Below are 280,799 nucleotides of genomic sequence, written 5' to 3'. Positions count from 1 at the left end.
TGAAATCTCTACTCCCATACATAACACTGCCAGCTCATGTCCTTCCTACCATACCTACAGTATGTAACCCTGCCAGCTCATGTCCTTCCTACCATACCTACAGTATGTAACCCTGACAGCTCATGTCCTTCCTACCATACCTACAGTATGTAACCCTGACAGCTCATGTCCTTCCTACCATACCTACAGTATGTAACCCTGCCAGCTCATGTCCTTCCTACCATACCTACAGTATGTAACCCTGCCAGCTCATGTCCTTCCTACCATACCTACAGTATGTAACCCAGCCAGCTCATGTCCTTCCTACCATACCTAGAGTATGTAACCCTGCCAGCTCATGTCCTTCCTACCATACCTAGAGTATGTAACCCTGACAGCTCATGTCCTTCCTACCATACCTACAGTATGTAACCCTGACAGCTCATGTCCTTCCTACCATACCTATAGTATGTAACCCTGCCAGCTCATGTCCTTCCTACCATACCTACAGTATGTAACCCAGCCAGTTCATGTCCTTCCTACCATACCTAGAGTATGTAACCCTGCCAGCTCATGTCCTTCCTACCATACCTACAGTATGTAACCCAGCCAGCTCATGTCCTTCCTACCATACCTAGAGTATGTAACCCTGCCAGCTCATGTCCTTCCTACCATACCTACAGTATGTAACCCTGCCAGCTCATGTCCTTCCTACCATACCTACAGTATGTAACCCTGCCAGCTCATGTCCTTCCTACCATACCTACAGTATGTAACCCAGCCAGCTCATGTCCTTCCTACCATACCTACAGTATGTAACCCTGCCAGCTCATGTCCTTCCTAATATACCTACAGTATGTAACCCTGCCAGCTCATGTCCTTCCTACCATACCTACAGTATGTAACCCTGCCAGCTCATGTCCTTCCTACCATACCTAGAGTATGTAACCCTGCCAGCTCATGTCCTTCCTACCATACCTACAGTATGTAACCCTACCAGCTCATGTTTTTCCTACCATACCTACAGTATGTAACCCTGCCAGCTCATGTCCTTCCTACCATACCTACAGTATGTAACCCTGCCAGCTCATGTCCTTCCTACCATACCCACAGTATGTAACCCTGCCAGCTCATGTCCTTCCTACCATACCTAGAGTATGTAACCCTGCCAGCTCATGTCCTTCCTACCATACCTACAGTATGTAACCCTGCCAGCTCATGTTTTTCCTACCATACCTACAGTATGTAACCCTGCCAGCTCATGTCCTTCCTACCATACCTAGAGTATGTAACCCTGCCAGCTCATGTCCTTCCTACCATACCTACAGTATGTAACCCTGCCAGCTCATGTCCTTCCTACCATACCTAGAGTATGTAACCCAGCCACCTCACATCCATTTGAAAGGGTGCTGGTTTCCTAGAAAAGACACTGAGAAAATACAAACTATGACCTGAATAATGACTGTGTGTGTGTGTGTGTGTGTGTGTGTGTGTGTGTGTGTGTGTGTGTGTGTGTGTGTGTGTGTGTGTGTGTGTGTGTGTGTGTGTGTGTGTGTGTGTGTGTGTGTGTGTGTGTGTGTGTGTGTGCGTGTGTGTTAGAGACAGTGGTGGAAAAAGTATCCAATTGTCATACTTGAGTAAAAGTAAAGATGCCTTAATAGAAAATGACTCTAGCAAAAGTGAAAGTAACCCAGTAAAATCCTACTTGAGTAAGTCTATAAGTATTTGGTTTTAAATATACATAAGTATCAAAAAGTTAACGTAGTTATTGTAACGCTCCAACACTCAGACATCATTTACAAACGAAGCAGGTGTGTTTAGTGAGTCTGCCAGATCAGAGTTAGTAGGGATGACCAGGGATGTTCTGTTGATAATGTTAGACCATTTTCCTGTCCTGCTAAGCATTCAAAATGTAACGAGTACTTTTGGATGGAGTAAAAGGTACATTATTTGCTTCAGGAATGTAGTGAAGTTTTTTTTTAAGTTGTCAAAAATATAAATATTAAAATAAAGTATAGATACCCCAAAAAATGACTTAGGTAGTATTTAAGTACTTTACACCACTGGTTAAAAAGATCGCACAGCTGGGCTGAGCAGATTTAAACATGTTTTCTCACACACTAGTGTCTGCTGACCTCAACGACTCATACAGTATTAACACCAGGCAACACCAAACCCACTGAAACAGACTGTAAACAGCTGCTCATATTTACACCAGGCAACACCAAACCCACTGAAACAGACTGAAAACAGCTGCTCATATTTACACCAGGCAACACCAAACCCACTGAAACAGACTGAAAACAGCTGCTCATATTTACACCAGGCAACACCAAACCCACTGAAACAGACTGAAAACAGCTGCTCATATTTACACCAGGCAACACCAAACCCACTGAAACAGACTGAAAACAGCTGCTCATATTTACACCAGGAAACACCAAACCCACTGAAACAGACTGAAAACAGCGGCTCATATTTACACCAGACAACAGCAAACCCACTGAAACAGACTGAAAACAGCTGCTCATATTTACACCAGACAACACCAAACCCACTGAAACAGACTGAAAACAGCTGCTCATATTTACACCAGGCAACACCAAACCCACTGAAACAGACTGAAAACAGCTGCTCATATTTACACCAGGCAACACCAAACCCACTGAAACAGACTGAAAACAGCGGCTCATATTTACACCAGACAACAGCAAACCCACTGAAACAGACTGAAAACAGCTGCTCATATTTACACCAGACAACACCAAACCCACTGAAACAGACTGAAAACAGCTGCTCATATTTACACCAGGCAACACCAAACCCACTGAAACAGAATGAAATCAGCTGCTCATATTTACACCAGGCAACACCAAACCCACTGAAACAGACTGAAAACAGCTGCTCATATTTACACCAGGCAACACCAAACCCACTGAAACAGAATGAAAACAGAAACACACTCACAGACAGACAGACCGGCAGTATCACGGCTCCCCCCGGTACTGCTGCTCATTCTGTACACCAGTTCCGGAGGTCGACATTCCCGACCTTCTAGGCAGCACTGAACTGTGTCATTACGTACACCTGGTTCCAATTCCTCACTGATTGTGTTTGTATAAATGTGCTCTTTGTTTCCCCATTGGGCTGATGATTATTGTTCCCATGTCCGTTGGTGGTGTGAGTACCTATGCAGTGTCTCAGCCTGTGCTGCGTGTTATCGTTCCCATGTCCGTTGGTGGTGTGAGTACCTATGCAGTGTCTCAGCCTGTGCTGCGTGTTTTGTGCTGCGTGTATTACGGGTCCCGTGTCGCTCTACGAGGTTTACCCTCGCTCTTTTGTTTGGGTACATCCCAGTGTTTTGTATACGTGTTTGTTAAGGTGTATTAAAAACCCAGATGATGTATTCCTGCGCCTGTCTCCAAATCCTAATGTGGACTGGTGTCAAGGTGGACTGGTGTCAAGGTGGACTGGTGTCAAGGTGCAAACCCACAAGTTCTAGTGGCACCAGGGGAAAAGGTTAGTCTGGAGCCCTACTATGCAGCCTTTACAGCAGTGGTCCCCAAACGTTTTATAGTCCCGTACCCCTTCAAACATTCAACCTCCAGCTGCGTACCCCCTCTAGCACCAGGGTCAGCGCACTCTCAAATGTTGTTTTTTTTGTTGCCATCATTGAAAGCCTGCCACACACACATACTATACAATACATTTATTAAACATAAGAATGAGTGAGTTTGTCACAACCTGGCTTGTGGGAAGAAACAAAGAGCTATTATAGGACCAGGGCACAAATAATAATAATCAATACTTACCATCTTACATATAAAACCTTATTTGTTCATCAGAAATGGTGAATAATTCACCACAGGTTAATGAGGAGGGTGAGCTTTAAAGGATGCACGTAACTCTGCAATGTTGGGTTGTATTGGAGAGAGACTCAGCCTGAAATCATTTTACACACACAGTCAGTGCCTGTATTATAGTGGAAGTCAAACGTTTACATACACCTTAGACAAATACATTTAAACTCTGTTTTTCACAATTCCTGACATTGAAACCTAGTAAAAATTCCCTGTCTTGGGTCAGTTAGGCTCACCACTTTATTTTAAGAATGTGAAATGTCAGAATAATAGAGATTTAATTCAGCTTTTATTTCTTTCATCACATTCCCAGTGGGTCAGAAGTTTGCATACACTCAATTAGTATTTGGTAGCATTGCCTTTAAATTATTTAACTTGGGTCAAATGTTTTGGAGAGCCTTCCACAAGTTTCCCACAATAAGTTGAGTGAATTTTGGCCCATTCCTCCTGACAGAGCTGGTGTAACTGAGTCAGGTTTGTAGGCCTCCTTGCTCGCTCACGCTTTTTCAGTTCTGCCACACATTTCCTATAGGATTGAGGTCAGGGCTTTGTGATGGCCATTCCAATACCTTGACTTTGTTGTCCTTAAGCCATTTTGCCACAACTTTGGAAGTATGCTTGGGGTCATTGTCCATTTGGAAGACCCATTTGAGACCAAGCTTTACATTCCTGACTGATGTCTGGAGATGTTGCTTCAATATATCTACAATATTTTCCTTCCTTGTGAAGCCATCTATTTTGTGAAGTGCACCAGTCCCTTCTACAGCAAAGCACCCACACAACATGATGCTTCCACCCCCACAACATGATGCTAGTGTAACGGATGTGAAACGGCTAGCTAGTTAGCGGTGGTGCGCGCTATATAGCGTTTCAATCGGTGACGTCACTTGCTCTGAGACCTTGAAGTAGTGGTTCCCCTTGCTCTGCAAGGGCCCAGCTTTTGTGGAGCGATGGGAAACGATGCTTCGTGGGTGACTGTTGTTGATGTGTGCAGAGGGTCCCTGGTTCGCGCCCGGGTGTGTGCGAGGGGACGGTCTAAAGTTATACTGTTACACTGCCACCCCCGTGCTTCACGGTTGGGTTGGTGTTCTTCAGCTTGCAAGCCTCCCCCTTTTTCCTCCAAACATAATGATGGGCATTATAGACAAACAGTTATATTTTTGTTTCATAAGACCAGAGGATATTTACGATCTTTGTCCCCATGTGCAGTTGCAAACCGTAGTCTGGCTTTTTTATGGCGGTTTTGGAGCAGTGACTTCTTCCTTTCTGAGCGGCCTTTCAGGTTATGTCGATATAGGACTCGTTTTACTGTGGATATAGATACTTTTGTACCTGTTTCCTCCAGCATCTTCACAAGGTCCTTTGCTTCTGTTCTGGGATTGATTTGCAATTTTCGCACCAAAGTACATTCATCTCTAGGAGACAGAACGCGTCTCCTTCCCGAGCGGTATGACACCTACGTGGTCCCATGGTGTTTATACTTGCATACTATTGTTTGTACAGATGAACGTGGTACTTTCAGGGGTTTGGAAATTGCTCCCAAGGATGAACCAGACCTTTTATTTTCCCATGATGTCAAGCAAAGAGGCACTGAGTTTGAAGGTTGGCCTTGAAATACATCCACATGTACACCTCCAATTGACTCTAATAATGTCAATTTGCCTATCAGAAGCTTCTAAAGCCATAACATAATTTCCTGGAATTTTCCAAGATGTTTAAAGGCACAGTCAACTTAGTCCATGTAAATTTCTGACCCACTGGAATTGTGATACAGTGAATTATAAGTGAAATAATCTGTCTGGAAACAATTGTTGGAAAAATGACTTGTGTCATGCACAAAGTTGATGTCCGAACCGACTTGCCAAAACTATAGTTTGTTACCAAGAAATTTGTGGAGTGGCTGAAAAACAAGTTTAAATGACTCCAACCTAAGTCTATGTAAACTTCCGACTTCAACTGTAGTTTTCATGCTAGTGAGGGCCGAGAATCCACTCTCACATAGGTGCATGGTTGCAAAGGGCAACAGTGTCTTAACAGCACGATTTGCCAAGGCAGGATACTCTGAGCGCAGCCCAATCCAGAAATCTGGCAGTGGCTTTTGATTCAATTGAATTTTCATAGAACCGCTTGTTGAAATTTCGATGAGGCTCTCTTGTTCAGATAACGGTAAGTGGACTGAAGGCATTGCATGAAAGGGATAACGAATCCAGTTGTTTGTGTCATCCAATTCACGAAAGTACCTGCGTAATTGCGCACACAACTCACTCAGGTACTTCGCTATAACACATTTGCCATTGTCCGTAAGCTCGAGTTCATTTGCACACAAAAATCATACAATGATGGAAAGACCTGTGTTGTCCTTGTTATTGCAGAAAGTGAAGAGATCCAACTTCTTAATCATAGCCTCAATTGTGTCCCACGCATTGATTATAGTTGCGAGAGTCCCTGTAATCCTAGATTCAGATCATTCAGGCGAGAGAAAACATCACCCATATTGGCCAGTTGTGTGAGGAAGTCATCATCATGCAAGCGGTCAGACAAGTGAAAATTATAGTCAGTAAAGAAAACTTTAAGCTCGTCTCTCAATTAAAAGAAATGTGTCAATACTTTGGCCCTTGATAACCAGTGCACTTCTGTATGTCGTAAAAGCGTTACATGGTTGCTGCCCATATCATTGCATAGTGCAGAAAATACATGAGAGTTCATGGGCCTTGCTTTAACAAAAGTGAACCATTTTCACTGTAGTGTCCAAAACATATTTCAAGCTGTCAGGCATTCCCTTGGCAGCAAGAGCCTCTCGGTGGATGCTGCAGTGCACCCAAGATGCATCGGGAGCACCTTCTTGAACGCCTGTTACCACTCCACTATGTCTCCCTGTCATGGCTTTTGCACCATCAGTACAGATACTAACACATCTTGACCACCAAAGTCCATTTGATGTCACAAAGCTGTCCAGTACTTTAAAAATATCCTCTCCTGTTCTTCTGGTTTCCAGTGGTTTGCAGAAGAGGATGCCTTCCTTAATTGACCCCTCATAAACTTAACGGACATATATCAGGAGATGTGCCAGGCCCGCCACATCTGTTGACTCATCCAGCTGTAACGCATAGAATTCACTGGCTTGTATCCAAAGAAATAATTGTTGTTTCAAAACATCTCCTGCCATGTCACTGATGCGTCATGAAACAGTGTTGTTTGATGAAGACATTGTCTGTATAGTTTTTTTGGCCTTTTCCCCACAACATTGTCCCAGCCATATCTACGCAGCAGGAAGATTTAAGTCCTGCACAATAGTAGCTCACCATATAAGATTATTCTAGACCTTCTTATTAATGGTATCTGTTGCTTTTATGCATGTCTTACTACTCGAAAGTCATCTTAATTCTCGCTCAAAAAAAGTATTTTCACAATTGGCAGGTTTTGTTTCTAAATGTCTGCGCAAGAGTGAAGGTTTCATTGAGATATGAGATAGTGCTTTTGCACATATAACACACTGTGGCTCAGGAAAGGCACTACTCCCAATATAAGTGAACCCAAATCAATGTAGTTCTCATCATTTTTGCGTCTCTTCGATGGTCCAACGTCCCTGATGTTTGGTGCTTTCCCGGGTAAGGGGGCAATAGCACTTAGGCTGCAGCAGATTCACAACTGTCAGTGTCCATGATAGCTGGGCTAGCAAAAAATGTAGAATTACTGATGCTAGCATTGGATGTGCTCGTGGAAGCAGAACAACTTGTGTCGTCTAAAGGTGCAGATGTAGATGTCATGATGTACAGCTGGTATATCTCTATGGACGCGAGCCATACATTTATTTTGACCATTTATCTATTTTGGAGCAAACAAAATAAGCATTAGCTATGTTTGGCTACATATGGACCTTTAGGGAAATTCCTGTGAGAGAGTAATGGTTAATGTGATTGGATGTTAATTATTTGACTAGGCTACCTGTATTTGACATTGTGTTGTTATTTCGCTGAACACTAGATAGTTTAATTGTATTTTTGGCAGTGAAATGAGGCTACTCAGGTGAGGAAAATACCTCCCCCTCCGAGTTTGGGAATACCTGATCTAAATCATCAATCCAATGACTTAAAGCCACAATCTGTGAATCTGTGTTTCACCTCAAGGGATGGACAGTAGTTCTAGAAAGGTAATTGTTACTGTAAATATTGTATAGAGATGCATCAGTGTATCTGTAAGAGCCATAATACTGTACCACACAGTTCTAGTTACATTATGTTGCGCTGTATGTTTCACTACGAGAGTAGACTACGTGGTAGACGTATGTGTGGTAGACGTATGTGTGGTAGACGTATGTGTGGTAGACGTATGCGTGGTAGACGTATGCGTGGTAGACGTATGCGTGGTAGACGTATGCGTGGTAGACGTATGCGTGGTAGACGTATGCGTGGTAGACGTATGCGTGGTAGACGTATGCGTGGTAGACGTATGCGTGGTAGACGTATGCGTGGTAGACGTATGCGTGGTAGACGTATGCGTGGTAGACGTATGCGTGGTAGACGTATGCGTGGTAGACGTATGCGTGGTAGACGTATGCGTGGTAGACGTATGCGTGGTAGACGTATGCGTGGTAGACGTATGCGTGGTAGACGTATGCGTGGTAGACGTATGGGTGGTAGACGTATGTGTGGTAGATGTATGTGTGGTAGACGCAAAACTAGCTGTCAAGTGAACTATCAGTCCAGTCACAGTGGCCTAGCTATAGCTAGTAGCTAGAATCCTAGCTTTACCAAAGCTGATCTTCTAACACCTTCCCTACTACAGTAGTATACTACAGTATCCTACTACAGTATTCTACTGCAGTATTCTATTACATTAGCCTACCACAGTATTATATTACAGTATCCTACTACAGTATTCTACTGCAGTATTCTATTACAGTATCCTACTACAGTATCCTACTACAGTATTCTACAACAGTATCCTACTACAGTATTATATTACAGTATCCTACTACAGTATTATATTACAGTATCCTACTACAGTTTTCTACTACAGTATTATATTACAGTATCCTACTACAGTTTTCTACTACAGTATCCTACTACATTATCCTACTACAGTATTATATTACAGTATCCTACTACAGTATTCTACTACAGTATCCTACTACAGTATTCTACAACAGTATCCTACTACAGTATTATATTACAGTATCCTACTAAAATATCCTACTACAGTATTATATTACAGTATCCTACTACAGTATCCTACTACAGTATCCTACTACATTATCCTACTACAGTATTATATTACAGTATCCTACTACAGTATCCTACGGCAGTATTATATTACAGTATCCTACTACAGTATTCTACTACAGTATCCTACTACATTATCCTACTACAGTATTTTACTACAGTATTATATTACAGTATCTTACTACAGTATTTTACTACAGTATTATATTACAGTATCCTACTACAGTATTATATTACAGTATCCTACTACAGTATTCTACTACAGTATCCTACTACATTATCCTACTACAGTATTTTACTACAGTATTATATTACAGTATCCTACTACAGTATTCTACTACAGTATCCTACTACATTATCCTACTACAGTATTTTACTACAGTATTATATTACAGTATCCTACTACATTATTCTACTACAGTATCCTACTACAGTATTCTACAACAGTATCCTACTACAGTATTATATTACAGTATCCTACCACAATATTCTACTACAGTATCCTACTACATTATTCTACTACAGTATCCTACTACATTATCCTACTACAGTATCCTACGACAGTATCCCAAGTCAAAAGCAACCACTCTACAGAGAAAGTTAATCTGTCGTGTCAAAGCTGAGCCTGAGCTGAGCTGGCATTAGCTGAGTTTGCATTAGCATCCCAAAGGTGCTTCCACCTCCACTAGTCTTCTAGAGGGTTGAGGGGGAGGGGGAAGGGGGGTGGATAAGGGGGGGGGGGGCAGAAGGGGGAATTACTGTCCCCACTAATGATTTTTATCCCTTTCAAAGGCCTGAGTGATTAGAAGAGGAAAGTTTAGATTTCCTGAACTTGTAACAAAAACGCAAAAGTGACAGACACGTTTTAGGGCTCAATCCACATCAGAGAGGGCTGGGAGGGAGGAGGGTAGGGGATGGGGGTAGGAGGAGGGTTACGCTGAGGGTTTTGGAAAGTGGCTATTGGTGTCTTTCACTCAGGTCCTACCTGTCTCTATGGACAACAACACCTTTCCTCATTCACACAGAGCCAAAGTTACACCAGCCACTAATAAAGTACCATTAAAATACAATACAACGGCCGCAATAGAAACCCCAAACTTGCTCCACTCAAACCCACCTTGAATTATCGGTGATGAACAAAAGAAGGAAACACAGACATATAAGTCCATGGTGGGGCTAGAAGAGGCTGCTAAAATGACAGTGACCTGGGAAGTAGCATGTTATTACAGTACTGTTATATCTGTTACCTTATATCCTGAAAAAGACAAAGAGAGGAGGATGAAAGGATGTGTGTGTGTCAGTGGAGGCTGCTGAGGGGAGGACGGCTCATAATAGTTGCTGGAACGGAGCGAATGGAATGGATCAAACCATGTGTTTGATGTATTTGATACCATTCCACCAATTCAACTCCAGGCATTACCATGAGCTCACCCCCCCCCAATTAAGGTGCCACTAACCTCCTGTGGGGTGTGTGTGTGTGTGTGTGTGTGTGTGTGTGTGTGTGTGTGTGTGTGTGTGTGTGTGTGTGTGTGTGTGTGTGTGTGTTCTTTTTTCTTCCCAGGGCTGACTCATTCCTGTCTCTGTGTTTACTTATTTTGACCAGTGAAGACGAAGGCGAAGTCCTCTGGAAAATATGCCTGGCCTTATAACTGTCCCTTTGTGAAGCACCAGGGCTCTGTAATATTTCTCACCTAGGTGAGTGTGTGTTGATGCCTGAGGACATTGGAGGGTTTAACCCTCACGTCACCAAATGGACATGGCCAAGGACATTATGGGAACACCATTTTACAAATAACATTTACGTACACATTAGAAATTCATTAATTAGATGTATGTTATTTTCAGATGTATTATTGGTTGAGTAGTGCAGCACCCATACAGTACAAGTCAACACAAGGTTTTATTTAAATACGGACAACTAGAACCCAAACTCCACTTTGAACCCATTTGTGTTTTGTAGTGTATGGCCAAAACTCAGAGCATTTTTAATTAACAAATTGCAAAAAGCTTGTGTGTGTGTGTGTGTGTGTGTGTGTGTGTGTGTGTGTGTGTGTGTGTGTGTGTGTGTGTGTGTGTGTGTGTGTGTGTGTGTGTGTGTGTGTGTGTGTGTGTGTGTGTGTGTGTGTGTGTGTGTGTGTGTGTGGGGGTGGGGGATAATAGTGAGGAGCGGAGACAGAGGGACTGGGCGGGATGGGGAACAGTCCTGTATTATGTTGCTGGTGGTGAAAATCTCTCTTCTCAGGCCTCAAAATAAAGAGGGGAAAAGAAGAGGTAGCTGACTGATATGGGATGGAAAGGTGTGAGAGAACCCCTTTACATTTATGACCTCTGTAGAGCTGCAGGAAGTGGAGTAGTAAACTGGAGTCACGCTCCACAGAACCCACTCAATTCCAAGTACATCACAGAGCCTGAGACAGAGCAGACAGAAACACACAGACCCACCATATTCTGCCTCCCTCAGGATCAATGGTAACTGTTAGACCTAATATAACCTTCATGCATCAGGACAGACTTTAGCCGCACAAGTTCCCTCCTAAATCTTCTGACATTATAAGGAGGGACACAGGTTATTTAAATGAATTTGTATTTTTTTTTATTTAACTAGGCAAGGAAGTTAAGAACAAATTCTTATTTTTTTTTATTTAACTAGGCAAGACAGTTAAGAACAAATTCTTATTTTAGATAATAAACTGTGACAAAATATGAAATTATAATTGACATTCAGGGTTGGGTAGGTTACTTTCTAAATGTACCGCGTTACAGTTACTAGTTACCTGTCCAAAATTGTAATCAGTAACGTAACTTTTGGATTACCCAAACTCAGTAACGTAATCTGATTACATCTAGATTACTTTCCCCCTAAGAGGCATTAGAAAGTTTATACAGCTGGCCATATGTGGATGTTAAATTTTACTTTATGGGTTGGTTATGTAGGCTTCTTCTAACCCATTGCTTTCTACTACATATAATAATACGATTAAATTATATCTTTATATTAAAAACCGAGTGTATCAGAATTCCAGTCATTCCAATAAATGTTATACCCCTTGATCTTCAGGAATAGGAATTGGAAATATGGAAGTATGGATTACCCAAATTGTTTACCTGAGCATAACCCCAAAACTAAGGACTTATTAGCCAGCCCTACTCTGTTGTTAATGATTTTGTTGTCATGGAGGACTGATTGGGCACATTGATTCAAGCTGAAAAATTAATGCTGGGCTCATGGGTTGGCATGCTTTGAGCACTACTGAAAAGTTCTATTTACATGTGAAAAATGTATGTCGTGCTGCATTTGCTATTGGCCTATTGTTTACCTTTTTGTTGGTGACACTTTGATATCTTGATAATATGCAGCTGTTTAAAGGGCAAATTCACAGATGAAACAATAACAAAATGGAGGCCCCGCCTCTTTTTAGGTCAAATGCTGAGGGATGGGCCTGGAGAAATGTAACCACTCTCAGATTAATAGACAGAGCTATGGATGCAAGGACTGGCCATCCATTATATCAAAATATAATTGTTTGAACCCTGTTTTGAGGCTATGTAGTGTTTGTTTACATTTACAATGTTTACAAACAATGGAGACAAACAAGCTTATCTTTTGAGTTGTCATGAAGTGTGACAGTTGAACTAAGCTCATGAGGCATTTATAAGTTATATTCTTCAAGAACCAATGGGTACGTATAGTTATATATAATTTAAAAATGTTTGTAGCAACTACAGATTGTCCCTTTAAGTCTATCAAAAGTGTGTGAGTTTGAACATGTGTCCATTAGGCCTACAGATGTATTATTTTTATCAGCATGAATTAGAAAGACCTACTTTTATTCCATAAACTGGGATCCGCACTGTGCAGCTGTTGCAAGAGAGTATTTTTCACTGGCTGTCAAAAACAATGATTAATAGGCAGCTTGAATTCTTGAATTCAACCATTATTGGTTTCCAATATAACCATTATTGGGTTCAAATACACATTTAGATTTGTGAACAGCCATCCACAACAACCACAATCCATAGAGCTCAAATAGCTAAATGAGAGAGCAGCCGTGTGATTCACATCAATGCGCTATGTAGATATCAATAATAAGTGATATCCGTATCGCGGTAGACTACACCACTGCTGTCATCCTTACCTCCAAGCGTTTATTCAAATTGGATAATCTCTGGATGCAGACAGCAGTCGCACCATTGAAAGACATACCTTGGACTGTGACCGACTCCCATTCCTGCGCTTTTCCCGCGATACATCAAACACATTTGGTGTGTCTTCATAGTGGTCTCTGATTTGTGGTCAGACTCGCTCAGAGAAGTCTAAAGCTTTTTTTCGCAAACATCCTTTCTGAATTAAAAAATTATCCTTGAAGTAAACATCTATTTTATTCACAAGTATCTGTAATCTGATTACACTTTTGTTTCTGGTAAACTAACGGATTACGGTCACCGTTTTTGTAATCCCATACACGTACAATGTTTACATGTAATCCTGTATTCCCCAACCCTGTTGATATCACCATATGTTTTAAGAAGGCCTATATACACAGCCAGACATTAGTCTAAAGACATTGCTCAGGACCATGGTATTAGGATGAGAAAAAAAAGCAGATGAGATCATTTTGCATAGGATACAAATATTAATCCCCTATAAAATCAATCCCCGATCTTAATGATAAAAAAGTCTAATACTTTTACAATGAAGTGTGAATAAATGTGTCCTCGATGTTAGTGCGAGTGGATGTGAGATCAGAAACAGACAGGCGGCCCCATTATGCAGATCTCCGATGTCACCTCTGGGCTATCCACACTTCGCCAAGTACAGGAACAGAGGAACAGACTAATGGCCCGGCTACAGTCAACACCACACTCCTCACGTGTGTATTTGGTACAACAAAAGATTAGCATTATTCGCAAATATAAAACCGAGTTCAAAGGCACTGTGGCTGCTGCCTTGTCTCTTCCCTTCTTTTGTTTTCATCCAACGATGTTTTTTCCCCTCTGACAAATACCTGATATAACCTAGGATACTAATGAATTATGTGTAATACCATAAACATATTGTATGCTATTGACAATACGGCCTAATAACATTTTAACATGTCTTTTTTTCGTAAGATACATAACGAATGTATGAAATATGAACAGCTCTGAAAATGTTTTAAGCTATGCAAGAGTAAACGAATATCCAAACCTGTTTAGAAAATGCATAGGCCTCTGTCATGAAGGCTATTAACCTGAAAGGCAACGAAGAAGTCATTCTTATTCATACATGACCCTGTTTAAAGTAGGCCTGGAGGCCTATAGGTACTTTTTACATTTTGTATTGACGCAATTATGATGGGCATTTTTGCATTGGGGACATCGAAGGGACGCTCGAAACACGACCATTAGGCCATCGGGGTGTGGTCTCGAACGCAACGCCACACCCCTATCCCCATGTGGTCCCAGGGGGCCTTATATGATCAGGCCTTGGGCTCTCAAGCCAGTAGTACTTAACTCACTGTCAAAACGAATCTAGAAACAGTGAATCCTATTCTAACGGTATATTTCGCGGAACACCACACGAACTCATCCTATAGGAAATATGACTTCTTCAAACTCCGACCAGCGGCTGGACCACCTTCTGAGCGTGGTGGAGAGCGAGTTTCAGAAGGGGAGCGAGAAAGGAGACGCATCGGAGAGGGATATTAAACTGGGACTAGAAGACGCAGAATTATGGACCAAGTTTAAAGAACTAACCAACGAAATGATCGTCACCAAGACTGGCAGGTAGACTATGTTTTTTTGTTGTTGTTGCTGTTAGCAACGGATCCAAATGAGGCCTTCGAGGCCTATTGGTCTGCCTCATTAAAAGCCAAGTTTATCTGGATAGATCTTAGAGCGCATTTATGCATGACTTCGATCTCAAGGCCATCAGACTGTTAAATAGCCATCACCAGCCGGCTTCCACCCGGTTACGCCACCCTGCACATTAGAGGCTGCTGCCCTATAGACTTAGAATCAGTGGCCACTTTAAATGTGTACATACTGCTTTACTCATCTCATCTCATAAATATATATATATATATATACTATTTTACTGTATGTGTCAGTGCCACTCCGACATTCTTCGATCTAATATTTATATTTTTCTTAATTCCATTATTTTACTTTTAGAATGATGTCTATTGCTGTGAATTGTTACATACTACTGCACTGTTGGAGCTTGGAACGCAATCATTTCGCTACACCCACAATAACATCTGCTAAATATGTGTATGTGACCAATCAAATTTGATTTGACTTTACGAAGCTAAATGTATCTGATGCGCCCAGGTTAGATATGCAACAGACATGCTCAGCATTTCAGAATAGGCTGGATGACAGGGTGTTGGCCCGGCTAGGCACTATCTATGTTTCACTGTGGCAACTTAATAAATACCATGTCAAGAATTAGGCCTAATGCGCAACGCCCGTCAAATCGTATAAACCGATTTGTAGGATAAAGTGCCCCGATGTGGCACCCTTTTTAATGCAAACAAATATACCGCCAAATAATTCAATTATATAGATCAACGGCTGAGCCAACATAACATAATGTTTAGGCTTGCTTAGGCAATATGTTTATTTTAACAACTTTATTTGAACCTACAGGCGGATGTTTCCAGTGCTCAGAGCGAATGTGAGCGGCTTGGACCCCAACGCCATGTACTCTGTCTTATTGGACTTCGTGGCTGCAGACAACAACCGGTGGAAGTACGTGAATGGCGAGTGGGTTCCCGGTGGCAAGCCCGAGCCACAGAGCCCTAGCTGCGTCTACATCCACCCAGACTCGCCTAACTTCGGAGCACACTGGATGAAAGCGCCTGTCTCATTCAGCAAAGTCAAACTGTCCAATAAACTCAACGGGGGAGGACAGGTAAGGCCCCGATTGTTTTTCTCGTCTTCTTTGTTTGTATTTGCAGTATGTATATTTATTACTATGTAAGTACATTTAAAGACAACTTGGTAGGCTAGTCCAAATTGCCCTGCTCTCAGAGCTAATGATGCTCTACCCTGCTGTGCTGAATTACAAAGTTAAGCCTTTTCTGGGGAACAACAGTGTTCATTTCATGGTAAATCAACTTCACTATTATCTTTTATTGTACATCTGTAGGACTAAATTGATCTGCTATCTGATACATTTTTTGTGTTTTGGATCTTTGCTTTTGATCGTAGTTTATTGTGAAATTATTCAAATAATGTATAATTTCTCTCTAGATCATGCTGAACTCTCTGCACAAGTATGAGCCCAGGATACACATTGTGAAGGTTGGAGGGCTCCAGAAGATGATCAGCAGCCAGTCTTTCCCCGAGACTCAGTTCATCGCTGTCACTGCTTACCAGAACGAAGAGGTCAGTTGGCCTGAATAACACAGTCACAGAGACATTTTATTGTGTCCAGCTTACAATGAAGGAAGAAACTAATAGGAGCTGTCATATTTATGTACCTTCTAGATAACTGCGTTGAAGATCAAACACAATCCATTCGCTAAAGCTTTCCTTGACGCCAAAGAGAGGTAAGAGGAAGAGACTGATATTGTGTCAGAAAGATGCTTCTAAATGTATTTATTTGATTTTGTGTGCCAATTCTGATGTTATTGTTTTCAATTTTAGGAGCGACCATAAAGACATTCCAGACCATGGTGGAGACAGTCAACAGTCTGGTTATTCCCAACGTACGTCTTCCCTTCAGTCTCACTACATCAACCACATTAGAAAAGCTCTTTCTAGACCTCTCCATTTCAGTTCCAACAATCAAACCAAGTCATTATATTTGACATCATTTTCAAACGCACTTTTCTTAAACATTCAGAAAAGAATGATCCTCATATATCTATATTTTCAAAGCCTTCCATGTCCCCAATGAAACTATACATAGAGAACAGTATGAAAAAAGGAAGCATAGGGATATAACCATTTTGTCTGCTCTCTTCCTTTCAGTTGGTGGTTGGTTCCTACCTGGTAACGGCCCTATGTGCTCCAGCAGCAGCCCCCCTCCGTTCAGCGGGGCCCCTGGCCCCTCCTCAGGGTCTTATTGTGAGAGGTACTCCAGCCTGAGGGGCCACAGGGCAGCCCCCTACCCCAGCCACTACCCACACCGCTCCTCCAGCTCAAGTAAGAACTTCCTCTGCCCAACCCAGCGGTCTGTGAATGCATTGTCTACTGTTTGTTCTAGTCACTAGTCAGACTCGTAGGTGTAGACGACAGCATGGACATTTCAAGATGTTGGTTCATAAAATATGTTTGAGAAATCACCCCTAGAGGAAATGCATTGTTTTGTTCAGAGAAATGTTTACTATACTGTTTTTAATCATTTGTCTATGTACTTTATTGTTTAGACAACTACATGGACAACTCGTCGGGAGTCCTGCCCACCCATGACAGCTGGTCAGCCCTTCAGATCCCTAACTCCTCTGGGATGGGAACCCTGGCCCATACTACCAACTCCACATCTAACTCCAGGTATGGCAACATAGTTCATCATCTATATATTTCTGATACCACTGTTTATATTCCAGAACTTTCCTGACTACATGACTTGATCAGGAAACACTTTGGGCCCTGGGCTTAGACTTTTACTAGGCCCAGATTTCTTCCTGGTTAGGTCACACGGCCAGAAAAAAACTCCTAATCAAACCCCTTTTGCTCTCTCTCTGTCTCTGTCTCTCCCTCTCTCTCTCTCTCTCTCTGTTTCCTTGTCTCTCTCTCTCTCTCTCTTTCTCTCTCTCTCTCTCTCTCTCTCTCTCTCTCTTCTCTACAGCCAGTATCCTAGCCTGTGGTCTGTTGCCGGGACAACCCTAACTCCTTCTGGCTCCTCCTCTGGTTCCATTGCTGGCGGTCTGACCAGCCAGTTCCTGCGAGGCTCCTCCTACACTGGCCTGACCTCCTCTCTGCCCGTTTCCTCACCATCCTCCATGTACGACCCCAGCCTTAGTGAGGTGGGTGTAGGCGTGGGCGAGGCCCAGTTCGAAAGCTCCATCGCCAGGCTCACCGCCTCCTGGGCACCTGTGGCTCAGAGCTACTGAGCACAATGCATCTTCCATCAGACATTGACTCTCCTCAAGCACCATCCTGCTCCATATCACCTCCCTCTCCTCTCTACTGCCTGACGATCACCTAGGAAACCTTTGGGTTGATGCATTACATGTGGACAGCAACACCTGTGAAAGGCAGAGAGTCAGCTCAGAAGAAGATCTATCTGAAGCAGAGAGATGTAGGGTCCTCTCAGGCCTTGTGTTTTACCAACATGAAATGGTTGGTTTCTCCATTCCAAAGACCCTAGGTTTTCTAAACCAAAGTCCATAGGTTGCCATTCTTAAGTTACACACTTGCTGTCTTAGTGGAAGAGGCATGTGTTTTTCCATTGGGAGTTTCCTTCACTCTGTCCAAGGTGCAATTACAAGCCAAAGACAATCTGACAATACTTCCTCCACAATCGTTCTAGTTGCTGGTGTGTTACTGTAGTCGTGTCCTTCAGTACAGACACAGGACTCAAAGACAATCGTACACTGGCGTAAGACGATCAGGATCACTAGCTACCCAAAGCTAAGTTTATGAAGTAACCCCATCAACTTTACTAAAGGGGCCAATCCTTACAGTGGCTTGGCAAAAGTATTCACCACCTTGGCATTTTTCCTATTTTGTTGCCTTACATCCTGGAATTGAAATTGATTTTATGGTGGGTTGTATCATTTGATTCACACAACATGCCAACCACTTTGAAGATGCAATTTTATTTATGTATTGTGAAACAAACAAGAAATAAGACAAAAAAACCAGAAAACTTGAGCGTGCATAACTATTCACCCCCCCAAAGTCAATACTTTGTAGAGCCAGCTTTTGCAGCAATTACAGCTGCAAGTCTCTTGGGGTATGTCTCTATAAGCTTGGCACATCTAGTCACTGGGATTTTTGTCCATTCTTCAAGGCAAAACTGCTCCAGCTCCTTCAAGTTGAATGGGTTCCCGCTGGTGTACAGCAATCTTTAAGTCATACCACAGATTCTCAATTGGCCATTCCAAGACATTTAAATGTTTCCCCTTAAAACAAACAAGTGTTGCTTTAGCAGTATGCTTAGGGTCATTGTCTTGCTGGAAGGTGAACCTCGTCCCAGTCTCTAATCTCTGGAAGACTTCTGACCAGTTTCCCAGTCCCTGCTGATGAAAAACATCCCAAAAGCATGATGCTGCCACCACCATGCTTCACTGTGGGGATGGTATTCTCGGGGTGATGAGAGGTGTTGGGTTTGCGCCAGCCATAGCGTTTCCTTGATGGCCAAAAAGCAAAATTCTAGTCTCATCTGACCAGAGTAGCTTCATCCACAGGTTTGGGGAGTTTCCCACATGTCTTTTGGCGAACACCAAACATGTTTGCTTATTTTATTCTTTAAGCAATGGCTTTTTTTCTGGCCACTTTTCTCGTAAAGCCCAGCTATGTGGATTGAACAGCTTAAAGTGGTCCTATGGACAGATACTGTGGAGCTTTGCAGATACTTCAGGGCTATCTTTGGTCTCTTTGTTGCCTCTCTGATTTTTGCCTCCTTGCCTGGTCCGTGAATTTTGGTGGGCGGCCCTCTCTTGGCAGGTTTGTTGTGGTGCCATATTCTTTCAATTTTTTAAATCTGGATTTAATGGTGCTCCGTGGGATGTTCAAAGTTTCAGATATTTTTTTAGAACTGAATGAAATCCAAATAAAAATCTTATTTAAATTACAGGTTGCCAGAAAACAAGAAAAACGCCAAGGGGGATGAATACTTTTGCAAGGCACTGTATGTTTGACTGTTTATTGTTACAATTAGTGTTATTATTATGATACAGATAAATAAAATGAAATAATATTGGTGATCTAACATTAAAAAATGTATATGTGTGTATATATAATATACTCAACAAAAATATAAATGCAACATGCAACAATTTCAACGATTTTACTGAGTCACATTTCATCGGAGGAAATCAGTCAATGGAAATCAATTCAATAGGCCATAATCTATGGATTTCACATGACTTGGCAGGGGCGCCAATCAGAATGAGTTTTTCTCCACAAAAGGGCTTTAATACAGATAGAAATACTCCTCAGTTTCATCAGCTGTCCAGGTGGCTGGTCTCAGACGATCCTGCAGGTGAAGAAGCCGGAAGTGGAGGCCCTGGACTGGCGTGGTTCCTTGTAGTCTGTGTTTGTGAGGCCGGTTGGACGTACTGCCAAATTCTCTAAAACGACATTGGAGGCGGCTTATGGTAGATATGTGAACATTCAATTCTTTGGCCACAGCTCTGGTGGAGAATCCTGCAGTCAGCATGCCAATTGCCCGCTCCATCAAGACATCTGTGGCGATGTGTTGTTTGACAAAACTGCACATTTTAGAGTGGCCTTTAATTGTCCCCAGCACAGGGTGCACCTGTGTAATGATGCTGTTTAATCAGCTTATTGATATGCAACACCTGTCAGGTGGAAGGATTATCCTTGTGCACAACATTTGACAGAAATCATATTTTTGTGCGTATGGAACATTTCTGGGATCTTTAAATAGAGCTCATGAAACATGGGACCAACACTTTACATATTGCGTTCATATTTTTGTTAAGTATAAATTAACATACATTTTCATTCTTAGCCATTTACATGTAACTGTTTTGGATCCAGTGTCAGTGTGTTGCTTTTCGTGGCCTGAAGGAAAATGCGAAAAGAAAGAAAGTTCCCTGTATCCTCCCACAGCAGCCAAGGAGAAAGAACAGATATCTCTCCTCCTTCGCTCTGTGTACATTCCCTCCTTGCCAATCACATGTACATATCTATTCTATTTGTATTTGTTGGACTCATTCAGTTTGTTTATTTATGTAATTTTAATAATAAATTAAAAGTTCCTTTGTTTTCTCAAATATGACTTCAGTGTGCCAATTACAGTCGCATTCAGTGTCTATGAAATGAACCACTACCGTAGCTACCTCTTACCCACCACATTCCTGTCTACAATCAGAAAATGTACATTTCCTAAAAGGTGAATAGGGACTGAACCTATACATTTCAGCCCATGTCATATTTAAGTTTAGAATATAAAACTGCAAGCCAAAGCTTGAGACCCATGTCGGCATTGAAAGCATAACAAATATTTTGCTGGACTAATGACAATACATAACCTACTTCAACTGGTATTCATCGACACAAATATGTCTTGTATTATATCCGATATCATCACAACTCGCACACAGTCCACACAAACAAACTTGAAGCAGGCCAATTTTTCATAAAGAGCCAAATTGTGAGGAAATTACTGTTGAAAATAAGGTCCTATGGTTATCACACATAACCAACACATGACCTATCACACATTGCCTACACTGATGTCGTGGTCTCCGTCACCCAAATTCAATCATCTTTTGTGGCTGCTGTATGCAGTGTTGTATAAATACCAGTACCAACACAGCTATGCTAAGTGAATTGTGTAATTGATATGACAGGTAGAGATGGAACGGTACAGGTTGAGGAATCCTTCTGAAGGGTTTACATCGCTGACACATCTTTGTCACAATCTTCATGAAGGTGTGGCACACGGCTAACACGTCTACAATCCCTGTCTGTCATTAAACCCCAAAAGTATATCAACCCAAAATGCCGTACGCCAACATGCCAGATCGCCATTCCACCAGAGAGAGAATTAAAATGGAAAGCGATAACACTCCAACGTTTTCTTCACAACTTTGAATGTCCCTTTTTAAGGTTGTTTTGCTTTATGTGTCCCTGAAATGACTCATCCTCTAATCAGTTTTGTATTGTAGCAAACAGCAAACAGGGAAGTGAACCTGGGTCCCTGGCATGAAAGTCAAAAACCCTATGCATTACACCAATGAAGTGTCAAAGAAGTAGCAACTCTTCTTGGTGTCTGGCAAAATTAAGGCAGTTGTACAATTTTAAGAACATTACAATTCATTCATTACAGAATTCACAACACACTAAGTGGGTGCCCTCAGGCCCATACTCCACTACCACATATCTACAATGCAAAATCCATATGTAAGTGTGTGTATAGTGCGTATGGAATTTTAACGTGTTTCATATAGCGAGGATCACTATAGTACCATGAATACCCATCATAGGTATACCCATACATCTTCATCATAGGTATACCCATACACTTTCATCATAGGTATACCCATACACTTTCATCATAGGTATACCCATACACTTTCATCATAGGTATACCCATACATCTTCATCATAGGTATACCCATACACTTTCATCATAGGTATACCCATACACTTTCATCATAGGTATACCCACACACTTTCATCATAGGTATACCCATACATCTTCATCATAGGTATACCCATACATCTTCATCATAGGTATACCCGTACACTTTCATCATAGGTATACCCATACACTTTCATCATAGGTATACCCATACACTTTCATCATAGGTATACCCATACACTTTCATCATAGGTATACCCATACACTTTCATCATAGGTATACCCATACATCTTCATCATAGGTATACCCGTACACTTTCATCATAGGTATACCCATACACTTTCATCATAGGTATACCCATACACTTTCATCATAGGTATACCCATACACTTTCATCATAGGTATACCCATACACTTTCATCATAGGTATACCCATACACTTTCATCATAGGTATACCCATACACTTTCATCATAGGTATACCCATACATCTTCATCATAGGTATACCCATACACTTTCATCATAGGTATACCCATACACTTTCATCATAGGTATACCCATACACTTTCATCATAGGTATACCCATACATCTTCATCATAGGTATACCCGTACACTTTCATCATAGGTATACCCATACACTTTCATCATAGGTATACCCATACACTTTCATCATAGGTATACCCATACACTTTCATCATAGGTATACCCATACACTTTCATCATAGGTATACCCATACACTTTCATCATAGGTATACCCATACACTTTCATCATAGGTATACCCGTACACTTTCATCATAGATATACCCATACATCTTCATCATAGGTATACCCGTACACTTTCATCATAGGTATACCCATACATCTTCATCATAGGTATACCTCTACACTTTCATCACAGGTATACCCATACACTTTCATCATAGGTATACCTGTACACTTTCATCATAGGTATACCCATACATTTTCATCATAGGTATTCCAATACATTTTCATCAAAGGTATACCCATACACTTTCATCATAGGTCTACCCATACATCTTCATCATAGGTATACCCATACCCATACACCTTCAACTCTTCTATTCCATCTTCGTCATGATAGGCATCAGGTCAGGTTGAGATGTACTGAAGAATGACGTCACCATTCTCTCTCTGTGTTCTTTCTCTGACAGGCTCAGGGAGCAGAGCCGGGTACCTGTCCCAAGACTGGAAGGTGATGGAGGGTTCCACACCAGGGTGTAAATGAAGGCTGCAGGGTTACAGAGCCACTGGAAAACAGTAATGAAGCAGCAATGTGACATCCAACTGGCAGGGCCGGGTTAGGGTCAGACTGCAGCAGGCCGGAGAACAGCAGGCCTGTGCGCAGGAGCAAGGAGCAAAGGTTCCCCCAGTCAGAATAACTCCATATCTTCATTTTACAACTTCAAACTCCATACCTCTGTCCACTTTATTGGAGCTTCAAGGAGCACTCGCTTTCACATGGGATCAGCTTAAGATTGAAAGGACTTAGGATGTCCAAGGTTATTTGTGTTGAATATATAAAAACTATAGTTTGTGCCGGTTCAAGTTGTATAGAATAATAATAAATCAAATTGTGTAAAAGTAACTCATTTGTGTCTTCAGTGTGTGTGTGTGTGTGCATTTGCTTGTGTGTGAGTATTGAGTATTTCTGGATACTTAGTGAGGATGTTTGCTGATTGGGCAGCACATGCTGGTCTTTGCTTAGTTTTCCAGTGGTAAATGAGTTCTGCTGAGTTAGGCCATCTCTCTGCTCTGTTATGGGATGTGTGTATAGCTGTAGACAGACAGACATACATACAGACAGACAGTAGTTCAGTGACTGAAGTCTTTGTCCGTCCAGAGAGCTGAGTACACAGCGTGTTAGCCTGTCTGCTTGCTCCTATCACTACGACCTGCGGTCTCTGTTGGTCCTCGTTAATTGTGTGTGTGTGTGTGTGTGTGTGGTCCAAATACGCTCCACAGAGTGTGCCCGGCACTAAGTTGTGAAGGGCTGGTCTGTGTGTCCCAAACAGAAGATGTCTATTGAGTTTTGATAAGCTCTTTGAACACCTAAGGAGTCAGGCAACTCCAATCAGACAGTAGAACGTCCTCTTGATGACTTATTTGTGTATAGTTTATTCATAGTGGCACCCGAGGTGCATCTCCTGTATACTAAGGAGAGCTGAATAGATAAATAATATAGATATAAAGAAACATGGATAGATACTGAACAAAAATTGAAACGCAACATGCAAAATACTCCTCAGCACCCCTCACCTCCCCTTAGACCATCCCGCAGGTGAAGGAGCCGGATGTGGAGGTCCTGGGCTGGTGTGGTTACACGTGGTCTGTGGTTGTGAGGCCGGTTGGACATATTGCCAAATTCTCTAAAACAACGTTGGAGGCAGCTGCTGGTAGAGAAATTGACATTCAATTCTCTGGCAACAGCTCTGGTGGAAATTCCTGAAGTCAGTGGCATTGTGTTGTGTGACAAAACTGCACATTTTAGAGTGGCTTTTTATTATCCTCAGCACAAGGTGCACCTGTGTATTGATCATGCTGTTTAATCAGCTTCTTGATATGCCACACCTGTCAGCTGGAAGGATTATCTTGGCAAAGGAGAAATGCTCACTAACAGGGATGTAAATTTGTCCACAAATATGGATGTGGATCTTTTATTTCAGATCATGAAACATGGGACCAACACTTTACATGTTGCGTTTATATTTTAGTTCAGTGTAGATAGATAGATTGATTGGTCAACCTTCATCAATCTGTACATTGAGATCACAAGCTATTCTGGGAGTGAGGCCTCCTCTCCTATCCTGTCCTTGGCTAGGAGTTCTCTCACATGTCCCTCTGTTTCCAGGAATATTTTGCAGTGCGGGCAGACAGTAGAAGAGAGAGAGACAGAGCGACCTCAGCAGTGCAAATACCTCGGTTATGACAGAGAGCCAGAGAGCAAAGCATTCTGGGTGATTTATGAGGTTCCACCGCCCAAAAAAGAAGTAGTCAAATCTGGAACAGCTAGTCAGCGCAGAGGAGGGGGTTGTGTGTTTGCAGACCTCCCCCTCACCCACACCCTACCACTCCTCTCCCCCTCCCTCCAACCCACCTCACCCTCTGATGTCTGTGTGTCTTCGTTAATGAAGAAATTGTCGTACCTGGGTGATACATTGCTCTCAGCTGAGTTCTCTACCTCTTCCTCTGCCCCTCTACTTTCCTCCCTCTCTCCCTGCCCTCAACCTTTACCCATCAGCCCTGAGCCCAACCAACCCCACCCAACGACTGTCCAGTGGGATAAAGTGAAGAGTTTCATTCCAGATAGCTATATATCCATTTTCAGAAATGCTGGTAAATTAGCCTTTATTGTTCAATTGAAGAAATGATGAAAGTGTGTGTTTTTTCACTATTTAATCATGTTCAATGACAGACATGTATTTGTTTAAAATCTAACACTTGATGATTTTATTTCAGAGAGACAAATGCTGTGTATCGGCTTCACTCTCAGAAAAATACGTCGTACTGCTAATTTTTACACAGTCAAATGTAACAAAAAACGACATTTTTAATAAAGAACTGTACAAATGATACATTTGCAGAATCTGGGTTAGAGGGCAGGAAGGGCTGGAGGTGGGGGGAGGCTGAAACAGAAGGTTATGTGTTAGACTGAGAAGGTGATGTGCTGCTACTGTCAACCAATCTATTAGGCCTGATTGGATTTGAAAGGGTTCAAGGGGAGGTGTGAGTGTGTGTGTTTCTGTGTGCATGCATTTCTGTATTGCTGTAAGTGAATGTGTGTGTATGTGTCACGTCCTGACCTTAGTTCCTTTTTTATGTCTCTATTTTGGTTTGGTCAGGGCGTGAGTTGGGGTGGGCATTCTATGTTTTGTTCTGTGTGTTGTATTTCTATGTGTTCTCAATCAGAGGCAGCTGTCAATTGTTGTCTATGATTGAGAACCATACTTAGGTAGCCTGTTCCCACTTGTGTTTGTGGGTAGTTGTTTCCTGTTTTTTTCACCTGACAGGACTGTTTCGTGTCGTTCACGTGCTTTGTTGTTTTTTTTGTCATTCATTTTGTTCAGTTTATTTAATTCAATTTATTATGACTCACCACATTTAGACTCATCAGACCAAAGGACAGATTTCCATCGGTCTAATGTCCATTGCTCGTGTTTCTTGGACCAAGCAAGTCTTTACTTATTATTGGTGTCCTTTAGTAATGGTTTCTTTGCAGCAATTCGACCATGAAGGTCTGATTCACACATTCTCCTCTGAACAGTTGATGTTGAGATGTGTCTGTGGCTTGAACTCACTGAAGCATTTATTTGGGCTGCAATTTCTGAGTTTGGTAACACTAATGAACCTATCCTCCGCAGCAGAGGTAACTCTGGGTCTTCCATTCCTGTGACGGTCTTCATGAGAGCCAGTTTCTTCATAGTGCTTGATGGTTTTTGCGACTGCACTTGACGAAACTTTCAAAGTTCTTGACAATATGGACTGTTGTTTCTCTTTGCTTATTTGAGCTGTTCTTGCCAAAATATGAACTTGGTCTTTTACCAAATAGGGCTATCTTCTGTATGCCACACCTACCTTGTCAAAACAAAACACAACTGATTGGCTCAAATGCATAAAGGAAAGAAATTGCACTAATTAACTTTTAACAAGGCACACCTGTTAATTGAAATGCATTCCAGGTGACTACCTCATGAAGTTGGTTGAGAGAATGCCAAGAGTGTGCAAAGGGTGGCTGTCATCAAGGCAAAGGGTGGGTACTTTGAAGAATCTCAAATATAAAATATATTTTGATTTGTTTAACACTTTTTTGTTACTACATGATTTCATATGTGTTATTTCATAGTTTTGATGTCTTCACTATTATTCTACAATGTAGAATCAAGAAAAACCCTTGAAATGAGTAACAGTTTGACTGGTACTGTATTTTACACATAAGCAATGATTTCTGATTAAAAAACACGTGAAAATTTGGTGGATTTCGCATTTTGGAAAGCAACTCTTCAAGTGTACAGAGGCAGCTAATTCTGGAACAATAGAACAACTTTTCAATAGAAAGTGTCATACTGGGAAGTCTGGTCATCTACCAAGCTGGTGAACAACATGGCCTCACTAGTGAAACAGCACCGGCTCAGGCACAAAATTGATCCTTTGGAGGAATATAACAGAACTCTGAATATGTCTGTAGCCACGTGGCTGGAATCACATGTTGGGTTCGTCTATGGAGAACCATTTTAATTTTAATTTTATTTTTTACAGATCATCACACAAATCGTCCTCAGAGATTCTACTCTCACTTTCTGAAATGATCAGAATCGGATGTTGTCTGAAAGCTTTTAAACTACGTGACATAAGCTAATGTATGTCTCCTCCAGTCACCACAAAGATGGTGACACACTCTCACTATCCTGACAGGGCCTGTCAACCTAGCTGTGGACAGTTTCACCAAGTAGAAAAGACTTGTAAACAAACTGGTGGCTCCCCTCTGAAATGACATCAAGCAGAGACGCAACATATCCGATGCTCTGGCCTGTGTGGAAAAGACCCTTTCTCCACCCATTGATAATAGCGTGTGTATGAAGTACATGTTGGTGATAACATGGTAACAACATCAAATCAAATCAAATCAAATTTTATTTGTCACATACACATGGTTAGCAGATGTTAATGCGAGTGTAGCGAAACGCTTGTGCTTCTAGTTCCGACGATGCAGTAATAACCAACAAGTAATCTAACTAACAATTCCAGAACTAATTTCTTATACACAGTGTAAGGGGATAAAGAATATGTACATAAAGATATGAATGAGTGATGGTGCAGAGCAGCATAGGCAAGATACAGTAGATGGTATCGAGTACAGTATATACATATGAGATGAGTATGTAAACTAAGTGGCATAGTTAAAGTGGCTAGTGATACATGCATTACATAAGGATGCAGTAGATGATATAGAGTACAGTATATACGTAAACATATGAGATGAATAATGTAGGGTATGTAAACATTATATTAGGTAGCATTGTTTAAAGTGGCTAGTGATATATTTGACATAATTTCCCATCAATTCCCATTATTAAAGTGGCTGGAGTTGAGTCAGTGTGTTGGCAGCAGCCACTCAATGTTAGTGGTTGCTGTTTAACAGTCTGATGGCCTTGAGATAGAAGCTGTTTTTCAGTTTCTTGGTCCCAGCTTTGATGCACCTGTACTGACCTCGCCTTCTGGATGATAGCGTGGTGAACAGGCAGTGGCTCGGGTGGGTGTTGTCCTTGATGATCTTTATGGCCTTCCTGTAACATCGGGTGGTGTAGGTGTCCTGGAGGGCAGGTAGTTTGCCCCCGGTGATGCATTGTGCAGACCTCACTTCCCTCTGGAGAGCCTAACGGTTGTGGGCGGAGCAGGTGCCGTACCAGGCGGTGATACAGCCCGCCAGGATGCTCTCGATTGTGCATCTGTAGAAGTTTGTGAGTGCTTTTGGTGACAAGCCAAATTTCTTCAGCCTCCTGAGGTTGAAGAGGCGCTGCTGCAACTTCTTCACGATGCTGTCTGTGTGAGTGGACCAATTCAGTTTGTCTGTGATGTGTATGCCGAGGAACTTAAAACTTACTACCCTCTCCACTACTGTTCCATCGATGTGGATAGGGGGGTGTTCCCTCTGCTGTTTCCTGAAGTCCACAATCATCTCCTTAGTTTTGTTGACGTTGAGTGTGAGGTTATTGTCCTGACACCACACTCCGAGGGCCCTCACCTCCTCCCTGTAGGCCGTCTCGTCGTTGTTGGTAATCAAGCCTACCACTGTTGTGTCGTCCGCAAACTTGATGATTGAGTTGGAGGCGTGCGTGGCCGCGCAGTCGTGGATGAACAGGGAGTACAGGAGAGGGCTCAGAACGCACCCTTGTGGGGCCCCAGTGTTGAGGATCAGCGGGGTGGAGATGTTGTTGCCTACCCTCACCACCTGGGGGTGGCCCGTCAGGAAGTCCAGTACCCAGTTGCACATTGCGGGGTCGAGACCCAGGGTCTCGAGCTTGATGACGAGCTTGGAGGGTACTATGGTGTTAAATGCCGAGTTGTAGTCGATGAACAGCATTCTCACATAGGTATTCCTCTTGTCCAGATGGGTTAGGGCAGTGTGCAGTGTGGTTGAGATTGCGTCGTCTGTGGACCTATTTGGGCAGTAAGCAAATTGGAGTGGGTCTAGGGTGTCAGGTAGGGTGGAGGTGATATGGTCCTTGACTAGTCTCTCAAAGCACTTCATGATGACGGAAGTGAGTGCTACGGGGCGGTAGTCGTTTAGGTCAGTTACCTTAGCTTTCTTGGGAACAGGAACAATGGTGGCCCTCTTGAAGCATGTGGGAACAGCAGACTGGTATAGGGATTGATTGAATATGTCCGTAAACACACCAGCCAGCTGGTCTGGTCTGCGCATGCTCTGAGGGCGCGGCTGGGGATGCCGTCTGGGCCTGCAGCCTTGCGAGGGTTAACACGTTTAAATGTTTTACTCACCTCGGCTGCAGTGAAGGAGAGACCGCATGTTTTCGTTGCAGGCCGTGTCAGTGGCACTGTATTGTCCTCAAAGCGGGCAAAAAAGTTATTTAGTCTGCCTGGGAGCAAGACATCCTGGTCCATGACTGGGCTGGATTTCTTCTTGTAGTCCGTGATTGACTGTAGACCCTGCCACATACCTCTTGTGTCTGAGCCGTTGAATTGAGATTCTACTTTGTCTCTATACTGATGCTTAGCTTGTTTGATAGCCTTACGGAGGGAATAGCTGCACTGTTTGTATTCGGTCATGTTACCAGTCACCTTGCCCTGATTGAAAGCAGTGGTTCGCGCTTTCAGTTACACGCGAATGCTGCCATCAATCCACGGTTTCTGGTTAGGGAATGTTTTAATCGTTGCTATGGGAATGACATCTTCAACGCACGTTCTAATGAACTCGCACACCGAATCAGCGTATTCGTCAATGTTGTTGTCTCACGCAATACGAAACATGTCCCAGTCCACGTGATGGAAGCAGTCTTGGAGTGTGGAATCAGCTTGGTCGGACCAGCGTTGGACAGACCTCAGCGTGGGAGCTTCTTGTCTTAGTTTCTGTCTGTAGGCAGGGATCAGCAAAATGGAGTCGTTGTCAGCTTTTCCGAAAGGAGGGTGGGGCAGGGCCTTATATGCGTCGCGGAAGTTAGAATAACAATGATCCAAGGTTTTGCCAGCCCTGGTGGCGCAATCGATATGCTGATACAATTTAGGGAGTCTTGTTTTCAGATTAGCCTTGTTAAAATCCCCAACAACAATGAATGCAGCCTCAGGATGTATGGATTCCAGTTTGCAAAGAGTCAAATAAAGTTCGTTCAGAGCCATCGAAGTGTCTGCTTGGGGGGGAATATATACGGCTGTGATTATAATCGAAGAGAATTCTCTTGGTAGATAATGCGGTCTACATTTGACTGTGAGGAATTCTAAATCAGGTGAACAGAAGGATTTGAGTTCCTGTATGTTTCTGTGATCACACCACGTCTCGTTAGCCATAAGGCATACGCCCCCGCCCCTCTTCTTACCAGAAAGGTGTTTGTTTCTGTCGGCGCGATGCGTGGAGAAACCCGCTGGCTGCACCGCCTCCGATAGCGTCTCTCCAGTGAGCCATGTTTCCGTGAAGCAAAGAACGTTACAGTCTCTGATGTCCCTCTGGAATGCTACCCTTGCTCGGATTTCATCAACCGTGTTGTCAAGAGACTGGACATTGGCGAGAAGAATGCTAGGGAGTGGTGCACGATGTGCCCGTCTCCGGAGTCTGACCAGAAGACCGCCTCGTTTCCCTCTTTTACGAAGTCGTTTTTTTGGGTCGCCGGCTGGGATCCATTCCGTTGTCCTGGTTGGAAGGCAGAACACAGGATCAAGCTTCGCGGAAGTCATATTCTTGGTCGTACTGATGGTGAGTTGACGCTGATCTTATATTCAGTAGTTCTTCTCGACTGTATGTAATGAAACCTAAGATGACCTGGGGTACTAATGTAAGAAATAACACGTAAAAAAACAACAAACTGCATAGTTTCCTAGGAACGCGAAGCGAGGCGGCCATCTCTGTCGGCGCCGGAAGTTAACATGTTGGTGATAACATGGTAACAGCATGTTGGCGATAACATGGTAACAGCATGTTGGCGATAACATGGTAACAACATGTTGGTGATAACATGGGAACAGCATGTTGGTGATAACATGGTAACAACATGTTGGTGATAACATGGTAACAACATTTTGGTGATAACATGGTAACAGCATGTTGGTGATAACATGGTAACAGCATGTTGGTGATAACATGGTAACAGCATGTTGGTGATAACATGGTAACAACATGTTGGTGATAACATGGTAACAACATGTTGGTGATAACATGGTAACAGCATGTTGGTGATAACATGGTAACAGCATGTTGGTGATAACATGGTAACAGCATGTTGGTGATAACATGGTAACAGCATGTTGGTGATAACATGGTAACAGCATGTTGGTGATAACATGGTAACAACATGTTGGTGATAACATGGTAACAGCATGTTGGTGATAACATGGTAACATCATGTTGGTGATTATTAAGCATGCTGATACTAGTTGATGCTGAGGAGAATACATCGAACATGTGATACATAGAAACTAATGTCTAACACTGGCCTTCCCAGTTTCTACGTTCTTACAGGGATATCAGTACCAGCACTTTTCGATGATGCCCTGAGCTAAAGTATTTTTGACAGACGGACGTACATGGGAAAGTGTTCTGTGTCTACTGAAATCTTGCAAACACTTCAACACAGGACAAAAACACTTTTTCGTTGTGTTCAACGTAAGGTTTACAGTGGACTGGCTGGTATTTGATCATTTGTTTTATAGGAAATACACACAGCTGCCCACTCTGTTTCAAGGTTTGGTGACATTTTCATGAATCCCTCTGGTTCTCTCTGTCCAAACCCAAATGGCCCCTCTGCCTCTCTTTGTTTACTACTGACCCACTGCCCAGACCAGGGGGAACCCAGGAAGAACACATCTGTACAAACCAGGAAGAGATAAAGGATTTAGAGGGTTTAAATAGGAAGGCTTAGCGTTGGACTACATCAGAGTAAAGTAGTTTGTACAGCAGCTAAAGTAAACAAGGGGTTACTGTGGCACAGATGCTTAGATGTCTTTGTGGCATCAGTAATGTACACTCACTGAGGCATACGAGGGGCCCGTTCAATGGATATTGTGTTTATTCTCCGTTGTGATCCTTACAAAGCTGATTTCTATCCAATTCCCATATCTATCCAGTTTCTTTACATTAGAATAGGAATTGAAGTTTCATTCATTTTTGATCAATAATCTCATTGACAAGTGCTTACGCACCAGTGTCCTCATGCGATGCTTGGACGCCCTCTTCTGGTAGGATGGTGGTGCCCAGTTGCCCTCCTTCAATTCACATGAATCTCTTTCCTTTCACCCTGCCTGCCAACTGTGCCAAGTCATGGATATTAACAGTGTGAATCAAATGAAAAGGCTTGTGAATGAATCAAATGAAAAGGCTTGTGAATGAATCAAATAATGCAACATCACTGCTCAAGGGTATCAACAGGATATTTTATTCATGAGTCTGTAAACTCTCAGAGGTTCAGCTCTCAAACACAGTCAGATAATCCTATAGATAGATTCCCACAAATGAAGTTGTCTTGTGGTTGAAGAACCAATCACTTCAGACGGCTCTCTGTGTTGTCTTTCAGTCCTAACCAAGCCTGTTTTAAAGGTGTTAATACGCTATCAAAACACGGATTTGAATTCAAATGTGCAGTAGGCTACATTTCAGAGGCAGATGTTGTAGCTATTTAGAGTTTTGTTGGTATCGTATCACCTTGATTGTCATTATTAAAATGTTGTAAACATTGGAAACGTTGAACTGGTGAGCCTTTGATAATACAATGCTTTATCTTATAATGTTATATCCATTAATGCAAGTGAGAAAGTGTGTTGATTTGTTTTAGTCTCGACGGGAGAACAGTGAGAACAGTGAGAACAGTGAGGGGGGGATGTTGCACATTGTAGCTCATTATCTTCTCTGGTTCTGAGAGTACATCTTGAAAAGACATTTTTGAACTCAGAATGCCAAGGGTTTGTTCTCTCTCACTCATGTAAAGAATCCCCACCTCCCCTTTTCACTCTATTTTTTTTCCATCCACCTCTCACTTCCACTCTCCTATTTCGTGTTCAGACTTCAGTCCCACGTTGGCCCTTGAGTTAGCTGGGTTGGAGGCCCTCTTCTGGGTGCTGATGGAATGACCCCTACTACCACCCCTGAAGTCAAACATCGATCATGAAAAAAGTGAAAAGGCCTTTGTGAGAGATGCTATAAGTAGTGGTAGCTGGGTACTGCACCTGAATGGTAAAGCAGGTGGCTCTGAATCCATTCTAATAAGGGATGGATGTTAGCATAGCAAAATAGTTTGTTTAGACTTGGTCTTAAGTCTAATTCTAAACTGGGTGGTTCGAGCTCTGAATGCTGATTGGCTGACAGCCGTGCTATATCAGACTGTATCCCACGGATATGACAAAACAGATTTTTACTGCTCTAGTTACGTTGGCAATAAGGCAACTCAGGGGTTTGTGGTGTATGGCCAATATACCATGGCTAAGGGCTGCATCCAGGCACTCTGCGTTGAGTCGTGCTTAAGAACAGCCCTTAGCCGTGGTATATTGGCCATATACCACACCCCCTTGTTCCTAATTGCTTAAACAAAGCATTTTGCTATGCTAAAATCCATCCAATATGAAGGAATGGAAGCCCACTGGGAGGTCAGGCTGACCAACATCACAGCACCTTCCCTCTCTGTTTCTCCTAATGGTTACACTCAACATGACACACATATCAAGACAGAAACTCGTCAGTAGAGTCTTCTAACGCACGCCATTCTGAATGACAGGGGCAGTGGTGCGAGCATTAAACCTCTCTGAGAGACATGAATATTCATATTCTGTCTGTCTGACATACTCACTCAAACCGACACACACAGACACACACGCACGCATTGCACGGCCACATGCACAAACACACATACACGGACACTTAACAGATCAGTTTGAAGATAGAAAAGGGAAAGGGTGTCTTTGCCTTCCCTTTGTCAGAAGTCCATTGAGGCAACATGCCCCCTGCCTGCCTGGCTGTAGGGTCTGGTTGTTTAATGAGTAGCTCTCTCTCTCTCAATTCAATTCAGAGGGCATTATTGGAATGGAAACATGTTTACATTTCCAAAGCAAGTGGAATAGATCATAAACAAAAAGGGAGATAAGGGAAATCTCTCTCCTCTCTCTCCCTCTCGCTCGCTCTCTCCTCTCTTGCTCTCTCGCTCGCTCGCTCTCTCCTCTCTCTCTCCTCTCTCTCCCTCTCGCTCGCTCTCTCCTCTCTTGCTCTCTCGCTCGCTCTCTCCTCTCTCTCTCCTTTCTCTCTCTCTCTCCTCTCTCTCTCCTCTCTCTCTCGCTCGCTCTCTCCTCTCTCTCTCCTCTCTCTCTCTCCTCTCTCTCCTCTCTCTCTCTCGCTCGCTCGCTCTCTCCTCTCTCTCTCCTCTCTCTCTCTCCTCTCTCTCTCCTCTCTCTCTCTCGCTCGCTTGCTCTCTCCTCTCTCTCTCCTCTCTCTCTCTCCTCTCTCTCTCCCTCTCGCTCGCTCTCTCCTCTCTTGCTCTCTCGCTCTCCCTCTCGCTCGCTCTCTCCTCTCTTGCTCTCTCTCTCTCGCTCTTCCCTCTCCTCTCTCTCTCTCTCTCGCCTCTCTCTCTCGCTCTCTCCTCTCTCTCATTTATTTTAGTCCTGGTCTGGAATAGGGAATGAGGCCAATTACACAGAGGTGGTGACATGAGACAGTTACTAAGATGAACAATTGTATCATTTTCAAATGGCAAAGCCCATGGTAACACAGTAGTACACATCCATTCCACTTCATCGGCCCAAAAGTTGTACTGGCCGTGGCTGCTGCTGTGCTGGTCAGTGAGCTGGTGAGAGGCGTTTGAAGTGAATCATTGTGACACCAAGTGAAGTGTCATTTTATATTTCATGAATATACAGCACACAGTGTAGTAGATACATTGGGATCGTTCTTGAATTGCGGTGATTTTTTTGGGAGGGAATTACAAACAATTACACATCATGCAGGTTTTGTTAATAATGAACGTAATGTAAGTCATTTATACTGCGAAACTGTATGTTCATGGATTGTTTAAAGTACTTAGGGTTGGCAAATTGGCTTGTCCCAGTAGTGATGTATAAAGCTGTAGTGACATGTTTTGGGAATTTAGTGATATCTATCTATTATTTTGAATGCTAGAAAGTAAGCAAAAGTATTTCATATATTACATATATCAATTAAGACAACGGCTATTCAAATTCTTATTTTTTTCCCCACAATTATAATGTCTGTTCCTCAGTTTTAGGTAGGCGGTGTTACATCCTTGAAAATCACTCACTACAAAGATCTACAAGGACCTTGAGCATTCCCTCCAGTGGCAAACCGTTATTGGGGGAGGAGTCTACGTTAAAGAAAATGATTAGCTAATTGCAACCTTTTCTTATGTCATGAATTTTAGGATTACATTGATCATTTGGTGTGTCTAACATGCTGACCACACCATTCGCGCATGCGTTGCAAAATAAATGTACACATACTGCTGAAGTCGGAAGTTTACATACACTTAGGTTGGAGTCATTAAAACTCGTTTTTCAACCACTCCACACATTTCTTGTTAACAAACTATAGTTGTGGCAAGTCGGTTAGGACATCTACTTTGTGCATGACACAAGTAATTTTTCCAACAATTGCTTACATACAGATTATTTCACTTATAATTCACTGTATCACAATTCCAGTGGGTCAGAAGTTTACATACGCTAAGATGACTGTGCCTTTAAACAGCTTGGAAAATTCCACAAAGGGATGTCATGGCTTTAGAAGCTTCTGATAGACTAATTGACATCATTTGCGTCAATTGGAGGTGTACCTGTGGATGTATTTCAAGGCCTACCTTCAAACTCAGTGTTTCTTTGCTGGACATCATGGGAAAATCAAAGAAATCAGCCAAAAAATATTGTAGACGTCCACAAGTCTGGTTCATCCTTGGGAGCAATTTCCAAATGCCTGAAGGTACCACGTTCATCTGTACAAACAATAGCACGCAAGAATAAACACCATGGGACCACACAGCCATCATACCGTTCAGGAAGGAGACGCGTTCTGTCTCCTAGAGATTAACGTACTTTGGTGCGAAAAGTGCAAATCAATCCCAGAACAACATCAAAGGACCATGTGAAGGTGCTGGAGGAGACAGGCACAAAAGTATCTATATCCACCGTAAAACGAGTCCTATATTGACATAACCTGAAAGGCCGCTCAACAAGGAAGAAGCCACTTCTCCAAAACCTCCATAGAAAAGCCAGACTACGGTTTGCAACTGCACATGGGGACAAAGATCGTACATTTGGAGAAATTTCCTCTGGTCTGATGAAACACAAATAGAACTGTTTGGCCATAATAACTATTGTTCTGTTTGGAGGAAAAAGGGGGAGGCTTGCAAGCCTGAAGAACACCACCCCAACTGTGAAGCACGGGGGTGGCAGCATCATGTTGTGGGGGTGCTTTGCTGCAGGAGGGACTGGTGCACTTCACAAAATAGATGGCATTATGTGGAGGAAAATTATGTGGATATGTTGAAGCAACATCTCAAGACATAGGTCTGGAAGTTATAGCTTGGTCGCAAATGGGTCTTCCAAATGATCAATGACCCCATGCATACTTCCAAAGTTGTAGCAAAATGGCTTAAGGACAACAAAGTCAAGGTATTGGAGTGGCCATCACAAAGCCCTGACCTCAATCCCATAGAAAATTTGTGTGCAGAACTGAAAAGGCGTGTGCGAGCGAGGAGGCCTACAAACCTGACTCAGTTACACAAGCTTTGTCAGGAGGAATGAGCCAAAATTCACCCAACTTATTGTGGGAAGCTTGTGGAAGGCTACATGAAACGTTTGACCCAAGTTAAACAATTTAAAGGCAATGCTACCAAATACTAATTGAGTGTATGTAAATGTCTGACCCACTGGGAATGTGATGGAAGAAATAAAAGCTGAAATAAATAATTCTCTCTACTATTATTCTGACAATTCACATTCTTATAATAAAGTGGTGATCCTAACCGGCCGAAGACAGAATTTTTACTCTGATTAAATATCGGGAATTGTGGAAAACTGAGTTTAAATGTATTTGGCTAAGATGTATGTTATCTTCCGACTTCAACTGTACATGTTATTCAATCATTGCACCCACACTGCTCGCGCACGCCAACGAGCATCTGCGTTGCCAAGTCAGTTCTGTTTGTAACGCTGATCACGGTTTAAGTCCTGCCTCTCCCATCTCCTCATTGGTTTATAGAAGCATATACCACATGCCATCTCCTCATTGGTTATACCCACGTGGGTGATTGAAGGATGAACTGAGGTTGGTCGGTCGTGTTAATACACTTTATTATGTAAGTTAGATGCCAATCACCATATAAAGTCCAAAGAAGAAAAAGCCTGGAAGGAGGAGAGATGACTAGAAACAAATCTGTTGAACGTTTTTGTCACGCTCTGATCTGTTTCACCTGTCCTTGTGCTTGTCTCCACGCCCCCAGGTGTCGCTCATCTCCCCCATTATCCTCTGGGTACTTATACCTGTGTTCTCTGTTTGTATGTTGCCAGTTCATCTTGTTTGTTCTAGTCAACCAGCGGGTTGTCTCAGCCCCTGCTTTTCCCCAGTCTCTCTGTTTCTTGTCCTCTTGTTTTTTGACCATTGCCTGTCCTGAATCTGAGCCCGCCTGCCTGACCTCTCTGCCTGCTACTCTGGATTATTGACCCCTGCATGCCTTGACCTGTCTTCTGCCTGCCCCTGTTGCTGTAATATATATTGTTACTTCAACACAGTCTACATTTGGGTCTTACCTGAAACCTTATGGAGGACCTTGTGCATTTAATTTCAGGTTAAATAAAAACTGAACGTTTATATCCCAGGACAAATTAGCTAGCAACTGCAAGCTAGCTAGCTAAATTGCCACAACTGTTTTATGCTTTTCGACCTGTCCCCAAATTAATATAATTGGTCCAGAGTTTGTTTTGATATTTCAACCTGCGAGTCATGATCGCGTTTGATGTGGGGGGACAAAATCAATTTGCACACAATGGCGCATGCGCGCATCCGGTTTGGGTATGTTGTAAGGCTGCCTTTATAGAGGAAGCCCAATTCTGATATTTTTCCAATAATTGGGCAAAAGATCAGAATTGAGCTGCCTGTGTAAACGCGGTCTAAATCCGAAGAGTCACTTGGTGTTAGTCAATTTAAATAAAGGGAAATAACATTGTGAGCAAAATAAATGATCATATTTACTGATATATCATAAATAATTTACTAATTCACTTGAGTAAATTATTTGAGCAGCTGTGGCCTCCATTTAAGAAAATCCTCAATACCAAACATTTCTCATTGGTGTTACCATCATTGTTGTTACCACTTCTACTGGTGACAGACACAATGTTATAATAACAGTTCAAATGATTTAGTCATTAAGCTGCCATATGAGTTGATTTAGAATGAGAAAATGTACCCAAATACATTCAAATAACACTTCCCCCCAAAACATGCCATGTCCAAATGCCACCGCAATTCAAGTACAACCCATTGAAACAGGGTCAAATGTATCTCTCTTTCTGTCACAGATCCCTCTGGAACTTTCATTACGCACAGCTATTCCCAGTGATTAGTAACTGTATAAGTGTGTCCTTGGTTTCCATTGCCCTGTCGATTATTGTTACTATGTCCGTTGGTCGTGTGAGTACCTGTGCTGTGTGTTTATAGGCTTTCGTGCCGTTGTGGATTGCGCAGATGATTACGGGTCTCCGTGTGATAATCATTTCCTTTGGGTTTCGACCCTCCCTGTAATTATTCCTCATTGTGTTGCTGTAGAATGTGCTCTCAGTCAATTCACCTGGTAAAATAAGGGTTCAATCAAAAAAAGACGAAGAAGAGGAATACTACTTCAAATTAATCAAGAACCTCAGATGTCATTATATGGCAATTTTCTGTGAAGCAAGGTAGCTTTTTGAATGTATGTATTTTCAAGCTTGTGCTACATCCTTTTGCTCACTAGATGACAGTCCTGAGTTGCTGGTCTGTTTCAAAGGGCCAGTTTCCTTGGCCTATAATCTATTGGTTGATTCTGTGTCCCACGCTCCTCTTCGCTTTCACAGCTTTAATTACTGTGAATAAAAGGGAGAGTCATTTGTTCGATCCATTATGGACCATCATCACTGCTCTGCCTAGCTGCAGATAGACCGACGCACACTCCCGTTTGGCTGTCAAAGCACTTCTCAGATTAACAAAAAAGAATGGACTGGTGATTAATTCACTAAAACGAACCTGCAATAAACCAATACTTAAAATAGCACCTGGCCCCTTCCTCACACACTCACACTTCCACTGCCTCACATATTCTTCCTTTCTTTCTGTCTTTTTTGTTCAAATCCATTTCCATCAGAGATAATGCTATTATGAAAATGGGCTAGAACATTTTATTTATTTCATTACCTCACATTTTAGTTTATGTAACCTTAATCAAGGGCAATAATACCTTATATGGGCTTTATTCAGGATGTATTCTTGGATTGATCAATAGATGATCTTGTTTCTGAACTACATCATCCTTACCATAACCATCATTACCGTACTCTGCACAATCAAAGTGAGTTTGCCTCTGTACTCTAATGCGACCTGAATCAACAATGATATAAAGACAATCAATGAGGATCTGTGCCGTGTATATGTTATCAGTGTATGAACTAAAGCACACATCATCATGATAACACCCCACCACAGTCTGACACCACAGCCTACGACATCCGGATTTGTCAGAGCCTTATTACATGGACTGATGGAGTCGTAGTGAGTAACAGTAAGTGTGATCGTCAGTGCTGATGAGGACTGGGTGAGAGGGACACGTGTGGCAGAGACGAAAAGGGTAGCGCAGTCATTCAAACTGCATCTAATTAATATCTAATGGCCGTTTGATACTTTCCTTCAGTGTGACCACAGAACATGCCATCTATACACTACATACAATAGCACTCATTACTGTAAATAATATGCTGATTAAATGTATGCGAACGCAAAAATCTTGGGTTGGGAAAGGAGTTGTGATATCAGTGAGACCACAGAGTGAGAACAAATGTTTCCTCCATACAAAAGGCCTGTGATGGGGTAGCGGTGCTCACCCCTCATCATCTCCCTCTCGGAAGGCATTATGTCAGGGTCCCTGTGTCCTCATGTCCCAACCCAACGCCAGCCACCATGGTGGATCAGGAGCCAGTCTGGGTCTAACACGCAGAAAGACAGCAGCGATGCTAGGTCAGGTAATGCTGTGTGGTGCGGAGCCACAGCCCTCTGCCCTCCTCCTCCCAGGGGTCAAGGATTGTCTAGCACTGCAGTATGTCAACCCCAGAGTCCCTCACTCACTCACTCACTCACTCACTCACTCACTCACTCACTCACTCACTCAAATGATGCTCATTGTATGTAGGGCTGCTTTGCCTACGTTGCTGTTACCAGAAGAAAATCATTGAGTGCATTTGTTTTTGTTAACCTGTGTTTACACAACGTGTTGTAATATTTGAAATGTCAGTAAAGTAATTGACATTGTTGATGCTGTTAATCCATTGTATTATGCTGCAATATTTCCTAAAGATGAAGGCTTTTGTTATTATTCTCGTTCCAAATCCTCTTGGCACAGGCCAGATTTAGGAATGGGAGGTATATAGGATGGAGTAGGGAAATGTACAGTATATCACAGTTTATAGGCAAAGGGATTATTCTGCTATGTCCTGGTCTACTGTATATGGGAATACAAACATAGCCTGTGTCCTTTGTTTTTGCTGTGGGACATTGTGTGTCTCATTTCAATTAGGCCATAACAGACTACGAAACTGCTTTCATAATTGTTGATGCTCTCAGTGCAGGCTATATGAAGGGAATATGTACAACCATACAGTATGGACAACATACTACATCAAAAACATTGTATAATGCATATATCTGAAGTAAAAGGACAGAATTGCAATTGATTGATTTCATATCACCAGAGAGGTCAGGGGCACCAACCACGATGTAGATAGTTTTTACCTTGAGACATCAATCTGCAGCTCAATTCCAGGATGATGAAATGAATTCAGTTTTACTGGCCCATGGAACAGATGGCTATTTCATTCAGGACTCAGGCTAGTTTTGTTGCTTGGCAATCTCTCCCCAAACCAAATCAGAGACCAGTGTCACTTAGGGCCAGTGGAATCTGGTTTTCCACACTAGTCCGGCTGTGAGAGCGTCAGGCATCCCTCACAAACCAAGGAGCCTCGGCTCAGCCCGCCCCCCAGACACAGACCTCTATGCAAAACCGAAGCTGACTCAAAATGAATTGACGGGTTATATATGATATTAAGCAAAGGGAGTGGGAAGGAAGTCTCCTTTAAAGATATTGAAATTAAGAATATGAACGCGGGGAGAGAATTTTCCTTACAATCACTGTTTTGAATTAATGGCTTTGCCTATTTGTGCCTACCTACAAAATAACAAATAGTCATATCCTATCATTGCATAGAATAAGTGTAAAATATATATTTCCCCCATTTTGCTAAATAATATGGGAAAATATGTTTGGGGAGTATTATAAACAGAATTTCATCAATGTGCAGTAACAGATACTAAATTGCTGGTAGAATAACCTATTTTATTCACAGACAATCTTTGTGCATTTATGCATATTTCTCTCCCCTTCCCAGTCACCCCCTTCTCCCCTTCACCCACTTCTCTTCTCCCCTTCCCAGTCACCCACTTCTCTTCTCCCCTTCCCAGTCACCTTCCCAGTCACCCACTTCTCTTCTCCCCTTCCCAGTCACCCACTTCTCTTCTCCCCTTCCCAGTCACCCACTTCTCTTCTCCCCTTCCCAGTCACCCACTTCTCTTCTCCCCTTCCCAGTCACCCACTTCTCTTCTCCCCTTCCCAGTCACCCACTTCTCTTCTCCTCTTCCCAGTCACCCACTTCTCTTCTCCCCTTCCCAGTCACCCACTTCTCTTCTCCCCTTCCCAGTCACCCCCTTCTCCCCTTCACCCACTTCTCTTCTCCCCTTCCCAGTCACCCACTTCTCTTCTCCCCTTCCCAGTCACCCACTTCTCTTCTCCCCTTCCCAGTCACCCCCTTCTCCCCTTCACCCACTTCTCTTCTCCCCTTCCCAGTCACCCTCTTCTCTTCTCCCCTTCCCAGTCACCCCCTTCTCCCCTTCACCCACTTCTCTTCTCCCCTTCCCAGTCACCCCCTTCTCCCCTTCACCCACTTCTCTTCTCCCCTTCCCAGTCACCCACTTCTCTTCTCCCCTTCCCAGTCACCCACTTCTCTTCTCCCCTTCCCAGTCACCCCTTCTCCCCTTCACCCACTTCTCTTCTCCCCTTCCCAGTCACCCACTTCTCTTCTCCCCTTCCCAGTCACCCCCTTCTCCCCTTCACCCACTTCTCTTCTCCCCTTCCCAGTCACCCACTTCTCTTCTCCCCTTCCCAGTCACCCCCTTCTCCCCTTCACCCACTTCTCTTCTCCCCTTCCCAGTCACCCTCTTCTCTTCTCCCCTTCCCAGTCACCCCTTCTCCCCTTCACCCACTTCTCTTCTCCCCTTCCCAGTCACCCATTTCTCTTCTCCTCTTCACCCACTTCTCTTCTCCCCTTCCCAGTCACCCTCTTCTCTTCTCCCCTTCCCAGTCACCCTCTCCTCTTCTCCCCTTCCCAGTCACCCTCTCCTCTTCTCCCCTTCCCAGTCACCCACTTCTCTTCTCCCCTTCCCAGTCACCCACTTCTCTTCTCCCCTTCCCAGTCACACACTTCTCTTCTCCCCTTCACAGTCACCCTCTTCTCTTCTCCCCTTCTCAGTCACCCTCTTCTCTTCTCCCCTTCCCAGTCACCCTCTCCTCTTCTCCCCTTCCCAGTCACCCTCTCCTCTTCTCCCCTTCCCAGTCACCCTCTCCTCTTCTCCCCTTCCCAGTCACCCATTTCTCTTCTCCCCTTCCCAGTCACCCTCTTCTCTTCTCTTCTCCCCTTCACCCTCTACTCTTCTCCCCTTCCCGGTCACCCTCTTCTCTTCTCCCCTTCCCAGTCACCCTCTCCTCTTCTCCCCTTCCCAGTCACCCTCTCCTCTTCTCCCCTTCCCAGTCACCCTCTTCTCTTCTCCCCTTCCCAGTCACCCTCTCCTCTTCTCCCCTTCCCAGTCACCCTCTCCTCTTCTCCCCTTCCCAGTCACCCACTTCTCTTCTCCCCTTCCCAGTCACCCTCTCCTCTTCTCCCCTTCCCAGTCACCCTCTCCTCTTCTCCCCTTCCCAGTCACCCTCTCCTCTTCTCCCCTTCCCAGTCACCCATTTCTCTTCTCCCCTTCCCAGTCACCCTCTCCTCTTCTCCCCTTCCCAGTCACCCTCTCCTCTTCTCCCCTTCCCAGTCACCCACTTCTCTTCTCCCCTTCCCAGTCACCCACTTCTCTTCTCCCCTTCCCAGTCACACACTTCTCTTCTCCCCTTCCCAGTCACCCTCTTCTCTTCTCCCCTTCTCAGTCACCCTCTTCTCTTCTCCCCTTCCCAGTCACCCTCTCCTCTTCTCCCCTTCCCAGTCACCCTCTCCTCTTCTCCCCTTCCCAGTCACCCTCTCCTCTTCTCCCCTTCCCAGTCACCCATTTATCTTCTCCCCTTCCCAGTCACCCTCTTCTCTTCTCTTCTCCCCTTCACCCTCTACTCTTCTCCCCTTCCCGGTCACCCTCTTCTCTTCTCCCCTTCCCAGTCACCCTCTCCTCTTCTCCCCTTCCCAGTCACCCTCTCCTCTTCTCCCCTTCCCAGTCACCCTCTCCTCTTCTCCCCTTCCCGGTCACCCTCTTCTCTTCTCCCCTTCCCAGTCACCCTCTCCTCTTCTCCCCTTCCCAGTCACCCACTTCTCTTCTCCACTTCCCAGTCACCCTCTTCTCTTCTCCCCTTCCCGGTCACCCTTTTCTCTTCTCCCCTTCCCAGTCACCCATTTCTCTTCTCCCCTTCACCCTCTCCTCTTCTCCCCTTCCCAGTCACCCACTTCTCTTCTCCCCTTCCCAGTCACCCTCTTCTCTTCTCCCCTTCCCAGTCACCCACTTCTCTTCTCCCCTTCCCGGTCACCCTTTTCTCTTCTCCCCTTCCCAGTCACCCATTTCTCTTCTCCCCTTCCCAGTCACCCACTTCTCTTCTCCCCTTCCCAGTCACCCTCTTCTCTCCTTCCCAGTCACCCATTTCTCTTCTCCCCTTCCCAGTCACCCATTTCTCTTCTCCCCTTCCCAGTCACCCACTTCTCTTCTCCCCTTCCCGGTCACCCACTTCTCTTCTCCCCTTCCCAGTCACCCATTTCTCTTCTCCCCTTCCCAGTCACCCACTTCTCTTCTCCCCTTCCCAGTCACCCTCTTCTCTCCTTCCCAGTCACCCATTTCTCTTCTCCCCTTCCCAGTCACCCTCTTCTCTTCTCCCCTTCCCAGTCACCCTCTTCTCTCCTTCCCAGTCACCCACTTCTCTTCTCCCCTTCACCCTCTCCTCTTCTCCTCTTCTCCCTTTTGCCCTCTCCTCCCCTTCACCCTCTCCTCTTCTCTTCTAAAGCAGGAGTAACAGGGACAGCAGCAGGCAGGCCCCATCACCCGCGGAGCAACACAGGAATGCATTGTATGTGTTAGAAAGACAGGACAGTCGGGCGAAATAGTGCCTACGTTAACTAAAATCGTCATTTAACAGATTTCAACCACGATACACACACCCCTGGGAAAGAGTGAGTAAAATCATATTTTCCAGCACAATTTTATATGGTGAAATGGCCCGGTATTTTGTAGTTTTCCGGCAAAAAACCCAGTCACATATACACACACAAGTGAGCCGCGGAGGAATCCTTAAGGTTGTCAGTGCGTGCTTCGCTGCTGAAAGCGCACACAGTAAATTGAAGCTAGAATCGCCTCGAAAACCCGGAGTGGAGTTTGATTTTAATCTATCACAAAACCCCTTTAAAAAGTATGCAAACACAACTCCAGCTTTACATTTCTTTCTATTTATATTTTTAAATAGTGTCTCTGTGAGAATTTAAACATCTATTTTCTATTTCCACATTTTAAATGCCAATAAATCCCATCTTGTTCACTGTGTGAGTTCTGGTGTTCTTGACCTCCAGACTAGAGCTGATATTTTACCTCATGGAAATAATGCTGGGAAAGCCTGCCTACAACACTCACTGGTGAGGCAAGCTATCTCAAACAAGATACATGTTTGAGTATCAACCTTTATATTTTGCTATTGTAAAATCAACTGTATTATTTTGTCCATATACATTCCTATAAAACATTCCAGTCACATGGTAGGCAACATGAACACCAGAATAGAATAGAGAGTGAACTTATGTTTACACTAAAAAGGTCAAAAACACAACATGGATTAGTTCATTTGGATGCGTCTCAGACATCAGTCCTGTAATATAGGCTATCCATACTTGACGACCACAACTCCCCTATCATAGACTCTATATAGCATAAAATCCATGGCAATATACTCTCTGGAGCAGCCTGACTCCGTCTATCCAAGCCGACCTTCTCCACTGTCTGCCCTCTGGTCCTGGAATGCGTCCTCTGGACAGGCTCTTCCCTCAAACAGCACTCAAGTATTTGTAATGGGTGGCAAAACCAACACACCTCCCTATTGGTCTACTGGTTATCCCCTGCCTGTCCTCCTCTGTCTGTCCCCCTCTGTCTGCCTCTCCCCTGCCTGTCCTCCTCTGTCTGTCCCCCTCTGTCTGCCTCTCCCCTGCCTGTCCTCCTCTGTCTGTCCTCCTGTGTCTGATTCCTCTGTCTGTCCTCCTGTGTCTGTCCTCCTGTGTCTGATTCCTCTGTCTGTCCCCCTCTGTCTGTCCTCCTGTGTCTGATTCCTCTGTCTGTCCTCCTGTGTCTGATTCCTCTGTCTGTCCACCTCTGTCTGTCCTCCTGTGTCTGATTCCTCTGTCTGTCCTCCTGTGTCTGATTCCTCTGTCTGTCCTCCTGTGTCTGATTCCTCTGTCTGTCCTCCTGTGTCTGATTCCTCTGTCTGTCCCCCACTGTCTGTCCTCCTGTGTCTGATTCCTCTGTCTGCCTCTCCTCTCTGTCCTCCTGTGTCTGATTCCTCTGTCTGCCTCTCCTCTCTGTCCTCCTGTGTCTGTCCTCCTCTATCTGAATCCTCTGTCTGTCCTCCTCTATCTGAATCCTCTGTCTGTCCTCCTCTGTTCTCATCTGTCTGTCCTCCTCTATCTGAATCCTCTGTCTGTCCTCCTCTGTTCTCATCTGTCTGTCCTCCTCTGTTCTCATCTGTCTGTCCTCCTCTATCTGAATCCTCTGTCTGTCCTCCTCTGTTCTCATCTGTCTGTCCTCCTCTATCTGAATCATCTGTCTGTCCTCCTTTGTTCTCATCTGTCTGTCCTCCTCTATCTGAATCCTCTGTCTGTCCTCCTCCATCTGAATCCTCTGTCCTCCTCTATCGGAATCCTCTGTCTGTCCTCCTCTGTCTGTCCTCCTCTATCGGAATCCTCTGTCTGTCCTCCTCTATCTGAATCCTCTGTCTGTCCTCCTCTGAATCCTCTGTCCTCCTCTGTCTGTCCTCCTCTATTGGAATCCTCTGTCTGTCCTTCTCTGTTATCATCTGTCTGTCCTCCTCTGTTATCATCTGTCTGTCCTCCTCTATCGGAATCCTCTGTCTGTCCTTGTTTGTGCTCTCAGCATCAGCGGGGCTGTTGGACAGAGATACAGGCAGGCCGACCGACTGCAAAGAATGAGGCTGCCTCAGCCAGGAGTTTAATCAAACACTGGGGTGCCGCTGTGTTCGCTGTCAATGTGCCACCATTTCAAAGAGATGCCATATTAGGGAACACAATAGAGAAAAATCACCTCCTGTTGGAGTGTTGGGAGTCTATAAACAAATGTTCATGCCTTCTCCCATGTCTCTGAAAGAGGCTGACAGCAGGGAGGTTCATTTTGTTGACGTGCAACCAAGAAGATTTTTTTGGGAGGACTTCAAAGAAAATGATTCTCTATCATCACAGACAGAGGCTGTCTCTCTCTCTCACTCTCTTTCTCATCCAGCAAGCCGATCTTTGTCTTTTTAATCATTGTGTAAAAGCAGAAAGAGAAGTTAATGCAAAATCAACACAGTGGTTAACCTTCAGTAATGGTCACATTTGGAGAGTAGGAAGAACAGCCTTGGAATTATAATGTAGACCAACTGTATCTCTCGATGACATTCATTGGATGATCTGGAGGAAAGCTCAGCTCAGCATTCTGCACCGGGCCGTGCTGTTATTTAGATTTAGACTGTATTGACATCACTCTGTGACTGGATGGCCCCTCCTGTCAGAAACCCCATGCTACTGTCCAGAATAACCCCTACACCATTCCCCCTTTCCCCATAAACGTTAGGGGCAAGGGGTTAGGGTGCAGGGGTAGGTTCTGCCCAGGACCTTCTCCCCTCAGTCAGTCCCTTTTGATTGTCACATCTGTCTGATAGACACAGAGAGCGTGCTGCCATGGCAAAAGGGACAGGGCTAGGATGGGGCTGGGGTTTACCCCTCCCTGTAGTGCCCAGCTGTCGATGGTTACATAATAGTGGGACCTTGTCGGGCTGCCGGACGGCTTTGTCCCCTTGTCATTGTGGCTGAGATTAAGCTGTGGGTGAGGAACCACTGCTGAGGGTTTCCTACCTGATCTCCAGCAGAGAAAACAAACCAAACAGAGGCAGTGTTCCAAATGGCACCCCATTCCCTATATAGTGCACAACTTTTGACCAGAGCCCTAATAGAGCCCGATGGGCCCTGGTCAAAAGTAGTGCACTACACAGGGAATAGGGTGCCATTTGGGGCGCACACAGTCACACATTTGGGGAGGCAGCGCTTACATACCTAAAGCACACAGACCCGGCTAGAGGCTGGAGTCCTTCCTCCTTTCACACTGTGCTTTGTGTGGCTGAACAGTACACCTTGTCTTGATTATGTGGTTGATGTTAAATGTAAAGACCACCAGTAGAGATTACACTGGCTGCCCTTGAATTACACTTCCTCATAGACTTGAATTACACTTCCTCATATCCTTGAATTTGAATGTTTCAAATGACATAAATGACCAAATGGGAATACAATCTGGGGATATGAGGGCACGGCTCGGCTACTACTACAAAATGAATTTGACATTCATTTCTTCAGCATGCGTTACATACAGACTTATCATAAATTACAACCTGAGACAAGTATCAGTGCTCCAGCTGTTGTAAAATATATAGTAGTTTTATTATTAATAGGTCCGCTGGCCATAACAGATTTAAACAGATTTAAATTCACCACCACCCCTGAGCAGGGCAGTTAACCCAGTGTTCCCCGGGCGCCGGCGACGTGGATGTCGATTATGGCAGCACCCCGCACCTCTCTGATTCAAAGGGGTTGGGTTAAATGAGAAAGACACATTTCAGTTGAATACATTCAGTTGGACAACTGATTAGGTTTCCCCCTTACCTTTCCAGTCCAGTGTACATCATCACCTGGTCTGATGCAACTATTATTGGTTGCTGTATGCATTGTACATGCATGTAGTTAGAGTAAATGTGGTTTAATAACAGGGTTATTGGGATTGAAACCATAAAAATCAAGGGCAGTGTGTGTGTGTGTGTGTGTGTGTGTGTGTGTGTGTGTGTGTGTGTGTGTGTGTGTGTGTGTGTGTGTGTGTGTGTGTGTGTGTGTGTGTGTGTGTGTGTGTGTGTGTGTGTGTGTGTCTCCCTTTATCTCCCTCACCAACTTCAAACATCAGCTATCTGAGCAGCTAACCGATCGCTGCAGCTGTACATTATCTATTGGTAAATAGCCCACCCATTTTCACCTACCTCATCCCCACAGTTTTTATTTATTTACTTTTCTGCTCTTTTGCACACCAATATCTCTACCTGTACATGATCATCTGATCATTTATCACTCCAGTGTTAATCTGCAATATTGTAATTATTCGCCTACCTCCTCATGCCTTTTGCACACATTGTATATAGACTCCCCTTTTTTTGTCTACTGTGTTATTGACTTGTTAATTGTTTACTCCATGTGTAACTCTGTGTTGTCTGTTCACACTGCTATGCTTTATCTTGGCCAGGTCGCAGTTGTAAATGAGAACTTGTTCTCAACTAGCCTACCTGGTTAAATAAAGGTGAAATAAAAATAAAAAATAAAAAGTGTGTGTGTGTGTGTGTGTGTATGTGTGTGTATGTGTGTGTATGTGTGCGTGTGGGGGGTGTGTGTCAATTTAAATCGTTGAGGCCTGATTTCCCTGGAGCCTGTTTTGTTAATTTAATGCATTATGCCATTGTTTACCCAGCTTTAGAGCTAAGAGATAGTAGTTTCATTTCAATAGGCAGACATTCCTCTCTGACATGTAGATGATCACCATGGGTGCAGGGCCAGCAACTTCTCTGATTGGACAGAATCCTTTTTGAAAGCTCTACTCGTAGTCTGGGTTTGTGGATGACAGACTGACTCTTTGACAGGCGCCGTTCTCTTCCTCCCTGCCCCCTTCTGTCTCTGCCCCCCTCTCCTCCATCAGCCTGATCCAGACCAGCTTTTCCTTCTGTCTCCTGGTTATAACAGGGAGCCAAGCCTTATATTAAATCTGGGTTTCTGCATAACCCCTTGTGCGTTTTTTCTTTTGGGCCTCCTCTCGCTCTCTCTCTCTCTCTCTCCCTCACTCTTTCTCGCTCTTCTCTTGCAGTGGAAGAAGTGCCTTATACAGGCAAACCAAACCAAGCCTCCCCTTCGCCTCCTGCTCAATGTTCCTATTGCTCTGTGTTCATACAGTTCCCTTGCACACAACAATAGATATATCATGTTAAGCCCAGCCCCCTCCCCTTAATATGTTGTTTTTGCATTACTCCTAGTGACTGACAGACAGAGAGGTCTATTAGGGTGAAGCCTCTTCTTTTCATCCATTACCCCCCTCCCCTTAATATGTTGTTTTTGCATTACTCCTAGTGACTGACAGACAGAGAGGTCCATTATGGTGAAGCCTCTTCTTTTCATCCATTACCCCCCTCCCCTTAATATGTTGTTTTTGCATTACTCCTAGTGACTGACGGACAGAGAGGTCTATTGGGGTGAAGCCTCTTCTTTTCATCCATTACCCCCCTCCCCTTAATATGTTGTTTTTGCATTACTCCTAGTGACTGACAGACAGAGAGGTCTATTAGGGTGAAGCCTCTTCTTTTCATCCATTACCCCCCTCCCCTTAATATGTTGTTTTTGCATTACTCCTAGTGACTGACAGACAGAGAGGTCTATTAGGGTGAAGCCTCTTCTTTTCATCCATTACCCACTTCCCCTCTTTTCATTTTCTTTCTAAATTGCATTTTCTAAAAAACAATAGTTACAACATGCTATGATAACTGAGCTACATCTCCCCCTCCTCCTCCTCCTTACTCAAATGGTCTGATTTGCAGAAATGAACGCAGGAAGGAAGGAAGGCTAATGGTCTCTCTCCTTGCCGTGTGAAAGAAAACGTAGCCGTTGTCTCTGACTGTCCGTGTTCTTACAAGTCACTTTATTGTGACAGCCTGATTGAGGATTGTGTTCTGAGGCGCCTGCTGCTGTCATAGACACCAGATATCAAAACCTCTCTTTCAGACGCACTCAGCCAAATCCTCCAGTGGAGACACAGGTTCATGGACAGGACACTGTCACAGCAGAGAAGTAGTATGACTGATATTAGCGCTTTCACATTCATACACCTGTTTATGATACACACGAAGAAAACATAAACATATAAACTCAGAATGTAAAGTGTTGGTCCCATGTTCCATGAGCTGAAATAAAAGATCCCAGACATTTTCCATACGCACAAAAAGCTTTTCTCCTCAAAATAGTTTACATCCCTGTTTGTGGGCATTTGATCCTTTGCCAAGATAATCCATCTACCTGACGAGTGGGGCATATCAAGAAGCTGATTAAACAGCTGATTAAACAGCATGATCCTTAGGGGCGGCAGGGTAGCCTAGTGGTTAGAGTGTTGGACTAGTAACCGGAAGGTTGCAAGTTCAAACCCCCGAGCTGACAAGGTACAAATCTGTCATTCTGCCCCTGAACAGGCACCCACTCTTCCTCAGCCGTCATTGAAAATAAGAATTTGTTCTTAACTGACTTGCCTGGTTACATAAAGGTAAAAATAATTACAGGTGCATAGAAGGCCACTGTAAAATGTGCAGTTTTGTCACACAACGCAATGACACAGATGTCTCAAGTTTGATGGAGCGTGCAATTGACATTCTGACTGCAGGAAGGTCCACCAGAGCTGTTGCCAGATAATTGAATGTTCATTTCTCTACTATCAGCTCCCTCCAATGTCGTTTTAGAGAATTTGGCAGTATGTCCAACCAGCCTCACAACCACAGACCACGTGTAACCACACCAGTCCAGGACCTCCATGTCTGGCTTCTGCACCTGCGGGATCATCAGAGACCAGCTACTTGGACAACTGATGAAATTGTGGGTTTGCACAGCTAATGAAATTGTGGGTTTGCACAACCGAAGAATTTCTCAACAAACTGTCAGAAACCGTCTCATGGAAGCTCATCTGCGTGCTCATTGTCCTCACCAGGGTCTTGACCTGACTGCAGTTCAGCGTTGTAACTGACTTCAGTGGGCAAATGTTCACAGCGTGTATGGCGTCGAATGGGCGAGAGGTTTGCGGATATCAACGTTGTGAACAGAGTGTCACATGGTGGGGTTATGGTATGGGCAGGCATAAGTTACAAACAACGAACACAATTTAATTTTGTTGATGGCAATTTGAATGCACAGAGATACCGTGACGAGATCATGAGGCCCATTGTCGTGCCATTCATCCACTGCCATCACCTCATGTTTCAGCATGATAATGCACGGCCCCATGTCACAAGGATCTGTACTCAATTCGTGGAAGCTGAAAATGTTCCAGTTCTTCGATGGCCTGCATACTCTCCAGACATATCACCAATTGAGCATGTTTGGGTTGCTCTCGATTGAGGTGTACAATAGCGTGTTCCAGTTCCCACCAATACCCAGCAACTTCTCACAGCCGTTGAAGAGGAGTGGGACAACATTCCACAGGCCACAATCAACAGCCTGATCAACTCTATGTGAAGGAGATGTCGTGCTGCATGAGGTAAATGGTTGTCACATCAGATACTGACTGGTTTTCTGATCCACGTCCCTACCTTTTTTTTAAGGTATCTGACAGATGCATATCTGAATTCCTAGTCATGTGAAATCCATAGATTAGGGCTTAATGAATGTATTCCAATTGTTACAGTGTTGCACTCGTACTGTAAGTTATTCAACGTATATTGTTAAGTAATTTGTGGGTGCTGCTCACCCCTCCAGTTCTGTGCCACGGACTCAATGCAAATCAACAATAGATTAACAACAGTCTCATCAATCTCTTCTTTCATCAATACTTTCAGCCTCAGATCAGATGATGAATTTCTCTCTCTGTTTCTCAGAGGTTATTCTGTTGTTGGAGCCACAGCTAGGCAGCAGAACACTACAGTGACACATGCCAAATAAACCCTTGGTTAGCAATCTGAGGATGTGGGCATCGTGCCTTTGCCAGCCTCCACGCTGTAGGGGTCTGTGCCAACCTTTTATAAATGCCCTATTTGGCAACAGCTATGTTAAGCTCTGCCCTGCCGAGGCAGCAGTGTCTCTCTCAAGGTTCCAGTTTTAGTCTCTTCTCCTCTAAACGTGACAATGTTCCAAATCCTACATGTTCCAAATTCTAGAAGCCGGTTTGCATTCCAAATGTTATGGTCATATTTCAAGGAACCCATTGATAATGTTCTGCCACCTCATCTGGTAATAGTGACAGACCCAATGTCATATGTGAGCTAAGCTTGCTTTGTCAAACATTATAGTCATCATACAGTGCCTTCGGGGAAAGTATTCAGGTTGGAGGAATTGTCCGTAGAGCTCAGAGACAGGATTGTGTCGAGGCACAGATCTAGGGAAGGGTACCCAAAACATTTCTGCAGCATTGAAGGTCCCCAAGAACACAGTGGCCTCCATCATTCTTAAATTGAAGAAGTTTGGAACCACCAAGACTATTCCTAGAGCTAGCCGCCCGGGCCAAACTGAGCAATCGGGGGAGAAGGGCCTTGGCCAGGGAGGTGACCTAGAACTCGATGGTCACTCTGACAGAGCTCTAGAGTTCCTCTGTGGAGATGGGAGAACCTTCCAAAAGGACAACCATCTCTGCAGCACTCCAACAATTAGGCCTTTATGGTAGAGTGGCCAGACGGAAGCCACTCCTCAGTAAAAAGCAGATGACAGCCCGCTTGAAATTTGCCAAAAGACACCTAAAGACTCTCAGACCATGAGAAACCTGATTCTCCGATCTAATGACACCAAGATTGACCTCTTTGGCCTGAATGCCAAGTATCACGTCTGAAGGAAACCTTGCACCATCCCTACGGTAAAGCAAGGTGGTGGCAGCATCATGCTGTGGAGACGTTTGTGAGCGGCAGGGACTGGGAGACTACTCCTGGTCGAGGCAAAGATGAACGGAGCAAAGTACAGAGAGATCCTTAATGAAAACCTGCTCCAGACTGTGATGAAGTTTCACCCTCCAACATGACAACAACCCTAAGCACACAGCCAAGACAATACAGGAGTGGCTTCGGGACAAGTCTCTTCATGTCCTTGAATGGCCCAGCCAGAGCCCGAACCCAATCATACATCTCTGAAGAGACAAGAAATTAGCTGTGCAACAACGCTCCCCATCCAACCTGACAGAGCTTGAGAAGATCTACAGAGAAGAATGGGAGAAACTCCCCAAATACAGGAGTGCCAAGCTTGTAGCATCATACCCAAGAAGACTCGAGGCTGTAATCGCTGCCAAAGGTGCTTCAACAAAATACTGAGTAAAGGGTCTGAATACTTGTGATATTTAAGTTTTTATATTTTAGAAATTAGCATTTAAAAAAAATAAAAATCTGGTTTTGCTTTGTCATGATGGGGTATTGTATGTAGAATGATAAGGGAAAAAAACTATTTTATCAATTTTAGTATAAGGCTGTAACGTAACAAAATGTGGAAAAAGTCAAGTGATCTGAGTACTTTCCGAAGGCACTGTACAGTATAGACATTTTTGTTGGTTATCCTTAGTGGAAGACTCAATGGACAGAGAGCAGCTTTTGCTTTGTAGTGTCTACTCTCTAATTTCTAGGTATTCAGATAGGAGGCGTGGCCAGTCAATCAGCTATCAGTCAGCGATAGGCCAACAAAGGAGCACTTTCAGCTCAGTTTCCCTTTTTTCAGCATTTCAATGCAAATATCTCAAATCCTACACCGTTCATTACACACGCACAAACACGCACGCACGCACACACACACAGCCTTCCCATTCAGGCTCAGATAATAGTTATCCTTCTAAAGCCTCTGTGCTCCTTTATTTGCTGTTCCCCCCACAGGGACGTCACAAAGCCGGGACTAAGTTTTGTTTTCACAGTTGACTGGTGGTTGGTGGCGGACGGTGTGTTTGTGTGTGTGGTGGGAGGGGGTTGTGGTGGTGCAGGAACAGGGAACCCCCAGCATGGGTGCAAGGGGTCATTCCTGAAGTGTGGCGTCGACCCCACACAGCGGCATGTCCTGTCACACTGTCACAGCTGCACCTCTCCCATGGTAGAGGAGCCACCACGACTACGGCCCCCAGAGGGTGTGGAAGGATGCCTGGTCTGACGCCTGGTTTTTACCTCCCTCCCTCTCCAGCATTCGAACAGCATTTAAAGCATTGCAGGCATTCTGTATGTTGACAATGTCCCTGCCTCAGTTTATTCCCAATTTCTCCTCCTCCGTGTCTGTAACTGCATACGTGCATGTATTTCCTCTCTCTCTCAGTCTCTCTCAGTCTCTCTCTCTCGCTCACTCATCCTTCTCTGTCTCCTGGACATACACTACCGTTCAAAAGTTTGGGTTCACTTAGAAATGTCCTTGTTTTTGAAAGGAAATCTTTTTTTTTTGCCCATTAAAATAACATCAAATTGATCAGAAATACAGTGTAGACATTGTTCATGTTGTAAATGACTATTGTAGCTGGAGACTGATGATTGTTTATGGAATATCTACATAGGCGTACAGAGGCCCATTATCAGCAACCATCACTCCTGTGTTCCAATGGCACGTTGTGTTAGCTAATCCAAGTTGTTAACCCACTCCTCTTTCTATTCTGGTTAGAACCAGTTTGCGCTGTTCTGTGAAGGGAGTAGTACACAACGTTGTACGAGATCTTCAGTTTCTTGGCAATTTCTCGCATGGAATAGTCTTCATTTCTCAGAACAAGAATAGACTGACGAGTTTCAGAAGAAAGGCATTTGTTTCTGGCCATTTTGAGCCTGTAATCAAACCCACAATTGCTGATGCTCCAGATACTCAACTTGTCTAAAGAAGGCCAATTGTATTGCTTCTTTAATCAGAACAACTGTTTTCAGCTGTGCTAACATAATTGCAAAAGGGGTTTCTAATGATCAATGAGCCTTTTAAAATGATAAACTTGGATTAGCTAACACAACGTGCCATTGGAACACAGGAGTGATGGTTGCTGATAATGGGCCTCTGTACGCCTATGTAGATATTCCATAAAAAATCTGCCGTTTCCAGCTACAATAGTCATTTACAACATTAGCAATGTCTACACTGTATTTCTGATCAATTTGACGTGATTTTCCTTCAAAAACAAGGACATTTCTAAGTGACCCCAAACATGTGAACGGTCGTGTATCTCTGATCAAACTGTAGCTACTGCTGTTAATACATTCACAGTATTTAGAATCTCCCTTCATTTGTGCCCTCTGTTGTGGCGCCCTGGTTCACTCTCCAAACAACACAAACACTGTCAACCACGTTAGAGACTCCGAGGCACAAAGACACATCTGTAAACAATAGGCTATAACGTGGAGACAGAGGCAATGATCCTATTTTTATTGAGTGTCTCCTCACTGTCACACAGTAGCTGTCACTCAGGCAGTTCAGGGAACCATAATAGTGATGCAGTGCAGTAGAAATGTATTAGTAGTCCTGCAGGACAGAGCATTTTGAATGATGATTTGTACACTCAAGTACTCAAATCCTACGATGAATATCAACCACTATCAAAGCCCAAACTTCTAAATAGACCCGTTGTATTTTCTTTGGGCGGCAACTAGCGGTCCGATTCCTAATCTCAGTCTGTCGTTCAGATTGTATTGCAGTGTGGAGGGCTGTTCAGAACCTGACAGCTCAGTTATTCAATCTGCACCGTGCTAATACTCTCTAACTTGGCATCACATCTCTCATACTGGCCGGTCATCCCCTCAATGGACAGGTCTTTCTTCTATACTCCTTTTTCCTACCATTGATTACAGACCTGGCGCCTCCATCCGTTTGACTCAACGTTCTCCTCTCTGTGTACCATATAGAACCCTTGCAGTCTGATGAGCCAAACAAAATAGATGATGCTTGCAGTCTCTGTTGTTCTTTTATTTATGTTCTTCTTTCTGTACTTGACACTCCTCTGTGCTGCCCATCGGTCCTTCTCTAAACTTTATTTTGGCCCTGCTGAGTCCCCTTCTGATGACAGCATGCTCAGTGTGATTGCCAAGGACCAACTGTGACTGTTTTGTCACCAGAGGTACAAGCTGCACGGTGTGTGTGTGTGTGTGTGTGTGTGTGCAACCAGAGGAATGAGCACGGTGTGCTCTATGACCTACTAAGAAGCAGTTCTCAGTGTGAGGACAATGATTAGTTCCTACCACTACAGAGACGATTCTCTCCATTCTCTCTTTCTCTCTTCTAATCCCTGTTGAAAGACTGTCTGGAGCACTTCTCTGTCCTTGTGAGGAGGACAGCATGTTTTGTGAGCCCTCTTAACCTTGCTGCCGTGCTCTGTGCTTTGTTTAGACCAGGGGTATCCTTCCTTTTCTCTCTCTCGCTCTCCCTCTCTCACGCTGTGAGAGAAATGGAATGTTTAGAGAGGTGTGTGTGTACGTATGCATGCTTGTCTGTGTTCCAACCTGTTCAACTGCAGTTTTCATACAATATATTCAGGGATTTTTAAGAATGTCCTATTAGCATTGTTGTGAAAGCCTGTCAGGCATTGTGTGTGTGTGTGTGTAGGATCTTAATTTGATGAGAATTTACAACATTTGCAACATTTGATGAGCAAATGCAAACTTCTATTGTGGAGTTAATTCAAGGTTAAAAAAAACTTCTGAAGTTTGCAATTTCCACTTAGAAATTTCCGACTTGATTTGCCCTAACATAAAATGTATCAACCCCTACAAAAAATATTAATGAATTCTAATCTACATAATAATTCACAATTCCTGCAGGATTATGTTAATGCTGTATTAAACTATCTCAAATTAAGATCCTACATCTGTAGCCTATTTTCACATTAGGAGCTGAGAGGATTCCATCTCTGACTGTATACAGAATACCAGCAGCCTCATACTAATATCTGCCTACTTAGTATCTGGTGATAAAAGCTGCTGGTGTGTTGGAGGGTGATAACCTCTTCTAGGTGTGAGTTATTAGATGCTGGTGTGTTGGAGGGTGATAACCTCTTCTAGGTGTGAGTTATTAGATGCTGGTGTGTTGGAGGGTGATAACCTCTTCTAGGTGTGAGTTATTAGATGCTGGTGTGTTGGAGGGTGATAAACTCCTCTAGGTGTGAGTTATTAGATGCTGGTGTGTTGGAGGGTGGTATTCTCTTCTAGGTGTGAGTTATTAGATGCTGGTGTGTTGGAGGGTGATAAACTCCTCTAGGTGTGAGTTATTAGATGCTGGTGTGTTGGAGGGTGATAACCTCTTCTAGGTGTGAGTTATTAGATGCTGGTGTGTTGGAGGGTGATAAACTCCTCTAGGTGTGAGTTATTAGATGCTGGTGTGTTGGAGGATGATAAACTCTTCTAGGTGTGAGTTATTAGATGCTGGTGTGTTGGAGGGTGATAAACTCTTCTAGGTGTGAGTTATTAGATGCTGGTGTGTTGGAGGGTGATAACCTCTTCTAGGTGTGAGTTATTAGATGCTGGTGTGTTGGAGGGTGATAACCTCTTCTAGGTGTGAGTTATTAGATGCTGGTGTGTTGGAGGGTGATACACTCCTCTAGGTGTGAGTTATTAGATGCTGGTGTGTTAGAGGGTGATAAACTCCTCTAGGTGTGAGTTATTAGATGCTGGTGTGTTGGAGGGTGATAACCTCTTCTAGGTGTGAGTTATTAGATGCTGGTGTGTTAGAGGGTGATAAACTCCTCTAGGTGTGAGTTATTAGCTGCTGAGATTGAGAATACTAACCAAGAGATGACATTATTGATAATAACATTGCATTCCTATTTTAAACCGATGAAGTATTTGATGTGGGTATACATGTATGCAAGTCTGAGCCTTCAGAAAGTATTCATACCCCTTGGTTTATTCCACGTTTTACTGTGTTACAGCCTGAATTCAAAATGGATTAAATCGATTTATTTTCTCTCACACATTTACACACACACTACCCCAGAATGACAGTGAACACATGTTTTTCAACTTGTTTGCAAATTTATTGAAGGTGAAATGCAGAAATATCTGATACTAATTTGCATAAGTATACATGTTAGAATCACCTTTGGCAACAATTACACCTGTGAGCCTTTCCGGGTGCGTCTATGAGCTTTGCACACTTTTATTCTTTAAATTCTGCAAGCTCTGTCAAGTTGGTTGTTGATAATTGCTAGACAGCCATTTTCAAGCCTTGCCATAGATTTACAAGTTTATTTAAGTCAAAACTGTAACTAAACCACTCAGGAACATTGAATGTTATCTTGGTAAGCAACTCCGGTGTATATTTGGCCTTGTGTTTCAGGCTATTGTCCTGCTGAGCTGAAAGGGGAATTTGTCTAACAGTGTCTGTTGGAAAGCAGACTAAACCAGGTTTTCCTCTAGTATTTTGCCTGTGCTTAGCGCTATTCTGTTTATTTTTATGCTAAAAAACTACTTAGTCCTTACCGATGACAAGTATACCCATAACATGATGCAGCCATCATCATGCTTGAACATATGAAGAGTGGTACTCAATGATGTGTTGGATTTGCCCCAAACATAACACTTACAGTTTTTGGCAACATTGGAAAACCTCTCTGGTCGCTGTGGTTGAATCTGTGTTTGAAATTCACTGCTCGACTAGGGGACCTTACAGATAACTGTAATTGTAATGAGGTACAGAGATGAGTTAGCCATAAAAAATCATGTTAAACACATTGAGTGACTGTCAGCGGTGGGTGTAGCTGGTGAATAGAAGTCAGGCACAGGAGAGCTGAGATGAGTGAACGAAGCACTTTACTAAAGCAAATAGTAAGACCAGAACGCAACAGCGTCACCAAAACCAAATGCCCAAAACAAGTAAGGCAGCACAAAGTACCACAAACAAAGTACCAGTTGCCACAAAACACAGGTATACATAAAACTTGGTGCTAACCAGCCAGAAGCATGCCAACCTCGCCAATAAACAATACCCCACACAGACATGGAGGGAACAGAGGGCTAAATACACATAGTAATTATGAGGAGACATAAACCAGGTGTGCACGAAAACAAGACAAAACAAATGGAAAATGAAAGGTGGAGCGGCGATGGCTAGAAGTGTAACGGCTTTCTTCCGTCGAAGGAGAGGAGGACCAAAATGCAGCGTGGTTAGAGTTTATGTTTTTTAATAAGAAAACTAAACATGAACACAAATACAAAATAACAAATGTGGCAAAACCGAAACAGTCCTCTCTGGACCAGAGAACACAAAGACAGGAAACAACCACCCATAAAACCCAACACAAAATAGGCTACCTAAATATGGTTCCCAATCAGAGGCAATGACTAACACCTGCCTCTGATTGAGAACCATATCAGGCCAAACATAGAAATAGACAAACTAGACACACAACATAGAATGCCCACCCAGCTCACATCCTGACCAACACTAAAACAAGGAAAACACACAAGAACTATGATCAGAACGTGGCAAGAAGACCGGTGACGTCGACCGCCGCCCGAACAAGGAGAGGGACCGACTTTGGCGGAAGTCGTGACAGTGACTCCATGCAACTTATTATGTGCCTTGTTAAGCATATTTTTACTCCTGAACTTATTCTGGATTGTCATAACAAAGGGGTTGAATACTTATTGACTCAAGACATTTCAGCTTTTGATTTTTAATTAATTTGGAAAAATGTGGGTATTGTGTGTATTCCAGTGACACAAAAACTTTAATTTTTTGAATTTAATTCAAATTTAACTTCAGGCTGTAACACAACAACATGTGTAAAAAGTAAAGGATTGTGATTAATTTCTGAAGACACTGTACATTACCATACAGGGAGTGAGCTGGACAGCAATTGGATAGTTCTCAAGTTGGTACTTCCCTCCTTCCTCTGCACACTCCAGATTAGGTGTTCTACTGCTGCCTGGCAACCAACTGGACACAGCCCAACTGCACTTTATGTGTGTGTGTTTGTGCACGTGTGAGCAAGCCTGTGTGGCAGGCCTTTGTGTGGGAGTGTCCCTGACATTTACTGTGAGCATGTGCGTCTATGACAGCATGTTGTTGAATGAATGTAAGTTCTCTCTCTCTCTCTCTCTGTGTGTGTGTGGGAGTGTGTATATTTGGCAGGCTGAAGTAGCGGGCTGCTTTTTAAGTAATGAATGCAAGTGTGTGTGTGTTTGTGTGTCTCCCAGTTATTCCAAAGTCAACTCCAGTCTTGTTAGGAAATTCCACTCCACATTATTGGGTTGGCTTGGCAACAGAATGGCTCCATTCCCAGAATAGATCCCTGGGGATTTAAAAAAAATCTCAATGATCAGTCATCAATTAAGTTCATTAAGACTGACACTTTTACCATTACACGCCTGGGTCAAAAAAAGAGAAACAAAATGTACTATACAAAAAAGTCTCTATGTCTATTTATACATTAAACTTAATGACACAGACTGAGAAAAAAATATGAATGGCTCAACAAGGCCTCTGGGTGAACTTTGTTAAATCACTTACTCTTTGGAAGGAACTGCAGAATTTTATTGGCCAGCGATGTTGCACTCAGATTGGTGTGGGTTTTAAGCTCATAAAAAAGCCCAAAGAATTTCGATTTCATTCCATAATGATGAATTTTGGGTATCATTTACAGTTCAGTCTAGTGTATGTGGTTGGAATGATGCAGATTTGGATCCCGGTCAGGGGTTGTAACAGTAGTTAGTGGACGCCAGAACAGAGCATTCTCCAGCAATGTGCTTCTTCTATATACTCTCCCAGCAAAGGCCTGTAATGCTGAGGCAATACTGAGTGCAGGTCCTCTTGCTGTCAATTGCCTGACTAAATAAAAAATGACCTCATATCATTCCTTCCAACATATGTTTTGAAAATCTTCCTTGTTATAGCATTATGTTTATCCCATCGACTTAATGTTTACTCCACGTTTTTGAAATAATGTTGTTCCTTGACGCATTGTTTGTCTGTTGTTTTATCAGAGAGGCCTCCAATCAATACTTGACATCAAAAGAATAAGTAGCCACTGTCTTTATTCCCCTGGCATGTGTCCAGGTCTGTAGCCGTGGTGATGGTGGAGGGACCCAGGCCACCAGGCTGGGGGTGATGCATCATGGTGGGGTACAGAGTAAACACTCCTAAATCACCATCATGGGACAGATGTGACTGTGTAAGGAGCCCAATCTAAGTCGTCTTCATAACGCCTTCATAACACTTCATAATGTCTTTATAGCACCTGATTCAACCGGTGTTATTTTGAGTGGTTGATGACTTGAGATTATAAAGCCCAGAGGATGGTTGTAGTAGTTCCACCCGAAGCAGAGTGTCCGCCTCCGTCTCATGAGAGTTGAGTGGGTATTGAGTGAATCTTTTCATGTTCGAATGGGGCAACACATAAATAGATGACTTTATGAAGACGCTGTATGTATTATGACTACCAACAAACACCTTATAATATATCTGTTTTTATTCTGCTATAGTATATTTAGCTCACAATAAGCCAAACTAAACGTAAATATCCTTCTACCTTATAAATCATTCATAATGCAACAAATGAATATGGCGTTTTGTGGAATCCATGTAAGACAAAGGCACTGGAGCTATATTTTCCTGGACTGTTGTTGACTATACTATCTATTAAGTCTATAAAGAAGTGTGCAGACAAAATATATTTAAACCCATGTGTAACAGACTACAATAGCAGTAAATGGGGGACGATGGAAAACAGGAAAGCGGGGGTAAAAGAATAGACCCCCCCCTTATGATGAACACCAAGTTTATGCTAAAGAGAAAAAGGAGAGAGATCCCAACCCCCTTCTTTCCTCTGTCTGCCTCTCTCTATATTCTAGCAGCACACAGCAACACTCCTCCCTCCCTAGCCAATATAGTCAGGCAGGCTGTTGACCCCCACACCTCCTTCCCTCCCTCCCTCCTTTTACAACCTGTCTGTCCTTCCTCCCTTAATGCACATTTCAGGAAAAAAATAATAAACAACATTTCAACTAAGGGGATCCCTTTCCCATGCTAGTCAGTTGTATAGGCCTGGCTGCTGTAGCTCATCGCCAGAAAGCCCTGCATTGTAGAGGAGAAAAGGGTTGTGCTGAGCTGTGTGCTGTGCCTGCGCTGCCCATCCCCCATGTGCTGATAGCAAAGTTCTGCTGCTTTTGCAAGCAGAGAGAGGCTGCTGCTAGGAGAGAACACGAGGCAGGCAGGCGGAGAGAATGGGGAGAGGGGGTGGAGAGAGAGAAAGAGAGAGAGAGAGAGAGAGAGAGAGAGACAGAGACAGAGACAGAAAGCAGAGTGGTGAAGAAGAGTGTGGCTGTTCTCATTTGATTATTTACATTATGCTTTCTCAAAATCTCCTCTTGATTGATCCATTAGGCTATTCTAACGAAACTAGCCACAGATTTGAATGGTTAATTTTGCTTGAGATATACCATTCTATGTAGGATTTTACAGTGGCCTACAGTTTTTCTCTCTCTCTCACTCTGCATTTCTCTTTTTTTAATCTTCACTTCCTGCTCTGTGACTGGCTCAGTCCATCCCCCATCCTTCTTCCTTTTCTATCCCTCTCTCTCTCTCTCTCTCTCTCTCTCTCTCTCTCTCTCTCTCTCTCAACACACACACTATAATTTCATGCTTTCCTCTCTACAGATCAAGTCCTCTGCTTCTGCTAGTTCTCTCATTCTCTCCTGGCACATGGAAGGAGTCACTCACAAGCTTAATACTCTGTTACTGTATGATAAGACGCTGTTATAAACATATACTTCTACTGTCTTTAGAATTATACAACGGATCCCAGTAATATCTGTATGTGTGTGTCTACTCTGTATAAAGTGAAAAACAAAATGCATTATAACTATGCAGATTTGTAATAAAGTTCTTATTTTCATAATCGCAGAATGAAGATTTGAGGCAAATATATCGCCTCCAATGAAAATAACTAATGATTTAAAGATGCTGTTGAATTATGTTACATTTCCAAGTCACATTATTTATCATGTTCTGCTAGAGTCTCTAGTTCTATAACCCCTCCAAATGAATGTAAACCAAATACATCCTTTATCCATCCCTGCTTGTCTTATCCCAGTCGCATCCCACCAACTGGTGAACTCCGCTCCGTGTTTTGCGTTCGTCTGAACGCTTCAGTAAAATGGCTGTGTCTCTCGGAGCCTCGTGCTGGTTTGGTCGGTATCTTGCTGATACTCTCGTTCTGTAACAGAAAGCCTACCCACATTTTCTGTCGGGTAATTTAATTCCCTGGATTCTTATTTATATACTTCCAGTAACTTTCCGGTCGAATCGGAGACGGGAGTGGATGCCGGATTCGGTCCGGAGGTAGGGGGAATGATCCGGGACACGGGTACATTGTTATAAATAATTGTATTTATGTTCAATGCTATTCAGAGAGCTCGATTGTGAGTGACTCGCTGTGAGAGAGGCACATAGGGATATCATGGCCGCGCAGGTCGCTAGCGTCGCCACTCTCAACACTAGCCCGCCATCCGAACTTAAAAAGCCGGATCGGGACCCACTGGAGGAGTCGGTACCGGGAGAGAAACAACATGAAAATAAGGAACCTGGATCTGACAACGGATCTCCGGGCCAGAAGGATCTGCAGGACGGGGCCGATGCTGGAAATGTAGGGGGAGGAGGGGAGCCTGACATGAAGAACGGGAACTCGTCCCGAGTGAATAATAATAACAACCAGAATGATACGGGGGGACCGGAGGGGAATAACCACCCCGGGATGGGCCACCACCAGGGCTCATTCCCTCCACCTCCTTACGGGTACAACCAGCACTACAGCCGGGGCCCTTTTCATCAACATGGCGGACAACAAAGCCCTGGCATGGCAGCTGCAGCGGGGCCGGCAGTGCAGTCAGGCAACATGATGGACCCATACCCGCCCAACTCACAAGACCACGGCTTCCCCAACCATTTTAACAACTACAGCCCCTTCCCGAACCGGACTTCTTATCAGGGCCAAGGATACGCCATGAATTCCCCGCGTAATAGCCAACCCCCGGCGGCTGGGGGGCAGCAGGGCAAGCAACAGCCAGCAGGCGGAACTACAGCCATGCCTGCCTCGTACAATAATCAGAGGTATAACATGGGAAACGCACAGCCCACGTCTACCCCGACATTAAATCAGCTCCTAACGTCTCCCAGCTCTACGAGGAGCTACCAGAATTACCCACAAGGAGAGTATAGTAACCAGGAAGGGGCTGGCAAGGGAGCAGCAGATATTGCCAGCAGTCAGTATGGTGGGGGTCATCCGGGTTGGCAACAAAGGAGCCACCAGCCGCCTCCTATGAGCCCAGGGAACACGGGACAACCTCTGAACAGAAACCAGGTAAACTTTCCCTCAGTACTGATGCACTTTGAGCAAGTTACACACAGCTCTGTGTTGTGGTGGACCAGCCGTTGCCAATGTAGCGAACCGTATCTAGCTCTCTAAAATGGCTGCCTCCCTGTTTTCTCCCTTCACCACCTCCTATAAGAGCATTTAAACAGAGAAACAAGCCATGTCTGTGCTAAAATATCAAACTCTCCGAGCTAGGAAAGATTTAGCCAGGTTCGGGGACACGAGTTTTCTTTCTTTGCTTACTAGAACTTGTACTTCCTCAGCTTGGCAGTTATTTCCCCAGCTAGCTATGTCGCTAAAGAATCCCTGCTAAAAATGTATTTATACACGTTATATTTTGCCCCTGTATCCCCGAGTTGTACCGCCAGTAGACACAGCCGTGATTTGAGTGAAATCCGTTTTGTTTGAGATTTGAATTATGGAGGTAAAATCCTGCTGTCAAAGCTAGGAGACAGTTGGTCTTAGGTCGACATGCTGGCTGACATCTGATTGGCTCCCCATTCCCTGCTCCTGGTCATTTATAATTGCATTATAACGCTGCAGAAATCAGCCACATCAGCTCTGGGAATGTCAACATGACATTACTAATGTTACTCACCTGCTTTAGCCTGTTTTAACGGAGTATGTTGCATGACATTTAGCCTGAATGAAATGCAAACAAAATATTGATTTGTATTGTGGTCAGCATGCAGCAGCCTACATTTTATTTTTGTGTCCATGCATGCGAAATAAAACAACACTGCAAAATATACTTTCTGGATGGTTTCATTGAACACATGATGTTGTGTAAGTCCCTCTAGTAATTTGCATGATAACTGTATTGCCTGGCACTGAAATAATACATTAGTTGTATTTGTTTAGTGTAAATCTAGGTAAAATCTCAGCCGTAGACTACATGCAAAAATACTGTGTTTATACTTCGACATGCATGTACAGCTCCACAGACAGATTGGAGATGTGGCAGAGCTCTAGTGCTGACTCTGGAACAGCAGAGGGAGTAGGTGTGACTGTTTCCCCAATGCTAGAATAGTGTTCATAGCTGATCTAGGATCAGCACTAAGAGGAGAGACTGGAGTTCTGTTGGAGAATCTGACTGGTGTTGTGTGAGGATCTGAGTGGCTGGAGAAGTTGTAGTGTTTACACGCAGCCAAGGTGTTAGCCAAGTTACTATGATTACTTTCACGTGATGCTACACTGTGTAACCATGTCAACAGACTTCCTGTTTTAGAATGTTATCAACCACATGTAGGCTAGGTGAGAGTTAACCTGAACATTGAATAGCCAGGCCTATTTGACATTTCTAACTTCTTTTTGAAGTTTAGATGGAATTTGTTGATTTCCGTTTCTTGGCAATTATGTCATTTGCACGTGTTGTTCACATGATATTCAAGGTTAGGGTTTAATGGGTTTAAAAAAATAAGCATTTTAAACAAGTTATTGGTTAGCTCAGTGGTTTCCAACCGTGTTCGGTTACTGTATCACCAATTTAATTTTGCTCTGCCCGCTGTACCCCAGAAGTACCCCCTCGTGCATTTTAGCAGTAGGCCCATGGTCTCGTGAACCTTCTCGAGTACCCTCTGTGGATAGGCTAAGTACCCCCAGGGGTCCAGGTACCACTGGTTGGGAACCACTGAATTCGTTGACGATAGCTGCTACATTTTTCAGCAGTCTGTGTGGACTGTTCTTTCCTCGGTTTTATTCCTCTCCCGAAGAGACACTGGGAACACCTGTCTCAAAGACACTTTCATTCCTTCTCCCAGGTGTTTGTGGACTCCTGTTCATTCTCCTGTAGGCCAAGCTGTGTAGTGGACAATTTAAAAACCCGGGACTGCAATTTGTGATGCATTCAGTCACCGCTCTGCATGTGGAGCTGCTGGAGAGTTGAAGAAACAGAGTATTACACTGTTTCCAGTGCCATTCTTCTCTGAGAGCCTTGTGTTAAATCCTGTTATGTTGTTAAAATCCATTGTGTGATCGACGTGTGTTATTCTTGAATTGTGCTGTTCACATACTCGTGCTCGCACAGTTGCTACATCGGAATATAAATGCCATTGCCTCTCCTCAGCCTTCTCATTCGTAAGCTGTGCCTGCCTAGGCTACAATATCAATGTTACTGACAATGTGTTTCAGTTTCTGTATTTGGAGTTGATGTATCTGTACAGATCTATGGACAGAGGTCATCGCTGTCTATTTCCCTAAACGATGCCCAGGTTGTTAGGGGTCTGGTGCTGAGACTCTGGGGCTTAGAGTGAATGGAAAAGAGTTTTGCTTGCTCTTTTGGGGTCTTGTCCCGATTTACGGCAGGGCACTTTGTGACAAATGTTGCTTTTAAAAGGGCAAATTGATTGCTGAAGAAACCCATTTGCTTGATGAAGGTCGGTTGGAGGGGCTCATTTTCCTTGAGGCAAATATGAAGGTGAGAGCTGTCTGGCCTAATGCCTGTCTAATTGACCACAGACAGACAGACCTAGGCCTTTTCTGTGAGAGAACAACACACACCAGGCTAAAATCACATCTGGTTGGTGTCCAATACAGTTTGTGGCCATTTTATTTTTGTGACAACACAAACCCTGGATAATTTGAAGCTACCAACATGGACATATGGTAGTTGGCCACACATTCAGCTCGACCAAGGTTGCGTTCGTGTGTCTGTCTGTGGTACTGGAGTTTGACCGAGGGGACCTTGATGTGCTGGACCAAAGTCTAGGTGACGTCTCCAGTTTGACCGGACTAAAACTAGTCTGCCCATACTGACAGGTGATGGCTTTACCAGTTTCTGGAATCTTCTAGGTAAATATTGATAGGAACATGATTACTGATTTTTAAGGTGAAATGTTGTCAGTCTCTCAGCAACCAAGATGTACTGTTTGGAGGTACTTGACCAGGGTTGAGAAACACTTCTATAGCCAGTGGTGGTGGTGGTGGGGACTGTGAGGTGTGCTCTACTATATCGTGGCTGTGCACTCAAGGATTATATCCTGTCTGTCTGCAGTGCTGAGTAATGATTATCCACACGCCAAACGGCCAGGACCGAGTGCTGCCTCGTTTGTGTGTGTGCCCTGTGTGACGGGCTAATCCTGTGTGTGAGAGGGGGAGAAAGAGTGTGGGTGATCCCCAGGGGAGGGGCAATGTTTTTGTGAATGATCTTTGGCTGCCTGTGACAGCTGTGTGTGTGTGTGTGTGTTCCCGCGTGGCGGATGCCCCGGGAGGATCTTCTCTCTGTGACCGGCTCAGTGCTCCACGTGCCACCAGTCATCCGTCTCTCCTCGTCAGTCAGACAGACCAGACAAGTGGTTTCCCGCCCTGAGAGAACAGTCTTGGAGGTGGTGCATACGGACTACAATTCCTCTCGCTCATCTTTTGTCCCCCTCTTACCCTACAGTATTCTCTCATTCCACACGTGGTCCACCACTTTTTCCTGCCCTAATCAGGCCACTCTTACCCCCCCACCCCACCCTCAAATCATTCTCTCCTTCTTGTACTTGAACCAGCCACTGCCCTGAGAGCAGTGTTATGGGATTGGGGCCATGCTAGTGGTCTACCACTAAGTGAAGCCTACAAGATGGACTGGAGGTCCATGTGCAGCTTAAAAACAAAGGCTAGCATTTATTTAGGACTACACACATTTACAAAATAAAATTAAAAAATAAGTGCAAACCCATTCAAATCTGTCATTCTTCTCGTCTCTCCATGTTTGGGCAAAATGTCAAACTTGGGCTGTTGCTTGACTCCAAGCTTGGAGTGTAAGGGTAATTCATTTATTTTGACATTTAGGTGGTTTATCTTTAAAAAGCACTAGATTAGCACAGTTATATGCTAGCGTGGCTGCAGACTTCATTTACGTGACGTATGATGTGTGTTTTATCGAGACGCAGGTTAACCTTTAAATGTGTGACTGCAGAGTGGAGAATGGCGGTTCAGCTGTTGATTCTGTGGGGTAGGTACATTTTGTTACTGTACCTCACAGCTTTTCATACACAGCTCTGCTCAGGCTAGCTCTCTGTGCTAAAATGCCATTGGCTTCATGAGGGATGGGAAAGCGGACGTTGCAGAGTCTCCTTGCAATGCATTTTGGGGAATAACATCATTGATGAGGTTTGAGCAAACCCAAATTTATATTTCACAAGTTAAAGTGAAATGGCACAGTTACTGACTCTCATTTGTTTCTACTGCTCTGAAACCTGTTTAGTATTGTTTCTCCTTGGGCGTCCGGCTCCACCGCCATGTAGACCAGGTGTAAGGGTGGCAAACTGCAGCGTTGATATCTCCCGCCATGCATCAACCTCTCCACGACCCCACAATTTGCATGTCTCAGGCCTAACCGTTGCTTAGCAAAATGTGTGTGTGTGGCTGTTGTTGCTTCGTTCCATTGCAGTGCTGGATGTGCAAATTCACCAGTCCAACGGTTCTACACCCCCTCTGAGGCGTGCTTACCTATAACGGCGACCAACTACCGCTACTTGAGTCAGTTGACTAGGGGGAATGGCGTCAGTCAGATGTTGTCTGACTGTGTGGGTTAGGTGTGTGACCCAGACATACAGTGGGGCAAAAAAGTATTTAGTCAGCCACGAATTGTGCAAGTTCTCCCACTTAAAAAGATGAGGCCTGTAATTTTCATCATAGGTACACTTCAACTATGACAGAACAAAATGAGAAGAAAAATCCAGAAAATCTCATTGTAGGATTTTTAATGAATTTATTTGCAAATGATGGTGGAAAATAAGTATTTGGTCACCGACAAACAAGCAAGATTTCTGGCTCTCACAGACCTGTCACTTCTTCTTTAAGAGGCTCCCCTGTCCTCCACTCGTTACCTGTATCAATTGCACCTGTTTGAACTTGTTATCAGTATAAAAGACACCTGTCCACAACCTCAAACAGTCACACTCCAAACTCCACTATGGCCAAGACCAAAGAGCTGTCAAAGGACACCACAAACAAAATTGTTGACCTGCACCAGGCTGGGAAGACTGAATATGCAATAGGTAAGCAGCTTGGTTTGAAGAAATCAACTGTGGGAGCAATTATTAGGAAATGGAAGACATACAAGACCACTGATAATCTCCCTCGATCTGGGGCTCCACGCAATGATCTCACCCCGTGGGGTCAAAATAATTACAAGAACGGTGAGCAAAAATCCCAGAACCACACAGGGGGACCTAGTGAATGACCTGCAGAGTGCTGGGACCAAAGTAACAAAGCCTACCATCAGTAACACACTACGCCGCCAGGGACTCAAATCCTGCAGTGCCAGACGTGTCCCCCTGCTTAAGGCAGTACATGTCCAGGCCCGTCTGAAGTTTGCTAGAGAGCATTTGGATGATCCAGAAAAAGATTGGTAGAATGTCATATGGTCAGATGAAACCAAAATATACATTTTTGGTAAAAACTCAACTTGTCGTGTTTGGAGGACAAAGAATACTGAGTTGCATCCAAAGAACACCATACCTACTGTATAGCATATGGGTGGAAACATCATGCTTTGGGGCTGTTTTTCTGCAAAGGGACCAGGACGACTCATCCGTGTAAAGGAAAGAATGAATGGGGCCATGCATCGTGAGATTATGAGTGAAAACCTCCTTCCATCAGCAAGGGCATTGAAGATGAAACATTACATTACATTACATTTAAGTCATTTAGCAGACGCTCTTATCCAGAGCGACTTACAAATTGGTGAATTCACCTTATGACATCCAGTGGAACAGCCACTTTACAATAGTGCATCTAAATCATTTAAGGGGGGGTGAGAAGGATTACTTTATCCTATCCTAGGTATTCCTTGAAGAGGTGGGGTTTCAGGTGTCTCCGGAAGGTGGTGATTGACTCCGCTGTCCTGGCGTCGTGAGGGAGTTTGTTCCACCATTGGGGGGCCAGAGCAGCGAACAGTTTTGACTGGGCTGAGCGGGAACTGTACTTCCTCAGTGGTAGGGAGGCGAGCAGGCCAGAGGTGGATGAACGCAGTGCCCTTGTTTGGGTGTAGGGCCTGATCAGAGCCTGGAGGTACTGCGGTGCCGTTCCCCTCACAGCTCCGTAGGCGAGCACCATGGTCTTGTAGCGGATGCGAGCTTCAACTGGAAGCCAGTGGAGAGAGCGGAGGAGCGGGGTGACGTGAGAGAACTTGGGAAGGTTGAACACCAGACGGGCTGCGGCGTTCTGGATGAGTTGTAGGGGTTTAATGGCACAGGCAGGGAGCCCAGCCAACAGCGAGTTGCAGTAATCCCGACGGGAGATGACAAGTGCCTGGATAAGGACCTGCGCCGCTTCCTGTGTGAGGCAGGGTCGTACTCTGCGGATGTTGTAGAGCATGAACCTACAGGAACGGGCCACCGCCTTGATGTTAGTTGAGAACGACAGGGTGTTGTCCAGGATCACGCCAAGGTTCTTAGCGCTCTGGGAGGAGGACACAATGGAGTTGTCAACCGTGATGGCGAGATCATGGAACGGGCAGTCCTTCCCCGGGAGGAAGAGCAGCTCCGTCTTGCCGAGGTTCAGCTTGAGGTGGTGATCCGTCATCCATACTGATATGTCTGCCAGACATGCAGAGATGCGATTCGCCACCTGGTCATCAGAAGGGGGAAAGGAGAAGATTAATTGTGTGTCGTCTGCATAGCAATGATAGGAGAGACCATGTGAGGTTATGACAGAGCCAAGTGACTTGGTGTATAGCGAGAATAGGAGAGGGCCTAGAACAGAGCCCTGGGGGACACCAGTGGTGAGAGCGCGTGGCGCCGAGACAGATTCTCGCCACGCCACCTGGTAGGAGCGACCTGTCAGGTAGGACGCAATCCAAGCGTGGGCCGCGCCGGAGATGCCCAACTCGGAGAGGGTGGAGAGGAGGATCTGATGGTTCACAGTATCGAAGGCAGCCGATAGGTCTAGAAGGATGAGAGCAGAGGAGAGAGAGTTAGCTTTAGCAGTGCGGAGCGCCTCCGTGATACAGAGAAGAGCAGTCTCAGTTGAATGACTAGTCTTGAAACCTGACTGATTTGGATCAAGAAGGTCATTCTGAGAGAGATAGCGGGAGAGCTGGCCATGGACGGCACGTTCAAGAGTTTTGGAGAGAAAAGAAAGAAGGGATACTGGTCTGTAGTTGTTGACATCGGAGGGATCGAGTGTAGGTTTTTTCAGAAGGGGTGCAACTCTCGCTCTCTTGAAGACGGAAGGGACGTAGCCAGCGGTCAGGGATGAGTTGATGAGCGAGGTGAGGTAAGGGAGAAGGTCTCCGGAAATGGTCTGGAGAAGAGAGGAGGGGATAGGGTCAAGCGGGCAGGTTGTTGGGCGGCCGGCCGTCACAAGAAGCGAGATTTCATCTGGAGAGATAGGGGAGAAAGAGGTCAGAGCACAGGGTAGGGCAGTGTGAGCAGAACCAGCGGTGTCGTTTGACTTAGCAAACGATGATCGGATGTCGTCGACCTTCTTTTCAAAATGGTTGACGAAGTCATCTGCAGAGAGGGAGGAGGGGGGGGGGGAGGAGGATTCAGGAGGGAGGAGAAGGTGGCAAAGAGCTTCCTAGGGTTAGAGGCAGATGCTTGGAATTTAGAGTGGTAGAAAGTGGCTTTAGCAGCAGAGACAGAGGAGGAAAATGTAGAGAGGAGGGAGTGAAAGGATGCCAGGTCCGCAGGGAGGCGAGTTTTCCTCCATTTCCGCTCGGCTGCCCGGAGCCCTCTTCTGTGAGCTCGCAATGAGTCGTCGAGCCACGGAGCGGGAGGGGAGGACCGAGCCGGCCTGGAGGATAGGGGACATAGAGAGTCAAAGGATGCAGAAAGGGAAGAGAGGAGGGTTGAGGAGGCAGAATCAGGAGATAGGTTGGAGAAGGTATGAGCAGAGGGAAGAGATGATAGGATGGAAGAGGAGAGAGTAGCGGGGGAGAGAGAGCGAAGGTTTGGACGGCGCGATACCATCCGAGTAGGGGCAGTGTGGGAAGTGTTGGATGAGAGCGAGAGGGAAAAGGATACAAGGTAGTGGTCGGAGACTTGGAGGGGAGTTGCAATGAGATTAGTGGAAGAACAGCATCTAGTAAAGATGAGGTCGAGCGTATTGCCTGCCTTGTGAGTAGGGGGGGAAGGTGAGAGGGTGAAGTCAAAAGAGGAGAGGAGTGGAAAGGAGGAGGCAGAGAGGAATGAGTCAAAGGTAGACGTGGGGAGGTTAAAGTCGCCCAGGACTGTGAGAGGTGAGCCGTCCTCAGGAAAGGAGCTTATCAAGGCATCAAGCTCATTGATGAACTCTCCGAGGGAACCTGGAGGGCGATAAATGATAAGGATGTTAAGCTTGAAAGGGCTGGTAACTGTGACAGCATGGAATTCAAAGGAGGCGATAGACAGATGGGTAAGGGGAGAAAGAGAGAATGACCACTTGGGAGAGATGAGGATCCCGGTGCCACCACCCCGCTGACCAGAAGCTCTCGGGGTGTGCGAGAACACGTGGGCGGACGAAGAGAGAGCAGTAGGAGTAGCAGTGTTATCTGTGGTGATCCATGTTTCCGTCAGTGCCAAGAAGTCGAGGGACTGGAGGGAGGCATAGGCTGAGATGAACTCTGCCTTGTTGGCCGCAGATCGGCAGTTCCAGAGGCTACCGGAGACCTGGAACTCCACGTGGGTCGTGCGCGCTGGGACCACCAGATTAGGGTGGCCGCGGCCACGCGGTGTGGAGCGTTTGTATGGTCTGTGCAGAGAGGAGAGAACAGGGATAGATAGACACATAGTTGACCGGCTACAGAAGAGGCTACGCTAATGCAAAGGAGATTGGAATGACAAGTGGACTACACGTCTCGAATGTTCAGAAAGTTAAGCTTACGTAGCAAGAATCTTATTGACTAAAATGATTGAAATGATACAGTACTGCTGGAGTAGGCTGGCTGGCAGTGGCTGCGTTGTTGACTTTGTAGGCTAGCTGGCAGTGGCTGCGTTGTTGACACTACACTAATCAAGTCGTTCCGTCGAGTGTAATAGTTTCTACAGTGCTGCTATTCGGGGGCTAGCTGGCTAGCTAGCAGTGTTGATTACGTTACGTTAAAAGAACGACAATAGCTGGCTAGCTAACCTAGAAAATCGCTCTAGACTACACAATTGTCTTAGATACAAAGACGGCTATGTAGCTAGCTAGCTACGATCAAACAAATCAAACCGTTGTACTGTAATGAAGTGAAATGAAAATGTGATACTACCTGTGGAGCGAAGCGGAATGTTGACCGGGTTGTTGAAGTTCTATTCGGTAGACGTTGGCTAGCTGTTGGCTAGCTAGCTAGCAGTATCTCCTACGTTAAGGACGACAAATAGCTGGCTAGCTAACCTCGGTAAATTAAGATAATCACTCTAAGTCTACACACTCTAAACTACACAATTATCTTGGATACGAAGACAGCAAAGACAACTATGTAGCTAGCTAACACTACACTAATCGAGTCGTTCAGCTGGGTTTTTCAGCATGACAATGATCCCAAACACACTGCCCGGGCAACGAAGGAGTGGCTTCGTAAGAAGCATTTCAAGGTCCTGGAGTGGCCTAGCCAGTCTCCAGATCTCAACCCCATAGAAAATCTTTGGAGGGAGTTGAAAGTCTGTGTTGCCCAGCAACAGCCCCAAAACATCACTGCTCTAGAGGAGATCTGCATGGAGGAATGGGCCAAAATACCAGCAACAGTGTGTGAAAACCTTGTGAAGACTTACAGAAAATATTTGACCTCTGTCATTGCCAACAAAGGGTATATAACAAAGTATTGAGAAAAACTTTTGTTATTGACCAAATACTTATTTTCCACCATAATTTGCAAATAAATTAAATAAAATCCTACAATGTGATTTTCTGGATTTTTTTTCCTTCTCATTTTGTCTGTCATAGTTGAAGTGTACCTATGATGAAAATTACAGGCCTCTCATCTTTTTAAGTGGGAGAACTTGCACAATTGGTGGCTGACTAAATACTTTTTTGCCCCACTGTATCCTTAAGCACCCTCTGTTCCTGCCTGCCTGGCTTGGCCCCACTGGCTTGGTTCAGCTGGGTATTTCTGGCATGTAAATGGTAGCGAAGTGACTGAGTGACAAATCTATTATCGTGAACGGGACATCAAGGCCACTGAGGACATCACGTGACCTGTTGCTGTGGCGTCATGGGATTGTCTTATCTGTTTGGCTGATGCATAAAACAGACCCACTCTAATGGCTAAAATAGAAGCTAGCCTCATGGGCCACAAAGCCTATTTATCCATGACGGTACCTTTTTAAAACCAGAATAATTCTGCTGCAAATGTCTTACGTTCTGGGTTGGTGAAAACAACGTGGCTAATGAAATTTGAGCAAGGAAGGATATTGATGGTTGGCCAATCAAAGATCTGGAGTTATTGTAGGGTTGTACCCCATGGAGTCCAACCACCAGCAGCCCGGGCCTCTCTTCAGGATATGAGGGACCTGGCTAGAAGATGGGTATGGTGTGAGGGTGACCGATCAGTCTCCTGTCTCTGACCTGATATTATACTGCCTATAGAACAATACGAAGCCAGAAAAAAAGAATAATAGTAGAGAGAATTATTTATTTCAGCTTTTATTTCTTTCATTACATTCCCAGTGGGCCAGAAGTTTACATACTCACTTAGTATTTGGTAGCATTGCCTTTAAATTGTTTAACTTGGGTCAAACGTTTCATGTAGCCTTCCACAAGCTTCCCACAATAAGTTGGGTGAATGTTGTCCCATTCCTCCTGACAGAGCTGGTGTAACTGAGTCAGGTTTGCAGCTTGACCCCAAGTATGCTTGGGGTCATTGTCCATTTGGAAGACCCATTTGCGACCAAGCTTTGACTTCCTGACTGATGTCTTGAGATGTTGCTTCAATATATCCACATCATTTTCCTCCTCATGATGCCATTTATTTTGTGAAGTGCACCAGTCCCTCCTGCAGCAAAGCACCCCCCAACATCATCCTGCCACCACTGTGCTTCATGGTTGGGATGGTGTTCTTCAGCTTGCAAGCCTCCCCCTTTTCCTCCAAACATAACAATGGTCATCATGGCCAAACAGTTCTATTTTTGTTTCATCAGACCAGAGGACATCTCTCCAAAAAGTACGACCTTTGTTCCCATGTGCAGTTGCAAACCGTAGTCTGTCTTTTTTTAATGGCGGTTTTGGAGCAGTGGCTTCTTCCTTGCTGCGCGACCTTTCAGGTTATGTCGATACAGGACTTGTTTTTCTGTGGATATAGATACTTTTGTACCGGTTTCCTCCAGCATCTTCACAAGGTCCTTTGCTGTTGTTCTGAGATTGATTTGCACTTTTCGCACCAAAGTACGTTCATCTCTAGGAGGCAGAACGCGTCACCTTCCTGAGCGGTATGATGGCTGCGTGGTCCCATGGTGTTTATACTTGCGTACTATTGTTTGTACAGATGAACATAGTACCTTCAAGCGTTTGGAAATTGCTCCCAAGGATGAACCAGACATGTGGAGGTCTACAATTTCTTTTGAGGTCTTTCTTGGCTGATTTCTTTTGATTTTCCCATGATGACAAGTAAAGAGGCACTGAGTGCTAAGGTAGGCCTTGAAATCCATCCACAGGTACACCTCAAATGATGTCAATTATCCTGTCAGAAGCTTCTAAAGCCATGACATCATTTTGTGGAATTTTCCAAGCTGTTTACAGGCACAGTAAACTTGGTGTATGTAAACTTCTGACCCACTGGACTTGTGATACAGTGAATTATAAGTGAAATAATCTGTCTGTAAACAATCGTTGGAGAAATGACTTGTCATGCACTAAGTGGATGTCCTAACCGACTTGCCACAACTATAGTTTGTTAACAAGCAATTTGTGGAGTGGTTGTAAAGTGAGTTTTAATAACTCCAACCTAAGTGTATGTGAACTTCCCACTTCAACTGTACATTTGTTTTGTTTACATCAGCTCTTTAACAGGTATGGATGGTTGCAAACCCGCTCTGACAGGTGACTATTTGGCCCACCAGATGTAATATTTATGTTAAAAACCAACGGGTCATTGACCGTTAATAGACATTTTTGTTTTAGCTGTTGTGTTAGTTTTTTTTAACAGTTTCACCAGCTTTAGCTATGTGCCTGTGATCGTCAGGAGAACAGGGAGGAAGATTGACGTACTGGTATAGAAAGTGTTATGGATGTTCTTTAGCTATGGGCCTGTGATCGTCAGGGGAACAAGGAGGAAGACTGACGTACTGGTATAGAAAGTGTTATGGATGTTCTTTAGCTATGGGCCTGTGATCGTCAGGGGAACAGGGAGGAAGACTGACGTACTGGTATAGAAAGTGTTATGGATGTTCTTTAGCTATGGGCCTGTGATCGTCAGGGGAACAGGGAGGAAGACTGACGTACTGGTATAGAAAGTGTTATGGATGTTCTTTAGCTATGGGCCTGTGATCGTCAGGGGAACAGTGAGGAAGACTGACGTACTGGTGTAGAACTTGTTGTTATGGGTGTTCTTTAGCTATGGGCCTGTGATCGTCAGGGGAACAGGGAGGAAGACCGACGTACTGGTATAGAAAGTGTTGTTATGGGTGTTCTTTAGCTATGGGCCTGTGATTGTCAGGGGAACAGGGAGGAAGACCGACGTACTGGTATAGAAAGTGTTATGGATGTTCTTTAGCTATGGGCCTGTGATCGTCAGGGGAACAGGGAGGAAGATTGACGTACTGGTATAGAAAGTGTTGTTATGGGTGTTCTTTAGCTATGGGCCTGTGATCGTCAGGGGAACAGGGAGGAAGACCGACGTACTGGTATAGAAAGTGTTATGGATGTTCTTTAGCTATGGGCCTGTGATCGTCAGGAGAACAGGGAGGAAGATTGACGTACTGGTATAGAAAGTGTTGTTATGGGTGTTCTTTAGCTATGGGCCTGTGATCGTCAGGGGAACAGGGAGGAAGATTGACGTACTGGTATAGAAAGTGTTGTTATGGATGTTCTTTAGCTATGGGCCTGTGATCGTCAGGGGAACAGGGAGGAAGATTGACGTACTGGTATAGAAAGTGTTGTTATGGATGTTCTTTAGCTATGGGCCTGTGATCGTCAGGGGAACAGGGAGGAAGACTGACGTACTGGTATTGAAAGTGTTGTTATGGATGTTCTTTAGCTATGGGCCTGTGATCGTCAGGGGAACAGGGAGGAAGACTGACGTACTGGTATTGAAAGTGTTATGGATGTTCTTTAGCTATGGGCCTGTGATCGTCAGGAGAACAGGGAGGAAGATTGACGTACTGGTATAGAAAGTGTTGTTATGTATGTTCTTTAGCTATGGGCCTGTGATCGTCAGGGGAACAGGGAGGAAGACTGACGTACTGGTATAGAAAGTGTTGTTATGGGTGTTCTTGCTCCTCTTCGTACATCCTGGTCAGAAAGCAGTTGTCCTGTTTCCTGAGCATGTGGGAACACTCACTGGATTAGGCCTGTTCAGAATGTCACACGTTGTTTCTTAGAGTTGGTTTGAAGTAGCAGTACTAAATGGCTTAACATCCATGTTTGACGTACGCAAAACCGACCCGCATGTCATAGGGCCTAAGTGACAGTGACAGCCCATTTTAATGGAGGCCCTGAGTGCTCGAGCCCCAATTTGCATGTGTGGAGGGCTTTACAACAGAACAATAGTCTTTGTAGGTTCTAGGCCATGTGGCTGATTAAATTAGCAGGACTTGTTTATTGTCTTCCCCCAGCCCATCTGTTCGAGTCCACCGTGACACACAGACACTGGGCGAGAAAGGGCGCACCAGTATCATCAGTCCCTTCCACCGCCCTCCCAGGCCCAACTGGCCCTCCCAGGCCCAACTGGCCCTCCCCTGGCCCTCCCAGGCCCAACTGGCCCTCCCCTGGCCCTCCCAGGCCCAACTGGCCCTCCCCTGGCCCTCCCAGGCCCAACTGGCCTTCCCAGGCCCAACTGGCCCTCCCCTGGCCTTCCCAGGCCCAACTGGCCCTCTCCCCTGGCCCTCCCAGGCCCAACTGCTTAACCTTCTCTGCCAGGAGTGTTCTTGCTTTCCTCTATGCAGATTAGCCATGTGCTAATTTCATTTATTTATTTATTTGGGGGAAAGAGGGGAAAAAAAGGGCAGAGGGAGGGAGGAGTTTCCTCCAATGATTGATTAGATGAGTGGACAGAAAGAGGGAGAACAGTGTGTGGTAGAGAGAGACAGAGGGAGGGTGTCTGGCTTCGTATCTTGTGGTTGGCACATAAACTTTTGTGTTCAGCTGCTATCTTTTTACTGTCATGCTCACCAGTCAGCTTAGAACTGAACTCAATGTCGGCTACAATGGGGAAAAGTCATGCTTCTGCAAACTCATGTGGAATACACTATATTCCTTTTTTGGGGAATGTAAGCAGATAATGGGAATGGTAGGTTTATTTACAATCTTGTAAGATTCATCATGAAGAAAAACAGAAATGTTGAGGTGTTGAAATACCGACCTTGGTGTGTTTGGTGTAGGGCTGACCTCATTTAGTCAACTGGTCGATTGTTTGGTCGATAGGCTGTTGGTCGACTGAGATTTCTTTAGTTGAGCAGTAGCAAAACAATCATTTATCCTTTGTGTGCAAGAGAGCTGTCTGATTTGCGCAACAGCTCTGGTGGACACTCCTGCAGTCAGCTTGCCAATTGCGTGCTCCCTCAAAATTTGAGACATCTGTGGCATTGTGTTGTGTGACAAAACGGCACATTTTAGAGTGGCCTTTTATTGTCCCCAGCACAAAGTGCACCTGTGTAATGATCATGCTGTTTGATCAGCTTCTTGATATGCCACACCTCTCAGGTGGATGGATTATCTTGGCAAAGGAGTAACAGTAACATGGATGTAAACACATTTGTGCAAAAAAAGTCTTGTTTCTAGCCATTTTGAGCCTGTAATCGAACCCACAAATGCTGATGCTCCAGATACTCAACGAGTCTAAAGAAGGCCATTTTTATTGCTTCTTTAATCAGAACAACAGTTTTATTATCATTTATTTAGTCTTGCTTACAATATCCAGACTGTAAAAAACAAGACATTGTAATCTAACAGCACCTGTTAGTCACACATAATATGCTGCAGCATTTGCTCCTGACCTTCCTGTTCTTCATCTCTAGTATTTTCCACAACTTGTCCCCCGTTTCAGGTTTGTCACATGACAGCATAATGGATGCAGATGACGCGTTAGGGGTGTTTTGAGTTTATTGATGTGATTATGATATGCTACAGGTCAGGACATATTGGTCACGTGCCTGTGATGTTAACGTATCACATAAGGAGATCAAGGGTTGAGGGAATAGGGTCAGCATACCAATTGCTTGCTCCCTCAACTTGAGACTGGCATTGTGTTGTGTGGCAAAACTGCACATTTTAGAGTGGCCTTTTATTGTCCCCGTGTAACAATCATGCTGTTTAATCAGTTTCTTGATAATCCACCTGACAGGTGTGGCATATCTGGACAAAGAATAAAATGCTCACGAACAGGGATGTAAATAAATTTGTTGCCAACATTTGAAAGAGTTAATATGTTTGTGCATTTGGAACATTTCTGGGATCTTTTTATTTCAGCTCATGAAACATGGGACCAACACTTTACATGTTGTGTTTATATTATTGATCAGTGCAGTTTATTTCATTAAAGGACGTTAAAGTTGTCCCCTACAAAAAAATTCACCTGATTGTCTGTTCTTTCAACCAATCGATTGGCAGACATTTTAAGTGTATTTTTCCATATATAGACATCCTCTGTGTGTTTCAATAAAATAAACGATATGCATTGAGCTTGTCTGATGCTTAAAGCTTACGGTTTGATGAAATAAGACAAATGCCTCGAGGGCGCCAGAGATCTAGAATATTTTTTAATGGTGATGTGACCTCAGCAGAAGTCAGGGCATTATTCTTGGGATTCGCAGAGTTGTTGTCAAGGAAGTGAGTTTGTGTTTTACCGTCAACCAATCATGTCAATGCGGACTTATACAGAGCCCTCTGCGTTTTTACAACATTTGGGCGGCGCATGGTGAGTTGGCCTCTGGAGCCTCTGTCACACCATCCATGTGGACAATCCGACCACATCTTTCAGATCAAAAGACTGGACTACCAACGTTATCTGCCCGAGGGAGTTATCCAACTGGCCCCTCCGTCGCGACGTTACCTGAATGCCCATCTGGGGCCCGCTAATCGTTAGCTGTCTTATCGGCTGCTATCTGAATAGGTCTATCGGCCAATTTTTTTGGGTCACTATAACTATATTTATTTTGCCGATTGGATTGATCCCCTCTACCACACGGTACCCCACTAATCTACCAGCGGAAACGCACGATGTGGCTAAAAACAGACCTACATCCTCTGCCAGCTTGCTACCCATGGCTCGGCTAGCTGTCTGAATCGCCGTTACATTTTTACATTACATTTAAGTCATTTAGCAGACGCTCTTATCCAGAGCGACTTACAAATTGGTGAATTCACCTTCTGACATCCAGTGGAACAGCCACTTTACAATAGTGCATCTAAATCATTAAGGGGGGTGGTGAGAAGGATTACTTATCTTATCCTAGGTATTCCTTGAAGAGGTGGGGTTTCAGGTGTCTCCGGAAGGTGGTGATTGACTCCGCTGTCCTGGCGTCGTGAGGGAGTTTGTTCCACCATTGGGGGGCCAGAGCAGCGAACAGTTTTGACTGGGCTGAGCGGGAACTGTACTTCCTCAATGGTAGGGAGGCGAGCAGGCCAGAGGTGGATGAACGCAGTGCCCTTGCTTGGGTGTAGGGCCTGATCAGAGCCTGGAGGTACTGCGGTGCCGTTCCCCTCACAGCTCCGTAGGCAAGCACCATGGTCTTGTAGCGGATGCGAGCTTCAACTGGAAGCCAGTGGAGAGAGCGGAGGAGCGGGGTGACGTGAGAGAACTTGGGAAGGTTGAACACCAGACGGGCTGCGGCGTTCTGGATGAGTTGTAGGGGTTTAATGGCACAGGCAGGGAGCCCAGCCAACAGCGAGTTGCAGTAATCCAGACGGGAGATGACAAGTGCCTGGATTAGGACCTGCGCCGCTTCCTGTGTGAGGCAGGGTCGTACTCTGCGGATGTTGTAGAGCATGAACCTACAGGAACGGGCCACCGCCATGATGTTGGTTGAGAACGACAGGGTGTTGTCCAGGATCACGCCAAGGTTCTTAGCGCTCTGGGAGGAGGACACAATGGAGTTGTCAACCGTGATGGCGAGATCATGGAACGGGCAGTCCTTCCCCGGGAGGAAGAGCAGCTCCGTCTTGCCGAGGTTCAGCTTGAGGTGGTGATCCGTCATCCACACTGATATGTCTGCCAGACATGCAGAGATGCGATTCGCCACCTGGTCATCAGAAGGGGAAAGGAGAAGATTAATTGTGTGTCGTCTGCATAGCAATGATAGGAGAGACCATGTGAGGTTATGACAGAGCCAAGTGACTTGGTGTATAGCGAGAATAGGAGAGGGCCTAGAACAGAGCCCTGGGGGACACCAGTGGTGAGAGCGCGTGGCGAGGAGACAGATTCTCGCCACGCCACCTGGTAGGAGCGACCTGTCAGGTAGGACGCAATCCAAGCGTGGGCCGCGCCGAGATGCCCAACTCGGAGAGGGTGGAGAGGAGGATCTGATGGTTCACAGTATCGAAGGCAGCCGATAGGTCTAGAAGGATGAGAGCAGAGGAGAGAGAGTTAGCTTTAGCAGTGCGGAGCGCCTCCGTGATACAGAGAAGAGCAGTCTCAGTTGAATGACTAGTCTTGAAACCTGACTGATTTGGATCAAGAAGGTCATTCTGAGAGAGATAGTGGGAGAGCTGGCCAAGGACGGCACGTTCAAGAGTTTTGGAGAGAAAAGAAAGAAGGGATACTGGTCTGTAGTTGTTGACATCGGAGGGATCGAGTGTAGGTTTTTTCAGAAGGGGTGCAACTCTCGCTCTCTTGAAGACGGAAGGGACGTAGCCAGCGGTCAGGGATGAGTTGATGAGCGAGGTGAGGTAAGGGAGAAGGTCCCCGGAAATGGTCTGGAGAAGAGAGGAGGGGATAGGGTCAAGCGGGCAGGTTGTTGGGCGGCCGGCCGTCACAAGAAGCGAGATTTCATCTGGAGAGAGAGGGGAGAAAGAGGTCAGAGCACAGGGTAGGGCAGTGTGAGCAGAACCAGCGGTGTCGTTTGACTTAGCAAACGAGGATCGGATGTCGTCGACCTTCTTTTCAAAATGGTTGACGAAGTCATCTGCAGAGAGGGAGGAGGGGGGGGGGAGGGGGAGGAGGATTCAGGAGGGAGGAGAAGGTGGCAAAGAGCTTCCTAGGGTTAGAGGCAGATGCTTGGAATTTAGAGTGGTAGAAAGTGGCTTTAGCAGCAGAGACAGAGGAGGAAAATGTAGAGAGGAGGGAGTGAAAGGATGCCAGGTCCGCAGGGAGGCGAGTTTTCCTCCATTTCCGCTCGGCTGCCCGGAGCTCTGTTCTGTGAGCTCGCAATGAGTCATCGAGCCACGGAGCGGGAGGGGAGGACCGAGCCGGCCTGGAGGATAGGGGACATAGAGAGTCAAAGGATGCAGAAAGGGAAGAGAGGAGGGTTGAGGAGGCAGACTCAGGAGAAAGGTTGGAGAAGGTATGAGCAGAGGGAAGAGATGATAGGATGGAAGAGGAGAGAGTAGCGGGGGAGAGAGAGCGAAGGTTGGGACGGCGCGATACCATCCGAGTAGGGGCAGTGTGGGAAGTGTTGGATGAGAGCTCTAGGCTAAACAATTGACTTGGATACAAAGACGGCTATGTAGCTAGCTAGCTACGATCAAACAAAACAAACCGTTGTACTGTAATAGTTACTACAGTGCTGCTATTCGGGGGCCAGCTGGCCAGCTACGTTAAAAGAACGACAATAGCTGGCCAGCTAACCTAGAAAATCGCTCTAGACTACACAATTGTCTTAGATACAAAGACGGCTATGTAGCTGGCTAGCTACGATCAAACAAATCAAACCGTTGTACTGTAATGAAGTGAAATGAAAAATGTGATACTACCTGTGGAGCGACGCGGAATGTTGACCGGGTAGTTGGAGTTCAATTCGGTAGAGGTTGGCTAGCTGTTGGCTAGCTAGCTAGCAGCATTTCCTACGTTAAGGACGACAAATAGCTGGCTAGCTAACCTCGGTAAATTAAGATAATCACTCTAAGTCTACACACTCTAAACTGCACAATTATCTTGGATACGAAGACAGCGAAGACAACTATGTAGCTAGCTGACACTACGCTAATCGAGTCGTTCAGTTGAGTGTAATAGTTTCTACAGTGCTAGTGGACAGTGGATGTTAGCTAGCTGCTTAGCTAGCTGCTGGGCAGATAAGTTAGGACGACGAAATACGATAATATGCAATTGTCGTTGATGCAAAGACGGCTATGTAGCTAGCTAAGAAGAAATTGCTAAGATAAGACAAATCAAACCGTTGTACTATAACGAAATGTAATGAAATGTAATGAAAAGTTATACTACCTGCGGACCGAAGTGTAGATGCGACCGCTCGCTCCAACCGGAACCGGATAAGACCCCAACCAACCTCACTACTCACTGGACCCTTATGATCACTCGACTAAGCATGCCTCTCCTTAATGTCAATATGCCTTGTCTATTGCTGTTCTGGTTAGTGTTTATTGGCTTATTTCACTGTAGTGCCTCTAGCCCTGCTCATTATACCTTATCCAACCTCTCAGTTCCACCACCCACACATGCGATGACATCACCTGGTTTCAATTATGTTTCTAGAGACAATCTCTCTCATCACTCAATGCCTAGGTTTACCTCCACTGTATTCACATCCGACCATACCTTTGTCTGTACATTATAACTTGCCCTCTAAATAACAACTTGCCCTCTAAATACACCTCTGCTGTTTTCAACCAAGATCTCAGCGATCACTGCCTCATTGCCTGCATCCATAATGGGTCAGCGGTCAAGCGACCTCCACTCATCACTGTCAAATGCTCCCTGAAACACTTCAGCAAGCAGGCCTTTCTAATCGACCTGGCCTGGGTATTCTGGAAGGATATTGACCTCATTCTGTCAGTAGAGGATGCCTGGGTATTCTGGAAGGATATTGACCTCATTCTGTCAGTAGAGGATGCCTGGGTATTCTGGAAGGATATTGACCTCATTCTGTCAGTAGAGGATGCCTGGGTATTCTGGAAGGATATTGACCTCATTCTGTCAGTAGAGGATACCTGGTTACTTAAATAAGCATGCCCCATTCAAGAAATGTAGAACCAGGAACAGATATAGCCCTTGGTTCTCTCCAGACCTGACTGCCCTGAACCAGCACAAAAACATCCTATGGTTAGACTGTAAACTCTCCTTCCAGACTCACATCAAACATCTCCAATCCAACGTTAAATCTAGAATTGGCTTCCTATTTCGCAACAAAGCATCCTTCACTCATGCAGCCAAACACCCTCGTAAAACCGACCATCCTACAGATCCTCGACTTCGGCGATGTCATTTACAAAATATCCTCCCATGCTCTACTCAATAAATTGGATGCAGTCTATCACAGTGCCATCCATTTTGTCACCAAATCCCCATATACTACCCACCACTGCGACCTGTACGCTCTCGTTGGCTGGCCCTCGCTTCATACTCGTCGCCAAACCCACTGGCTCCAGGTCATCTACAAGACCCTGCTAGGTAAAATCCCCCCTTTTTTCAGCTCGCTGGTCACCATAGCAGCACCCATCTGTAGCACGCACTCCAGCAGGTATATCTCTCTGGTCACCCCCAAAACCAATTCTTCCTTTGGCCGCCTTTCCTTCCAGTTCTCTGCTGCCAATGACTGGAACGAACTACAAAAATCTCAGAGCAGCTCACAGATTACTGCACCTGTACATAGTCTATCTATAATTTAGCCTAATCAACTAACTCTTCCCCTACGGTATTTATTTATTTATTTTGCTCCTTTGCACCCCATTATTTTTATTTCCACTTTGCACATTCTTCCACTGCAAATCTACCATTCCAGTGTTTTACTTGCTATATTGTATTTACTTCGCCACCTTGGCCTTTTTTTGCCTTTACCTCTCATCTCACCTCATTTGCTCACATCGTATATAGACTTATTTTTCTACTGTATTATTGACTGTATATTTGTTTTTCTCCATGTGTAACTCTGTGTTGTTGTATGTGTCAAACTGCTTTGCTTTATCTTGGCAATTGTAAATGAGATCTTGTTCTCAACTTGCCTACCTGGTTAAATAAAGGTGAAAAACAAAACATGAATTGGCTTTCAGTCTTGGTCTCCGGCAATGTATTGAGATGGGCGCAAGTGTGTATACATACATACATACATACATACATGCATACATACATACATACAGCGCATTCTGAAAGTTTTCAGACCTTGATCTGTTCCACATTTTGTTACGTTACAACCTTACTCTAAAATGAAATTATTTATTTCCCTCAATCTACACACAAACCCCATAATGACATAGCAAAAACAGGTTTTTAGAAATGTTTGCAAATCTATAAAAAATACATTTCACATTTACAGAGGTATTCAGACCCTTTCCTCGGTACTTTGTTGAAGCACCTTTGGCAGTGATTACAGCCACGAGACTTTTTGGGTATGAAGCTACAAGCTTGGCACACCTGCATTCTTCTCTGCAGACCTTCTCAAGCTCTGTCTGGCTGGACGGGGGAGCGTCGCTACGTCTGGCTGGACGGGGGAGCGTCGCTCTGTGGCTGGACGGGGGAACGTCGCTCTGTCTGGCTGGATGGGGGAGCGTCGCTCTGACTGGCTGGACGGGGGAGCGTCGCTCTGACTGGCTGGACGGGGGAGCGTCGCTCTGACTGGCTGGACGGGGGAGCGTCGCTCTGTCTGGCTGGACGGGGGAGCGTCGCTCTGTCTGGCTGGACGGGGGAGCGTCGCTCCGTCTGGCTGGACGGGGGAGCGTCGCTCCGTCTGGCTGGACGGGGGAGCGTCGCTCTGTCTGGCTGGACGGGGGAGCGTCGCTCCGTCTGGCTGGACGGGGGAGCGTCGCTCTGTCTGGCTGGACGGGGGAGCGTCGCATTAACATTTCATTTAAGAATGATGGAGGCCTCCGTGTTCTTGGACCTTCGATGCTGCTGTCATTCTTTGGTACCCTTCCCCAAAACTGTGCCTTGACTGACCTGTTCCCCCCTGTATATAGCCCCGCTATTGTTATTTACTGACCTGTTCCCCCCCGTATTGACTCTGTACCGGTACCCCCTGTATATCGCCCTTCTATTGTTATTTACTGACCTGTTCTCCAGCGTATTGACTCTGTACCGGTATCCCTGTATATCACCCCTCTATTGTTATTTACTGACCTGTTCTCCAGCGTATTGACTCTGTACCGGTATCCCTGTATATCGCCCCTCTATTGTTATTTACTGACCTGTTCTCCAGCGTATTGACTCTGTACCGGTATCCCTGTATATAGCCCCGCTATTGTTATTTACTGCTGCTCTTTCATTATTTGTTATTCTTATCTCTTACTTTGTAGGTATTTTCTTACAAGCCCTTAACCAACAATGCAGTTTTAAGGAAGCATTTCACTGTATTTGGCGCATGTGACAAATAACATTTGATTTGAAAAAGTCAAGGGGCCTGAATACTTTAAGAATGCACTGTATATAGAAAAATACTCAGACGAGTCTCGGTTGACCAAGAGGATTCTTTGTTGTTGTCCGGGACAGACCTAGTCTGGTGTAATTCTGTGCCACAGTACTCCGCAGGTGAGGTAAGCAGCATAATGCCAGAACAATCCTTGACCTCTATCCAGGAGAATGAAAAGACAGGGCTCTCACTCGCTCCCTCTCGCTCGCTCCCTCTCTCTCGCTCCCTCAAGGGGAATCCCAGAGGGCCTCAGAGACAGGGCTGTGGTGTGTGTGTGTGTGTGTGTGTGTGTGTGTGTGTGTGTGTGTGTAAGGAAAGGCTTGGTAGTATACTGATCAAATCAAAAATCAAATCAAATGTATTTGTCACATACACACTGGAAGAATAGTATAGAGCATGGTCAGCCACCTGATTGTGATTGACTGACACCCCTGTGAGGCTGGTAGAACTGACCGCCTGCCTCCACTCTTCTGGTTTTACCTTTGTGTTTCTTATGTCTCTGTGTTTGTCATTGATCATAAAAAAATGGAGGCTGGTAAAATAGCTGCTTGTGGCCTTAAATGTCACCCAGTTCCCTATAAAGTGCACACATTTTTACCAGAGTCCTATGGGATATGTAATAAGGAATTGGGCTCCAGTTAAACGTAGTGCACTATATAGGGAATAGGGTGCCCGTTTGGGACGCTGCCCTGCTCAGGTTAGAGGAGGTTACTTACTGTGTGAACAGTGGATATATGTGGTTGCCCTGGCGATGTCAACACAGGGGTCAGGCAGGTACACGTGGCTGGAGAGAGGGAAGGTGACTAGACAGGACAGATCATCCTAGTTTAGTGGCAGACAGACACACCCAAACTCTCTCTTGACCTGACTGTCCTAAAGCTTAACACTGCTATTGTTAGCTTGAAAAACCAATATTTTTCTGCCATATAGTCTAGCTATCATGGCGATGATTTTGTTTTTAACCAAATAATATTTTAATACGTGCAACGTATTGCAAACTTGGTTGCAAACGAACAGTATTTAGTTTTTCTAGCCAGAGGGTCGCTAGAAAGTTGTGTGGCTGGATGCTAGTCCATTCAGACTCCGAGACGGACAGGGTTAAAAGTGCAGGAGAGGTCACAGGAGACCACCTCCCTGTGGCGGGGTCCTGTTATGACCCGAGGGAGTATAGTAACACACTGTCCTTGAACCTGGGGTAGCCTGGAGAGGGAGGCCTGCCCTGTGGGTGGCTGGAGAGGGAGGCCTGCCCTGTGGGTGGCTGGAGGTAAAATGTGGAGTGGATAGAATGTAGTATGTCTTTATGCTGACAACCCCCCCCCCCCACCCCTTGCTGCCCCCACAGGACCAGTTTCCTCACCCCTCCTCCCCCTTGCTGCCCCCACAGGACCAGTTTCCTCACCCCTCCTTCCCCTTGCTGCCCCCACGGGACCTGTTTCCTTCCCCTTGCTGCCCCCACGGGACCTGTTTCCTTCCCCTTGCTGCCCCCACAGGACCAGTTTCCTCACCCCTCCTCCCCCTTGCTGCCTCCACAGGACCAGTTTCCTCACCCCTCCTCCCCCTTGCTGCCTCCACAGGACCAGTTTCCTCACCCCTCCTCCCCCTTGCTGCCCCCACAGGACCAGTTTCCTCACCCCTCCTTCCCCTTGCTGCCCCCACGGGACCTGTTTCCTTCCCCTTGCTGCCCCCACGGGACCTGTTTCCTTCCCCTTGCTGCCCCCACGGGACCTGTTTCCTCCCCCTTGCTGCCCCCACGGGACCAGTTTCCTCCCCTTGCTGCCCCCACGGGACCTGTTTCCTCCCCTTGCTGCCCCCACGGGACCAGTTTCCTCCCCTTGCTGCCCCCACGGGACCAGTTTCCTCCCCTTGCTGCCCCCACGGGACCAGTTTCCTCCCCCTTGCTGCCCCCACGGGACCAGTTTCCTCCCCCTTGCTGCCCCCACGGGACCTGTTTCCTCCCCCTTGCTGCCCCCACGGGACCAGTTTCCTCCCCCTTGCTGCCCCCACGGGACCTGTTTCCTCCCCCTTGCTGCCCCCACGGGACCAGTTTCCTCCCCCTTGCTGCCCCCACGGGACCTGTTTTCTCCCCCTTGCTGCCCCCACGGGACCAGTTTCCTCCCCCTTGCTGCCCCCACAGGACCAGTTTCCTCCCCCCTCCCCTGTATCGTGAGTGTCATTCATGCAGTGCCAAACAGCGTTATTAAAACAGGAGGAGAAGAGGAGCCTGTCTCTGGCACGGGTTCAAAACACCATACAGATGGGACCTGTTACATTTCAGGCACACTGCCCTCTCCCTCCTCTCCCTGCTCTCTGGTCTGGGCTATAAATAGACCGTGGTTGTCTTCGTATAATCAGGCACTGAGGTTTGGGAGGGAAAAACATGACATGGATGAGTAACCATGGGAAGCAGTGAGAAGGTGTTGTGTCTGTTGCTTTGTGTCTATGTGTTGCCTTCCTGTCTTTGGGTCCAAGAGGCTCAAGGTGCTACTGCCTGGTACTTCAAAGCATCTTCTCTCTGTACGAGCATCGTCTCTGATTGGTGTTCGCCGCTGCTGGCATTTACATGCAAAGGTGAACACTGGCTCAGATGTATAAGAAAACAACAGCTATTGTAGTCAAATCAAATGTTATTTATCACATGCTTTGTAGACAACAGCTGTAGACTAACAGTGAAATGCTAACTAATTACTTATTTGTACCTTTCCAAAAATGCAGAGTTAAAGATGAGAGTGGAGCGATGCCAACTAGCCCTCCTCAGCTCTCAGTAGTAGGGGAAACACTGGTGGTGGTATTTCTGCAATTCAGTCAGACTCGGAGACTACTGTATTTGGGACTGTGGTTACTGTATTTGGGACTGCGGTTACTGTATTTGGGACTGCGGTTACCCCCCCCCCCCCAGCCATTCCACCCCAGGTGCAGGTGAGGTCAGGCCTGTCCTCTCCCATGATGTCTCTCGCGTCCAGCCACCACAGACAGACAAATACCTCTCTTTCCTCCAGATTATTTTCAGAGGAACCTGAACACTCCCCAACGTCAGGATGTAACTTGATCTTCCCACTGGCGTTCTGATCTCCTGGGCAGTCAAATGCTCCTGGCGAAGGGGTGGAGGGAGGATACTGGGCTCATTCATTCATTCATGGCCAAGTTGTTCCCTTTTTTTGTGGGAAACCAATCCGCCCTGACTGTTTTATTGGCATTCTTTAGCTATACCCTCATAGGTTTCATTCTCCCCACCGACGGCATAACTTAGTTATGGAGCTCCGTAGTAACGTCTCATGTGTTCTTTTTCCTGCTTAGCTTGTGTACCATTCCTCAAAGGGTCACATTTTAATGAGTTGCGTTGGTTCAAATTATTTTATTCAGGAGGTCAGTGATTGCAATGTTAAAGATGGAAATAAATGTATGAATGTCCTAAGTTTGGTTTCTTACAAGCCCTCCCCCTCTCTCTCCAGCCCCCCAGCCCTATGGACCATGTAGGGAAGATGCGGGGCCAGGGGTACGGTGGAGCCAACCCCTACTCCCAGCAGCAAGGCCAGGGGCAGGGCCCTCCTCCTCCAGGGGCCCAACAGGGTGCCTCCTACCCAGGCCAGGGCTATGGACCCCAGGGGCCTCAAAGGTATCCTATGGGCATGCAGGGACGCACCCCCACCGGCATGGCTGGCATGCAATACGGACAACAGGTTGGTAATGCTGTCGATCCTTCTCGCTTTCTCGCTCGCTCTGTCTCGCTCGCTCGCTCTGTCTCGCTCGCTCGCTCTGTCTCGCTCGCTCGCTCGCTCGCTCTGTCTCGCTCGCTCGCTCTGTCTCGCTCTCTCTCTGTCTCTCTCTCTCTCTGTCTCTCTCGCTCGCGCTGTCTCTCTCGCTCGCGCTGTCTCTCTCGCTCGCTCTGTCTCTCTCGCTCGCTCTGTCTCGCTCGCTCTGTCTCGCTCTCTCAGCACACTCTTAAGATCATAACACTGCCATGCAGTCACAGCTTAAACGGCTCTGTTAGTTTAGAGACACACAGACAGGCCTGTTGGGTGTTATAGGCACCCTGTAGAGGAGGCGAGTCCTGTCTCATTGTTACCCGTCTCAGACAACAGCCACTTCAGGTGGGTTTGATGCAGGTCTTCGTGTTTTCTTTGAATGGTTAAGAGGGTCAGGGCCCTGCTAGACATCACAGGGCTTTTTCCTCAGTTGACTTAAAAGGGCAGCTAGTAAAGAGTATTGCTATTGAATCCTCTTAATATTGCCTAATGTAGAAAAATATATTACGTTTTATGCTAACTGCTGAATTGTTTTTCATGAAAAACAATTAGTCATTTTTGTGCATTTTGTAATATATTGTATTTTGCCAGTTGTGTGTGTAGGGCGGGATCTCAATAGGACTAAAATCACTGACCTTATGGAGACCAGAGGATTCTACTTCTGTTTCCTGTGGGCTCCATTTAATGGGCCTGCGGACCGCATTTTGGACTGGGAGTTTGTGACGCTGACGTAGATAGTACAGCCACTAAATCTGTGACTACGTTGCGGTTTGTCCTCTCTAGATGGCCGGCTTTGGGCAGCAGGGTCCAGGGGGCTACGGTCAGCAGAGCCAGGGCTACTACAGCCAGCATGGCCCCCCACCACACGCTGGTCAGCAGCAGGCCCCCTACCCCCAGCAGGTCCACCCCTCCCAGGGCCAAGGGCCTCCGCAAGGGGGTCCACCTCAGGCACAGCCACCCTACAACCAGGGACCACCCCAGCCCTCGCAGCAGCCGGGGCCCCAGCAGGGCCAGTCCGGGCCCAGCTACCCTCAGCAGCAAGGACCCCTGGGGCAGCAGTCTCCACAGCAGCAACCCCCCTCGCAGCAGCAAGGACCGCCGCAGCAGCAGCAAGATAGGGCGGCCCCTCCACAGGCCCAGCCACCCCCAGGCCATCAACAACCCCCAGTCCACAAGCCATCCCCCGGCCACCAATCCACTCCGGGCCCTCAGGGCCAGCACCCATCTCCAGGTCACAGTGTACCCCCACAGCAGCAGGGTCAGTCTCAGCAGGGCCAGCCCTCACCCTACTCCCAGACCCCACCCCTGCAGCAGCAGGGTCAGTCTCAGCAGGGCCAGACCTCGCCCTACTCCCAGACCCCACCCCTGCAGCAGCAGGGTCAGTCTCAGCAGGGCCAGCCCTCACCCTACTCCCAGACCCCACCCCTGCAGCAGCAGGGTCAGTCTCAGCAGGGCCAGCCCTCACCCTACTCCCAGACCCCACCCCTGCAGCAGCAGGGTCAGTCTCAGCAGGGCCAGCCCTCACCCTACTCCCAGACCCCACCCCTGCAGCAGCAGGGTCAGTCTCAGCAGGGCCAGACCTCGCCCTACTCCCAGACCCCACCCCTGCAGCAGCAGGGTCAGTCTCAGCAGGGCCAGACCTCGCCCTACTCCCAGACCCCACCCCTGCAGCAGCAGGGTCAGTCTCAGCAGGGCCAGACCTCGCCCTACTCCCAGACACCACCCCTGCAGCAGCAGGGTCAGTCTCAGCAGGGCCAGACCTCGCCCTACTCCCAGACCCCACCCCTGCAGCAGCAGGGTCAGTCTCAGCAGGGCCAGACCTCGCCCTACTCCCAGACACCACCCCTGCTGCAGCAGTCGCCCTTCCAGGGGTTTCCACCGCCGCCACAGGTAAAACATCACCTATTCGCTGAACTAAGGTCTAGGCATTAGCTTGGGAAGCTTACTCAGGCTTTCAGGGTTCCTCACTTTACACACATTCATGTATTTGTCCTCGCCCTCTTTCCTCCTTCTCTCTTCAGGAGCTCTCCCAGGACTCGTTCAGCTCCCAGTCCAGTGCTCCCCCCTCCAACCAGCCCACGACTTCCAACAAGAGTGGCACAGAGGACAGCATGCAGGGACGGCCTTCTAGTTTACCAGTAAGCACTCCCAACACACACTGCCCGTCTGTCACTCAACACACACGTACATACACACAATCTACCACACGACAACAACCTCTACCTCCTTAAGTTGTCCACTCAGCAGTCATCTTTTCCCAGCACCTTATTTAACATATTCACGTCCTCCGGCCCAGTCCTCTTTGTTGGACTGCTGGCTGTGTTGACCTTGACTATTCACATGGTGGTCGGCTGGAACACACAAGTCCGTGTTTATTGACGGTGAGTCTTGAGCGGGGGGGGGGGGTCACCTCCCTTTCTCCTGGGTTGACAGCTATTCTGAGGTGAGCGTTCCCTTCACACTCCACGGTGAGGGAAAGGGTTGGTTGGTGGAGCTGTGGGAGGCCAGAGGATAGATGGGTCTGAAAGGCTTTACGGAGCCACAATCAACCTGTCTCGATAAGCAGGTGAAAACATATTAATGAGGGAAATAAAAGGTGCTGAAACCAACAAAAAAACATGGTGATCCTTTTCACTTTGAAATGGACCTATTTATTTCACCCCTATTTAATTAGCAAATGCTTAGAATTTCCAATCTGGGAATAGATAAACTAAGCAAAATGATTATGAAACTGAATGGTTTTGAACTCTGACTACTCTCTCTGTGTGAACGAGCGCGATGGTTCAGCAGGAGAGCCTATCTGTGCTAGTTTCTAGGTTTAGACAAAGAACACGTCTGCAGGGAAACATTACATCATTAATGAGAGGAGGGAGGGGAGTGAGGAAGTGCAAGCAGATGACTTAAATAGGGGGAGGAGGGAGGGGAGTGAGGAAGTGCAAGCAGATGACTTAAATAGGGGGAGGAGGGAGAGAGAGATTTCAGTGCCAGTGGGGGATGTCCTCAGGATGTTTCCCTCTTTAAAAAATACATTTATTTCTTTATCTCCGGGCTCAGCCATTGGCCAAGGATGTTATTTGTTTCCCGGGGATTCCCCCATCGGCTGTGTGTGATTGGCTATGGGAGCCATTAATCTGGCAGAGGTCTGAACCATCAGATTGCTCACTGCCAGCCCACCCCTACCTTCCCCTGAGCACATGACACAGTGTGCAGATTAGTCAACATTAACCATGCTGCCTTTCAGCCAGACACCCAGCCAGTCAGGCAGACAACACCTCAGCCAGAACAGTACAGATGCAACACTGGCAGCCGCTGGCATATCATATAGCCAGTGTTGCCTTAGCCAATGCCAACAGATAGCCCAAGCAGAACAGAGGACGTTGGTAGTTGATCATTGTGTCAGGTACGTAGCGTTAGGATAGCTCAGATCTACTGCCTTTTAAAATCAGACTTTGAAAAATGTAATTGTTCACACTGTGGACATTTCCGTTTTGGTTTCACCATAACATGATGGACAACACCACCTCCGCCACTGCACATCCAGACGGGGCTGTCTGGCTGTCAGCACCTGGCTCAGTCTGTTCTGGTCTGCTGCGTATTCCTGTGGGGACTCACTAGCCTAACTGACGGTAGTCCTGGTTGAAGAACAACTACAACAAGCAGCATGAGAAAGGGGGAAACAGCCGGCATGCAGGTTGACAGCGAGGCTGAAACCAGCCGGACGAGTTGACCTGCTTCCTTGTTTGTTTTCAGCCGGGTAGCTAACTGAACTACACTCACTCTCACACTCACTCACTCACTCACTCACACTCACTCACTCACTCACTCACTCACTCACTCACTCACTCACTCACTCACTCACTCACTCACTCACTCACTCACTCACTCACTCACTCACTCACTCACTCACTCACTCACTCACTCACTCACTCTCACTGTTGAGCTCATCATACTGTGTTGTTCCCCATACTGCGTTTATTCAGTTCACTTCACTTGAATTATTTTAATAACGTTTCCCTTTTCTGTTTGAAATGCATCAGCTTATGCTGTTCCAGTGGAGGCATGCACGCGCACACACACACACCCACCCTCTCCCCTTTCTGTTGAACACATTCTTAGAGTACTGTTTCCTACCAATGACCTCTCAGCTAATCCAAGGTACTCAAGTTCAAATGAACACTACATGACCAAAAGTATCGTCAAACATCTCATTCCAAAATCATGGGCATTAGTATGGAGTTGGTCCCCCCCTTTGGGGGGCCTCCACCCTTCTGGGAAGGCTTTTCATTAGATGTTGGAACATTGCTGCCATAACAGCCTCCACTCTTCTGGGAAGGCTTTCCACTAGATGTTGGAACATTGCTGCTACAACAGCCTCCACTCTTCTGGGAAGGCTTTCCACTAGATGTTGGAACATTGCTGCTATAACAGCCTCCACCCTTCTGGGAAAGCTTTCCACTAGATGTTAGAACATTGCTGCTATAACAGCCTCCACTCTTCTGGGAAGGCTTTCCACTAGATGTTGGAACATTGCTGCTATAACAGCCTCCACCCTTCTGGGAAGGCTTTCCACTAGATGTTGGAACATTGCTGCTATAACAGCCTCCACTCTTCTGGGAAGGCTTTCCACTAGATGTTGGAACATTGCTGCTATAACAGCCTCCACTCTTCTGGGAAGGCTTTCCACTAGATGTTGGAACATTGCTGCTATAACAGCCTCCACCCTTTTGGGAAGGCTTTCCACTAGATGTTGGAACATTGCTGCTATAACAGCCTCCACTCTTCTGGGAAGGCTTTCCACTAGATGTTGGAACATTGCTGCTATAACAGCCTCCACTCTTCTGGGAAGGCTTTCCACTAGATGTCAGAACATTGCTGCAGGGACTTCCTTTCAGCCACAAGCATTGGGAAGGTCGGGCACTGATGTTGGGCGATTAGGTCTGGCTCGCAGTCAGCATTCCAGTTCATCCCAAAGGTGTTCGATGGGGTTGAGGTCAGGGCTCTGTGCAGGCCAGTTCAGTTCTTCCACACTGATCTTGACAAACCATTTCTGTATGGACCTCGCTTAGTGCACAGAGGCTTTGTCATGCTGAAACAGGAAAGGGCCTTCCCCAAACTGTTGCCACATATTTGGAAGCATAGAATCATCTGGAATGTCATTGTATGCTGTAGTGTTAAAATATCCCTTCAATGGAACTGAGGGGCCTGAACCATGAAAAACAGATATGACACTTGGCATTCATGCCAAATAGTTCAATATTTGTTTCATCAGACCGGAGAATCTTGTTTCTCATGATCTGAGTCCTTTAGGTGCCTTTTGGAAAACTCCAAACGGGCTGTCATGTGCCTTTTACTGAGGAGTGGCTTCTGTCTGGCCACTCTACCATAAAGGCCTGATTGGTGGAGTGCTGCAGAGATGGTTGTCCATCTGGAAGGTTCTCCCATCTCCACAGAGGAACTCCATCTCCACAGAGGAACTCCATCTCCACAGAGGAACTCTTGGGGACAGTTGTTTTGGTTCCCTTCCCCAGATCTGTGCCTCGACACAATCCTGTCTCGGACCTCTACGGACAGTTCCTTCCACCTCATGGCTTGGTTTTTGCTTTGACATGCACTGTCAACTGTGGGACCTTATATAGACAGGTATGAGCCTTTCCTCCAGTCAAGTTGTAGAAACATCTCAAGGATGATCAATGGAAACAAGATGCACCTGAGCTCAATTTCTAGTCTCATATCAAAGGGTCTGAATACTTCTGTAAATAAGGTATTTCAGTTTTTTATTTTATTACATTTCTAAAAACCTGTTTTCACTTTGTCATTATGGGGTATTGTCTGTAGATTGATGAGGAAAAAATAACTTGATCTGTTTTAGAATAAGGCTGTAACTTAACAACATGTGGAAAAAGAGACCGGGTCTGAATACTTAATGACCCCTACGACACTGTACGTGTGTGTCTGTCGTTGTGTTGGGGGCTGTGTTGTGTAGAGGACCCAGTGTGTCTGTCGTTGTGTTGGGGGCTGTGTTGTGTAGAGGACTCAGTGTGTCTGGCGTTGTGTTGGGGGCTGTGTTGTGTAGAGGACTCAGTGTGTCTGTCGTTGTGTTGGGGGCTGTGTTGTGTAGAAGACTTGTGTGTCTGTTGTTGTGTTGGGGGCTATGTTGTGTAGAGGACTCAGTGTCTGTCGTTGTGTTGGGGGCTGTGTTGTGTAGAGGACTCAGTGTGTCTGTCGTTGTGTTGGGGGCTGTGTTGTGTAGAGGACTCAGTGTGTCTGTCGTTGTGTTGGGGGCTGTGTTGTGTAGAGGACTCAGTGTGTCTGTCGTTGTGTTGGGGGCTGTGTTGTGTAGAAGACTTGTGTGTCTGTCGTTGTGTTGGGGGCTGTGTTGTGTAGAAGACTTGTGTGTCTGTCATTGTGTTGGGGGCTGTGTTGTGTAGAGGACTCAGTGTGTCTGTCGTTGTGTTGGGGGCTGTGTTGTGTAGAGGACTCAGTGTGTCTGTCGTTGTGTTGGGGGCTGTGTTGTGTAGAGGACTCAGTGTCTGTCGTTGTGTTGGGGGCTGTGTTGTGTAGAGGACTCAGTGTGTCTGTCGTTGTGTTGGGGGCTGTGTTGTGTAGAGGACTCAGTGTGTCTGTCGTTGTGTTGGGGGCTGTGTTGTGTAGAGGACTCAGTGTCTGTCGTTGTGTTGGGGGCTGTGTTGTGTAGAGGACTCAGTGTCTGTCGTTGTGTTGGGGGCTGTGTTGTGTAGAGGACTCAGTGTCTGTCGTTGTGTTGGGGGTCTGTATTGTGTAGAGGACTCAGTGTCTGTCGTTGTGTTGGGGGCTGTGTTGTGTAGAGGACTCAGTGTCTGTCGTTGTGTTGGGGGCTGTGTTGTGTAGAGGACTCAGTGTCTGTCGTTGTGTTGGGGGCTGTGTTGTGTAGCGTGTGTGTCTGTGAGAGAGGAAAGCCCAATTAGCCCTGAGATTCCTTCACACAGGAGTTCCAGTGGCTTGCGTCACCGTTAAGGTGTCGGCTGGTGCCTAGCAGAACTCAGCTAGGAGTGTGCTTGCTTATTCCCTTAAAATACATTCGCTTGAGGTGTTTTCATTTTGAGACGCCGTAGCCAGTATACTCTTCCTCAAAATAGACAGAATTAATCGAAGATAATTCAAGAACTCGGGTAATTAATTTTGACATTTTTGCAGAGGAGATGTTTGAGCTTGGTGCAGTATTTCTCACTTAAAACGATTAGTCTCTTGTTGAATGACAAGACTTTATTGAAGAACCCATACTGTTGACCAATCACCATCGAGAAGGCGTCGACTTCGGCTACCAACATCCAAAAACAAACAAATGTCACACAATGTTGTCATATGAGCAGACTCTTCCGGACTGTTTCGGCTGGGATGCATGGAGACGCCTTTAGTGGTCCACCCTCATCTCCCAAACAGACCCCCATGACTTCGAGTGTCTGTGTCAAGTCCTTTCCCCTCTCCAGCAGAACAACTTGTTGTTGCGCCACTGCTCTGGAGCAGTCTGCACAGCTAGGCCGGGTCACTTTGTCTTCTCTCCAACCCTGCCCAGCTCCAACCCTTCTTTTGCCTGGGAGGCAATGTAACCAATCACAGCCCTCCTTTTACATCCTTGCACATCCTGCAAATCACCATCAGAATGTGGATATCCATGTTCGCATTCCCTCTTGGTAATACTTACTTTTACAGCTATGGTCCAATGTGTATCAGAGATCTCACTCAAGACTTTTTAATATGCCCGTAGAGAATATTATGATCAACAATATGTAGAAAAATGTGACAATTCAGAAAATATATTCATGTTTATATTTTTCAATTATGCTTTTAGATACAAATGTCCGCTAGATATCAACAATCCTTCCTCCAAAATACCATTCTGTGGATTAAATATCAGGAAAATGCCCCAAATCGTGGCCCTGTTTTGTTCCCGGCTTCATGAGGAATCACGCCTCTGTCTCTCCCTCTGTAAATCAGCTTTTGAAACGCTGCTCGCCTCAGCCTAGTTTTGCGAGCTTCTCTGCTCTGCCTGTCGTTGCAGTATTCAGTTTCCTGGGCGTGTTTCCTGTTGCTATTCTGGGGCCAGAGCTTCCTGTGCCCACGTGCCTTATTCAGATTCCTGGGCTGACTGAGAGCGACAGTTTCTCCACTCGTTTCTCTCTCACCCTCTCCCTTCTCTGCTCCATCTCATTCTGCTTATCTCTCTCACCCCCCTCCCCTCTCTGCTCCATCTCATTCTGCCTCCCTCTCTCACCTCCCTCCCTCTCTCACCCCCTCCCCTCTCTCACCCCCTCCCCTCTCTGCTCCATCTAATTCTGCCTCCCTCTCTCACCCCCTCCCCTCTATGCTCCATCTCATTCTGCCTCCCTCTCTCACCCCCTCCCTCTCTCACCCCTCCCCTCTCTGCTCCATCTAATTCTGCCTCCCTCTCTCACCCCCTCCCCTCTCTGCTCCATCTAATTCTGCCTCCCTCTCTCACCCCCCTCCCCTCTCTGCTCCATCTCATTCTGCCTCCCTCTCTCACCCCCTCCCTCTCTCACCCCCTCCCCCTCTCTGCTCCATCTAATTCTGCCTCCCTCTCTCACCCCCCTCCCCTCTATGCTCCATCTCATTCTGCCTCCCTCTCTCACCCCCCTCCCTCTCTCACCCCCTCCCCTCTCTGCTCCATCTAATTCTGCCTCCCTCTCTCACCCCCTCCCCTCTCTGCTCCATCTAATTCTGCCTCCCTCTCTCACCCCCCTCCCCTCTCTGCTCCATCTCATTCTGCCTCCCTCTCTCACCCCCCTCCCTCTCTCACCCCCCTCCCCTCTCTGCTCCATCTCATTCTGCCTCCCTCTCTCACCCCCTCCCCTCTCTGCTCCATCTCATTCTGCCTCCCTCTCTCACCCCCTCCCTCTCTCACACCCCCTCCCTCTCTCACCACACCCCCTCCCTCTCTCACCCCACCCCCCTCCCTCTCTCCTTCCCCCGTCTGCACATAGGTGATTTTTAATTCATGTACTTGAGAAAGTTCAATCTGCTGACTAAGTGTGTTTGGATTTGCCTCAGTGAATTGTTTTGGAGCTGGTAGACCCAGCCTGCCTCTTGCTGTTGTGCACACATGTGTTCTCACACTCTCTCTCATAAGCTCACCCCTCCCTCCCCCCTCGCTCCATTCTGCTGGGCTGAGCTAGTCTTGCAGCACCGTCCTCTCTGCTCTCTTCCTATGTGTTGTTTGCTTGGGCGGGGAATTTAGATGCCCCAAAAACAGCTTGTGATTTTGATTTTAAAGTAATACTCTTTTAGATAAAATTACCTTTACTGTTTCTCAGAGCAGAAAAACAGTTGTGTCGGTCAGTTGAAGTGCTTTGGCAGTGCCCTCTTGTCTACTTTGGGTTGTTCCTGGGTGTCTGTCATCGGTGGGAGGGGCGTTGCTCTGGAGAAGCAGGCAGACGGGCAGGCAGGCAGACAGACTCCATTTATATTTGTTGCATGCTCTGAATAGTCTAGTGAGTGAGTAGGGTCAGTGCAAGACAGTTCAGGTACCATTAATTGACTAATTGTCAGTCTGACTATTTATCAGTCTTATGGCTTGGGCGTAGAAGCTGTCTCAGCCTGTTAGTCTGAGAGCTGGTGCTCTGGTATCATGTATGGCTTTGGTGGCTGGTATCAGGCAGACAAGCTGTGGTCCTCCCTCCCAGCCCCAAGTATCAGGCAGGCTAGGCAGACCCTGGTCCCTCCCAGCATCCCTCTCCCTGACATGGGCAGCTGCCTGCCTCACTGGGGCATCTGTGCTGAGCTCTGGGACTCTCCTCTACCATTGTGATCAGCCCCCCCCCACACACACACACACCCTAGCCCCATTATTTACAGCAATCAGACCTCTCTCTCTGCTCTGTATTGCACACAGGTTGCTGGTGTGTGTGTGTGTGTGTGTGTGTGTGTGTGTGTGTGTGTGTGTGTGTGTGTGTGTGTGTGTGTGTGTGTGACTTGCCAGTCGAAAGCCTCAATTAGGCAAATATTTACAAACATATCTAGTCAGGTAGACTATTTATTTCAGGAATAAACATGACCCATCCGTGCTCTAAGCATAATCATCAGAAATCAGAAAAGAACAGCTGTTCAATATTGATTTAGATTATTATGCTGTTTGAAAAAGAAACCAAAACAGTTTTAATAGCAATCTGTTATCTTTTTATACGATGTCCCCTTCCCACATTCCTCCTCAACCTTGTCCATGAATTACAATCCCCATATGGTCTCCTGTATTAAGTAGCAGACTAGTGGTGGTCTCGGGGGAGATGGGGATGGGAAGGGACTAGGTCTGGAGTGGGAACATACCTTTTTAGAGTATTAGGGGTTCAGAGGAGCCTTGTCTAGAGGAGAGATCAGCACCTCGGTTTGGGCGTTACCGGCCCTGCTACCTCACCTGCCCTCAGGGCAGAACTAGGGACTGGGATGATTTTAAATTGAATTGCATGTTGACGTAATCAAGTATCCCCTGCTTGAATATTTGTATCTTCTACGATTGTTTAGGTGGACGCCTCAGTAATGTGATGTGGTGGATTGTATAGCGTGTGGTTGTGGTTGGCTTTGTTTTGTACTGCTACCATTTGGTTGAATGAGTTTCTCTTGCTGTAGACTTGTGGTTCTGTTATGGTAATGGCTGCTGTGCTATATGAGGCTGGGGTCTGCCTCTTCTCCTATTCCTCTCTTTCTCCACTGTGGGATGGGAGTGCCCCCTTATGGTGGAGCTCAGCCTAGCCAACCCAGAGCTGGGGCTGTGTTTCTCTCTACACCCACCCTGGCCTACCCAGAACACCCTTCCCCCGTCCCTGTACGCAGGGGGACATCCCATACCCTCTACCCTGACCATGAAGGGTCACCCTGTACCCAGGGGACATCCCGTACCCTCTACCCTGACCATGAAGGGTCACCCTGTACCCAGGGGACATCCCGTACCCTCTACCCTGACCATGAAGGGTCACCCTGTACGCAGGGGGACATCCCATACCCTCTACCCTGACCATGAAGGGTCACCCTGTACCCAGGGGACATCCCGTACCCTCTACCCTGACCATGAAGGGTCACCCTGTACCCAGGGGACATCCCATACCCTCTACCCTGACCATGGAGGGTCACCCTGTACGCAGGGGACATCCCGTACCCTCTACCCTGACCATGAAGGATCACCCTGTACGCAGGGGAAATCCCGTACCCTCTACCCTGACCATGAAGGGTCACCCTGTACGCAGGGGACATCCCGTACCTTCTACCCTGATCATGAAGGGTCACCCTGTTTGCAGGGGACATCCCGTACCCTCTACCCTGACCATGAAGGGTCACCCTGTACGCAGGGGACATCCCGTACCCTCTACCCTGACCATGAAGGGTTAATGCTGGTGTCCGAAGGTGGAGCCACATACTCACAGAAAGGCATATCTGAAAATAGATAGTTGTTGTGATATTAAACCTGTAAAACGTCTGCAGTCGTCATGGTACTACTGTGATTGTTTGGGTCCAGCTGGTGGGTCAGTGGGGAGAAATCAATGGAAGTGAAATCATGTGAGATGCTGTTTGATAGTGAAATGGGGTCATGGGAAAAGTCATTTCACCTCTTCTAAGGAGATCAGAGACACACATTACGCGTAGTAACGGGAGGTACGCGTAGTAACGGGAGGTGCGCGTTGTAGCGGGAGGGACGTGTAGTATTCACTTAGTAGACCAGCACTATGACTGATGTAAACAAACACTGCTGAACGCTTCAAGGTTTTTACCTCTGCTGTGTGTGTGTCACCGGTGGCTGTGTGTGTAATTAAAGCGTGTGTGTGCAGAGCTGGGAGGAAGGCTTTGGTCTGTTTGAGCTTCCTGTAACAATGACAGCTCTTCTTCATAGTAGCTGACTGCACCATGACCCCGGCAGGCTCACGGGGAGGAGGGGGAGGGGCGGTGTCAGCACTGATGTGGAAACGCATGTGGAGTATGGTTACCATGGCAGCCCCAGAGACGCAGCAACAAAAAATAATGGTATTCCCCCCCCCCCCCTCATCTGTGTCTGTGTGTGTGTGTGTGAGAGAGAGATCCTCTTTGTGTACAGGGGACTGAGAACAGGAAGCTTGACAGGCGGTGAGTGGATGAGCTAGCGGCGGTGGGTGGATGAGCTAGCGGCGGTGGGTGGATGAGCTAGCGGCGGTGGGTGGATGAGCTAGCGGCGGTGAGTGGATGAGCTAGCGGCGGTGAGTGGATGAGCTAGCGGCGGTGAGTGGATGAGCTAGCGGCGGTGAGTGGATGAGCTAGCGGCGGTGAGTGGATGAGCTAGCGGCGGTGAGTGGATGAGCTAGCGAAAGAGGGAGTAAGAAAGGGAAATGGAGAGAGACGGGGTTCATTGAGAGTCGGTGAACTGTTCCAGGACCCCAGACCCTGTTCCAGTACCGGCTCTGACCCGGTCACAGCCCAGCCTCCAGATAGCAGCTCGGTTACATGACCTTACTGACTGCCTGGTGACATCATAGCACACTAACCACCTCCACTTCCCCCAACTTTCTGCTTCTCTTGGGCTGTGCCTGAAATGGCACCCTATTCCATATATAGTGCACTACTTTTGACCTCGGCCCCATAGAGCTCTGGTCAAAAGTAGTGCTCTAAATAGGGAATAAGGTACCATTAGGGACTGCCGCTGTATTAAAAAGACTGTAGAGTAGACGAATGGCCTGGAGTTTAGCTGGATGGATTTAGTGAAGTAATCTGTAAGTGGAATACATTCGAGTGTGAATGAAACTGGGATGGAAGCAGGAGACTGAAGCAGTATGGCAATGCTTGTGGTTGCTTTACACACTACACTGCTACTTATAACATGTGAAATTAGCCTCTGAAGACTGGACCTTAGGGGTTTTAAGTTTGTTGTTGACGTTTCTGTCTTTCGAGAAAATGTACAAGTGTACAAGTGTATACAACTGTCTATTTCAGTTTGTCCATTTTCTCGCTGTGAAAGATGGAATCAGGCTCTATGGAAGTTCCCATGTTAGCTGGAAACACAACATGCCCGTCAGTCACCAAGCGGAGATGCAGCACTGGCCTCCTCTCTCTCCCATGTTGCTTAGCCTGACTACATAACACGGGGCGGCAGGGTAGCCTAGTGGTTAGAGTGTTGGACTAGTAACCGAAAGGTTGCAAGTTCAAATCCCTGAGCTGACAAGGTACAAATCTGTCATTCTGCCCCTGAACAGGCAGTTAACCCACTGTTCCTAGGCCGTCATTGAAAATAAGAATTTGTTCTTAACTGACTTGCCTAGTTCAATAAAGGTAAAAAAAAAAAAAAAAAAAATATCTGGGTTGTTGTTTGGCCTCGTGCAGATGTCTGTTTTTTGTGTTTTTTTTTGTAGAAAATAGTCTTTGCCCCCAGCCCCTCTTTCCTCAACCATCTCCTCTCTACTCATTCATTCCCCCTCTCCCTGTGATCAGTGACCAGTCTGGTGAATGACAGCAGGAGGTGGGGTCTGTGTTCAGGCATCTAGCGGCTCTGTGCCGTCAGCACAACTGAACAATTCAGCAGAGTAGGGCTCTCTCTCTCTCACTCTCTCTCTCTCGGCTCGCCCTCCCTCTCTCTTTCTCTCGGCTCGCCCGCTCTCTCTCGGCTCGCCCGCTCTCTCTCGGCTCGCCCGCTCTCTCTCGGCTCGCCCGCTCTCTCTCGGCTCGCCCGCTCTCTCTCGGCTCGCCCGCTCTCTCTCGGCTCGCCCTCTCTCTCTCGCCCTCGGCCCTCTCTCGCGCCCTCTCTCTCGCGCGCTCTTTATTGGCATGGGAAACGTGTTAACATTGCCAAAGCAAGTGAGGTAGATAATATATAAAGTGACTATATAAAGTGAAAAACAATAAAAATGAACAGTAAACATTACACATACAGAAGTTTCAAAACAATAAAGACATTACAAATGTCATATTATATATATACACACAGTGTTTTAACAATGTACAAATGGTTAAAGGACACAAGATAAAATAAATAAGCATAAATATGGGTTGTATTTACAATGGTGTTTGTTCTTCACTGGTTGCCCTTTTCTCGTGGCAACAGGTCACAAATCTTGCTGCTGTGATGGCACACTGTGGAATTTCACCCAGAAGATATGGGAGTTTATGGTCATACATACATTGGGCAGGAGGTTCGGAAGTGCAGCTCAGTTCCCACCTCATTTTGTGGGCAGTGAGCACATAGCCTGTCTTCTCTTGAGAGCCATGTCTGCCGATGGCGGCCTTTCTCAATAGCAAGGCTATGCTCGCTGAGTCTGTACATAGTCAAAGCTTTACTTAATTTTGGGTCAGTCACTGTGGTCAGGTATTCCGCCGCTGTGTACTCTCTGTGTAGCTCTCTCTCGGGTCTCTCTCTCTCGGGTCTCTCTCGGCTCTCTCTCTCTCGGCTCTCTCTCGGCTCGCCCGCTCTCTCTCGGCTCGCCCGCTCTCTCTCGGCTCGCCCGCTCTCTCTCGGCTCGCCCGCTCTCTCTCGGCTCGCCCTCTCTCTCTCGGCTCGCCCTCTCTCTCTCGGCTCGCCCTCTCTCTCTCGGCTCGCCCTCTCTCTCTCGGCTCGCCCTCTCTCTCTCGGCTCGCCTTCTCTCTCTCGGCTCGCCCTCTCTCGCTTGGTCGATCTCTCGCCCTCTCTCGCTCTCTCTCGGGGCGCTCTCTCTCTCTGTCTCGGGGCGCTCTCTCTCGGCTCTCTCTCTCTCGGCTCTCTCTCTCCGCTCGCTCTCTCTCGGCTCGCTCGCTCTCTCTCGGCTCGCTCGCCTTCTCTCTCTCGGCTCACCCTCTCTCGCTTGCTCGATCGCTCGCCCTCTCTCGCTCTCTCTCGGGGCTCTCGCTCTCTCTCGGGGCTCTCGCTCTCTCTGTCTCGGGGCGCTCTCTGTCTCGGGGCGCTCTCTCTGTCTCGGGGCGCTCTCTCTGTCTCGGGGCGCTCTCTCTGTCTCGGGGCGCTCTCTCTGTCTCGGGGCGCTCTCTCTCTCTCTCTCTCTCTCTCTGTCTCGGGGCGCTCTCTCTCTCTCTCTCTCTCTGTCTTGGGGTGCTCTCTCTCTCTCTCTCTCTCTCTGTCTCGGGGCTCTCTCTGTCTTCGGGCGCTCTCTCTCTCTGTCTCTCTCTCTCTCTCTGTCTCGGGCGCTCTCTCTCTCTCTCTCTGTCTCGGGGGCGCTCTCTCTCTCTCTCTGTCTCGGGCGCTCTGTCTCGGGGCGCTCGCTCTCGCTCTCTCTGTCTCGGGCGCTCGCTCTCTCTCTCTCTGTCTCGGGGCGCTCGCTCTCGCTCTCTCTCTGTCTCGGGCGCTCGCTCTCGCTCTCTCTGTCTCGGGCGCTCGCTCTCGCTCTCTCTCTTCTCGGGCGCTCGCTCTCGCTCTGTCTCGGGCGCGCTCTCTCTCTCTGTCTCGGGGCGCTCGCTCTCTCTGTCTCGGGGCGCTCGCTCTCTCTGTCTCGGGCGCTCGCTCTGTCTCGTCTCGGCGCTCGCTCTCTCTGTCTCGGGCGCTCGCTCTGTCTCGGGGCGCTCGCTCTCTCTCTCGGGCGCTCTCTCTGTCTCGGGCGCTCGCTCTCTCTCTGTCTCGGGCGCTCGCTCTCTGTCTCTCGGGCGCTCGCTCTCTCTCTGTCTCGGGCGCTCGCTCTCTCTGTCTCGGGCGCTCGCTCTCTCTGTCTCGGGCGCTCGCTCTCTGTCTCGGGGCGCTCGCTCTCTCTGTCTCGGGCGCTCGCTCTCTCTGTCTCGGGCGCTCGCTCTCTCTGTCTCGGGGCGCTCTCTCTGTCTCGGGCGCTCGCTCTCTCTCGGGGCGCTCGCTCTCTCTGTCTCGGGGCGCTCGCTCTCTCTGTCTCGGGGCGCTCGCTCTCTCTGTCTCGGGCGCTCGCTCTCTCTCTGTCTCGGGCGCTCGCTCTCTCTCTCTCTGTCTCGGGCGCTCGCTCTCTCTCTGTCTCTGTCTCGGGCGCGCTCTCTCTCTCTGTCTCTGTCTCGGGCGCTCGCTCTCTCTCTCTGTCTCTGTCTCGGGGCGCTCGCTCTCTCTCTCTGTCTCTGTCTCGGGGCGCTCGCTCTCTCTCTGTCTCTGTCTCGGGGCGCTCGCTCTCTCTCTCTCTCTCTGTCTCGGGGCGCTCTCTCTGTCTCGGGGCTCTGCTCGCTCTCTCTCTCTGTCTCGGGGCGCTCGCTCTCTCTCTGTCTCGGGGAGCGCTCGCTCTCTCTGTCTCGGGGCGCTCGCTCTCTCTCTGTCTCGGGCGCTCTCTCTCTCTGTCTCGGGGCGCTCGCTCTCTCTCTCTCTGTCTCGGGGCGCTCTCTCTCTCTCTCTCTGTCTCGGGCGCTCGCTCTCTCTCTGTCTCGGGGCGCTCGCTCTCTCTGTCTCGGGGCGCTCGCTCGCTCTCGTCTCTCGCTCTCTCTGTCTCGGGCGCTCGCTCTCGCTCTCTGTCTCGGGGCGCTCGCTCTCTGTCTCGGGCGCTCGCTCTCTGTCTCGGGGCGCTCGCTCTCTCTCTGTCTCGGGGCGCTCGCTCTCTCTCTGTCTCGGGCGCTCGCTCTCTCTCTGTCTCGGGCGCTCGCTCTCTCTCTGTCTCGGGGCGCTCTCTCTCTCTGTCTCGGGGCGCTCGCTCGCTCTCTGTCTCGGGCGCTCGCTCTCTCTGTCTCGGGCGCTCGCTCTCTCTCTGTCTCGGGGCGCTCGCTCTCTCTGTCTCGGGGCGCTCGCTCTCTCTGTCTCGGGGCGCTCGCTCTCTCTGTCTCGGGCGCTCGCTCTCTCTCTGTCTCGGGCGCTCGCTCTCTCTGTCTCGGGCGCTCGCTCTCTCTCTGTCTCGGGAGCTCGCTCTCTCTCTCTCTGTCTCGGGAGCTCGCTCTCTCTCTCGGTCTCGGGGCTCGCTCGCTCTCTCTCTCTGTCTCGGGGAGCTCTCTCTCTGTCTCGGGAGCTCGCTCTCTGTCTCGGGGAGCTCGCTCTCTGTCTCGGGGCGCTCGCTCTCTCTCTCTGTCTCGGGGCGCTCACTCTCTCTCTCTCTCTGTCTCGGGGCGCTCGCTCTCTCTGTCTCGGGACGCTCTCTCTCTCTCGGGGCGCTCTCTCGCTCTCTCTCTCTGTCTCGGGGAGCTCTCTCTCTGTCTCGGGGCGCTGCGCTCGCTCGCTCGCTCTCTCTGTCTCGGGAGCTCGCTCTCTCTCTGTCTCGGGCGCTCGCTCTTTCTCTCTCTGTCTCGGGCGCGCTCTCTCTCTCTGTCTCGGGCGCTCTCTCTCTCTGTCTCGGGGCGCTCGCTCTCTCTCTGTCTCGGGGCGCTCGCTCTCTCTGTCTCGGGGCCCTCTCTCTCTGTCTCGGGCGCTCGCTCTCTCTGTCTCGGGGCGCTCGCTCTCTCTCTGTCTCGGGCGCTCGCTCTCTCTCTGTCTCGGGGCGCTCGCTCTCTCTCTCTCTGTCTCTGTCTCGGGGCGCTCGCTCTCTCTCTCTGTCTCGGGGCGCTCGCTCTCTCTCTGTCTCGGGCGCTCGCTCTCTCTCTGTCTCGGGGCGCTCGCTCTCTCTCTGTCTCGGGCGCGCTCTCTCTCTCTCTGTCTCTGTCTCGGGCGCTCGCTCTCTCTCTGTCTCGGGCGCTCGCTCTCTCTGTCTCGGGAGCTCGCTCTCTCTGTCTCGGGAGCTCGCTCTCTCTCTGTCTCGGGAGCTCGCTCTCTCTGTCTCGGGAGCTCGCTCTCTCTCTCTGTCTCGGGAGCTCGCTCTCTCTCTCTCTCTGTCTCGGGGAGCTCGCTCTCTGTCTCGGGGCGCTCACTCTCTCTCTCTCTCTGTCTCGGGGCGCTCACTCTCTCTCTGTCTCGGGACGCTCTCTCTCTCTCTGTCTCGGGGCGCTCTCTCGCTCTCTCTCTCTCTCTCTGTCTCGGGGCGCTCTCTCTCTCGGGGAGCTCTCTCTCTCTGTCTTCGGGAGCTCGCTCGCTCTCTCTCTCTGTCTCGGGGCGCTCGCGCTCTCTCTCTGTCTCGGGGAGCTCGCTCTCTCTGTCTCGGGCGCTGCTCTTTCTCTCTCTGTCTCGGGCGCTCGCTCTCTCTCTCTCTGTCTCGGGGCGCTCTCTCTCTCTGTCTCGGGCGCTCGCTCTCTCTCTGTCTCGGGGCGCTCGCTCTCTCTCTGTCTCGGGGCGCTCTCTCTCTGTCTCGGGCGCTCGCTCTCTCTGTCTCGGGCGCTCGCTCTCTCTCTGTCTCGGGGCGCTCGCTCTCTCTCTGTCTCGGGCGCTCGCTCTCTCTCTCTGTCTCGGGGCGCTCGCTCTCTCTCTGTCTCGGGCGCTCGCTCTCTCTCTCTGTCTCGGGGCGCTCGCTCTCTCTCTCTGTCTCGGGGCGCTCGCTCTCTCTCTCTCTCTGTCTCGGGGCGCTCGCTCTCTCTCTGTCTCGGGGCGCGCTCTCTCTCTCTCTCTGTCTCGGGCGCTCGCTCTCTCTCTCTCTCTGTCTCGGGAGCTCGCTCTCTCTCTCGGGCGCTCGCTCTCTCTGTCTCGGGGCGCTCGCTCTCTCTCTCTCTGTCTCGGGCGCTCGCTCTCTCTGTCTCGGGGCGCTCGCTCTCTCTCTCTCTCTGTCTCGGGGCGCTCGCTCTCTCTGTCTCTGGGCGCTCGCTCTCTCTGTCTCTGGGCGCTCGCTCTCTCTCTGTCTCGGGGCACTCGCTCTCTCTCTCTCTCTGTCTCGGGACGCTCTCTCTCTCTGTCTCGGGGCGCTCTCTCTCTCTGTCTCGGGGCGCTCTCTCTCTCTGTCTCGGGGAGCTCTCTCTCTCTCTTTCTGTCTCGGGACGCTCGCTCTCTCTCTCTCTCTCTCTCTCTGTCTCGGGGCGCTCGCTCTCTCTCTGTCTCGGGGGCGCTCGCTCTCTCTCTCTCTGTCTCGGGACGCTCTCTCGAACTCTCTCTCTCTGTCTCGGGGCGCTCTCTCGCGCTCTCTCTCTCTCTCTGTCTCGGGGCGCGCTCTCTCTCTGTCTCGGGAGCTCTCTCTCTCTCTGTCTTCGGGAGCTCTCTCTCTCTGTCTCGGGGCGCTCGCTCTCTCTCTGTCTCGGGGCGCTCGCTCTCTCTCTGTCTCGGGGGCGCTCGCTCTCTCTGTCTCGGGGCGCTCGCTCGCTCTCTCTGTCTCGGGGCGCTCGCTCGCTCTCTCTGTCTCGGGGCGCTCGCTCGCTCGCTCTGTCTCGGGCGCGCTCGCTCTCTCTCTGTCTCGGGGCGCTCGCTCTCTCTCTGTCTCGGGGCGCTCGCTCTCTCTCTGTCTCGGGGCGCTCGCTCTCTCTCTCTGTCTCGGGGCGCTCGCTCTCTCTCTGTCTCGGGCGCTCGCTCTCTCTCTGTCTCGGGGCGCTCGCTCTCTCTGTCTCGGGGCGCTCGCTCTCGCTCTCTCTCTCTCTCTCTGTCTCGGGGCGCTCGCTCTCTCTCTGTCTCGGGGAACTCGCTCTCTCTCTGTCTCGGGGAGCTCGCTCTCTCTCTCTCTGTCTCGGGCCGCTCTCTCTCTCTCTCTCTCGCTCTCTCTCTGTCTCGGGTCACTCGCTCTCTCTCTCTCTCTGTCTCGGGGCACTCGCTCTCTCTCTCTCTCTCGCTCTCTCTCTCTCTCTCTGTCTCGGGGCACTCGCTCTCTCCCTCTCTCTGTCTCGGGACGCTCTCTCGCTCTCTCTGTCTCGGGCGCTCTCTCTCTGTCTCGGGAGCTCGCTCTCTCTCTCTGTCTTCGGGAGCTCGCTCGCTCTCTCTCTCTCTCTCTGTCTCGGGGCGCTCGCTCTCTCTCTGTCTCGGGCGCTCGCTCTCTCTGTCTCGGGGCGCTCGCTCTCTCTGTCTCGGGGCGCTCGCTCTCTCTCTGTCTTGGTGCGCTCGCTCTCTCTCTGTCTCGGGCGCTCGCTCTCTCTGTCTCGGGGCGCTCGCTCTCTCTCTGTCTCGGGGCGCTCGCTCTCTCTCTGTCTCGGGGCGCTCGCTCTCTCTCTGTCTCGGGCGCTCGCTCTCTCTCTGTCTCGGGGCGCTCTCTCTCTGTCTCGGGGCGCTCGCTCTCTCTGTCTCGGGCGCTCGCTCGCTCTCTCTGTCTCGGGAGCTCGCTCTCTCTCTCTCTCTCTGTCTCGGGAGCTCGCTCTCTCTCTGTCTCGGGAGCTCGCTCTCTCTCTCTCTCTGTCTCGGGAGCTCTCTCTCTGTCTCGGGAGCTCGCTCTCTGTCTCGGGGAGCTCGCTCTCTGTCTCGGGGCGCTCGCTCTCTCTGTCTCGGGGCGCTCACTCTCTCTCTCTCTCTCTGTCTCGGGCGCGCTCGCTCTCTGTCTCGGGACGCTCTCTCTCTCTCGGGGCGCTCTCTCGCTCTCTCTCTGTCTCGGGGAGCTCTCTCTCTCTGTCTCGGGGCGCTCGCGCTCTCTCTCTGTCTCGGGGAGCTCGCTCTCTCTGTCTCGGGGCGCTCGCTCTTTCTCTCTCTGTCTCGGGGCGCTCGCTCGCTCTCTCTCTGTCTCGGGGCGCTCGCTCGCTCTCTCTCTGTCTCGGGGCGCTCGCTCGCTCTCTCTCTGTCTCGGGGCGCTCGCTCGCTCTCTCTGTCTCGGGGCGCTCGCTCTCTCTCTGTCTCGGGGCGCTCGCTCTCTCTGTCTCGGGGCGCTCGCTCTCTCTGTCTCGGGGCGCTCTCTCTCTCTGTCTCGGGCGCTCGCTCTCGCTCTCTCTGTCTCGGGCGCTCGCTCTCTCTCTGTCTCGGGAACTCGCTCTCTCTCTGTCTCGGGGAGCTCGCTCTCTCTCTCTGTCTCGGGCCGCTCTCTCTCTCTCTCTCTCTCTCTCTCTGTCTCGGGTCACTCGCTCTCTCTCTCTCTCTGTCTCGGGGCACTCGCTCTCTCTCTCTCTCTCGCTCTCTCTCTCTCTCTCTCTGTCTCGGGGCACTCGCTCTCTCCCTCTCTCTGTCTCGGGACGCTCTCTCGCTCTCTCTCTCTGTCTCGGGGCGCTCTCTCTCTCTGTCTCGGGGAGCTCGCTCTCTCTCTCTGTCTTCGGGAGCTCGCTCGCTCTCTCTCTCTCTCTCTCTGTCTCGGGGCGCTCGCTCTCTCTCTGTCTCGGGGCGCTCGCTCTCTCTCTGTCTCGGGGCGCTCGCTCTCTCTGTCTTGGTGCGCTCGCTCTCTCTCTCTCGGGCGCTCGCTCTCTCTCTCTCTGTCTCGGGCGCTCGCTCTCTCTCTGTCTCGGGCGCTCGCTCTCTCTCTGTCTCGGGGCGCTCGCTCTCTCTCTGTCTCGGGCGCTCGCTCTCTCTCTGTCTCGGGCGCTCGCTCTCTCTGTCTCGGGCGCTCGCTCTCTCTGTCTCGGGCGCTCGCTCTCTCTCTGTCTCGGGGAGCTCGCTCTCTCTCTCTCTCTGTCTCGGGGAGCTCGCTCTCTCTCTCTGTCTCGGGGAGCTCGCTCTCTCTCTCTCTGTCTCGGGGAGCTCTCTCTCTGTCTCGGGGAGCTCGCTCTCTGTCTCGGGGAGCTCGCTCTCTGTCTCGGGGCGCTCGCTCTCTCTCTCTCTCTCTCTCTCTGTCTCGGGGCGCTCACTCTCTCTCTCTCTCTCTGTCTCGGGGCGCTCGCTCTCTCTGTCTCGGGACGCTCTCTCTCTCTCGGGGCGCTCTCTCGCTCTCTCTCTCTGTCTCGGGGAGCTCTCTCTCTGTCTCGGGGCGCTCGCGCTCTCTCTCTGTCTCGGGGAGCTCGCTCTCTCTGTCTCGGGGCGCTCGCTCTTTCTCTCTCTGTCTCGGGGCGCTCGCTCTCTCTCTCTCTGTCTCGGGGCGCTCTCTCTCTCTCTGTCTCGGGGGCGCTCTCTCTCTGTCTCGGGCGCTCGCTCTCTCTGTCTCGGGGCCCTCGCTCTCTCTCTGTCTCGGGCGCTCGCTCTCTCTGTCTCGGGCGCTCGCTCTCTCTCTGTCTCGGGGCGCTCGCTCTCTCTCTGTCTCGGGGCGCTCGCTCTCTCTCTCTCTCTCTCTCTGTCTCTGTCTCGGGGCGCTCGCTCTCTTTCTCTCTCTCTGTCTCGGGGCGCTCTCTCTCTCTCTCTGTCTCGGGGCGCTCGCTCTCTCTCTCTGTCTCGGGGCGCTCGCTCTCTCTCTCTCTGTCTCGGGGCGCTCGCTCTCTCTCTCTCTGTCTCGGGGCGCTCGCTCTCTCTGTCTCGGGGCGCTCGCTCTCTGTCTCGGGCGCTCGCTCTCTCTGTCTCGGGAGCTCGCTCTCTCTCTGTCTCGGGAGCTCGCTCTCTCTGTCTCGGGAGCGCTCTCTGTCTCGGGGCTCGCTCTCTCTCTGTCTCGGGGAGCTCGCTCTCTCTCTGTCTCGGGGAGCTCGCTCTCTCTCTGTCTCGGGGAGCTCGCTCTCTCTCTGTCTCGGGGAGCTCGCTCTCTCTCTCTCTCTGTCTCGGGGAGCTCGCTCTCTCTCTCTCTCTGTCTCGGGGAGCTCGCTCTCTGTCTCGGGGCGCTCACTCTCTCTCTCTCTCTGTCTCGGGGCGCTCACTCTCTCTCTGTCTCGGGGCGCTCTCTCTCTCTGTCTCGGGGAGCGCTCTCTCTCGCTCTCTCTCTCTCTCTGTCTCGGGGCGCTCGCTCTCTCTCTCTGTCTCGGGGAGCTCTCTCTCTCTGTCTTCGGGCCGCTCGCTCTCTCTCTCTCTGTCTCGGGTCGCTCGCGCTCTCTCTGTCTCGGGAGCTCGCTCTCTCTGTCTCGGGCGCTCGCTCTTTCTCTCTCTGTCTCGGGGCGCTCGCTCTCTCTCTCTCTCTCTGTCTCGGGACGCTCGCTCTCTCTCTCTGTCTCGGGCCGCTCGGGAGCTCGCTCTCTCTCTGTCTCGGGGCTCGCTCGCTCTCTCTGTCTCGGGGCACTCGCTCTCTCTCTGTCTCGGGGCGCTCGCTCTCTCTGTCTCGGGGCTCGCTCTCTCTCTCTGTCGGGGCTCTCGCTCTCTCTCTGTCTCGGGCGCGCTCTCTCTCTGTCTCGGGCGCTCTCTCTGTCTCGGGCGCTCGCTCTCTCTGTCTCGGGCGCTCGCTCTCTCTCTGTCTCGGGGCGCTCTCTCTCTGTCTCGGGCGCTCGCTCTCTCTCTCTGTCTCGGGCGCTCGCTCTCTCTGTCTCGGGCGCTCGCTCTCTCTGTCTCGGGCGCTCTCTCTCTCTCTCTGTCTCGGGGCGCTCGCTCTGTCTCGGGCGCTCTCTCTCTGTCTCGGGCGCTCGCTCTCTCTGTCTCGGGCGCTCTCTCTCTCTCTCTGTCTCGGGCGCTCGCTCTCTCTCTCTCTGTCTCGGGGCGCTCGCTCTCTCTCTCTGTCTCGGGCGCGCTCTCTCTCTGTCTCGGGCGCGCTCTCTCTCTGTCTCGGGGCGCTCGCTCTCTCTCTCTCTCTGTCTCGGGGCGCTCGCTCTCTCTCTCTCTGTCTCGGGGCGCTCGCTCTCTCTCTCTGTCTCGGGCGCTCGCTCTCTGTCTCGGGCGCTCGCTCTCTCTCTCTGTCTCGGGGCGCTCTCTCTCTGTCTCGGGCGCTCGCTCTCTCTCTCTGTCTCGGGCGCTCGCTCTCTGTCTCTCGCGCTCTCTCTGTCTCGGGCGCTCGCTCTCTCTCTCTGTCTCGGGGCGCTCGCTCTCTCTCTCTCTCTGTCTCGGGCGCTCGCGCTCTCTCGCTCGCTCTTCTGTCTCGGGGCGCTCTCTCTCTCTGTCTCGGGCGCTCTCTCTCTCTGTCTCGGGGAGCTCTCTCTCTCTTTCTGTCTCGGGGCGCGCTCTCTCTGTCTCGGGCTCTCTCTCTCTTTCTGTCTCGGGGCGCTCGCTCTCTCTCTGTCTCGGGCGCTCGCTCTCTCTGTCTCTCTGTCTCGGGCGCGCTCTCTCTCGGGACTCTCGAACTCTCTCTGTCTCGGGGCGCTCTCTCGCTCTCTCTCTCTCTCTGTCTCGGGGCGCTCTCTCTCTCTGTCTCGGGGAGCTCTCTCTCTCTCTCTGTCTTCGGGAGCTCGCTCGCTCTCTCTCTCTGTCTCGGGGCGCTCGCTCTCTCTCTCGCTCTCTCTCTCTCTCTCTCTCTCTGTCTCGGGGCGCTCTCTCTCGCTCTCTCTCTCGCTCTCTTTCTCTCTCTGTCTCGGGCGCTCTCGCTCTCTCTCTGTCTCGGGCGCTCGCGCTCTCTCTCTCTCTGTCTCTGTCTCGGGCGCTCGCTCTCTCTCTCGCTCTCTCTCTCTCTCTCTGTCTCGGGCGCTCGCTCTCTCTCTCTCTGTCTCGGGGCGCTCGCTCTCTCTCTCTGTCTCGGGCGCTCGCTCTCTCTCTCTGTCTCGGGCGCTCGCTCTCTCTCTCTGTCTCGGGCGCTCGCTCTCTCTCTCTCTCTGTCTCGGGGCGCTCTCTCTCTCTCTCTCTGTCTCGGGCGCTCGCTCTCGCTCTCTCTCTGTCTCGGGCTCTCTCTCTCTGTCCCGGGGCGCTCGCTCTCTCTCTCTCTCTCTGTCCCGGGGCGCTCGCTCTCTCTCTCTCTGTGTCTCGGGCGCTCGCTCTCTCTCTCTCTGTCTCGGGGCGCTCTCTCTCGCTCTCTCTCTGTCTCGGGGAGCTCGCTCTCTCTCTGTCCCGGGGCGCTCTCTCTCTCTCTCTCTGTCGGGGCGCTCGCTCTCTCTCTCTCTGTCCCGGGGCGCTCGCTCTCTCTCTCTCTCTGTCCCGGGCGCTCGCTCTCTCTCTCTGTCTCGGGGCGCTCTCTCTCGCTCTCTCTCTGTCTCGGGCGCTCTCTCGCTCTCTCTCTGTCTCGGGGAGCTCGCTCTCTCTCTCTCTGTCCCGGGGCGCTCGCTCTCTCTCTCTCTCTGTCCCGGGGCGCTCGCTCTCTCTCTCTCTGTCCCGGGGCGCTCGCGCTCTCTCTCTCTCTGTCTCGGGGCGCTCGCTCTCTCTGTCTCGGGCGCTCGCTCTCTCTCTCTCTCTCTCGGGGCACTCGCTCTCTCTCTCTCTGTCTCTCGGGACGCTCTCTCGCTCTCTCTCTCTCTGTCTCGGGCGCTCTCTCTGTCTCGGGGCTGCTCGCTCTCTCTCTCTGTCTTCGGGGCTCGCTCGCTCTCTCTCTCTGTCTCGGGCGCTCTCTCTCTCTCTCGGGAGCTCGCTCTCTCTGTCTCGGGGCGCTCGCTCTCTCTCTCTCTGTCTCGGGCGCTCGCTCTCTCTCTCTCTGTCTCGGGGAGCTCTCTCTCTCTGTCTCGGGGCGCTCGCTCTCTCTCTCTCTCTGTCTCGGGGCGCTCGCTCTCTCTCTCTCTGTCTCGGGGCGCTCGCTCTCTCTGTCTCGGGGCGCTCGCTCTCTCTCTCTCTCTCTCTCTGTCTCGGGGCACTCGCTCTCTCTCTCTCTGTCTCGGGACGCTCTCTCGCTCTCTCTCGCTCTCTCTGTCTCGGGGCGCTCGCTCTCTCTCTCTGTCTCGGGGCGCTCTCTCTCTCTCTCTCTGTCTCGGGGCGCTCGCTCTCTCTCTCTCTGTCTCTGTCTCGGGGCGCTCGCTCTCTCTCTCTGTCTTGGGGCGCTCGCTCTCTCTGTCTTGGGGCGCTCGCTCTCTCTGTCTCGGGGAGCTCGCTCTCTCTCTGTCTCGGGGAGCTCGCTCTCTCTCTGTCTCTGGGAGCTCGCTCTCTCTCTGTCTCGGGGAGCTCGCTCTCTGTCTCGGGGCGCTCGCTCTCTCTCTCTCTGTCCCGGGGCGCTCGCTCTCTCTCTGTCTCTGGGCGCTCGCTCTCTCTCTCTCTCTCTGTCTCGGGGCACTCGCTCTCTCTCTGTCTCGGGACGCTCTCTCGCTCTCTCTCTGTCTCGGGGCGCTCTCTCTCTCTGTCTCGGGGAGCTCTCTCTCTCTCTTTCTGTCTCGGGGAGCTCTCTCTCTCTCTCTTTCTGTCTCGGGGCGCTCTCTCTCTCTCTCTGTCTCGGGACGCGCTCTCTCTCTCTCTCTGTCTCGGGGCGCTCGCTCTCTCTCTCTCTGTCTCGGGACGCTCTCTCGCTCTCTCTCTCTCTCTCTGTCTCGGGGCGCTCTCTCGCTCTCTCTCTCTCTCGGGGCGCTCTCTCTCTGTCTCGGGGCGCTCGCACTCTCTCTCTCTGTCTCGGGGCGCTCGCTCTCTCTGTCTCGGGGCGCTCGCTCTCTCTCTCTCTGTCTCGGGGAGCTCGCTCTCTCTGTCTCGGGGAGCTCGCTCTCTCTGTCTCGGGGTGCTCGCTCTCTCTCTCTCTGTCTCGGGGCGCTCGCTCTCTCTCTCTCTGTCTCGGGGCGCTCGCTCTCTCTCTCTCTCGGGGCGCTCGCTCTCTCTCTCGCTCTCTCTCTCGCTCTCTCTCTCGCTCTCTCTCTCGCTCTCTCTCTCGCTCTCGGGCGCTCGCTCTCTCTCGCTCTCTCTCTCTCTCTCTCTCTCTCTCTGTCTCGGGGCGCTCGCTCTCTCTCTGTCTCGGGGCGCTCGCTCTCTCTCTCTCTCTCTGTCTCTGTCTCGGGGCGCTCGCTCTCTCTCTCTCTCTCTGTCTCGGGGCGCTCGCTCTCTCTCTCTCAAATTCAAATTCAAACTGCTTTATTGGCATGAAAAACATTGTGTCAATATTGCCAAAGCAACAATGTATACAATATACATTGTAACAAAATTCTAAATGATAGCAAATATAAAATATAAAAGTGTAGTAAATAATAATACAAAATTAAATACAAAAATAATAATAATTACAGTAATAACAATAATAGCAATAACAATTAAGTTACTGCTTACTATGCAGATGTTATTATTCAGTGTCCCTCAGGCTATGGCAGGAAAATACATATTTGGCTGCAAGAGGAGCCATTGCTCCTTCGCCCATGAGTATTCTTAGTTTTTCCTCTGGGTTCAATTTGTAAAAATTTGGAATATGTTTAGTAATTTCTGTGAATAATGAATCTCTTTGTGAGGAATATTTATCACAGTAAAGGAGAAAGTGCATCTCTGTCTCTACCTCCCCTGTTATGCAGTGACCACATACACGCTCCTCTTTGGGTAGCCATGTCTTTTTATGTCTGCCGGTTTCTATTGCCAATCGGTGGTCACTCAGCCTGTACTTGGTAAGGATCTGTCTCTGCTTCGTATCTCTGACAGAGTAGAGATAATCAGCCAATTCATATTCTCTGTTTAGGGTCAGATAGCAATTTAGTCGGCTTTGGGATTTTGTTTCATTTTTCCAATGTTGTAAATATGATTCCTTTGATTGGTTCATGATTTTGCTTATTGGAATTCTTTCTTTTGAAGCAGTGCTGGTGTCAGCTTGGTTGGTGAGGTCCAACACCAGCTGACTGAGAGGGCTCGTTTCTGGGCTCAGCTCTTGGGTTTGAAGTGATTTAAATTGCAGACTTGAATTTGGACTTGAATTCAGATGTAGCCAAAATTTTAATGATCTTTTCTGTATTTTCATTATTACTGGAAAACGGCCCAATTCTGCCCTACATGCATTAGTTGGTGTATTTCTCTGAACTTGTAGGATTTTCCGACAGAATTCTGCATGTAGGGCTTCTATTGGATGTTTGTCCCACATTTTAAAGTCCAGTTTATTGAGTGGCCCCCAAACCTCACTTCCATAAAGAGCTATTGGTAGGATTACACTGTCAAATATTTTAGTCCAAATTCTAATTGGGATGTTGATTTTGAATAATTTCATTTTTATTGCATACATTGCTCTGCGGGCTTTTTCTTTGAGTGCATTCACTGCCATATTAAAGTTTCCCGATGCAGATATGGTCAGACCAAGATAGGTGTAATTTTTTGTGTGTTCAATTAAGGTGTTGTTCAGGGTGAATTTATATTTGTGTTTCTGACATCTGTTTTTTTTTGTGGAAAATCATGATTTTAGTTTTTTGGAAATTTACTGCCAGGGCCCAATTATGGCAATATTGCTCCAGAATATTAATTTTCTGTTGAAGACCTTCTTTGGTTGGTGATAGAAGTACCACGTCATCAGCATATAGCAGGTATTTCACCTCTGTGTCAAATAGTGTGAGCCCTGGGGCTGGAGATTGGTCCAACATGTCTGCTAATTCATTGATATAAATGTTGAAAAGATTTGGACTCAAACTGCAGCCTTGTCTCACACCTCGACATTGTGAAAAAAATTCTGTTCTTTGGTTTTTGATTTTTATTGCACACTTGTTTTCTGTGTACATACATTTTATTAAGTCATATACCTTACCACCAAGTCCACTTTGTAGAATTTTGTAGAATAGCCCTTCGTGCCAAATCGAATCAAATGCTTTTTTAAAGTCAATAAAGCAAGCAAAGATTTTGCCCTCTTTTTTTTGGTGGACGTGTTTATTAATTAGTGTGTGTAAGGTGTATATATGGTCAGTAGTGCGATGGTTAGGGAGAAAGCCAATTTGACATTTACTTATTACATCTTGAAGAAAGGTTTGAATTCTTGAATTCAAAATGCTACAGAAAATCTTTCCCAAGTTACTGTTTACGCAAATTCCCCTGTAATTATTGGGGTCTGATTTGTCTCCACTTTTGTGGATAGGGGAGATGAGCCCCTGGTTCCAGACATCAGGGAAGCAGCCAGAAGTTAAAACCATGTTGAACAATTTAAGCACAGCATTTTGCAACTCAGGTGTGCTGTTTTTCAGCATTTCATTTCTGATGTTGTCTAGACCACAAGCCTTCTTTGATTTAATAGATTTTAGCTTTTCATTTAGTTCTTGTTGGGTTATTGGGTAATCTAATGGATTTTGGTTGTTTTTAATGACTGATTCAAGGATGTTCAATTTTTCTTTAATTTCTAATTGGTTCTGTTGCAAGTCTTTTTGTGGGATGTTTTTGTATAGATTATCAAAATAAGTTTTCCAAATTCCTACATCTTGTATTGCTAATTCTTGTGGCTTTGTTGTGCTTAAATTGTTCCACATGTCCCAGAACTGATTTTGGTCAATTGCGTTTTCAATTTCATCAAGTGTCCTGTTGGTATAATTAAATTTCTTGCGTTTCAGTGTTTGTTTATACTGTTTCAGAGTTTCAAAGTATTCATATCGTAGCTCTGGGTTGTTTTGCTGCTTATGTTTTTTGTTTGACATTTGTCTCAAGTGTTTTCTAATTGTTTCACATTCATTATCAAACCATTTGTCAGAAACATTTTGATTTTTGCTTCTGATGTTGCATTTCTTTGGTTTTCTCAAATTTGCTTTCGATGCTGCTTTTTGGAATATGCAGTTGATGTTTTGAGTAGCTGAATTGACACCATCTTTATTGTTTTGGTACCGTGAGTTATTGAAAAACTGTATAGAGTTCATTATTTCATTTGAGTTCAATGTTTCAGTGAATCTCTCTGCACTGTTTGGAGCCCATCTGTATGATTGGTTTATGTTGTAGAGTTTATTGGGCTGTTTTTTTGAATGAATATTGCCGGTTAATTTCTTCAGAAACACGTTGATCTGACTGTGATCTGACAAGGGTGTCTGTGGTCTGACAGTGAATGCACTAATGGAAGAGGGGTCAATGTCAGTGATGGCATAATCGACTACACTTGTCCCAAGGGCTGAGCAGTAAGTAAACTGACCTAAAGAGTCCCCTTTGATTCTACCATTAAGCATGTACAGGCCTAAGGCTCGACAGAGATGTACTAACTCCTTTCCATTTTTGTTCAGTATTTGGTCAGGACTGTTTCTATTATTTATAATAGGGCTACTGTATAAGGAGGGGTGTCCAAATATGTGGTGGTTACCTCCCGCATCAGTGTAGTCAGGCTCAGAACCTGTTCTTGCATTGAAATCTCCACAAAGAAGCACTTTACCCTGTGCCTGAAATGCAATGATTTCTGTCTGGAGATTGTCAAAAAACTGATCATCATAATATGATGAATCTGAAGGAGGAGCATAAGCTGCACATATGTATACATCGTTGTCACAATAGATTGTACCTTTGTTAAGTTTTAGCCAAATGTGAGAGGTACCTTTTTTCATTTCATCTCTCTCTGTCTCGGGGCGCTCGCTCTCTCTCTCTCTGTCTCGGGGCGCTCGCTCTCTCTCTCTCTGTCTCGGGGCGCTCGCTCTCTCTCTCTGTCTCGGGGCGCGCTCTCTCTCTCTCTGTCTCGGGGCGCTCGCTCTCTCTCTCTGTCTCGGGGCGCTCGCTCTCTCTCTCTCTGTCTCGGGCGCTCGCTCTCTCTCTCTCTGTCTCGGGGCGCTCGCTCTCTCTCTCTCTGTCTCGGGGCGCTCGCTCTCTCTCTCTGTCTCGGGGCGCTCGCTCTCTCTCTCTCTGTCTCGGGCGCTCGCTCTCTCTCTCTCTGTCTCGGGGCGCTCGCTCTCTCGCTCTCTCTGTCTCGGGGCACTCGCTCTCTCTGTCTCGGGGCACTCGCTCTCTCTGTCTCGGGGCACTCGCTCTCTCTCTCTCTGTCTCGGGACGCTCTCTCTCTGTCTCGGGGCGCTCTCTCTCTCTGTCTCGGGGAGCTCGCTCTCTCTCTCTGTCTTCGGGAGCTCGCTCGCTCTCTCTCTCTGTCTCGGGGCGCTCGCTCTCTCTCTCTCTCTGTCTCGGGGAGCTCGCTCTCTCTGTCTCGGGGCGCTCGCTCTCTCTCTCTGTCCCGGGGCGCTCTCTCTCTCTCTCTCTCTGTCCCGGGCGCTCGCTCTCTCTCTCTCTGTCTCGGGCGCTCGCTCTCTCTCTCTCTGTCTCGGGGCGCTCGCTCTCTCTCTCTCTGTCTCGGGGCGCTCGCTCTCTCTCTCTGTCTCGGGGCGCTCGCTCTCTCTCTCTCTGTCTCGGGGCGCTCGCTCTCTCTCTCTCTGTCTCGGGCGCTCGCTCTCTCTGTCTCGGGGCTCGCTCTCTCTCTGTCTCGCGGCGCTCGCTCTCTCTCTGTCTCGGGGCGCTCGCTCGCTCTCTCTCTGTCTCGGGGCGCTCGCTCTCTCTCTGTCTCGGGGCGCTCGCTCTCTCTCTCTGTCTCGGGGCGCTCGCTCTCTCTCTGTCTCGGGGCGCTCGCTCTCTCTCTGTCTCGGGGCGCTCGCTCTCTCTCTCGCTCTCTTTCTCTCTCTCTCTCTCTCTCTCTCTCTCTCTCTGTCTCGGGGCGCTCGCTCTCTCTCTGTCTCGGGGCGCTCGCTCTCTCTCTCTCTGTCTCGGGGCGCTCGCTCTCTCTCTCTCTCTGTCTCGGGGCGCTCGCTCTCTCTCTCTCTCTCTCGGGGCGCTCGCTCGCTCTCTCTCTCTCTGTCTCGGGGCGCTCGCTCTCTCGGGCGCTCTCTCTCTCTCTCTCTCTGTCTCGGGGCGCTCGCTCTCTCTCTGTCTCGGGGCGCTCGCTCTCTCTCTGTCTCGGGGCGCTCGCTCTCTCTCTGTCTCGGGGCGCTCGCTCTCTCTCTGTCTCGGGGCGCTCGCTCTCTCTCTGTCTCGGGGCGCTCGCTCTCTCTCTGTCTCGGGCGCTCGCTCTCTCTCTGTCTCGGGGGCGCTCGCTCTCTCTCTGTCTCGGGCGCTCGCTCTCTCTCTCGCTCTCTTTCTCTCTCTCTCTCTCTCTCTCTCTCTGTCTCGGGGCGCTCGCTCTCTCTCTCTCTCTGTCTCGGGCGCTCGCTCTCTCTCTGTCTCGGGGCGCTCGCTCTCTCTCTGTCTCGGGGCGCTCGCTCGCTCTCTCTGTCTCGGGCGCTCGCTCTCTCTCTCTCTGTCTGGGGACGCTCTCTCTCTCTCTATCTGTCTCGTGGCGCTCGCTCTCTCTCTGCTCTCTTTCTCTCTCTCTCTCTCTCTCTCTCTCTCTCTCTGTCTCGGGGCTCGCTCTCTCTCTCTCTCTCTGTCTCGGGGCGCTCGCTCTCTCTCTGTCTCGGGGCGCTCGCTCTCTCTCTCTCTCTCTCTGTCTCGGGGCGCTCGCTCGCTCTCTCTGTCTCGGGGCGCTCGCTCTCTCTCTGTCTCGGGCTCTCTCTCTCTCTGTCTCGGGCGCTCGCTCGCTCTCTCTGTCTCGGGGCGCTCGCTCTCTCTCTCTCTCTGTCTCGGGCGCTCGCTCTCTCTCTCTCTGTCTCGGGGCGCTCGCTCTCTCTCTGTCTCGGGCGCTCGCTCTCTCTCTGTCTCGGGCGCTCGCTCTCTCTGTCTCGGGGGCGCTCGCTCTCTCTGTCTCGGGGCGCTCGCTCTCTCTCTGTCTCGGGGCGCTCGCTCTCTGTCTCGGGGCGCTCGCTCTCTCTCTGTCTCGGGGGCGCTCGCTCTCTCTCTCTCTGTCTCGGGGCGCTCGCTCTCTCTCTCGGGCGCTCTCTCTCTCTCGGGGCGCTCGCTCTCTCTCTCTCTGTCTCGGGACGTTCTCTCGCTCTCTCTCTCTGTCTCGGGGCGCTCTCTCGCTCTCTCTCTCTCTGTCTCGGGGCGCTCTCTCGCGCTCTCTCTCTCTCTCTGTCTCGGGAGCTCGTCTCTCTGTCTCGGGAGCTCGCTCTCTCTCTCTGTCTCGGGGCGCTCGCTCTCTCTCTCTGTCTCGGGGGCTCGCTCTCTCTGTCTCGGGGCGCGCTCTCTCTCTCTGTCTCTGTCTCGGGGCGCGCGCTCTCTCTCTCTGTCTCGGGCGCTCGCTCTCTCTCTGTCTCGGGGCGCTCGCTCTCTCTCTCTGTCTCGGGGCGCTCGCTCGCTCTCTCTCTGTCTCGGGGCGCTCGCTCTCTCTGTCTCGGGCGCGCGCTCGCTCTCTCTGTCTCGGGCGCTCGCTCTCTCTCTCTCTGTCTCTCGGGGCGCTCGCTCTCTCTGTCTCGGGGCGCGCGCTCGCTCTCTCTCTCTCGGGCGCTCGCTCTCTCTGTCTCGGGGCGCTCTGTCTCGGGGCGCTCTCTCTCTGTCTCGGGGCGCTCGCTCTCGCTCTCTGTCTCGGGGCGCTCGCTCTCTCTGTCTCGGGGCGCTCGCTCTCTCTCTCTCTGTCTCGGGGCGCTCTGTCTCTCTCTCTCTCTCTCGCTCTCTCTCTCTCTCTGTCTCGGGGCGCTCGCTCTCTCTCTCTCGGGGCTCTCTCTCTCTGTCTCGGGGCGCTCGCTCTCTCTCTCTCTGTCTCGGGCGCTCTCTCTCTCTCTGTCTCGGGCGCTCGCTCTCTCGCTCTCTCTGTGTCTCGGGGCGCTCGCTCTCTCTCTCTCTGTCTCTCGGGAGCTCTCTCTCTCTCTGTCTCGGGGCTCGCTCTCTCTCTCTCTGTCTCGGGAGCTCGCTCTCTCTCTCTCTCTCTCTCTGTCTCGGGGCTCGCTCTCTGTCTCGGGGCGCTCTCTCTCTCTCTGTCTCGGGGCGCGCTCGCTCTCTCTGTCTCTCTCTCTGTCTCGGGGCGCTCGCTCTCTCTGTCTCGGGACGCTCTCTCTCTCTGTCTCGGGGCGCTCGCTCTCTCTCTGTCTCTCTCTCTCTCTCTGTCTCGGGGCGCTCTCTCTCTCTCTCTCTGTCTCGGGCGCTCTCTCTCTTTCTCTCTCTCTGTCTCGGGGCGCTCGCTCTCTCTCTCTCTCTGTCTCGGGGCGCTCTCTCTCTCTCTGTCTCGGGGCGCTCGCTCTCTCTCTCTCTCTGTCTCGGGGCTCGCTCTCTCTCTCTGTCTCGGGGCGCTCGCTCTCTCTCTGTCTCGGGGCGCTCGCTCTCTCTCTCTCTGTCTCGGGGCGCTCGCTCTCTCTCTGTCTCGGGGCGCTCGCTCTCTCTCTCTCTGTCTCGGGGCGCTCGCTCTCTCTCTCTCTGTCTCGGGAGCCCCTTCTCTCTCTCTCTCTGTCTCGGGCGCTCGCTCTCTCTCTCTCTGTCTCGGGGCGCTCGCTCTCTCTCTGTCTCGGGGCGCTCGCTCTCTCTGTCTCGGGGCGCTCTCTCTCTCTCTCTGTCTCGGGGCGCTCGCTCTCTCTCTCTCTGTCTCGGGGCGCTCTCTCGCTCTCTCTCTCTCTCTCTGTCTCGGGGCGCTCTCTCTCTCTGTCTCGGGGAGCTCGCTCTCTCTCTCTGTCTCGGGGCGCTCGCGCTCTCTCTCTCTCTCTGTCTCGGGGAGCTCGCTCTCTCTGTCTCGGGGGCGCTCTCTCTCTCTCTGTCTCGGGCGCTCGCTCTCTCTCTCTGTCTCGGGGCTCGCTCTCTCTCTCTCTGTCTCGGGGCGCTCGCTCTCTCTCTCTGTCTCGGGCGCTGTCTCTGTCTCGGGGCGCTCGCTCTCTCTCTCTGTCTCGGGGCTCGCTCGCTCTCTCTCTCTGTCTCGGGGCGCTCGCTCTCTCTCTCTGTCTCGGGGAGCTCGCTCTCTCTCTCTGTCTCGGGCGCTCTCTCTCTCTCTGTCTCGGGGCGCTCGCTCTCTCTCTCTCTCTGTCTCGGGGCGCTCGCTCTCTCTCTCTCTGTCTCGGGCGCTCGCTCTCTGTCTCTCGGGCGCTCGCTCTCTCTCTGTCTCGGGCGCTCTCGCTCTCTCTCTGTCTCGGGACGCTCTCTCGCTCTCTCTCTGTCTCGGGGCGCTCTCTCTCTCTGTCTCGGGGCGCTCTCTCTCTCTGTCTCGGGCGCTCGCTCTCTCTCTCTCTGTCTCGGGGCGCTCTCTCTCTCTCTCTGTCTCGGGGCGCTCTCTCTCTCTCTGTCTCGGGGCGCTCTCTCTCTCTCTGTCTCGGGGCGCTCGCTCTCTCTCTCTCTGTCTCGGGGCGCTCTCTCGCTCTCTCTGTCTCGGGGCGCTCGCTCTCTCTGTCTCGGGGCGCTCTCTCTCTCTGTCTTCGGGGCTCGCTCGCTCTCTCTCTCTGTCTCGGGGCGCTCGCTCTCTCGGGCTCTCTCTGTCTCGGGCGCTCGCTCTCTCTGTCTCGGGGCGCTCTCGCTCTCTCTCTCTCGGGAGCTCGCTCTCTCTGTCTCGGGGAGCTCGCTCTCTCTCTGTCTCGGGGCGCTCTCTCTCTCTGTCTCGGGGCGCTCGCTCTCTCTCTCTCTCTCTCTGTCTCGGGGCGCTCTCTCTCTCTCTCTCTGTCTCGGGGCGCTCGCTCTCTCTGTCTCGGGAGCTCGCTCTCTCTGTCTCGGGGCGCTCTCTCTCTCTCTCTCGCTCTCTGTCTCGGGCTCTCTCTCTCTCTCTGTCTCGGGGGAGCTCTCTCGCTCTCTCTCTCTGTCTCGGGGCGCTCTCTCTCTGTCTCGGGGCGCTCGCTCTCTCTCTCTGTCTCGGGCGCTCGCTCTCTCTCTCTCTGTCTCTGTCTCGGGGCGCTCGCTCTCTCTCTCGCTCTCTCTCTCGCTCTCTCTCGCTCTCTTTCTCTCTCTCTCTGTCTTGGGGCGCTCGCTCTCTCTCTGTCTCTGTCTCGGGGCGCTCGCTCTGTCTCTCGCTCTCTCTCTGTCTCGGGGCGCTCGCTCTCTCTCTCTCTCTCTCGGGCGCTCGCTCTCTCTCTCTCTGTCTCGGGGCGCTCGCTCTCTCTCTCTCTGTCTCTGTCTCGGGGCGCTCGCTCTCTCTCTCTGTCTCGGGGCGCTCGCTCTCTCTCTCTCGGGGCGCTCGCTCTCTCTCTGTCTCGGGGCGCTCGCTCTCTCTCTCTGTCTCGGGGCGCTCGCTCTCGCTCTCTCTGTCTCGGGCGCTCGCTCTCTCTGTCTCGGGGAGCTCGCTCTCTCTCTCTCGGGGGCGCTCGCTCTCTCTCTCTCTCTCGGGGCGCTCGCTCTCTCTCTCTGTCTCGGGGCGCTCGCTCTCTCTCTCTCTGTCTCGGGGCGCTCGCTCTCTCTCTCTCTGTCTCGGGGCGCTCGCTCTCTCTCTCTGTCTCGGGGCGCTCGCTCTCTCTCTCTCTGTCTCGGGGCTCGCTCTCTCTCTCTCTGTCTCGGGGGCGCTCGCTCTCTCTCTCTCTGTCTCGGGCGCTCGCTCTCTCTCTCTGTCTCGGGGCGCTCGCTCTCTCTCTCTGTCTCGGGGCGCTCGCTCTCTCGGGGCGCTCGCTCTCTCTCTGTCTCGGGGGGCGCTCGCTCTCTCTCTCTCTCTCGGGGCGCTCGCTCTCTCTGTCTCGGGGCGCTCTCGCTCGCTCTCTCTCTCTGTCTCGGGGCGCTCGCTCTCTCTCTCTCTGTCTCGGGGCGCTCGCTCTCTCTCTCTCTCTCTCGGGCGCTCGCTCTCTCTGTCTCGGGGAGCTCGCTCTCTCTGTCTCGGGGCGCTCGCTCTCTCTCTGTCTCGGGGGCTCGCTCGCTCTCTCTCTCTGTCTCGGGAGCTCTCTCTCTCTCTGTCTCTGTCTCGGGGCGCTCGCTCTCTCTGTCTCGGGGCTCGCTCGCTCTCTCTCTCTGTCTCGGGGCGCTCGCTCTCTCTCTCTCTCTGTCTCGGGGAGCTCGCTCTCTCTCTCTCTCTCTCTCTCTCTCTGTCTCGGGGCGCTCGCTCTCTCTCTCTCTGTCTCGGGGCTCGCTCTCTCTCTCTCTGTCTCGGGCGCTCGCTCTCTCTCTCTCTCGTCTCTGTCTCGGGGCTCTCTCTCTCTCTCTGTCTCGGGGCACTCGCTCTCTCTCTCTGTCTCGGGACGCTCGCTCTCTCTCTCTCTGTCTCGGGGGCGCTCTCTCTCTCTGTCTCGGGGAGCTCTCTCTCTCTCTTTCTGTCTCGGGGCACTCGCTCTCTCTCTCTCTGTCTCTCTCTCTGTCTCGGGCGCTCGCTCTCTCTCTCTCTCTGTCTCGGGGCGCTCTCTCTCTGTCTCTGGGCGCTCGCTCTCTCTCTCTCTCTGTCTCGGGGCGCTCTCGCTCTCTCTCTGTCTCGGGGCGCTCTCGCTCTCTCTCTGTCTCGGGCGCTCTCTCTCTCTGTCTCGGGGAGCTCTCTCTCTCTCTGTCTTCGGGAGCTCGCTCGCTCTCTCTCTCTGTCTCGGGGCGCTCGCGCTCGCTCTCTCTGTCTCGGGGCGCTCGCTCTCTCTGTCTCGGGGCGCTCGCTCTCTCTCTCTCGGGGAGCTCGCTCTCTCTGTCTCGGGGCGCTCGCTCTCTCTCTCTCTCTCTCTCTCTGTCTCGGGGCGCTCGCTCTCTCTCTCTCTCTCTCTGTCTCGGGGCGCTCGCTCTCGCTCTCTCTCTGTCTCGGGGAGCTCGCTCTCTCTCTGTCTCGGGGAGCTCGCTCTCTCTGTCTCGGGGCGCTCTCTCTCTCTCTCTCTGTCTCGGGGTACTCGCTCTCTCTCTCTCTCTGTCTCGGGACGCTCTCTCTCTCTCTCTCTCTCTGTCTCGGGGCGCTCTCTCTCTCTGTCTCGGGGAGCTCGCTCTCTGTCTCGGCGCTCTCTCTCTCTCTCTCTCTGTCTCGGGGCGCTCGCTCTCTCTCTCTCTCTCTCTCTCTCGCTCGCTCTCTCTCTCGCTCTCTTTCTCTCTCTCTGTCTCGGGGCGCTCGCTCTCTCGCTCTCTCTGTCTCTGTCTCGGGGCGCTCGCTCTCTCTCTCGCTCTCTCTGTCTCGGGGCGCTCGCTCTCTCTCTCTCTCTGTCTCGGGGCGCTCGCTCTCTCTCTCTCTCTCTGTCTCGGGGCGCTCGCTCTCTCTCTCTCTGTCTCTGTCTCGGGGCGCTCGCTCTCTCTCTGTCTCGGGGAGCTCGCTCTCTCTCTCTCTCTGTCTCGGGGCGCTCGCTCTCTCTCTCTGTCTCGGGGAGCTCGCTCTCTCTCTCTCTCTGTCTCGGGGCGCTCGCTCTCGCTCTCTCTCTGTCTCGGGGAGCTCGCTCTCTCTCTGTCTCGGGGAGCTCGCTCTCTCTCTCTCTGTCTCGGGGCGCTCGCTCTCTCTCTCTCTGTCCCGGGGCGCTCGCTCTCTCTCTCTCTGTCCCGGGGCGCTCGCTCTCTCTCTGTCTCGGGGCGCTCGCTCTCTCTCTCTCTGTCTCGGGGCGCTCACTCTCTCTCTCTCTGTCTCGGGGCGCTCGCTCTCTCTCTCTCTGTCTCGGGGCGCTCGCTCTCTCTCTCTGTCTCGGGGCGCTCGCTCTCTCTCTCTCTGTCTCGGGGCGCTCGCTCTCTCTCTCTCTCTCTGTCTCGGGGCACTCGCTCTCTCTCTCTCTCTGTCTCGGGACGCTCTCTCGCTCTCTCTCTCTCTCTGTCTCGGGGCGCTCTCTCTCTCTGTCTCGGGGAGCTCGCTCTCTCTCTCTCTCGGGGCGCTCGCTCTCTCTCTCTCTCGTGGCGCTCGCTCTCTCTCTCCCGGGGCGCTTGCCCTCTCTCTCTCGGGCTGCTTGCTCTCTCTCGGGGCGCTCGCCCTCTCTCCCGGGGCGCTCTCTCTCGCTCTCTCTCTAGGGGTGCTCGCTCTCTCTCTCTCTCGGGGCGCTCTCTCTCTCTCTCTCTAGTGGCGCTCTCTCTCTCTCGGGGCGCTCGCTCTCTCTCTCGCGGCGCTCGCTCTCTCTCTCTCGGGGCGCTCGCTCTCTCTCTCTCGGGGCGCTCGCTCTCTCTCTCTCGGGGCGCTCGCTCTCTCTCTCCCGGGGCGCTCGCCCTCTCTCTCCAGGGGCGCTCGCTCTCTCTCGGGGCGCTCGCTCTCTCTCTCTCTCTCGGGGCGCTCGCTCTCTCTCTCTCGGGGCGCTCGCTCTCTCTCTCTCGGGGCGCTCGCTCTCTCTCTCTCGGGGCGCTCGCTCTCTCTCTCCCGGGGCGCTCGCTCTCTCTCTCCCGGGGCGCTCGCCCTCTTTCTCCAGGGGCGCTCGCTCTCTCTCTCTGGGCGCTCGCTCTCTCTCGGGGCGCTTGCTCTCTCTCGGGGCGCTCGCTCTCTCTCTCTCGGGGCGCTCGCTCTCTCTCTCCCGGGGCGCTCGCTCTCTCTCTCCCGGGGCGCTCGCCCTCTCTCTCCAGGGGCGCTCGCTCTCTCTCGGGGCGCTCGCTCTCTCTCGGGGCGCTTGCTCTCTCTCGGGGCGCTCGCTCTCTCTCCCGGGGCGCTCTCTCTCTCTCTCTCTCTCTCTCTAGGGGTGCTCGCTCTCTCTCTCTCTCTCTCGGGGAGCTCTCTCTCTCTCTAGGGGCGCTCGCTCTCTCTCTCTAGGGGCGCTCGCTCTCTCTCTCTAGGGGCGCTCGCTCTCTCTCCCCCAGAGCTCGCTCTCTCTCTCTCTCGGGGCGCTTGCTCTCTCTCTCTCGGGGCGCTCTCTCTCTCTCTCTGGGGGCGCTCTCTCTCTCTCTGGGGCGCTCTCTCTCTCTCTGGGGGCGCTCTCTCTCGGGGCGCTCTCTCTCTCTCTCCCGGGGCGCTCGCTCTCTCTCTCCCGTGGCGCTCGCGCTCTCTCTCTCTCCCGGGGCGCTTGCTCTCTCTCTCTCCCGGGCGCTTGCTCTCTCTCTCTCTCTCTCTGCGCTCGCTCTCTCTCTCCCTTGGCGCTCGCTCTCTCTCTCTCTCTCTCTCTCTCGGGCGCTCGCTCTCTCTCTCTCGGGGCGCTCGCTCTCTCTCTCCCGGGGCGCTCGCTCTCTCTCTCCCGGGGCGCTCGCTCTCTCTCTCCCGGGGCGCTCGCTCTCTCTCTCCCGGGCGCTCGCCCTCTCTCTCCCGGGGCGCTCGCCCTCTCTCTCCCGGGGCGCTCGCCCTCTCTCTCCAGGGGCGCTCGCTCTCTCTCTCGGGGCGCTCGCTCTCTCTCTCTCTCTCGGGGCGCTCGCTCTCTCTCTCTCTCGGGGCGCTCGCTCTCTCTCTCCCGGGGCGCTTGCCCTCTCTCTCCAGGGGCGCTCGCTCTCTCTCTCTGGGCGCTTGCTCTCTCTCGGGGCGCTTGCTCTCTCTCGGGGCGCTCGCTCTCTCTCTCTCTCGGGGCGCACGCTCTCTCTCTCTCTCGGGGCGCTCGCTCTCTCTCTCTCTCGGGGCGCTCGCTCTCTCTCTCCCGGGGCGCTTGCCCTCTCTCTCTCGGGCTGCTTGCTCTCTCTCGGGGCGCTCGCCCTCTCTCCCGGGGCGCTCTCTCTCGCTCTCTCTCTAGGGGTGCTCGCTCTCTCTCTCGGGGCGCTCTCTCTCTCTCTCTCTAGTGGCGCTCTCTCTCTCTAGGGGCGCTCGCTCTCTCTCTCGGGGCGCTCGCTCTCTCTCTCTCGCGGCGCTCGCTCTCTCTCTCTCGGGGCGCTCGCTCTCTCTCTCTCGGGCGCTCGCTCTCTCTCTCTCGGGGCGCTCGCTCTCTCTCTCCCGGGGCGCTCGCCCTCTCTCTCCAGGGGCGCTCGCTCTCTCTCTCGGGCGCTCGCTCTCTCTCTCTCTCGGGGCGCTCGCTCTCTCTCTCTCTCGGGGCGCTCGCTCTCTCTCTCTCGGGGCGCTCGCTCTCTCTCTCTCTCGGGGCGCTCGCTCTCTCTCTCTCTCGGGCGCTCGCTCTCTCTCTCTCTCGGGGCGCTCGCTCTCTCTCTCTCTCGCGCTCGCTCTCTCTCTCTCGGGGCGCTCGCTCTCTCTCTCCCGGGCGCTCGCTCTCTCTCTCCGGGGCGCTCGCCCTCTCTCTCCAGGGGCGCTCGCTCTCTCTCGGGCGCTCGCTCTCTCTCGGGGCGCTTGCTCTCTCTCGGGCGCTCGCTCTCTCTCCCGGGCGCTCTCTCTCTCTCTCTCTCTCTCGGGGAGCTCTCTCTCTCTCTAGGGGCGCTCGCTCTCTCTCTCTAGGGGCGCTCGCTCTCTCTCCCCCAGAGCTCGCTCTCTCTCTCTCTCGGGGCGCTTGCTCTCTCTCTCTCGGGGCGCTCTCTCTCTCTCTCTGGGGGCGCTCTCTCTCTCTCTGGGGGCGCTCTCGCTCTCTCTCGGGGCGCTCTCTCTCTCTCTCCCGGGGCGCTCGCTCTCTCTCTCTCCCGTGGCGCTCGCGCTCTCTCTCTCTCCCGGGGCGCTTGCTCTCTCTCTCTCCCGGGGCGCTTGCTCTCTCTCTCTCCCGGGGCGCTCGCTCTCTCTCTCCCGGGGCGCTCGCTCTCTCTCTCCCTTGGCGCTCGCTCTCTCTCTCCCTTGGCGTTCGCTCTCTCTCTCCCGGGGCGCTCTCTCTCTCGGGGCGCTCTCTCTCTCTCGGGGCGCTCTCTCTCTCGGGGCGCTCGCTCTCTCTCTCTCGGGGCGCTCGCTCTCTCTCCCGGGGCGCTCGCGCTCTCTCTCTCCTGGGGCGCTTGCTCTCTCTCTCTCCCGGGGCGCTCGCTCTCTCTCTCTCCCGGGGCGCTCGCTCTCTCTCTCTCTCGGGGCGCTCTCTCTCTCTCTCGGGGCGCTCTCTCTCTCTCGCGTGGCGCTCTCTCTCGTGGCGCTCTCTCTCTCTCTCGGTGCGCTCTCCCTCTCTCCCGGGGCACTTGCCCTCTCTCTTGGGGCGCTCTCTCTCTCGGCGCTCTCTCTCTCTAGGGGCGCGCGCTCACTCTCTCTCTCGGGGCGCTCTCTCTCGGGGCGCTCTCTCGGGGCGCTCTCTCTCTCTCTCGGGCGCTCTCTCTCTCGGGGCGCTCGCCCTCTCTCCCGGGGCACTTGCCCTCTCTCTTGGGGCACTCTCTCTCTCTCTCTCTAGTGGCGCTCTCTCTCTCTAGGGGCGCTCGCTCTCTCTCTCGGGGCGCTCGCTCTCTCTCTAGGGGCGCTCGCTCTCTCTCGGGGCGCTCGCTCTCTCTCTCTCGGGGCGCTCGCTCTCTCTCTCGGGCGCTCGCTCTCTCTCTCTCGGGGCGCTCGCTCTCTCTCTCTCTCGGGGCACTCGCTCTCTCTCTCCCGGGGCGCTCGCCCTCTCTCCAGGGGCGCTCGCTCTCTCCAGGGGCGCTCGCCCTCTCTCCAGGGGCGCTCGCCCTCTCTCCCGGGGCACTTGCCCTCTCTCTTGGGGCACTCTCTCTCTCTCTCTCTAGTGGCGCTCTCTCTCTCTCTCTAGTGGCGCTCTCTCTCTCTAGGGGCGCTCGCTCTCTCTCGGGGCGCTCGCTCTCTCTCTCAGGGGCGCTCGCTCTCTCTCGGGGCGCTCGCTCTCTCTCTCTCTCGGGGCGCTCGCTCTCTCTCTCTCTCGGGGCGCTCGCTCTCTCTCTCCCGGGGCGCCTGCCCTCTCTCTCCGGGCGCTCGCTCTCTCTCTCTGGGCGCTTGCTCTCTCTCGGGGCGCTTGCTCTCTCCCGGGCGCTTGCCCTCTCTCTCCAGGGGCGCTCGCTCTCTCTCTCGGGGCGCTCGCTCTCTCTCTCTCCCGGGGCGCTCGCTCTCTCTCTCCCGGGCGCTTGCCCTCTCTCTCCAGGCGCTCGCTCTCTCTCTCGGGCGCTTGCTCTCTCTCGGGGCGCTCGCCCTCTCTCCCGGGGCGCTCTCTCTCGCTCTCTCTCTAGGGGTGCTCGCTCTCTCTCTCGGGGCGCTCGCTCTCTCTCTCTCGGGGCGCTCGCTCTCTCTCTCGGGGCGCTCGCTCTCTCTCTCTCTCGGGCGCTCGCTCTCTCTCTCTCGGGGCGCTCGCTCTCTCTCTCTCGGGGCGCTCGCTCTCTCTCTCTCGGGGCGCTCGCTCTCTCTCTCCCGGGGCGCTCGCGCTCTCTCTCCAGGGGCGCTCGCTCTCTCTCTCCTGGGCGCTCGCTCTCTCTCTCTCCCGGGGCGCTCACCCTCTCTCTCCCGGGGCGCTCACCCTCTCTCTCTCTCGGGGCGCTCTCTCTCTCTCTCGGGGCGCTCTCTCTCTCTCTCGGGGCTCACTCTCTCTCTCGGGGCGCTCTCTCTCGGGGGCGCTCTCTCTCTCTCGGGCTCTCTCTCTCTCGGGGGCTCTCTCTCTCTCGGGGCGCTCGCCCTCTCTCTTGGGGCGCTCTCTCTCTCTCTCTCTAGTGGCGCTCTCTCTCTCTAGGGGCGCTCGCTCTCTCTCGTTCACTCGCTCTCTCTCTCTCGCGGCGCTCGCTCTCTCTCTCTCGGGGCGCTCTCTCTCTCTCTCTAGTGGCGCTCGCTCTCTCTAGGGGTGCTCGCTCTCTCTCCCCCAGAGCTCTCTCTCTCTCGGTGCGCTTGCTCTCTCTCTCTCTGGGCGCTTTCTCTCTGGGGGCGCTCTCTCTCGGGGCGCTCTCTCTCTCTCCCGGGGCGCTCTCTCTCTCTCCCGGGGCGCTCGCGCTCTCTCTCTCTCCTGGGGCGCTTGCTCTCGCTCTCTCCCGGGGCGCTCACCCTCTCTCTCCAGGGGCGCTCGCTCTCTCTCTCTCTCGGGGCGCTCTCTCTCTCTCTCGGGGCGCTCTCTCTCTCTCTCGGGGCGCTCTCTCTCGGGGCGCTCTCTCTCTCTCTCGGGCGCTCTCTCTCTCGGGGCTCGCCCTCTCTCTCCGGGCGCTTGCCCTCTCTCTTAGGCGCTCTCTCTCTCTCTCTCTCTAGTGGCGCTCTCTCTCTCTCTCGGGGCGCTCGCTCTCTCTCTCTCGGGCTCTCTCTCTCTCGGGGCGCTCGCTCTCTCTCTCCCGGGCGCTTGCCCTCTCTCTCGGGGCGCTCGCTCTCTCTCTCGGCGCTCGCTCTCTCTCTCGGGCGCTCGCTCTCTCTCTCTCTCGGGGCGCTCGCTCTCTCTCTCTCGGGGTGCTCGCTCTCTCTCTCCCGGGCGCTTGCCCTCTCTCTCCAGGGCGCTCGCTCTCTCTCTCGGGGCGCTTGCTCTCTCTCGGGGCGCTTGCTCTCTCTCGGGGCGCTCGCTCTCTCTCTCTCGGGGCGCTCGCTCTCTCTCTCTCGGGCGCTCGCTCTCTCTCTCTCCCGGGCGCTTGCCCTCTCTCTCTCAGGGGCGCTCGCTCTCTCTCTCGGGCGCTTGCTCTCTCTCGGGGCGCTTGCTCTCTCTCTCGGGCGCTCGCTCTCTCTCTCTCGCGGCGCTCGCTCTCTCTCTCTCTCGGGGCCCTCGCTCTCTCTCTCTCGGGGCGCTCGCCCTCTCTCTCTCCCCTGGAGCTCGCTCTCTCTCTCCCGGGGCGGTTGCTCTCTCTCTCTCTCGGGGCGCTCGCTCTCTCTCCCGTGGCGCTCGCCCTCTCTCCCGGGGCGCTCGCTCTCTCTCTCTCGGGGCGCTCTCTCTCTCTCTCGTGGCGCTCTCTCGGGGCGCTCTCTCTCTCGTGGCGCTCTCTCGGGGCGCTCTCTCTCTCTTGGGGTGCTCGCTCTCTCTCCCCCAGAGCTCGCTCTCTCTCTCTCTCTCTCTCTCGGGGAGCTCTCTCTCTCTCTAGGGGCGCTCGCTCTCTCTCGGGGCGCTCGCTCTCTCTCCCCCAGAGCTCGCTCTCTCTCTCTCTCTCTCTCTCGGGGCGCTCTCTCTCTCTCTCTCTCGGGGCGCTCTCTCTCTCTCCCGGGGCGCTCGCTCTCTCTCTCCCGGGGCGCTCTCGCTCTCTCTCTCTTCCGCGGCGCTCGCTCTCTCTCTCCCGTGGCGCTCACCCTCTCTCTCTCGGGGCGCTCTCTCTCTCTCTCGGGGCGCTCTCTCTCTCTCTCGGGGCGCTCTCTCTCTCGGGGCGCTCTCTCTCTCTAGGGCGCTCGCTCTCTCTCTCGGGGCGCTCGCTCTCTCTCTCCCGGGGCGCTTGCCCTCTCTCTCGGGGCTCTCTCTCTCGCTCTCTCTCTCCAGGGGCGCTCGCTCCCTCTCTCTCGGGGCGCTTGCTCTCTCTCGGGGCGCTCGCTCTCGCTCTCGGGGCTCTCGCTGTCTCTCGGGGCGCTCGCTCTCTCTCTCGGAGCGCTCGCTCTCTCTCCCTCGGGGCGCCCACTCTCTCTCTCTCTCGGGGCGCTCGCCCTCTCTCCCGGGGCGCTCGCTCTCTCCCGGGCGCTCGCTCTCTCTTGGGGCGCTCTCTCTCTCTCTCTCTCTCGGGGAGCTCTCTCTCTCTCTCTCTCTCTAATGGCGCTCTCTCTCTCTCGGGGCGCTTGCTCTCTCTCTCTCTCGGGCGCTCTCTCTCTGGGGCGCTCGCTCTCTCTCGGGCGCTCTCTCTCGGGGCCCTCTCTCTCTCTCTCTCTCGGGCCCTCTCTCTCTCTCGGGGCGCTCGCCCTCTCTCCCGGGCGCTTGCCCTCTCTCTTGGGCGCTCTCTCTCTCTCTCTAGTGGCGCTCTCTCTCTAGGGGCACTCGCTCTCTCTCTCTCTCTCGGGGCGCTCGCTCTCTCTCTCTCGGGGCGCTCGCTCTCTCTCTCTCGGGGGCGCTCGCTCTCTCTCGGGCGCTCGCTCTCTCTCTCTCGGGCGCTCGCTCTCTCTCTCCCGGGGCTCTTGCCCTCTCTCTCGGGGTTTTCTCTCTCTCTTTAGGGTTGCTCGCTCTCTCTCTTTCGGGGCGCTTGTTCTCTCTCGGGGGGCTCTCGGGGCTCTCGCTGTCTCTCGGTGCGCTCGCCCTCTCTCTCGGGGCACTCTCTCTCTCTCTCTCGGGGCGCTCTCTCTCTCGGGGCGCTCGCCCTCTCTCCCGGGGCACTTGCCCTCTCTCTTGGGGCGCTCTCTCTCTCTCTCTAGTGGCGCTCTCTCTCTCTAGGGGCGCTCGCTCTCTCTCGGGGCACTCGCTCTCTCTCTCTCTCGCGGCGCTCGCTCTCTCTCTCTCGGGGCGCTCTCTCTCTCTCTCTAGTGGCGCTCGCTCTCTCTAGGGGTGCTCGCTCTCTCTCCCCCAGAGCTCTCTCTCTCTCTCTCTCGGTGCGCTTGCTCTCTCTCTCTCGGGCGCTTTCTCTCTCGGGGCGCTCTCTCTCTCTCCCGGGGCACTCGCGCTCTCTCTCTCTCCAGGGGCGCTCGCTCTCTCTCTCTCTCGGGGCGCTCTCTCTCGGGGCGCTCTCTCTCTCTCTCGGGGCGCTCTCTCTCGGGGCGCTCTCTCTCGGGGCGCTCTCTCTCTCTCTCGGGGCGCTCTCTCTCTCGGGGCGCTCGCCCTCTCTCCCGGGTCGCTTGCCCTCTCTCTCGGGGCGCTCTCTCTCTCTCTCGGGGCGCTCTCTCTCTCTCTCGGGGCACTCTCTCTCTCTCGGGGCGCTCTCTCTCTCGGGGCGCTCGCCCTCTCTCCCGGGGCACTTGCCCTCTCTCTTGGGGCGCTCTCTCTCTCTCTCTAGTGGCGCTCTCTCTCTCTAGGGGCGCTCGCTCTCTCTCGGGGCACTCGCTCTCTCTCTCGCGGCGCTCGCTCTCTCTCTCTCGGGGCGCTCTCTCTCTCTCTCTAGTGGCGCTCGCTCTCTCTAGGGGTGCTCGCTCTCTCTCCCCCAGAGCTCTCTCTCTCTCTCTCTCGGTGCGCTTGCTCTCTCTCTCTCGGGCGCTTTCTCTCTCGGGCGCTCTCTCTCTCTCCCGGGCACTCGCGCTCTCTCTCTCTCCAGGGGCGCTCGCTCTCTCTCTCGGGGCGCTCTCTCTCAGGCTCTCTCTCTCTCGGGGCGCTCTCTCTCGGGCGCTCTCTCTCGGGCGCTCTCTCTCTCTCTCGGGGCGCTCTCTCTCTCTCTCGGGGCGCTCTCTCTCTCTGCGCTCGCCCTCTCTCGGGTCGCTTGCTCTCTCTTGGGGCGCTCTCTCTCTCTCTCTCTAGTGGCGCTCTCTCTCTCTCGGGGCGCTCGCTCTCTCTCTCTCGCGGCGCTCGCTCTCTCTCTCTCGCGGCGCTCGCTCTCTCTCTCTCGGGGCGCTCGCTCTCTCTCTCTCGGGGCGCTCGCTCTCTCTCTCCGGGGCGCTTGCCCTCTCTCTCCAGGGGCGCTCGCTCTCTCTCTCGGGGCGCTCGCTCTCTCTCTCTCGGGGCGCTCGCTCTCTCTCTCCCAGGGCGCTTGCCCTCTCTCTCCAGGCGCTCGCTCTCTCTCCAGGGGCGCTCGCTCTCTCTCGGGGCGCTTGCTCTCTCTCGGGCGCTTGCTCTCTCTCTCTCGGGCGCTCGCTCTCTCTCTCTCGGGGCGCTCGCTCTCTCTCTCCCGGGCGCTTGCCCTCTCTCTCTCAGGGGCGCTCGCTCTCTCTCTCGGGCGCTTGCTCTCTCTCGGGCGCTTGCTCTCTCTCTCGCTCTCTCTCTCGGGGCGCTCGCTCTCTCTCTCTCGCGGCCCCTCGCTCTCTCTCTCGGGGCCCTCGCTCTCTCTCTCGGGGCGCTCGCTCTCTCTCTCTCGGGCGCTCGCTCTCTCTCTCCGGGGCGCTTGCCCTCTCTCTCAGGGCGCTCGCTCTCTCTCCAGGGGCGCTCGCTCTCTCTCTCGGGGCGCTTGCTCTCTCTCTCTCGGGGCGCTCGCTCTCTCTCTCTCTCGGGGCGCTCGCTCTCTCTCTCCCGGGGCGCTTGCCCTCTCTCTCCAGGGCGCTCGCTCTCTCTCTCTCTCGGGGCGCTTGCTCTCTCTCGGGCGCTTGCTCTCTCTCGGGGGCGCTCTCTCTCTCTCAGGCGCTCGCTCTCTCTCTCCCCTGCGGCCCTCTCTCTCTCTCTCTCGGGGCCCTCGCTCTCTCTCTCTCTCGGGGCCCTCGCTCTCTCTCTCTCGGGGCGCTCGCCCTCTCTCTCTCTCCCCTGGAGCTCGCTCTCTCTCAAATTCAAATTCAAACTGCTTTATTGGCATGAAAAACATTGTGTCAATATTGCCAAAGCAACAATGTATACAATATACATTGTAACAAAATTCTAAATGATAGCAAATATAAAATATAAAAGTGTAGTAAATAATTGCTCTCTCTTGGGGCGCTCTCTCTCTCTCTCTCTCTCCCGGGGCGCTTGCTCTCTCTCTCTCTCGGGGCGCTCGCTCTCTCGGGGCGCTCGCCCTCTCTCCCGGGGCACTTGCCCTCTCTCTTGGGGCGCTCTCTCTCTCTCTCTCTCTCTGTGGCGCTCTCTCTCTCTAGGGGCGCTCGCTCTCTCTCGGGGCACTCGCTCTCTCTCTCTCGCGGCGCTCGCTCTCTCTCTCTCGGGGCGCTCTCTCTCTCTCTAGTGGCGCTCGCTCTCTCTAGGGGTGCTCGCTCTCTCTCCCCCAGAGCTCTCTCTCTCTCTCTCTCTCGGTGCGCTTGCTCTCTCTCTCTCGGGCGCTTTCTCTCTCGGGGCGCTCTCTCTCTCTCCCGGGGCACTCGCGCTCTCTCTCTCTCCAGGGGCGCTCGCTCTCTCTCTCTCTCGGGGCGCTCTCTCTCTCTCTCGGGGCGCTCTCTCTCGGGGCGCTCTCTCTCTCTCTCGGGGCGCTCTCTCTCTCTCGGGGCGCTCTCTCTCTCGGGGCGCTCGCCCTCTCTCCCGGGTCGCTTGCCCTCTCTCTTGGGGCGCTCTCTCTCTCTAGTGGCGCTCTCTCTCTCTCGGGGCGCTCGCTCTCTCTCTCTCGCGGCGCTCGCTCTCTCTCTCTCGGGGCGCTCGCTCTCTCTCTCTCGGGGCGCTCGCTCTCTCTCTCCCGGGGCGCTTGCCCTCTCTCTCCAGGGGCGCTCGCTCTCTCTCTCGGGGCGCTCGCTCTCTCTCTCTCGGGGCGCTCGCTCTCTCTCTCCCGGGGCGCTTGCCCTCTCTCTCCAGGGGCGCTCGCTCCCTCTCTCTCGGGGCGCTTGCTCTCTCTCGGGGCGCTCGCTCTCGCTCTCGGGGCTCTCGCTGTCTCTCGGGGCGCTCGCTCTCTCTCTCGGAGCGCTCGCTCTCTCTCCCTCGGGGCGCCCACTCTCTCTCTCTCTCGGGGCGCTCGCCCTCTCTCCCGGGGCGCTCGCTCTCTCCCGGGCGCTCGCTCTCTCTTGGGGCGCTCTCTCTCTCTCTCGGGGAGCTCTCTCTCTCTCTCTCTCTAATGCGCTCTCTCTCTCTCGTGGCGCTTGCTCTCTCTCTCTCTCGGGGCGCTCTCTCTCTGGGGCGCTCGCTCTCTCTCGGGCGCTCTCTCTCGGGGCCCTCTCTCTCTCTCTCTCGGGGCCCTCTCTCTCTCTCTCTCTCAGCGCTCGCCCTCTCTCCCCCGGGCGCTTGCCCTCTCTCTTGGGGGCGCTCTCTCTCTCTCTCTGGTGGCGCTCTCTCTCTAGGGGCACTCGCTCTCTCTCTCTCTCTCGGGCGCTCGCTCTCTCTCTCTCAGCGCTCGCTCTCTCTCTCGGGGCGCTCGCTCTCTCTCTCTCGGGGCGCTCGCTCTCTCTCTCTCGGGCGCTCGCTCTCTCTCTCCGGGGCTCTTGCCCTCTCTCTCGGGGTTTTCTCTCTCTCTTTAGGGTTGCTCGCTCTCTCTCTTTCGGGCGCTTGTTCTCTCTCGGGGGGCTCTCGGGGCTCTCGCTGTCTCTCGGTGCGCTCGCCCTCTCTCTCGGGGCGCTCTCTCTCTCTCTCGGGGCACTCTCTCTCTCTCTCTCGGCGCTCTCTCTCTCTAGGGGCGCTCGCCCTCTCTCCCGGGGCACTTGCCCTCTCTCTTGGGGCGCTCTCTCTCTCTCTCTAGTGGCGCTCTCTCTCTCTCTCTAGGGGCGCTCGCTCTCTCTCGGGGCACTCGCTCTCTCTCTCGCGGCGCTCGCTCTCTCTCTCTCGGGGCGCTCTCTCTCTCTCTCTAGTGGCGCTCGCTCTCTCTAGGGGTGCTCGCTCTCTCTCCCCCAGAGCTCTCTCTCTCTCTCTCTCTCTCGGTGCGCTTGCTCTCTCTCTCGGGCGCTTTCTCTCTCGGGCGCTCTCTCTCTCTCCCGGGGCACTCGCGCTCTCTCTCTCCAGGGGCGCTCGCTCTCTCTCTCTCTCGGGCGCTCTCTCTCGGGGCGCTCTCTCTCTCTCGGGCGCTCTCTCTCGGGGCGCTCTCTCTCGGGGCGCTCTCTCTCTCTCTCGGGGCGCTCTCTCTCTCTCTCGGGGCGCTCTCTCTCTCGGGGCGCTCGCCCTCTCTCCCGGGTCGCTTGCCCTCTCTCTTGGGGCGCTCGCTCTCTCTCTCTCGCGGCGCTCGCTCTCTCTCTCTCGCGGCGCTCGCTCTCTCTCTCTCGGGCGCTCGCTCTCTCTCTCTCTCAAGCTCGCTCTCTCTCTCCCGGGGCGCTTGCCCTCTCTCTCCAGGGGCGCTCGCTCTCTCTCTCGGGGCGCTCGCTCTCTCTCTCTCGGGGCGCTCGCTCTCTCTCTCCCGGGGCGCTTGCCCTCTCTCTCCAGGGGCGCTCGCTCTCTCTCCAGGGGCGCTCGCTCTCTCTCTCGGGGCGCTTGCTCTCTCTCGGGGCGCTTGCTCTCTCTCTCTCGGGGCGCTCGCTCTCTCTCTCTCTCGGCGCTCGCTCTCTCTCTCCCGGGCGCTTGCCCTCTCTCTCCAGGGCGCTCGCTCTCTCTCTCGGGGCGCTTGCTCTCTCTCGGGGCGCTTGCTCTCTCTCGGGGCGCTCGCTCTCTCTCTCGGGGCGCTCGCTCTCTCTCTCTCGCGGCCCTCGCTCTCTCTCTCTCTCGGGGCCCTCGCTCTCTCTCTCTCGGGGCGCTCGCCCTCTCTCTCTCTCCCCTGGAGCTCGCTCTCTCTCAAATTCAAATTCAAACTGCTTTATTGGCATGAAAAACATTGTGTCAATATTGCCAAAGCAACAATGTATACAATATACATTGTAACAAAATTCTAAATGATAGCAAATATAAAATATAAAAGTGTAGTAAATAATTGCTCTCTCTTGGGGCGCTCTCTCTCTCTCTCTCTCTCCCGGGGCGCTTGCTCTCTCTCTCTCTCGGGGCGCTCGCTCTCTCGGGGCGCTCGCCCTCTCTCCCGGGGCACTTGCCCTCTCTCTTGGGGCGCTCTCTCTCTCTCTCTCTCTAGTGGCGCTCTCTCTCTCTAGGGGCGCTCGCTCTCTCTCGGGGCACTCGCTCTCTCTCTCTCGGGGCGCTCGCTCTCTCTCTCCCGGGGCGCTTGCCCTCTCTCTCCAGGGGCGCTCGCTCCCTCTCTCTCGGGGCGCTTGCTCTCTCTCGGGGCGCTCGCTCTCGCTCTCGGGGCTCTCGCTGTCTCTCGGGGCGCTCGCTCTCTCTCTCGGAGCGCTCTCTCTCTCTCCCTCGGGGCGCCCACTCTCTCTCTCTCTCTCGGGGCGCTCGCCCTCTCTCCCGGGGCGCTCGCTCTCTCTCCCGGGGCGCTCGCTCTCTCCCGGGCGCTCGCTCTCTCTTGGGGCGCTCTCTCTCTCTCTCTCTCTCGGGGAGCTCTCTCTCTCTCTCTCTCTAATGGCGCTCTCTCTCTCTCGGGGCGCTTGCTCTCTCTCTCTCGGGGCGCTCTCTCTCTGGGGGCGCTCGCTCTCTCTCGGGGCGCTCTCTCTCGGGGCCCTCTCTCTCTCTCTCGGGGCCCTCTCTCTCTCTCTCTCGGGGCGCTCGCCCTCTCTCCCGGGGCGCTTGCCCTCTCTCTTGGGGCGCTCTCTCTCTCTCTCTAGTGGCGCTCTCTCTCTAGGGGCACTCGCTCTCTCTCTCTCTCTCTCGGGCGCTCGCTCTCTCTCTCTCGGGGCGCTCGCTCTCTCTCTCTCGGGGCGCTCGCTCTCTCTCTCTCGGGGCGCTCGCTCTCTCTCTCTCGGGGCGCTCGCTCTCTCTCTCCCGGGGCTCTTGCCCTCTCTCTCGGGGTTTTCTCTCTCTCTTTAGGGTTGCTCGCTCTCTCTCTTTCGGGGCGCTTGTTCTCTCTCGGGGCTCTCGCTGTCTCTCGGTGCGCTCGCCCTCTCTCTCGGGGCGCTCTCTCTCTCTCTCGGGGCACTCTCTCTCTCTCTCTCGGGGCGCTCTCTCTCTCGGGGCGCTCGCCCTCTCTCCCGGGGCACTTGCCCTCTCTCTTGGGGCGCTCTCTCTCTCTCTCTAGTGGCGCTCTCTCTCTCTAGGGGCGCTCGCTCTCTCTCGGGGCACTCGCTCTCTCTCTCTCTCGCGGCGCTCGCTCTCTCTCTCTCGGGGCGCTCTCTCTCTCTCTCTAGTGGCGCTCGCTCTCTCTAGGGGTGCTCGCTCTCTCTCCCCCAGAGCTCTCTCTCTCTCTCTCTCTCTCGGTGCGCTTGCTCTCTCTCTCTCGGGCGCTTCCTCTCTCGGGGCGCTCTCTCTCTCTCCCGGGGCACTCGCGCTCTCTCTCTCTCCAGGGGCGCTCGCTCTCTCTCTCTCTCGGGCGCTCTCTCTCGGGGCGCTCTCTCTCTCTCGGGGCGCTCTCTCTCGGGGCGCTCTCTCTCGGGGCGCTCTCTCTCGGGGCGCTCTCTCTCTCTCTCGGGGCGCTCTCTCTCTCTCTCGGGGCGCTCTCTCTCTCGGGGCGCTCGCCCTCTCTCCCGGTCGCTTGCCCTCTCTCTTGGGGCGCTCTCTCTCTCTCTCTCTAGTGGCGCTCTCTCTCTCTCGGGGCGCTCGCTCTCTCTCTCTCGCGGCGCTCGCTCTCTCTCTCTCGCGGCGCTCGCTCTCTCTCTCTCGGGGCGCTCGCTCTCTCTCTCTCGGGGCGCTCGCTCTCTCTCTCCCGGGGCGCTTGCCCTCTCTCTCCAGGGGCGCTCGCTCTCTCTCTCGGGGCGCTCGCTCTCTCTCTCTCGGGGCGCTCGCTCTCTCTCTCCCGGGCGCTTGCCCTCTCTCTCCAGGCGCTCGCTCTCTCTCCAGGGGCGCTCGCTCTCTCTCTCGGGGCGCTTGCTCTCTCTCGGGGCGCTTGCTCTCTCTCTCTCGGGCGCTCGCTCTCTCTCTCTCGGGGCGCTCGCTCTCTCTCTCCCGGGGCGCTTGCCCTCTCTCTCCAGGGGCGCTCGCTCTCTCTCTCGGGGCGCTTGCTCTCTCTCGGGGCGCTTGCTCTCTCTCGGGGCGCTCGCTCTCTCTCTCGGGGCGCTCGCTCTCTCTCTCTCGCGGCCCTCGCTCTCTCTCTCTCTCGGGGCCCTCGCTCTCTCTCTCGGGGCGCTCGCTCTCTCTCTCTCGGGGCGCTCGCTCTCTCTCTCCCGGGGCGCTTGCCCTCTCTCTCCAGGGGCGCTCGCTCTCTCTCCAGGGGCGCTCGCTCTCTCTCTCGGGGCGCTTGCTCTCTCTCGGGGCGCTTGCTCTCTCTCTCTCGGGGCGCTCGCTCTCTCTCTCTCGGGGCGCTCGCTCTCTCTCTCCCGGGGCGCTTGCCCTCTCTCTCCAGGGGCGCTCGCTCTCTCTCTCGGGGCGCTTGCTCTCTCTCGGGGCGCTTGCTCTCTCTCGGGGCGCTCGCTCTCTCTCTCGGGCGCTCGCGCTCTCTCTCTCTCGCGGCCCTCGCTCTCTCTCTCTCTCGGGGCCCTCGCTCTCTCTCTCTCGGGGCGCTCGCCCTCTCTCTCTCTCCCCTGGAGCTCGCTCTCTCTCAAATTCAAATTCAAACTGCTTTATTGGCATGAAAAACATTGTGTCAATATTGCCAAAGCAACAATGTATACAATATACATTGTAACAAAATTCTAAATGATAGCAAATATAAAATATAAAAGTGTAGTAAATAATTGCTCTCTCTTGGGGCGCTCTCTCTCTCTCTCTCTCCCGGGGCGCTTGCTCTCTCTCTCTCTCTCGGGCGCTCGCTCTCTCGGGCGCTCGCCCTCTCTCCCGGGGCACTTGCCCTCTCTCTTGGGGCGCTCTCTCTCTCTCTCTCTCTCTAGTGGCGCTCTCTCTCTCTAGGGGCGCTCGCTCTCTCTCGGGGCACTCGCTCTCTCTCTCTCGCGGCGCTCGCTCTCTCTCTCTCTTTCCGGGGCGCTCTCTCTCTCTCTAGTGGCGCTCGCTCTCTCTAGGGGTGCTCGCTCTCTCTCCCCCAGAGCTCTCTCTCTCTCTCTCTCGGTGCGCTTGCTCTCTCTCTCTCGGGCGCTTTCTCTCTCGGGCGCTCTCTCTCTCTCCCGGGGCACTCGCGCTCTCTCTCTCTCCAGGGGCGCTCGCTCTCTCTCTCTCTCGGGGGCTCTCTCTCTCTCTCGGGGCGCTCTCTCTCGGCGCTCTCTCTCTCTCTCTCGGGCGCTCTCTCTCTCGGGCGCTCGCCCTCTCTCCGGGTCGCTTGCCCTCTCTCTTGGGGCGCGCTCTCTCTCTCTCTCTAGTGGCGCTCTCTCTCTCTCGGGGCGCTCGCTCTCTCTCTCTCGCGGCGCTCGCTCTCTCTCTCTCGCGGCGCTCGCTCTCTCTCTCGGGGCGCTCGCTCTCTCTCTCTCGGGGCGCTCGCTCTCTCTCTCCCGGGCGCTTGCCCTCTCTCTCCAGGGGCGCTCGCTCTCTCTCTCAGGGCGCTCGCTCTCTCTCTCTCGGGCGCTCGCTCTCTCTCTCTCGGGGCGCTTGCCCTCTCTCTCTCCAGGGGCGCTCGCTCTCTCTCTCGGGCGCTTGCTCTCTCTCGGGCGCTTGCTCTCTCTCGGGCGCTTGCTCTCTCTCGGGGCGCTCGCTCTCTCTCTCTCTCGGGGCGCTCGCTCTCTCTCTCTCGGGCGCTCGCTCTCTCTCTCCCGGGCGCTCGCTCTCTCTCTCCGGGCGCTCGCTCTCTCTCTCCCGGGGCGCTTGCCCTCTCTCCAGGGGCGCTCGCTCTCTCTCTCGGGGCGCTTGCTCTCTCTCGGGGCGCTTGCTCTCTCTCGGGGCGCTCGCTCTCTCTCTCGGGGCGCTCGCTCTCTCTCTCTCGCGGCCCTCGCTCTCTCTCGGGGCCCTCGCTCTCTCTCTCTCGGGGCGCTCGCCCTCTCTCTCTCTCCCCTGGAGCTCGCTCTCTCTCAAATTCAAATTCAAACTGCTTTATTGGCATGAAAAACATTGTGTCAATATTGCCAAAGCAACAATGTATACAATATACATTGTAACAAAATTCTAAATGATAGCAAATATAAAATATAAAAGTGTAGTAAATAATTGCTCTCTCTTGGGCGCTCTCTCTCTCTCTCTCTCCTCCCGGGCGCTTGCTCTCTCTCTCTCTCGGGGGCGCTCGCTCTCTCTCTCCGTGGCGCTCGCCCTCTCTCCCGGGGCGCTCGCTCTCTCTCTCTCGGGGCGCTCTCTCTCTCTCTCTCTCTCTCTCTCGGGGCGCTCGCTCTCTCTCTCGGGGCGCTCGCTCTCTCTCTCTCGCGGCCCACGCTCTCTCTCTCTCTCGGGGCCCTCGCTCTCTCTCTCTCGGGGCGCTCACCCTCTCTCTCTCTCCCCTGGAGCTCGCTCTCTCTCAAATTCAAATTCAAACTGCTTTATTGGCATGAAAAACATTGTGTCAATATTGCCAAAGCAACAATGTATACAATATACATTGTAACAAAATTCTAAATGATAGCAAATATAAAATATAAAAGTGTAGTAAATAATTGCTCTCTCTTGGGGCGCTCTCTCTCTCTCTCTCTGGGCGCTTGCTCTCTCTCTCTCTCGGGGCGCTCGCTCTCTCTCTCCCGTGGCGCTCGCCCTCTCTCCCGGGGCGCTCGCTCGCTCTCTCTCGGGGCGCTCGCTCTCTCTCCCCCAGAGCTCGCTCTCTCTCTCTCTCTCGGGGCTCTCTCTCTCTCTCTCTCGGGCTCTCTCTCTCTGGGGGCGCTCTCTCTCTCTCTCAGGGGGCTCTCTCTCTCCCGGGGCGCTCGCTCTCTCTCTCTCCCGGGGCGCTCTCGCTCTCTCTCTCTTCCGCGGCGCTTGCTCTCTCTCCCGGGGCGCTCGCTCTCTCTCTCCCGTGGCGCTCACCCTCTCTCTCCCGGGGCGCTCGCTCTCTCTCTCTCGGGGCGCTCTCTCTCTCTCGGGGCGCTCTCTCTCTCGGGGCGCTCTCTCTCTCTAGGGGCGCTCGCTCTCTCTCTCGGGGCGCTCGCTCTCTCTCTCTCGGGGCGCTCGCTCTCTCTCTCCCGGGGCGCTTGCCCTCTCTCTCGGGGCGCTCGCTCTCTCTCTCGGGGCTCTCTCTCTCGCTCTCTCTCTCCAGGGGGCGCTCGCTCCCTCTCTCTCGGGGCACTTGCTCTCTCTCGGGGCGCTCGCTCTCGCTCTCGGGGCTCTCGCTGTCTCTCGGGGCGCTCGCTCTCTCTCCCTCGGGGCGCCCACTCTCTCTCTCTCTCGGGGCGCTCGCCCTCTCTCCCGGGGCGCTCGCTCTCTCCCGGGCGCTCGCTCTCTCTTGGGGCGCTCTCTCTCTCTCTCTCTCTCTCGGGGAGCTCTCTCTCTAGGGGCGCTCGCTCTCTCTCTCTCTCTAGTGGCGCTCTCTCTCTCTAGGGGCGCTCGCTCTCTCTCGGGGTGCTCGCTCTCTCTCACCCAGAGCTCGCTCTCTCTCTCTCTCTCTCTCTCTCGGGGCGCTTGCTCTCTCTCTCTCGGGGCGCTCTCTCTCTGGGGTGCTCGCTCTCTCCCGGGCGCTTTCTCTCTCTCTCGGGGAGCTCTCTCTCTCTCTAGGGGCGCTCGCTCTCTCTCTCTCTCTCTCTAGGGGCGCTCGCTCTCTCTATGGGCGCTCGCTCTCTCTCAGGGCGCTCGCTCTCTCTTCCCCGGAGCTCGCTCTCTCTCTCTCCCGGGGCACTTGCTTTCTCTTTCTCCCGGGGCGCTCGCTCTCCCGTGGCGCTCGCCCTCTCTCCCGGGGCGCTCTCTCTCTCTCTCGGGGCGCTCTCTCTCTCTCTCGGGGCGCTCGCTCTCTCTCTCTCTCTGGGCTCTCTCTCTCTCTGGGCTCGCTCTCTCTCGGGGCGCTCTCTCTCTCTCCCGGGTCGCTCTCTATCTCTCGGGGCTCTCGCCCTCTCTCCCGGGGCGCTTGCCCTCTCTCTTGGGGCGCTCTCTCTCTCTCTCTCTCTAGTGGCGCTCTCTCTCTCTTGGGGCGCTCGCTCTCTCTCTCGGGGTGCTCGCTCTCTCTCCCCCGAAGCTCGCTCTCTCTCTCTCTCCCGGGGTGCTTGCTCTCTCTCTCTCCCGGCGCGCGCTCTCTCTCTCCGTGGCGCTCGCCCTCTCTCCCGGGCGCGCGCTCTCTCTCTCTCGGGCGCTCTCTCTCTCTCGGGCGCTCTCTCTCTCTCTCGGGGCGCTCTCTCTCCCTCGGGCGCTCTCTCTCTCTCTCTCGGGCGCTCTCCCTCTCTCCCGGGGCGCTCGCTCTCTCTCTCTCTCTCTCTCTCTCTCTAGTGGCGCTCTCTCTCTAGGGGCGCTCTCTCTCTCTCGGGGTGCTCGCTCTCTCTCCCCCGGAGCTCTCTCTCTCTCTCTCTCTCGGGGCGCTCGCTCTCTCTCCCTCGGGGCGCCCACTCACTCTCTCTCTCGGGGCGCTCGCCCTCTCTCTCGGGGCGCTCGCCCTCTCTCTCGGGGCGCTCGCCCTCTCTCCCGGGGCGCTCGCTCTCTATCGGGGAGCTCTCTCTCTAGGGGCGCTCGCTCTCTCTCTCTCTAGTGGCGCTCTCTCTCTCTAGGGGCGCTCGCTCTCTCTCGGGGTGCTCGCTCTCTCTCACCCAGAGCTCGCTCTCTCTCTCTCTCTCTCTCTCTCGGGGCGCTTGCTCTCTCTCTCTCGGGGCGCTCTCTCTCTCTCTCGGGGCACTCTCTCTCTGGGGGCGCTCGCTCTCTCTCTCTCGGGCGCTCTCTCTCGGGCGCTCTCTCTCGGGGCCCTCTCTCTCTCTCTCTCGGGCGCTCGCCCTCTCTCCCGGGCGCTTGCCCTCTCTCTTGGGCGCTCTCTCTCTCTCTAGTGGCGCTCTCTCTCTCTAGGGGCACTCGCTCTCTCTCTCTCTCGGGGCGCTCGCTCTCTCTCTCTCGGGGCGCTCGCTCTCTCTCGGGGCGCTCTCTCTCTCTCTGGGCTCTCTCTCTCTCGGGGCGCTCTCTCTCTCTCTCGGGGCGCTCTCTATCTCTCGGGGCTCTCGCCCTCTCTCCCGGGGCGCTCTCTCTCTCTCTAGTGGCGCTCTCTCTCTCTTGGGGCGCTCGCTCTCTCTCTCGGGGTGCTCGCTCTCTCTCCCCCGAAGCTCGCTCTCTCTCTCTCTCTCTCCCGGGGTGCTTGCTCTCTCTCTCTCCCGAGGCGCGCGCTCTCTCTCTCCCGTGGCGCTCGCCCTCTCTCCCGGGGTGCTTGCTCTCTCTCTCTCCCGAGGCGCGCGCTCTCTCTCTCCCGTGGCGCTCGCCCTCTCTCCCGGGGCGCGCGCTCTCTCTCTCTCGGGGCGCTCTCTCTCTCTCTCGGGGCGCTCTCTCTCTCTCTCGGGGCGCTCGCTCTCTCTCGGGGCGCTCTCTCTCTCTCTCGGGGCGCTCTCTCTCTCTCTCTCGGGGCGCTCTCTCTCTCTCTCGGGGCGCTCTCTCTCTCTCTCTCTAGGGGCGCTCGCTCTCTCTCTCTCTCTCTCTAGGGGCGCTCACTCTCTCTCTCTCTAGTGGCGCTCTCTCTCTAGGGGCGCTCGCTCTCTCTCGGGGTGCTCGCTCTCTCTCCCCCGGAGCTCTCTCTCTCTCTCTCTCTCGGGGCTCTCGCTCTCTCTCGGAGCGCTCGCTCTCTCTCCCTCGGGGCGCCCACTCTCTCTCTCTCTCGGGGCGCTCGCCCTCTCTCTCGGGGCGCTCGCCCTCTCTCTCGGGGCGCTCGCTCTCTCCCGGGCGCTCGCTCTCTCTTGGGGCGCTCTCTCTCTCTCTCTCGGGGAGCTCTCTCTCTCTCTAGGGGCGCTCGCTCTCTCTCTCTCTCTAGTGGCGCTCTCTCTCTCTAGGGGCGCTCGCTCTCTCGGGGTGCTCGCTCTCTCTCACCCAGAGCTCGCTCTCTCTCTCTCTCTCTCTCGGGCGCTTGCTCTCTCTCTCTCTCTCGGGCGCTCTCTCTCTCGGGCGCTCTCTCTCTGGGGGCGCGCGCTCTCTCTCTCCAGGGCTCTCTCTCGGGCGCTCTCTCTCGGGGCCCTCTCTCTCTCTCTCGGGGCGCTCGCCCTCTCTCCCGGGGCGCTTGCCCTCTCTCTTGGGCGCTCTCTCTCTCTCTCTAGTGGCGCTCTCTCTCTCTAGGGGCACTCGCTCTCTCTCTCTCTCTCTCGGGGCGCTCGCTCTCTCTCTCTCGGGGCGCTCGCTCTCTCTCTCTCGGGGTGCTCGCTCTCTCTCTCCCAGGGCTCTTGCCCTCTCTCTCGGGGTTTTCTCTCTCTCTTTAGGGTTGCTCGCTCTCTCTCTCTCGGGGCGCTTGTTCTCTCTCTCGGGGCGCTCTCTCTCGCTCTCGGGGCTCTCGCTGTCTCTCGGTGCGCTCGCCCTCTCTCTCGGTGCGCTCGCCCTCTCTCTCGGTGCGCTCGCCCTCTCTCTCGGGGCGCTCGCCCTCTCTCCTGGGGTGCTCGCTCTCTCCCGGGGCGCTTTCTCTCTCTCTCGGGGAGCTCTCTCTCTCTCTAGGGGCGCTCGCTCTCTCTCTCTCTCTCTCTCTAGGGGCGCTCGCTCTCTCTATGGGCGCTCGCTCTCTCTCGGGGCGCTCGCTCTCTCTTCCCCGGAGCTCGCTCTCTCTCTCTCCCGGGGCACTTGCTTTCTCTCTCTCTCGGGGCGCTCTCTCTCTCTCTCGGGGCGCTCTCTATCTCTCGGGGCTCTCGCCCTCTCTCCCGGGGCGCTTGCCCTCTCTCTTGGGGCGCTCTCTCTCTCTCTCTCTCTAGTGGCGCTCTCTCTCTCTTGGGGCGCTCGCTCTCTCTTGGGGCGCTCGCTCTCTCTCTCTCGGGGTGCTCGCTCTCTCTCCCCCGGGGTGCTTGCTCTCTCTCTCTCCCGGGGTGCTTGCTCTCTCTCTCTCCCGAGGCGCGCTCGCCCTCTCTCCCGTGGCGCTCGCCCTCTCTCCCGTGGCGCTCGCCCTCTCTCCCGGGGCGCGCGCTCTCTCTCTCTCTCGGGGCGCTCTCTCTCTCTCAGGGCGCTCTCTCTCTCTCTCGGGGCGCTCTCTCTCTCTCTCGGGGCGCTCGCTCTCTCTCGGGGGCGCTCTCTCCCTCGGGCGCTCTCTCTCTCTCTCGGGGCGCTCTCCCTCTCTCCGGGGCGCTCGCTCTCTCTCTCTCTCTCTCTCTAGGGGGGCGCGCTCTCTCTCTCTCTCTAGGGGCGCTCGCTCTCTCTCTCTCTAGTGGCGCTCTCTCTCTAGGGGCGCTCGCTCTCTCTCGGGGTGCTCGCTCTCTCTCCCCCGGAGCTCTCTCTCTCTCTCTCGGGCGCTCTCTCTCTCTCTCTAGGGGCGCTCGCTCTCTCATGGGGCACTCGCTCTCTCTCTCTCGCGGCGCTCGCTCTCTCTCTCTCGGGGCGCTCTCTCTCTCTCTAGTGGCGCTCGCTCTCTCTAGGGGTGCTCGCTCTCTCTCCTCCAGAGCTCTCTCTCTCTCTCTCTCTCGGTGCGCTTGCTCTCTCTCTCTCGGGCGCTTTCTCTCTGGGGGCGCTCTCTCTCTCTCGGGGCGCTCTCTCTCTCTCCCGGGGCGCTCGCGCTCTCTCTCTCTCCTGGGGCGCTTGCTCTCTCTCTCTCTCGGGCGCTCTCTCTCTCGGGCTCTCTCTCTCTCTCGGGCGCTCTCTCTCTCTCGGGCGCTCTCTCTCTCTCTCGGGGGCGCTCTCTCTCTCGGGCGCTCCCCTCTCTCCCGGGGCTCTTGCCCTCTCTCTTGGGGCGCTCTCTCTCTCTCTCTCTGGTGGCGCTCTCTCTCTCTCGGGGCGCGCGCTCTCTCTCTCTCGGGGCGCTCTCTCTCTCTCGGGGCGCTCTCTCTCTCTCTCGGGCGCTCGCTCTCTCTCGGGGCGCTCTCTCTCCCTCGGGGCGCTCTCTCTCTCTCTCTCTCTCGGGGCGCTCTCCCTCTCTCCCGGGGCGCTCGCTCTCTCTCTCTCTCTCTCTCTCTAGGGGCGCTCGCTCTCTCTCTCTCTCTAGGGGCGCTCGCTCTCTCTCTCTCTAGTGGCGCTCTCTCTCTAGGGGCGCTCGCTCTCTCTCGGGGTGCTCGCTCTCTCTCCCCCGGAGCTCTCTCTCTCTCTCTCGGGGCGCTCTCTCTCTCTAGGGGCGCTCGCTCTCTCATGGGGCACTCGCTCTCTCTCTCTCGCGGCGCTCGCTCTCTCTCTCTCGGGGCGCTCTCTCTCTCTCTCTAGTGGCGCTCGCTCTCTCTAGGGGTGCTCGCTCTCTCTCCCCCAGAGCTCTCTCTCTCTCTCTCTCTCTTGGTGCGCTTGCTCTCTCTCTCTCGGGCGCTTTCTCTCTGGGGGCGCTCTCTCTCTCTCGGGCGCTCTCTCTCTCTCCCGGGGCGCTCGCTCTCTCTCTCTCCTGGGGCGCTTGCTCTCTCTCTCTCTCGGGGCGCTCTCTCTCTCTCTCGGGGCGCTCTCTCTCTCTCTCGGGGCGCTCTCTCTCTCTCTCGGGGCGCTCTCTCTCTCTCTCTCTCTCTCGGGGCGCTCTCTCTCGGGGCGCTCTCTCCCGGGGCGCTTGCCCTCTCTCTTGGGGCGCTCTCTCTCTCTCTCTCTGGTGGCGCTCTCTCTCTCTCGGGGCGCTCGCTCTCTCTCTCTCGCGGCGCTCGCTCTCTCTCTCTCGCGGCGCTCGCTCTCTCTCTCTCGGGGCGCTCGCTCTCTCTCTCTCGGGGCGCTCGCTCTCTCTCTCCCGGGGCGCTCGCCCTCTCTCTCGGGGCGCTCTCTCTCTCTCGGGGCGCTCTCTCTCTCTTGGGGTGCTCGCTCTCTCTCCCCCAGAGCTCGCTCTCTCTCTCTCTCTCGGGGAGCTCTCTCTCTCTAGGGGCGCTCGCTCTCTCTCGGGGCGCTCGCTCTCTCTCCCCCAGAGCTCGCTCGCTCTCTCTCTCTCGGGGCTCTCTCTCTCTCTCTCTCTCGGGCTCTCTCTCTCTGGGGGCGCTCTCTCTCTCTCAGGGGGCTCTCTATCTCTCCCGGGGCGCTCGCTCTCTCTCTCTCCCGGGGCGCTCTCGCTCTCTCTCTCTTCCGCGGCGCTTGCTCTCTCTCCCGGGGCGCTCGCTCTCTCTCTCCCGTGGCGCTCACCCTCTCTCTCCCGGGGCGCTCGCTCTATCTCTCTCGGGGCGCTCTCTCTCTCGGGGCGCTCTCTCTCTCTCTCTAGGGGCGCTCGCTCTCTCTCTCGGCGCGCTCGCTCTCTCTCTCTCGGGGCGCTCGCTCTCTCTCTCCCGGGGCGCTTGCCCTCTCTCTCGGGGCGCTCGCTCTCTCTCTCGGGGCTCTCTCTCTCGCTCTCTCTCTCGGGGCGCTCGCTCTCGCTCTCGGGGCTCTCGCTGTCTCTCGGGGCGCTCGCTCTCTCTCTCGGAGCGCTCGCTCTCTCTCCCTCGGGGCGCCCACTCTCTCTCTCTCTCGGGGCGCTCGCTCTCTCTCTTGGGGCGCTCTCTCTCTCTCTCTCTCTCTCTCTCTCGGGGAGCTCTCTCTCTAGGGGCGCTCTCTCTCTAGGGGCGCTCTCTCTCTCTCTCTCTCTAGTGGCGCTCTCTCTCTCTAGGGGCGCTCGCTCTCTCTCGGGGTGCTCGCTCTCTCTCACCCAGAGCTCGCTCTCTCTCTCTCTCTCTCGGGGCGCTTGCTCTCTCTCTCTCGGGGCGCTCTCTCTCTGGGGTGCTCGCTCTCTCCCGGGCGCTTTCTCTCTCTCTCGGGGAGCTCTCTCTCTCTCTAGGGGCGCTCGCTCTCTCTCTCTCTCTCTAGGGGCGCTTGCTCTCTCTATGGGCGCTCGCTCTCTCTCGGGGCGCTCGCTCTCTCTTCCCCGGAGCTCGCTCTCTCTCTCTCCCGGGGCACTTGCTTTCTCTTTCTCCCGGGGCGCTCGCTCTCCCGTGGCGCTCGCCCTCTCTCCCGGGGCGCTCTCTCTCTCTCGGGGAGCTCTCTCTCTCTCTAGGGGCGCTCGCTCTCTCTCTCTCTCTCTAGGGGCGCTCGCTCTCTCTATGGGCGCTCGCTCTCTCTCGGGGCGCTCGCTCTCTCTTCCCCGGAGCTCGCTCTCTCTCTCTCCCGGGGCACTTGCTTTCTCTTTCTCCCGGGGCGCTCGCTCTCCCGTGGCGCTCGCCCTCTCTCCCGGGGCGCTCTCTCTCTCTCGGGGCGCTCTCTCTCTCTCTCTGGGCTCTCTCTCTCTCGGGGCGCTCTCTCTCTCTCCCGGGTCGCTCTCTATCTCTCGGGGCTCTCGCCCTCTCTCCCGGGGCGCTTGCCCTCTCTCTTGGGGCGCTCTCTCTCTCTCTCTCTCTCTAGTGGCGCTCTCTCTCTCTTGGGGCGCTCGCTCTCTCTCTCGGGGTGCTCGCTCTCTCTCCCCCGAAGCTCGCTCTCTCTCTCTCTCCCGGGGTGCTTGCTCTCTCTCTCTCCCGAGGCGCGCGCTCTCTCTCTCTCGGGGCGCTCTCTCTCTCTCGGGCGCTCTCTCTCTCTCTCGGGGCGCTCTCTCTCCCTCGGGGCGCTCTCTCTCTCCCTCTCGGGGCGCTCTCCCTCTCTCCCGGGGCGCTCTCTCTCTCTCTCTCTCTAGGGGCGCTCGCTCTCTCTCTCTCTCTCTCTCTCTAGTGGCGCTCTCTCTCTAGGGGCGCTCGCTCTCTCTCGGGGTGCTCGCTCTCTCTCCCCCGGAGCTCTCTCTCTCTCTCTCGGGGCGCTCGCTCTCTCCCTCGGGGCGCCCACTCTCTCTCTCTCTCGGGGCGCTCGCCCTCTCTCTCGGGGCGCTCGCCCTCTCTCTCGGGGCGCTCGCCCTCTCTCTCGGGGCGCTCGCCCTCTCTCCCGGGGCGCTCGCTCTCTCCCGGGCGCTCGCTCTCTCTTGGGGCGCTCTCTCTCTCTCTCTCTCTCTCTCGGGGAGCTCTCTCTCTAGGGGCGCTCGCTCTCTCTCTCTCTAGTGGCGCTCTCTCTCTCTAGGGGCGCTCGCTCTCTCTCGGGTGCTCGCTCTCTCTCACCCAGAGCTCGCTCTCTCTCTCTCTCTCTCTCGGGGCGCTTGCTCTCTCTCTCTCGGGGCGCTCTCTCTCTCGGGTCGCTCTCTCTCTGGGGGCGCTCGCTCTCTCTCTCTCGGGGCGCTCTCTCTCGGGGCGCTCTCTCTCGGGGCCCTCTCTCTCTCTCTCGGGGCACTCGCCCTCTCTCCCGGGGCGCTTGCCCTCTCTCTTGGGGCGCTCTCTCTCTCTCTCTAGTGGCGCTCTCTCTCTCTAGGGGCACTCGCTCTCTCTCTCTCTCGGGGCGCTCGCTCTCTCTCTCTCGGGGCGCTCGCTCTCTCTCGGGGCGCTCGCTCTCTCTCTCTCTCTGGGCTCTCTCTCTCTCTGGGCTCTCTCTCTCTCGGGGCGCTCTCTCTCTCGGGGCGCTCTCTATCTCTCGGGGCTCTCGCCCTCTCTCACGGGGCGCTCTCTCTCTCTCTTGGGTCGCTCTCTCTCTCTCTCTCTCTCTAGTGGCGCTCTCTCTCTCTTGGGGCGCTCGCTCTCTCTCTCGGGGTGCTCGCTCTCTCTCCCCCGAAGCTCGCTCTCTCTCTCTCTCCCGGGGTGCTTGCTCTCTCTCTCTCCCGAGGCGCGCGCTCTCTCTCTCCCGTGGCGCTCGCCCTCTCTCCCGGGGCGCGCGCTCTCTCTCTCTCGGGGCGCTCTCTCTCTCTCGGGGCGCTCTCTCTCTCTCTCGGGGCGCTCGCTCTCTCTCGGGGCGCTCTCTCTCTCCCTCGGGGCGCTCTCTCTCTCGGGGCGCTCTCTCTCTCTCTCTCTCTAGGGGCGCTCGCTCTCTCTCTCTCTCTAGGGGCGCTCACTCTCTCTCTCTCTAGTGGCGCTCTCTCTCTAGGGGCGCTCGCTCTCTCTCGGGGTGCTCGCTCTCTCTCCCCCGGAGCTCTCTCTCTCTCTCTCGGGGCGCTCGCTCTCTCTCGGAGCGCTCGCTCTCTCTCCTCGGGGCGCCCACTCTCTCTCACTCTCGGGGCGCTCGCCCTCTCTCTCGGGGCGCTCGCCCTCTCTCTCGGGGCGCTCGCCCTCTCTCCCGGGGCACTCGCTCTCTCCCGGGCGCTCGCTCTCTCTTGGGGCGCTCTCTCTCTCTCTCTCTAGGGGCGCTCGCTCTCTCTCTCTCTCTAGTGGCGCTCTCTCTCTCTAGGGGCGCTCGCTCTCTCGGGGTGCTCGCTCTCTCTCACCCAGAGCTCGCTCTCTCTCTCTCTCTCTCGGGGCGCTTGCTCTCTCTCTCGGGCGCTCTCTCTCTCTCTCTCGGGGCGCTCTCTCTCTGGGGGCGCTCGCTCTCTCTCTCTCTCTCTCTCGGGGCGCTCTCTCTCGGGGCGCTCTCTCTCGGGGCCCTCTCTCTCTCTCTCGGGGCGCTCGCCCTCTCTCCCGGGGCGCTTGCCCTCTCTCTTGGGGCTCTCTCTCTCTCTTTAGTGGCGCTCTCTCTCTCTAGGGGCACTCGCTCTCTCTCTCTCGGGGCGCTCGCTCTCTCTCTCTCGGGGCGCTCGCTCTCTCTCTCGGGGTGCTCGCTCTCTCTCTCCCAGGGCTCTTGCCCTCTCTCTCGGGGTTTTCTCTCTCTCTTTAGGGTTGCTCGCTCTCTCTCTCTCTCGGGGCGCTTGTTCTCTCTCTCGGGGCGCTCTCTCTCGCTCTCGGGGCTCTCGCTGTCTCTCGGTGCGCTCGCCCTCTCTCTCGGTGCGCTCGCCCTCTCTCTCTCGGTGCGCTCGCCCTCTCTCTCGGCGCTCGCCCTCTCTCGCGGGGCGCTCGCCCTCTCTCCTGGGGTGCTCGCTCTCTCCCGGGGCGCTTTCTCTCTCTCTCGGGGAGCTCTCTCTCTCTAGGGGCGCTCGCTCTCTCTCTCTCTCTCTCTATGGGCGCTCGCTCTCTCTCGGGGCGCTCGCTCTCTCTTCCCCGGAGCTCGCTCTCTCTCTCTCCCGGGGCACTTGCTTTCTCTCTCTCTCGGGGCGCTCTCTCTCTCTCTCTCTCGGGGCGCTCGCTCTCTCTCTCTCTGGGCTCTCTCTCTCTCGGGGCGCTCTCTCTCTCTCTCGGGGCGCTCTCTCTCTCTCTCGGGGCGCTCTCTATCTCTCGGGGCTCTCGCCCTCTCTCCCGGGGCGCTTGCCCTCTCTCTTCGGGCGCTCTCTCTCTCTCTCTCTAGTGGCGCTCTCTCTCTCTTGGGGCGCTCGCTCTCTCTTGGGGCGCTCGCTCTCTCTCTCTCGGGGTGCTCGCTCTCTCTCCCCCGGGGTGCTTGCTCTCTCTCTCTCCCGGGGTGCTTGCTCTCTCTCTCTCCCGGGGTGCTTGCTCTCTCTCTCTCCCGAGGCGCGCTCGCCCTCTCTCCCGTGGCGCTCGCCCTCTCTCCCGGGGCGCGCGCTCTCTCTCTCTCTCGCGCTCTCTCTCCCCTCGGGCGCTCTCTCTCTCTCTCTCTAGGGGCGCTCGCTCTCTCTCTCTCTCTAGGGGCGCTCGCTCTCTCTCTCTCTAGTGGCGCTCTCTCTCTAGCGGCGCTCGCTCTCTCTCGGGGTGCTCGCTCTCTCTCCCCCAGAGCTCGCTCTCTCTCTCTCGGGGCGCTCTCTCTCTGGGGCGCTCTCTCTCTCTCTCGGGCGCTCTCTCTCTCGGGGGCGCTCTCTCTCTCTCTCTCTCTCGGGGCGCTCTCTCTCGGGGCGCTCGCTCTCTCTATGGGCGCTCGCTCTCTCTCGGGGGGCGCTCGCTCTCTCTTCCCCGGAGCTCGCTCTCTCTCCCGGGGCGCTCTCTCTCTCTCTCTCTCTCTCTCTCGGGGCGCTCTCTCTCTCGGGGCGCTCGCTCTCTCTCTCGGGGTGCTCGCTCTCTCTCTCCCAGGGCTCTTGCCCTCTCTCTCGGGGTTTTCTCTCTCTCTTTAGGGTTGCTCGCTCTCTCTCTCTCTCGGGGCGCTTGTTCTCTCTCTCGGGGCGCTCTCTCTCGCTCTCGGGGCTCTCGCTGTCTCTCGGTGCGCTCGCCCTCTCTCTCGGTGCGCTCGCCCTCTCTCTCGGGGCGCTCGCCCTCTCTCGCGGGGCGCTCGCCCTCTCTCCTGGGGTGCTCGCTCTCTCCCGGGGCGCTTTCTCTCTCTCTCGGGGAGCTCTCTCTCTCTCTAGGGGCGCTCGCTCTCTCTCTCTCTCTCTAGGGGCGCTCGCTCTCTCTATGGGCGCTCGCTCTCTCTCGGGGCGCTCGCTCTCTCTTCCCCGGAGCTCGCTCTCTCTCTCTCCCGGGGCACTTGCTTTCTCTCTCTCTCGGGGCGCTCTCTCTCTCTCTCGGGGCGCTCGCTCTCTCTCTCTCTCTGGGCTCTCTCTCTCTCGGGGCGCTCTCTCTCTCTCTCGGGGCGCTCTCTATCTCTCGGGGCTCTCGCCCTCTCTCCCGGGGCGCTTGCCCTCTCTCTTGGGGCGCTCTCTCTCTCTCTCTCTAGTGGCGCTCTCTCTCTCTTGGGGCGCTCGCTCTCTCTTGGGGCGCTCGCTCTCTCTCTCTCGGGGTGCTCGCTCTCTCTCCCCCGGGGTGCTTGCTCTCTCTCTCTCCCGAGGCGCGCTCGCCCTCTCTCCCGTGGCGCTCGCCCTCTCTCCCGGGGCGCGCGCTCTCTCTCTCTCGGGGCGCTCTCTCTCTCTCAGGCGCTCTCTCTCTCTCTCGGGGCGCTCGCTCTCTCTCGGGGCGCTCTCTCTCTCTCGGGGCGCTCTCCCTCTCTCCCGGGGCGCGCGCTCTCTCTCTCTCTCGGGGCGCTCTCTCTCCCTCGGGGCGCTCTCTCTCTCTCTCTCTCTCGGGGCGCTCTCCCTCTCTCCCGGGGCGCTCGCTCTCTCTCTCTCTCTCTCTCTCTAGGGGCGCTCGCTCTCTCTCTCTCTCTAGGGGCGCTCGCTCTCTCTCTCTCTAGTGGCGCTCTCTCTCTAGCGGCGCTCGCTCTCTCTCGGGGTGCTCGCTCTCTCTCCCCCAGAGCTCGCTCTCTCTCTCTCGGGGCGCTCTCTCTCTGGGGGCGCTCGCTCTCTCTCTCTCGGGGCGCTCTCTCTCTCGGGGCGCTCTCTCTCTCTCTCTCTCGGGGCGCTCTCTCTCGGGGCGCTCGCTCTCTCTATGGGCGCTCGCTCTCTCTCGGGGCGCTCGCTCTCTCTTCCCCGGAGCTCGCTCTCTCTCCCGGGGCGCTTGCTCTCTCTCTCTCTCTCTCTCTCTCTCTCGGGGCGCTCTCTCTCTCGGGGCGCTCGCTCTCTCTCTCTCTGGGTGCTCGCTCTCTCTCTCCCAGGGCTCTTGCCCTCTCTCTCGGGGTTTTCTCTCTCTCTTTAGGGTTGCTCGCTCTCTCTCTCTCTCGGGGCGCTTGTTCTCTCTCTCGGGGCGCTCTCTCTCGCTCTCGGGGCTCTCGCTGTCTCTCGGTGCGCTCGCCCTCTCTCTCGGGGCGCTCGCCCTCTCTCGCGGGGCGCTCGCCCTCTCTCCTGGGGTGCTCGCTCTCTCCCGGGGCGCTTTCTCTCTCTCCCGGGCGCTCGCTCTCTCTTGGGGCGCTCTCTCTCTCTCTCTCTCTCTCTCGGGGAGCTCTCTCTCTAGGGGCGCTCGCTCTCTCTCTCTAGTGGCGCTCTCTCTCTCTAGGGGCGCTCGCTCTCTCTCGGGGTGCTCGCTCTCTCTCACCCAGAGCTCGCTCTCTCTCTCTCTCGGGGAGCTCTCTCTCTAGGGGCGCTCGCTCTCTCTCTCTCTGGGCTCTCTCTCTCTCTGGGCTCTCTCTCTCTCGGGGCGCTCTCTCTCTCTCTCGGGGCGCTCTCTATCTCTCGGGGCTCTCGCCCTCTCTCCCGGGGCGCTCTCTCTCTCTCTTGGGGCTCTCTCTCTCTCTCTCTCTCTCTCTAGTGGCGCTCTCTCTCTCTTGGGGCGCTCGCTCTCTCTCTCGGGGTGCTCGCTCTCTCTCCCCCGAAGCCCGCTCTCTCTCTCTCTCTCGGGGCGCTCTCTCTCTCTCGGGGCGCTCTCTCTCTCTCTCGGGGCGCTCGCTCTCTCTCGGGCGCTCTCTCTCTCCCTCGGGGCGCTCTCTCTCTCTCGGGGCGCTCTCTCTCTCTAGTGGTGCTCGCTCTCTCTCTCTCTAGTGGCGCTCTCTCTCTAGGGGCGCTCGCTCTCTCTCGGGGTGCTCGCTCTCTCTCCCCCGGAGCTCTCTCTCTCTCTCTCGGGGCGCTCGCTCTCTCTCGGAGCGCTCGCTCTCTCTCCCTCGGGGCGCCCGCTCTCTCTCTCTCTCGGGGCGCTCGCCCTCTCTCTCGGGGCGCTCGCCCTCTCTCTCGGGGCGCTCGCCCTCTCTCCCGGGGCACTCGCTCTCTCCCGGGCGCTCGCTCTCTCTTGGGGCGCTCTCTCTCTCTCTCTAGGGGCGCTCGCTCTCTCTCTCTCTCTAGTGGCGCTCTCTCTCTAGGGGCGCTCGCTCTCTCGGGGTGCTCGCTCTCTCTCACCCAGAGCTCGCTCTCTCTCTCTCTCGGGGCGCTTGCTCTCTCTCTCTCGGGGCGCTCTCTCTCTCTCTCGAGGCGCTCTCTCTCTGGGGGCGCTCGCTCTCTCTCTCTCGGGGCGCTCTCTCTCGGGGCGCTCTCTCTCGGGGCCCTCTCTCTCTCTCTCGGGGCGCTCGCCCTCTCTCCCGGGGCGCTTGCCCTCTCTCTTGGGGCGCTCTCTCTCTCTCTCTAGTGGCGCTCTCTCTCTCTAGGGGCACTCGCTCTCTCTCTCTCTCTCGGGGCGCTCGCTCTCTCTCTCTCGGGGCGCTCGCTCTCTCTCTCTCGGGGTGCTCGCTCTCTCTCTCCCAGGGCTCTTGCCCTCTCTCTCGGGGTTTTCTCTCTCTCTTTAGGGTTGCTCGCTCTCTCTCTCTCTCGGGGCGCTTGTTCTCTCTCTCGGGCGCTCTCTCTCTCTCGGGGCTCTCGCTGTCTCTCGGTGCGCTCGCCCTCTCTCTCGGTGCGCTCGCCCTCTCTCTCGGGGCGCTCGCCCTCTCTCGCGGGGCGCTCGCCCTCTCTCCTGGGGTGCTCGCTCTCTCCCGGGGCGCTTTCTCTCTCTCTCGGGGAGCTCTCTCTCTCTAGGGGCGCTCGCTCTCTCTCTCTCTCTCTCTAGGGGCGCTCGCTCTCTCTATGGGCGCTCGCTCTCTCTCGGGGCGCTCGCTCTCTCTTCCCCGGAGCTCGCTCTCTCTCTCTCCCGGGGCACTTGCTTTCTCTCTCTCTCGGGGCGCTCTCTCTCTCTCTCGGGGCGCTCGCTCTCTCTCTCTCTCTGGGCTCTCTCTCTCTCGGGGCGCTCTCTCTCTCTCTCGGGGCGCTCTCTATCTCTCGGGGCTCTCGCCCTCTCTCCCGGGGCGCTTGCCCTCTCTCTTCGGGCGCTCTCTCTCTCTCTCTCTAGTGGCGCTCTCTCTCTCTTGGGGCGCTCGCTCTCTCTTGGGGCGCTCGCTCTCTCTCTCTCGGGTGCTCGCTCTCTCTCCCCCGGGGTGCTTGCTCTCTCTCTCTCCCGGGGTGCTTGCTCTCTCTCTCTCCCGAGGCGCGCTCGCCCTCTCTCCCGTGGCGCTCGCCCTCTCTCCCGGGGCGCGCGCTCTCTCTCTCTCGGGGCGCTCTCTCTCCCTCGGGGCGCTCTCTCTCTCTCTCTCTCGGGGCGCTCTCCCTCTCCCGGGGCGCTCGCTCTCTCTCTCTCTCTCTCTCTCTAGGGGCGCTCGCTCTCTCTCTCTCTCTAGGGGTGCTCGCTCTCTCTCTCTCTAGTGGCGCTCTCTCTCTAGCGGCGCTCGCTCTCTCTCGGGGTGCTCGCTCTCTCTCCCCCGGAGCTCTCTCTCTCTCTCTCTCTCTCTCTCGGGGCGCTCTCTCTCTCTCTCGGGGCGCTCTCTCTCTGGGGGCGCTCGCTCTCTCTCTCTCGGGGCGCTCTCTCTCTCTCGGGGCGCTCTCTCTCTCTCTCTCTCGGGGCGCTCTCTCTCGGGGCGCTCGCTCTCTCTATGGGCGCTCGCTCTCTCTCGGGGCGCTCGCTCTCTCTTCCCCGGAGCTCGCTCTCTCTCTCTCCCGGGGCACTTGCTCTCTCTTTCTCCCGGGGTGCTCGCTCTCTCTCTCCCGTGGCGCTCGCCCTCTCTCCCGGGGCGCTCTCTCTCTCTCGAGGCGCTCTCTCTCTCTCTCGGGGCGCTCTCTCTCTCTCTCGGGGCTCTCGCCCTCTCTAGTGGCGCTCTCTCTCTCTTGGGGCGCTCGCTCTCTCTCTCGGGGTGCTCGCTCGCTCTCCCCCGAAGCTCGCGCTCTCTCTCTCTCTCCCGAGGCGCTCTCTCTCTCTCTCCCGTGGCGCTCGCCCTCTCTCCCGGGGCGCGCGCTCTCTCTCCCGGGCGCGCGCTCTCTCTCTCTCGGGGCGCTCGCTCACTCTCGGGGCGCTCTCTCTCTCCCTCGGGGCGCTCGCTCTCTCTTCCCCGGAGCTCGCTCTCTCTCTCTCCCGGGGCACTTGCTTTCTCTCTCTCTCGGGGCGCTCTCTCTCTCTCTCGGGGCGCTCGCTCTCTCTCTCTCTCAGGGCGCTCTCTCTCTCGGGGCGCTCTCTCTCTCTCCCGGGTCGCTCTCTATCTCTCGGGGCTCTCGCCCTCTCTCCCGGGGCGCTTGCCCTCTCTCTTGGGGCGCTCTCTCTCTCTCTCTCTCTAGTGGCGCTCTCTCTCTCGGGGTGCTCGCTCTCTCTCCCCCGAAGCTCGCTCTCTCTCTCTCTCCCGGGGTGCTTGCTCTCTCTCTCTCCCGAGGCGCGCGCTCTCTCTCTCCCGTGGCGCTCGCCCTCTCTCCCGGGGCGCGCGCTCTCTCTCTCTCGTGGCGCTCGCTCTCTCTCTCTCGGGGCGCTCGCTCTCTCTCTCTCGGGGTGCTCGCTCTCTCTCTCCCAGGGCTCTTGCCCTCTCTCTCGGGGTTTTCTCTCTCTCTTTAGGGTTGCTCGCTCTCTCTCTCTCTCGGGGCGCTTGTTCTCTCTCTCGGGGCGCTCTCTCTCGCTCTCGGGGCTCTCGCTGTCTCTCGGTGCGCTCGCCCTCTCTCTCGGTGCGCTCGCCCTCTCTCTCGGTGCGCTCGCCCTCTCTCTCGGGGCGCTCGCCCTCTCTCGCGGGGCGCTCGCCCTCTCTCCTGGGGTGCTCGCTCTCTCCCGGGGCGCTTTCTCTCTCTCTCGGGGAGCTCTCTCTCTCTAGGGGCGCTCGCTCTCTCTCTCTCTCTCTCTCTAGGGGCGCTCGCTCTCTCTAGGGGCGCTCGCTCTCTCTATGGGCGCTCGCTCTCTCTCGGGGCGCTCGCTCTCTCTTCCCCGGAGCTCGCTCTCTCTCTCTCCCGGGGCACTTGCTTTCTCTCTCTCTCGGGGCGCTCTCTCTCTCTCTCGGGGCGCTCGCTCTCTCTCTCTCTCTGGGCTCTCTCTCTCTCGGGCGCTCTCTCTCTCGGGGCGCTCTCTATCTCTCGGGGCTCTCGCCCTCTCTCCCGGGGCGCTTGCCCTCTCTCTTCGGGCGCTCTCTCTCTCTCTCTCTAGTGGCGCTCTCTCTCTCTTGGGGCGCTCGCTCTCTCTTGGGGCGCTCGCTCTCTCTCTCGGGGTGCTCGCTCTCTCTCCCCCGGGGTGCTTGCTCTCTCTCTCTCCCGGGGTGCTTGCTCTCTCTCTCTCCCGAGGCGCGCTCGCCCTCTCTCCCGTGGCGCTCGCCCTCTCTCCCGGGGCGCGCGCTCTCTCTCTCTCTCGGGGCGCTCTCTCTCCCTCGGGGCGCTCTCTCTCTCTCTCTCTCGGGGCGCTCTCTCTCTCTCTCTCTCTAGGGGCGCTCGCTCTCTCTCTCTCTAGGGGTGCTCGCTCTCTCTCTCTCTAGTGGCGCTCTCTCTCTAGCGGCGCTCGCTCTCTCTCGGGGTGCTCGCTCTCTCTCCCCCGGAGCTCTCTCTCTCTCTCTCTCTCTCTCTCTCTCGGGGCGCTCTCTCTCTCTCGGGGCGCTCTCTCTCTGGGGGCGCTCGCTCTCTCTCTCTCGGGGCGCTCTCTCTCTCTCGGGCGCTCTCTCTCTCTCTCTCTCGGGGCGCTCTCTCTCGGGGCGCTCGCTCTCTCTATGGGCGCTCGCTCTCTCTCGGGGCGCTCGCTCTCTCTTCCCCGGAGCTCGCTCTCTCTCTCTCCGGGGCACTTGCTCTCTCTTTCTCCCGGGGTGCTCGCTCTCTCTCTCCCGTGGCGCTCGCCCTCTCTCCCGGGGCTCTCTCTCTCTCGAGGCGCTCTCTCTCTCTCTCGGGGCGCTCTCTCTCTCTCTCGGGGCTCTCGCCCTCTCTAGTGGCGCTCTCTCTCTCTTGGGGCGCTCGCTCTCTCTCTCGGGGTGCTCGCTCTCTCTCCCCCGAAGCTCGCGCTCTCTCTCTCTCTCCCGAGGCGCTCTCTCTCTCTCTCCCGTGGCGCTCGCCCTCTCTCCCGGGGCGCGCGCTCTCTCTCTCCCGGGGCGCGCGCTCTCTCTCTCCCGGGGCGCGCGCTCTCTCTCTCACGGGGAGCTCGCTCACTCTCGGGGCGCTCTCTCTCCCTCGGGGCGCTCGCTCTCTCTTCCCCGGAGCTCGCTCTCTCTCTCTCCCGGGGCACTTGCTTTCTCTCTCTCTCGGGGCGCTCTCTCTCTCTCTCGGGGCGCTCGCTCTCTCTCTCTCTCGGGGCGCTCTCTCTCTCGGGGCGCTCTCTCTCTCTCCGGGTCGCTCTCTATCTCTCGGGGCTCTCGCCCTCTCTCCCGGGGCGCTTGCCCTCTCTCTTGGGGCGCTCTCTCTCTCTCTCTCTCTCTCTAGTGGCGCTCTCTCTCTCGGGGTGCTCGCTCTCTCTCCCCCGAAGCTCGCTCTCTCTCTCTCTCCCGGGGTGCTTGCTCTCTCTCTCTCCCGTGGCGCTCGCCCTCTCTCCCGGGGCGCTCTCTCTCTCTCGGGGCGCTCTCTCTCTCTCTCGGGGCGCTCTCTCTCCCTCGGGGCGCTCTCTCTCTCTCTCTCGGGGCGCTCTCCCTCTCTCCCGGGGGGCGCTCGCTCTCTCTCTCTCTCTCTCTCTCTCTCTAGGGGCGCTCGCTCTCTCTCTCTCTCTCTCTAGTGGCGCTCTCTCTCTAGGGGCGCTCGCTCTCTCTCGGGGTGCTCGCTCTCTCTCCCCCGGAGCTCTCTCTCTCTCTCTCTCTCTCTCGGGGCGCTCGCTCTCTCTCCCTCGGGGCGCCCACTCTCTCTCTCTCTCGGGGCGCTCGCCCTCTCTCTCGGGGCGCTCGCCCTCTCTCTCGGGGCGCTCGCCCTCTCTCCCGGGGCGCTCGCTCTCTCCCGGGCGCTCGCTCTCTCTTTGGGCGCTCTCTCTCTCTCTCTCGGGGAGCTCTCTCTCTCTCTCTAGGGGCGCTCGCTCTCTCTCTCTCTCTAGTGGCGCTCTCTCTCTCTAGGGGCGCTCGCTCTCTCTCGGGGTGCTCGCTCTCTCTCACCCAGAGCTCGCTCTCTCTCTCTCTCTCTCGGGGTGCTTGCTCTCTCTCTCTCGGGGCGCTCTCTCTCTCTCTCGGGGCGCTCTCTCTCTGGGGGCGCTCGCTCTCTCTCTCTCGGGGCGCTCTCTCTCGGGGCCCTCTCTCTCGGGGCCCTCTCTCTCTCGGGGCGCTCGCCATCTCTCCCGGGGCGCTTGCCCTCTCTCTAGGGGCACTCGCTCTCTCTCTCTCGGGGCGCTCGCTCTCTCTCTCTCGGGGCGCTCGCTCTCTCTCTCTCGGGCGCTCGCTCTCTCTCGGGGCGCTCGCTCTCTCTCTCTCTCTGGGCTCTCTCTCACTCTGGGCTCTCTCTCTCTCGGGCGCGCTCTCTCTCTCTCTCGGGCGCTCTCTATCTCTCGGGGCTCTCGCCCTCTCTCCCGGGGCGCTTGCCCTCTCTCTTGGGGCGCTCTCTCTCTCTCTCTCTCTAGTGGCGCTCTCTCTCTCTTGGGGCGCTCGCTCTCTCTCTCGGTGCTCGCTCTCTCTCCCCCGAAGCTCGCTCTCTCTCTCTCTCTCCCGAGGCGCGCGCTCTGTCTCTCCCGTGGCGCTCGCCCTCTCTCCCGGGGCGCGCGCTCTCTCTCTCTCGGGGCGCTCTCTCTCTCTCGGGGCGCTCTCTCTCTCGGGGCGCTCGCTCTCTCTCGGGGCGCTCTCTCTCTCCCTCGGGGCGCTCTCTCTCTCTCTCTCTCTCTCTCTCTAGGGGCGCTCTCTCTCTCTCTCTCTCTCTCTAGGGGCGCTCACTCTCTCTCTCTCTAGTGGCGCTCTCTCTCTCTAGGGCACTCGCTCTCTCTCGGGGTGCTCGCTCTCTCTCCCCCGGAGCTCTCTCTCTCTCTCTCTCTCTCTCGGGGCGCTCGCTCTCTCTCGGAGCGCTCGCTCTCTCTCCCTCGGGGCGCCCACTCTCTCTCTCTCTCGGGGCGCTCGCCCTCTCTCTCGGGGCGCTCGCCCTCTCTCTCGGGGCGCTCGCCCTCTCTCCCGGGGCGCTCGCTCTCTCCCGGGCGCTCGCTCTCTCTTGGGGCGCTCTCTCTCTCTCTCTCGGGGAGCTCTCTCTCTCTCTAGGGGCGCTCGCTCTCTCTCTCTCTCTAGTGGCGCTCTCTCTCTCTAGGGGCGCTCGCTCTCTCGGGGTGCTCGCTCTCTCTCACCCAGAGCTCGCTCTCTCTCTCTCTCTCTCTCTCGGGGCGCTTGCTCTCTCTCTCTCGGGCGCTCTCTCTCTCTCTCGGGCGCTCTCTCTCTGGGGGCGCTCGCTCTCTCTCTCTCTCTCTCGGGGCGCTCTCTCTCGGGGCGCTCTCTCTCGGGGCCCTCTCTCTCTCTCTCGGGGCGCTCGCCCTCTCTCCCGGGGCGCTTGCCCTCTCTCTTGGGGCGCTCTCTCTCTCTCTCTAGTGGCGCTCTCTCTCTCTAGGGGCACTCGCTCTCTCTCTCTCTCGGGGCGCTCGCTCTCTCTCTCTCGGGGCGCTCGCTCTCTCTCTCTCGGGGTGCTCGCTCTCTCTCTCCCAGGGCTCTTGCCCTCTCTCTCGGGGTTTTCTCTCTCTCTTTAGGGTTGCTCGCTCTCTCTCTCTCTCGGGGCGCTTGTTCTCTCTCTCGGGGCGCTCTCTCTCGCTCTCGGGGCGCTCTCTCTCTCTCCCGGGGTGCTTGCTCTCTCTCTCTCCCGAGGCGCGCGCTCTCTCTCTCCCGTGGCGCTCGCCCTCTCTCCCGGGGCGCGCGCTCTCTCTCTCTCGGGGCGCTCTCTCTCTCTCGGGGCGCTCTCTCTCTCTCTCGGGGCGCTCTCTCTCTCTCGGGGCGCTCTCTCTCTCTCGGGGCGCTCTCCCTCTCTCCCGGGGCACTTGCTTTCTCTCTCTCTCGGGGCGCTCTCTCTCTCTCTCGGGGCGCTCGCTCTCTCTCTCTCTCTGGGCTCTCTATCTCTCGGGGCTCTCGCCCTCTCTCCCGGGGCGCTTGCCCTCTCTCTTGGGGCGCTCTCTCTCTCTCTCTCTCTAGTGGCGCTCTCTCTCTCTTGGGGCGCTCGCTCTCTCTTGGGGCGCTCGCTCTCTCTCTCTCGGGGTGCTCGCTCTCTCTCCCCCGGGGTGCTTGCTCTCTCTCTCTCCCGGGGTGCTTGCTCTCTCTCTCTCCCGAGGCGCGCTCGCCCTCTCTCCCGTGGCGCTCGCCCTCTCTCCCGGGGCGCGCGCTCTCTCTCTCTCTCGGGGCGCTCTCTCTCTCGGGGCGCTCTCTCTCTCTCGGGGCGCTCGCTCTCTCTCGGGGCGCTCTCTCTCTCCCTCGGGGCGCTCTCTCTCTCGGGGCGCTCTCTCTCTCCCGGGGCGCTCTCCCTCTCTCCCGGGGCGCTCGCTCTCTCTCTCTAGGGGCGCTCGCTCTCTCTCTCTCTCTAGGGGCGCTCGCTCTCTCTCTCTCTAGTGGCGCTCTCTCTCTAGGGGCGCTCGCTCTCTCTCGGGGTGCTCGCTCTCTCTCCCCCGGAGCTCGCTCTCTCTCTCTCGGGGCGCTCTCTCTCTCTCTGGGGGCGCTCGCTCTCTCTCTGGGCGCTCGCTCTCTCTCTCTCGGGGCGCTCTCTCTCTCTCGGGCGCTCTCTCTCTCTCTCTCTCTCTTGGGGCGCTCTCTCTCGGGGCGCTCGCTTTCTCTATGGGCGCTCGCTCTCTCTCGGGGCGCTCGCTCTCTCTTCCCCGGAGCTCGCTCTCTCTCTCTCCCGGGGCACTTGCTCTCTCTTTCTCCCGGGGCGCTCGCTCTCTCTCTCCCGTGGCGCTCGCCCTCTCTCCCGGGGCGCTCTCTCTCTCTCGAGGCGCTCTCTCTCTCTCTCAGGGCGCTCTCTCTCTCTCTCGGGGCTCTCGCCCTCTCTAGTGGCGCTCTCTCTCTCTTGGGGCGCTCGCTCTCTCTCTCGGGGTGCTCGCTCTCTCTCCCCCGAAGCTCGCGCTCTCTCTCTCTCTCCCGAGGCGCTCTCTCTCTCTCTCCCGTGGCGCTCGCCCTCTCTCCCGGGGCGCGCGCTCTCTCTCTCCGGGGCGCGCGCTCTCTCTCTCTCGGGGCGCTCTCTCTCTCTCTCGGGGCGCTCGCTCACTCTCGGGGCGCTCTCTCTCTCCCTCGGGGCGCTCTCTCTCTCTCTCTCTCGGGGCGCTCTCTCTCTCTCTCTCTCTCTCTCCTGGGGCGCTCTCCCTCTCTCCCGGGGCGCTCGCTCTCTCCCGGGGCGCTCGCTCTCTCTCGGGGCGCTCGCTCTCTCTCTCTAGGGGCGCTCGCTCTCTCTCTCTCTCTCTAGGGGCGCTCGCTCTCTCTCGGGGTGCTCGCTCTCTCTCCCCCGGAGCTCTCTCTCTCTCTCTCTCTTGGGCGCTCTCTCTCGGGGCGCTCGCTTTCTCTATGGGCGCTCGCTCTCTCTCGGGGCGCTCGCTCTCTCTTCCCCCCAGCTTTCGCTCTCTCTCTCTCCCGGGGCACTTGCTCTCTCTTTCTCCCGGGCGCTCGCTCTCTCTCTCCCGTGGCGCTCGCCCTCTCCCCGGCGCTCTCTCTCTCTCGAGGCGCTCTCTCTCTCTCTCTCTCAGGCGCTCTCTCTCTCTCTCTCGGGGCTCTCGCCCTCTCTAGTGGCGCTCTCTCTCTCTTGGGCGCTCGCTCTCTCTCTCGGGGTGCTCGCTCTCTCTCCCCCCGAAGCTCGCGCTCTCTCTCTCTCTCCCGAGGCGCTCTCTCTCTCTCTCCCGTGGCGCTCGCCCTCTCTCCCGGGCGCGCGCTCTCTCTCTCCCGGGGCGCGCGCTCTCTCTCTCTCGGGCGCTCTCTCTCTCTCTCGGGCGCTCGCTCACTCTCGGGCGCTCTCTCTCTCCCTCGGGGCGCTCTCTCTCTCTCTCTCTCGGGGCGCTCTCTCTCTCTCTCTCTCTCTCGGGGCGCTCTCCCTCTCTCCCGGGGCGCTCGCTCTCTCCCGGGGCGCTCGCTCTCTCCCGGGGCGCTCGCTCTCTCTCTCTAGGGGCGCTCGCTCTCTCTCTCTCTCTCTCTCTCTCTAGGGGCGCTCGCTCTCTCTCGGGGTGCTCGCTCTCTCTCCCCCGGAGCTCTCTCTCTCTCTCTCTCGGGGCGCTCTCTCTCTCTCTCGGGGTGCTCTCTCTCTGGGGGCGCTCGCTCTCTCTCTCTCGGGGCGCTCTCTCTCGGGGCGCTCTCTCTCGGGGCGCTCTCTCTCGGGGCGCTCTCTCTCGGGGCGCTCTCTCTCTCTTTCGGGGCGCTCTCTCTCTCTCCCGAGGCGCGCTCGCCCTCTCTCCCGTGGCGCTCGCCCTCTCTCCCGGGGCGCGCGCTCTCTCTCTCTCGGGCGCTCTCTCTCTCTCGGGGCGCTCTCTCTCTCTCTCGGGGCGCTCGCTCTCTCTTTCTGTGCTCGCTCTCTCTCTTTCTGTGCTCGCTCTCTCTCTTTCTGTGCTCGCTCTCACTCTGGGCTCTCGCTGTCTCACTCTCTCTCAGGGCTATCTCTCTCTCGCTCTCTGTGCTCGCTCTCTTTCTCTGCTTGCTCTCTGTGCTCGCTCGCTCGCTCGCTCTCTCTCTCTCTGTGCTCGCTCTCTCTCTCTGTGCTCGCGCTCTCTCTTTCTGTGCTCGCTCTCTCTCTTTCTGTGCTCGCTCTCACTCTGGGCTCTCGCTGTCTCACTTTCTCTCAGGACTCTCTCTCAGGGCTATCTCTCTCGCTCTCTCTCTCTCTCTCTCTCTGTGCTCGCTCTCTTTCTCTGCTCGCTCGCTCTCTCTGTGCTCGCTCGCTCTCTCTCTTTGTGCTCGCTCTCTCTCAGGGCTCTCCCTCCCTCGGGGCGCTCGTTCTGTCTCCCTCGGGGCGCTCGCTCTCTCTCCCTCGGGGCGCTCGCTCTGTCTCCCTCGGAGTGCTCGCTCTCTCTCCCTCGGGGCGCTCGCTCTGTCTCCCTCGGAGTGCTCACTCTCCCTCCCCCTCGGGGCCCTTGCTCTCTTTCCCTCGGGGCCCTTGCTCTCTTTCCCTCGGGGCGCTCGCTCTCTTTCCCTCGGGGCGCTCGTTCTCTCGGGGCTCTCTCTCTCTCGGGGCTCTCTCTCTCTCGGGGCTCTCTCTCTCTCCTCGCTCTCTCTCTCTGTGCTCGCTCTCTTTCTGTGCTCGCTCTTTCTCTTTCTGTGCTCGCTCTTTCTCTTTCTGTGCTCGCTCTCTCTCTCTGTGCTCGCTCTCTTTCTCTGCTTGCTCTCTGTGCTCGCTCGCTCTCTGTGCTCGCTCTCTCTTTCTGTGCTCGCTCTTTCTCTTTCTGTGCTCGCTCTCTCTCTTTCAGTGCTCGCTCTCTCTGTGCTCGCTCTCTTTCTCTGCTCGCTCTCTTTCTCTGCTTGCTCTCTGTGCTCGCTCGCTCTCTCTGTGCTCGCTCGCTCTCTCTGTGCTCGCTCGCTCTCTCTCTCTGTGCTCGCTCGCTCTCTCTCTCTGTGCTCGCTCACTCTCTCTCTCTGTGCTCGCTCGCTCTCTCTCTCAGGGTTCTCTCTCCCTCGGGGGGCTCGCTCTCTTTCCCTCGGTGCGCTCGCTCTCTCTCTCTCTCGGGGCGCTCGCTCTCTCTCTCAGGGCGCTCGCTCTCTCTCTCAGGGCGCTCGCTCTCTCTCTCATGGCGCTCTCTCTCTCTCGGTGCGCTCGCTCTCTATCTCGGGGCTCTCGCTCTCTATCTCGGGGCTCTCGCTCTCTATCTCGGGGCTCTCGCTCTCTCACTCTCGGGGCTCTCGCTCTCTCACTCTCGGGGCTCTCTCTCTCAGGACTCTCGCTCTCTCTCTCGCTCTCTGTGCTCTCTCTCTCTCTGTGCTCGCTCTCTGTCTCTCAGGGCTCTCTCTCCCTCGGGGCGCTCGCTCTCTCTCCCTCGGTGCGCTCGCTCTCTCTCTCTCTCGGGGCGCTCGCTCTCTCTCCCTCGGGGGGCTCGCTCTCTTTCCCTCGGTGCGCTCGCTCTCTCTCTCTCTCGGGGCGCTCGCTCTCTCAGGGCGCTCGCTCTCTCTCTCGGGGCGCTCTCTCTCTCTCTCTCAGTGCGCTCGCTCTCTATCTCGGGGCTCTCCCTCTCTCACTCTCGGGGCTCTCGCTGTCGGGGCTCTCTCTCTCTCAGGACTCTCTCTCTCGCTCTCTGTGCTCTCTCTCTCTGTGCTCGCTCTCTTTCTCTGCTTGCTCTCTGTGCTCGCTCGCTCTCTCTGTGCTCTCTTTCTCTGCTTGCTCTCTGTGCTCGCTCGCTCGCTCTCTCTCTCTCTGTGCTCGCTCTCTCTCTCTGTGCTCGCGCTCTCTCACTCTCAAGGCTCTCCCTCTCTCGGGGCGCTCGCTCTGTCTCCCTCGGGGCGCTCGCTCTCTCTTCCTCGGGGCGCTCGCTCTCTCTCTCTCGGGGCTCTCGCTCTCTCACTCTTGGGGCTCTCTCACTCTCGGGGTTCTCACTCTCTGGGCTCTCGCTCTCTCTCCCTCGGGGCTCTCGCTCTGTCTCCCTCGGAGTGCTCACTCTCTCTCCCTCGGGGCGCTCGCTCTCTCTCCCTCGGGGCGCTCGCTCTCTCTCCCTCAGGGCGCTCGCTCTCTCTCTCTCGGGGCGCTCGCTCTCTCTCTCTCTCTCGGGGCTCTCGCTCTCTCACTCTTGGGGCTCTCTCACTCTCAGGGCTCTCACTCTCTGGGCTCTCGCTCTCTCTCCCTCGGGGCGCTCGCTCTCTCTCCCTCAGGGCGCTCGCTCTCTCTCCCTCAGGGCGCTCGCTCTCTCTCCCTCGGGGCGCTCGCTCTCTCTCTCTCGGGGCTCTCGCTCTCTCACTCTTGGGGCTCTCTCACTCTCTGGGCTCTCGCTCTCTCTCCCTCGGGGCGTTCGCTCTCTCTCCCTCAGGGCGCTCGCTCTCTCTCTCTCGGGGCTCTCGCTCTCTCACTCTTGGGGCTCTCTCACTCTCGGGGCTCTCTCTCTCTGTGCTCGCTCTCTCTCTGTGCTCGCTCTCTCTCTTTCTGTGCTCGCTCTCTCTCTTTCTGTGCTCGCTCTCACTCTGGGCTCTCGCTGTCTCACTTTCTCTCAGGACTCTCTCTCAGGGCTATCTCTCTCGCTCTCTCTCTCTCTCTCTGTGCTCGCTCTCTTTCTCTGCTCGCTCGCTCTCTCTCTTTGTGCTCGCTCTCTCTCAGGGCTCTCCCTCCCTCGTGGCTCTCGCTCTCTCTCCCTCGGGGCGCTCGCTCTGTCTCCCTCGGAGTGCTCGCTCTCTCTCCCTCGGGGCGCTCGCTCTGTCTCCCTCGGAGTGCTCGCTCTCCCTCCCTCGGGGCGCTCGTTCTGTCTCCCTCGGGGCGCTCGCTCTCTCTCCCTCGGGGCGCTCGCTCTGTCTCCCTCGGAGTGCTCGCTCTCTCTCCCTCGGGGCGCTCGCTCTGTCTCCCTCGGAGTGCTCACTCTCCCTCCCTCGGGGCCCTTGCTCTCTTTCCCTCGGGGCCCTTGCTCTCTTTCCCTCGGGGCGCTCGCTCTCTTTCCCTCGGGGCGCTCGCTCTCTTTCCCTCGGGGCGCTCGTTCTCTCGGGGCTCTCTCTCTCTCGGGGCTCTCTCTCTCTCCTCGCTCTCTCTCTCTGTGCTCGCTCTCTTTCTGTGCTCGCTCTTTCTCTTTCTGTGCTCGCTCTCTCTCTCTCTGTGCTCGCTCTCTCTCTCTGTGCTCGCTCTCTCTCTCTGTGCTCGCTCTCTTTCTCTGCTTGCTCTCTGTGCTCGCTCGCTCTCTGTGCTCGCTCTCTTTCTGTGCTCGCTCTTTCTCTTTCTGTGCTCGCTCTCTCTCTTTCAGTGCTCGCTCTCTCTCTCTGTGCTCGCTCTCTTTCTCTGCTCGCTCTCTTTCTCTGCTTGCTCTCTGTGCTCGCTCGCTCTCTCTGTGCTCGCTCGCTCTCTCTGTGCTCGCTCTCTCTCTCTGTGCTCGCTCGCTCTCTCTCTCTGTGCTCGCTCGCTCTCTCTCTCTGTGCTCGCTCGCTCTCTCTCTCTGTGCTCGCTCGCTCTCTCTCTCTGTGCTCGCTCGCTCTCTCTCTCTGTGCTCGCTCGCTCTCTCTCCCTCGGGGCGCTCGCTCTGTCTCCCTCGGAGTGCTCACTCTCCCTCCCTCGGGGCCCTTGCTCTCTTTCCCTCGGGGCGCTCGCTCTCTTTCCCTCGGGGCGCTCGCTCTCTTTCCCTCGGGGCCCTTGCTCTCTCTCCCTCGGGGGGCTCGCTCTCTTTCCCTCGGTGCGCTCGCTCTCTCTCTCTCTCGGGGCGCTCGCTCTCTCTCTCAGGGCGCTCGCTCTCTCTCTCGGGGCGCTCGCTGTCTCTCTCGGGGCGCTCTCTCTCTCTCTCTCTCTCTATCTCGGGGCTCTCGCTCTCTATCTCGGGGCTCTCGCTCTCTATCTCGGGTCTCTCGCTCTCTATCTCGGGGCTCTCGCTCTCTCACTCTCGGGGCTCTCGCTCTCTCACTCTCGGGGCTCTCTCTCTCTCAGGACTCTCGCTCTCTCTCTCGCTCTCTGTGCTCTCTCTCTCTCTGTGCTCGCTCTCTTTCTCTCAGGGCTCTCTCTCCCTCGGGGCGCTCGCTCTCTCTCCCTCGGTGCGCTCGCTCTCTCTCTCTCTCGGGGCGCTCGCTCTCTCTCCCTCGGGGGCTCGCTCTCTTTCCCTCGGTGCGCTCGCTCTCTCTCTCTCTCTCGGGGCGCTCGCTCTCTCTCTCAGGGCGCTCGCTCTCTCTCTCGGGGCTCTCTCTCTCTCTCAGTGCGCTCGCTCTCTATCTCGGGGCTCTCGCTCTCTCACTCTCGGGGCTCTCGCTGTCGGGGCTCTCTCTCTCTCAGGACTCTCTCTCTCGCTCTCTGTGCTCTCTCTCTCTGTGCTCGCTCTCTTTCTCTGCTTGCTCTCTGTGCTCGCTCGCTCTCTCTGTGCTCTCTTTCTCTGCTTGCTCTCTGTGCTCGCTCGCTCGCTCTCTCTCTCTCTGTGCTCGCTCTCTCTCTCTGTGCTCGCGCTCTCTCACTCTCAAGGCTCTCCCTCTCTCGGGGCGCTCGCTCTGTCTCCCTCGGGGCGCTCGCTCTCTTTCCTCGGGGCGCTCGCTCTCTCTCTCTCGGGGCTCTCGCTCTCTCACTCTTGGGGCTCTCTCACTCTCGGGGTTCTCACTCTCTGGGCTCTCGCTCTCTCTCCCTCCCTCGGGGCTCTCGCTCTGTCTCCCTCGGAGTGCTCACTCTCTCTCCCTCGGGGCGCTCGCTCTCTCTCTCTCGGGGCTCTCGCTCTCTCACTCTTGGGGCTCTCTCACTCTCGGGGCTCTCACTCTCTGGGCTCTCGCTCTCTCTCCCTCGGGGCGCTCGCTCTCTCTCCCTCAGGGCGCTCGCTCTCTCTCTCTCGGGGCTCTCGCTCTCTCACTCTTGGGGCTCTCTCACTCTCGGGGCTCTCTCTCTCTGTGCTCGCTCTCTTTCTGTGCTCGCTCTCTCTCTTTCTGTGCTCGCTCTCTCTCTTTCTGTGCTCGCTCTCTCTCTTTCTGTGCTCGCTCTCTCTCTTTCTGTGCTCGCTCTCTCTCTTTCTGTGCTCGCTCTCTCTCTTTCTGTGCTCGCTCTCACTCTGGGCTCTCGCTGTCTCACTTTCTCTCAGGACTCTCTCTCAGGGCTATCTCTCTCTCTCTCTCTCTCTCTGTGCTCGCTCTCTCTCTTTCTGTGCTCGCTCTCTCTCTTTCTGTGCTCGCTCTCACTCTGGGCTCTCGCTCTCTCTCTCTCTCTCTCTCTCTGTGCTCGCTCTCTCTCTTTCTGTGCTCGCTCTCTCTCTTTCTGTGCTCGCTCTCTCTCTTTCTGTGCTCGCTCTCTCTTTCTGTGCTCGCTCTCTCTCTTTCTGTGCTCGCTCTCACTCTGGGCTCTCGCTGTCTCACTTTCTCTCAGGACTCTCTCTCAGGGCTATCTCTCTCGCTCTCTCTCTCTCTCTCTCTCTCTCTCTGCTCGCTCTCTTTCTCTGCTCGCTCGCTCTCTCTGTGCTCGCTCGCTCTCTCTCTTTGTGCTCGCTCTCTCTCAGGGCTCTCCCTCCCTCGGGGCGCTCGTTCTGTCTCCCTTGGGGCGCTCGCTCTCTCTCCCTCGGGGCGCTCGCTCTGTCTCCCTCGGAGTGCTCGCTCTCTCTCCCTCGGGGCGCTCGCTCTGTCTCCCTCGGAGTGCTCACTCTCCCTCCCTCAGGGCCCTTGCTCTCTTTCCCTCGGGGCCCTTGCTCTCTTTCCCTCGGGGCGCTCGCTCTCTTTCCCTCGGGGCGCTCGTTCTCTCGGGGCTCTCTCTCTCTCGGGGCTCTCTCTCTCTCCTCGCTCTCTCTCTCTGTGCTCGCTCTCTTTCTGTGCTCGTCTTTCTCTTTCTGTGCTCGCTCTCTCTCTCTCTGTGCTCGCTCTCTCTCTGTGCTCGCTCTCTCTCTCTGTGCTCGCTCTCTTTCTCTGCTTGCTCTCTGTGCTCGCTCGCTCTCTGTGCTCGCTCTCTCTTTCTGTGCTCGCTCTTTCTCTTTCTGTGCTCGCTCTCTCTCTTTCAGTGCTCGCTCTCTCTCTCTGTGCTCGCTCTCTTTCTCTGCTCGCTCTCTTTCTCTGCTTGCTCTCTGTGCTCGCTCGCTCTCTCTGTGCTCGCTCGCTCTCTCTGTGCTCGCTCGCTCTCTCTCTCTCTGTGCTCGCTCGCTCTCTCTCTCTCTGTGCTCGCTCGCTCTCTCTCTCTGTGCTCGCTCGCTCTCTCTCTCAGGGTTCTCTCTCCCTCGGGGGGCTCGCTCTCTTTCCCTCGGTGCGCTCGCTCTCTCTCTCTCTCGGGGCGCTCGCTCTCTCTCAGGGCGCTCGCTCTCTCTCTCGGGGCTCTCTCTCTCTCTCTCAGTGCGCTCGCTCTCTATCTCGGGGCTCTCGCTCTCTCACTCTCGGGGCTCTCGCTGTCGGGGCTCTCTCTCTCTCAGGACTCTCTCTCTCGCTCTCTGTGCTCTCTCTCTGTGCTCGCTCTCTTTCTCTGCTTGCTCTCTGTGCTCGCCGCTCTCTCTGTGCTCTCTTTCTCTGCTTGCTCTCTGTGCTCGCTCGCTCGCTCTCTCTCTCTCTGTGCTCGCTCTCTCTCTGTGCTCGCGCTCTCTCACTCTCAAGGCTCTCCCTCTCTCGGGGCGCTCGCTCTGTCTCCCTCGGGGCGCTCGCTCTCTCTTCCTCGGGGCGCTCGCTCTCTCTTCCTCGGGGCGCTCGCTCTCTCTCTCTCGGGGCTCTCGCTCTCTCACTCTTGGGGCTCTCTCACTCTCGGGGTTCTCACTCTGGGCTCTCGCTCTCTCCCTCGGGGCTCTCGCTCTGTCTCCCTCGGAGTGCTCACTCTCTCTCCCTCGGGGCGCTCGCTCTCTCTCCCTCGGGGCGCTCGCTCTCTCTCCCTCGGGGCGCTCGCTCTCTCTCCCTCGGGGCGCTCGCTCTCTCTCCCTCAGGGCGCTCGCTCTCTCTCTCTCGGGGCTCTCGCTCTCTCTCACTCTTGGGGCTCTCTCACTCGGGGCTCTCACTCTCTGGGCTCTCGCTCTCTCTCCCTCGGGGCGCTCGCTCTCTCTCCCTCAGGGCGCTCGCTCTCTCTCTCTCGGGGCTCTCGCTCTCTCACTCTTGGGGCTCTCTCACTCTCGGGGCTCTCTCTCTCTGTGCTCGCTCTCTCTCTTTCTGTGCTCGCTCTCTCTCTCTCTGTGCTCGCTCTCTCTCTTTCTGTGCTCGCTCTCTCTCTTTCTGTGCTCGCCCTCACTCTGGGCTCTCGCTGTCTCACTTTCTCTCAGGACTCTCTCTCAGGGCTATCTCTCTCTCTCTCGCTCTCTCTCTCTCTCTCTCTCTCTCTCTCTGTGCTCGCTCTCTTTCTCTGCTCGCTCGCTCTCTCTGTGCTCGCTCGCTCTCTCTCTTTGTGCTCGCTCTCTCTCAGGGCTCTCTCTCTCTCAGGGCTCTGCCTCCCTCTGGGCGCTCGTTCTGTCTCCCTCGGGGCGCTCGCTCTCTCTCCCTCGGGGCGCTCGCTCTGTCTCCCTCGGAGTGCTCACTCTCCCTCCCTCGGGGCCCTTGCTCTCTTTCCCTCGGGGCCCTTGCTCTCTTTCCCTCGGGGCGCTCGCTCTCTTTCCCTCGGGGCGCTCGTTCTCTCGGGGCTCTCTCTCTCTCGGGGCTCTCTCTCTCTCCTCGCTCTCTCTCTCTCTGTGCTCGCTCTCTTTCTGTGCTCGCTCTTTCTCTCTCTGTGCTCGCTCTTTCTCTTTCTGTGCTCGCTCTCTCTCTTTCAGTGCTCGCTCTCTCTCTCTGTGCTCGCTCTCTTTCTCTGCTCGCTCTCTTTCTCTGCTTGCTCTCTGTGCTCGCTCGCTCTCTCTGTGCTCGCTCGCTCTCTCTGTGCTCGCTCGCTCTCTCTGTGCTCGCTCGCTCTCTCTGTGCTCGCTCGCTCTCTCTGTGCTCGCTCGCTCTCTCTGTGCTCGCTCGCTCTCTCTGTGCTCGCTCGCTCTCTCTCTCTGTGCTCGCTCGCTCTCTCTCTCTGTGCTCGCTCGCTCTCTCTCTCTGTGCTCGCTCGCTCTCTCTCTCAGGGTTCTCTCTCCCTCGGGGGGCTCGCTCTCTTTCCCTCGGTGCGCTCGCTCTCTCTCTCTCTCGGGGCGCTCGCTCTCTCTCTCAGGGCGCTCGCTCTCTCTCTCGGGGCGCTCTCTCTCTCTCTCTCGCTGCGTCGCTCTCTATCTCGGGCTCTCGCTCTCACTCTCGGGCTCTCGCTCTCTCACTCTCGGGGCTCTCTCTCTCTCAGGACTCTCGCTCTCTCTCTCGCTCTCTGTGCTCTCTCTCTCTCTGTGCTCGCTCTCTTTCTCTCAGGGCTCTCTCTCCCTCGGGGCGCTCGCTCTCTCTCCATCGGTGCGCTCGCTCTCTCTCTCTCTCGGGGCGCTCGCTCTCTCTCAGGGCGCTCGCTCTCTCTCCCTCGGGGGGCTCGCTCTCTTTCCCTCGGTGCGCTCGCTCTCTCTCTCTCTCGGGGCGCTCGCTCTCTCTCTCAGGGCGCTCGCTCTCTATCTCGGGGCTCTCGCTCTCTCACTCTCGGGGCTCTCGCTGTCGGGGCTCTCTCTCTCTCAGGACTCTCTCTCTCGCTCTCTGTGCTCTCTCTCTCTCTGTGCTCGCTCGCTCTCTCTGTGCTCTCTTTCTCTGCTTGCTCTCTGCTCGCTCGCTCTCTCTGTGCTCGCTCGCTCTCTCTCTTTGTGCTCGCTCTCTCTCTCTCAGAGCTCTCCCTCCCTCGGGGCGCTCGTTCTGTCTCCCTCGGGGCGCTCGCTCTGTCTCCCTCGGGGCGCTCGCTCTCTCTCCCTCGGGGCGCTCGCTCTGTCTCCCTCGGGCGCTCGCTCTGTCTCCCTCGGGGCGCGCCGCTCTCTCCCTCGGGCGCTCGCTCTCCTCTCGGGGCGCTCGCTCTCTCTCCTCAGGGCGCTCGCTCTCTCTCTCGGGGCTCTCGCTCTCTCACTCTTGGGGCTCTCTCACTCTCGGGGCTCTCACTCTCTGGGCTCTCGCTCTCTCTCCCTCGGGGCCCTTGCTCTCTTTCCCTCGGGGCGCTCGCTCTCTTTCCCTCGGGGCGCTCGTTCTCTCGGGGCTCTCTCTCTCTCGGGGCTCTCTCTCTCTCCTCGCTCTCTCTCTCTGTGCTCGCTCTCTTTCTGTGCTCTCTCTTTCTCTTTCTGTGCTCGCTCTCTCTCTCTCTGTGCTCGCTCTCTCTCTCTGTGCTCGCTCTCTCTCTCTGTGCTCGCTCTCTTTCTCTGCTTGCTCTCTGTGCTCGCTCTCTCTTTCTGTGCTCGCTCTTTCTCTTTCTGTGCTCGCTCTCTCTCTTTCAGTGCTCGCTCTCTCTCTCTGTGCTCGCTCTCTTTCTCTGCTTGCTCTCTGTGCTCGCTCGCTCTCTCTGTGCTCGCTCGCTCTCTCTGTGCTCGCTCGCTCTCTCTCTCTGTGCTCGCTCGCTCTCTCTCTCTGTGCTCGCTCGCTCTCTCTCTCAGGGTTCTCTCTCCCTCGGGGGGCTCGCTCTCTTTCCCTCGGTGCGCTCGCTCTCTCTCTCTCTCGGGGCGCTCGCTCTCTCAGGGCGCTCGCTCTCTCTCTCGGGGCGCTCTCTCTCTCTCTCTCTCAGTGCGCTCGCTCTCTATCTCGGGGCGCTCGCTCTCTCTCTCTCGGGGCTCTCGCTCTCTCACTCTTGGGGCTCTCTCACTCTCGGGGTTCTCACTCTCTGGGCTCTCGCTCTCTCTCCCTCGGGGCTCTCGCTCTGTCTCCCTCGGAGTGCTCACTCTCTCTCCCTCGGGGCACTCGCTCTCTCTCCCTCGGGGCGCTCGCTCTCTCTCCCTCGGGGCGCTCGCTCTCTCTCCCTCGGGGCGCTCGCTCTCTCTCCCTCCGGGCGCTCGCTCTCTCTCTCTCTCGGGGCTCTCGCTCACTCTTGGGGCTCTCTCACTCTCGGGCTCTCACTCTCTGGGCTCTCGCTCTCTCTCCCTCGGGGCGCTCGCTCTCTCTCCCTCAGGGCGCTCGCTCTCTCTCTCTCGGGGCTCTCGCTCTCTCACTCTTGGGGCTCTCTCACTCTCAGGGCTCTCTCTCTCTGTGCTCGCTCTCTCTCTGTGCTCGCTCTCTCTCTTTCTGTGCTCGCTCTCTCTCTCTCTGTGCTCGCTCTCTCTCTTTCTGTGCTCGCTCTCTCTCTTTCTGTGCTCGCTCTCACTCTGGGCTCTCGCTGTCTCACTTTCTGTGCTCGCTCTCACTCTGGGCTCTCGCTGTCTCACTTTCTCTCAGGACTCTCTCTCAGGGCTATCTCTCTCTCTCTCGCTCTCTCTCTCTCTCTCTCTCTCTCTCTGTGCTCGCTCTCTTTCTCTGCTCGCTCGCTCTCTCTGTGCTCGCTCGCTCTCTCTCTTTGTGCTCGCTCTCTCTCAGGGCTCTCTCTCTCTCAGGGCTCTGCCTCCCTCTGGGCGCTCGTTCTGTCTCCCTCGGGGCGCTCGCTCTCTCTCCCTCGGGGCGCTCGCTCTGTCTCCCTCGGAGTGCTCACTCTCCCTCCCTCGGGGCCCTTGCTCTCTTTCCCTCGGGGCCCTTGCTCTCTTTCCCTCGGGGCGCTCGCTCCCTTTCCCTCGGGGCGCTCGTTCTCTCGGGGCTCTCTCTCTCTCGGGGCTCTCTCTCTGTGCTCGCTCTCTTTCTGTGCTCGCTCTTTCTCTTTCTGTGCTCGCTCTCTCTCTCTCTGTGCTCGCTCTCTCTCTCTGTGCTCGCTCTCTCTCTCTGTGCTCGCTCTCTTTCTCTGCTTGCTCTCTGTGCTCGCTCTTTCTCTTTCTGTGCTCGCTCTCTCTCTTTCAGTGCTCGCTCTCTCTCTCTGTGCTCGCTCTCTTTCTCTGCTCGCTCTCTTTCTCTGCTTGCTCTCTGTGCTCGCTCGCTCTCTCTGTGCTCGCTCGCTCTCTCTGTGCTCGCTCGCTCTCTCTGTGCTTGCTCGCTCTCTCTGTGCTCGCTCGCTCTCTCTCTCTGTGCTCGCTTGCTCTCTCTCTCTGTGCTCGCTCGCTCTCTCTCTCAGGGTTCTCTCTCCCTCGGGGGGCTCGCTCTCTTTCCCTCGGTGCGCTCGCTCTCTCTCTCTCGGGCGCTCGCTCTCTCTCTCAGGGCGCTCGCTCTCTCTCTCGGGCGCTCTCTCTCTCTCTCTCTCTCGGTGCGCTCGCTCTCTATCTCGGGGCTCTCGCTTTCTCACTCTCGGGGCTCTCGCTCTCTCACTCTCGGGGCTCTCGCTCTCTCACTCTCGGGGCTCTCTCTCTCTCAGGACTCTCGCTCTCTCTCTCGCTCTCTGTGCTCTCTCTCTCTCTGTGCTCGCTCTCTTTCTCTCAGGGCTCTCTCTCCCTCGGGGCGCTCGCTCTCTCTCCCTCGGGGCGCTCGCTCTCTCTCTCAGGGCGCTCGCTCTCTCTCCCTCGGGGGGCTCGCTCTCTTTCCCTCGGTGCGCTCGCTCTCTCTCTCTCTCGGGGCGCTCGCTCTCTCTCTCAGGGCGCTCGCTCTCTATCTCGGGGCTCTCGCTCTCTCACTCTCGGGGCTCTCGCTGTCGGGGCTCTCTCTCTCTCAGGACTCTCTCTCTCGCTCTCTGTGCTCTCTCTCTCTCTGTGCTCGCTCGCTCTCTCTGTGCTCTCTTTCTCTGCTTGCTCTCTGCTCGCTCGCTCTCTCTGTGCTCGCTCGCTCTCTCTCTTTGTGCTCGCTCTCTCTCTCTCAGAGCTCTCCCTCCCTCGGGGCGCTCGTTCTGTCTCCCTCGGGGCGCTCGCTCTCTCTCCCTCGGGGCGCTCGCTCTGTCTCCCTCGGGGCGCTCGCTCTGTCTCCCTCGGAGTGCTCGCTCTCTCTCCCTCGGGGCGCTCGCTCTCTCTCCCTCGGGGCGCTCGCTCTCTCTCCCTCAGGGCGCTCGCTCTCTCTGTCTCGGGGCTCTCGCTCTCTCACTCTTGGGGCTCTCTCACTCTCGGGGCTCTCACTCTCTGGGCTCTCGCTCTCTCTCCCTCGGGGCCCTTGCTCTCTTTCCCTCGGGGCGCTCGCTCTCTTTCCCTCGGGGCGCTCGTTCTCTCGGGGCTCTCTCTCTCTCGGGGCTCTCTCTCTCTCCTCGCTCTCTCTCTCTGTGCTCGCTCTCTTTCTGTGCTCTCTCTTTCTCTTTCTGTGCTCGCTCTCTCTCTCTCTGTGCTCGCTCTCTCTCTGTGCTCGCTCTCTCTCTCTGTGCTCGCTCTCTTTCTCTGCTTGCTCTCTGTGCTCGCTCTCTCTTTCTGTGCTCGCTCTTTCTCTTTCTGTGCTCGCTCTCTCTTTTCAGTGCTCGCTCTCTCTCTGTGCTCGCTCTCTTTCTCTGCTTGCTCTCTGTGCTCGCTCGCTCTCTCTGTGCTCGCTCGCTCTCTCTCTCTGTGCTCGCTCGCTCTCTCTCTCTGTGCTCGCTCGCTCTCTCTCTCAGGGTTCTCTCTCCCTCGGGGGGCTCGCTCTCTTTCCCTCGGTGCGCTCGCTCTCTCTCTCTCTCGGGGCGCGCGCTCTCTCTCTCTCTCTCAGGGCGCTCGCTCTCTCTCTCGGGGCGCTCTCTCTCTCTCTCTCTCTCTCTCTCTCTCGGTGCGCTCGCTCTCTATCTCGGGGCTCTCGCTCTCTATCTCGGGGCTCTCGCTCTCTATCTCGGGGCTCTCGCTCTCTATCTCGGGGCTCTCGCTCTCTCACTCTCGGGGCTCTCGCTCTCTCACTCTCGGGGCTCTCTCTCTCTCAGGACTCTCTCTCTCGCTCTCTGTGCTCTCTCTCTCTCTGTGCTCGCTCGCTCTCTCTGTGCTCTCTTTCTCTGCTTGCTCTCTGCTCGCTCGCTCTCTCTGTGCTCGCTCGCTCTCTCTCTTTGTGCTCGCTCTCTCTCTCTCAGAGCTCTCCCTCCCTCGGGGCGCTCGTTCTGTCTCCCCCGGGCGCTCGCTCTCTCTCCCTCGGGGCGCTCGCTCTGTCTCCCTCGGGGCGCTCGCTCTGTCTCCCTCGGAGTGCTCGCTCTCTCTCCCTCGGGGCGCTCGCTCTCTCTCCCTCGGGGCGCTCGCTCTCTCTCCCTCAGGGCGCTCGCTCTCTCTGTCTCGGGGCTCTCGCTCTCTCACTCTTGGGGCTCTCTCACTCTCGGGGCTCTCACTCTCTGGGCTCTCGCTCTCTCTCCCTCGGGGCCCTTGCTCTCTTTCCCTCGGGGCGCTCGCTCTCTGTCCCTCGGGGCGCTCGTTCTCTCGGGGCTCTCTCTCTCTCGGGGCTCTCTCTCTCCTCGCTCTCTCTCTGTGCTCGCTCTCTTTCTGTGCTCTCTCTTTCTCTTTCTGTGCTCGCTCTCTCTCTCTCTGTGCTCGCTCTCTCTCTCTGTGCTCGCTCTCTCTCTCTGTGCTCGCTCTCTTTCTCTGCTTGCTCTCTGTGCTCGCTCTCTCTTTCTGTGCTCGCTCTTTCTCTTTCTGTGCTCGCTCTCTCTCTTCAGTGCTCGCTCTCTCTCTCTGTGCTCGCTCTCTTTCTCTGCTTGCTCTCTGTGCTCGCTCGCTCTCTCTGTGCTCGCCGCTCTCTCTGTGCTCGCTCGCTCTCTCTCTCTGTGCTCGCTCGCTCTCTCTCTCTGTGCTCGCTCGCTCTCTCTCTCAGGGTTCTCTCTCCCTCGGGGGGCTCGCTCTCTTTCCCTCGGTGCGCTCGCTCTCTCTCTCTCTCGGGGCGCTCGCTCTCTCTCTCAGGGCGCTCGCTCTCTCTCTCGGGGCGCTCTCTCTCTCTCTCTCAGTGCGCTCGCTCTCTATCTCGGGGCTCTCGCTCTCTCACTCTCGGGGCTCTCGCTGTCGGGGCTCTCTCTCTCTCAGGACTCTCTCTCTCGCTCTCTGTGCTCTCTCTCTCTCTCTGTGCTCGCTCTCTTTCTCTGCTTGCTCTCTGTGCTCGCTCGCTCTCTCTGTGCTCTCTTTCTCTGCTTGCTCTCTGCTCGCTCGCTCTCCCTGTGCTCGCTCGCTCTCTCTCTTTGTGCTCGCTCTCTCTCTCTCAGAGCTCCCTCTCCCTCGGGGCGCTCGCTCTCTCTCTCTCGGGGTGCTCGCTCTCTCTCCCTCGGGGCGCTCGCTCTGTCTCCCTCGGAGTGCTCGCTCTCTCTCCCTCGGGGCGCTCGCTCTCTCTCCCTCGGGGCGCTCGCTCTCTCTCCCTCAGGGCGCTCGCTCTCTCTCTCGGGGCTCTCGCTCTCTCACTCTTGGGGCTCTCTCACTCTCGGGGCTCTCACTCTCTGGGCTCTCACTCTCTGGGCTCTCGCTCTCTCTCCCTCGGGGCTCTCGCTCTCCCTCCCTCGGGGCCCTTGCTCTCTTTCCCTTGGGGCCCTTGCTCTCTTTCCCTCGGGGTGCTCGCTCTCTTTCCCTCGGGGCGCTCGTTCGCTTGCTCGCTCTCTCTCTCTGTGCTCGCTCGCTCTCTCTCTCTGTGCTCGCTCGCTCTCTCTCTCAGGGTTCTCTCTCCCTCGGGGGGCTCGCTCTCTTTCCCTCGGGGCGCTCGCTCTCTCTCAGTGCGCTCGCTCTCTCCCTCGGGACGCTCGCTCTCTCTCCCTCGGGGCGCTCGCTCTCTCTTCCTCGGGGCGCTCGCTCTCTCTTCCTCGGGGCGCTCGCTCTCTCTTCCTCGGGGCGCTCGCTCTCTCTCTCTCGGGGCTCTCGCTCTCTCACTCTTGGGGCTCTCTCACTCTCGGGGCTCTCACTCTCTGTGCTCGCTCTCTTTCTGTGCTCGCTCTTTCTCTTTCTGTGCTCGCTCTCTCTCTTTCTGTGCTCGCTCTCTCTCTCTGTGCTCGCTCTCTTTCTCTGCTCGCTCTCTGTGCTCGCTCGCTCTCTCTGTGCTCGCTCGCTCTCTGTGCTCGCTCGCTCTCTGTGCTCGCTCGCTCTCTCTGTGCTCGCTCGCTCGCTCTCTCTGTGCTCGCTCGCTCTCTCTCTTTGTGCTTGCTCTCTCTCAGGGCTCTCTCTCTCTCAGGGCTCTCCCTCCCTCGGGGCGCTCGTTCTGTCTCCCTCGGGGCGCTCGCTCTCTCTTCCTCGGGGCGCTCGCTCTCTCTTCCTCGGGGCGCTCGCTCTCTCTTCCTCGGGGAGCTCGCTCTCTCACTCTTGGGCTCTCTCACTCTCGGGGCTCTCACTCTCTGTGCTCGCTCTCTTTCTGTGCTCGCTCTTTCTCTTTCTGTGCTCGCTCTCTCTCTTTCTGTGCTCGCTCTCTCTCTCTGTGCTCGCTCTCTGTGCTCGCTCGCTCTCTCTGTGCTCGCTCGCTCTCTGTGCTCGCTCGCTCTCTCTGTGCTCGCTCGCTCGCTCTCTCTGTGCTCGCTCGCTCTCTCTCTTTGTGCTTGCTCTCTCTCAGGGCTCTCTCTCTCTCAGGGCTCTCCCTGCCTCGGGGCGCTCGCTCTCTCTCCCTCGGGGCGCTCGCTCTCTTTCCCTCGGGGCGCTCGTTCTCTCGGGGCTCTCTCTCTCTCGGGGCTCTCTCTCTCTCCTCGCTCTCTCTCTGTGCTCGCTCTCTTCTGTGCTCGCTCTTTCTCTTCTGTGCTCGCTCTCTCTCTCTGTGCTCGCTCTCTTTCTGTGCTCGCTCTTTCTCTTTCTGTGCTCGCTCTCTCTCTCTGTGCTCGCTCTCTCTCTCTGTGCTCGCTCTCTCTCTCTGTGCTCGCTCGCTCTCTCTGTGCTCGCTCGCTCTCTGTGCTCGCTCTCTCTTTCTGTGCTCGCTCTTTCTCTTTCTGTGCTCGCTCTCTCTCTCTCTGTGCTCGCTCTCTCTCTCTGTGCTCGCTCGCTCTCTCTGTGCTCGCTCGCTCTCTGTGCTCGCTCTCTCTTTCTGTGCTCGCTCTTTCTCTTTCTGTGCTCGCTCTCTCTTTCAGTGCTCGCTCTCTCTCTCTGTGCTCGCTCTCTTTCTCTGCTCGCTCTCTCTCTCTGTGCTCGCTCGCTCTCTGTGCTCGCTCTCTCTTTCTGTGCTCGCTCTTTCTCTTTCTGCGCTCGCTCTTTCTCTTTCTGTGCTCGCTCTCTCTCTCTGTGCTCGCTCGCTCTCTCTCTCTGTGCTCGCTCGCTCTCTCTCTCTGTGCTCGCTCGCTCTCTCTCTCTGTGCTCGCTCGCTCTCTCTCTCAGGGTTCTCTCTCTCTCGGGGCACTCGCTCTCTCTCTCGGGGCGCTCTCTCTCTCTCTCTCTCGGGGCTCTCGCTCTCTCACTCTCGGGGCTCTCTCTCTCTCAGGACTCTCGCTCTCTCTCTCTCGCTCTCTGTGCTCTCTCTCTCTCTCTGTGCTCGCTCTCTTTCTCTCAGGGCTCTCTCTCCCTCGGGGCGCTCGCTCTCTCTCCCTCGGTGCGCGCTCTCTCTCTCTCGGGCGCTCGCTCTTCTCTCTCAGGGGCTCGCTCTCTTTCCCTCGGTGCGCGCTTCTCTCTCTCTCTCGGGCGCTCGCTCTCTCTCAGGGCGCTCGCTCTCTCTCTGGGCTCTCTCTCTCTCTCAGTGCGCTCGCTCTCTATCTCGGGGCTCTCGCTCTCACTCGGGGCTCTCGCTGTCGGGGCTCTCTCTCTCTCAGGACTCTCTCTCTCGCTCTCTGTGCTCTCTCTCTCTGTGCTCGCTCTCTTTCTCTGCTTGCTCTCTGTGCTCGCCGCTCTCTCTGTGCTCGCTCGCTCTCTCTGTGCTCGCCGCTCTCTCTCTCTCTGTGCTCGCCGCTCTCTCTCTCTGTGCTCGCCGCTCTCTCTCTCTGTGCTCGCTCTCTTTCTGTGCTCGCTCTTTCTCTCTCTGTGCTCGCTCGCTCTCTCTGTGCTCGCTCGCTCTCTGTGCTCGCTCGCTCTCTCTGTGCTCGCTCGCTCGCTCTCTCTGTGCTCGCTCGCTCTCTCTCTTTGTGCTTGCTCTCTCTCAGGGCTCTCTCTCTCTCAGGGCTCTCCCTCCCTCGGGGCGCTCGTTCTGTCTCCCTCGGGGCGCTCGCTCTCTCTTCCTCGGGGCGCTCGCTCTCTCTTCCTCGGGGCGCTCGCTCTCTCTTCCTCGGGGCGCTCGCTCTCTCTCTCTCGGGGCTCTCGCTCTCTCACTCTTGGGGCTTTCTCACTCTCGGGGCTCTCACTCTCTGTGCTCGCTCTCTTTCTGTGCTCGCTCTTTCTCTTTCTGTGCTCGCTCTCTCTCTTTCTGTGCTCGCTCTCTCTCTCTGTGCTCGCTCTCTGTGCTCGCTCGCTCTCTGTGCTCGCTCGCTCTCTCTGTGCTCGCTCGCTCTCTGTGCTCGCTCGCTCTCTCTGTGCTCGCTCGCTCGCTCTCTCTGTGCTCGCTCGCTCGCTCTCTCTGTGCTCGCTCGCTCTCTCTCTTTGTGCTTGCTCTCTCTCAGGGCTCTCTCTCTCAGGGCTCTCCCTCCCTCGGGGCGCTCGCTCTCTCTCCCTCGGGGCGCTCGCTCTCTTTCCCTCGGGGCGCTCGTTCTCTCGGGGCTCTCTCTCTCTCGGGGCTCTCTCTCTCTCCTCGCTCTCTCTCTCTGTGCTCGCTCTCTTTCTGTGCTCGCTCTTTCTCTTTCTGTGCTCGCTCTCTCTCTCTCTGTGCTCGCTCTCTTTCTGTGCTCGCTCTTTCTCTTTCTGTGCTCGCTCTCTCTCTCTCTCTGTGCTCGCTCTCTCTCTCTGTGCTCGCTCTCTCTCTCTGTGCTCGCTCTCTCTCTCTGTGCTCGCTCGCTCTCTCTGTGCTCGCTCGCTCTCTGTGCTCGCTCTCTCTTTCTGTGCTCGCTCTTTCTCTTTCTGTGCTCGCTCTCTCTCTTTCAGTGCTCGCTCTCGCTCTCTGTGCTCGCTCTCTTTCTCTGCTCGCTCGCTCTCTCTGTGCTCGCTCGCTCTCTGTGCTCGCTCTCTCTTTCTGTGCTCGCTCTTTCTCTTTCTGTGCTCGCTCTTTCTCTTTCTGTGCTCGCTCTCTCTCTCTGTGCTCGCTCGCTCTCTCTCTCTGTGCTCGCTCGCTCTCTCTCTCAGGGTTCTCTCTCTCTCGGGGCACTCGCTCTCTCTCTCGGGGCGCTCTCTCTCTCTCTCTCGGTGCGCTCGCTCTCTATCTCGGGGCTCTCGCTCTCTCACTCTCGGGGCTCTCTCTCTCTCAGGACTCTCGCTCTCTCTCTCGCTCTCTGTGCTCTCTCTCTCTCTGTGCTCGCTCTCTTTCTCTCAGGGCTCTCTCCCTCGGGCGCTCGCTCTCTCTCCCTCGGTGCGCTCGCTCTCTCTCTCTCGGGCGCTCGCTCTCTCTCTCTCAGGGGGCTCGCTCTCTTTCCTCGGTGCGCTCGCTCTCTCTCTCTCGGGGCGCTCGCTCTCTCTCAGGGCGCTCTCTCTCTCTCTGGGCTCTCTCTCTCTCTCAGTGCGCTCGCTCTCTATCTCGGGGCTCTCGCTCTCTCACTCTCGGGGCTCTCGCTGTCGGGGCTCTCTCTCTCTCAGGACTCTCTCTCTCGCTCTCTCTCTCTCTGTGCTCTCTCTCTCTCTGTGCTCGCTCTCTTTCTCTGCTTGCTCTCTGTGCTCGCTCGCTCTCTCTGTGCTCGCTCGCTCTCTCTGTGCTCGCTCGCTCTCTCTGTGCTCGCTCGCTCTCTCTCTCTGTGCTCGCTCTCTTTCTGTGCTCGCTCTTTCTCTTTCAGTGCTCGCTCTCTCTCTCTGTGCTCGCTCTCTCTGTGCTTGCTCGCTCTCTCTCTCTGTGCTCGCTCGCTCTCTCTCTCTGTGCTCGCTCGCTCTCTCTCTCTGTGCTCGCTTGCTCTCTCTGTGCTAGCTCGCTCGCTCTCTCTCTCTCTGCTCGCTCTCTCTCTCTCTCAGGGCTCTCTTTCCCTCGGTGCGCTCGCTCTCTTTCCATCGGTGCGCTCGCTCTCTCTCTCTCGGGGCGCTTGCTCTCTCTCTCGGGGCGCTCTCTCTCTCTCTCTCGGGGCTCTCTCTCTCTCTCTCTCGGGGCTCTCTCTCTCTCTCTGTGCGCTCGCTCTCTATCTCGGGGCTCTCGCTCTCTATCTCGGGGCTCTCGCTCTCTATCTCGGGGCTCTCGCTCTCTCACTCTCGGGGCTCTCACTCTCGGGGCTCGCTCTCTCTCAGGACTCTCGCTCTCTCTCTCTCTGTGCTCGCTCTCTTTCTCTGCTTGCTCTCTGTGCTCGCTCGCTCTCTCTGTGCTCGCTCGCTCGCTCTCTCTGTGCTCGCTCGCTCTCTCTCTCTGTGCTCGCTCGCTCTCTCTCTCTGTGCTCGCCGCTCTCTCTCTCTGTGCTCGCTCGCTCTCTCTCTCTGTGCTCGCCGCTCGCTCTCTCTGTGCTCGCCGCTCTCTCTCTCTGTGCTCGCTCTCTCTCTCAGGGCTCTCTCTCCCTCGGGCGCTCGCTCGCTCTCTCTCCCTCGGTGCGCTCGCTCGCTCTCTCTCCCTCGGGGCGCTCGCTCTCTCTCTCAGGGCGCTCTCTCTCTCGGGGCTCTCGCTCTCTCTCTCTGTGCTCGCTCGCTCTCTCTCTCTGTGCTCGCTCGCTCGCTCTCTCTGTGCTCGCTCGCTCTCTCTCTCTGTGCTCGCTCTCTCTCTCTCAGGGCTCTCTCTCCCTCGGGGCGCTCGCTCGCTCTCTCTCCCTCGGTGCGCTCGCTCGCTCTCTCTCCCTCGGTGCGCTCTCTCTATCTCGGGGCGCTCGCTCTCTCTCTCAGGGCGCTCTCTCTCTCGGGGCTCTCGCTCTCTCACTCTCGGGGCTCTCGCCCTCTCACTCTCGGGGCTCTCGCCCTCTCACTCTCAGGGCTCTCGCTCTCTCACTCTCGGGGCTCTCACTCTCTCACTGGGCTATCTCTCGGGGCTCTCGCTCTCTCTCTCTCTCTCTCTCTCTCTGTGCTCGCTCTCTCTCTTTCTGTGCTCGCTCTCTCTTTCTGAGCTCGCGCGCTCTCTTTCTGTGCTTGCTCTCACTCTGGGCTCTCGCTGTCTCACTCTCTCTCAGGGCTATCTCTCTCTCTCTCTCTGTGCTCGCTCGCTCTCTCTCTGTGCTCGCTCTCTCTCTCTCAAGGCTCTCCCTCTCTCGGGGCGCTCGCTCTCTTTCCCTCGGGGCGCTCGCTCTCTTTCCCTCGGGGCGCTCGCTCTCTTTCCCTCGGGGCGCTCGCTCTCTCTCCCCTCGGGCGCTCGCTCTCTCTCTCGGGGCTCTCTCACTCTCCGGGCTCTCGCTCTCTCTCTGGGCTCTCTCTTGGGCTCTCGCTCTCTCTCTCGCTCTCTCTCCCTCGTGGCTCTCGCTCTCTCTCCCTCGGGGCTCTCGCTCTCCCTCCCTCGGGGCGCTCGCTCTCTTTCCCTCGGGGCGCTCGCTCTCTTTCCCTCGGGGCGCTTGTTCTCTCTCTCTCGGGGCTCTCGCTCTCTCTCTCTCGGGGCTCTCGCTCTCTCTCTCTCGGGGCTCTCGCTCTCTCTCTCTCGGGGCTCTCGCTCTCTCTCTCTCGGGGCTCTCGCTCTCTCTCTCTCGGGGCTCTCGCTCTCTCTCGGGGCTCTCGCTCTCTCTGTCTCAGGGCTCTCTCTTTCTCTCTGTGCTCTCTCTTTCTCTCTGTGCTCTCTCTTTCTCTCTGTGCTCTCTCTTTCTCTCTGTGCTCGCTCTCTTTCTGTGCTCGCTCTCTCTCTTTCTGTGCTCGCTCTCTCTCTTTCTGTGCTCGCTCTCTCTCTTTCTGTGCTCGCTCTCTCTCTTTCTGTGCTCGCTCTCTCTCTTTCTGTGCTCGCTCTCTCTCTTTCTGTGCTCGCTCTCTCTCTTTCTGTGCTCGCTCTCTCTCTTCTGTGCTCGCTCTCTCTCTTTCTGTGCTCGCTCTCTCTTTCTGTGCTCGCTCTCTCTCTTTCTGTGCTCGCTCTCTCTCTTTCTGTGCTCGCTCTCTCTCTTTCTGTGCTCGCTCTCTCTCTTTCTGTGCTCGCTCTCTCTCTCTCTGTGCTCGCTCTCTCTCTTTCTGTGCTCGCTCTCTCTCTTTCTGTGCTCGCTCTCTCTCTTTCTGTGCTCGCTCTCTCTCTTTCTGTGCTCGCTCTCTCTCTTTCTGTGCTCGCTCTCTCTCTTTCTGTGCTCGCTCTCTCTCTTTCTGTGCTCGCTCTCTCTCTTTCTGTGCTCGCTCTCTCTCTCTCTGTGCTCGCTCTCTCTCTCTCTGTGCTCGCTCTCTCTCTTTCTGTGCTCGCTCTCTCTCTTTCTGTGCTCGCTCTCTCTCTTTCTGTGCTCGCTCTCTCTCTTTCTGTGCTCGCTCTCTCTCTTTCTGTGCTCGCTCTCACTCTGGGCTCTCGCTGTCTCACTTTCTCTCAGGACTGTCTCTCAGGGCTATCTCTCTCGCTCTCTCTCTCTCTCTCTCTCTCTCTCTGTGCTCGCTCTCTTTCTCTCTTTGTGCTCGCTCTCTCTCTCTCAGGGCTCTCTCTCTCTCAGGGCTCTCTCTCTCTCAGGGCTCTCTCTCTCTCAGGGCTCTCTCTCTCTCTGGGCTCTCGCTCTCTCTCTCTCGGGGCTCTCGCTCTCTCTCTCTCGGGGTGCTCGCTCTGTCTCTCTCGGGGTGCTCGCTCTGTCTCCCTCGGGGTGCTCACTCTCTCTCCCTCGGGGCGCTCGCTCTGTCTCCCTCGGGGTGCTCTCTCTCTCTCTCTCTCTCGGGGCTCTCGCTCTCTCACTCTTGGGGCTCTCTCACTCTCGGGGCTCTCACTGTCTGGGCTCTCGCTCTCTCTCCCTCGGGGCTCTCGCTCTCCCTCCCTCGGGGCTCTCGCTCTCCCTCCCTCGGGGCCCTCGCTCTCCCTCCCTCGGGGCCCTTGCTCTCTTTCCCTCGGGGTGCTCGCTCTCTTTCCCTCGGGGCGCTCGTTCTCTCGGGGCTCTCTCTCTCTCTCCTCGCTCTCTCTCTCTGTGCTCGCTCTCTTTCTGTGCTCGCTCTCTCTCTTTCTGTGCTCGCTCTCTCTCTCTCTGTGCTCGCTCTCTCTCTCTGTGCTCGCTCTCTTTCTCTGCTTGCTCTCTGTGCTCGCTCGCTCTCTCTGTGCTCGCTCGCTCTCTCTGTGCTCGCTCTCTCTCTCTGTGCTCGCTCGCTCTCTCTCTCAGGGTTCTCTCTCCCTCAGGGCGCTCGCTCGCTCTCTCTCCCTCGGGGGGCTCGCTCTCTTTTCCTCGGTGCGCTCGCTCTCTCACTCTCTCAGGGCGCTCGTTCTCTCTCTTGGTGCGCTCGCTCTCTATCTCGGGGCTCTCGCTCTCTCACTCTCGGGGCTCTCACTCTCGGGGCTCGCTCTCTCTCAGGACTCTCGCTCTCTCTCTCGCTCTCTGTGCTCTCTCTCTCTCTCTGTGCTCGCTCTCTTTCTCTGCTTGCTCTCTGTGCTCTCTCTCTCTCTCTGTGCTCTCTCTCTCTCTCTGTGCTCGCTCGCTCGCTCGCTCTCTCTCTCTGTGCTCGCTCGCTCTCTCTCTCTGTGCTCGCTCGCTCTCTCTCTCTGTGCTCGCTCGCTCTCTCTCTCTCTCTGTGCTCGCTCTCTCTCTCTGTGCTCGCTCGCTCTCTCTCTCTGTTCGCTCTCTCTCAGGGCTCTCTCTCCCTCGGGGTGCTCGCTCTGTCTCTCTCGGGGTGCTCGCTCTGTCTCCCTCGGGGTGCTCACTCTCTCTCCCTCGGGGCGCTCGCTCTGTCTCCCTCGGGGTGCTCTCTCTCTCTCTCTCTCGGGGCTCTCGCTCTCTCACTCTTGGGGCTCTCTCACTCTCGGGGCTCTCACTGTCTGGGCTCTCGCTCTCTCTCCCTCGGGGCTCTCGCTCTCCCTCCCTCGGGGCTCTCGCTCTCCCTCCCTCGGGGCCCTCGCTCTCCCTCCCTCGGGGCCCTTGCTCTCTTTCCCTCGGGGTGCTCGCTCTCTTTCCCTCGGGGCGCTCGTTCTCTCGGGGCTCTCTCTCTCTCTCCTCGCTCTCTCTCTCTGTGCTCGCTCTCTTTCTGTGCTCGCTCTCTCTCTTTCTGTGCTCGCTCTCTCTCTCTCTGTGCTCGCTCTCTCTCTCTGTGCTCGCTCTCTTTCTCTGCTTGCTCTCTGTGCTCGCTCGCTCTCTCTGTGCTCGCTCTCTCTCTCTGTGCTCGCTCGCTCTCTCTCTCTCTGTGCTCGCTCTCTCTCTCTCAGGGTTCTCTCTCCCTCAGGGCGCTCGCTCGCTCTCTCTCCCTCGGGGGGCTCGCTCTCTTTTCCTCGGTGCGCTCGCTCTCTCACTCTCTCAGGGCGCTCGTTCTCTCTCTTGGTGCGCTCGCTCTCTATCTCGGGGCTCTCGCTCTCTCACTCTCGGGGCTCTCACTCTCGGGGCTCGCTCTCTCTCAGGACTCTCGCTCTCTCTCTCGCTCTCTGTGCTCTCTCTCTCTCTCTGTGCTCGCTCTCTTTCTCTGCTTGCTCTCTGTGCTCTCTCTCTCTGTGCTCTCTCTCTCTCTCTGTGCTCGCTCGCTCGCTCTCTCTCTCTCTGTGCTCGCTCGCTCTCTCTCTCTGTGCTCGCTCGCTCTCTCTCTCTCTCTGTGCTCGCTCTCTCTCTCTGTGCTCGCTCGCTCTCTCTCTCTGTGTTCGCTCTCTCTCAGGGCTCTCTCTCCCTCGGGGCGCTCGCTCGCTCTCTCTCCCTCGGGGCGCTCGCTCGCTCTCTCTCCCTCGGGGGGCTCGCTCTCTTTCCCTCGGTGCGCTCGCTCTCGCTCTCTCTCGGGGCGCTCGCTCTCTCTCTCAGGGCGCTCGCTCTCGCTCTCTCTCGGGGCGCTCTCTCTCTCTCGGTGCGCTCGCTCTCACTCTCGGGGCTCTCGCTCTCTCACTCTCGGGGCTCTCGCTCTCTCACTCTCGGGGCTCTCACTCTCGGGGCTCTCGCTCTCTCACTCTCGGGGCTCTCGCTCTCTCACTCTCGGGGCTCTCACTCTCGGGGCTCGCGCTCTCTCACTCTCACTCTCGGGGCTCTCACTCTCGGGGCTCTCGCTCTCTCTCTCTCGGGGCTCTCGCTCTCTCACTGGGCTCTCTCTCTCTCACTGGGCTCTCTCTCGGGGCTCTCTCTCTCTCTCTCTCTGTGCTCGCTCTCTCTCTTTCTGTGCTCGCTCTCTCTCTTTCTGTGCTCGTTCTCTCTTTCTGTGCTCGCTCTCTCTCTTTCTGTGCTCGCTCTCACTCTGGGCTCTCGCTGTCTCACTCTCTCTCAGGGCTCTCTCTCAGGTCTATCTCTCTCTCGCTCTCTGTACTCGCTCTATTTCTCTGCTTGCTCTCTGTGCTCGCTCTCTCTCTCTGTTCACTCGCTCTCTCTCTCTCTGTGCTCGCTCGCTCTCTCTCTCTGTGCTCGCTCTCTCTCTCTCAAGGCTCTCCCTCTCTCGGGGCGCTCGCTCTCTTTCCCTCGGGGCGCTCGCTCTGTCTCCCTCGGTGCGCTCGCTCTGTCTCCCTCGGTGCGCTCGCTCTGTCTCCCTCGGTGCGCTCGCTCTGTCTCCCTCGGGGCGCTCGCTCTGTCTCCCTCGGGGCGCTCGCTCTCTCTCCCTCGGGGCGCTCGCTCACTCTCTTTCCCTCAGGGCTCTCGCTCTCTTTCCTTCGGGGCGCTCGCTCTCTTTCCTTCGGGGCACTCGCTCACTCTCTCTCTCAGGGCTCTCTCCCTCGGGGCGCTCGCTCACTCTCCCTCGGGGCTCTCTCTCCCTCTCTCTCAGGGCTCTCTCTCCCTCGGGGCTCTCGGTCTCTCTCCCTCGGGGCGCTCGCTCTCTCTCCCTCAGGGCGCTCGCTCTCTCTCTCGGGGCTCTCTCACTCTCGGGGCTCTCTCTCTCGGGACTCTCTCTCTCTCGGGGCTCTCTCTTGGGCTCTCGCTCTCTCTCCCTCGGGGCTCTCGCTCTCCCTCCCTCGGGGCTCTCGCTCTCCCTCCCTCGGGGCTCTCGCTCTCCCTCCCTCGGGGCTCTCGCTCTCCCTCCCTTGGGGCTCTCGCTCTCTCTCTCTCGGGGCTCTCGCTCTCTCTGTCTCAGGGCTCTCTCTCTCTCTCTCTCTCTCTCTCTCTCTCTGTGCTCGCTCTCTCTCTTTCTGTGCTCGCTCTCTCTTTCTGTGCTCGCTCTCACTCTGGGCTCTCGCTGTCTCACTTTCTCTCAGGACTCTCTCTCAGGGCTATCTCTCTCTCTCTGTGCTCGCTCGCTCTCTCTCTCTGCGCTCGCTCTCTCTCTCTGTGCTCGCTCTCTCTCTCTCAGGGCTCTCCCTCCCTTGGGGCGCTCGCTCGCTCTCTCTCCCTCAGGGCGCTCGCTCTCTTTCCCTCGGGGCGCTCGCTCGCTCTGTCTCCCTCGGGGCGCTCGCTCTGTCTCCCTCGGGGCGCTCGCTCTGTCTCCCTCGGGGTGCTCGCTCGTTCTTTCTCTCTCAGGGCGCTCGCTCGCTCTGTCTCCCTCAGGGCGCTCGCTCGCTCTCTCTCCCTCGGGGTTCTCTCTCTCTCTCTCTGTGCTCGCTCTCTCTCTCTGTGCTCGCTCTCTCTCTGTGCTCACTCTCTCTCTGTGCTCGCTCTCTTTCTGTTCTCGCTCTCTCTCTTTCTGTGCTCGCTCTCTCTCTTTCTGTGCTCGCTCTCTCTCTGTGCTCGCTCTCTTTCTGTTCTCGCTCTCTCTCTTTCTGTGCTCGCTCTCTCTCTTTCTGTGCTCGCTCTCTCTCTTTCTGTGCTCGCTCTCACTCTGGGCTCTCGCTGTCTCACTTTCTCTCAGGACTCTCTCACAGGGCTATCTCTTTCGCTCTCTCTCTCTCTCTCTCTGTGCTCGCTCTCTCTCTTTCTGTGCTCGCTCTCTCTCTGTGCTCGCTCTCTTTCTGTTCTCGCTCTCTCTCTTTCTGTGCTCGCTCTCTCTCTTTCTGTGCTCGCTCTCTCTCTTTCTGTGCTCGCTCTCACTCTGAGCTCTCGCTGTCTCACTTTCTCTCAGGACTCTCTCTCTCTCTCTCTGTGCTCGCTCTCTCTCTCTGTGCTCGCTCTCTCTCTTTCTGTGCTCGCTCTCACTCTGGGCTCTCGCTGTCTCACTTTCTCTCAGGACTCTCTCACAGGGCTATCTCTCTCTCTCTCTCTCTCTCTCTCTCTCTCTCTCTGTGCTCGCTCGCTCTCTCTCTCTCTCTGTGCTCGCTCGCTCTCTCTCTTTGTGCTCGCTCTCTCTCTCTCAGGACTCTCTCTCTCGCTCTCTGTGCTCTCTCTCTCTCTCTCTGTGCTCGCTCTCTTTCTCTGCTCTCTCTCTGTGCTCGCTCTCTCTCTCTGCGCTCGCTCTCTCTCTCTGTGCTCGCTCTCTCTCTCTCAGGGCTCTCCCTCCCTCGGGGCACTCGCTCGCTCTCTCTCCCTCAGGGCGCTCGCTCTCTTTCCCTCGGGGCGCTCGCTCGCTCTGTCTCCCTCGGGGCGCTCGCTCGTTCTCTCTCTCTCAGGGCGCTCGCTCGCTCTGTCTCCCTCAGGGCGCTCGCTCGTTCTCTCAGGGCGCTCGCTCGCTCTCTCTCCCTCGGGGTTCTCGCTCTCTCTCTCTCTCTGTGTTCTCTCTCTCTCTCTGTGCTCGCTCTCTCTCTCTGTGCTCGCTCTCTCTCTCTGTGCTCGCTCTCTCTCAGTGCTCGCTCTCTCTCTGTGCTCGCTCTCTTTCTGTTCTCGCTCTCTCTCTTTCTGTGCTCGCTCTCTCTCTTTCTGTGCTCGCTCTCTCTCTTTCTGTGCTCGCTCTCTCTCTTTCTGTGCTCGCTCTCTCTCTTTCTGTGCTCGCTCTCACTCTGAGCTCTCGCTGTCTCACTTTCTCTCAGGACTCTCTCTCTCTCTCTCTGTGCTCGCTCCCTCTCTCTGTGCTCGCTCGCTCTCTCTCTTTGTGCTCGCTCTCTCTCTCTCAGGGCTCTCTCTCTCTCAGGGCTCTGTCTCCCTCGGGGCGCTCGCTCTGTCTCCCTTGGGGCTCTCGCTCTCTCTCCCTCGGGGCGCTCGCTCTCTCTCTCTCGGGGTGCTCGCTCTCTCCCTCGGGGCGCTCGCTCTGTCTCCCTCGGGGCGCTCGCTCTGTCTCCCTCGGGTGCTCACTCTCTCTCCCTCGGGGCGCTCGCTCTGTCTCCCTCGGGGGTGCTCGCTCTCTCTCTCTCGGGGCTCTCGCTCTCTCACTCTCGGGGCTCTCTCACTCTCGGGGCTCTCGCTCTCTCTCCCGCGGGGCTCTCGCTCTCCCTCCCGCGGGGCTCTCGCTCTCCCTCCCTCGGGGCACTCGCTCTCTTTCCCTCGGGGCGCTCGTTCTCTCGGGGCTCTCTCTCTCTGGGCTCTCGGGGCTCTCTCTCTCTGGGCTCTCGCTCTCTCTCTCTGGGCTCTCGCTCTCTCTCTCAGGTCTCTCTCAGGTCTCTCTCTAAGGGATCTCTCTCACGGCTCTCAGGGCTATCTCTCACAGCTCTCAGGGCTCTTTCTCTCCGTCTGTGCTCACTCGCTCTCTCTCTGTGCTCACTCGCTCTCTCTCTCTGTGCTCGCTCGCTCTCTCTCTGTGCTCGCTCTGTTTCTGTGCTCGCTCTCTCTTTTTCTGTGTTCGCTCTTTCTTTCTGTGCTCGCTCTCTCTCTGTGCTCTCTCTCTCTCGCTCTCTGTGCTCTCTCTCTCTCTGTGCTCGCTCTCTTTCTCTGCTTGCTCTCTGTGCTCGCTCGCTCTCTCTGTGCTCTCTCTCTCACTCTCTCTTTCTCGGGGCTCGCTCTCTTTTCTGCTCACTCTCTGCTCACTCTCTCTCTCAGGGCTCTCTCTCTCTCTGTGCTCGCTCTCTCCCTTTCTGTGCTCTCTCTGTGCTCGCTCGCTCTCTCTCCCTGTCTCTGCTCGGTCTCTCTCTGCTCACTCTCTCTCAGGGCTCTCTCTCCAGGCTCTCTCTCTCTCTCTCTGTGCTCGCCCTCTCTGTGCTCGCTCTCTTTCTCTGCTCGCTCTGTGCTCGCTCGCTCTCTCTCTGTGCTCGATCTCTCTTTTTCCTCTCACTCTCTCTCTCTCTCTCTCTCTCTCTCTCTCTCTCAGGGCTCGCCCTCTCTCTCAGGTCTCTCTCAGGTCTCTCTCTAAGGGATCTCTCTCACGGCTCTCAGGGCTCTCTCTCACAGCTCTCAGGGCTCTTTCTCTCCGTCTGTGCTCACTCGCTCTCTCTCTCTGTGCTCGCTCGCTTTCTCTATGTGCTCGCTCGCTCTCTCTCTGTGCTCGCTCGCTCTCTCTCTGTGCTTGCTCACTCTCTCTCTGTGCTCGCTCGTTCTCTCTCTGTGCTCGCTCGCTCTCACTCTCTGGGCTCTCGCTCTCTCACTCTCTGGGCTCTCGCTGTCTCTCTCTGTGCTCGCTCTCTCTCTCTCTCAGGGCTCTCTCTCCCTCGGGGCGCTCGCTCACTCTCCCTCGGGGCTCTCGGTCTCTCCCTCAGGGCGCTCGCTCTCTCTCTCTCGGGGCTCTCTCACTCTCGGGGCTCTCGCTCTCTCTCTCAGGACTCTCTCTCGGGCTCTCTCTCGGGCTCTCGCTCTCTCTCTCGGGGCTCGCTTTCTTTTCTGCTCGCTCTCTGCTCGCTCGCTCTCTCTTTCTGCTCACTCTCTCTCAGGGCTCTCTCTCTCTCTCTGTGCTCTCTCTCTCTTTCTGTGCTCGCTCTCCCTTTCTGTGCTCTCTCTCTCTCTGTGCTCGCTCCCTCTCTCTGTGCTCGCTCGCTCTCTCTCTTTGTGCTCGCTCTCTCTCTCTCAGGGCTCTCTCTCTCTCAGGGCTCTGTCTCCCTCGGGGCGCTCGCTCTGTCTCCCTTGGGGCTCTCGCTCTCTCTCCCTCGGGGCGCTCGCTCTCTCTCTCGGGGTGCTCGCTCTCTCTCCCTCGGGGCGCTCGCTCTGTCTCCCTCGGGGCGCTCGCTCTGTCTCCCTCGGGGTGCTCACTCTCTCTCCCTCGGGGCGCTCGCTCTGTCTCCCTCGGGGGTGCTCGCTCTCTCTCTCTCGGGGCTCTCGCTCTCTCACTCTCGGGGCTCTCTCACTCTCGGGGCTCTCGCTCTCTCTCCCGCGGGGCTCTCGCTCTCCCTCCCGCGGGGCTCTCGCTCTCCCTCCCTCGGGGCACTCGCTCTCTTTCCCTCGGGGCGCTCGTTCTCTCGGGGCTCTCTCTCTCTCTGGGCTCTCGGGGCTCTCTCTCTCTGGGCTCTCGCTCTCTCTCTCAGGTCTCTCTCTAAGGGATCTCTCTCACGGCTCTCAGGGCTCTCTCTCACAGCTCTCAGGGCTCTTTCTCTCCGTCTGTGCTCACTCGCTCTCTCTCTGTGCTCACTCGCTCTCTCTCTCTGTGCTCGCTCGCTCTCTCTCTGTGCTCGCTCTGTTTCTGTGCTCGCTCTCTCTTTTTCTGTGTTCGCTCTTTCTTTCTGTGCTCGCTCTCTCTCTGTGCTCTCTCTATCTCGCTCTCTGTGCTCTCTCTCTCTCTGTGCTCGCTCGCTTTCTCTGCTTGCTCTCTGTGCTCGCTCGCTCTCTCTGTGCTCTCTCTCTCACTCTCTCTTTCTCGGGGCTCGCTCTCTTTTCTGCTCACTCTCTGCTCACTCTCTCTCTCAGGGCTCTCTCTCTCTCTGTGCTCGCTCTCTCCCTTTCTGTGCTCTCTCTGTGCTCGCTCGCTCTCTCTCCCTGTCTCTGCTCGGTCTCTCTCTGCTCACTCTCTCTCAGGGCTCTCTCTCCAGGCTCTCTCTCTCTCTCTCTGTGCTCGCCCTCTCTGTGCTCGCTCTCTTTCTCTGCTCGCTCTGTGCTCGCTCGCTCTCTCTCTGTGCTCGATCTCTCTTTTTCCTCTCACTCTCTCTCTCTCTCTCTCTCTCTCTCAGGGCTCGCCCTCTCTCTCAGGTCTCTCTCAGGTCTCTCTCTAAGGGATCTCTCTCACGGCTCTCAGGGCTCTCTCTGACAGCTCTCAGGGCTCTTTCTCTCCGTCTGTGCTCACTCGCTCTCTCTCTCTGTGCTCGCTCGCTTTCTCTATGTGCTCGCTCGCTCTCTCTCTGTGCTCGCTCGCTCTCTCTCTGTGCTTGCTCACTCTCTCTCTGTGCTCGCTCGCTCTCTCTCTGTGCTCGCTCGCTCTCACTCTCTGGGCTCTCGCTCTCTCACTCTCTGGGCTCTCGCTGTCTCTCTCTGTGCTCGCTCTCTCTCTCTCTCAGGGCTCTCTCTCCCTCGGGGCGCTCGCTCACTCTCCCTCGGGGCTCTCGGTCTCTCCCTCAGGGTGCTCGCTCTCTCTCTCTCGGGGCTCTCTCACTCTCGGGGCTCTCGCTCTCTCTCTCAGGACTCTCTCTCTCTCGGGGCTCTCTCTCGGGCTCTCGCTCTCTCTCTCGGGGCTCGCTTTCTTTTCTGCTCGCTCTCTGCTCGCTCGCTCTCTCTTTCTGCTCACTCTCTCTCAGGGCTCTCTCTCTCTCTCTGTGCTCTCTCTCTCTTTCTGTGCTCGCTCTCCCTTTCTGTGCTCTCTCTCTCTCTCTCTGTGCTCTCTCTCTGCTCGCTCTCTCTCTCTGCTCTCTCTCCGGGCTCTCTCTCCAGGCTATCTCTCTCTCTCTCTGTGCTCGCTCTCTCTGTGCTCGCAGGGCTCTCAGGGCTCACTCTCTCTCAGGGCTCGCTCTCTTTCAGGGCTCGCTCTTTTTCAGGGCTCTGTCTCTCAGGGCTCACTCTCTCTCAGGGCTCGCTCTTTTTCAGGGCTCTGTCTCTCAGGGCTCACTCTCTCTCAGGGCTCGCTCTTTTTCAGGGCTCTGTCTCTCAGGGTTCACTCTCTCAGGGCTCGCTCTTTTTCAGGGCGCTGTCTCTCAGGGCTCACTCTCTCTCAGGGCTCGCTCGCTCTCTCTCAGGGCTCGCTCTCTCTCAGGGCTCACTCTCTCTCAGGGCTCGCTCTTTTTCAGGGCTCTGTCTCTCCGGGCTCGCTGTCTCTCAGGGCTCGCTCTCTCTCAGGGCTCTCTCTCTCTCAGGGCTCTCGCACTCTCAGGGCTCTCTCTCTCTCTCAGGGCTCTCTCTCTCTCTCAGGGCTCTCTCTCTTTGTGCTCGCTCTCTCTGTGCTCGCTCTCTCTCTCTCAGGGCGTGCGCTCTCTCAGGGCTCTCTCTCTCAGGGCTCTCTCTCTGTGCTCTCTCTCTCTCTGTGCTCGCTCTCTCTCTGTGCTCGCTCTGCTCTCTCTCTCTCTCTCTGCTCGCTCTCTCTATCTGTGCTCGCTTTCTCTCTCTGTGCTCGCTCTCTCTCTACTCGCTCTCTCGCTCTGTGCTCGCTCTCTCTGTCTGTGCTCGCTCGCTCGCTCTCTCTGTCTGTGCTCGCTCGCTCTCTCTGTCTGTGCTCGCTCGCTTTCTCTCTGTGCTCGCTCGCTCTTTCTCTCTGTGCTCGCTCTCTCTCTCCCTGTGCTCTCTCTCTGTGCTCTCTCTCTCTCTGCTCGATCGCTGTCTCTCTGCTCGATCTCTCTCTCTGTGCTCGCTCCATCTTTCTCTACTCGCTCTGTGCTCGCTCGCTCTCTCTGTCTGTGCTCGTTCGCTTTCTCTCTGTGCTCTCTCGCTCTCTCTCTCTGTGCTGGCTCTCTCTCTCTGCTCTCTCTCACCCTCTCTCCCTCTCTCTCTCTCCCTCTCACTCTCTCTCCCTCTCACTCTCTCTCCCTCTCTCTCTCTCTCTCTCTGTGCTCTCTCGCTCTCAATTCAATTCAATTCAAGGGGCTTTATTGGCATGGGAAACATGTGTTAACATTGCCAAAGCAAGTAAGGTAAACAATAAAAATTAACAGTAGACATCACACATACAGAAGTTTGAAAACAATAAAGACATTACAAATGTCATATTATATATATATATATATACAGTGTTTTTACAAGGTACAAATGGTAAAGGACACAAGATAAAATAAATAAGCATAGATATGGGTTGTATTTACAATGGTGTTTGTTCTTCACTGGTTGCCCTTTTCTCGTGGCAACAGGTCACAAATCTTGCTGCTGTGATGGCACACTGTGGAATTTCACCCAGTAGATATGGGAGTTTTTCAAAATTGGACTTGTTTTCGAATTCTTTGTGGATCTGTGTAATCTGAGGGAAATATGTCTCTCTAATATGGTCATAATATGCTCTCTCTCTCTGTGCTCTCTCTCTGTGCTGGCTCTCTCTCTCAGGGCTCTCTCTCTAGCACGGCTCTCTCTCTGTGCTGGCTCTCTCTCTCTCAGGGCTCTCTCTCTGTGCTGGCTCTCTCTCTCAGGGCTCTCTCTCTGTGCTGGCTCTCTCTCTCAGGGCTCTCTCTCTCGCACGGCTCTCTCTCTCACAAGTCTGTCTCTCTCTCTGTGCTCGCTCTCGCTCTCTCGCGCGGCTCTCTCTTGCTCTCTCGCAAGGCTCGCTCTCGCAAGGCTCTCTCTCGCTCTCGCAAGGCTCTCTCGCTCTCGCAAGGCTCTCTCTCGCTCTCGCAAGGCTCTCTCTCGCTCTCGCAAGGCTCTCTCTCGCTCTTGCAAGGCTCTCTCTCACAAGGCTCTCTCTCTCATAGGGCTCTCTCTCTCTCACAGGGCTCTCTCTCTCTCTCACAGGGCTCTCTCTCTCTCAGGGCTCTCTCAATTCAATTCAAGGGCTTTATTGGCATGGGAAACATGTGTTAACATTGCCAAAGCAAGTGAGGTAGATAAAAGTGAAATTAACAATAAAAATGAACAGTAAACATTTCACATACAGAAGTTTCAAAACAATAAAGACAATCCAAATGTCATATTTTATATATATATATATATATATATATATATATATATATATATATATATATATATATATATATATATATATATATATATATTATATACAGTGTTTTAACAATGTACAAATGGTTAAAGGACACAAGATAAAATAAATAAGCATAAATATGGGTTGTATTTACAATGGTGTTTGTTCTTCACTGGTTGCACTTTTCTCGTGGCCACAGGTCACAAATCTCTGTGTGCTCGCTCGCTCGCTCTCTCTCTCTGTGCACGCTCTCTCTCTGTGCTCGCTAGCTCTCGCTCTGTGCTCGCACTCTCTCTGTGCTCGCTAGCTCTCGCTCTGTGCTCGCACTCTCTCTGCTCGCTCTCTCTCTCTGTGCTCGCTCTCTCTGTTTGTGCTCTGTTTCTCGTCTGTGCTCGCTCTCTCTCTGCTTGCTCGCTTTCTCTGCCTGTGCTCGCTCGCTCTCTCTGTCTGTGCTCGCTCGCTCTCTCTGTCTGTGCTCGTTCGCTCTCTCTGTCTGTGCTCGTTCGCTCTCTCTGTCTGTGCTCGTTCGCTCTCTCTGTCTGTGCTCGCTCGCTCTCTCTGTGCTCGTTCTCTGTGCTCGCTCTCTCTCTCTGTTCTCGCTCTCTCTCAGGGCTCACTCTCGCTCTCTCTCAGTGCTCTCTCAGGGCTCGCTCTCTCTCTCTCTCAGGGCTCGCTCTCTCTCTCTCAGTGCTCGCTCTCTCTCTCTCAGTGCTCGCTCTCTCTCTCAGGGCTCTCTCTCCGGGCTCTCTCTCTCTCTCAGGGCTCGGCTTTCTCATCTCAATGCCCTCTCTGTGCTCGCTCTCCCTCTCTCTGTGCTCGCTCTCCCTCAGGGCTCACTCGCTCTCTCTCAGTGCTCGCTCTCCCTCAGGGCTCGCTTTCTCATCTCAATGCCCGCTCTCTCTCTCTCTGTGCTCGCTCTCTCTCTCTCTCTGTGCTCGCTCTCTCTCTGTGCTCGCTCTCTCTCTGTGCTCGCTCTCTCTCTGTGCTCGCTCGCTCTCTCTCTCTGTGCTCGCTCGCTCTCTCTCTCTGTGCTCGCTCGCTCTCTCTCTCTCTCTGTGCTCGCTCGCTCTCTCTCTCTGTGCTCGCTCGCTCTCTCGCTCTGTGCTCGCTCGCTCTCTCTCTCTCTCTCTCTCTGTGCTCTCTCTCTCACTAGGCTCTCTCTCTCTCGCAAGGCTCTCTCGCAAGGCTCTCTCTCTCTCTCTCTCTCGCAAGGCTCTCTCTCTCTCACAAGGCTCTCTATCTCTCTGTGCACGCTCTCAAGGCTCTCTCAAGGCTCTCTCTCTCTCTCTCTCTCTCGCAAGGCTCTCTCTCTCTCGCAAGGCTCTCTCTCTCTCGCAAGGCTCTCTCTCTCTCGCAAGGCTCTCTCTCTCTCTGTGCTCGCTCTCTCTCAAGGCTCTCTCAAGGCTCTCTCAAGGCTCTCTCTCGCTCTCTCTCCCTCTCTCACGCTCTCTCGCAAGACTCTCTCTCGTTCTCTCGCGGCTCTGTCTCACAAGGCTCTCTCAGGGCTCGCTCTCTCAGGGCTCTCTCAATTCAATTCAATTCAATTCAAGGGGCTTTATTGGCATGGGAAACATGTGTTAACATTGCCAAAGCAAGTAAGGTATATAATATATAAAGTGAAATAAACAATAAAAATTAACAGTAGACATCACACATACAGAAGTTTCAAAACAATAAAGACATTACAAATGTCATATATATATATATATATATATATATATATATATATACAGTGTTTTTACAATGTGCAAATGGTAAAGGACACAAGATAAAATAAATAAGCATAGATATGTGTTGTATTTACAATGGTGCGTGTTCTTCACTGGTTGCCCTTTTCTCGTGGCAACAGGTCACAAATCTTGCTGCTCTGATGGCACACTGTGGAATTTCACCCAGTAGATATGGGAGTTTTTCAAAATTGGATTTGTTTTCGAATTCTTTGTGGATCTGTGTAATCTGAGGGAAATATGTCTCTCTAATATGGTCATACATTGGGCAGGAGGTTAGGAAGTGCAGCTCAGTTTCCACCTCATTTTGTGGGCAGTGAGCACATAGCCTGTCTTCTCTTGAGAGCCATGTCTGCCTACGTCGGCCTTTCTCAATAGCAAGGCTATGCTCGCTGAGTCTGTACATAGTCAAAGCTTTCCTTAATTTTGGGTCAGTCACAGTGGTCAGGTATTCTGCCGCTGTGTACTCTCTGTGTAGGGCCAAATAGCATTCTAGTTTGCTCTGTTTTTTTGTTAATTCTTTCCAGTGTGTCAAGTAATTATCTTTTTGTTTTCTCATGATTTGGTTGGGTAATTGTGCTGCTGTCATGGGGCTCTGTAGGGTGTGTTTGTGAACAGAGCCCCAGGACCAGCTTGCTTAGGGGACTCTTCTCCAGGTTCATCTCTCTGTAGGTGATGGCTTTGTTGTGGAAGGTTTGGGAATCGCTTCCTTTTAGGTGGTTATAGAATTTAACTGCTCTTTTCTGGATTTTGATAATTAGTGGGTATCGGCCTAATTCTGCTCTGCATGCATTATTTGGTGTTCTACGTTGTACACTGAGGATATTTTTGCAGAATTCTGCGTGCAGAGTCTCAATTTGGTGTTTGTCCCATTTTGTGAAGTCTTGGTTGGTGAGCGGACCCCAGACCTCACAACCATAAAGGGCAATGGGCTCTATGACTGATTCAAGTATTTTTAGCCAAATCCTAATTGGTATGTTGAAATTTATGTTCCTTTTGATGGCATAGAATGCCCTTCTTGCCTTGTCTCTCAGATCGTTCACAGCTTTGTGGAAGTTACCTATGGCTCTGATGTTTAGGCCAAGGTATGTATAGTTTTTTGTGTGCTCTAGGGCAACAGTGTCTAGATGGAATTTGTATTTGTGGTCCTGGTGACTGGACCTTTTTTGGAACACCATTATTTTGGTCTTACTGAGATTTACTGTCAGGGCCCATGTCTGACAGAATCTGTGCATAAGATCTAGGTGCTGCTGTAGGCCCTCCTTGGTTGGTGACAGAAGCACCAGATCATCAGCAAACAGCAGACATTTGACTTCAGATTCTAGTAGGGTGAGGCCGGGTGCTGCAGACTTTTCTAGTGCCCGCGCCAGTTCGTTGATATATATGTTGAAGAGGGTGGGGCTTAAGCTGCATCCCTGTCTAACCCCACGACCCTGTGTGAAGAAATGTGTGTGTTTTTTGCCAATTTTAACCGCACACTTGTTGTTTGTGTACATGGATTTTATGATGTCGTATGTTTTACCCCCAACACCACTTTCCAACAGTTTGTATAGCAGACCCTCATGCCAAATTGAGTCGAAGGCTTTTTTGAAATCAACAAAGCATGAGAAGACTTTGCCTTTGTTTTGGTTTGTTTGGTTGTCAATTAGGGTGTGCAGGGTGAATACATGGTCTGTTGTACGGTAATTTGGTAAAAAGCCAATTTGACATTTGCTCAGTACATTGTTTTCATTGAGGAAGTGTACGAGTCTGCTGTTAATGATAATGCAGGGGATTTTCCCAAGGTTACTGTTGACGCATATTCCACGGTAGTTATTGGGGTCAAATTTGTCTCCATTTTTGTGGATTGGGGTGATCAGTCCTTGGTTCCAAATATTGGGGAAGATGCCAGAGCTAAGGATGATGTTAAAGAGTTTTAGTATAGCCAATTGGAATTTGTTGTCTGTATATTTGATCATTTCATTGAGGATACCATCAACACCACAGGCCTTTTTGGGTTGGAGGGTTTTTATTTTGTCCTGTAATTCATTCAATGTTATTGGAGAATCCAGTGGGTTCTGGTAGTCTTTAATAGTTGATTCTAAGATCTGTATTTGATCATGTATATGTTTTTGCTCTTTATTCTTTGTTATAGAGCCAAAAAGATTGGAGAAGTGGTTTACCCATACATCTCCATTTTGGATAGATAATTCTTTGTGTTGTTGTTTGTTTAGTGTTTTCCAATTTTCCCAGAAGTGGTTAGAGTCTATGGATTCTTCAATTACATTGAGCTGATTTCTGACATGCTGTTCCTTCTTTTTCCGTAGTGTATTTCTGTATTGTTTTAGTGATTCACCATAGTGAAGGCGTAGACTCAGGTTTTCCGGGTCTCTATGTTTTTGGTTGGACAGGTTTCTCAATTTCTTTCTTAGAATTTTGCATTCTTCATCAAACCATTTGTCATTGTTGTTAATTTTCTTCGGTTTTCTATTTGAGATTTTTAGATTTGATAGGGAAGCTGAGAGGTCAAATATACTGTTAAGATTTTCTACTGCCAAGTTTACACCTTCACTATTACAGTGGAACGTTTTACCCAGGAAATTGTCTAAAAGGGATTGAATTTGTTGTTGCCTAATTGTTTTTTGGTAGGTTTCCAAACTGCATTCCTTCCATCTATAGCATTTCTTAATGTTACTCAGTTCCTTTGGCTTTGATGCCTCATGATTGAGTATTGCTCTGTTTAGGTAGACTGTGATTTTGCTGTGGTCTGATAGGGGTGTCAGTGGGCTGACTGTGAACGCTCTGAGAGACTCTGGGTTGAGGTCAGTGATAAAGTAGTCTACAGTACTACTGCCAAGAGATGAGCTATAGGTGTACCTACCATAGGAGTCCCCTCGAAGCCTACCATTGACTATGTACATACCCAGCGTGCGACAGAGCTGCAGGAGTTGTGACCCGTTTTTGTTGGTTATGTTGTCATAGTTGTGCCTAGGGGGGCATACGGGGGAGGGGATGCTGTCACCTCCAGGCATGTGTTTGTCCCCCTGTGTGCTGAGGGTGTCAGGTTCTTGTCCGGTTCTGGCATTTAGGTCACCACAGACTAGTACATGTCCCTGGGCCTGGAAATGGTTGATTTCCCCCTCCAGGATGGAGAAGCTGTCTTCATTAAAATATGGGGATTCTAGTGGGGGGATATAGGTAGCACACAGGAGGACATTTTTCTCTGTTAGGATAATTTCCTTTTGAATTTCTAGCCAAATGTAGAATGTTCCTGTTTTGATTAATTTAATGGAGTGAGTTAGGTCTGCTCTCTCAGGGCTCTCTCTCTCTCAGGGCTCTCGCTCTCTCTCAGGGCTCTCGCTCTCTGGCAGGGCTCTCTCTTTCAGGGCCCTCGCTCTCTCTCAGGGCTCTCGCTCTCTCTCGCTCTGCGCTCTCTCTCTCTCTCTCTCTCTCTCTCTCTCTCTGTGCTCGCTTTCTCCTTTCTCTAGCTCTATTCGCTCTCTCGCTCTGTGCTCGCTCGCTCTGTCTGTGCTGGCTCGCTCTCTCTCTGTGCTCGCTCTCTCTCTCTGTGCTCGCTCGCTCTCTCTCTCTGTGCTCGCTCGCTCTCTCTCTCTGTGCTCGCTCGCTCTCTCTCTCTGTGCTCGCTCGCTCTCTCTGTGCTCGCTCGCTCTCTCTCTCTCTGTGCTCTCTCTGTGCTCTCTCTCTCTGTGCTCTCTCTCTGTGCTCGCTCGCTCTCTCTCTCTGCTCGCTCTCTCTCTCTGTGCTCGCTCGCTCTTTCTCTGCTCGCTCTCTCTCTCTCTGTGCTCTCTCTCTCTGTGCTCTCTCTCTGTGCTCGCTCGCTCTCTCTCTCTGTGCTCGCTCGCTCTTTCTCTGCTCGCTCTCTCTCTCTCTGTGCTCTCGCTCTCTCTCTCTGTGCTGGCTCTCTCTCTGTGCTCTCTCTCTGTGGTCTCTCTCTCTCTCTGTGCTCTCTCTGTGCTGGCTCTTTCTCTCTCTCACAGGGCTCTCTCTCTCTCACAAGGCTCTCAATTCAATTCAATTCAAGGGCTTTATTGGCATGGGAAACGTGTTAACATTGCCAAAGCAAGTGAGGTAGATAATATATAAAGTGAATATATAAAGTGAAATAAACAATAAAAATTAACAGCAAACATCACACATACAGAAGTTTCAAAACAATAAAGACATTACAAATGTCATATATATATATATCTATATATATATATATATATATATATACAGTGTTTTAACAATGTACAAATGGTAAAGGACACAAGATAAAATAAATAAGTATAAATATGGGTTGTATTTACAATGGTGTTTGTTCTTCACTGGTTGCCCTTTTCTCGTGGTAACAGGTCACAAATCTTGCTGCTCTGATGGCACACTGTGGAATTTCACCCAGTAGATATGGAAGTTTATCAAAATTGGGGTTGTTTTCGAATTCTTTGTGGATCTGTGTAATCTGAGGGAAATATGTCTCTCTAATATGGTCATACATTTGGCAGGAGGTTAGGAAGTGCAGCTCAGTTTCCACCTCATTTTGTGGGCAGTGAGCACATAGCCTGTCTTCTCTTGAGAGCCATGTCTGCCTACGGCGGCCTTTCTCAATAGCAAGGCTATGCTCGCTGAGTCTGTACATAGTCAAAGCTTTCCTTAATTTTGGGTCAGTCACAGTGGTCAGGTATTCCGCCGCTGTGTACTCTCTGTTTAGGGCCAAATAGCATTCTAGTTTGCTCTGTTTTTTTGTTAATTCTTTCCAATGTGTCAAGTAATTATCTTTTTGTTTTCTCATGATTTGGTTGGGTCTAATTGTGCTGCTGTCCAGGGGCTCTGTGGGGTCTGTTTGTGTTTGCATCACATTTGGCTACCGAAACAAACCGAAAATTCAGTCACCAAAACGTCAAACTTTTTCCAAATTAACTCCATAATATCGACCGAAACATGGCAAACATTGTTTAGAATCAATCCTCAAGGTGTTTTTTCACATATCTCTTCATTGATATGCCGTTCGTGGAAGCCTGCTTTCGTCTCAGAATCCCATGGAAAAATACCAGCAGCTGAAAATGACGCACCAATTTCAACGGAGGACACCGGGCGGACACCTGGAAAATGTAGTCTCTTATGGTCAATCTTCCAATGATATGCCTACAAATACGTCACAATGCTGCAGACACCTTGGGGAAAACGACAGAAAGGGCAGGCTCATTCCTGTCGCATTCACAGCCATATAAGGAGACAATGGAAAACAGCCTCAAAAATCCTGCTCATTTCCTGGTTGCCGTTTCATCTTGGTTTTGCCTGTAGCTCCTGTTCTGGGGCACTCACAGACAATATCTTTGCAGTTCTGGAAAATTCAGAGTGTTTTCTTTCCAAAGCTATCAATTATATGCATAGCCGAGCATCTTTTTGTGACAAAATATCTTGTTTAAAACGGGAACGTTTTTCATCCAAAAATGAAATAGCGCCCCCAGAGTTTCAAGAGGTTAAAGTATGGGGATTCTAGTGGGGGGATATAGGTAGCACACAGGAGGACATTTTTCTCTGTTAAGATAATTTCCTTTTGAATTTCTAGCCAACAGTAAAATGTTCCTGTTTTGATTAATTTAATGGAGTAAGTTAGGTCTGCTCTGTACCAAATTAGCATACCCTTCCCTGTTTCACACCTGGTAGTTTGGTGGATGGGACTACCAGCTCTCTGTAACCTAGAGGGAAAACCAGTGAGTATGTCACCTCTATACCAGGTTTCTTGCAAGATGACAATGTCTGTATTGCTGATTTCTTTGGTGAAGTCCGGGTTCCTGCTCTTTAGGCCAAAGGCAGATGACCTCAGGCCTTGGATATTCCAGGATGATATAGTGAAGGCTTTTTGTTCCATGAAGTGTCCAATGTTGTTGGTCGTGGTTTGGCCTCAGGCCAGTAAGTGTGAGCAGAGCCTGCTGAGCATCTGGTACATGCCATTGGCTTGGTCGAGTGTAAGAGTTGGGCTTGGGCCTGTTTGCCCGCTCACTACCTGGGCGTACTTTCTCTCCCAGGGCTCTCTCTCTCTGGGCTTTCTCTCTCAAGTCTTTCTCTCTCGGGGCTTTCTCAGGCTCTCTCTCTCTCAGGGCTTTCTCAGGCTCTCTCTCTCTCAGGGCTCTCTCTCTCTCAGGGCTCTCTCTCAGGGCTCTCTCTCAGGGCTCTCTCTCTCTCTCAGGGCTCTTTCTCTCCCTCTCTCTCTGTCTCTCTCTCTCTCTCTCTCAGGGCTGCTGCTGCTAATATCGATTTGGGAAAGAATCAATGACTGGCTGCAGAGTGGGAGAAGCTGTGTGTGTGTGTGTGTGTGTGTGTGTGTGTGTGTGTGTGTGTGTGTGTGTGTGTGTACACAGCGCTGGCTGTATCCAGGGATAACAGCTTTGGTTGTGGGGAGAGGATTGGGGAATTTTAAGGAGGGTGGGTGTGCAAGAACTGGTTGTTCAGTTCTCTGTCTGAGCTCCACACTAGGAGGACCTTTCCTTTCGTCACATTCAGTGTCTCCCTTCCCAGCGGTCGTGTTAACACAGAATTCAGTGTCTCCCTTCCCAGCGGTCGTGTTAACACAGAATTCAGTGTCTCCCTTCCCAGCGGTCGTTTTAACTCAGAATTCAGCGTCTTTCACTCAGAAAAAAAACGATAAAAGCTACTTTTCTGTGGTACTTTTTGCGGTCTAGTCTACTTTTCTGTGGTACTTTTTGTGGTCTAGTCTACTTTTCTGTGGTAAAATGCAAGATTAACCTGTAGATGGCTACATTCTTCTATGTTAAACATTATCAATATGGCGGCCATGCATTGTTTTGGCTAAAAATACCTTGGTTTTTCATTGTAAACTCATTTACTTGTGTGGCTGCCAGCAAATAGCGTCCCTGATCACTCTATTGAAGCAAAAAAACACTGTTGACTTTAAATATAAAACGCAGCTGAAATGGTTTATTAAAACGCAGATGAAATGGTTAATTAAAACGCAGATGAAATGGTTTATTGAAACGCAGCTGAAATGGTTTATTAAAACGCAGATGAAATGGTTTATTAAAACGCAGATGAAATGGTTTATTAAAACGCAGATGAAATGGTTTATTAAAACGCAGATGAAATGGTTTATTGAAACGCAGATGAAATAGTATATTAAAACGCAGATGAAATGGTTTATTAAAACGTAGATAAAATGGTTTATTAAAACGCATATTTTTTCATATTTTTCTTTTTAAATGTAGATTTGTGAACTCTGTGACCCCTGCTTCCTTGTCTTGCTGAATTTCTCTATAGTCCTGACTCCTGTCTATGTATGTGACCTCTCAATGAGGTAAGACTACAGAGCACATCCTTAGGGGGTTAACCTATGACCCTTACCCCTGCTTCGGGGCCCTGTGGCCTTGGTGGGATGGGGATGGAATTTCTCTTTCTCTCTGGGAGACTGAGTAGGGCCCAGGTAGGCAGGCCTGGGGCTGGGCCCTGGGCAGAATGTAACAATGACGGCTTTACCTGAGCTGCCTCTCTCTTTCTGCCTGCTGTCAGATGATTGGTCTTGTGATGCTGTTCTGTGCCCGGGGGGGGGGGGTCAGCTGATCCTGGCATGGCTCTTTAACCAGGGATGCTTTCTGATCTGAGCGGTTTTCTTTTGCTGAGCCCCCTGGGTTGCTCACAGAAAGGGACACACACACATACATACTCAATGTAATGACTATGGAGTAGAATTACACACGCAGGCACACTCCCCACCTCTCCTGTGGCTCACACATGGGTGCACCCATAGACACACACACACACATGCTCACAATGACATGTTTGTGCGTTGGGTCACGGCATTCACAGCTCTGCTGGCAGAGGCATGAAGGGAGAGAATGAGAGCAAGAGGGGTGGAGGCGAGGGTTCCTGAATCATCGTCCTCCTTCTGTCGGTCTCTCTGGGGTGCCTCCATCAGGTCACGGTCCAAAAATAGCACTGGGCGCCGTTTCAACTTGAAAACCGCCGGCTTCGGGGCCGCAGCCAGCCTCTCTGCCTGCCACAGAGTGACATTTTTGTGGGAATACTTGGCCACCTTCCAGGGAGCGTTTTTTTTTCTCCCTACCCTCCCCTCCCCTCCCTCCCCCTCCCCTCCTCTCCCCTCCCTCCCTCCCCCTCCCCTCCTCTCCCCTCCCTCCCTCCCTGTGACGGTCAGATGAGCTAGCTCGCTGTTAGAGGAGACAACCACAGGGCTTTATCAGGGTTGTAGCAGGGTTGTATCAGGGCTTTATCAGGGTTGTATCAGGGCTTTATCAGTGTTGTATCAGGGTTGTATCAGGGCTTTATCAGGGTTGTATCAGGGCTGTATCAGGGCTGTATCAGGGCTGTATCGGGGTTGTAGCAGGGCTGTATCAGGGTTGTAAGCAGGGCTGTATCAGGGTTGTAGCAGGGTTGTAGCAGGTCTGTATCAGGGCTGTAGCAGGGCTGTATCAGAGTTGTAGCAGGGTTGTAGCAGGGCTGTATCAGGGTTGTGGCAGGGCTGTATCAGGGTTGTAGCAGGGTTGTAGCAGGGCTGTAGCAGGGTTGTATCCGTCCATATTTGACATTTGCCGGGCCTATATGCATATGCACCCATGATGCTCAGAATGACAGAAGTCATATTTAAATTACAGCAATTAATCTTAACAAACCGTGCAACTCCTGACATGAAGAGGACAATAAAACGTAATTTTCAAACATTTGACAAAATACAATTGGCGGACAACTCCGTTCTAAACAACGCACCTGAGGTATATGACCGAAATAAAACATCTGTCACATTCAGGAAGAGGCTGAATCTAAAGATGCAACGACTAGGAAGGGTTGTCATGGTAATATGACGGGGATTGTGTCTTTGTCTTCAGGACGAGGAAAGAGAGTTGTTTTGAAAACCAATAGAACAGATGTGGGTTTCTTTCACTGACAGCCTCGCTGGTGACTGGGTTGTCGCTGTCAGTGAAAAGCACCTGAAATAGGTGCGATGGTAATGTGTCTTGTGTATCATCTTTAAAATGTTGAGACAAGAAGAAGGGTAGGGGTGTGTGGCGAAGATATGTCTCTGTCCTGAAAATGCCCATTTGGGGATTTCTGTTTGTCTTATCTCACCACATCCACCACTAATAAGCTGAGCGTCTGTCTTTTTTTGATTCACCTCACACAGGAAGTCTGTTTTTAAAACATATATTGCGATTGATAGGCCTACTGTGAGGAAGTATTAGGCTATTTGGGAAATCTTTCCAACAATCTCCTCCCCCGGTAATAACCAAGCCTCTTGTGAAAGAGCATCATATCAACATCATAAAATACCTTCAGCAAAGACAACTGTCTCTCCCGAGCTCACTGGTGCTGGGAAGTCTGGGATACTTGATACTATGTTGCAACTTCCCTAGAGATGGCTTCTGGCAGGGTCCAGGGGATTGATTTGATACAATGTTGCACTTCACTCCTGATAGGTCAAGTCAAGACAGATCTAGAAAGGCAGACAGGCTGAGGAGACGGGTGCATTTGTTTTAGACTACCAACATTTTTTGTTGTTGACAGCGGAAGTTCTAGGTCAACGGCTGCATTGGGCCGTCTCCTCCATTCTCTCATTCAGACTATTCAGCCGTCAATGATTACGGTGTATCAATGTGTCTATATGGCAGCGGCTGGTGCTCTCGCATTAGTTGAATTTTAACTTTTACATTTTAATTCAGATTTTTATACGCACAAAAGCCAACATTTTAGCGGCTAACGGAATCCCTGGTCTGTTGTCTTATTTGCTGGACTCTGGTCATGTGGCTCCTCTCTGTAGACTTTGGACAGATGAGGTAACTGTTGACTTTTGCTGCCCAATATGTCTGAGCTGTTCAACCCTCAGTAGCCAGGTGAACATTAACGCTGTGTAACCAAAATGTTCCAAATGAATCGTGTCTCTCCAGTCAGACTTCCTAGTGTTCTATTTAATTATGTGGTTCTAATTCTCCCCTCTCTCTTGTTCCAGGACCTCTCTGGTTCCATAGATGACCTGCCGACGGGTACAGAGGGGGCTCTGAGTCCGGGGGTCAGCACGTCGGGGGTGTCCAGTAGCCAGGGGGAACAGAGTAACCCTGCCCAGTCACCCTTCTCCCCTCACACCTCGCCTCACTTGCCTGGCATCCGCGGGCCCTCCCCCTCCCCTGTGGGCTCCCCTGCCAGCGTCACCCCCTCACGCTCCGGGCCCATCTCACCTGCTGCTGTGCCAGGTGGGTAAAGAGAGAGAATAGAGCCACTGGTTTCCAGAGAGAAGCAGTAATCTACCACATAGTACATGTCCAGCTTCCTTAAGCTGGTGTAAACCACAACGTTTGTTGTCAACCACAGCGTTTGTTGTACGAAACAGAAGCATGGTCTGTTTTTTATGATTCCCAGCGTGTGTCTGAATCTCTCTGATGTTATCACGCAGGTAACCAGATGCCTCCCCGGCCGCCCAGCGTCCATTCAGACGGCATTCTCCACACATCCATGGGCCAGTCAGCCATGGGCCAGGACAGGGGTGAGTATGAAAAGATATAGGTGGTATTTGAGATCGACTACCCTGACTGCAGCCTGAACGATCTACAAATCACCTTTCTTTCTTATGGTTTGTTTGGATAAGGACTAGCTGACATTCAACACCCGACCTTGATAGGGTTTTAGGAAATGGAACTATACTTGTTTGGCTGCTGTGTGGAAATGAAAGAGTATAGCTAACCTTTTCCTCTCCATCTCCCCCTCTCTGCCTTTTGTAGTGTACATGCGTAACCCCCAGATGCCCCCCCACGGGTCGCCGCAGCAACCTGGCTCCGCCTTATCCCCTCGCCAGTCATCGGGAGGCCAGATGCTTCCTGGGATGGGGCCCTACCCTCAGAACAACTCCATGGGGAACTACGGCCCTCAGGGTGGACAGTACGGACCACAAGGTGAGGCCCCGTACACAGCTTGTACACAATGAAATCATTAAGTTGGTTCTGTCCCGCTTAATGATTCCAGGTCTCTCTTGAAAAGGATACGAACCTGGTTAAAAGGAGATTAACCTGTTAAAAGGAGACGAACCTGGTTAAAAAGAGACTAACCGGTTAAAAGGAGACTAACCCGGTTAAAAAGAGACTAACCGTTAAAAGGAGACTAACCGGGTTAAAAGGAGACTAACTGGGTTAAAAAGAGACTAACCGGTTAAAAGGAGACTAACCAGTTAAAAGGAGACTAACCTGCTAATGTTCCACCTGACCAACATCCAGTAAAAGTGTAGGGCACCAAATTCACCATGGGCACCAAAAAACAGAAATCTCATAATTAAAGTTCCTCAAAGATAAACTTGTTGTTAATCCCACCACAGTGTCCGATTTTTCAAAAAGGCTTTACGACGAAAGCACACCAAACGATTATGTTAGGTCTGCACCTAGTCGCAAAACACAGCCATTTTTCCAGCCAAAGAGAGGAGTCACAAAAAGCAGAAACAGAGAAAATGAATCACTAACCTTTGATGATCTTCATCAGATGGCACTCATAGGACTTCATGTTACACAAGACATGTATGTTTTGTTTGATAAAGTGCATATTTATATCCCAAAATCTCAGTATACATTGGCGCGTTGTTATATTTTGCCTCCAAAACATCCGGTGAAAGTGTAGAGAGCTACGTCAATTTACAGAAATACTCATCATAAATGATGAAAATACAACTGTTATGCATGGAATTAAAGATATACTTCTCCTGAATGCAACCGATGTGTCAGATTTCAAAAAAGCTTTACGGAAAAAGCACCTCATGGAATATTCTGAGTACAGCGCTCAGCCACCATACAGATACCTGCCATGTTGTGGAGTCAACAGAAGTCAGAAATAGCATTATAAATATACACTTACCTTTGATGATCTTCATCAGAATGCACTCCCAGGAATTGCAGTTCCACAATAAATGTTAGTTTTGTTCGATAAAGTCCACCATTTATGTCCAAATACCTCCTTTTTGGTCACATATTTAGTACAGTAATCCAAATGCGCAGGCACTAGGTCCAGACAAAGTCAAAAAAAGTTATATTACAGTTCGTAGAATCATGTCAAACGATGTATAGAATCAATCTTTAGGATGTTTTTAACATAAATCTTCAATAATGTTTCAACCAGAGAATTCCTTTGTCTTTAGAAATGAAAGGGAACAGAGCTAACTCTCTCGGGCGCATGCCTGACTGAGCACATGGCCTTTTGGCAGACCCATGACTCAATCAGCTCTCATTCTCTCCCACTTCACAGTAGAGGCCTGAAACAACGTTCTAAAGACTGTTGACATCTAGTGGAAGCCTTGGGAAGTGCAATATGACCCCATAGACACTGTATATTGGATAGGCCAAGAAATCTACAAACCTCAGATTTCCCACTTCCTGGTTTCGCTATAGTTAGGGTCGCTATAGTTAGGGTCGCTATAGTTAGTATCGCTATAGCTAGTATAGGTATAGCTAGTATCGCTATAGTTAGTGTCGCTATAGTTAGTGTTGCTATAGTTAGTATCGCTATAGTTAGTGTCGCTATAGTTGGTATTGCTATAGTTAGAATCGCTATAGTTAAAGGGCTTAAATAAAGGGCGTCATTGCCAAAATCCCCAAATATCCCTTTTACAATGTCTTCCAAGAGCTGCTGAATAATTCTCTCCCAGCTCAGTGAAAGGAGTGGGGGAAGGAAGAGAAGGGGAAATGAACGCATCAACAGGGAAAGTATGATCCTCCTGAAGCGCGGTAGTAGGAGCCACGTGTGTATGTCTACTGGTAGTAGGAGCCAGTAGACATACTCACAGGGCTCGTCCTGATTTGTAAAGTGATAGTTGAGCTAGTAGGGGCACTGTTCTCTCCTTTCATCCTCTCTTACAGCCTAGTGTTGCTCTCTGGACCGTTAGTAAAAAGATCAGAACATCCAAATCTTTCAAAAGATTTTTCAATTGTCATCCTATAGTGTTCACAGCGTTTCTGAGGTAACCAAGACACAGCGTTTCTGAGGTAGCCTAGACACAGCGTTTCTGAGGTAACCAAGACACAGCGTTTCTGAGGTAGCGTAGACACAGCGTTTCTGAGGTAGCGTAGACACAGCGTTTCTGAGGTAGCGTAGACACAGCGTTTCTGAGGTAACCAAGACACAGCGTGTCTGAGGTAGCCTAGACACAGCGTTTCTGAGGTAGCCTAGACACAGCGTTTCTGAGGTAGCGTAGACACAGCGTTTCTGAGGTAGCGTAGACACAGCGTTTCTGAGGTAGCCTAGACACAGCGTTTCTGAGATAACCAAGACACAGCGTGTCTGAGGTAGCCTAGACACAGCGTTTCTGAGGTAGCCTAGACACACCGTTTCTGAGGTAACCAAGACACACCGTTTCTGAGGTAGCCTAGACACAGCAAACCTTTTGAAGCTGCATCCCTCAGAGGGCTTTCTGCACAGGCTTTGAAGAAGTATGGAGATGGATTACTCATCGAATCGGACTCCAGCATCTACACCCTGTTTCATCGGCTAGCCTGTCAGAACAGAAACCGAGAGAGAGGCGTTATCTGTAGATGTGGACCACTGAAACTCCTGGCCATGTTTCTATATTCCGGAGGCTAGACGGTTGCTGAGGCAGGCTACATACATCGGGCCTAAAGCTTCACCACAGGTATCGATCTATTTGCTTGAATAAAAGCCTCCTTTTTAAACTCAAATATTAGGCCTATCTGTTAAGTCCGTTTCCTGATGTTGGTTCAATCAAGGCCCCGTTTAGGATTAGGACTCTTGCAGTGTTAGTGTAAGACCTTGGTTGTATTCAGTAAAAATTCAACGTTTTGAAACCGAGTGAAACAGGGAGGTACTACATGGACTTGTCCAATAATAAAAACCATTGCCCTTCTGAACAGTCTCTCTGTCTCTCTCCCCACCCTCCAGGTTACCCCAGACAGCCTGGCTACAGTGGCATGCCCAACGCCAACTACCCTGGTGGTCCGGGGGGCATGCCAGGCCAGGCTGGTGGGGCGCCGTATGCAGGCATGCCCCCTGGCAGGATGGGTCCGGGTCAGATGGCTGCCCGCCCCTACGGCCCCGGGATGGGCCCCAACATGGGCCCCGGCATGCCTCCACAGGTGACCTCTGGGATGTGCCCCCCTCCAGGAATGAACAGGAAGGGCCCCGGGGGCCCTCCAGATGTAGCCTCTACCATGCACCATGGAGCCAACTCTATACTCAACAGGTAGGCTGCCTGGTCTGCACTTCCTTACTGCTTTAGGAGACAGGTCAGCGGCGAGCTCCGTTCAATATTACAAGGTTCATCTCTTTGTTGGAAATGGTGTGTTTGTGTGACCCTGAAAAACCCATTGTTTGATTCTTCCCACTCCCAGGCTCTGCTGTGTGAGAGGAGAGGTCAGGTGTGAGCCAGCCATCTAAGATGTAGACGAACTAGGGGAACACAGGGACAGAGAGGTGGCTTATGAGAACAGTGATCCAGGCAGTGAGTCACACCGTTGTTCAGTCAGGAAGTCAGCTGAGTCTCCAAGCAGAGAAGCACAGAGAGAAAGACATTAGCCACAGAGCTCCAGAGACAGACAGACATGTAAAGACAGGCCGGAAACAGACGTGTACATCACGAGGTAAGACCCTGTTCAGTAGGGAGCAAAACATTTTGAAACGGAAAGAAATACTCTTTAAAAAGAATCAAGTGTTTTGCTTTGGTGTGCCCTACTGAGTGCAACCCAAGTGTTCACTGACGATGTTGAGCAGAGAAGGAAGGAGAGGAGACAACTAGGCAGAAGTGGGCCTCTGTAAGAAAAGGGAGGGATGAGAAATACAGTAAGCCTCTTATCTCCAACACAATCTTTTTAGTAAATGGGAAAAAGTGCCGTATTTTTCCATTGACGAACGTACAATTATGAAACTTTAGAAGCTATTTTGAACACATTTTCATGACGAGGTTTTCATCCGACAGCAACGATATTCTTCTGTATATATGTTTTGAATATTGCCATGTTTTTTTTAACTGTCATGTATCGTAACTAGTGGTGCAACGGATCACAAAACTCACGGTTCGGATCACTGTTTTGAGTCACGGATCAGATCGTTTTTCAGATCAGATTACTATAACTTTTCTTTCCATTTATAACTGAAACTCTTCAAGCAAGGGACTTTTCAATGTTTAAATAAAATCTGAAAATAAAATACTCAATACTCAATTGTCAAATTAAATGAAAGTGCAATATGAGGCATGAAACCTTCTTCCTGTGAACAGTAGTGAATGTAAAAATAGCCCATGTCCACGTCATCAAACAAAAGAACAACAAGAAAGAAAAAGCAGATCTGAGCTTATAACTTCATTCTTTTTCTAAAAGATGTTGATGTCTACGTAGTCTGGGGAGAGGGGAGACCTCTGCAGTCACTCTGTCCCCTGCCGTGGAGAACACCCCCTCGCTAGGAACTCAAGTGCCAGGCACTGCCAGGTAGCACCTTGCCGTCATGACAATGTGAGAGTATTTACACTCATTGCTTTTCCACCATGCCAGTGGATCACCAGGCTCGCTGCCTGGTAGGATGCCACCTCCTCTTTGATAGTGTCCTTGCTCATGAAGGACCAATTCATTATTTATTTTCATATTTCATAGAACTGTAATTGTGGGCTACAACATTTAATAAAATACATTATTATTCCAATCAAAAATGGCTGATTCTAATAGCAATAGCATAGACTAAGATTAGACTGCAGTATATTTATTATTTAAGTAATTCACTCTTATCATTTATTACCTCTTCAGTGGCCACAATGTCAGTGTTGAGAACACGGTATGTCCTCTGGTGTAGGGCAGGGTCTAGGTGAGACAGGGACTTGAACCTTGGATCCAGTGCAGTAGATCTATGAAGGTAGTCCTGTACACTAGGGGGGTATCTGGGGTTCAGGTCCTCTCTAATGGCAGCCTTGGCATCTCTAGTGATGGTGCTGTCTTCCTCACTTGGGGCCATAGATTGTAGAATCCTTGTTTTCAGAGGAAGGATCATGGACACAGACAGTGCAGTTTCAGTGCTCAGTAGGGTTGTAACCGTTTTGTGGGGTTTGATCACCTGGAGGACCTCCTCTGCCACTTTCACGTCATCAGACAAGGTGATGATGTCTATGTTTTTTCAGGGTCTTGTCTGTCAGTGCAGAGTATACAGCTGCCTGCTGCTCAAGATGGCTCTCCAACATGTCGTAAGTGGAGTTCCATCTTGTTGTGACATGGTGTATGAGCTTGTGGGTCGGTAGCTGTAGCAGTTCTTGCTGTTGTACTTCAGGGGAAAAAGGAAACCGCGTTCCTGATCCTCCCAAGGAGGCGTTCCATCTGGTTACCTGAGATTCCCCTTTGGGATGCTAAATTGATGACATGTGCAAAGCAAGCTATCTTCCACTCTGCTACTGCTCCTAGCAGTACCTGTGTGACTCTCATAGAGGGGGCGTGTCTGTAGCACCGGACTTCACATCTCCCACTCCTCTGTGGTGTAGTGAACAGTCGCAGTCACGTAGCTTTCTGTTACCCTGGAGGTCCACTCCTCTGTGGTGTAGTGAACAGTCACGTAGCTTTCTGTTACCCTGGAGGTCCACTCCTCTGTGGTGTAGTGAACAGTCACGTAGCTTTCTGTTACCCTGGAGGTCCACTCCTCTGGTGTAGTGAACAGTCACGTAGCTTTCTGTTACCCTGGAGGTCCACTCCTCTGGTGTAGTGAACAGTCACGTAGCTTTCTGTTACCCTGGAGGTCCACTCCTCTGTGGTGTAGTGAACAGTCACGTAGCTTTCTGTTACCCTGGAGGTCCACTCCTCTGTGGTGTAGTGAACAGTCACGTAGCTTTCTGTTACCCTGGAGGTCCACTCCTCTGTGGTGTAGTGAACAGTCACGTAGCTTTCTGTTACCCTGGAGGTCCACTCCTCTGGTGTAGTGAACAGTCACGTAGCTTTCTGTTACCCTGGAGGTCCACTCCTCTGTGGTGTAGTGAACAGTCACGTAGCTTTCTGTTACCCTGGAGGTCCACTCCTCTGTGGTGTAGTGAACAGTCACGTAGCTTTCTGTTACCCTGGAGGTCCACTCCTCTGTGGTGTAGTGAACAGTCACGTAGCTTTCTGTTACCCTGGAGGTCCACTCCTCTGTGGTGTAGTGAACAGTCACGTAGCTTTCTGTTACCCTGGAGGTCCACTCCTCTGGTGTAGTGAACAGTCACGTAGCTTTCTGTTACCCTGGAGGTCCACTCCTCTGGTGTAGTGAACAGTCACGTAGCTTTCTGTTACCCTGGAGGTCCACTCCTCTGTGGTGTAGTGAACAGTCACGTAGCTTTCTGTTACCCTGGAGGTCCACTCCTCTGTGGTGTAGTGAACAGTCACGTAGCTTTCTGTTACCCTGGAGGTCCACTCCTCTGTGGTGTAGTGAACAGTCACGTAGCTTTCTGTTACCCTGGAGGTCCACTCCTCTGGTGTAGTGAACAGTCACGTAGCTTTCTGTTACCCTGGAGGTCCACTCCTCTGTGGTGTAGTGAACAGTCACGTAGCTTTCTGTTACCCTGGAGGTCCACTCCTCTGTGGTGTAGTGAACAGTCACGTAGCTTTCTGTTACCCTGGAGGTCCACTCCTCTGTGGTGTAGTGAACAGTCACGTAGCTTTCTGTTAACCTGGAGGTCCACTCCTCTGTGGTGTAGTGAACAGTCACGTAGCTTTCTGTTACCCTGGAGGTCCACTCCTCTGGTGTAGTGAACAGTCACGTAGCTTTCTGTTACCCTGGAGGTCCACTCCTCTGTGGTGTAGTGAACAGTCTTGGATAATTCATTGACAATGTTGATATTTTCCTGTTCATACAGATCTGGCAAGATCTTCTTACTGAAGGGGCGCCAGAGGATTTCGTAGCGTGGCTCAAGCACTTTCACCATATTTTAAAACCTTTGTTTTCCACAACAGAGTATGGCCTCATGTCTGCGGCGATAAACATCCCAGTAGATTTGGTGATGCCTAGTCCGGTCTGATTCACCAGCAAAGGGCTGCTTAAATGCCGCGGTGAGAAGTTGTCTCTTGGCTGAGTTGGTTCCCGTCCCTGACACACCAGGCTGATGTCGCGGTGAGAAGTTGTCGTCTCTTGGCTGAGTTGGCTCCTGTCACTGACACACCAGGCTGATGTCGCGGTGAGAAGTTGTCGTCTCTTGGCTGAGTTGGCTCCTGTCACTGACACACCAGGCTGATGTCGCGGTGAGAAGTTGTCGTCTCTTGGCTGAGTTGGCTCCTGTCCCTGACACACCAGGCTGATGTCGCGGTGAGAAGTTGTTGTCTCTTGGCTGAGTTGGCTCCTGTCCCTGACACACCATGCTGATGTCGTGGTGAGAAGTTGTTGTCTCTTGGCTGAGTTGGCTCCTGTCACTGACACACCAGGCTGATGTCGCGGTGAGAAGTTGTTGTCTCTTGGCTGAGTTGGCTCCTGTCACTGACACACCAGGCTGATGTCACGGTGAGAAGTTGTTGTCTCTTGGCTGAGTTGGCTCCTGTCACTGACACACCAGGCTGATGACGCTTTAAATGTGTGGCCATGTATTTCCATGATCTTACAGCTTTCTGTGGCTCAATGCCTTCACACCGTAGTGGTGATGTCCACCACCCTTCTTCCGTCATCATATTTGACAGGGAAGTCAAAATTCAATTGATCCACGGTCCACATGCGTGCCGAACCGTGGGGGGTGATCCGTACGGTCCGTTACACCACTAATCGTAACCATTGTGAATGGATTTATGTTGTCGTCTCCCCCTCCCACCTTTCCAGGCCTCCAGGTTACCCCCCCAATATGCCCCAAGGGATGATGGGAGCAGGGCCTCCGTATGGCCCTGGGCCGGGGGCCATCAACAGCATGCAAGGTATGATGAACCAGGGAGGACCTTATGGAGGAGGGCCAATGGGAGGGAACATGGCCAACAACACACCTGGTGAGTCTGGACAATATATCCAGTCTGTGGTTGTGTCTGGTCGTTTTTTTTAATCACCCAACTCAAGTGGACAAAAGATTGGTTTAGGAATATCATCTGATTTGATATTGGATTGAAACGTTACCCCCCCTCCCCCCCCTGATTTGTTCTCCATCTGCCAGGCATGGCTCCTAGCCCTGAGTTTGGCATCGATGTCAAACTGAACCCAGCCCAGAAGATGAACAACAAGCTGGACGGTACGCCCAAACCTGAAGCCAAGAAGGTAAAGAAGGTTTGTGGTCTCTATCTTGTGGTACTGAATGATACAGTCAGAATGAGAGCGCTGCATGGCTGTGTTTGTGCATAGAAATAGAATCCCTAGAATGTCAATGCCCCTCGTGGCACTTTGACTGGTAGCCTCATGGGTACACTCAATATGGCTGACCTGGGATTGGGATTCTACTTCTATGAGGTAGTGAGTGGAAGTAAGTTGAAGTCAATGGTGAATGTCAAGCCAAATCCTCACCTCTTCCTCCTCCCATCTCCCTCTTTCAGAAGTCAAACTCTTCGACGACGACCAATGAGAAGATAACTCGTCTGTATGAGCTGGGTCCGGAGCCGGAGAGGAGGACGTGGGTAGACCGGTACCTGGCGTTCGCTGAGGAGAAGGCCACGGGCATGACCAACCTTCCCGCCGTGGGACGCAAACCTCTGGACCTCTTCAGACTTTACGTCTCGGTCAAAGAGATCGGCGGCCTCACACAGGTCAGTGGTTCCTGTGTTGCAGTATTGAATTATCTCTCTGTTTCAGTACACCGACGTGTCATTATTTGCCTGATAATCTTGTGTTATTGTCATTTCATTTTTCTACAGCAGCATAGAGTTGTTCTATGCCAGAACATGACATATTCGTTCCTTCCGCCCACCAGGTGAACAAGAATAAGAAGTGGAGGGAGTTGTCCACCAACCTAAACGTGGGCACGTCCAGCAGCGCCGCCAGCTCTCTGAAGAAGCAGTACATCCAGTGCCTGTACGCCTTCGAGTGCAAGATCGAACGTGGCGAGGACCCGCCCCCGGATCTCTTCATCGACGCCAAAAAGACCACCCAGCCCAAGATCCAGCCCCCCAGCCCAGGTCAGTGTCTGTCTGTCAGCCCCCCAGCCCAGGTCAGTGTCTGTCTGTCTGTCAGCACCACATCCCAGGTCAGTGTCTGTCTGTCAGCACCACAGCCCAGGTCAGTGTCTGTCTGTCAGCCCCCCAGCCCAGGTCAGTGTCTGTCTGTCTGTCAGCACCACAGCCCAGGTCAGTGTCTGTCTGTCAGCACCACAGCCCAGGTCAGTGTCTGTCTGTCAGCACCACAGCCCAGGTCAGTGTCTGTCTGTCTGTCAGCACCACAGCCCAGGTCAGTGTCTGTCTGTCAGCACCACAGCCCAGGTCAGTGTCTGTCTGTCTGTCAGCACCACAGCCCAGGTCAGTGTCTGTCTGTCTGTCAGCACCACAGCCCAGGTCAGTGTCTGTCTGTCAGCACCACAGCCCAGGTCAGTGTCTGTCTGTCTGTCTGTCAGCACCACAGCCCAGGTCAGTGTCTGTCTGTCTGTCTGTCTGTCTGTCAGCACCACAGCCCAGGTCAGTGTCTGTCTGTCTGTCTGTCTGTCTGTCTGTCTGTCTGTCTGTCTGTCTGTCTGTCTGTCTGTCAGCACCACAGCCCAGGTCAGTGTCTGTCTGTCTGTCAGCCCCCCAGCCCAGGTCAGTGTCTGTCTGTCTGTCTGTCTGTCTGTCTGTCTGTCTGTCTGTCTGTCTGTCAGCCCCCCAGCCCAGGTCAGTGTCTGTCTGTCTGTCTGTCTGTCTGTCTGTCTGTCTGTCTGTCTGTCTGTCTGTCTGTCTGTCTGTCTGTCTGTCTGTCTGTCAGCACCACAGCCCAGGTCAGTGTCTGTCTGTCTGTCTGTCTGTCTGTCTGTCTGTCTGTCTGTCTGTCTGTCTGTCAGCACCACAGCCCAGGTCAGTGTCTGTCTGTCTGTCTGTCTGTCAGCCTCCCAGACCAGGTCAGTGCCGGATACTCAAACTAGTACTTCACCCCCCCTCCCATACCGACTCAGTTTGAGTTATACATAGTCACGTAGATTTAAATGGATTAGTGAAAGAGTGTTTGGTTTCAACAGTCTCTTGAGGTTCTTGTGATTACTGTGCTGTTTATAGTTGCTGCACAGCTATTTCCAGGTCTCTCCAGAGATGTTTGATTGGGTTCGGGCTCTGGTTGGGTCACTCAAGGACATTCAGAGACTTGTCCCGAAGCCACTCCTGTGTTGTCTTGGCTGTCTGCTTAGGGTTGTTGTCCTGTTGGAAGGTGAACATTTGCCCCGTTCTGAGGTCCTGAGCACTCTGGAGCAGGTTTTCATCACGGATCTCTCTGTACTTTACTCTGTTCATCTTTGCCTCTATCCTGACTAGTCTCTCAGTCCCTGCCGCTGAAAAACATCCCCACAGCATGATGATGCTGCCACCACCATGCTTGCCAGGTTTCCTCCAGGATGGTGCCAGGTTTCCTCCAGACATGACACTTGGCATTCAGGCCAAAGAGTTCATTCTTGTTTTCATCAGACCAGAGAATCTTGTTTCTCATGGTCTGAGAGTCTTTAGGTGCCTTTTGGCAAATAACAAGCAGGCTGTCATGTGCCTTTTACTGAGGAGTGGCTTCCATCTGGCCACACTACCATAAAGGCCTGATTAGTGGAGTGCTGCAGAGATGGGAGAACCTTCCAGAAGGACAACCAACACCACACAGGAACTCTGGAGCTCTGTCAGAGTGACCATCGGGTTCTTGGTCACCTCCCTGACCAAGGCCCTTCTCCCTGATTGCTCAGTTTGGCCGGGCGGCCAGCTCTAGGAAGAGTCTTGTTGTTTCTTGGGGACCTTCAATGCTGCAGAAATGTTTTGGTACCCTTCCCCAGATCTGTGCCTCGACACAATTCTGTCTCGGACTTCTACAGACAATTCCTTCAACCTCATGGCTTGGTTTTTGCTCTGACATGCACTGTCAACTGTGGAACCTATAGACAGGTGTGTGCCTTTCCAAATCATATCCAATGGGGATGTCCTCAGTGATCTGCTCCCCCCCTGCACATCTCCTCAGGAGGGAGTTGTGTTCACGCCTGGAGAGGCTGGTCTTTGGTATCACTGACACACCTTGAACACATGATGCCAGAACCAGCCACGTGCTCCTCGACGCTCTGCTGGGCTGTCATGTCAGGGTGCAGGGAGTCAGTGGTTTGGGGGTGGGGTGGGGAGATCCTCTGTGGTGGGGAATAAGTGCCCGGCTGGGGGAGAGGGTAGAGGGGGAGAGGGGTGCAGGGAAGATCTCTGATGGGGAGTATGTCTGCTGGCAGCCCCTCGATAGTAAGAAGACAGGAGGGGGGTGGGGGGGGGGGGGGGTTGTTTGTTGATTCCCTCCATTACTCGCTGCTACTACTGGAGGGCCTAGTGTCTGGGTCCTGGCCGACGGCTTCACAGGCAACCCTCCCCCTCCCTGGAGCTTTGTGCTGAGCCAGAAAATGATGAATGGGAAAAGAGGTTGTGTGTGTAAAGTCACACGCTCCCCCCCCTCCTCCCTGGCCTGCTGTCTTTTTTTCTCCTTTCCTGAGATTCCCCCCTTTCACCCCCCTCCTCCTCCTCCCACTCTCTTCAGCTGTAGTAGAGGGAAGTCCCTGCCCCGGGGGAGGGAGGGCAGGCAGATTGATGTTTGCACTGCAATGTGTGAGATGTGAGAAAATGTGAATAACTGTGACCTGTCAATGACCGTGTGTGTATGAATGAAAACACATGAGTCATCTGACAGGCATGCTAATAGTGAGAAGGCATGAGCCGGGCTAAAGCCGAGAGCCACTCCATACAACACACACACTCCGTAGAACACACACACTCCGTACAACACACACACTCCGTACAACACACACACTCCGTACAACACACACACTCCGTACAACACACACACTCCGTACAACACACACACTCCGTACAACACACACACTCCGTACAACACACACACTCCGTACAACACACACACTCCGTACAACACACACACTCCGTACAACACACACACTCCGTACAACACAAACACTCCGTACAACACACACACTCCGTACAACACACACACTCCGTACAACACAAACACTCCGTACAACACACACACTCCGTACAACACACACACTCCGTACAACACACACACTCCGTACAACACACACACTCCGTACAACACACACACTCCGTACAACACACACACTCCGTACAACACACACACTCTGTACAACACACACACTCCGTACAACACACACACTGCATACAACACACACACACTGGCCCATGTGGTGATCTGACAGCCTTTACAGCGTTTCCTAGTGACTTTGTGATGCCAGCAGCAAGGCATGCTGAGATGTGAAGTATTCAGCACCGCTGTGTGTATGGATGCCCAACGCATGCTCTGTGTGTGTGTGTGGATACCCAACGCATGCTCTGTGTGTGTGGATACCCAACGCATGCTCTGTGTGTGTGTGTGGATGCCCAACGCATGCTCTGTGTGTGGATGCCCAAAGCATGCTCTGTGTGTGTGTGTGTGTGTGTGTGTGTGTGTGTGTGTGTGTGTGTGTGTGTGTGTGTGTGTGTGTGTGTGTGTGGATGCCCAAAGCATGCTCTGTGTGTGTGTGTGGATGCCCAAAGCATGCTCTCTGTGTGTGTGTGGATGCCCAAAGCATGCTCTGTGTGTGTGGATGCCCAAAGCATGCTCTGTGTGTGTGGATGCCCAAAGCATGCTCTGTGTGTGTGGATGCCCAAAGCATGCTCTGTGTGTGTGTGTGGATGCCCAAAGCATGCTCTGTGTGTGTGGATGCCCAAAGCATGCTCTTGTGTGTGTGTGTGTGGATGCCCAAAGTATGCTCTGTGTGTGTGTGTGTGGATGCCCAAAGTATGATCTGTGTGTGTGTGTGTGTGTGTGTGTGTGTGTGTGTGTGTGTGTGTGTGTGTGTGTGTGTGTGTGTGTGTGTGTATGGATGCCCAAAGCATGCTCTGTGTGTATGGATGCCCAAAGCATGCTCTGTGTGTGTGTGTATGGATTCCCAAAGCATGCTCTGTGTGTGTGTGTATGGACGCCCAAAGCATGCTCTGTGTGTGTGTGGATGCCCAAAGCTTGCTTTGTGTGTGTGTGGATGCCCAAAGCATGCTCTGTGTGTGTGGATGCCCAAAGAATGCTCTGTGTGTGTGGATGCCCAAAGCATGCTCTGTGTGTAGCGTGGGAACCGGAGAGATCCGGTTTAGTCTCTTAACACGGCTGAAGTGGTCCGTCTCTTCTATAACAGCTGAATCTGTGCGTGGGCATTAGCCCTGTGACGTGTGTGTATCTAAAATGTGCGTATCTCGACCGTGTGTGTGTTGCAGCTGGGTCTGGATCTCTGCAGGGCCCCCAGACCCCCCAGTCCACCAGTAGTTCCATGGCGGAGGGGGGAGACCTGAAGCCCCCCACGCCAGCCTCCACCCCTCACAGCCAGATGCCCCCCATGCCTGTCAGGTACCCATGACACACACTCAACTACTGTCTGAAAACATCCTCTCTCTACTACACCTGACAACAATCTCCTTTCCCTCCATTCAAGGGGAACCAAACTAACAACACAATTGAACATGTTATTTAGCTGGTTTGTTTTTTGGGTAATTAACTCTGTTTTTCTCTCTTTCTACATGTCTCTCTTTCCCTCTCTCCCCTCCTCCTCCCTCTCTCCCCCCCCTCCTCTCTCCCCCCTCTCTCCCTCTCTCCCTCCTCTCCTCTCTCCCTCTCTCCCAACTTCCCTCCCTCCTTCCGCCCTACCTCCTTCTCTCTCCCCCCTCCCCCCCCCCTCCTCTCTCCTCCCCTCCTCTCTCCTCCCCCTCCTCTCTCCTCCCCCCCTCATCTCTCCTCCCCCTCCTCTCTCCCTCTCTCTCCCTCCTTCCGCCCCTCCCTCCTTCTCTCCCCTCCTCCTCCCTCCTTTTCTTCCTCCCTACCTCCCTCTCTCCCCTCCTCCCTGTAGGCTGCAGGACCCATTTGCAGATGGGGGTGACCCAGCATTTGCCAGACGGAACTCCATGACCCCCAACAGCTACCAGCCTGGGATGGGAGGCCCGGAGATGATGGGTCACATGGGGCCCTACGAATCCAACAAGGACCCCTTTGGTGGCATGAGGAAAGGTGAGCGATAGGTCTAACTAGCTTTTAGAGATGGTATTTGGAAATAAGGAGAAGACTCTGAGTACGTTGTACATTATGTGTGGCTCAGTTGGTTAAGAGCGTGGTGCAACCATCTGCTAAGTCTAGACAGACTTGTCCCATACAATATTGAGACACTGTTTACTGTTCAACCCTAACTCTCTGCAGCTGGAGAGCAATTCATGACTCCAGGGCCGGGCCCTAACAGTGGTATGGAGGGGCAGTTCAACAGAGGCCCCCCAGGCCCCAACATGCAGATGGGTCCGAGACAACAGTACCCCTACGGACCTGGATATGACAGGAGACAGGAGCCAGGGATGGGTCCTGGGGCCCCCCAGCCCAACCTGATGCCTTCAGGGGCCGACTCGGGGATGTACTCCCCTAACCGACCCCCACCGCAGCAACGGTCAGTACCTCAAACGGGGCAAGTCACGTACAGGATCTTATACATGTTAAATACGCTACTGTCTTTTCTCAAGAAGGCTTTGATGTTGGTGTGAGCTTATGTTACCTAATCAAGCATTTGCTTTCTATGATTTTGTGTTTTCTGTGTAGTTTATTTCAGTTGACTTCTGCTGCATTTCATTTGCCAAAGTGTTGACCCTGTGTATGTTGTGTTTCAGTCATGATTCCTATGGTAATCAGTATCCTGGTCAAGGAGCGCCACCTGGTGGCCCCTACCCCAATCAGCAGCCAGGAATGTTTCCACAGCAACAACCCGTAAGAGCATTTTGTCCCCTGTTCTGTTTGTGTCCCCATATCTGCTTCAGAAGCCTTGTAAATGTTCACTTGCAGTTAGCGGTATAACTTACTCAGTGAAATGAATGTGGGATGTTGTATTGATACGGTATGAATACAATAACGTAGTGAAATGAATTGAATCCATAATCAATATGTACGTGCTGGATATATCATCCACTGGTTTGATATTGAGATGCTAACCATGTGTCTGTGTGTCTTCAGAACTACAAGCGTCCTCCAGTAGACGGGGCCTACGGTCCCCCAGCCAAGCGTCATGAGGGGGATGGGATGTACAATGTCCCCTTCAGCGGTCAGCAGCCAGGGCCCCAGCCCTCCGGGGGCCCCCAGGGCCAACAAGACATGTACAATCAGTACAACGCAGGCTACCCCGGCTCTGACCGCCGACCACCTGGCCCCCAGGGCCAGTTCCCTTTCTCCTTCGGCCGAGACCGGGGGCCCTCCAGCGGGGGCCCCAACTCCCAGTCTCCCATGCCTCCCCAAATGATGGGCAGCCCTATGCAGGCAGCCCCTGACGGCCCCCAGGGCCCCATGTGGCAGGGACGCAATGAGATGGGTTACCCCAACTACCCGAATCGCCAGGGGCCTCCAGGACCTGGCCAGGGGCCCCCCCAGGGGTACCACGGCATGAACCGCTCTGAGGAGATGATGCCAGGGGCTGACCAGCGGATGAACCATGAGAGCCAGTGGCCGGGACACCCCAGCCAGAGGCAGTCCCCCTACGGGCCGGGGGGCTCGGGGCCCCCCATGTCCAGACCCCTGCAGTCCAACTATCAGAGCTCCCAGAACCATATTTCCCAGGTGTCCAGCCCCGCCCCCATGCCCCGCCCCATGGAAAGCAGGACATCCCCCTCCAAGTCTCCATACATGCACTCAGGCATCAAGATGCAGAAGGCGGGGCCCCCTGTGCCCGCGTCCCACATAGGCCAGGCCCCCGTGCAGCCCCCCCTCATCAGGCGGGACATATCCTTCCCCCCGGGGTCAGTGGAGGCCTCCCAACCCATCCTCAAACCCCGAGGACGACTCACCATGAAAGACATCGGTATGAAAGTCATTTGTTTTCACCCAAAACTTTTCAATGTTTAGCAGTCACTTACACTGTTTCTTAAAAACCTAACTATTATTTAATAATAGTTATTATACTCCTAAACAATGTTCCCTCAAATTTCTGGGGCACTGAGCAAATTTGAGGTATTGTGAGAGGAAACTTGAATGTTGTGAGGATCTTGTGGAACTTCCAGGGCGTGTTTACAGTAGACACTGAGGCTGCACCCTTACAGTTGTAGACAGTAGCCAATAGGCTGCACCCTTACAGTTGTAGACAGTAGCCAATAGACTGTACCCTTACATTTGTAGACAGTAGCCAATAGACTGCACCCTTACAGTTGTAGACAGTAGCCAATAGGCTGCACCCTTACAGTTGTAGACAGTAGCCAATAGGCTGCACCCTTACAGTTTTAGACAGTAGCCAATAGGCTGCACCCTTACAGTTGTAGACAGTAGCCAATAGGCTGTACCCTTACAGTTTTAGACAGTAGCCAATAGGCTGTACCCTTACAGTTGTAGACAGTAGCCAATAGGCTGCACCCTTACAGTTTTAGACAGTAGCCAATAGGCTGTACCCTTACAGTTGTAGACAGTAGCCAATAGGCTGTACCCTTACAGTTGTAGACAGTAGCCAATAGGCTGCACCCTTACAGTTTTAGACAGTAGCCAATAGGCTGCACCCTTACAGTTTTAGACAGTAGCCAATAGGCTGCACCCTTACAGTTTTAGACAGTAGCCAATAGACTGCACCCTTACAGTTGTAGACAGTAGCCAATAGGCTGCACCCTTACAGTTGTAGACAGTAGCCAATAGGCTGCACCCTTACAGTTTTAGACAGTAGCCAATAGGCTGCACCCTTACAGTTTTAGACAGTAGCCAATAGGCTGCACCCTTACAGTTTTAGACAGTAGCCAATAGGCTGCACCCTTACAGTTTTAGACAGTAGCCAATAGGCTGCACCCTTACAGTTTTAGACAGTAGCCAATAGACTGCACCCTTACAGTTGTAGACAGTAGCCAATAGGCTGCACCCTTACAGTTGTAGACAGTAGCCAATAGGCTGCACCCTTACAGTTTTAGACAGTAGCCAATAGGCTGCACCCTTACAGTTGTAGACAGTAGCCAATAGGCTGCACCCTTACAGTTTTAGACAGTAGCCAATAGGCTGCACCCTTACAGTTTTAGACAGTAGCCAATAGACTGCACCCTTACAGTTGTAGACAGTAGCCAATAGGCTGCACCCTTACAGTTTTAGACAGTAGCCAATAGGCTGCACCCTTACAGTTTTAGACAGTAGCCAATAGACTGCACCCTTACAGTTGTAGACAGTAGCCAATAGGCTGCACCCTTACAGTTGTAGACAGTAGCCAATAGGCTGCACCCTTACAGTTGTAGACAGTAGCCAATAGGCTGCACCCTTAGTTTTAGACAGTAGCCAATAGGCTGCACCCTTACAGTTTTAGACAGTAGCCAATAGGCTGCACCCTTACAGTTTTAGACAGTAGCCAATAGGCTGCACCCTTACAGTTGTAGACAGTAGCCAATAGGCTGCACCCTTACAGTTGTAGACAGTAGCCAATAGGCTGCACCCTTACAGTTGTAGACAGTAGCCAATAGGCTGCACCCTTACAGTTGTAGACAGTAACCAATAGGCTGCACCCTTACAGTTGTAGACAGTAGCCAATAGGCTGCACCCTTACAGTTTTAGACAATAGCCAATAGGCTGCACCCTTACAGTTTTAGACAATAGCCAATAGGCTGTACCCTTACAGTTGTAGACAATAGCCAATATGTTGTGGCTGTTTGAACATAATGTAGGCCTACCAACAAAACCAATGGACTAAATCCCATAATATTTTCACATGGTAATAGCTTTTAATTTCTATCATATAGACTACAGTAGCCTATATGTGATGTTCAATGCAGGCCTACATCACATGAGACTTCTAAACGTTTCTACATTATGAAGAGCTTGATATTCATATTTATTTACTTGGTCTGTAACAAAATGGGCCAAATAGATGACTGAGAATTGCATTGTATTGTGTTTTATGATGCAAGAAACCACTTTACAAAATACAATGAATTATTATTACCATACATAGAATTGAACAATGTTGGATATCCTTCTGCCTATTGTCTTATTTGCATTTTCAAGCCTGCCTCAAAATAAAACACTGCCACTTTAATTAAGACTTAAACTTTATACCTGAATCACTTTTCAATGCCAGCTTGAAATGTGGCCGACACGTTTAGTGGTCATGTAGGAAGCAGTAACTCAGTAACTCTCCTTCTATACTAATATTCTGATCTGAAATATAAAACGCGCATTCATTCAGTTGCGGGTGATGATTGAAAAACCCCTCGTGGGCTTCCCACCCGAATTCTACTTTGTTGCACTCTGGCTCTGTCTTACAACAAAATCACAGACTCAATCTTGCGAAGTTGGATTTGTTTTGTTGCATTGAAAAGGGGCGGATATAATGTTGATTTCATCACAGATAAAAAAAGTATCTATATAGTGCAAACTAATGGGGCGAACTCGGTGAATGTCAATCTCTTGCGCCAGTGAGCGGCCTGGCATTTCTTCTGCGCGGCAGCTCAGAGGGAACATTGCTCCTAAATGTGTCCTTTTCAAGGTATGTGATTGTAGTGACGTAGTACCATCATCCTGTGTCAGTCACTGCTGTCGTTTCTGTTCCCTCAGGCACCCCAGAGGCCTGGAGAGTGATGATGTCTCTGAAGTCAGGCTTACTAGCAGAGAGCACGTGGGCCTTGGACACCATTAATATTTTACTCTACGATGACAACAGCATTTCTACCTTCAACCTCTGCCAGGCGAGTTCCCACAGGCGTTAGATTGATGAAACACCCATAATACCTTTGAAATATTAACATTAGGAAGTCTGTGTCTTACCAGATGACACAGTGACCTTCTCGAAGAAGCATTGTAATAAAACTTCAACATGTCAATATGTATCGTCTGACATTATCCTCTGTTCAGATTTTCTAGTTTGTCTCGATCACGTCTCCGTAAAAAGGATTCATGCGTGATTAATTTGACAGACGTCTAACTACATCCTGTCTCCTCTCAGCTGCCTGGGTTCCTGGAGCTGGTAGTGGAGTATTTCAGACGCTGCCTCATCCAGATCTTCGGCATCCTGAAGGAGTACGAGGTGGGAGACCCTGGCCAGCGGACGCTCACCGACCCGTATGCTGCCGACGAGGACTGGTCTGACGAAGAGCTGCCCGAGCAGGAGGACATGGAGGACGAAGAGGACGAAGAGGAGGACGACGAGAGGAGGAGCAACGCAGACACCACCACCTCGTCGCAGCAGGTCCAGGTGAAAAAGGAGGAGGAAGAGGAGAAATCCACGCCTGAGAAGTCGACAGCAGAGGAGGAGGAGGAGAGGGAAGGAGGGGAGTCTTCTTCCACCTCCTCGCCCCCCCAGAACCTCAGCCTCCTACAGGAGAAACCCAAACAGGCCAGTAAGTTCGACAAGCTGCCCATCAAGATGGTGCGTAAGAAAGACCCCTTCCCTGGGGGCCGTTCCAGTAAGCTAGGCCGGCGGCAGAGCTTTGACAGCGGACTGATCCACTGGAGCATCGGCGGGGGGGACACCACGGAACACATCCAAACACACTTCGAGAGCCGGTCCGACCTCCTCAGGCAGAGGAAGCAGGTGCTGCCATCGGCCACCGAGAGTAGAAAGGTCGCCGTGCCCCCGACGGTGTCAGACAACCCAGAGAAGACTACTAAGCCTGGCAAGGAAGAGCAGACCACCAAGACCTCCACCCCAACCACGCCCGCCCCGGTCACCGCCACCATCGACGACGTCCTGTCGGCCCGGCCGGGCTCGGTGACGGAGGAGGCGGTGCGAGGAGCAGCCGAGGAGCAGAAGGAGAGCGGGGGACAGTTCCTGTACTCCCTCCGCCAGGCGCAGCAGAGCCGACGCAACATCACCATCCTGGAGGACGAGCCTCACAGCAAGGACGAGACCGCACTGAGCACGCTGTCGGACTGGCAGGACGCCCTAGCTCGCCGCTGTGTCTGCGTCTCCAACATCGTCCGCTCGCTGTCCTTCATCCCCGGCAACGACCTGGAGATGTCCAAACACCCAGGGCTGCTACTGCTGCTGGGCCGTCTGGTCCTGCTCCACCACCGTCACCCAGAGAGGAAACAGGCCCCCGTCACCTACGAGAAGGAGGAGGAGGAGGACGAGGACGAGAGGATAAGCTGTGAGAGGGACGAGTGGTGGTGGGACTGTCTGGAGGTCCTCAGGGAGAACTGCCTGGTCACTCTGGCTAACATCTCCGGCCAGTTGGACTTATCCATCTACCCAGAGAGCATCTGTCTGCCCCTGCTGGACGGCCTGCTTCATTGGGCTGTTTGTCTTTCGGCCGAGGCCCTGGACCCCTTCCCCATGCTGGGGCCCCACGGGGCCCTATCCCCCCAGAGACTGGTGCTGGAGACTCTCAGCAAGCTGAGCATCCAGGACAACAACGTGGACCTTATCCTGGCCACGCCTCCATTCAGCCGGCTGGAGAAGCTGTACGGGACGCTGGTGCGTTTGGTCGGGGAGAGGAAGGTGGCTGTCTGCAGGGAGATGTCTGTGGTCTTACTGGCCAACCTGGCCCAGGGGGACAGCATGGCGGCCAGGGCCATCGCCGTGCAGAAGGCCAGCGTAGGTAACCTCCTGGGCTTCCTGGAGGACAGTCTTGCAGCCACGCAGTACCAGCAGAGCCAGAGTTCCCTGATGCACCTACAGGGGGCGCACTTTGAGCCCACTAGCGTAGACATGATGCGGCGAGCGGCCCGCGCCCTGCACGCCATGGCTAAGGTGGAGGAGAACCACTCAGAGTTCACCCTGTACGAGTCCCGCCTACTGGACATCTCTGTCTCACCACTCATGAACTCTCTGGTGTCCCATGTGATCTGTGACGTACTCTTTCTGATTGGCCAGTCATGACAGCCGTGGGGGCTTCAGCTTCGCTTTATCTTTGTGTTCCCCTGCCCCATTCTCTCCCCCCCCCCTTTTATTTGTGTGTGTGTCTGTTGAGTGTGAGTGGAAGAGAGAACTAAGAGCAAAACTGACTGTCCTTTTTTTAATTTATGCAAAATCACCTCGGATTCCACTGTCTATCCTTTCTATCCCCTGGTTCTCACTAAAGGACGGATTTAAGTAGCGGTGGAGTTAAACATTCTGGAATACGGAAACTGACGTGATAAGACCGATCAGATGGGACCCTGGGATGGATGTAGGGTCGGGAGGGAGGGTGGGAGCTGCCCTGCGGCAAACAACTTTTTTTTAATGAAAATATAGAAGAAAACATAACTGTAACCAAAATTGCTGTCTCGTTTCTAGTGAGTTTTGGGGTATATACCCAGGTTCTCCTCCCTTGGGTTTGGCAGGGGGTTGAGCAAGGCGGGCATGGACGGGGAAAACCTGTTTCTAGTTCATGTACGTTGAACCAGACTCCTGGTTTGGTATACTGCTGTATATACTCAGCCCTACATGACCCAGGTTATCAGCTGTGAACAGACAGACACGTCTTCAACGGGGAGGCCTGTGCAGTAGATTGTAGGACTTCTGTACTGTACACCTTAAAAACAACTGTAAACATACTGTAATGATACTGTTTCACACTGAGATACGCTGGCTTGGCAGCAAGCTGTCGTTTTTGAAAATGATTTCAGCTTAATGTTGAACTGAGAGAGATGACACAAGGCTTTCCCCCCAAAGTATCGTGAACCTTACAACACCCTGACCTCTTCTCTGTCCCTCGATTGTATGACTTGTCCCTTATGAAAGAAGCCACCTCTTAGGACTGCTCCTCTGCTGTCCCGACTGCAGTGTATATATGATGTTGTACATTACACCTCTCTCCCTTTCTCCTGAACCCTTCTGTTGAGCTTCACCATTTTTAATCTTCGACGAATTAAGGTTACACTCAAGTGTAAATTCGCCATGGGATCACCTAACCTTTTGACCCCTCACCCCCGACCCACCCGCCTGTCTCTCGCTACAGGGACTCCGCTGCTGCAACTCCCTCGCAATGCCCCCCTGCACCCCCACACACACCCCTGCGACACACACAGATCAATTTATCTCCAGTACCCCTGAGTCTAACATGACTGAAACCACATCTGCTACAGTTCCATTTCAGCTCCAACATAAACAACAAAGCAAGACCCCTGATGAAGAAATAAACCGTTTTGAATTTTGTTTTTCCAGTGATATGGATTCTGCATATTTGTATTTCAGACAATGTAGCTAAAGACTTGATGTAAATTCACATTTTCTTCCCCTTTTCTTTTGGCTTAATGAATATAATTTCTTCAGTATGAAATCTTTATACTATATGTTCCATGTGTTAAGAATAAATGTACATTAAATCTTCGTAAGACGTTTGATGGATTTATTTATTATGGGCTTTTGAAGGCGTCTGTTATTGGTGGAGCTGCAGTCGTACCACCATGGGTGTATTCACAAGGAACCAAACGGACGCAAACGGGCTGAAACCAGGCAGGAACGAGCTGAACTGAAACACTTGTTTCGGTAAACGTTTTGCCACTACGTCTTGTGGATGTAGTCAAGTTGACACATATATTCTTCCAATGCAACTGATTTCTCCGACATGTATAGGACATTAATCTGGGTCATTCAGGTTAGAGTACCATAGAGCATGCGTTGCTTAAATGTCGATTTTGCCACAAGCAGCACCGGAGATATTGGGCTTGTTTTTGAGTGGTAAGGCGAGATGAAAGTCGAGGGAGGTGTGGACACTCATGGTTTTTCCAACAGCAGGGCTTAGTGCAACATGGCAGTGTTGCCATTGTTTAAAAGTTCTTTATAATGTTGAAATAAACATGTTCCCACATATCACACAGAGCCTCAAGTGTCATGTTCGTTTGTACACGGAACAAAAGTAAGAATGCAACATGTAAAGTGTTGTTCCCATGTTTCATGAGCTGAAATAAAAGATCCCAGAAATGTTCCATACGCACAAAAAGCTTAAGCACAAATTTGTTTACATCCCTGTTAGTGAGCATTTCTCCTTTGCCAAGATAATCCATATCAATAAGCTGATTAAACAGCATGATAATTACATAGGTGCAGTTTGTGCTGGGATAATAAACGGACGTTCTAAAATGTGCAGTTTTTTCACAGATGTCTCAAGTTTGGTGGAGCGGGCAATTGACATTCTGACTGCAGGAAGGTCCACCAGAGCTGTTGCCAGAGTATTGAATGTTCATGATTCTACCATGAGCCGCCTCAAGTTGTTTTAGAGAATTTGTCAGTACGGCCTCAAAACCGCAGGCGAGGAATGCTCAGGCAGGTACGGGCAGTGATCGGTTGAAGAGCATGCAGTTAGTTTTACTTGCATTTAAGAGCAGTTGGAGGCCACGGAAGGAGAGTTGTATGGCATTGAAGCTCGTCAGGAGGTTTGTGTCCAAAGACGGGCCAGAAGTATACAGAATGGTGTCGTCTGCGTAGAGGTGGATCAAAGAATCACCAGCAGCAAGAGTGACATCGTTGATATATACAGAGAAGAGTCGGCCCGAGAAATGAACCCTGTGGCACCCCCATAGAGACTGCCAGAGGTCCGGACAACAGGCCCTCCAATTTGACACACTGAAGTCGATCTGAGAAGTAGTTGGTGAACCAGGCGAGGCAATCATTTGAGAAACCAAGGCTATCGAGTCTGCCGATGAGGATGTGGTGATTGACAGAGTCGAAAGCCTTGGCCAGGTCGATGAATACGGCTGCACAGTATTGTCTTTTATCAATGGCGGTTATGATATCGTTTAGGACCTTGAGTGTGGCTGAGGTGCACCCATGACCAGCTCAGATCTGCATAGCAGAGAAGGTATGGTGGAATTTGAAATGGTCGGTAATCTGTTTGTTAACTTTGCTTTCGAAGACTTTAGAAAGGCATGGTAGGATATATATAGGTCTGTAACAGTTTGGGTCTAGTGTCACCCCCTTTGAAGAGGTGGATGACCTCGGCAGCTTTCCAATCTGGGGATATCAGATGATACCGAAAGAGAGGTTGAACAGGCTAGTAATAGGCGTTGCAACAATTGCAGCGGATAATTTTAGAAAGAGAGGGTTCAGATTGTCTAGCCCGGCTGATTTGTAGGGGTCCAGATTTTGCAGTTCTTTAAGAACATCAGCTGTCTGGATTTGGGTGAAGGAGAAATAGGGGAGGCTTGGGCAAGTTGCTGTGGGGGGTGCAGGGCTGTTGATCGGGGTCGGTGTAGCCAGGTAGAAAGCATGGCCAGCCATAGAAAAATGCTTATTGCAATTCTCAATCATTGTGGATTTATCGGTGGTGACGATGTTTCCTAGCCTCAGTGCAGTGGGCAGCTGGGAGGAGGTGCTCTTATTCTCCATGGACTTTACAGTGTCCCAGAACTTTTTTGATTTTGTGCTCCAGGATGCAAATTTTTGCTTGAAAAAGCTTGCCTTAGATTTCCTCATTGCCTGTGTATATTTGATCCTAACTTCCCTGAAAAGTTACATATCATGGGGGCTATTCGATGCTAATGCAGAACGCCACAGGATGTTTTTGTGCTGGTCAAGGGCAGTCAGGTCTGGAGTGAACCAAGGGCTATATCTGTTCCTGGTTCTACATTTTTTGAATGGGGCATGCTTATTTAAGATGGTGAGGAAAGCACTTTTAAATAATAACCAGGCATCCTCTACTGACGGAATGAGGTTAATGTCCTTCCAGGATATCCGGGCCAGGTCGATTAGAAAGGCCTGCTCGCTGAAGTGTTTTAGGGAGAGTTTGACCGCAGACCCATTACGGAAGCAGGCAATGAGGCAGTGATCGCTGAGATCTTGGTTGAAAACAGCAGAGGTGTATTTGGAGGGCAAGTTGGTTAGAATGATATCTATGAGGATGCCCGTGTTTATGGATGTGAGGTTGTACCTGGTAGGTTCTATGATCATTTGGGTGAGATTGAGGGGATCTAGTTTAGATTGTTGGACGGCCTGTGTGTTAAGCATATCCCAGTTTAGGTCACCTAACAATACAAACTCTGAAGATAAATGGGGGGCAAGTCATTCACATATGGTGTCCAGGGCACAGCTGTGGGCTGAGGAGGGTCTATAACAAATGGCAACAGTGAGACACTTATTTCTGGTAAGGTGGATTTTTAAAAGTAGAAGCTCATAGTAGAACTGTTTGGGCACAGACCTGGATAGTAGACAGAACTCTGCAGACTCTCTACAGTAGATTGCAATTCCATCACCTCTGGCAGTTCTGTCTTGGCGGAAAATGACCTTGCAGACAACTTTCACTTTTGAAATTCGATCTTCCTCTTTTACAGAGAATGCTGTGCACAAACGAGACATCAACTTGTATGATCCAGGCGAAATCATGGATGTAGCCAATTAATTGTAAATAAAAAAGCTATGAAAACAGACGAAAATGTAGCGTTTTCTGCCCTTCCAGCTGTAGAGTTTGTAGCTTCAGTTGGCTAAGTGAGAAGACGTTGGCTTGCTGCATAGCAACGATTTTTGTTAGGCACAGCAACCAATGTTTTTGCAGGGTGCAAGTATTTTGGTTTTTGTCCTCAAATGGAAGGATTAAATGGTTACGTTTACTTATCAAAATAACTAGCGGAACGCATTAATACAGGCAGCACAAGCATGTGTAAAGTAAGTGACAGTGCGTTTGTGATTGGACAGTGAGCATTCCAGGCGGTGTTCTTGAGGTTTCACAGTCTGTTTTGGCCCCATGTTTCTGGGAGCAGGACGGAGCTGAATATCATCCGGTACCTCTCGCGGCATTATAAATGAATTGTTTCCCAGTTCGCATTGTAAACATTCTGATAAAAGCGATCAGCGTTAAATCATTAGCATTGCCCGTTCGTTATTTCTCCTGGCCCCCAGAAAGACCATGTAAAAGCACGGTGATCGGTGTAATCATCCTATCCCGCCACACTGATTCCAGACCTGCTCTCTTATTTGTACATAGAGGTTTTGGGGAGGCCGATGGAGTAAGTAACTGATCTCGACACAGGTCTTGGTAGTGTTGGTCAGCTATTGAAGAGTTTCCTAAGTAATCACGTTAGGTAGCCTAGGCTAGTCGTCTCCCTACTGAATTTGAATCGTGGCAAAGCCAAATAAAAAATGGATAAGAAAAGGCAATCGAACTGTCAGTGCCGGAGGAGAGGAGTGAGGGGCAAACTGTTCCTAATGGTGATGCCTGAGCTAGCAGCGTTGCTAATCCCGCCAGTTCAGCATCACCACCGGCACCTCCACTAGCTAGTAGACCTACTAGTGAGTCAGACTCAGCGGGAGAGGGAGACGGGGAGCTCGGAGCAGGTGCAATTTGCAGTTCAAGAACCAGCAGACGTAGAACCCCTGGTTTGTCATGCAGAATAAATAAATTGGGCTGTACAACATGCAAAAGGGTAGGGAGTTTGGGTCCAGAAACGACAGGAGGGATTCAGCTAGCAAAAGAGTGGGTGGGTTGTACAGTAAATTAAAATCATTTGCCTCAGACGTAAACATTTTAAAAAACATCAAGAGCCCTCAGATTTTTAACATGCCCGAACCAATGTGCATTTGGTGGCAACAAACCCAGTAGACAAGGCTAAAGAGGACACCCAGGTTACAGTTAACCCTCGAAATGAAAAAATAGACACTACAACCAGTCTTCACAACAGCACATGGCTTAGAGCAAGACATTGACTGTCAGGAGTTGAATGGACATGACGTGGGGAGAGTCATTGTAGGAGGTTCTGAAAACTACGGTAGGACTTTCCTTTACAAACTTTTTCTGAACCGTGAAGCTAATCTGAACATGTGCTTCATATTTTCACCTCGTCAGGAGGACTATATATTCTCATATGTGTGTTCTGCTGTAGTCTACAGTAATTCATTTTATTTGAAGTTATATTCTGATATTGTGATATTTGTTCTGCTGCTACATTGATGTCTTGAAAATTATATGAAATTCGTGTAAACCCCACAGCTGACTGTGTGTGCATATGCATATGGCGGGTGTGCCATCTAAAAATGTTGCTGTTCATTGATGTCTAGAAAATGAGGCTATAAGAAATTCGACCTTGTAAGCCCCGTAGCTGTACTCAAGTGTAGGTATACGCTTTGAATGAATCAGCACCATGGAGAGTGCTGTCCGTTTCACCACCATAGACAGCAGGCTACTTGGCTGTTTACTGTTTGCTGCGCTGCCACGTTGTGTTTGACACTTTTTTCTCAATGTGTTCCGGGTATCTCAGAGCCCCCCGGATACAAATTAAGCACTGGAGCAGGCCCTGCTAGCCCTGGGCTATGGTTGGTGCTAACCCACTTTAGAGTGTGAAAAATCGCTTAGCCCCGGGATAAAAAGCGCTTAACCTGGGTTTACGGGCAGTGTGAACGCGAGAGTAGTAATTGTACACGCTGCTGTCAACGTGAAAACCAGTACATTATGCATTAGGGAAATAGCTAGAGAGTTGTTTAGCATGTACACACTCTAGCGATCATTTGGTGTCAGTACCGCTCAGATCACACAACAACAACAGAACGGCCGTGTTCAAGAGGGATCAAAACCTGTATCATGGGTCAATTGTGACTGACTGACAGATGTGCAAGTAATAACGAGTAGTTATTTATGATGCAAGGTTCTTTGTAGATTCGTTTTTATCGGCAGGCGCCCGTGGGAAGGTTTTTATATAACCAGCCTGCACGGTCGGCTGCTGTGTCCAACGAGCCCAGCCAGTTCTACTATGACGTCATAGTTGGTGTTTATGGCGTACCAGGTGATGATGCGGGTTCTAGAATTGCAACTCCGATTCTTGTACTGTCTGTTCATTTTATACCCTAACATTTTTATATTTCATATAATAATGACACTGGAAATTGTCCAGTTTTCTTCACCAGAATGAGAATTTGAATTTGATCAGTATGGAACATATGGTATGTAGGCTATTTTCTATAAAGACAGTTATATTTCAGCTGCTATAGTTATTTATTCAATATTCAACTGCTTTTTTTTGTGCCACATTTCTAATTAGGTCAGATGGGACCATGGCATTTGTACAATGTCTTTAGTTTCATTTATACAGTGTGTTTAGTTTAATTTATACAGTGTGTTGAGTGGTTTGGTATCCACTGCAGGGTGCTGGTAAGCAGACCAACCCTCACCCTCTGGACCTGCCCATCCGAGGAAAGATCCCTGTTGTTTCTGGGGTGTCCAATGTCTACCACACAACCCGGCTCTGTGAGAGGGTAAGCAGCACTAAGCGCTACTGTTAGCATCACTAAGCACCAGGGTAAGCAGCACTATATCTATTGTTAAAATAAGCTTGAAAATTGTAAAGGGTTCAAGCTATCATTTCCTGTGTATCTGCATGTTTTACAACCAATGCCGAGACTCATGAAATAGCCTACTATTATTGATGAGATCGCTCCAATTCCACTTGACTGGGAGAAAGATCCGAGAAACGCAACACTCATCATGTCATCATTTCAGTTGTTCCAGCCGAAGAGTGACTTTGACCTGACGGACCCCAACGGCTACCTGTTGAGCTCTGGGTACAGCAGTCTCCATGACCCCAACCTCAGGAAGTACCTGCACCGCAAAGACATCCACCAACGCCTCCTTAACCTGGGCTTCATCACCAAGGATGAGAAAGTCAGTGAGCTTTCAGCCTTTCACAATGAGCCCTGTTGATTCCTTTTACGAACTGTATCATAATGTTTGGTGTGATTGGAAGAGTTTTGGCGCACTTGGATAGTACTGACACCACAATATACCAGCCCTCAGGAAAAATAAAGTCATCCAAGATAGAAGTCCTTACCCTTAAACCCATCCATGTCTCTACCAGGTACACTACCTGTCAAAAGTTTGGACACACCTACTCATTCAAGGGTTTTTCTTTATTTGGACTATTTTCTACATTGTAGAATAATAGTGAAGACATCAAAACTATGAAATAACACATATGAAATCACGTAGTAACCAAATAAGTGTTAAACAAATCAAAATATATTTTGATTTTTCAAAGTAGCCACCCTTTGCCTTGGTGACAGCTTTGCACACTCTTAGAATTCAAACCAGATGAGATGGGGTATTGCTGCAGAATGCTGTGGTAGCCATGCTGGTTAAGTGTGCTTTGAATTCTACCTGTCTAATGTCCATTGCTCGTGTTTCTTGGCCCAAGAAAGTCTCTTCATCTTATTGGTGTCCTTTAGTAGTGGTTTCTTAGCAGCAATTTGACCATGAAGGTCTGATTCACACAGTCTCCTCTGAAGAGTTGATGTTGAGATGTGTCTGTGACTTGAACTCTGTGAAGCATTTATTTGGGCTGCAATTCCAGGTGACTACATCATGAAGCTGGTTGAGAGAATGCCAAGAGTGTGCAAAGCTGTCATCAAGGCTACGTTGAAGAATCTCAAATACACATGTTTGGTTACTACATGATTCTATATGTGTTATTTCATAGTTTTGATGTCTTCACTATTTTTCTACAATGTGTAAAAAAAATAAAAAAATATAAAACCTGGAATGAGTAGGAGTGTCCAAACTTTTGACTGGTACTGTATGTAGTCTAATTCTATGGTCTCGACACCTTATTTCCCATTCTTTAGATTATCTGTTCAGTCAAAGAGTTGAACCGCTATAGAGATCACCTGGCGGATGTGGAGTTGGACTGGGGTCGGAGATTCAGGACCGAACAGGTAAGTCGGGGCAGTTCAGATTTCAGATACCAGGGCTTTGAGAGGGAGAAGGTAGAGCGAGAGAAAGAAAGAGACACATTCTAGCCATGTCGTCGTCGACGGCAGTTTCAGTGACATGATCCTTCCCTTCCCGGTGTTAGAAGAACTGTTGCGCAAGTTACATGTTGAAACGTTTTTCTCTGTAATCCCAGAAAGAGTCCGTGCGTAAGTTCCTGACCCTCCAGCAGCAGGGTCAGATCCCTGAACACGTGACTCTATCTGATGTCACAGAGTGGTTACTGCACAGGGGAAGGAGCCTCTTTAGGAAGAGACAGCAGCCCAACAGGGCCAGGTGAGACAGAGAGGGCACAGACAGGTTGGCTGACAGGCTACTAAGGGACTGTTACTGTATAGACACAAGACATGAAAGATGCCGGCATAGTACCTGATGAGAATAATATGATTAAGATGAAGAAATGATGTGCAAAACAAGTATTGTATGTGTGTCTTATAATACCAAAAACTTAGCAAGTAAAAAATGCCCCATGGAAGTTGTCTTCATTGATTTGTTATGGGAGCTATGGTGAATGTGGCTGCACATGGAGAAAAATGCTTACTTACCCGGTGCTTTGATGTGTGAAAAACCCCTTTAGAAGGTTCCCTTCCAAGTATGGGCTGGAGGAGGACTGTTATCTTGCTAGACTGCCCAGTATTGCTATGGGGGGCAACATGGTAGATCTAGACTGCTGCTCCAGCCCCACCTGCAGGTCGGAACTGGTAAGACATCAAATCAAACATGAGGACTATTGTTATGAGGCCAACTTGAATGGCTGCGGGGGAATCAGTGTCAGTAATGAAAGCAATACATAAAAGTGAATATACATCTCTATATTCCACTGGACAGGTGAAATAAAGTTCTGATATACTGTAGTATTTTGTAACAGAATATTAAAAATAACTTTTGGTATATTCATATTCAGCCACTGACTTGAGAACCCTCTCCCTGGTCTTAGTTGTGGAATGCTAAGGGCCGTGCGTTGCTGCAGGAGGTCAGCAAGGAGGTGAAGAGAGAGATGAGGCTGGAGCAACGTTGGGTCACAAGCCAACGGGAAAAAGAGAACATGGTTTGGCTTTGGGTTTTAACATTGTGTTTCAACTCTCTTTAGTCGTACTCACACCACACTTACTAGTTGAACGTGCAGGTTAAGGACAGCCCTGGTCTAAGAGCATGCAGTGGGAGAAGCCCGTGTGTTTTGTGGCAAAAAAAGCATCAATGACTTCACCGACAGAAACAAAATACATGGATCGCAACTTAAAATGGTATTGTTTTGATCACTTGCTCCTAGAAACGGGAGAGACAACAGAAGAGACGTCTCAAAGGCGGGAAGAAAGATTCTCCAACCAAGACAGATTCACAAGACAACCCAGAGAGCATGGACAACATCCTGATATCGGTAGCAAATCCTGACAACAACCAAAGTGAGACTTTCCTACTGATGTTTGCTTTGAACAGACAGCCAAGTCCTGAAGAATGGGACAATACATACGCTCTTTGTAAAGGAATTTAGCCAGTAAGAGAAGCTTTGATGTTTTAGTCTTTGTTTTTGTCCCTCCTCAGTCGACACCTCTGATCATCTCTCCTTACCTTCTCCAGTGGAACAGAAATGTGATGGAACGAGAGTAAGAATCTTAATTCATCACTTATAGTGGAGGTGATTTATTTCTGATCCAAACTAGGGCACTACGTAGTGAATAGGCTGTAATTTGTATGTGGTTAACATCTTACTTATGAAACGTCGTATTTGTGTTTATAGAAACTCTCGGCTCTGTGTCACAACATGGTCGAAGCAGTGAATCAGAAGTCCATCCTCTCTGCCCACAACCTCTGTAAGTAGAAGGCTAGGATTCCTCTCATCTTCCTGTTTTAAATCAGCATTACTATGAAACGCCACACTGAGATTCAGGGGTGCAACTTTGGTTTTTCGAAGTGGGACGGACATCTTTTCTGTATCCGGTTAGATAAACTCTCCAAACAGCCTGCCCGACCGCTCGGAGGCGTCCACATGGTCCTAAAGCACATCGTTGCCCCGTTTTGTATCACATTCCAATGATAAAACTTGGGGGGGCATTTGTTTATAACATGACAGTTTATCTATAACATAATTATTATTATTATTTTTTTTTAAATGTACCCCTTTTTTCCCCCCAATTTCATGGTATCGAATTGTTAGTAGCTACTATCTTGTCTCATCGCGTTCGGGAGAAACAAAGGTTGAAAGTCATGCATCCTCCGAAACACAACCCAACCAAGCTGCACTGCTTCTTAACACAGCGCGCATCCAACCCGGAAGCCAGCCGCACCAATGTGTCGGAGGAAACACCGTGCACCTGGCAACCTTGGTTAGCGCGCACTGCGCCCGGCCCGCCACAGGAGTCGCTGGTGTGCGATGAGACAAGGATTTCCCTACCGGCCAAACCCTCCCTAACCCGGACGACACTAGGCCAATTGTGCGTTGCCCCACGGACCTCCCAGTCGCAGCCGGTTACAACAGAGCCTGGGCGCGAACCCAGAGTCTCTGGTGGCACAGTACAGCGCCCTTAACCAATGTGCCACCCGGGAGACCTCTATAACATAATTTGTATCTTCAATATAGAGTGAAAACCCATCATCATTTCTTAGGTGACTTTTAACTTACTCATTCTATACTTTATGTGTATGGTATAAAGAGTGTTTTGTTCATGTCTTGTAGTTGCTGAGGGCCCAGGGCTGGTTGACTCTGTCTCCTCCACCTTGGTGACCTATAGCAGTCTGATTGGACAAGCTGGCTCCCTTCAGTCCATCACCCAGCAACTGTCTGAAATGTAAGTCTGCACTTTCAAACATTTGTAAATATTTGCTTTTAAATGTATGGAATGCGCTGTATAGATATTCCGCAATTGATTAATTGACATATATGGTCCAGTGAGTTTTATCTGTAAAAGCTGTGGTTCAGTCCATTTTTTTCCATTTCTTTTGTTCACTATAAATGGAAAGGCTGTGTATAGTGTTGCTGCAGTGAATTTGTATGTTTCCCACCACAGAGAACAGAGGCTACTGAAGGAGCATTTTAAAGGAACTGTGAGTTTTGATTTATATTCATTCTGCCACATGCATTATTAGTCACTTGTTAAGTCAAGTAAACGAGGACATCTAGGTATCAATATCAAATATAACTGTCATTCACGTGTACTGGAAATACAGTCTGAATGTGGCCCGGGCCCAGTCTGAACGAAGTCTGAATGGGTCTTGTGTATTGATTGTTCATGCCATTCTCTCCTCATAGATCACCACTGAGGACCTACACACCATCATACACAGTGTGGCGGTGACCGTAGTGGAGGAGGTCAACGGGATCCTCATCCCAGCCATCATGGCCTTCGAGTATGAGCGCCTAACAGGCTCCGTCAGCTCCAGTGACATACCCAGCAGCGACGTACCCACCTACAGCAGCCCCTCCTCCTCGGACTACTACCGGACATCCTCCTTCAGCACTAGCCTGCAGTCCTCCTCCCCTCAGATAGGGCTGTCCAGCCCTACGCCTACACCTCCCATCATGCCGTTCAAACCTACCACCGGTGTCATCAGACAGAGGACATTGACCGTGAGCTTTCCTGAAGAGGCTGATCGAGAGTCTGAGAGAGAAACTGAGGGAGAGGCATCTCTCTCAGTGGACCTGGCTGCCTCCAGTAGCCCAAGCCCTTCTGAAAACCAATCCTCGCCTTTGGAGACAAGTCCTCTGTGCTTGAGGTCTTCAGGAACCCGTTTGGAATCTTCTGGATCCAGTCTGGGGTCTTCAGGAACTGACCTGCTGGTGAAGGTCGAGGCCGTTATTCAGGAGATGATAAGGGGAGCCATAGATAAACTAGAGGCCGAGAGGAACAACAGGCACGGAAGAAGGGTGAGAAACATGAGTCCTGAGGAAAAGGCTGAGAGTGTCTCCAAGAGTACTGAGGCTGCATCAAGAGAGAGTAGTGGTGAGAGGAGAGTCAGGGGAGTGGGGAGCAATGGTAAGAAGGTGGAGACTGTTGCAGATAGAGTGGCAAAGACAGAAGTGTTGACTATTGCAGACACAATGGCCAAGACTGAACTTCTGACTATTGAAGATACAATGGCTAAACTGGAGATAAGGAAAGTTGAGATTATTGCTGATGTGATACCCAAGACTGCAAGTAAGGAGGTGGCCACTACGATGGAAAAGGTGGAGGCTAAGGAAGAGGATACTCTTGCAGGTGTGATGGCAAGGACTGAATGTACAGAGGTGCCAATTATTGCAGGTACAACTGCCAAGAATGAAGTTCAGGAAGTGGAGACTATTGCAGATGTAACGGAAAAGACCAAAATTAAGGAAGTAGTTGAGATTAACAAGAGGGACACCCAAGAGGCAAAGGCTAGTTTTGAGACAGAGGTCAAGCTGACTAAAAGGTTGGACATTGACACGAAAACGGAAGAAGAAGCCAATGCTGAGATGAACGCAGATGAACAAGACAATACCATATCGGAGAATAACAACAGGTGCTATGAGCTTATTCTAACAGCTGGAGAGGCCAAGATAGAAGTCAGAGATGAGAAAATAGAATGCAAGGTAGAACTCAGGGATGAGAATATTGGTGCAAAGAATGAAACTATGGATGCAAAGGATTCTGTTGAGAATGCACATGCTGAGAAAAGTGAACACAGCCACGTAAGACCTGAGCTATTTCAGTCATCATCAGACAATGATGAAGGTGGTCATTCGATGTTCCCCATGACCAGCATGTTGAAGAGCGCTGCCCTGTCCTCGGACCAGGTTGATGAGATCCTAGACAAGGTAATGTATTGTACAGTCCCTTGTTTTTATGCATAGTTTATTCTATTGATGACATGTACTGTACTTGTTCCATCAGTGCTCGGTTTATGTGTTCAGATGCATGCATGTGTATCAAATAAAGTGTATTCAATTCAAGGTGATCGATGTCCTGACTGGGGAGGGCCACAAGGTCATCTTCTCAGAGTACAGGCCACGTATGACCTCAAGCCCAGACTCCACGGTGTGTATTGCCTCAAGCCCAGAATCTAGACCAGGTCTTACCTCTACTCCAGTGGACAGAGCAAGCAGTTCCTCCATCCCTGAGGTCAGGCCAAGCAGTTCCTCCATCCCTGAGGTCAGGCCAAGCAGTTCCTCCATCCCTGAGGCCAGACCAAGCAGTTCCTCCATCCCTGAGGCCAGACCAAGCAGTTTCTCCATCCCTGAGGCCAGACCAAGCAGTTCCTCCATCCCTGAGGCCAGACCAAGCAGTTCCTCCATCCCTGAGGCCAGGCCAAGCAGTTCTTCTGCCACTCCAGGGTCTAGTCCCAGCAGTGAGTCTCTGTGCTGCATGTCCAGCGGCCACAATCAGGAGATCAATGTCCAACACCCATCTGACCCACCTGGTAAGCTCCTAGGAGGCCAGGCCAGCACCCCGAGGCCTCAAAACCCACTGCTGCTCAGTGAAGAGGATCTGTCAGACAGGGATCTAATGCCCTATGCCAACAGCATTATCAACATTATCATGCAGAAGATGCACCATGACGATGACCTTTACGAGTCCGTGGGTGGCCAGAAACCACTGTCCCCAAGAAGGCGATCACGCCCAGCTCTTCTGTCACAATACTCTCCTCAGGACAACTCTGAGATCCCTGTGCTTTACATCCCCAAGAGGGCTGATCGGAAATCACTGAAGTCAGTTGATCCGAAGGCCCTGAGAGTAGTCAGGTGGGTGCTGCAGACCATCCATAGACGCCATGGGTGGCTGGGTCAGGCTAACGACCACAGCAGACAGGCCAAAGAAAGCTTGCTGCTCTGTGATGTCATCCAGGTCCTGCTTGAGAAGCTCGACCACAAGATGGCCACTACTGGAGATCTACAGGTGGCACCTACCCAAACATATGCCCTACATACTGACGACCGCTTCAAGACGAAGTTGCAGGAGGCTACAGTTGAACCCATCAGCGATATCATCGGACATCTGTCCATCAATCTGCTGAGGTCCGAGTCTTGCTTCGTGCCTAAGAAGAGATGGTCGTCGTCAAGCACCCTGGCTAAGAGCGTCTCAATGACAAACCTGGGGAGCCGAGCTGCGGCTTCGGCTGTGGCCATGGACATCAGCTCCAATGTGGTTGAGAAGCTCAAAGAGGCCTCAGGTAGCAGCAAGACCACCTGCTCGATGACTAGCCTTCGGGACTTTGTCAAAGCCATGACCGTCAGCCAACCAGAGCTCAGCCAGCAGGCCACCTCATGTGGGTCAAAAATTCACAATGTCTACAGGGAGGTTCTGGAGATCGTTGTGACCAAGCTGAGGAGTTTTGTCACCAAAGGGGGATCATTTCACAAGCCCACAGAGCACTTAGCGCAGAAGATGGCAGAGAGCTGCCTCGAGGTAGAATGTGCTTTCATGGAGATTCTGCAGACACTTAAGAGTCACGGAACAGGCGATGAGGCATGCAGCACCTGGGCAGTTGACTGCATGTCCACGACTATCTCTGACACCATGTTTAAACGTGTGACTGAGGGGGGCCATCCTCCTCATCTTACTCATGTCTCTGGAGCAACGGTCACAAACCGTGGTCCAATCAGAATCAGTGATGTTAACCAGCAGCGGCCTATCAAGATCAAGGCTAGAATGTCCAGGTCCTCTGTGAACCTTCTACAAACCACTGTGGAAAAGTTTGTGCATAAGCTGACGGGTGAGCGGGTGTCCATCCCAGAACTAGGAGTAGGAATGTCTACTTCTACCAGTCCCCAGCAAGGAAAGGATCCTGGTAAGATCGACAGAGGAATTTCTCTGTTTTTTAATTCTTGTTATTTTTATTATAAAATGCATAAATAAACAAATAATTCAGCCTTCTTCGCTATTAATACTATGTAATGTTTCCTAATTGTAAATGAAATAATTATATCTTCTCTTACAGTGAACCTACGTAGGCCACAGAGTGTTCAGAGGAGATTCACTAGTGAGCCTCCCTCCGAGCTCTCGCCACAGAGCCAATTGAAACGGGAGGAGCTAATTTGTATGCTGTGTGCATTGATGAGCAAATCCATCATTAGCTCCTTGTCTTTGGATAGAGCTTTTCAGGTTCCAGTTGACGCAATCTCAGGTAGGAGTCCTGAATACCTTTATCGCTCCTGTATGATATTCATAACACCTCATATTAGATCGAATTTGGTGCAAAATATGCCATAGGCTACTGTATATTATTTAATAAAATCCTGATGTATTTTTCTTTCCACAGATACAAAGGAAAGCAGAGCTTCTGCTGTGAAGTTGGGTAGGAATACCAGCACACTGATGCCAACGCCCCCTCCTCGCCCCACCCACATGGATAATAAGCCTGTCCAAGAGGACAGCAGGAGGAGGATCCGACCTCTCCGTACTCTTCAGGCTGCCAAGAGGTAAGAAGAAAAACGGCGGAACTGAAATGACAACTGAAGGGCTGATGGTTTCAGATACATTTTTGAATATCCTTTGCATGATGGACTAATAAAGTTCTATATTTTCATTCCCTTATTCTCTAAAAAAAAGGGTGGTTAGCTCCATGGACTTGGGCATTTCCAGGACCACTAGTAGAAGCAGTGGGGTGGTAGGTCAGCTGGCGTGTCCAGCCAAAAGCAACAACAATCTCTTCAGCGAGCCGCCAAGCACCTCTGCAGCCAGTTCAAACACATCCTTAGTAGCCTCTGAGATCACTGAGAATTTGGTGTGTCAGCTCCTCCAGGTTGATTCTCCAGATTTCATGTCATCCAGCAACCACACCAGCCCCAGAGAAACAACATTCAACTAATGGAACTGCAGAAACATCGTTTTCTAAATATCTAGGCTTAATAAAAAATAATTTTGCGATGACATTATTTGGTCACTTGTTCATGGTTTTAATATAATCATTCAAAGTAGACTACCTGATTTTCACATACTGGTAAGTAGCCCACTAAAGGTTTCCTCATGTGTCCGTTGTGTAAGCATAGACCATAAAAAGAAAAGGATGTAAGCGAAAATATTGACTTCATTCCTTGCCAGCAAATCATGAACGCTGTAAACATTTCATAGCAATCATAGCCAAAGGTTATCTATTATATTGACAAGATAGCCCAGTGACCGCTCTAACAATGTAAATACATCAATTAGTAAAGGCGAGTGAGGTCAGGTGGGACCACTTTAGCCCATAGACAATGAAACCAATGTGTGCGCGTCCTCCGCTATCATTACCACCAGTTGGCCAGCGCCTCAGAGGGCACATACCCGTGTGAACAACAGGCACAAGTAGTAAGAGGTGGTGTTCGTAAATTACATCTGGAGTGCCCATGGTGCGCACTCGAGCTTGCAAGCTACTTCGAGACACAAACGAGAGCACCCCTCACTCTGACAATTTTACCAGCCCCAGCAGAGCTGTTTAGGGCTGTGTTCATACTAGCTTCATCGTTAGTGACCAACTGTGCTGCTAGCAACAATTTCATACCGTTTTTTTAACCAACTTTTGCGTAAATCCATCAGTTATTCTGCTCTGACACTCAAACGAGTAGATAACCTCAATGTTCCAACGCACCCGACGGGAGTCGTTTTTCTCAACGTTGCTGGAATGCCACGTGCATCCACTTACATCAGAACAATTAACAGCCTGAACAATTAACAGTCTGAACATTACGAAACTTATTTAAGATCAAATAAGCCAAGTAATTCGACACTATCATAAACCTCCATATTAAAAAGGGTTTATCTTTTGGGCGGAGTAAGTTCTCACTCCATAGGGCTGGACCATACGATATAAGTACACCTTACCTGCACGCTTTCCTGAATTTAATATACTGCACAAGACCAAAACAAAACATATTTCGATAAATGTTTATGTTTAACAGACTGTCTGCATTTGGTTAGTTTAGCGTCGATTCGTAGCTACGAAAACTCCATCTGTCAACATCACCACCGGGAAATGTGACGTTACTTTCTGTCTGGAAGTGTAGGACTTGGTGGGCTCATATAGGATCAAACTGTCCGTATCAGACCCGTGGTATGGTATCAATAGACTTGCTGTGATATGTACTCTACTATTCACTCGTCTGCTCATCCATGTTGGGCTCGTTAACCAGTTTAGCGATCTGCTGATGAAATGGGTCACACACAGCTGGTAATTAGCTAGATCGGAGGGATCATTTAAAAGTCCAGTTCTCTTCAATGACTGTATTTTGGGGACATTATTTTCATACACTGGATACGCTTGGTGGTGTTGTTGAGTCAATGACGACATGCTCATCTAATTTCCCGGCGCTGTAACATGTTTGTAGTTAATGTTCCTGGCAACGCGCTAGGCTGTTAACTACATAGGCATCTAGCTTGCTAACTGGATGTCGGTGACCGCTCATCTGCTCCGGACGCCCAAGACTGGGGAAAATAAAAGTAGTCACAGTTTTTTCGAAAATCATGAACAATTGCGAATACCAACAAATCGAACCGCTGTCACATCCGACCCTGCCGCCGCGACCCGCAGCTGTTGAAGAGGAGGAGGAAAAGGCACGGAGAAAATGGGAAGTTTTCCCCGGAAAGAATCGCTTCTACTGCGATGGACGGTTCATCGTGGCTCAACAAAGCGGTGTCTTGCCACTCACCCTCGGCCTCATTCTGGTCACCACCGTACTGTTCTTTGTATTTGAGTAAGTACAAGTTCTTTTTTTTTTTTTTTTGCATTTCTTTGACGCAAAATGTTTGCCATAGCCAAGAAAACAATGGCACAGGTTTCAACAAACCATGGTAAGTTTGGTTGTCTGGCACTTTAAAACAACCGATTCTGGAATAGAATAATAGTTTTAATACCAGGAAGTCATTACATCTTCCTGCAAGTGTCTTGCTGAAATGCGTTGCATCTCCAGAGACTATGCTACAGTGGTGATTTTAAAAAGTGAGTTGTCTAAACCCAGATCCCCTCTGGGTGGTTGAGAAACTCTATTGTACTATTTGTGTGTCAGTCTGGTTTGACAGCATTTTCAGTTCCTCATGTTGAAAATGAGAACTAGTCCTTCATGTGGTTAATCGGTGTCCTGTTTGTTTCTGCACTCAATCTTGACCCCTTTAGTTTCCGGGTGAGAGGGAAAAAATACCTTTTAATGAAGGCAGGCTACACTGCGTTTACACAAGCAGCCAATTCCGATATTTATTTTCAAAACCCGACACATTGACGTCACGCACGGGTAGTCGCCCATCAATCAGCATGTAATAATCAACCACTGAAATAAGCTCTTTAAAAAAAATAATAATAATATATATATATTGACATTCTCATTCGCTTACAATGTTTTGATTATTGCTTGACCAGTCCCTAAGATTATATTTGGATGTGTTCGTTGCAAAATACCTATTTTTAGATGCATCAGTTGTTAGCCAGAATGCTAACTCTCATAGACAGGCTGGTATTGAAGCAAGCCAAAGAGCTATTTTACTGGTTGACGTGTTTTTGAAGCAAGCCAAAGAGCTATTTTACTGGTTGACGTGTTTTTGAAGTGTAGTTGAGTGGCAACGTTGACACAATTTATATTAAGCAGAACATTCATACAATACTTATAATCCAATTTTCTAATTGAAAAGTTTGTGTGTGTGTGTGTGTGTGTGTGTGTGTGTGTGTGAAATGCACTCATATAATCAACATGTAAATAGTTTTTATTCATGTTGGCTGTCTGAATGCCCTGTGTTTTCCCCTATGGTTGGGATATTGTGAATAGCAACTCTTAAGTATTGCTGAATGTGATTCTTCTGGAGAAGCATTCCTGATCTTGTGCCGATAATGACCAGTAATGTTCGGAATACATTGTAAAAAAATAAAAATAATACTTAAGCTCACCATTTGAGCTCCACATATTATCTGTAATTAGCAGTATACGTAACTAGCGGTTAACATATTAGCAGGGAGTGGTTTCTGCAACCAAATTGTGTGCACATCGCCCCGTGCGGGAAAGTTTGCAAACACAAAGGGGCCTATTTAGTCTTGATCAGATCAGCTTTTTTTGCCAGTAATTGGGCAAAATATCAGAATTGGGATGCCTGTGTAAACACAACCTTAGTTTTAACATAAGGTAGTCCACTTCAATTGTTGCTGAATATGGTCTTTTTTTTTCTTCTTCTTGACCTGTCATCACAGCTGTCCCTTCCTGGTGAAGCACCTGACTGTGTTCATCCCAGCGATTGGAGGAGTTCTGTTTGTGTTCGCTGTCATCTCTCTCCTGCAGACCAGCTTCACTGACCCTGGCATCCTGCCCCGGGCCACGCCGGACGAGGCCGCGTACATTGAGAAGCAGATCGGTAAGGGCAACAAGTACACACTTGAAAGAACATTCTTACTTTCCCCCTAACTTTTACAGCTTTGTGCACTTATTCACCTACACTGCCCAAGTGACAGCGTTTGTTTTCCTGTTCCATATTCTGGGCTGTTTGTTTTTGCACTGGTTTTGACACTGTAGCAGCAACATGTACGTTAGTTTCCTGTTTTTTGTTCAAAGCCATGCATTATTGCGCCAGCAAATGGTTGAACCTCCATAATTACAGGCTTCCTCCTCCCTTGAGAGAACCACACACAGTCCCCTCTGACAGCATGGTGGGAGGGATGGATGGCTGGAGGTCTTTGAACTGTTAATGACTGCTTGTTGCGGTGTGTGGTCAGCCCCCTGGGCTAATTGCCTCTGCTGTTTAATTGTGTGAAAAATAAAAGACACTCTGGCCAAATTGCAGTGGGATGCCACTAACGTCTCTCGCTCTCTCACATTCACACTAGTAGCGGTAAAATCAATGGGGAAGCCAAGCTATCTGTGAACATATCGGAATCGGCTGATGTTAGCTAAAAATGCCAATCAGTATCGGCCGACGTTAAAAATAACAACACCAAGTAAAATGTTGCGCTACACAGCATTCCTAACCTAGCCCACAATGTCTGCTGTGTGGATTGAGCAGTCAACAAGTCCAGCAGTCATTTGTTAGAGTAAGAGAATTTTAGTGAGACAACTTAAAGCCGAAATCCATTAACGGACAAGATAATGGAATACATTGCCCTTGACAACCAACCGTTCTCTGTCGTGGGTGATGTTGGCTTTCACCGACTGGTCGAGCATCGGTACACACTACAATGTGCGCTATTTTTCCGATTTTTGCCCTACCGGAGTTACACAGTAATAGTGTCACTGCTGTTAGCTTCATGACATACTATGGAATGCCATTTGGGTCTTTGCGTGTAAAAAAAAATATATATATATATACAGTAGCACTGTCAAAGCTGTACAAAAAGTCTGCAAACACCGGCCACGAACGATGTGTTTACAAGACCGCGTTGGTAATAAAGCATAATTTGTTTGACCGCAACATCTGGGGTAGCTAGCTTTAGCTTGGTAGCACGTTTTAGCTTGGTACATAGCTAGCACCAATACAACCAGCCTGAAAACAGTAGAAACTGCAGTCATTTTCATTATTCTTAGCAATGATTTATGAATCCTTGTAAGTATTAGCTAGGTAGCCACTTGTTGTTTGCCTATTGAAATTGAACTTCAGTTCAGGAAAATATATAGCGAGCAATCTACTTAACCCTGTTGCCCAAAGCAGCCAGCTAGCTTCATCTGGCTAGGGAGGCTCAACCGGACTGGGTTATGTGTTGTGTAGCTAGCCACAATAAGGTTTAGGCACAATAGTGGAATTTGCAGTTTTATTTTGAAGGCAGAGTATGTAATAGACTGATGCAAGTGAATACAAATAGTAGAATTATGCCATACTTTTATTTTGAGGGCTAACCGCAAAGTCCACTACTGTGGACTAGCTAACTAGCTATTGGATTGTTGTGTTGTTTGATATGTCAAATAACACTATTTGACATCTTTTCTGACACACAATGACCCAAACGGCGTGCCATAGAAATCCTGGTTGAGAATGAAATGACTGAACAGCGAGAACAGCACCGCAAGTATGTGAAATAGGTTTTGATGATGTTTTACTGGTATTGGAGACATACAAACACAACCTTTTGGTCAACGTGTGTGTAACCTTTATTTAACTAGGCAAGTCAGTTAAGAACAAATTCCTATTTACGATGAAGGCCTGGACGACGCTGGTCCAATTGTTTCCAGCCCTATGGGACTCCCAATCACGGCTGGATGTGATACAACCTGGATTCGAACCAACTATAGACATGTTAACCTGTGGGAACCCCAAGATGTGCATTAAAACAGACTGAGCAGGCTAACTATTGATTCAGAACCACTGAGAGCACGGCCTCCACTATCAGCACCACCAGGTGGATAGCGCCTCTTGCGGAGGCCGCATCTCAACGAGCACATTGACTCATCACAATAATATATGCAACTTGGAATAAACCAGAATATATGCCCACAGTCCAGACTAGATAAATAGTTAAGTATTAACGTCTCGCAGCAAATATGAAAGAAACCGAGCTAAAACAATTAATAGCATGGTACACAAATTGTAAGCATATAGACATTGTTCACCTTACGGCAAAGATGAAAACAGAAACCATTGAAACATTTTCAACAACACAAGGTAAATGCCTAGTCTAATACAATGGCAAGTCTTAACACAAACTATTCCGTCTGATCAATCTGTGAGTGTGCAAAAAGAGAAACATGTTGACTCACCCTACCTGTAAAGGAATGCCACCCTCCTCGCTTTCATGCTGGTAAAATGGTCAAATCTGTTTTCATACAGTATTCTGTTGGACTTACGTTCATGCAGCACATGTTTCCATTGACTTTTTTTGCCAAATGTGTGAGTCTCTCTCGTCCACAGCTACCATAGGTACATTTGAATCCCTTTCAGACAGGAAAATGACCTTTCAGCTGATGTATTTGTAACATGGATGGCGAGCATCCGTTTCAGGTGCTTCTATACCTCCGGTAAAGTGGTGCTCAGTTCATTTTTCACAAATGATTGCAGCAGCTCACCTGGTGGTATGTGGAAGGAGGCATCAACAATTGACTACCTGCAGCTTATTTTTCAACCTCTGGTTGTCAGAGAAAGGGTCTGGAACAGATGTGTGAGTACTCTGTCAGGAAACCCCTGTTGCTTGGAGTACTCAGGAAATGACCCATGATCAAGAACACGTAAGAAGTCAAGTCTCTTCATGTCAGCAAACCTCTGGGTCATGTGTAGTATGATTCCATCGAGTATTTCAAAGTACAGTCATCGGTATCTGTCCAGGGAGACTGGGTCATTGTCAGAGTTGTCCCGGTGGTGGTCTTTCATCTTCCATTCTAACAGTCTGGACAGTGTTGTCATATGTCATCACTTCTGATAGCATACACTGTACTATCAACCAGTACACAATTAATGTCTTCGGTCAAGAGATTTGCTCTGCAGGGCCTGAAACGGTGATTCTGTGAGTCCAAAAATGGCCACAAACAGTGTCTTTTTATTTTATGAACTCCTTCAGTTTCAGTGCATTTCTCTGGGCGATCAAATCTTTATCCTAGCCGGGCTCAGTAATGATCATAAACGATATCCAATGATCTCTGGCCTTCGTGCACAGCATGCACGTCTCTACGTTTTGAAGTTCCAAGGAGTGGCACAGCCTTCAGTACCTGACTGGTATTGACAACCTCAGTAAGCTGTGCTGCGGTTTGCATGACAGGGTTTGCATGACAACTGTCAGTGGATGTCCAAAAAAAAAGCTTTGGGTCGTGACTATTGCTAGTCTCCTGTGCTAAAACGTAAGTTTAGTTTGGGCATAACAATGAATGAACATGGCATGAAAGTGGGTTTTCACGAGTTCCTGAACCCCACCTCACTGCCCACTCATGCAGCTTGCCCCGTCGTAAGTCTGAGTTCGGCTGCTCGGTTGAATTTCCAGTACAACAGTGGTGAACACCTCCTGTGTTTCTCTCTGCGCTCACATCAGAAAATCCCAGCAGTCTCTCGCATGTAACACCCTTATCATTGACAAAGCATGCTATGATTGACATTGGCAGGATATATCTTTGGTGTCATCCACCTGGACTGCTATGAAGGGTGCTGAACTGATCTCACTGTCAGTTTCACTTTGTATCATGTCTGCGACGTTCTGAATGTAATTTTGTATGGTGTTTGACATGCCTGTAAATATGGTGCTTGTCCCAAGGGGTTTAACCATGGAAATATCGAACTCTGCAAATGCATTGACAAGTTCAACAAAATTATCTTTAAGGCTTGCTGCTGACTCGTCATGCCCCTTAATGGTTTGCTCCTTGCTGTCCCAGGTACATTACGATGACCAGTTTCTTCAGAATGTCTGTTTTCATTCAGCTGTTCGTTGTGCCTCTGGACACTGATCACTGTGCCCTGGCCGAGAGCCTCGTTGATCCGGACTCAACCAAAGAGCTTAGTTTCAGGCTTGCCATGTGTTTTTGAGATTTTCCATGACTGTCAAGGGACCTGTCCAGATTTGCAAGATCAGAAAAACCAGTGGTGGCCCAAGGGTTGTTGCTCAATCGTGTGCTCTTGTCAAATAAAAGTTATGACAAGCGAAACAGTTCTTTAGCCTAGCGCTCCCAGCTAGCCAGCCGGTTCTATTGTAATTCTCATTGTTAAAAGGTCAGGTGCTCTTCTCCCCTGCACAATATCCAATTTTGGAGTCACCCTCCCATTCTTGATTTTCAGCTGCTGCTCAAACTTGTTTTGATCCAGAAACTCCATATCTGCATCCATAGCTAGCTACTGCAGGACACCGCTAACGGTGACGTTTTGCTTTGGTGTGATTTGCCAAATCCAAACTGGCCTCCTTTTTGACTTTTTGTTGTTGCTGCACCTAGACCATTCAGAGTTGAGTGTTTGGCTTCCTTTTTTATCAATTGAAGCCAAACGCTAGCTGGCTTCCTTTGCTGTTGAATTCAATGCTATGGGCGGCAACAAAGTTATACTCTTTTTGACCAGACATATGCATGGGCTACGCACAGGCTACTGAGACAGAAGGGTGCTGTTTTCCTCGCTCTGTTTTCTACATTGAGAGAGAGATTCCGCCTGGTCACTTGCAAAGTGAATGAAAATGATGAAACGCACAGAGATGGAAAAATACATTTTATATCTATTTTTTTATGGGGAAGGCTGGCTTCCCTTGGCGTCCATGAATATATACACACACACACACACACACACACACACAGCTCAGAGTAGCCAAAATTGTTTTAAAAATGTGTCATACTCTCTGCAACATGGTTTAAGTGTAATGTTTTACATAGGCCTAACCAGCAGATATCTTCCTAAACCAGATGAATACATCCAGAAAGTTCTTATCAAGAGTATCATACTTAGTTCTGACTAGCTGCCTAATATTCAGCTGTCATTGTGACGCAAAGTTGTTCTCTTGAGAGTACCTTACACTTTACTGTGAATGAGCTCATGCCATGGCGTGATCGAGCCAGTCTATTAATACATCAAATTGCCTCTCATCTGAAACCTTCTGCTACTATGGCTGCGTTTACACAGGCACCCCAATTCTGATATTTTGCCTAATTTATTGGCAAAAAGACCAATTGGTGGAATACAAATATCAGAATTGGACTGCCTGTATAAACACAGCCTACAGGTCTGATAGGCAGGCATCACACTTTCATACATTACACAGAGCCTGAGTTGATTGACTGTCACCCCTTTGATTCCACCTTATTGGACACCACTCTGCCAGCAATTAGGCCTAACGCCACTGCCTGGATCACAGCATGGACACACACACACACAGCATAGGTTTTACTGTCCTTGTGGGGACCTAAAATGTATTTCTATTAAACATTGTATTTTACCTAACCCCTAATTCTAATATAGGACAATGTTCCTTGTTTTACTATCCTTGTGGGGACTTTTGGGGATTTACAGTACCCACAATGATGGTAATACACACTAATATACACACCTTGTGTACTATGTCTCTTGATCTGTCTTTCTCCTCAGATAACTCTGGCTCTTCCACCTACCGACCCCCTCCCCGCACCAAGGAGGTGGTAATCAACCAGCAGGTAGTGAAGCTCAAGTACTGTTTCACCTGCAAGATGTTCCGGCCACCGCGCACCTCACACTGCTCCCTCTGTGACAACTGTGTGGGTAAGGACCGGAGACCGAGGGGGGCGTTCAGCACGGAACACTGACATTTATTAGACTGAATTATTTAGACTACACTACACAGCCTGTTACTGAGATTGTTTTGTTGAACAGTCTGCCGGTCTTATAAAGAGGATTTATTAGTGTTCTCCATAAAGATGATGGTCAACTCTGAAAGCAGGGCCTCTTAAAATGTTTGGACTATTCTACAAATTAATTTTCCATTTGAAAGGGGCTTGAGAGCTTGGCCTCAATGTCAATGAGATGTCCTTTGTAGATATTTGTTCATTTTCTTCCCCGTCTCACTTCCTCTCCTCCCAGAGCGATTCGACCACCATTGTCCCTGGGTGGGAAATTGTGTTGGGAAGAGGAACTATCGTTTCTTCTACACCTTCATCGTCTCTCTGTCCTTCCTGACAGCCTTCATCTTCGGCTGCGTCGCCACACATCTCGCACTGAGTACGTAGTCTACACATCTCGCACTGAGTACGTAGTCTACACATCTCGCACTGAGTACGTAGTCTACACATCTCGCACTGAGTACGTAGTCTACACATCTCGCACTGAGTACGTAGTCTACACATCTCGCACTGAGTACGTAGTCTACACATCTCGCACTGAGTACGTAGTCTACACATCTCGCACTGAGTACGTAGTCTACACATCTGGTCACTGCCCTGGCTTGTGATGTTGTATGAAACTGCTGAGTGGATCCTGATATTATCCTGTCATGGTTTTCTGTAACAATCTTCAATTGCTCTGTCCTCAGGGGCACAAGGGGGGAGAGGCCTTATTTTTGCTCTTCAGGAGAGTCCAGCCAGATATCCTTTTACCAAGACTCTGTGTGTCTAGGGTAACCTACCTGATCCCCTCATAATACCACTCCCTGCCTCGAGTAGTGTGGTGTTAGGGCACCTAAACTGTCATTCACTTCAGTTTCTTGGCTGTATTGCAGAATAAGAATGTCTCTTTGTCCAGCTGATGTCTCTGATGATATTTAGATACTCAAACCATAAATGTTGTCTTTGACTTTTATTCCTGCACTGCTGTGGAGCTGGTGATTTGCTTCTTTTCAGTTTGGTCCATATTGGGCCTCTCAGGCTTCCATACCTACCTGGTTGCTTCTAACCTGACCACAAATGAAGATGTGAGTAAATAACAATGTGTGATGTCTTTGTCACCTCTGGGTTATGTGTAATACACTTTCATGTCCAATGCAGCTCTTTTAATCTCTATCACTTTTCTGGGTAACAATTACGTATCTTACTGTGATTGTTTTCAATTAAAAATTAAAATGGTAAAAAAGAAACAAATAGCTTCTTAGTAAAGGTCATGTTCTCAAGCTAGAATTTAGCTTGGACTGTCTGAGTGGAGAGAAACTGTCAATAAAATCCCATATTCAGAGGTTTGGAACTCTTTCTTATTGGTCTATTAATTCATTTACTGCATGGTGATGTCACCATGAAAGGCAAACTCCATCCCACCAAAACAGGCAAAAATTTCACTAAAAGACCATTATCATAATTTTCAGAGTCACAACATTATTCCAACCTTATAGTGTGGAAAATGTATACACATGCATGCATGCATGCAAGCACTGAGTTTGAAGGTTGACCTTGAAATACATCCACAGGTACACCTCCAATTGACTCAATTAGCCTCTCATAAGTTCTAAAGCCATGACATCATATTCTGGAATTTTCCAAGCTGTTTAAAGGCCCCGTCAACTTAGTGTATGTGAACTTCTGACCCACTGTAATTGTGATACAGTGAAATAATCTGTCAACAATTGTTGGAAAAATGACTTGTCATGCACAAAGTAGACGTCCTAACCGACTTGCTAAAACTATAGTTTGTTAACAAGAAATTTGTGGAGTGGTTGAAAAACGAGTTTTAATGACTCCAACCTAAGTGTTTGTAAAATTCTGACTTCAACGGTACATGTGGTGACATGTTTGTTGTGCCTGGTCCCTGACAAATGAGCTAAAACTGGTCTAGGATGAGGACTGATGATCAATCTTGGGTCTCTTTTGTTCCCAGATCAAAGGCTCGTGGTCGGGGAAGAGTGAGGCGGAGGACACCGGTAACCCCTACAGCTATAACAACATCCTGACTAACTGCTGCTCTGTACTCTGTGGACCCATGCCTCCCAGGTGAGACTCAGCCTGGTTTATAAGGGATTTTTGATAAGGTTTGAGTCAGTCCATTTAGGATGTGATTTATTATTTTTTTACGTTCTGAATGAAATATGCTCCATTGTGTTCTAAGGATTTTTCTCCAATTCATGAATTCAATTTTTATCTACTCCTTGAATTGACTGAACAGGAAACTGAATTCACCCTAACATGCTGACCAGACCGCATGTTGATTTTTGTCCACCCACACCAGATGCGATCAGGACACGAAATATCAAAAACCTTAAACCAACTGTATTCATTTGGGGACCGGTTGAACAGCATTAAACATTTATGGCAATTTAGCTAGCTTTCTGTTGCTAGCTAATTTGTCCTGGGATATAAACATTGGGTTGCTTTTTTTACATGAAATGCACAAGGTCCTCTACTCCGGCAATTAATCCACAGATAAAGGGGTAAACCGAGTTAGTTTCTATTAATCTCTCCCACAAATAGAACCAAGTTCTAGTTTAGCGCCTGACTACGCAGATGCTTGCGAGCAGTGTGGGTTCAATGATTGAATAACGTGTGTCTGTGTGTACATTTATTTTGTTACACTTCCATGAGCGGTGTGGTCAGCATTTAACCCTGAAGCTTAACCTTTGTCTAACCTGTTTCCTCCATGTTGTTCCGTGTCAGTTTGATTGACAGACGAGGCTTCGTACCAGTGGAGCAGTCATCGCAGACAGTTTCCATGGAGATGGTGCTGCCCATGCCGGCTGCTAAGGAGATTAAAGTGGTAGGAGGGCCCACGCCGTCCCAGCTGCCCCCCTCCTGTGCCTTGCAGGTTCCCCCCTCTACCTGCAATCCCCCTCAGCCTGACTGACAGACCCCAGTTTAGTTGCCTGTTCTAACACTGTTTCCTGACTGGCTGTTGTGGGTTGTCAGAGCAGTGTACTGTATCACTGTTGTTCAGGATCTAGTACAGACCAGTGTACTGTATTACTGTTGTTCAGGATCTAGTACAGACCAGTGCACTGTATTACTGTTCGGGATCTAGTACAGACCAGTGTACTGTATTACTGTTGTTCAGGATCTAGTACAGACCAGTGCACTGTATTACTGTTCGGGATCTAGTACAGACCAGTGTACTGTATTACTGTTGTTCAGGATCTAGTACAGACCAGTGTACTGTATTACTGTTCGGGATCTAGTACAGACCAGTGTACTGTATTACTGTTGTTCAGGATCTAGTACAGACCAGTGTACTGTATTACTGTTGTTCAGGATCTAGTACAGACCAGTGTACTGTATTACTGTTGTTCGGGATCTGGTATTCAGGACATTACATATGGTGGTGTTTCTTGTTTGGTAGCCCAGTCTACACCAGACTGTTCGTTGTTTACCGCTGAAAAGACCATCTCTGGAACAAGTGAAACCGCCTGCTAGGCCATGTTTGACCTGGGTGTAGCTCAACTGTTAGTTACTCACGTCATTCCGTGCCTTAACGTCATAACCAGGCAACTCGGTGTTATGTCTTTCAGTGAAAGGGGAACCCAGCCTATATATCTGATTAATCCATTTCCTAGCTTGGTTAGAGGTTGAGCCGTTGTTGTTTTGCGGTTCAGGTGAAACTTAAATACTAGGGAGTTTATTAGAACATGTTTTTTTCCAAGGTGTGACTGCCACTGGGCTATTTAGTTCAGTCTTATGGTAGTGGCTCTCTCCAACCCGTCAGACTGTCTGCCTCTTCCAAACCAGCAGGCCTTTCTGCTGTTTACAGGCAAGCATATACATATATATATATATACATACATACATACATACATACATACATACATACATACATACATACATACATACATACATACATACATACATACATACATACATACATACATACATACATACATACATACATACATACATACATACATACATACATACATACATACATACATACATACAGACATACATATACAGACATACATACATATATATACAGACAAGCTGACCTGACCTTGGTTTACTTTAAGGATACAAGGGCTCAGTCTTGTCTGCTGGGAGTTTGCATATTATATATATTTTTGCACAGAAGGAGTTAGACCATAGACTATGTTCAGTATTTATACTTTTTAGCAAAACACATGTTGGTAATGGAAGTGGTTACTGCTGAGAATGTACCTGTAACAAACACATGTCTGTACCCAAGTGCTGTTTTAATTTCTCTCAATCTGGACACTGACATGCAGTTGGTCAGCAGAAAGAGTCGTAATGTTTTATTGACACGCATGGAGTTGTCTTTGTTTACGGAGTGTGGACACTTTCCTCAATGTCGTCTGTATTTGTCTCTGACATGAGTCTGTTAGTGTAGGTGTGTGTCATAGCATAATGTAATGGTCATGTGACAGAAGCTACATATATTTTTACATTTTAGTCATTTAGCAGATGTTTTTCTAGAGCGACTTACAGGAGCCAATAGGGTTCAGTGGTTTGTTGTAGTGTATTCTAAACGGATGTTGTTTTCCAGAGCGACTTACAGGAGCCAATAGGGTTCAGTGGTTTGTTGTGTATTCTAAACAGATGTTAACTGCTCGGGTACCTGCTGCCCTCCAGTCGTCTTCTCTTACTGGTTTCTTGTGTGTTTACATTGTTTTATTTGTCTTTTAAATATTTGTCATTTTGGAATATATTAAGTCCATCTGAAATGTACTGTATTAAACATTGCATTTTAAAAAATAAAATAAATGCACTTATTCCCAAATGAGTTGTTTTCAATAAAAACATTATTTTATTTTTATGTTTTCTGTGTTAAGACGGCATTATCAAATGTGTGAACAGTTCCTATTAGAGGTCGACCGATTTATTGGTGGACCAAAAAAAAAAAGCTGATACCGATTAATCGGCCAATTTGATTTATTTGTAATAATGACAATTACAACAATACTGACAAATGCACATTTATATTTTAACTTAATATAATACATAATTAAAATCAATTTAGCCTCAAATAATGACATGTTTAAATAATGCAAAAACAAAGTGTTGGAGAAGAAAGTAAAAGTGCAATATGTGCCATGTAAAAAAGCTAACGTTTAAGTTCCTTGCTCAGCACATGAGAACATTTGAAAGCTGGTAGTTCCTTTTAACATGAGACGTCAATATTCCCAGGTATGAAGTTGGACTTATCACTATTTCGCTCTATACCAATTGTATTTCATTAACCTTTGACTATTGAATGTTCTTCTAGGCACTTTAGTATTGCCAGCCTCATCTCGGGAGTTGATAGGCATGAAGTCATAAACTGCGCAATGCTTGAAGCACAGCGTAGAGCTGCTGGCAAACGCACTAATTTTCTGTTTGAATGAGTGCTTATGAGCCTGCTGCTGCCTACCACCGCTCAGTCAGACTGCGCTATCAAATCATAGACTTATAACATAACACACACATAGGAGCCTTAGTTTCCGGATGAGACCATATTAATGACCTATCATTTCGAAAACATTTATTCTTTCAGTGAAATACGGAACCGTTCCGTATTTTATCTAACAGGTGGCATCAATAAGTCTTAATATTGCTGTTACATTGCACAACCTTCAATGTTACGTCATAAATACATAAAATTCTGGCAAATTAGTTCGCAACGAGCCAGGCGGCTCAAACTGTTGCATACTTCCTGACTCTGCATTCAATGAACGCAAGAAAAGTAAGACAATTTCCCTAGTTAAGATTGCCTGCTAACCTGGATTTCTTAACTAAATATGCAGGTTTAAAAAAATATACTTCTGTGTATTGATTTTAAGAAAGAAATTGATGTTTCTGGTTAGGTACAATTAGGCTTTTTTTCGCAAATGCGCTTTTGTCAAGTCATCCCCCGTTTGGCGAAATTGGTCTTCACACAGTTGGCAATGAGCCAGGTGGCCTGACTGTTGCACAGAATGCAAGAGAAGTGACACAATTTCCCTAGTTAAAATAAATTAATGTTAGCAGGCAATATTAACTAAAAATGCAGGTTGAAAAATATATACTTGTGTATTGATTTTAAGAAAGGCGTTGATATTTATGGTTAGGTACACATTGGTGCAACGACGGTGCTTTTTTCACGAATGCGCTTGTTAAATAACCGTTTGGTGAAGTAGGCTGTGATTCAATGATAAATGAACAGGCACCGCATCGATTACATGCAACGCAGGACAAGCTAGATAAACTAGTAATATCATCAACCATGTGTAGTTAACTAGTGATTATGTTAAGATTGATTGATTTTTCATAAGATGAGTTTAATGCCAGCTAGCACCTTACCTTGGCTCCTTTCTGCACTCGCATAACAGGTAGTCAGCCTGTCACGCAGTCTCCTCATGGAGTGCAATGTAATCGCTGTGATCAGGTGTCCAAAAATGCAGATTACCTATCGGCCATTCCGATTAATCGGTTGACCTCTAGTTCCTATGTAGTCCTTGTCACAGTCTTACCCCTGTGTGCCTATTCCATAATGTCAGCTGGTAATGTGTCTCTCTGTATTTGTGTGTGTATTGAATGTCCCATCACCACCCCCACACTTGGGGGGATAACTGTCTGGACTTTGCTGTGTTCTGTGCTGGCTGATGAGCCAGGCAGGTTGGTGAGATGGTCCCGGGGAGAGAGGGAGAGAGAGGAGAGAGAGAGAGGCAGTGCAGTGCAGGGTGTTTGGCTGGCCTTATCCATCTCCGTGGCTGCTGTGTCTGCATCCGGGTCAATTGATGAAGTGAATTTAATGTCAATTCACTTATTTGACATTTCTAGGGGCCCTTTTTCTGTGTCTCTTTGCAGTCTGTTTTTATTGGTGCCTGTCTGGCTGGCTTCTCACAGTGCTACTATGCTTCTTCCTTTACCATGTCTGACTCCTACCACGTCAGGCTGCATCCCATCACACACCAACTCAATCTCCAGACTTGAGAGGTTTGGAGTATCAGACTCTCAAACTGAGGAAATGTATAATGGGACACTCGTTGTACCTTAATTGCTATAGTTTCCTTTCAAGCTTTTCCTGTGCAAATACACTGAGCTCAAAGTACTGGAACAGTGAAATTGTTTTGGCTCTGTACTCCAGCACTTGAGGTTAAAGTGCAGACTGCCAGCTTTAATTTGAGATTATTTCTATCCATATCAGCTGAACCGGTTTTAGAAATTACCATACTTTCTGTACATAGTCCCCCTGTTTTTAGAGGACCAAAGGTATTGTGACAAATTCACTTGTGGATTAAAGAAGTCAAAAGTTTAGTATTTGGTCCCAAATACCTGGTAAAAATAAGAATATAATATGTTTCTAATCACTGCTACATTAACGTGGATGGTACTATGATTACACATAGTCCTGAATAGTTAGTGAGAAAGTTAGATGCACAATTATCACCCCCCCCCTTGTGAAAGGTTAGCTTGGGGGGGGGGTTGATATTTGTGCAGCATCTAACTTCACCGTTCATTCAAGACTCGCCTTAATCATGGTAGCATCCACATTAATGTACAAGTGTTTAGAAACATGTTCCATTCTTATTTACAATAAGTGATTCCAAAATACACTTGAGTGTATTTGTCCCAATACCTTAGTCCCTAATTTGTCTTCATACCTGCTTTTTTTTAAATCTCTTGATGCGTAAATGACAGAATTGTTTCAGAGGAGAATCCTTGGGGGGATTTCTGTTTTTAAACTCTGCTTCCTTTTTTGCTTTCAGCTGAGCCAACTGTTCTTGCTTCTGTTATTTTCTGCTCAGCTGTTTCTCACGCAGTCTTTTTTCAACTCCTCAAAATGTCTTACTTTTTTTTATCACTCTGTCCCTCTCTCGCTCTGTCCCTCTCTCGCTCTGTCCCTCTCTCGCTCTGCCCCTCTCTCGCTCTGCCCCTCTCTCGCTCTGTCCCTCTCTCGCTCTGCCCCTCTCTCGCTCAGCAGCAAGCAGGCCGCTCTACACATCTCCAACCCGGCTTACAACGTCAACCTCAGCCCCCCACCCCCCATCTCTCCAGGCCTGGGGCCTAGTCATGGTTCAGGGGCAGAGGACCACAGAAGAAAGGAAAGCTTTGCAGCGCTGCATTGACTCACTCACAGCTCTTAAGCTCTGCCAATGAGACTGTACAGCTTCCTATCAGCAGAGGGCGCTACCAGCTATGTGAGATGCAGTGAATGGGTGAATGTGACGTGAACGTTATATCGGTCACACAAACCTCAATTTAATGATCTGAATAGCTCCTTTTGTTTACAGTGAAAGAGCTTCTGTTTTGTGGAGTGAACTTGTGTAGTTACTCAGTGAGCCATGTGTTCTTCTTTTGACACAAGCAGAAGAGACCTAGCCAGCACTACAGAGCCTCATACAGACATGGTTGTTATTATGGTTGGCAGGCAAAACACTAGACTAGCATCCAAGCTAATGTCGCCTACCTTTTTTAAGTACTCTTGATCCACTTCGTTACACCTTCCCCTGCTATACCTGTACAAGAAATCCCATGAACTGAGCATGAAACATGACTTCACTGAGTAGTAAGTTACACACTGGTCACTTAACACCGACACTCCATTTCCTGTAGTCATCTTGGACCTACAGTGTTCTCAACAGAGAAGTGAAGTCGCTGCATAATTTGTATTTTAAAAAGTGTTTCCCTTCATCACAGCAACTTAAGACATATTGTAGATCGGTGGTCATTGAAGGGCAAAACACTGCACTGCAGCGTTTTAAACTGGTTTAAGGCTTCACAGACCTTGGGGATACAGACCTGTTGATTTGAGGTGGGTCACATTATTAGAGTAGCCAGTGATGCCCAATAACCTGGCTGTGGGAAAGCCAAACAACTCATCCTTTTTAATGTAACCGAAAAACCGGACTGATCTTAAGTTACTCAAGACACTACTGCGGCATAACTCAGAGATGCTTTACCCCACACAGGAATGCTTTTTTCTTTCTCTCCAAAGCTGTCTTTCTCATTGGTCATTTAGGCCTTTTATAATACTTCTATATACCTGAGACATGTTAACAGTATCATGCATTGCATGTGGTTGCCTCATGCCAAGTCCAAAGTGTCCGTCCTCCTTGAGTTGCCACTTAATGCAGACTGAATTACCAGCACTCTTGTCTATACCTTAATCCACATGAGATTAGATGCATGAATCTGATCCCTTCCTTGATTTTGAGCATCGAAACCTAGAACAGGTTTCTTTTCAACCTCCTTCTTTCTGTGGGTTGACAAATCTAATTTGGTGATTTGAGAAGGCACACAGGACCAGGTGGTCTGAATGGGAAGAATTCAGACAGTGTGGTTTCAGATTGTGTGTGTTAGGTTTAGTTATTTGCTATGCAAGTTAAATGAGAAAGTTAATGTTGAGCCACTTCGTTACACCTACCCCTGCTATACCTGCACATAAAATCCCAGGAACTGAGCATGAAACATGACTTCACTGAGTAGTAAAGTTACACACTGGTCACTTAACAGCGACGCTCCATTTCCTGTAGTCATCTTGGACCTACAGTGTTCTCAACAGAGAAGTGAAGTCACTGCATATTTTGAATTTTAAAAAGGGTTTCCCTTCATCACAGCAACTTAGACATATTGTAGATCGGTGGTCATTGAAGGGCAAAACACGGCATTGTGGAGGTTGGTTTCAAATTGTATTCTAAAGAGCTTTTTCTGTTATTTCAGCCAATGTTCCTCTCAAAATGAAACTTCTGACTAAAAAGCAACGACTTGATAATGGTTTATTGTATGTTAATCGTGGATCCAGAATGGTTGGTCTTTTGAGCTCATTAGTTTTGTTCAACATTATTGATTTATTTACAGAAACCTGTCAATTTGTGTGTTTATAACCTGTGTGATATACAGTAACTTGAATTGTTGCCCTCTGTTCGCGTGTTACACACCAAGACCACCAGATGGTGACAGTTACAACCAAATCTAGATTTTACATGTTTACACACTTACAAAAGAGCTCTCAGAATGAGTACAATGTTTGCTAGTGAAGTAGTGACGGAAACATAGTATTTTCTTAGAGTATTTGTTTGTTTCTATTTCTAGTATTTTGATTTGCTGCCAAAATGGCCTACACATGAGTGCACAATTCCCCCTTCGGATTGTTATAGTTTTACACTACATCATTATTAAGCAATTCAAACAGATGGCCAGTGCTTATATTGTCCTTTTTAAAATAAATAGAATGTAGGCTGACTGAATTGTGGAGAGTGTTGCACAATAAAAGATGAAATTGATGATATTTCTTCCTCCTTCAGCAACTGGCCCTTGCATGCCCCTTTATTGTAGTTTGCCTGAGCTGTCTGAATGACGTTGAGGGTTACACAGGTCACATGTATGTTTGACAGGGTCCTACCCTTACCCTCTCCCTGTGTATGTACAGGATGTTTGCCTTGGAATGTCAGGTTGGCAGCCTGAAGCCATAGCTTTCCGTCTCGTTTAAGAAGAAGAACAAACCCGTTTTATGGAGAGACAGCAGCTAGGATCAGCTATCATATTTAGAACTTAGCAGACACTTTCATCCTAAACATCTTAACAGTATGGGAAGGGCATACATTTGTATGTGATTCCTGAGGGAATTGAACCCAAACCCTTATTTCATCCCCAGTCCGTGTATTGCAGTGCCATGACATAGAGAGCGAGTTATCAGGCATGTAGGCGGGGAGATCCCCACTTCAGCTGATTATGAGAGGTTTTCTTTTTATCTTCGTCTTAGGCTGCAGGTCACAACATTTCATCACGGTTTACTTTTACATTCTATCTGGCATGGGGTCATACCTCTGTTTTGATATGGTTTTCAAACAGGAACTATTGATGACAGGTTATTGATGACCAACCCTATTAACAGGTTACAGTGTCTGTAATGATGACGATAACCTGTGTCCTATTTCAGTGATTTTTGTGGCCACATCAATTGTTTGTGGAGAGAATGATTGCAGACAGTTACAGTGATTCCCTTTCCACTGGTCCATGATAGTCCATGCTACAAATAGAGTACCATTCAATACTGCCACCCATAGCAGTAAATAAGTACCTCTTCACTGGAGGATTATTGGTGAAGCACTGTAATTTATCCACTCCAGGTCTCACACACACCTGACAGCACGCGAGTATTGTAGCGACCCGCTTGCTCTATCATGTGGGGGGTGAGTTCAGATGTATGTTCAGAACAACAGATTTTTGCCTTGTCAGCTCTGGGATTCGTCCAACACTCTAACCACTAGGCTACCTGCCACCCCAATGTAATGTAATGCAGAAGACCAGGGTTCAGGTCCTTTATCGATAATAATGATACTATAGCAAATCGGTGTGGCAGGGAAACAAACACAGGTTGCTGGCGTGAAAGGCAAACACCCTACGCATCGTGCCAATAAGGTTAACTTACTCGGTGGGAATTGTAATGAGGCTCACACAGTGAGGATTGCTACATTGCCCCCTTCTGACACCAGTGTGGCATTAGAGGGTCCACTCCTTAGCTAGTTAACTAACTAGAAGAATGAGATGGTAGCTCAAGTTGAACCGGCAAACCAGGTTAATGCCCTGGAAATATAGGCTAACAGAAGGTTATAGAATGGTTGCCCAAAACAATAAGCGTATCAGACTCACTGTATAACTTGGCGGAAGTCAGAGATGTTATTGTGATCCATTCAGTCTCGCTCTGACACCCCTCAACCCCCAAAACTAGTGGCCTATCAGCTATCCCGAGGCTTCCGAGTGGTGCCACGGTCTAAGGCACTGCATCTCAGTGCTAGAGGTGTTACTACAGACGCCTTGGTTCAATTCCAGGCTGTATTACAACCAACCGTGATTGGGAGTCCCACAGGGCGGCGCACAGTTGGCCCAGCGTTGTCCGGTGTAGGCTGTCATTGTAAATAAGAATTTGTTTTTAACTGACTTGCCTAGTTAAGTAAAGGTCATGAAAAACACAAGACTGTGTTCGCGTGTTGAGTTGAAGCCTCGGTCACTTTACTCTCATCACACAAGTCTGGTTCACTAAACCATTTCCGTGACACATGAATAAACCTGCTTGTATCCAACTGACACTCAGCATCACAGGATTTCAATTCATTGGCAACTGAATAAGACTTGGGGCATCAAGCCTTTTAAAAAGTAATGCTAATCAGTTTATTCAGCTGTCCTTTTAAAACCTTTACAGGATTGGTGTCCCTGTACCGGGACAGGTGTTGCTAATATGCACACATTTTTAATTGGTATTTAACTAGGCAAGTCAGTTAAGAGCAAATTCCTATTTTCGATGACAGCCTAGGAACAGTGGGTTAACTGCCTTATTCTGTGGCAAAACAACAGATTTTTACCTTGTCAGCTCGGGGATTCGATCTTGCAACCTTTCAGTAACTAGACCAGCTCTCTAACCACTAGGCTACCCGACCGCCGTGACTAGAATGACTTAAGTAACAGCCAACTTTCCAGGACATAGACATGTCTTATGTGCAGAAAGCTTACCTGCTTGTTAATCTTACTGCACTGTTCAATTTACAGTAGGTATTACAGTGAAATAATACCATGCTATTGTTTGAGGATAGTGCACAACAACATAACACTTATCACAGCAACTGGTTTGATACATTCACCTCTGAAGGTAAAACAAATGTACTTACATTCAGTAATCTGGCTCTGATTTGTCACCCTGAGGGTCCCAGAGATAAAATGTAGTGTAGTTTTGTTTGATAAAATCCATTTTTATATTAAAATGTAGGAACTGGAGTCTACAGTTTGAACCCCTTCTGGCTGTCTGGCTTTTTAAAAGATTAGGCAGGTAAGGCAATAAATAGGTCATAGTGGCGAAATCATTACAATTTAGCAATTTAACACTGGAGTGACAGATGTGCAGAAGATGAATGTGCAAGTAGAGATACTGGAGTGCAAAGGAGCAAAAACAATATGGGGATGTTGGGTGTGCTATTTACAGATGGGCTGTGTACAGGTGCAATGATCTGTAAGCTGCTCAGACAGCTTATGCTTAAAGTTAGAGAGGGAAATATAAGACTCCAGCGTCAATGCTTTTTAAAATTAGTTCCAGTCATTGGCAGCAGATAACTGGAAGGAAAGGCAGCCAAAGCAGGAGTTGGCTTTAAGGGTGACCAGTGAAATATACCTGCTGGAGCGAGTGCTACGGGCGGGTGGTGCTATGGTGACCAGTGAGCTGAGATAAGGTGACCTGGAGTCAGTGGGTTTGGCAACGAATATGAAGCGAGTGCCAGCCAACGAGAGCATACAGGTTGCAGTGGTGGGTAGTATATGGGGCTTTGGTGACAAAACGGATGTCACTGTGATAGAACAGATTTACGACTTGACACAAATATTGTGCAGTATTGCAATACTTCACTGGATCAGTCTGAAACTTTGCACAGACACTGCTGCCATCCAGTGGCCAAAGTCTAAATTGTGCCTAAACTCCTATGATATTATGGCCTTTCTCTTGCATTTCAAAGATGATGGGAAAAAAATTCATGTTTTTTGTAGGTATTATCTTTTACCAGATCTATGTGTTATATTCTCCGACATTAATTTCACATTTTCACAAACTTAAGTGATTCAGGTCCTGAGCTACAGGCAGTTAGACTGAGGCAGTTAGACTGAGGCAGTTAGATTTGTGTCATTTCTGGCGAAAAATAGAAAAAAACGGGTCCGATCCCAACTTCTTGTAACTAGGGGGCAGTATTTTCATTTTTGGAAAAATAACGTTCCCAAAGTAAACGGGCTATTTTTGTCAGGACAAGATGCTAGAATATGCATATAATTGACAGCTTAGGATAGAAAACACTGTCTGTGAGTATAACAGAACTGATATTGCAGGCGAAAGCCTAAGAAAAATCCAATCCGGAAGTGACTCGTGTTTTGAAAGCTCTGCGTTCCGATGCGTCCCTATTGAACAGTGAATGGACTATCAACCAGATTACTTTTTCTACGTATTCCCCAAGGTGTCTACAGCATTGTGACGTAGTTTCACGCCTTTATGTTGAAGAATGAGCGTAAGCTACTACATTGCATAAGTGGTCACCCGATGGCTCTCAGTGATTCTTGGGTAATACAGAGGTAGCCATTTTTCCTCTCGGTCCTACTGAAAAGCCAATTGTCCCAGTGGATATATTATCAAATAGATATTTGAAAAACACCTTGAGGATTGATTATAAACAACGTTTGCCATGTTTCTGTCGATATTATGGAGCTAATTTGGAATACTTTTCGGCATTGTCGTGACCGCAATTTCTGGTCGATTCCTTAGCCAAACGTGAAGAACAAAGGAGCTATTTCGCCTACAAAAATAATATTTTTGGAAAAAAGGAACATTTGCTATCTAACTGGGAGTCTCGTGAGTGAAAACATCCGAAGCTCATCAAAGGTAAACAATTTAATTTGATTGATTTTCTGATTTTCGTGACCAGGTTGCCTGCTGCTAGCTAGGCATAATGCTATGCTAGGCTATTGATACACTGACACAAATGCTTGTCTTGCTTTGTCTGTAAAGCATATTTTCAAAATCTGAGATGACAGGGTGATTAACAAAAGGCTAAGCTGTGTTTTAATATATTTCACTTGTGATTTCATGAATAGGAATATTTTCTAGTAATATTTATGTCCGTTGCGTTATGCTAATTAGTGTCAGATGATGACAACGCTCCCGGACCCGGGATGGGTAGTTACAACATTAAGATCTGATTTGGGCTGAGATGTGGCTATATCGACCTTATGTTACCCCTTCACACTGCCATCCTTTCAGCATTCACGGCGGCCAGTTATTTAATTACAGCCCGAAAATGGTTAATTACAGGGCAAAGATTTTTGGAAGACAGAGATGACATTCAGAAATATAAATGAATTTATTTGTCTCTCAGGGATGTAGTGGCCATGTTAGGTATAAAAGTTGTGACCCACACCCATGTTCTTAATGGATTGACCCCTGTTATACAGACATACACATACACACACTCTGCATATGCAAACATACTGTATAAACATATAATGTCCATGTATACACAAACACTTTGTGTGGAAACTATGAGAAGTTGTGCTTTTGTTTCGTCTTTGTTTGTTTTTTCGTGCCCTGTGCTTGTGGAAGTATAAAGAGGGTTCCATGGGTTCAATTCCATACTTCTTCATGCTGTAAAATTATACACCTCCATCGTCCTTATTTCCTGAAACGTCCAAACTTGTTGGCATGAATTCTACCTCACTGCCATCCAGCATGGCTCCTCTCCCTGCCCCACGTCCCTCCATCTCTCCCTGCCCCACTTCCCTCCATGGCCACAGTCTCTTTCTCTCTCTCTCTCTTTCTTTCTCTCTCTCTTTCGCTCTCAAATCCAGTTTTGTTACCTAGTGAAAACAGTTAATTACACATGGTCACTGATGTGGAATTCTTTCTGTCTGTGAACAAACCCTGCGGTTCTTTGCAAGCTGCCTATTTGACCTTCTCCTCTCCTTTCCATGGCACTCATAGCACCACTATACATTGACAAGTGCTGGGAACACAGTGCCAGGGATAAGCAGAGGGGACAGGGACATTTGCTGCAAAGAAACCACTACTAAAGGACACCAATAAGAAGAAGAGACTTGCTTGGGCCAAGAAACACGAGCAATGAACATTAGACCAGTGGGAATTTGTCCTTTGGTTCCAACTGCCGTGTCCTCATGAGACGTGGTGTGGGTGAACGGCTGATCTCCACATGTGTATTTCCCACCGTAAAGCATGGAGGAAGAGGTGTGGTGTGGAGGTGCTTTACTGGTGAAACTGTCAGTGATTTATTTACAATTCAAAACACACTTAACTAGCATGGCTACCACAGCATGCTGTAGTGATACGCCATCCCATCTGGTTTGGGCTTAGTGGGACTATAATTTGTTTTTCAACAGGCCAATGACCCAACACAGTGATGGAGTGCTGCATCAGATGACCTGGCCTCCACAATCCCCCGACCTCAACCAAATTGAGATGGTTTGGGATGATTCGGACCGCAGAGTGAAGAAAAAGCAGCCAATATGTGCTCAGTATATGCGGGAAGTCCTTCAAGACTGTTGGAAAAGCATTCCAGGTGAAGCTGGTTGAGAGAATGACAAGAGTGTGCAAAGCTGTCATCAAGGCAAAGTGTGTCTATTTGAAGAATCTCAAATATAAGATATATTTTGATTTGTTTAACACTTTTTTTTGGTTACTACATGATTCCATGTGTGTTATTTCATAGTTGTGATGTCTTCACTATTCTACAATGTAGAATGTAGTAAAAGTAGAGAATCATTTTATAGTGCTTATATTAAGTAAACCAGGCAGCACAATTGTCTTTCTTTTTTAAATTTACGGATAGGTAGGGCACACTACAACACTCAGACATCATTTACAAATGAAGCATTTGTGTTTAATGAGTCCTTCAGATCAGAGGCAGTAAATGTGTGAATTAGACAATGTTCCTGTCCTGCTAAGCATTCAAAATGTAACGAGTACTTTTGGGTGTCAGGGAAAATGTATGGAGTAAAAAGTGCATTATTTTCTTTAGGAATGTAGTGAAGTAAAAGTTGTCAAATGTAAAGTAAAGTACAGATACCCCAAAAAACAACTTAAGTAGTACTTTAAAGTATTTTTACTTAAGTACTTTACACCACTGACAAGGAGGTATAGATCCTTTCACACACTGACAAACTAATACATATGTAGATGTGCAAGTAACTTCAGCAAAATAACAGCTGTAGGCTGCTCACTTGTTTATTAAAACTCACTCATGGACACATGAGACAAAGGGTGCATAGTCTATCTACCGGTAAGCCAGTGGGGAGGGGCTGAGAGGAGCTGTGTCACTGTGTTAATAACTACTTGGTCTGGTTCCCCCAGGGTGGCCTGGGAGGATGAGTAGCTAATCCACCAAAGAATAATGATAACGATCCTCAAATAGTACTTCCTGTACGGTTGCCAAGTCAGTCACAAGGAGTTGGATCATTGATTATGTTTTATTTCATTACATTATTGATGGTAGCTCATTGAAAAGTGTAAACCATTGGATTTTGTTGAGAAAGATTAAGATGTCAGTTTGACAGTTTCTTCTAAATAATTTCCACAACAGTCTATTTGATTTTGTTTGTTTAAAAAGTTTTGGGGAGGTTACCATTACCCACATGCATAATGGGAGGATATTGATGGGATAGTGACCTAGGGCCTGATTTATAAAACAGACTTCGGTTCAATTCTGATCTGGCAAAGTCCCGCCGTAAGTGATTTTCCTGCTGGTTGTGTAGGGTATTGCAGTTTGGGACGCATCGGAGTCCAAGCCTGTGGGGAACTTTGCATCAGCTATACGAACAATTTGTTAGGAATGATCAATTAAAGGTGTGAGGAGTTAATTGCTAGATGCAAGGTGTTTTGAATTAAAAACAGGGTGAGATGTTCTATAAATAGTGTGTGAAATTAGAAAGAAGTAACCATGGCTGTTCTTGCGTTATTGGAAGACATTGAAAACCGTGCTGAACATGTATATGTTAACAGGAAGAATTTCCATTCATTGAATGTTCAGATCATCTGCGGTGCCCGAATGCAACTTTGCTCCAAGTGGCCAGTGTCTACGCACGACTCATTCATTCTGCGCCACAGCAGAGTAGGCCTGCGTCTAGAAGCTGGTGAGAGTGCCGCTGGTTGGCTTCTCTGAGTTCTTTTTCACTGTATAATAGCCTATTAACCGTGCAAAAATAATGTAACAGTGGTTTTACCCTATTAGGTGACCGGGGCTATCCACTGAAAACATGGCTTCCCACTCCCTCTGCAGAACTCCGAACAACAGAGGAAATGTGCTAAGATTTGGCGCATGGCAGAACAAGTTTGGTTGTGGAGCGCACCATCGGACTGCTGAAGGGCCCAGATGCATCAGGTGGAAAACACCTCTACAAGACAGAGAAGGTAACTTCATTTAATAAAAATACAAAACTTAAATTGAGTTTTAAAATGGTCAACTTAAAGCAACATATACCAACATTTTATATTTAGCATTTTATTGAAATTGCACACCCAAAGGTCCTGGCCAAATAGCTGACAGCAGTTTTTAATTTGGCCCTACATTTACTGAGATGTCCCCTTGAAGCTTGTTCATTTTGTAGCAGTGAGGAGGAGGCGGCAGCTCATGCAGAGATTGGTGGTAAGAAACTGAATGCCAGACAATATACAAAGGTTTTTTATTCACATATTCTTCCAAGTTCAGTCACAATCTGCCCATCCAATGTGTTCAACTCGTTCTGGGTTTGCAGGACTGAGGCGGTCAACATGTGGATGCAGACGTGGATGGGCCCTCGACACCTGTGGCCAAACCTTGCCCCTCACTCCTGGCACCTGCTGATTTGGGAACCCTCCCTTGGTGGAGGGGGCACACTCACCCAGCGCACAGGCTGCAACAAAGCTTCCCTTGGTGGAGGGGGCACACTCACCCAGAGCACGGGCTGCAACAAAGCTTCCCTTGGTGGAGGGGGCACACTCACCCAGAGCACGGGCTGCAACAAAGCTTCCCTTGGTGGAGGGGGCACACTCACCCAGAGCACGGGCTGCAACAAAGCTTCCCTTGGTGGAGGGGGCACATTCACTAAGAGCACGGGCTGCAACAAAGCTTCCCTTGGTGGAGGGGCACACTCACCCAGAGCACGGGCTGCAACAAAGCTTCCCTTGGTGGAGGGGGCACACTCACCCAGAGCACGGGCTGAAACAAAGCTTCCCTTGGTGGAGGGGCACACTCACCCAGAGCACGGGCTGAAACAAAGCTTCCCTTGGTGGAGGGGGCACACTCACCCAGAGCACGGGCTGTAACAAAGCTTCCCTTGGTGGAGGGGCACACTCACCCGGAGCACGGGCTGAAACAAAGCTTCCCTTGGTGGAGGGGGCACACTCACCCGGAGCACGGGCTGTAACAAAGCTTCCCTTGGTGGAGGGGGCACACTCACCCAGAGCACGGGCTGCAACAAAGCTTCCCTTGGTGGAGTGGGCACACTCACCCAGAGCATGGGCTGTAACAAAGCTTCCCTTGGTGGAGGGGCACTCTCACCCAGAGCACGGGCTGTAACAAAGCTTCCCTTGGTGGAGGGGCACACTCACCCAGAGCACGGGCTGTAACAAAGCTTCCCTTGGTGGAGGGGCACACTCACCCATAGCACGGACTGTAACAAAGCTTCCCTTGGTGGAGGGGGCACAATCACCCATTTCACGGGCTGCAACTCAGCTTTCCCCGTTTCTATGTGGATAAAGTACATCAGTGCACGTCTTGTATATTAAGTTACTGACAACCAAGTTTCACATTCTCTTAATTACTTACCGGGATCCGGTGATGCAGTCCTGGGGGTTTCGCGCCGACTTCACCGTTTCCAATGTTACTGCTAAACAAAAGTTGGGATTAAACCACATGAAAAATATTGCAAAATAGAAGAAACTCGCCTTTTTTAAACATTCACTGTCGCCGTTGGAGCATGTGCCAGTGTATGTGCTTTCCCCAATGATTGCGCTGGTCCATTTGGGAGAGCTCCGGCGTGCCAGGCCCACCTCCGGTTGCCTTAATGCTGAGGTTATGTACGGCTATTATTTTATCCATTGCAGTTTAAGGTCAGGCCATTTCTTTTTCACATCAGCCACAGTTCTGTCTTGCTGCTCCACCTCGTTCACTGCAGCAGCAACACTCCCAAGATACCCGTTTGGCTTTGTTTGTCAACCCACTGTTTAGTCCACCGAATCATACTGTCTTCAATCTCCTATACCATCGCCGTGATCTCGTCTTCCAAAACGTTAGCTTTTCTCTTTTTGTCCATGGCTATTCCCGACTAAACTCTGATTTGTGCTTTCTGTAAGGGGAAATGGCTGATTGTAAGGCACGTTCATAATGTATCCCTGGCCGTGTCTACTCTTGACACTTACATGCTACTTCTGCTATCATAATATAAAAGATCGCGTTGAAAAGACTGGTCTAGACGCACAAAAGTCGCATTGAAATCTGCACACAATGCATCCCTGACCATCTGAAGTGGCCAGCCAGATCTGAACACAATGTGACTTTTGTGCATCTAGACCTGTCTTTTCAATGCGATCTTCGTATTCTGATAGCAGAAGTCGCATGTAAGTGTCAAGCGTACACACAGCCAGG

General features: G+C 51.7%; 3 protein-coding genes across 4 annotated transcripts; all 3 read left to right on the top strand.

The window, feature by feature from the left end:
• Positions 1 to 14,642: 14,642 nt before the first annotated feature.
• Positions 14,643 to 18,105, top strand: LOC135551395 (T-box transcription factor T-A). Its single transcript, XM_064982613.1, has 8 exons — positions 14,643 to 14,827; positions 15,692 to 15,956; positions 16,298 to 16,432; positions 16,535 to 16,596; positions 16,694 to 16,755; positions 17,021 to 17,194; positions 17,419 to 17,542; positions 17,841 to 18,105. Exons 1-8 carry the CDS (start codon positions 14,643 to 14,645, stop codon positions 18,103 to 18,105), a joined length of 1,272 nt encoding a protein of 423 aa, XP_064838685.1.
• A 45,980-nt stretch (positions 18,106 to 64,085) lies between these two features.
• On the top strand, positions 64,086 to 235,073 carry LOC135552065 (AT-rich interactive domain-containing protein 1A-like). 2 transcript variants are annotated; one of them, XM_064983443.1, is made up of 19 exons: positions 64,086 to 65,296; positions 91,317 to 91,544; positions 92,394 to 93,500; positions 93,632 to 93,748; positions 212,852 to 213,092; positions 213,293 to 213,382; positions 213,618 to 213,788; positions 216,769 to 217,069; positions 221,632 to 221,792; positions 221,954 to 222,054; positions 222,327 to 222,536; positions 222,701 to 222,905; positions 227,196 to 227,325; positions 227,822 to 227,979; positions 228,166 to 228,403; positions 228,621 to 228,717; positions 228,961 to 229,798; positions 232,510 to 232,640; positions 232,898 to 235,073. In XM_064983443.1, exons 1-19 carry the CDS (start codon positions 64,397 to 64,399, stop codon positions 234,770 to 234,772), a joined length of 7,299 nt encoding a protein of 2,432 aa, XP_064839515.1. In that variant the 5' UTR covers positions 64,086 to 64,396; the 3' UTR covers positions 234,773 to 235,073. The 2 variants fall into 2 exon arrangements, with proteins under 2 accessions (XP_064839515.1, XP_064839514.1); XM_064983442.1 differs by having other exon boundaries at positions 221,954 to 222,063.
• A 17,287-nt stretch (positions 235,074 to 252,360) lies between these two features.
• Positions 252,361 to 264,576, top strand: LOC135552064 (palmitoyltransferase ZDHHC18-B-like). The gene is made up of 8 exons (XM_064983441.1): positions 252,361 to 253,182; positions 254,661 to 254,821; positions 260,435 to 260,584; positions 260,903 to 261,040; positions 261,351 to 261,402; positions 261,626 to 261,728; positions 262,622 to 262,734; positions 263,395 to 264,576. Exons 1-8 carry the CDS (start codon positions 252,953 to 252,955, stop codon positions 263,579 to 263,581), a joined length of 1,134 nt encoding a protein of 377 aa, XP_064839513.1. The 5' UTR covers positions 252,361 to 252,952; the 3' UTR covers positions 263,582 to 264,576.
• The last annotated feature ends 16,223 nt before the right edge of the window (positions 264,577 to 280,799 follow it).

This window comes from Oncorhynchus masou, chromosome 13 (genome assembly GCF_036934945.1).
Source record: "Oncorhynchus masou masou isolate Uvic2021 chromosome 13, UVic_Omas_1.1, whole genome shotgun sequence".
NCBI classification, from domain to species: Eukaryota; Metazoa; Chordata; class Actinopteri; order Salmoniformes; family Salmonidae; genus Oncorhynchus; species Oncorhynchus masou.
Note: the sequence above shows the minus strand (reverse complement) of the source record. Positions and strands in the feature narration are given on the sequence as shown.

What these genes read in the sequence shown, in the direction of transcription:
- LOC135552064 (XM_064983441.1), top strand. Translation starts at nt 252,953, where the DNA reads ATGAACAATTGCGAATACCAACAAATCGAACCGCTGTCACATCCGACC. An exon ending in CGCCACACATCTCGCACTGA is followed by an intron (nt 261,041 to 261,350) that starts GTACGTAGTCTA and finishes CTCTGTCCTCAG; the next exon opens with GGGCACAAGGGGGGAGAGGC. An exon ending in ACCTGACCACAAATGAAGAT is followed by an intron (nt 261,729 to 262,621) that starts GTGAGTAAATAA and finishes TTTTGTTCCCAG; the next exon opens with ATCAAAGGCTCGTGGTCGGG.
- LOC135552065 (XM_064983442.1), top strand. Translation starts at nt 64,397, where the DNA reads ATGGCCGCGCAGGTCGCTAGCGTCGCCACTCTCAACACTAGCCCGCCA. An exon ending in GGTTTCCACCGCCGCCACAG is followed by an intron (nt 93,501 to 93,631) that starts GTAAAACATCAC and finishes TTCTCTCTTCAG; the next exon opens with GAGCTCTCCCAGGACTCGTT. An exon ending in GATCCAGCCCCCCAGCCCAG is followed by an intron (nt 222,906 to 227,195) that starts GTCAGTGTCTGT and finishes TGTGTGTTGCAG; the next exon opens with CTGGGTCTGGATCTCTGCAG.
- LOC135551395 (XM_064982613.1), top strand. Translation starts at nt 14,643, where the DNA reads ATGACTTCTTCAAACTCCGACCAGCGGCTGGACCACCTTCTGAGCGTG. An exon ending in TTCCTTGACGCCAAAGAGAG is followed by an intron (nt 16,597 to 16,693) that starts GTAAGAGGAAGA and finishes TTTCAATTTTAG; the next exon opens with GAGCGACCATAAAGACATTC. An exon ending in ACAGTCTGGTTATTCCCAAC is followed by an intron (nt 16,756 to 17,020) that starts GTACGTCTTCCC and finishes TCTTCCTTTCAG; the next exon opens with TTGGTGGTTGGTTCCTACCT.